This window comes from Schistocerca piceifrons, chromosome 4 (genome assembly GCF_021461385.2).
Source record: "Schistocerca piceifrons isolate TAMUIC-IGC-003096 chromosome 4, iqSchPice1.1, whole genome shotgun sequence".
Taxonomy (NCBI): domain Eukaryota; kingdom Metazoa; phylum Arthropoda; class Insecta; order Orthoptera; family Acrididae; genus Schistocerca; species Schistocerca piceifrons.
In genome coordinates this window covers 183604110-183892467 of record NC_060141.1, presented here as the reverse complement: position 1 = coordinate 183892467, position 288358 = coordinate 183604110, and positions in this window count along the sequence as shown.

The following is a 288358-nucleotide window of genomic DNA, read 5'->3' as shown; positions in this document are numbered from 1 at the left end:
TAAGGCCCATTGATTCACAGGGGACCTTAACGGTTGGGTTGCCTTTCCTGTCTTCTGCGTGTTCGTCAGTGTATTACGTCTTCATTCACTGCCACATTCTCAAGAGCCGCTGGTATCGACAACTCTTCACTGTCACGTAAAGGCCTTACATTACACGGTAAGTTAGGATATTACACAGTTTTTCTTGTTCTAGAGGCGATTCCATCTGCTTTTGTCAGGAAAAAAATAACTGTCCATTCAGTGGCTTCCTCGTTCCTGAGGAATCGTGGAACTAGCAAGTGATCCATGAGTGACCCTGTTAACCAGCCTGCCTTGACGAATAACATGTGTTGGGTGTTGGGCGGACGATTTATTGACGCTATGGCCAACCTTACACCCAAATAAAATTAGTAGCACTTCTTTGCAGGAGGGTTAGGTTACCATTTTTCTCGATTTCAGAGTTAACTCTGCACAAATATTAAACAAATAATTTATACTACTTACACATGGAACGACGTATATTATTTTCTCAATTAAAACAAAAACCAGCAGCCTCGACGAACTGAGGAAAGCAAGCAGTCACTCCTGTCAATTGGCAGAAGTATTAAAGGCGAGATGGAAGTGTCAACAAACACAACATCATTCTGCGAGTTCACGCATGACTCATTAGCAGAGTTGACAATCCGTCTTCGTTTTCTGGAGGTAGGAGATAAGATTTCTGAATCGAGACTAATGTGTGGCGATTCCTTGTACATACACTAAGCTGACGAAAGTCAAGTTATACCTCCTAACAGCCGGCGGGGGTGGCCGAGCGGTTCTAGGCGCTACAGCCTGGAACAGCGCGACCTCTACGGTCGCAGGTTCGAATCCTGCCTCGGGCATGGATGTGTGTGATGTCCTTAGGTTAGTTAGGTTTAAGTAGTTCTAAGTTCTAGGGGACTGATGACCTCAGAAGTTAAGTCCCATAGTGCTCAGAGCCATTTTTGAACCTCCTAACATCGTGTCTGACTTCCTTTTACCCTGCGTAGTGCAGCAATTGATCTAGCGTGGACTCAACAACTCGTTGGAAGTCACCTGGAGAAACATCCAGCCATACTGCCACTACAGCCGTCCGTAATTACGGCAGTGTTGCTGGTCCAGGATTTTGTACACGAACTGACCTCTCAATTATGTCCATAAACGTTCGATGGGTTTTATGTCGAGCGATCTGGGTAGCCAAATCATCTACTCCAGTCGCCTAGAATGTTCTTCAAACTAATCATGAGCAATTGTGCACCGGTGACACGACGCATTGGCATCCATAAAAATTCCATCGTTGTTTGGGAACATGAAGTCCACGAATTGCAGTATTCACTTTTCACTAAGCTATCTGTGAATGTAGATCATATTTACTTTCCTACTCATTTGATATCACTATGGCGATGTGAAAATGTGTAGGTTTCTTATCTGCGGTATGTTGAGAATACGTGCTATTATATTTCCACGTGGTCCGATGGAGGACAAGTGTATTAGTTGTTTGTGAACTTCCTTGCTTACCTCTTGACTAACTAATTTCATCTCCATCATTTATCGTCTTTCCTCCTATGGGCATTTCTAAACCCTAAGACATTTATGCTCAATTTATATCTGCTTACTTATTCTTCGATCACATTCGTAGGTGATGCAAGCACAGCTCACTGGAAACGATCTGCCTTCTGCAAACAAATGTAACGACAAACAGCTTTCAGCAGAGTATCTTTCTTCTTTGCATCGAACTTTCAGCTATTATAATGTAGGTAAGAGATGCAGAGAACTTGGAGAAACACTCTACTGTGCCGCACACACCGACAGTTCGTTCTTCCTAGATTCACGCTTCTTACTGTCATGTGTTAGGCAGTACATCTACATCTACATTTATACTCTGCAAGCCACCCAACGGTGTGTGGCGGAGGGCACTTTACGTGCCACTGTCATTACCTCCCTTTCCTGTTCCAGTCGCGTATGGTTCGCGGGAAGAACGACTGTCTGAAAGCCTCCGTGCGCGCTCTAATCTCTCTAATTTTACATTAGTGATCTCCTCGGGAGGTATAAGTAGGGGGAAGCAATATATTCGATACCTCATCCAGAAACGCACTCTCTCGAAACCTGGCGAGCAAGCTACACCGCGATGCAGAGCGCCTCTCTTGCAGAGTCTGCCACTTGAGTTCGTTAAACATATCCGTAACGCTATCACGGTTACCAAATAACCCTGTGACGAAACGCGCCGCTCTTCTTTGGATCTTCTCTATCTCCTCCGTCAACCCGATCTGGTACGGATCCCACACTGATGAGCAATACTCAAATATAGGTCGAACGGGTGTTTTGTAAGCCACCTCCTTGTTGATGGACTACATTTTCTAAGGACTCTCCCAATGAATCTCAACCTGGTACCCGCCTTACTAACAATTAATTTTATATGATCATTCCACTTCAAATCGTTCCGCACGCATACTCCCAGATATTTTACAGAAGTAACTGCTACCAATGTTTGTTCCGCTATCATATAATCATACAATAAAGGATCCTTCTTTCTATGTATTCGCAATACATTACATTTGTCTATGTTAAGGGTCAGTTGCCACTCCCTGCACCAAGTGCCTATCCGCTGCAGATTTTCCTGCATTTCGCTATAATTTTCTAATGCTGCAACTTCTCTGTATACTACAGCATCATCTGCGAAAAGCCGCATGGGACTTCCGACACTATCTACTAGGTCATTTATATATATTGTGAAAAGCAATGGTCCCATAACACTCCCCTGTGGCACGCCAGAGATTACTTTAACGTCTGTAGACGTCTCTCCATTGATAACAACATGCTGTGTTCTGTCTGCTAAAAATTCTTCAATCCAGCCACACAGCTGGACTGATATTCCGTAGGCTCTTACTTTGTTCATCAGGCGACAGTGCGGAACTGTATCGAACGCCTTCCGGAAGTCAAGAAAAATAGCATCTACCTGGGAGCCTGTATCTAATATTTTCTGGGTCTCATGAACAAATAAAGCGAGTTGGGTCTCACACGATCGCTGTTTCCGGAATCCATGTTGATTCCTACATAGTAGATTCTGGGTTTCCAAAAACGACATGATACTCGAGCAAAAAACATGTTCTAAAATTCTATAACATATCGACGTCAGAGTTATAGGCCTATAGCTTTGCGCATCTGCTCGACGACCCTTCTTGAAGACTGCGACTACCTGTGCTCTTTTCCAATCATTTGGAACCTTCCGTTCCTCTAGAGACTTGCGGTACACGGCTGTTAGAAGGGGGGCAAGTTCTTTCGCGTACTCTGTGTAGAATCGAATTGGTATCCCGTCAGGTCCAGTGGACTTTCCTCTGTTGAGTGATTCCAGTTGCTTTTCTATTCCTTGGACACTTATTTCGATGTCAGCCATTCTTTCGTTTGTGCGAGGATTTAGAGAAGGAACTGCAGTGCGGTCTTCCTCTGTGAAACAGCTTTGGAAAAAGGTGTTTAGTATTTCAGCTTTACGCGTGTGATCCTCTGTTTCAATGCCATCATCATCCCGGAGTGTCTGGATATGCTGTTTCGAGCCACTTACTGATTTAACGTAAGACCAGAACTTCCTAGGATTTTCTGTCAAGTCGGTACATAGAATTTTACTTTCAAATTCACTGAACGCTTCACACATAGCCCTCCTTACGCTAACTTTGACATCGTTTAGCTTCTGTTTGTCTGAGAGGTTTTGGCTGCGTTTAAACTTAGAGTGAAGCTCTCTCTGCTTTCGCAGTAGTTTCCTAACTTTGTTGTTGTACCACGGTGGGTTTTTCCCGTCCCTTACAGTTTTACTCGGCACGTACCTGTCTAAAACGCATTTTACGATTGCCTTGAACTTTTTCCATAAACACTCAACATTGTCAGTGTCGAAACAGAAATTTTCGTTTAGATCTGTTAGGTAGTCTGAAATCTGCCTTCTATTACTCTTGCTAAACAGATAAACCTTCCTCCTTTTTTTATTTTCCTACTAACTTCCATATTCAGGGATGCTGCAACGGCCTTATGATCACTGATTCCCTGTTCTGTACATACAGAGTCGAAAAGTTTTGGTCTGTTTGTTATCAGTAGGTCCAAGATGTTATCTCCACGAGTCGGTTCTCTGTTTAATTGCTCGAGGTAATTTTCGGATAGTGCACTCAGTATAATGTCACTCGATGCTCTGTCCCTACCACCTGTCCTAAACATCTGAGTGTCCCAGTCTATATCTGGTAAATTGAAATCTCCACCTAAGACTATAACATGCTGAGAAAATTTATGTGAAATGTATTCCAAATTTTCTCTCAGTTGTTCTGCCACTAATGCTGCTGAGTCGGGAGGTCGGTAAAAGGAGCCAATTATTAACCTAGCTCGGTTGTTGAGTGTAACCTCCACCCATAATAATTCACAGGAGCTATCCACTTCTATTCGCTACAGGATAAACTACTACTAACAGCAACGAACACTCCACCACCGGTTGCATGCAATCTATCTTTTGTAAACACCGTCTGTACCTTTGTAAATATTTCGGCAGAATTTATCTCTGGCTTCAACCAGCTTTCTATACCTATAACGATTTCGGCTTGGTGCACTCTGCATCTGCATGGCATGCTGTTCTGTATAAGGAAAAACGCACCTGCAATAACAGGTTGTGTTAGAATGTCTGAATATTTTGTTTGTAATTTTGCGTTCCTTAAACACATGAAGAGTCCCATATCACATATTTTGTACCATGAAAGCACGCTTATTATTAACATATTATTTATTTGTTTAATTTGATCTATTTAGGGCCATCAGACCCTATCTTACATCGGACCAGAGTTTCACACATAGGGAACCTTTTTTTACATAGTAGTTACCTAAGAAACAACAATTTTCACATGTCATATACTCCTGTCTGCAGTGGTAGTATGAGTGACTGTACTAACTATGAAAAAAATTAATACAGGCAGTACCTGTACTACTGCAGCTGCTGCCACAAATAGTGATAATAGTGCTAGCAATGAAAATACTAAAACTAATGGTAGTTTCCGATATAAGAAGAATTTGTAGGTGTACAAAACAGAGCTATGATATAGTGAGTTCTGCGAAAAGAAAATTGAAGGGGGCTGCATTGGCTAAGAATACCGCAAAATGGGGAAGATAAGATTGGAAAGAAGGACATAAAAGGTACGGCGTGCATACAGGGACAATCGTATTCTCATTGTTGCTTTAGTATATGTCATTAGCTGTCTTCCGAAGCTAGAGACGATATTCGCTTCTCTAACAGAATGTGAGAGAATATTCCAAAGTCCGGTTCCTGCTAAAGATAAGTGGCTGAATGATGAAGTGGGTCAGAAGTAATTTTGCTCTGATGGGGTCGTGGGAGCGGGTGTTTCTGCCGTGTTGTTCAGGAAGAGCATTAAGGTCGATGAGAGATACCACAGTGGTCATCTCATTGGTAAGGCAGCAGGAAAGGCAGAATGTATGGAAATCTCTGAGCCTGTCGTAAGCAGCTAGGATAGCTGTGGATAAGATGATGACATACGTTCAAAGACTTGAATATCACAGATATACGAAACGCAGGTATTCGTAACCAGTTCCAGGTACTGTGATCTTTCCTGAAATAGGCCTTGCAGGATAAAATCGCTCTAATCAATAATTAGAAGTATTCAGGTCGACAGGAAAGAGCATTTTATGTTTTTGTAGGGCATGGAGAGATGCTGATGCCTTCTTACACACTGCAGTTATATGCTCAGTCTAATTTATAATCTATTTTTCCGTCTAGTCTCTTTTCCGAATGAGAGGAGTTGATAGCTGTCATATTTTGGATTAAAGATGGTAGGGATTCCCGATATTTCCGACCAATGTGCCTAGAATGGCCAATCAGTACAGCTTAAGTTTTGGATGGGTTGATCTTTAACCCTATATCCTGACTCCATTTTGACAATGCACACGGGTCGGCATTGAGATTCTCGACAGCTATCTTTGAGTTTATTGGTTTTATTCAACTGGACATCATGCAATTAAAATGTCATAGTCAACAGTGTCAAAGGCTTTGCTGAAGTCTAAGAAGCGCATGATTATTTACGGAAAGTAGATCGCATTGTTATACATTCATGGGTAAAAATTTTGTAAAAGAAAGGAAATAGTGTTGGGCATCTTTACCGGAGTCATATTAGTTACGCACTCAGGTTAAAGAACTAAGAGGATGAAATTTACTATAGTTTGGCAAACAAAGAATGATTTGTTCAGGGAAAGAATATGACACAAAAGCTAGAATGAAAAAGCTGTATCAGACAGGAAATCAGGAAGGTAGTTTATGAGAATTTATGTAAATATAAGGAAGATTAAATAAAATAACAAATATAACATGTTATAAAATAAAGTTTGCTTAGCAAATCTGTTAGGAAAGGTTTTGTACCAACAGCATGGTAGCACAAAACAGGCAAAAAGAAAGATGCAGCAAGGCAATTATTACAGAAATAACGAGAACTGCAAGTGTAAGACCTCAAAAACTAGAAATAATATATTGATTTAATCAAAACTGCATGGAAATATCTTTGAGAGATTGTTAGATGAAGCGTTGTAAATATGGTATGGGAAAAAATTGAAAGTGGTAAGAGTATGAAGAAAATATAACTACACGAATTAACATTACATTTCATCAGGTAAGAAGGGCGATGGTACAGTATGTAATGACAGACAGAAAATGTGCGAATTTTTAAAGATTTCTGTAAAAGTCTTTATCGTAAAGAACCTTAAGTAAAAAACGTGGAGCTTCACAGTAAAACCACAGAAGCAATATCATATGAGGCGTATATAAAGCAAATGTTTCTGCATCTGATAATTTTTTTCAATAGAAAAGTCTTAGAAATAAACGAAAAACTTAAAGAATATCTGGAGGAGGACATAGCTCCCAGAACCGGAACAATCCTACAGTTGTTCTTCAAGTAAGGAGACCGGTAAAACATTACAAAGCGGTAGATCAGTCAGTCTATTGTCGTTATTTTACAATTTTTTTATATAATCAGTTTGCTGAGTGGTTTGATGTCCCCCCCCCCAGATGATTCTCTTATTTTTGGAGTGGTAAATTATCTTTAAAGGAGAAGGAATCACCAATAGTCAACGGCATGGAGACGCAGAAGATAGGGGGAACCACTGCTTTAAAGAAACCTAATTTGTAATCACATAACATGTGGCCTATAGCTCTGCAAAATATTTACCAAAATTATCACCAATAACACAGAAAAACATGACTTTTATCTGGCATGACAATGGAAATAGTTCAGAGATGTAGACAACACACTGCACAAATTTCACGTAAAGAATAAAATTTCAGCACACACCCATGACCCTGAATTAAAATAATAGCTATGTTTCAAAGAGTTTGAAAAAGTTGTCGACTGAGTTTCACCTACATCTACTATTACGAAGCGAAACATCGGTTCAACCTGTGTTAATATACTGCAGAATATATACATCAAAGCTGCCTTGTAGTAAACTTGGCAACTTGCCGGCTTAAAGTATAAATTATTTACTCTTTAATCAATCAACTGTCTGGAAACTCGCCAAGAGGTCGGTGTGGGAATGTATGATCACTGATTGGATGCAGGCTGTTGAATACCAAGGGTAAGACCAAGCATTCACAATATGTTCCTGAAATTGGATGTCTGCAGCTACCTACGCTGTGATTAATTTCTAGAAATGTATGACTTTAGGCAATATCCTGTGAAGTAACCTTGGTTATGATAGTATAAAACTGCCACTGGTGAGTGATTTATTGTTAGTACAGCTACCAAGAATTACAAGCTAATTTGCATGGAAGGGCATGACTTTACAAAGGTGACACCCACACATATAGTGGAGGGCTGTGTGGAATAAACTGGGCAGCTTTTTAACGTTAGATGGTCACGGATAAGTTGAGACAGAGGTACATTCTCAATGAGAGTAGGTCCAGGACAGGACGGGGTACACCAAGGACAAATCGGTATTACAGCTATGAATCGTAGTACCTACGTTGGAAAAGAAATAGAAATTCATGCGCTTGTAGGAAGCAATGGAAGAGATTTGAAGAGAACGTGATTGTCGCTTTATCCTGCAGCGAAACTAGAGTAGATAGCTTGCGACCTTATAGCTCCTCATTTTACGGAACTTTATAATAAACAATGTGGCTCAAAAGGTTATAGGCGTCTAGGGGCCGAGAAAGGAGTGATGCGCTTTCACTTTCACGCCCAATGATATCTAACAAAGTCTTCAGATATCGAAGTTACGTTGCTTTCCTTAATGTAATTACAGGAATCTTTGAAAGACATAGTTGATTAAAACCGCTGCATTTATTAGCCCCTCAACATAAGAACACAATGCAAATGTACTTTAGTCACTGATCAAAGAACGAAAGTTGTATTTGCTTCCACATCCCTGTTTCACAAGAAAATATCCAGTGTTAAATTTCGTACGAAATATGTTAAAGTCGAGAGCAGTCAACAAAAGTCCTCACGAACTTGCATGATTCTAAATCAGAAGAGTGTTAGAAATAATTCGAAGTTGGGTGACACTCTACATTATTTGAAAATCCAGCAGCACTTGCAAAATATCTAAGTTCGACTGCAGTTGGAAAATTTTTGAGTCCCTCGACGTAGCAAGTACAAGAAATTCTCTAACGACTATCTAAAATGTAGCGGAATAATAGAGGGGTAAAATGTCAGTGCATATCTTAACTGTGTTATGTGAAGTGGGTGCTATTTTTTGGTAGTAATTTGGTCAATTGTAGTTTCAATCATGTTTTTTCATATACCTTAATGTCTTTCTCTGGTCAGACTGAGTACAATAGATCGTAGCATATCGGTCGATCTATATTTATCTACACTTTAGCAGTACTAGTGTGAACTATGACAATGATCTTATCTCAGGGTCAGTGAGAAGGAGTTCCACTGTAAGGTTACACTTGCTATGGGGTATCATGTTAAAGCTGAGGCAGCTGTTGTATGTGGTACAGGCAAGGTAATCCCTTCCCCCAGGCCTGCCTGCATACTCATATGTCGTACATTCAAGGTCATACCGCTCCCCTCGCCCAGGCCTGCCTATGCATTTTTGTGTGGTACATTCATGGTCACCCTCATAATTCTTCCCCCTCAGGCGTGCACACACCCTTACCAGTGGTTGTAACAACAACAACTGTACATATAATAATTTTTCTTCTGATTTTCGATAAATTAGTGTAAGCGATGTTCTGATTTCATTTCTTTTTTCTTTTCATGTCATTATGTTAAAGAAACTGTAAACAATTTTCGATATGAATATTAATGTTTATGTCAAATTGCAAGCAATATTATAACAAAATGGAAATGTAAGAAATGTTGAAACTGTTGTAAGATGTTAAAGTTGTAATTGTGCGCCTGGTCCATACGTAGGCAATGTATTAGGATATGTAGAATGCAAAACCTTTGGTGAATACCCTGTTTGTAGGGGAGCGGTAAAAGGTGGATGGCAGGCGAGCGCGGGAAAATGCACACGGGCGCGGCACGGCATAACGGGCTCAGCAGTAGTAGCCGGAGTTGGACATCGGTCAGAGAAACACGCTCTGGATCGAGGAGGCTCTCCTGGAAAACTTGATTTCATTCAGCCTCGGATGTGCCGTTTCCGACGACTATACAGCATGGCTATATTCCATAGGCACTAAATGGAAAAGTATTGCGGCGCTAAGAAGAAGCAAAGTGCCGATACATCAAGAGCCAAAGCTGTGATTGTATGTGTGCTCTGCGCCTCGCCATCTCGCCGCCCGCGAACCGCCGCATCGACACGAACAGGTTGAAGCTTTTAGTACTGTATTCGTGTGGACCAGTGTTACTTTTGTTCCATACTGTTCAATAACAACTTAAATTTTACCAGATCTGTCCTATCAGTTAATTATCCTCACAACTAACCTAGACAGGGTCCTTTCCACATGTTGTGCAATCCGAGTGTCCCGAAATGAAGATTTAAAGTGTATGTTAATAATACTTACCTGCAAACCTATCTATGTTAGAATGATGTTTAAAGAACTTTGTTGTTGATGAATATATAGGTCTGGCAAAGTTGGAAGGTAATGTTGAAATTGGGTTAGTAATGAAGTTTAGTTATTTGAGGCAGATAAAATGGTAATTAAATGAGCAGTAAATAATCTAAAAAGAGTAGTAACTCACCTATTGGAAATCTTGAGTGCTTAATGAATCCTTTAATCAATATTTTCAATACAGTGATCATAACAGTTTCAGGCCCCCCCCCCCTTTTTCTTTTTTATTCATTTAAATTCTGAAGTGTACTGAACGGATTTGACCAGCAAAGTTAAAGTCAATATAAAACCAAAATTCATTAGTGTTTTACCTTTTTCAAAATTGACATTGTATGTGTGTTTCAAAAGTGCTATTTCTAGGGTAACCTATGCCCGAATTTAATCAGATCAATAGACAGTATGAAGTTTGTAGTAAGCATTATAGTGTATTGTGTATTTATGGCTCGTCCATATTAGTACAGAAAGTGAAATTATTAGTTCAGTAGATTTTCTGGTTCTAAAAGTTACCATATTATGCAGTATTATTACGTGTTGTTTTGTATGTAAGTACACCAACTTGTACAGGGAAGAAACTCAGTTAATGCCTAATTAGGCTGGCGACCGTATTATTAACAATTTGGTAGCATCTGCTGTGTCGTTTCTTGTCCGTCCTAACGTGTAGTTGCACTTCAGACTTGCTTGACGTATTATTATTATTACTGAGTGAGTAAGTCTGATTTGCCTCCATTCAGGTACACGCGGTCAAAATCTATACAAAAATCCTTTCTCTTAAGGTGAAGCCCGTCAACTTACCATAGTACAGGCTTTAAAGAGTATCGTGTGCAATAGCGCAGTGTTACAAGTGGCTCCCGGTGACAGGACATCCAGATGTTGTCGGTCACAAATTATTGTGAATACCGAACAGTGGATGTTCAGTGGCACGTATTGCAATAATATTTAGTTAAGTAAGTAGCAGTGCACGTCAAGTACGATAGTGTGGTGCAATTTACGTTTAGTATGGACAAGAACGTAGACACGGTAGATGTGCCGAGCGTAATGGAAGATGCGCAGGGCAATAGCAGGAGTTTACGCGGCCAGATAACAGATGGCGTTAGCGGAAGACAATTGGCGTACATACAATATCACGAACATGTTAACGAACAGACTGAAATGTCGAGAGTGTCTCGAACACAGCAAGGAATAAAACAGGAAGTAGAGGATGACTTTGTAGACGATAGTGGGTACGTGAACGAATCCACTGACATGTTTGATTCTCCACAGATAAAGAAAGAACCGAAAGAAACTTTTGAAGTAGGATCGGAACACACCGATTCCGTAGAACAAAACAGTGTGAAAATTTTAAGCATGAACGATTTATTTGAACAATTAACCAAACAAATTGCGGTACAGAATAATCAGCTTAAAACATACGTTGCAGAGCAGCTCAAAACACAAATTGATCAGCTTAAAACACACGTTAATCAGCAGCTCAAAACACAAAGTAATCAGCTCAAAACACAGAATGATCAGATTAAAGCACAGGTCGAAGAACAGGGAATTAAGATTAGTAAACAAATAGAACAGGTAGAACAAAAAGTGTGTAATTTAAGTTATGTGGTAAATACTATGAAATTTGAAATTGACACAATTAACAAAAATATGGATACTATGCAGGGGGAAATTGACAACATTAACAGTAGGTTTGATGTTGAATTTCTAAACATCCAAGAGAAAGTAGAGCCTCTAGTCGAAACAAAATTCGACGAAAAAGTTTTCGGTCTTAAAACTGAGATCGTAAACGAATGTCAACATGGAATCTCACAGTTGAAAAAGGCAGTATCAGACACAGAGAGATTTAGGCGAAAAAGTGACCGGATGTGGACAAAAGTGTGAACAAAATACATCGAAAATTCAAGGCAAAATTTTCGATCTTGAGAGTAAAATTAAAGATAGGCCTGGTGTTGTCTATAATGGCACACCACTTACGAAGCTGTTGGAAGGTGAGGAACGCTTCGATCCCGCCAAGAAACATAACACATGGCATCCGTTAGATTTCATCAAAAATTGCGAGTGGATATTTCCTGAAAACTTGTCTGATCAGGAAAAGATAAACGTAGTAATTAGCGCCTTAGCAGGTGATGCTAAGCGCTGGGGAATTAATTTGAATACCGAACGAATGACGTTCGAAGAATTTAAGCAAAAGTTTACGCAAGAATATTGGTCCGAACAAAAACAGGATCATTTATGGCGCGAGTTTATCATGGCCAAGCTTCATGATAACAGGGGCAGGAATTCTTTGAAAGATTTCTGCGAATATTGGTACCGGAAGTTGACGCATTTAAGAGGGAGAAGATCCGATTCGGAAATCATATGGGAGCTATATAAAAAGCTTTCAGAAGATCCGAAGAGATACGTGGGAAGCAGCTTCCAAGCGTTTCTCGAAAGGGTCGAAGACGAAGACCATTGGAGCATCTGCAAGTAGAACTCTAACAAAATACGAGAGAAACTACACTATATCGGAAAAGGAAGCTTTAGCCATTATATGGGGGTTAAAGAAATTCAGAAATTATCTGTGGGGCCATAAGCTCATAATACATGCTGACCACAAAGCTTTAACTTTTCTTAAAGATTGTCGTTTACTTAATGGCAGGCTAACTCGTTGGGCTTTGTACCTGCAACAATTTGATTACGAGATTTGCTATGTTAAGGCTACTGAGAATTACGTGGCAGATGCTTTATCTCGATTGCCTAATGGTATGAGTGAAGTGCCAGATGAAAATGGTGAAGAGGGTACTTTTCAGATCAGGTATATGAAAGAGGTTTCAGGAAAAAGGAAAATTGAGCAAATATGTAAAAATATGAGATACCATCAGAATGAGGATCCGACATGGAAATCTGTGAAGGTAAATTTTGACAGTGTGCAGTATCCGCAAATTAAGAAATATTACAAAATCTTCAAAGGCATTTTATATAGGAGGCAAGATTTAGTCACTGAGGAATGGAGAGTATGTTGGCCACAACAGTTTGATACTGATGTCATAGATTATTTTCATTTAGCATTGGGGCATAGTGGGCCAAAGAAATGTTTGGATAAATTGAATAATGTAATAGTGATTGCTGATAGTGTCAGTAAGAAGGTAAATGAACGAATTAAGTCGTGTGATGTCTGTCAAAGGGCCAAAGTACCGAATAGAACTAGTAGAGGTCCAATGCAAAGTACATTACCTGAAGACACCCTAGAATTATTATCAGTAGATCTGTATGGTCCCCTCCCAAAGACTTCGGGAAATTGTGCATATATTTTAGTAATTTTGGAAGTATTCTCAAAGTTTGTGAAATTATACCCCTTGAAAAAAGCAACAGCAAAAGCTGTATTTAGTAGGATACTTTAGAACCATCGGGAAACCCAAGGCACTACTATCTGACAATGGTCTCCAGTTCGTATCCAAAATTTGGAAAGAAAGAATGGAGCAAAATGGTGTGGAGGTTAAATATATCACAGCCTACCATCCTGCTAGCAACCCGGTTGAAAGATATATGCGAGAAATCGGGAGATTGTGTAGAACATACTGCAGTTATAACCATAGAGCCTGGGGTAGATTTATATCGGATTTTGAGAATGTCATGAACACCTTACATCATGAATCTACTGGGTTCCCACCGGAAGAAATTTTGTTAGGCAGCAGGAGTAAAAGTTTAATTGAAGAAAAACTAGAGTTTCCACCTTGTACAAGCTTGGGGTTGAGTCAAAAGAAAGAATTAGTCAGAAAAAGGGCAAAGCAAAAAGCTGAATCTAGATCTAAAAGACACGATAAAAATCTGAAAGTTTCAAAATTTAAAATTGGGGATTATGTTCTTTTAAAAACCCACGAAAAGTGTAGTGAACTGAAGCATGAAATTTCCAAATTTAATTATATTTATAATGGACGGTATATAATACAGAACATTCCACACGATAATGCTTACTACCTGATCTACCCAAAATCCAAAAGACCTTTAGGTGTAAGAAACGTTGTGGACCTGAAACTGTATGTTCCTAGGAGTGAATGACATAAGTACACTCACAGAGCAATTTGCAGTAAATGTGCTGTATTCTATGCTGAAACTATTTTATTCCAAATGTAACAAATCTTTGTAAATATATGTATACCAATGACAGTGTGCTAATGTAGTTATGTGAGTTTCAGATTACCAAATGTACTGTAAATGTAAAGGGGTATGGAGAAAAGGACTGAAAAGAAAGGGTAAATGCTGCAATCCAAATAAAAGATGGGACTGTCAAAAATTAAAGTGGGCAGTATATGAGTTATAATATAAAGGACTGCCAAACACCAATGAGGGCAGATAAATAGTTGAAGGAGAATTGTAAGTGTGGTACAGGAGATGTGGTAAAATGATGCGAATTGGACTGCCCAAATCTGAATAATAGGCAGCAAATATATGTAGTGATTTTTCTAAATATTATTGTGTGTGTTTTTTTAGTAAGTAAGGAAATGGACTTCCATTCAATGCAAGCAGCAACAAAGTGTCTTATAGTGTACACAGATATTTGCATTTGCTTTTGTAGTTAAATGTTTGTGTTCCAGATTTTGAAATTATTTCTTTGAGAAATTTAGTAAAAATGAGTAATTTGCTATTTAAATAATGTTGTGATAGGAGGTTGGACTGTGCCAAAGGCACTTACGTAAATGATAAGTAAATGTTCTTGATATGTTAAAAAGTGTAGACCTATATAATGTGAGTGAAAGGAAGTTTGTGGTATAAAGTTTTTTTTCTGGGACATTCACATAAAGATTCAGAACCACTGTATAAATATAAAAATTAGTGTTCCCATCAAATTTGCACTTAGTGAAATTTACTGGAAACAGGGGCATGTGTAACAACAAATCTATACAAAAATCCTTTCTCTTAATGTGAAGCCTGTCAACTTACCATAGTACATGGTATGTTCAAGGTTAACCCCCAACCCTCTCCCATTCGGCATTGCTCACCCCTCTGGGCACAGTGTGTGTGAGACTGCACTAACTAGAGTACCATGTTGTATATCCTCCCCATGCACTCCAACCCATCCCCAACCCCATCCCCCTCCACCTTGCGCCAATGACATTCAAGCTACCCTTCCCCCTCCTCATCCTCAACCCTTATGACTAGAGTAATTGAGTGGATGACATCAGTCTCATTCAGTGCACCACAGGACTATGATCAGTTTTGTTTGGAAACAAGATGTTGATATTTCTTATAAATACTAACAACAAAGTAATTTTTTTTTGTTCTAGTTATATGAGTTTCTCCTGATTCCCTTGATTCCACATCAATGTTATGTCATGTCAACATTAGATCACTCCAACACCACATCACATGAAGATTATGTCACATCAATATAGCATTTATGATGTGTTCTGTCAATGTTGTGTTATGTCCATGGTGCTTTACATTGACATCATAATGCCCTCAGCCAATCACAATGCAGCAGATGTTCAAAAATATCCAACAGTCTGAATTATTAATAAATTGTGCATTGTTGGTATCCAATACTAGTATGGACTCTGTAGTGCAAGGACCATTATGAAGCACAAGCTGGCTCTAGCCACCTCTTCCAGGCGAATCAAAAGACACATAAGCACAATTAACCACTTCCTCTCATAATTAATTGTCATTTTACAATTTTGGGTTAATTTTAGCAGTTTTACCAGTTACCAATGTACATCATTTAAGACATTACATCAATGTATATTTTAATTGTGGAATGAAGGTGAATTCTAGAGACATGTTAATAAGACGAGGTTGTTAGATTCCCTCTAGTTCTCTATGTGTGAGGAAGCCGCAATGTTATTTCCAGACCATATTTTAGCTATAGTGCAGGATGAGATAGTTAGCATGGGTGGTACAAGTTTTATACACGAAGTATGCTATGTAGTTTTCAAATTACCTACCACTATTTCATTGTGTCCCCACTTATAAGATTCTGTTGTGGCATAAACTTGTTGGCGTCCATTCGTTTACTAAACTGCTATACAATTGAATACAGGGTGAAAACAGTTGCTGATATGAGCCAAGTCCTCTAAATTCAAGTTGCTTTACTACTGCGAAATGTGCATTGTATGTACAGTGTCCTTACTTGGATTCTGAACGCTGTCATATTCTTTCTCCCAATAGCACAAGGCAGGCAGAAAACATTTTATCTACATGACTTACATGTAATTGGACATAAACGAAAAACTTCAGTATTTCACTAGCAAAATTACTCAACTATGTGACAAATATGCTCCAATAAAAACCAGAAAAGTTAAAAGGAAACCTGCACTTTGGCTGACTGATGAACAAAAACAGCTCATGAATCTCAGAGACGCTGCATATCGAGCATACAAGATACACCCTACACCTGAAAATCGTACTGTATACAAGCAGAAACGAAACATAGTCAGTCAAGAGGTCAAAAACACTAAGCTCAGGCATGCCCTTTCATTAACTAACAATAGATGTAGACCAGCTATACCATGGAAAAATCTCTGTAGTCTCGGTTTAGGCACAATAAAAGTTTCAGAAAATCCCATGGTCCCAGCTGAAGAATTAAACTGATTCTTCACGTTACCAACAACCACAACTCAACCGCAAAAACAACAGAGAATCATTGATTACTTCATGGGGATGAACGACTGTTGCAAAGAAAAATTCTATCTACTAAACGTCACTTGCAATACTGTCAAGAACGTCATCATGCGGATTAGATCAGCATCTACTGGACATGATGGCATCACTATCCAGGTGGTAAAAGTTATTATTGAACCACTAATGCCCTCTATAACAGACATTTTCAGTGATTCCTTAATCACGACTGTTTTCCCTGAGGCCTGGAAACTGGGACAAATTAAGCCTCTGCCTAAAACGGTCATTGCCTCAGCAGCCTCTGACTACCATCCCATCTGTATTCATTCTGCACTATCAAAAGGCTTAGAATATACAGTCAACAACCAGCTCACCATCTACCTAACAACTAACAACCTACTAGACGAATACCAGTCAGGTTTTCGTAAACATCGAAGTACAACATCTGCTTTGATAAAGGTGGGAGATGACCTGAAACTAGCCATGGATAGACAAGAATTGATTATCATTTGCTTCTTAGATTTCAGCAAAGTATTTGATACTGTCGACTTTGACATCTTACTTGCCAAACTTAACGATCTAAATTTCTCACCAAGTGCAATGCAATGCTCTAGCTCATACATGACGTCTCGTCAGCAACGCCTCCTGTCCGGGAATATAAAATCAAAACGGTGGCAGGTAGTGTCAGGCATTCTCCAAGGCTCAGTACTAAGTCCCATACTCTTCTCTCCGTATGTCAATGATGTGTCATCGGTTCTGACCTATTGCAAATATTAGTTGTATGCTGATGACCTTCATTTGTACATAAGTGCAAAACCAATCAATCTTAAGAAAGTTATTGAATATTTCAATACTGACCTCAATCCACATTAAAAGTGGGCACAGAACATTGGACTAAACCTCACACCATCTAAACCCCAAGTGGTACCTGTTGGTCAATCTAAGCTCATTAGCCCAAAACATTAGGAATCCGTACCATCTCTAATCCTAAATGGAGCAAATATCAACATCTCTCCCTCAGCAAAGAGTTTGGGAGCAATAATAGATAAACATCTAAATTGGACAGATCACGTAACTACAGTGTGCAAAAAAACATCAGCATCCCTTCATGCCCTTTCGATCTGAAAAAGAAATTAGTACAAACGTTACTCCCAATTATTGACTACAACTATATTATCCTACAAGGTCTCTCTCTCAGGAAAATTCGCGACGTCTGGAACTTGTCATTAATGCTTGCGTCCGATATATCTGTGACGTTTCACTTTTTGATCACATTTCACCAGCGTATGCACAACTGTCCAGGCTGTGTGCAGACAAACGTAGAGATTTCCATACACTCTGTCTCATTTACTGTCTTATAAATGTCCACTGTCCTTCGTATCTCTCCTCGTCCTTAACGCTCATGTCTGAACAACATGACAAAAACACACGTTCCCATCATAACAAAATCCTCTCTGTTCCATTACATTGCTCTGTCACTTTCTCGAAATCCTTTACAGTAGCAGGAACCCGACTCTGGAATAACTTACCTCAGTATATTAGAGAACTTAAAACATGTCCGGCTTCAAAACACAGGTAATGACGTACCTTCTTAAGCAACAGCAATGCCTTCCTCTGTACATGAATGCACTTCATCCCATTACTTCCTTCTTACCTTTTAGATCTTCCTCAGTTCCCAGTTCTTTCTTAACTGATGCGGCCTCCTTAAAATCTCCCTTCTACAAAACTCCCTATACCAGGAAAAAACTACATTATACACCAATATATTACTGTACATCTGCACAAATCTTCATTACTATTGCCAGTTTTTCTCATGTTTACCTTTACTGTTCCACTTTTCTTAAACTGTTATTATTATTGCTTTTATCATTATTTTATGTACAGCGGCTGTTGTAAAAATACTGTCAGTATTTACTTTATTAGATCTTAGTCATAACTCTTTATTCATATTATCACTAGATTAATCTATTTATTTAATTTCAAACTACTGTCATGATGTAACTAATGACGTGTAAAATGTTGCATATGTGGAACACTGCTCCGATGTAAGAGAGGACCTGATGGCCCTAATCTGATCATGTTAAATAAATAAATAAATACATGAATAACTAATATCAGTGCTCTACGTTTGCCTCATTTCAAGCCATTTGTCACAATTTAACAAGTTTTCCTTCAGTTGTTCTCTCCAACAATATTAGTGGTGGGGAATTTTCTGCTTTTGACAGTTGTACAGTTGACTGATTTTGGAAGAGAGAGAACACATGATGGAGAGACATTTATATCACATTGTCGCTGCGCAGAAGGTTATGGATGTCTTTGATGAATTGGCAGAGCTACCTAGTAGTGTTATTTGACCGCTTATGGACGCTTGTCGTTGTCTTGTGGTTTTAATGGCAATATCTACACTCATGAACCATTATTCTTTTAATAAACGTTTCCTACAAAGTGAAACTTGTCAATGTAACGATGAGTGTTCTAGTGCAACATTGTAACAACCTCATCTAGACGATATCATTTATAAGCGCCATATAATTAGTATCACTAATGCACTGGAGAAACATATTTCAGGTTCCGTCTGCACCACTCTACAATTTATAAAATAATTACTCCATACGACTTAGATGTGTTGTTTAGTTTTAATTATTTAACGTGTAAACTGAGACTATGGTGTTTAGTGTGTGGCATCACGTCTCGCAGCATATGACGTATCTTATTACACAACTCTGAATGTGTGTGTGTATCAGAGTCTAAACTACACTTATTATTTTATCGAAATACTCTTCTTAGTTCCACTTAAAACGATATCAAAGTCATCGACACATTATGGTGACCCTTCAAGCTAGGGTAGCTTCCAGCATTGATATTACCTTGTTTTTGTACTTTTCATCTATACAATTTCCAGGATTGAACATTTGTTGGCTTGGGAGTAACATGTTGTGTTTTAATGAGACTGGGACTTATAGTTTAATAAATATAGTACGTTAAATTTCCTCCGTTAGTCCGCGTTGTAGTGTGTAGTGTAACATTACGCATATAAAAGACCCATGAATGTTGATTGTCACTGCTGAATCCACTCCTGCACCCTGCCCATCGAGTATCCACGACAAAGGACACTCAGAATAGTGCACATGGTCTAGGACTTTACAACCAGATTTAGAATGTATGACTGGATGATGAAGTGAGCGTAAATGTTGCCATCATCATCTGTATGCAGAAGGTTTTGCTCCTGGTACGAATAATCATCATCAACAAAAAGCATCTGGTTTACATGCTTATCTAATTATTGTACTAAAACGCATTTCAGTGTTTGTGCTGCATTTAGACAAACATCTACATCTACATCTACATCTACATCTACGTGATTACTCTGCTATTTACAATGAAGTGCCTGGCAGAGGGTTCACTGAACCACCTTCAAGCTATCTCTCTACCGTTCCACTCTCGAAAGTAACGCGGGAAAAACGAGCACTTAAATTTTTCTGTGCGAGCCTTGATTTCTCTTATTTTATGTGATGATCATTTCTCCCTATGTAGGTGGGTGCCAACAGAATGTTCTCGGAGGAGAAAACTGGTGATTAAAATTTCATGAGAACATTCCGTCGCAACGAAAGACGCCTTTGTTTTAATGGTTGCCACTCCAATTTACATATCATTTCTGTGACACTATCTCCCATATTTCGCGATAATACAAAACGAGCTGCCCTTCTTTGTGCTTTTTCGATGTCATCCGTCCGTCCCACCTGATGCGGATCCCACACCGCACAGCAATACTCCAGAATAGGTTGGACAAGCGTGGTGTAAGCAGTCTCTCTAGTAGACCTGTTGCACCTTCTAATATTCTGCCAATGAATCGCAGCCTTTGGTTTGCTCTATCCACAATATTATCTATGTGATCGTTCCAGTTTAGGTTATTTGTAATTGTAATCGCTAAGTATTTAGCTGAATTTACAGCCTTCAGATTTGTGTGACTTACCGCGTAATCGACATTTAGCAGATTTTTCTTAGTACTTGTGTGAATAGCTTCACACTTTTCTTTATTCAGGGTCAATTGCCACTTTTCGCACCATACAGATATCTTATCTAAATCATTTTGCAAGTCGTTTATCATCTGATGACTTTACAAGACGGTAAATGAGAGCATAATCTGCAAAAAATCTAATACGGTTACTCAGATTGTCGTTAATATAGATCAGGAACAATAGAGGACCTAAAACACTTCCCTGAGGAACGCCGGATATTACTTGTGTTTTACTAGATGACTTTCCGTCTGTTACTACGAACTGTGACCTTTCTGACAGGAAATCACGAATCCAGTTGCACAACTGAGGCGATACTCCGTAGGCACGCAGTTTGGTTAGAAGACGCTTGTGAGGAACGGTGTCGAAAGCCTTCTGGAAATCTAAAAATATAGAATCAATTTGACATCCTCTGTCGATAGCACTTATTACTTCATGAGTACACAGAGCTAGTTGTGTTTCACAAGAACGATATTTTCTGAAACCGTGCTGACTAGGTGTCAATAAATCGTTTTCATCGAGGTACTTCATAATGTTCGAATACAGTATATGTTCCGAAATCCTACTGCAAATCGACGTTAGTGATATAGGCCTTTAATTCAGCGGATTACTCCTACTTCTCTTTTCTGGTATTGGTGTGACATGAGCAATTTTCCAGTCTTTAGGTACGGATCTTTCTGTGAGCGAGTGGTTGCATTTAATTGCTAAATATGGAGCTATTTTATCAGCATACTCTAAGAGGAACCTGACTGGTATACAATCTGGACCGGAGGCCTTGCCTTTATTGGGTGATTTAAGCTGCTTTGTTACACCGAGGATATCTACTTCTATGTTTCTCATCTTGGCAGTTGCTCTTGATTGGAATTCAGGAAAATTTACTTCGTCTTCTTTGGTGAAGGAGTTTCAGGAAACCGAGTTTCATAACTCTGCTTTAGTGGCACTGTCATCAGTGACTTCATCGTTGTTATCGCGCAGTGAAAGTATTGATTGCCTCTTGCCACTGGTGTGCTTTATGTATTACCAGAATCTCTTTTCGTTTTCTGCCAGATTTCGTGGCAGCATTTCGTTGTAGAAATTATTAAAAGCATCTCGCATTGAAGTACGCGCTTTATTTCGAACTTCTGTAAAACTTTGCCAATATTGGGGATTTGGCGTTCTTTTAAATTTGGCATGCTTTTCTCGTTGCTTCTGCAACAACGATCTGACCCATTTTGTGTACAATGGGGGATAAGTACCATCGCTTATTATATTATGTGCTATATATCTCTCAATTACTCTCGATACTATCTCTTCGAAAACATTCCTCAACTTTTCTAACTTACATGATCAGATCGGAATGAGTGAAGACTGTCTCTTAAAAAGGCGTTAAGAGCATTTTTATCAGCTTCTTTTAAGTAGATATACTTTGGGCATCTTTTTGATGGTTATAGGTGTTACGGTATTCAGCCTAGCAGGAAGTGCCTTGTGGTCGCTAATCCCTGTATTCATCACAATACTCACTGTTTGCCAGGATTGTTTTTTGCTGAGAGGTCAAGTATGCTTTCGCAACCATATACGCTTCGAGTGGACTCATGAACTAATTGTTCAAAATAATTTTCTGAGAAAGCATTCAGTACAATTTCGGATGACTTTTTATGCCTGCCGCCGGCTTTAAACGCATAATTTTTCCAGCATATCGAGGGTAGGTTAAAGTCACCACCGACAATAACTGTATGAGCGGGGTACTTATTTGAAATGAGATTCAAGTTTTCTTTCGACTGTTCAGCAACTATATCTTCTGAGTCGGGTGGTCGATAAAACGATCCAATTAGTAGCTTAGTCCGATTGTCAGGTACAATCTCTACCCATACTATTTCACACGAACTATCTACTTCAATTTCGCTACAAGGCAAACTACCTCTGACACCAATAAATACACCACCAACTGTATTTAATCTATCCTTTCTGAACACTGTTAGATCGTTTGAAAAAATTACGGCTGAACTTATTTCCGGCTTTAGCCAGCTCCCTATACTTATAACTATTTGAGCTTCAGTGCTTTCTCTTAGGACTTGGAGCTCTGGTTCTTTCCCGACACAGCTACGACAATTTACAACTACAGTACCAATTGTTCCTACAACTAACTTACTGTGTTTTTCCTGCACACTTTTAGACGGACGTCTCTTGTGTGGCCGGCCGAAGTGGCCGCGCGGTTCTGGCGCTGCAGTCTGGAACCGCGAGACCGCTACGGTCGCAGGTTCAAATCCTGCCTCGGGCATGGATGTGTGTGATGTCCTTAGGTTAGTTAGGTTTAACTAGTTCTAAGTTCTAGGGGACTAATAACCTCAGCAGTTGAGTCCCATAGTGCTCAGAGCCATTTTCTCTTGTGTGATTCCCTGAGACCCTCTAACCTAAAAAACCGCCCAGTCCCTTCCACACAGCTCCCGCTACCCGTGTAGGCGCCTCCTGTGTTTAGTGGATGGACTCCTGACCTATTAAGTGGAACCCGGAAACCCACCACCCGATGGCGCAGATCAAGGAATCTGCAGCCTACACGATCACAGAACCGCCTGAGCCTCTGATTCAGACCCTCCACTCGGCTTTGCACCAAAAGACCACAGGTGGTTCTATCGACGATGCTGCAGATGGTGAGCTCCGCCTTAATCTCGGAAGCAAGACTGGCAGTCTTTACCATTGCCGCTAGCCGTCAGACTACAGACACAATGTGCTCCGATCCAAAGCGACACATGTCATTGGTACCGACATGAGCCACCACTTGCTGTTGGCTGAACCCCGTATTCTTCATGGCATCCTGAAGCACCCTTTCCAAATCCGGAACGACTCCCCTCGGAATGCAGACGGAGTGCACACTGGCTTCCTTCCTCTCCGCGGCAGCCATGTTCCTAAGGGTCCCCATAACGTTGTAGCTCCCAGCTACCAGCAAACCCACCCTCTGTGAATGCCCAGACCTTGCAGGCCGAGAAGTTTCCTCTGGAACACGGTGAAAGATTGCATCCAGCTCAGAGACATCGTCAGCCACAGATAACGCCCGAAACCTGTTCGTCAAACGAACCGGGGAGGCACTACGATCGGCCCCTCGCAAAGTTTTTCGTTGCCTGCCAGACTTTGGAATGATCCCCCACTCGACCACAGGTGAGGGGTCAACCTCAGTGCAGGTAGTACCCGGGGCGGCCATAGCAGTGGACCGAAAGGCGGACACGTGCCCACAGTGACGCTTCTTGGCAGCAGCCTCAAACTGTGTGACTGAACCCAACGGAGCCTCGAGCTGTGAGTGAAGGGTTGCCAACCCAGCTCGCATCTGTACACAACAATCACAGTTCCTATCCATTACTGCAGTTGCTACTGTTTGAAGCACTCAAAAATATATAACAAACTAACGGTGTACTCGCCTTATTAGCAGCGGGAAATCGAAGTGCGCTCTCGCTGACGGTCTAACTGACACTGAGCTGTTCTCAGAAAAGAAACAAAAGCCAGTACTATACGAGGGTCGATACAACGGTCGATAGCAACGGCGGTACTGTACACTACACTGTTATTGTAACAAGAGTTTGTGCCTAGGGAGCAGTCGAAGACGCAAGAAATTACATAAACTAGTAACTACACAGATAACTGAAAATAAGACGCTCCTGTATAAAGCTCGTAAAAATATGTAACAAGCGAACAGTGTACTAGCCTTATTAATAGCTGGAACTAGCGGTGCGCTCTCGCTGGCGGTCTAACCGACTTACCAGCGCAGAAAAGCGGAATATACCAGCTGCCACGTTCTATCTTTCTCAGCACCTTCAAAAATTTCCTAAAAATTTTGCTGTCCTAACATATTCGAGCTCTTTTTCAGATGCAACTTACACTCACTCCCACTCACGGGTTATGTCACTTATATGAGCAGAACTTAACGGCTGGTTCAAATGGCTCTGAGCACTATGGGACTTAACATCTATGGTCATCAGTCCCCTAGAACTTAGAACTACTTAAACCTAACTAACCTAAGGACAGCACACAACACCCAGGCATCACGAGGCAGAGAAAATCCCTGACCCCGCCGGGAATCGAAACCGGGAACCCGGGCGTGTGAAGCGAGAACGCTACCGCACGACCACGAGATGCGGGCAGAACTTAATGGGTTAGTAAAATTTTGCTACTTTTTTTTGCGAGACTGAAGTAACGCAAAACTAATTTTTTGTCTCGAACGGACATCATGCGCACATATGCTTCAGCACTACAACGTGGGATTCCCAGAACTCTTCTAATGATAACAGAGATACTTTGTAGTATAAGTCTCCGTAATAAGTCACTTTGTGAACTCGTTTTCGCCTCTTACCGGATTTTACGTGCGTTTTTTACTTTCACATGTAGGTAATTTTAACCTCTGTACCTCGGAAAGTGATAAAGCCACACAGAAAATTTTGAAGGTTGTTCGAGATCGAGTTCTTACGAAAATATCCTAAAAATTACACCCGTTTTCTTTTCACAGCCTTCTTGGAGGCAGGAGCACGATTTTGGTGGCGAGAAGCCATGTTTCGATGAGTCTCTTGATAACGGATGAAGATGTTTCAAAATGGAAGATGCCAATTCTAGCTAAATGGCTATAGAATATAGTGTTAAAATTTGAACCATTTATTGCGGTTATTTATTATTTAAATTTCGCCTCACACCGAATTTTACGTTTGTATTTTACGCGTACATGTATGATAGAGATGAATATTTGTATTTTTGAAACGGATAAATATATCAACAGAATTTCCAAATTTGTTAGAGTTCGAGATCTTAGAAATATATTGCAAAGGGTTTAGCTATTGGTTATACATAGCCGTCTTGGAATCCGCAGCTCGCTTTTGGTATCAAAAATGGTAAGGATACGGTTTTTTGTGTTTCTCTACGGAACTGCCCATGAATTAACGGAGCCTCCATAAGACCCAACGTTAACCACATAAAATACAAAAGGAACCAAGCGATTTACCCCATTTACCTAAGCAGGAGGAAGTGTATAATATTTATCTTTGGCCCTGTACTATAGGACTGTGACACTAAGACAATCCGTCTGTGGTGTATACAAGTGGTCGCTAGTTCCAGAGTTGTACCAAAACTTCACGCTATCTTTCTGTCACGATTACAACCCAAGGTATGAACCCGGGAGAAATCCCATTTGCCGGCCGGTGTGGCCGAGCTTTTATAGGCGCTTCTGTCTGGAACCACGCGACCGCTACGATCGCTGGTTCGAATCCTGCCTCGGGGATGGATGTGTGTGGTGTCGTTAGGTTAGTTAGGTTTAAGTAGTTCTAAGTTCTAGGGGACTGATGACCTCCGATGTTAAGTCCCATAGTGCTCAGAGCCATTTGAACCATTCTGAAATCCTACATTTGTCCGCGGGTTTTTGGAACACACTATGTAGCACATGCTGTCACATGCGTAATATTCTAAAACTGACTGACTGTGGTATCTAAACCAGCTCCCTCCGGAGTATTAAAGTGAATACGTACAGGTTGATAGTTGACTTGTATGGAAGTTCACACATTCTAGGCACTCACGACCATTAATGGATTATAAAATTATGCTCTGTAGGTCTACAGTTTTAATTACTGTTTAACGTGGAAATCGTTTACGCAGACTACTGGACAACGATACTGTTAGTTGTATTGCAGACTATGAGCCATGTTCAGAAAGTAATTTTGCTGGAGCTTTATATATTTTTTTTTTAAAAAAGAAGTGTGTTTGGAAATAACTGCAGAATATTGTCGATAACCTGATGAAAATTTTCCCCCACAATCACTATCCCGTTCGATGCATGTGGTGAGAGATGGCACAAGCTTCTTTATGCCCTTCTGTAAGAACTCTCCTGCCAGCTCTTTCCGCCACTTCACGACCTATTTCCGTACCTGCTCGTAAGTTGAAAATTTGATTCTACTCATGCGTACTTTCCCGAAGCTGAAATGATGATCTGAAGGCGCCAAATCAGGGGAACACGAAAGGGTGTTCCGAACATCCCAATCAAAGAGCCCAGGAGCTCCTTGGTGGCTAAGGCTGTGTGTGGACGGCAGCTTTCGTGCAACATGCACTGATGGTCTCCTCCTGAGGCAGATATTCGATCAAAATGACGCCTTTTCGGTCCGAAAACACTGAGACCACGATTATTTTACCCGAAATTGAGGTTCTGAATTGTTTGGCAGATGAAGAATTGGTGTGACATTACTGTGACTATTGAATTTTTTTCTTAGGCGTGTAATGAGCCACCCGCGTTTCATCTCCAGTCACGATAGAGCTCAGAAAATTCTCTTCATCCAATTCAAGTAACTCAAGAAACTCGTCGGTGTATGGACCCGAATTTTCTTGTGCTTCTCTGTCGGCTGTTTTGGGACCCACCTTGCGCAGTTGCCGGTATGCTAGCGTTTCTGTGAGTGTCTCGTATAAGGGAGTTCTTGACAGTTGTGGAAACATGGCAGAAATTTCAACCGCTATCAATCGATGGTCTTCACGAAGTTTCCTCGACTTTTTATGCAACTCATCAGTGAGAATTGTTGACAACTTACCCTCTCAACAAAAACTTGATTTCAAAAAATGGTACCGAATCGTGTCACATAACGACTCCACTAAACTCCCTACACCACATAAACACACTTTATTTGTTCGTAACAAATTCGTCGTAAACCGTTTTGAGTAGTGAAAAGATTTCCGTAGGTCTTATTCCTTTTGCTAGTAGGAAGCGGATCACAGCACATGGTTCACATCTGGCGGGCTTTCTTAGCGACATCTTCCACGTAATTGGACATTACAACGTGAGTTTACCTGCCGCCGTGTTTCTGCCGTTCTCACTATGGTCAGAGTATCACCTTCCACCACTCAGTGTTGCCAACTCTCAAAAAACCCGAAACCACAGGTTGTTAGGTTTACAGTATACCTACTTTCTGAACATGTCTCGTATATGGTGGTGGAATTCTATGTTGCTCATCAGGATGACTTTCTGTTCGTCTTACGCAAATTAAATTGCGACATCAGTGTGGATACATATACATTACAATAATGTTCGTTTAATGGGACATTTTTAAAGGGAGGAGGGAGTGGAAGACGTTATTCGTCTACGTGGAAATCGATTCGTCAACCAAGTAGTGGGGCTAGGTATTTGCTATACAACCAAGACGCGGTAAGAAAATTGTACTGTGAGACATGTTCATTATTTACAGTTACGCGCTTGCAACTATGGAAGGCAAAAGCTCCACCTCCCGAAAGGTTTTTACTAATACTAAACCCTTGACCCGTCTGTTCTTTGCGCCTCTATCTGTTCCATCTCGTGTAACAGTCCCTGTGCCTCGAGGCGCTTTTTTGCAGTGCAATCTAATCTGATACTATTCGGTACGCTTTCCTGAAATCAAGTGAGTGTTGCGTTTGTTAAGTTGTCAACAATTTGGTAGTCTGAGTGCGTACTACGAAAATAAGCCCATTAGAATTGATTTATCTTGACAGTCTCATGCAGGTTTTTACTGGAGGAGCGAACACATACACAATTCTTTTCGGAAAATAGATGTTTCAAGAATTGTTTTCCTTGAGTAGTACATTCGGTTTTCTGAAATATGCTTTGCAGGAATAACATTGCGAACAAAGAGTTTGAATCGCAATTGATAGTTAGACCCGTCTGTGTATATGTGATCGTTGTTTCAGTGTACCCACATGCGAATTACCAAACTGTTCAGCATATTTATTCGTCTCGTCAGTTATTGTTAACAACCTATCGTCAAAAACGAATGTGAAAATATCAAGAGGACCCTTGTGGCTGGTGTAAAACTCTGAATGCACTCTGAAGAGCCTCTCGAATGTTGGCAACTGTGGGCCAGAGCGCTGCTCGCGGAGCACGCAGCGCAGCGCACCGCCACCAGGCAGCCCGAACTCAGTTCATTGAGCACAGGTTAGGGGTTAAGAATGCACATAAATCTAGTGAGAGTCGTCGTCTCCATGATAGTAAATCTGAGAATGCAAAGAACAGCTACACATCTCTCTGACGAATCAGAGGCCTGCCTGTATTGCTTGCGAAGATATGAAAGAAATCTCATCGTTCTGGTACCTAAAGGAACAGTCCGTCGAGTAGACTTAGGCCATTAACTATTACATCATATAAATGTAATTCTGCAATTTATCTACTGGGAACTGGGAGGAGCTTGTAAGTTGATCACGTGATCGTGACGCCACTTACAGTCATGACTCCTAAAATTAGAATCGACCGACGCTATAGGTAAATGCGTGTTTGATTAGTTCATGCTGTTTTAGATTTGTGTTGGGTGCTGGTAGTTTGCTGCACTAATGCTACGACAGATAACATTGCATGAAATTACAATTATATCCAAACCATTAGCTGTTTACAGGCGTTGATAAATATCAACGAGAACAGATGAAAATGTGCCCCCGGACTGGACTCCAATACGGGATTTCCTGCTTAACATGACATATGCTCTATCCGAGTGAGCCATCGAGGACAGAGGATAGTGCGACTGCAGGGACTTACCTCTGGCACACTCCCTTTGAAACCCATATTTCCAACTTACTGTTCACACACTACATTTGTAGTACCCCTGCCTATTATACTCATTACCAGCGGCAGTCAATCTACCGATTCCTGTAAAGTTTCAGGAATGTTAGTGCATCCACACTGAAGAAGATCATTGGACGGTAAGCTCTTCGAGAGCTGCAAGACCACCAATGGTGTCTGTTCCTTTGGACATGTCCGAAAGAACAGATACCATCTTCATATAGATAACGCTTACCCGCCAATGATGACATTGCTCTCACAGTCTTACGGGAAACGGTAGACTGCCTGCGGCGAGTAATGAGTGTAGTGGACAGGGGCACTAAAAACGTAGTGTGTGGACAGTAAGTTGGAAATATGGGTCTCACGGGGAGCGTGCCAGAGATAAGTCTCTGCAGTCACGCTGTGCTCTGAGTACCCGCTGGCTCGGTCGGATGGAGCATCTGCCATATAGGCAAGAGATCCCGGGTTCGAGTCCCGGTCGGGGCACACATTTTCTAGCATCTTCATACAGATAACATTTTTTGTGGAAATGCTTCAGACTTCCACCATGTTATGCTAAAGTCAACATGCTGCCGTAAAATATCGATTATCACCCGTAATGTTCGATGAGTTATTTGTCACTGGGATAATACGTTTCGTGAAATGATTCGGATTTTCAAACGCGTTTATCACGGTGTGTTCCGTAAAATAATACACTATGTCGTGGGATTTGATCGTCAGGCCTAGAAAGCTAAATGGTTAGTTCAAAAGATGTATATAATTATCACACAACCCTCAAAATTACACAGCAGAATGCGAACAATAAGAGGAAATCATCACATGGAAGGATTTTGGACAACTCCTAGACGAATTTCCGCATTTACCACTCTACATGACAATAAAAACAGTCAGCGATCAAAGAACACATTAAGGGTATACAAATGGGCATAAAATATTATAACAGTATATGGCATATCATCGAGAATACGACATTATTTTAAACAACTTAGTCAGTTCTGTGTGTCTAGAGAAAGCTTTCAGACACTGATGACTTATGATATAAGGCAGTCGTTATACCTGGCACGCCAGCAGTTGATTGAGTGTTCTGTTTGTATTATTTGTGGAATTTTGTATGTACCTCATGTATATTTTTTTAATATGATGTTTAAAATAATGTAGTTTGCCCAAACATATGCCATGTATTGTATATAATATTTTTTGTGCATTTGTATGCCCTTTATGTATTCTTTGGTCGCTGACTGCTTTTACACGTGACACCTAAGTCTGGCACGTCAGCAATATATGTAACGTGCCTATGATGTGCACTACCGAGAGTCTAAAAGTCTTTAGCCGAGTATGAATCTGTGACAACAAATTACTATCTGCTATCAAATACCATGTGGTTGTAATAAATTTGTGCAATAATGTTTTATGTAAATGTGAGGTGCGTATAGTGTTTGTATTGTATTGAACTGGGCACCTAGAAACGACGGAGAGGCTTCGACCCCCCCACCCCCCGACACGGGAACGTCTCACACCAGACGAGCGTAAGCCCAATGTTTGCGTGGTAGAGTAATTATGGTGTACGCGTACATGGAGACAGTGTTGGCACAGCAGTCGCCGACATAGTGTAACTGAGGCGCAATAACGGGAACCAGCCCGCTTTCGCCGAGGCAGATGGAAAACCGCCTTAACAACCATCCACAGACTGGCCGGCACACCGGACCTCGACACTAATCCGCCACGCGGATTCCTGTCGGGGACCGGCACGCCTTCCCGCCTGGAAGTGTAAAGTGTTAGTTATACAAGGTGATATATGCAGTCAGTGTAGTGCTTCTCTATGTTGGTTTTACAGGTACTTGACAATGACAAGTAGTCGAAATTAATTAACCGTACGATTAAACAAAAGTCACTTTTAATGTCTACTACGGACCGTGTTTACGTTTATCCTACCGTTTGGTGGACCCAGAGTATGGACAGAACGTGGAGGGGACGACTTCTGGGCAGTTACTGACAGCCAATGGGCGCTTGTTGCCCTCAAGTTGAATGCTGTCGATTGCATATAATGTCGGTATTTCCATCAGACAGATGGTTAACACATATGTGTGGTAGGAACGAGTTGGACATTCTAGAAAGATAGGAGTGACTGTGGCGGAGAGAGCGCGCCTTGTACTAGGCAGAGGCAATGTAATGGAGAATATTTAATACAGCTTGCATTTTACTCTGCTGCGGTAAGCTAGAGGAATACTGACTGCTTTATCAAGCCTCTGATTCCAGCGATGGCAGGTGTCGGCGGAACATGGGCTTACCGAGTATTACCTGTTTGCTCCCTAGATTTAACGTTCATGAATCTGGCTCTCTGCATTCTGGCGCTTCCTGTTGTGAGCGAGTAATTTCATAGTTGGGTGGTAGTCCATGGACAATATCAAGTGGCGGCAGTGTGTTCCTTCAGCCACCTACCAGGTGCGCCACGCACGTATGGGTTTACCATCACAGCTCGACTATCTGCTCTCAGAACTAGTCATGGAATAAAAATAAAGTGGACGTCTACAAATGTTAAAACCTGAATTAACCCTAACGAATCAGACAGCGGAAAGAGAGTTAAGGAAGAAAACACATCAAAAGTTACTGAAATATCAGAGTTATACAAGCGCAGTCACTCTAATAAACGTAAGAAATCCTCCAAGTATTTAACATGGTGTACAGACGGACCTACTAGTAGGATTAATAGAATAGCGAGGTGTTTTGCTGCACGATATGTCGGAGAAGCAATGTTTCAGTCAATAGGCCTAAGAGGAACACTTTAATTGTGGATCTTCGGATGGCCCTATAATGTAAGGGGTTGGGGGGAGGAAATGAAGACAGCACAAGAAGAGTTAAGACGCTTGATAGCCTCTTCTGACAAGGAACGTTTCTTCTTCAGGTTGTTATTCTTCTTTCCAACCTTTCTTGTCGGGTCAGCACTGAACCTGCGGTACGCTGTATCAGGTAGTAAACACTGCATCATGTGTGCATAATAACCGTAACGTTGCCCCTGTCCGCTGGTAAGATAAAAATACTACTATCGAACCTGAATGAATCCAAAGCAACTCTCTCAGCTGCTGTCATATCACTCCTGACAACACACAGCATGCTTCTCTGCTAACCTCCTCGACAGCATCACGAGGCAGTTTAAGGTTCGACAGACCTTATAAAAATGAACAACTGCTAAACGTTTGGGCGTCGATGTAATATTGGAACATTTCTCTAGTAAGGGTAAAGCTATAACCTACAAACCTTTCTTCGTGAGATTGATCACAGAATGTCGACTGCAGAACTGCATTCCGAGGTAGGAGAAAGTTCAAACTTAGCTGAATGCTAGAAAGTTATAGAAAGGAATTCCTAGTCAGACAACGACCAAGGAGAAGAATCGTCCAGCTAGTCGCAAAAAAAAAAAAAAAAAAAAAAAAAAATCCCGAAATTTTCGAAGCAATCAGCAAATGAAAGAGAAGCTATTCCTTGGCAGTAAAATCCAGCTGTCGGCGAATACAAAGGATCCTTTCACTCGTTGTTTGACGCGATTAGCGACAGGAGGAAGTAATGTGACGTAGAACTTTGCCAAACGTTCCCGCAAGTTCTTTCAACACTTTATAAGGCGAGAGAAATATTTCTCTTTTCCAGTTAACAAATTCCGCCAGCAGAAAAATTTTCCCGCTGAGCTTACAGCCAGCCATGACATTTTCTTCCACCTAGTCTGTTACCTTCATTATTAACCATTTTATAGTCTCCAAATAAAGTGTTACATGTATGTATAGCACATTATGTAAATAACAACATAAAATTTAAATTATCGCGCACATCAAAAAGTAGTCAAGCGAATTATAATATGTATTTTATTTCGCAACTCACACATGTAAATTTTAAAGCACATGCTCAAAATGGTTGCCATGTTTAGTAACGCATTTACGGATTCATTTTTCCACATTTCAGGCCACCTTAGAAGCGCACGGACAAAGACATTTCTAAGCTCTGTTACTACTTTAATCTTTAGTTCGTCCAATGTGTACGACCTGCTTTTACATGCTCTTCCTTCAAGACAGCCCACAGGAGGATGTCTAGGGACGTTACATGGGGAGAACATGGGAGGGGAGCTGTACAGATGATTCGATTACCAAAAAGTTCACTTATAAATGCATTGTGACACTTGGCACCATACTGCTGCTAGCAGCAATAACGTTCATCTGCCCCAAAATGCGAAATAAAATATTAAATCATGTCTTGGTTCACTGTAGCTTCAGAGAAAGTAGGGCCCTCTATTCAACAACGCGATGCTCCACTCCACACTCAGATGTTCTGACCATGGATGGTGGTTTCGTTAAAGACATTGGAAGTCGGGTCTGGTGCCTCCTGAATTTGACTCGAGGAGCGCAAGTGTTATGCTCGTTATAAAACATACGTTTGATCATACGAGAGGAGCTAGGGCAATGCTCGTGCTTTTCATAACTGATCGTTGGGTTTAGCCGCTGTACACAACGAAAACACCGTCTGTGCGTCGCCCAATCATGGAAAGCCAGCCGCTGTGCCCGAGCGGTTCTAGGCGCTTCAGTCCGGAACCGCGCTGCTGCTACGGTCACAGGTTCGAATCCTGCCTCGGGCATTGATGTGTGTGATGTCCTTGGGTTAGTTAGGTTTAACCAGTTCTAATTCTAGGGGACTGATGACCTCAGATTTTAAGTCCCATAGTGCTTGGAGCCATTTGAACCAATCATGGAAAATTCGTAGAACAGTAAGGGTTGTTGAAATCTAAGTCAACACTCATACTGCTGTAATGACTGATATAAATCCCAGTAAAGTTCTCTAAAATCCAAATCAAATTACGAAACGACTATCACTGTGGGAGCGTACCAAAAAGTGTGGAAGGCTGTACGGAGAAAGCGCAACAAGATCTGCTCACCCGGGCAGCTCGCGAAATTAAAGTTAGCGGTACATCAAAATGGCAGGAATTGTGACCAAACTAAGCAACACAAGTTACACGGCAACGTAAGCAAATAACGTGCCAGAATACAGATCGCACTGCCGCAACTTACGACTCTCACATTTCTCCAAATCAGTTAGCGTGTGTCAATGATCACCATACGGCGGCCATGGATGACTCCCTCTCAACGGTGGCAGAGACAAATGCTCAGAATCTAACTTCACAGCCCTCTACTCTTTTCCTTCAAAAACCTCTAATTGGAAGAAACGACTCAATGCATTTCTGGACGTGACAGATAAAAAATATCTCTTATTTCACAGAAAAACAGAGAAAAACGGCAGTAACTTCCCACTCTTGGCATATAAAACGTAAAACACAGGATAGGTGCAAGCCTGGAACAGTCTTTCTTCGACTGAACAGCACACTGACGGGTCCTCTCACTATTATTTGACGGACAAAATTTTGGAAAGTTAGTATCGTTTTCACGCTGGCCTCTTGTTGCCACAGCATCTAGGCCTTTGATTTCTGTCCAGAAGCGGAATATATCAAACTATTTTTATTCAGGAAGGGTGGTTGTGGCTGCATGGCAGTCGTGCCAACAACTGGATCAGGGCAATGCCACTGCCCACAATAGCACTTCCTCGAAAACTGCGCATCTTCGTGCGGGGGTATACCTTTCCAAATGAGATCTGCAGACTGCATTCTGTCGACAACGGGAACCTGAGACCATACCGATACTAAACCGTCCCAGAGTGAATAACGTGAAGATTTTCTCATAAGCACACATTTCCAGCTTTTCTCTTAAGCACACATTTTCAGTACCTGTAAAATAATAACAATGAAATAGTGGCAAAGAATGAAACAATGTCACGTAGCAAAATGTGAAAGTAATGCACAATATGTGGATTACCGGTTGGCCATCTATTTGAGTTCTGCCTATTGATGTATCCAGTTACGTGTAACACGCCTCATCAGTAAATTTCTACGATTATGTCAATGTTAACAAATGACCTGAGACCTATGCAGTATGCTAGAACTCTTCAGTTCAGGCACGAAACGTACTTTTGAATCGCTTTCTAAGCGCTACCATTCGAAATATGAGATTGGGTAGACAGTTTCTTAGAACTTTTTGAAGGCGATCCCACAATTACATCCTGCACCTCAGCCAGTTTTGCGTCCTTAAAAATGTCCTGCAACTGATCCGCATCCCGGAAATGAGAGATTAATCTCTTTGTTGTTGAACTGTTGGGCACTGTGGCATCTGGATAATTCACACAAAACGCATCTACAATACGTACATAAGAAAGACGACTAGCAAAATGCTGTTTAACGATGAAACTCGTTGCTCCTGGCAAGAAAGACATGTTTATAGAGTAATGAAATGCGCAATACTACAAACGTCATATGACGTGTACTCGCCACAATGGTGTCTTATTTTGTTGTAGGTAATACTTGTGGTGTCATGCTCGCACTTTATTAGTGAATCTGTGCATTACGTACTCTAGATAAGGGATGTAAAACATGTACATGTGGCCAAGGGAGGCAGAGAGAACGTGGGAAATATCTAGGAATTACGCGTTAAATGAAAATTAAAGTATATCTATATATTATCATTTGGCCCTCTCGCATTCGGATATACGTTCATCCGGAATCCATCACTATCGTATTATACCCCTCTGCTATACAACAAATTTTGTAATCTATAATTATACACACAGATGGAGTTGTTTTACACGCCCCTGTGAGGTGCTGCAGTAGTCCTCTTCTCATTCACCAATTAAATTCCACGGGTTTTACATTTCTGGCTCTGCGAATGCATACGCTCGCCCCAAAGCTTACAATAGCTGTTGAGGTTGTGTTGTGATACTTCCTTATTGCTTATAGAGGGATATGAAAGATTCTTTGCGTAATTGATGCTGTTTTCGTGAGTATTTTAATACCTCTCCAGAAAACAGTTTCTACCTGAGAATGAAAACCGTCGATGTTTATACCATGTTACCTACGTAATTCTATTCTCGTCACTGGCTTGTAATTGTTTGGTTTTTATTCCTAATAATGCTCCTACTACTAACACATAATCTATGTAGTTGCTGTCGTTTATTTTCTCCATATGCAAGTCTACCAGCGTTTTGAGATCTTATCAGCCGTTTTGTTGTAATTTTGCTCTTGTGTTGGCAGATTATTATCAGGTCATCTGCATAGGCGAAATAGCCTGCGGTACTTTTCATATCGTGAAATTAGTCAGTACTGATTCCCTTCCTACATCCTAGAACTCTGGCCACAGAGTTCTGTAGATAGTCGCTGGTGAAAATTTTCATTATTTTCTTACTGGTACATTCTATTTTCGATTATCTGTGCAATAGTCTTGAAGGCTGTTACAGAAACACTGGCAGTGACAGAAACTTGAAATTCTTCGTTGGAGTCAAAGCGTTCAGAGTCACGCCACTTTTTCACGTGCCTGAAGACATATAGATCACTCTGAGTCAAGTCTAAGCCGTAAGGTAAACGTTCAGAAACGTGCCATCTGTGCTGACTAAACAAGCGTAACGTTCGCCGGGAATAGCGTTAACGAGCACTGTCGTGTTATTTTGAATGCCTCTTATTTCGCAGTATGTTACAATAGGTTTTAGAACCGACAGTCTTTTGACAGTCCATAAGAAAAATTTCATATCCGTACCTAAAAACCGCTAGCCATAACCTTCTAACCTTTCTTGCTGACAAAGCTGGTATGTTTTTCGATTTGTTGGAAGAAGCGATATGACACCACACCACTAACTGTTTTCTTTGCACATTAGCATACGGAAAGCGCGTATCTTCTCCAATCTCGCACTCAGTCCTTGAGAAGCAAACTGAGGAGCTACATGATTGAGAAGAAGCGGCTCCGGTCTCGTGATATGACAAAACGGTCGGGAGAGCGGTGTGCTGACCACATGTCCCCGCCCCCCCCCCCACCCATTTCCTCATTCAGAGACGCCTCTGGGCTGAGGATGACACGGCGGCTGGTCGGTACCCTCTGGCCTCCCAAGGCCTGTTGGGACGGAGAGAGAGAGAGAGGACTTTTCGCCAACCTCGGTTCTTTTCAGTAAGCATTTCCTTCCTCATCGTAACGGAAAAGCAAGTCCATAGATGAAATCAGCCAGCCGGTGTGGTCGAGCCGTTCTAGGCGCTTCATTCCGGAACTGCTCTGCTGCTACGGTCGCAGGTTCAAATCCTGCCTCGGGCATGGATTTGTGTGATGTCTTCAGGTTAGTTAGTTTTAAGTAGTTCTAAGTCTAGTGGACTGACGATCTCAGATGTTACGTCCCATAGTGCTTAGAGCCATCTGAACCATTTAGGCGAAATCAGATGTAGAAGTTCGTGGTTCTCAGAAAGGAGTTATTGAGCCTAACGAGTATAGAAATTGTTGCAAACCCCCTAATTGTTTAGTCATAAATCCCACACAAAACACTCATCGAAGAGGTCGAAAGCTTTTCAGCGACTGAGATACGGTGAATCACTGCGTTTTCAAGAATTTTGCAAACAGTTTTCTTACCATTTCGTTGCTAAATACAAACGTACGGCCATTTCCGTAATTTGCAATAACATTCGTCTTTACACTCTCAAAGACACTGAAGCGCCAAATAAATTGGTATAGGCATGCACATTCAAGTACAGAGATATGTAAACAGGCAGAATACGGCGCTGCTTTCGGCAGTGCCTATATAAGACAACGAGTGTTTGGCGCAATTGTTATATCTGTTAATACTGCTACAGTGGCAAATTATCAACATGTAAGTGAGTTTGAACGAGGTGTGGTGGGTGGCGCACGAGGGATGGGACACAGCATTTCCGAGGTAGAGACGAAGTGGGTATTTTCCCGAACGAGTATTTCACGAGTGTACCGTGAATAGCAGGTAACCGGTAAAACATCAAATCTCCGACATCGCTGCGGCCGGAAAAAGATTCTACAAAAACGGAACCAACAACGCGTGAAGAGAATTGTTCATCGTGACATAAATGCAACCCTTCCGCAAATCGCTGCAGATTTCAGTGTTGTGCGGTCAACAAATGTCAGCGTGCGAACAATTCAGCGAAACATCGTCCGCATGGGCTTTCAGAGCCGAAGACCAACGAGTGTACCCTTGATGACTGCACGACACGAAACTTCACGCCTCGCCTGTGACCGTCAACACCGATAGTGGATTGTTGATGACTGGAAACATGTTGCCTGGTCGGACGAGTCTCGTTTCAAATTGTATCGAGTGGACGGTCATGTATGGAGAAAACCTCGTGAATCCATGGATCCTGCATGTCAGCAGGAGGCTCTTCAAGCTGGTGAAGGCTCTGTAATGGTGTGGGGCGTGTGCAGTTGGAGTGATATGGGACCCACGATACGACTAGACACGACTCTGACTGGTAACATGTACGTAAGCATCGTGTCTCTTCACCTGCATCCATTCCTGTCCATTGTGCATTCCGACGAACTTGGGCAATTCCAGCAGGACGATGCGACACCCCCACACGTCCAGAATTGCTACAGAGTGGCTCTAGGAACTGTCCTCTGAGTTTAAGCACTTCCGCTGGCCATCCACAGACATGAACATTATTGAGCATATCTGGGATGCCTTGCAACGTGCTGTTCAGAAGAGATCTCCACTCGTATTACTCTTATGGATTTATGGTCAGCCCTTCAGGATTCATGATGTGAATACCCTCCAGCACTACTTCATACATTTTTCGAGTCCATGCCACGTCGTGTTGCGGTACTTTCGCGTATTTGCAGGGACCTCCACGATATTAGGCAGGTTTAGTAGCCCACTACGAATTCCTCTCCTGCCCCAACCTTTTCGCCTCATAGTAGCTCTTGCGCCCGATTTCCTTAAATATTTCTTGGAAGTAGCCCAATCTCTCTCTTCCCCTACAGTTTTTAGTCTTAGCTCACTCTAGTACTATAAATGTTACTCCCTGATATCTTAACACATGTCCTATCATCCTGTCCCTTCTTCTCTTAAGTGTTTTTCCAAGTGTTCTTTTCTTTGCCGAATCGGCGGATAACGTCCTCACTCCTTACCTAATCAGTCCACCAAGTTTTCAACAGTCTTCAGTAGCTCCACATCTCAAATACTGCCTGCTTCGTGAATAACGCTTTTGATGTCTAGCTTCTCGCTATTCTCATTTCTTCTACTTCTCATTTCTTTCGACTTTCTTCTCTTTACTCTCAGTCCTTATCTGTACTCATTAGACTGTTCATTACACTCAACAGATATTTTAATTCATCTTCACCCTCAGTGGAGACAGCAGTGTCATCAGCGAATTTTATCATCAATATCCTTTCACCATGAATTTCAATCCCACTCTTGAGCCTTTCCTTTATTCGTGCCATTGTTTCTTCTTTTGTATATTTTGAAGAGCAGGGGAAAGACTACATACCCGCCTTACACCCTTCTTAATCCGAGCACTTTGTTCGTGTCCTTCCACCTGGTCCTTGTCGTTATTGCACTTATATATTTCCAGTAGTTTCCAATAGCTCACTCGTATTGTCCTCAGAAATTCGAACATCTTTTTTCACTTAATATTGTCAAACACTTTTTTCAAGTAGACGTTTTCTATGAACGTTTCTTAATTTTTCTTCAGTCTTCCATCTATTACCAACCAAAACTCCAGGACTGTCTGTCTGGTGACTTTACCTTTCGTAAAGGCAAACTGATTGTCATTTAACAGATACTCAATTTTCTTTTCCATTCTTCTGTGTATTATTCTTGTCAGCAACTTGGATTACTGAGATGTTAAGTTGATTGTGCAATGATTCCTCGATCTTAGAAGCTACTACTATCTTTGGAATTGTGCCTGTGACATTTTTTCGAAATTCGGTAGACTCACATTCTGCGTATCAACTTGAACAGCCGTTAGGGTTGCCACTCCACCCAGTTATTTTAGAAACTCCGCTTCTGCCTTTCAAGCTCTTACCATAATACTGAAATCCCTATTTCCTCCGTGTGTGTGTTTGTGTGTGTGTGTGTGTGTGTGTGTGTGTGTGTGTGTGTGTGTATGTGTGTGTGTGTGGTCTTCAGTCCTGAGACTGGTTTGATGCAGCTGTCCATGCTACTCTATCCTGTGCAAGCGTCTTCATCTCCCAGTACTTACTGCAACCTACGTCCTTCTGAATCTGCTTAGTGTATTCATCTCTTGGTCTCCCTCTTTGATTTTTACCCTCTACACTGCCCTCCAATGCTAAATTTGTGATCCCTTGATGCCTCAGAGTATGTTCTACCAACCGGTCCCTTCATCTTGTAAAGTTGTGCCACAAACTCCTCTTCTCCCCAATTCTATTCAATACCTCCTCATTAATTATGTGATCTACCCATCTAAGCTTCAGCATTATTCTGTAGCACCACATTTCGAAAGCTTCTATTCTCTTCCTGTCCAAACTATTTATCGTCCATATTTCACTTTCATACATAGCTACACTCCATACAAATACTTTCAGAAACGACTTCCTGACTCCTCCGTATCAACTCTAATTCCTCCTTCTGTAATTCCCCTCCATTGTATAGTTCTTAAAAGTACTCTTTCCACCTATCCAGTCTTACCTGTCCCACTATACTTTTAATGTTACCAACCTTGCTTCTCCTTTCACTGAAGGTTGTTTTGGTTTTTCTGTATGCTGAATCTGTCCTTCCGACGATCACTTCTTTTTGAATTTTTTCACAAATTTTACTCAGCCATTCTGCATTTGCTTACCTCCACCTCCTATTTATTTCATTCGTAAGTGATTTATATTCCTGTATTCCTGTCTTCCCTTGAACTTTTTTTGCTTCCTTCTTTCTCCTGTTACACAAGAGCTCTTCGCAATGATTGTCCTTTGTGTGTCCGTCATCTGTGATTGCTCTTTCTAGAGACGCCCATCCATCTCCAACTGAACTGCCTGCAGTGGTATTCCGTATCGCAGAATCCACATCTTTAGTAAACTTCAAACTGGTTTCATCATTCCTCAGTGCTTTACTGCCCCACTCCCTACCACGCTGGTTCTTCCGGACTATTCTCTTCAACTTCGATTTAGTTTTCATAGTTACTAAATTCTGATCTTAGTCTATATCTGCTCCTGTGTAGCCTTACAATCCAGTATCAGACTTCGGAATTTCTGTTTGGCCATGATGTAACCCTACTGGTTTCCTTTAGTATATCCGAGCCTTTTCCAAGAATACATCCTCTTCTTGTGGTACTGGAACCGAGTAATCGTTGTTACTACATAAAATTTCTTTACGGAACTGAATTAACCTTTGTTCTCTCTCATTCCTACTACCAAGCACATATCCTCTCGTAATGCTTTCTTCTATTACTTCCCGTGAAACCGCATTGCAATCCCCCATGACTATTAGGATATATCGAGTCGCCCGTTCAGTACCATACAATTTCTCTATCTCTTCATTTTATGCTTGTGATAGCGGCAAGTGTACCTGAACTGCTGTTGTCGGCATTGGTTTGCTGTCACTGACTCTTCACAGCAACTCACTCTCTGCCACACCTTCCTAGTCATAAGGCATCCTATTCCCATTATACCATTTTCTGCTGCTATTGATGTTATCCTATATTCTTCTGACCAAAAATCTTTATTTACTTTCTATTTTACTTCAATGACCCACACTATATCTAGGTTGTGCCTTTGCATTTTCCTTTACAGATTTTTAGCATCTCTTCAAACTTCTGACACTTCTCGCTCCTTCTCGTAGAGTGTTACCCTTTCGTTGGTTGTCCAAGTTTTTCTCATGGTTATCTCCCATTTGACAGTCTCCGAGTGGGCGACTGATACAGAATCTTCCATCAGTGGAGAAATTATCACCACTCTTTTTTCTGCTATACCTCTAAGAGGTCCTCCAACCTCTTTGACAAGGCCTTTGGCAGGACGAGGATGACTTCTTACGGCGTCAGTCGCCGTCCGACATTGCTTATGATTTTTACTCACAATTTAATCAGTGACTGGTTTGAAACACGGGACCCACTACATTCCGATGATGTTCCAAATAAACCTTACTACTTCTGTTATCATTATGATTCATCCATGGACAATTACACAAACCCACTCCATTAGCATACAAAATTTTTAGACATTTGGACTGTATACAGCACAAATTTTGCGGTGAAAGTCAACCGATAAATATTTTTATCGACTATTAATAGCCTTAAAGAACTTATTTCACATCTGACTGCAATGAAATTGCTTATTTAGAGCCGCTACTGTACTATCTGTCACTATCGCTGCTCTAAGTGCGCTGTACTGCGTGAGTCAGTCGTCGACTGCTTCTCATGCTACGGGGTATATCAAAAGGTAGTCCTTGTATTTTGCTTTTTTTGAGCCATCAGTCTTCTGCTTGGTTTGATGTGGCTCGCTACGAATACCTCTCCTGCACGAATCTTCTCATATTAGAGTAGCACTTGCAACCTACGTCCTGGATTATTTGCTGGAGTATTCTGTCTTCCCCTACAGATTTTACCCCCTAACGGCTCCTTCTAGTACCACGGAAGCTACACGATGTCTTAACAAATGATCATCTTGTCCTTTCTTCTTATCCATGTTCTCCGTATATCCCTTTTCTTACCGAACCTCCGGAGAACCTCCTCTTTCTGTACCTTGCCAGGACACCTATTTTTTAACACTTTTCTATAGCATCATATTCTTCACTTTCATTGAGGACAGCAATGTCATCAACGAATTTTATCGATGATGGCCTTTCCCTTTAAATTTTACTGTCTCGAGGAGTGAAAGACCACATTCCTGTCTTACATCTTCTTTAAGCCGAGAATTTCATTCTTGGTCTTCCACTCTTATCGTTCCTCTTAGTTCTTGTACGTGTGGTATATCAGTCGTCTTTTCCTATGGATTATCCGTATTTCTCTCATAATTTGGAACATCTTTCACGATTTTATGTCTTCAGAATTGTGACTGATGTTTTTCATTAAGTCTGATAGTATATCGCCAGTCTCAAGCATTCTACGCACCAACGTAAAAAGTATTTTTGTTGCCTCTTCTCCCAATGATTGTAGAAATTTCGATGGAATTTTATCTATCCCTTCTATCTTATTTGATCATAGGTCGCACAAAGCTCTTTTAAATTATAAAACTGTATCGCCTATAACGGAATGGACAGTGTCTTGAAAGGAGGGTATAAGATGAACATCAACAAAAGCAAAACGAAGATAATGGACTGTAGTCAAATTAAGAAGGGTGATGCTGAGGGAATTAGATTAGGAAATGATACACTTAGAGTAGTAAAGGAGTTTTGCTATTTGGGGAGCAAAATAACTTATGATGGTCGAAGTAGAGAGGATATAAAATGTAGACTGGCAATGGCAAGGAAGGCCTTTCTGAAGAAGAAAAATTTGTTAACATCGAGTATAGATTTAAATGTCAGGAAGTCGTTCCTGAAAGTATTTGTATGGAGTGTAGCCATGTATGGAAGTGAAACCTGGAATAAATAGTTTGGATAAGAAGAGAATAGAAGCTTTCGAATGTGGTGCTACAGAAGAATGCTGAAGATTATATGGGTAGATCACATAACTAATGAGGAGGTATTGATTAGAATTGGGCAGAAGAGGAGCTTGTGGCACAACTTGACTAGAAGAAGGGATCGGTTGGTAGGACATGTTCTGAGACATCGAGGGATCACCAATATAGTATTGGAGGGCAGCGTGGAGGGTAAAAATCGTAGAGCGAGACCAAGAGATGAATACACTAAGCAGATTCAGGATGTAGGCTGCAGTAGGTACTGGGAGATGAAGAAGCTTGCACAGGATAGCGTAGCATGGAGAGCTGTATCAAACCAGTCTCAGGACTGAAGACCACAACGACAACAACATCGCCTGCCTCTTACTTGTCGACTCTTGATTCTTCTTCTACCACATCATCAAGCAAGTCTTGCCTCTCGGAGAGACCTTCAGTATACTCTTAGCACCTGTCTGCTCTTTCCTTTGCATTTCACGGGGGATATCAGTTGTATTCTTAATGTGACCCCACTTGCTTCCAGTTTCACTGAACGTTATTTTGACTTTTGTATACCCCGAGTCATTCCTTATGACAACCATTTCTTTTTCGATTTCTTCACGTTTTTCCTGGAGCAGTTTCGCTTTAGCTTTCCTACTCTTTCTATTCATTTTATTCCTAAGCGATCTGTATTCCTAAATTTTTTTACTTCCTTCTTTTGGCGATCAACTGAGATATTTCGGTTACTTACGATTTCTTTGCAATTGCCTTCCTGGTCCCCATGTTTCCTTCACAACTTCTGTGATTGCCCTCAATAGAGACGCCCATTCCTCTTTAGCTAAACTGCCTACTGAGATATACCATACTGCAGTAATTATAGCCTCAGGGAATTTCAGGCGTATGTCTCCATTCCTTAGTACTTCCGTATTCCACTTCTATGCGCTCTGATTTTCCTGAGTAGTGTCTTACACTTCAGCCTGTTCATCATTATTAAATTATGATCTGAGTCTATATCTGATCCTGGTTACATCTTTCAATCCAATATCTGATTTCGGAATGTCTGCTTGACCATGATGTAGTCTTACTGGTAATTTCCTGTATCTCCCAGCCTTTTCCAAATAAACTTCCTGATGTTCTCATTCTTAAACAGAGTATTCGCTATTACCATCTGACATTTATTTCAGATTTTAGTTGGTCTCTCTCCTCTCTCATTCCTACTACCAGGTCCATATTCTTCCGTAATTCTTTCTACTAATCCTTTCTTCTACCTGACATTTGTTGTTGTGTACTTTAAAGTTCCGTTTGAAATTGTCCACATTAAACATTTCCCTTTTTGGAGTGAATAAACCCCTAACGAAAATAATTTTATCACTTGATCACATTGCTCTTACGTATGGTTCTTTACAGACACACATACTTTAAACAATGGATATTCTTTGGCATTTGACATGATTTACTATTGATCTTTCTCATTACTGAGCATAAGTTTGGATCCCAGAAGCAGCACCTGGATTTCATTTAATAAGCTGGATTTATATACAAAAATCAAGGGTTCAGTCATGAATCTAAAACAATTAGTTCTTACGACCTAGTAATGTAACGTTGTCACAAAACATTTAGTGAGGATAACGCAGCAGCTGCTTTCCTGTTGTTCTCGAGTCGTACTTACGTTTTGTGACCTGAAAATAATTTACTAAACTGAAATAAAACTCTGTGCTATTTGAATAACCTATGTGAGAGCAGAAGTGGTTCTGACTGAACTAATGATTAAATTACAGATACGAGATAATATCTCTCGTTACTTCAACCTGGGGCATTGGCGCGAGGATTCATGATTGCTCAGTTACCTTGTCACATAAAAAAATGAGGGAAAGTTAGTAAGTATCCGCAGTTTTGCTCTACTTGTTGACCTTACGGCTTTGTGTGCTCACCAGACGCTTTATGGCACCTTTACTTTCGCCTGTGGTAGGTTGCAATATTATCACATCAGTCCTCTTTGGGCTCTTGCTACTTAAAAATGGCTGCACTACTCTCCGTTTGCACCATACAACAACAGCATTCCGTAATGCGGTCGTTTTATTTTTTTCTGATTTGAAGGCGTACCAGGACTGGAAATTCATAGAAAACTTTCAGTACAGTTGGGTACATTCTTTTACAACAGGGAAGTGTTTATCAGTGGACTGCATAGTTCAAAAATAGTCCAACAAGCGTGCCGGATGAGGAAAGAACGGACCGTCCAGCCACAGCCATGACCGAATGCCGTCCTTTGATTCTGAATTACAGACGAGTGACTTTTGATGACTTGGTAAACAATATACAGATTAGTAACGGTTCTGCATATGGTTGGTTGGTTGGTTGTTTGAGGTTAAAGGGACCAAACAGCAAGGTCATCAGTCCCTTGTTTCAAATAGACTCCATTCTGCTAACGGGACATCTCAGAAAAGTCAGAACAATAAAATGGAAAAAGGGGAAACGTAAAAGGGCAGTCACGTTGTCATTAGTAAGAACAAATGAGGGAAGTTGGCAAGAGAACGAACCCAACACTATGCTGAAGCAGCATAGGCTAGACCACCTGTGACTTAAAAGGTACAACTGCTATAATGCAGAAAGTACGTATGGGAATAGAAAAACTTACCAAGCCTTAAAAAGAAGGGGTAAAAACAGAGTAAAAGGGAAAGAAAAGAGGATTCCGGTCAGGGAGGTGAATCGGGAATCTCTGAACACTGCCTACAGTGGGAGACACCCAAACACTCACCGCCCTGCCCCAACACCAGAGGGAGATTAAAAACTTTAAAACTGAGAATAAAAACCACTCTCCCGGAGGAAACCTAGAACCAGAGAGACCATCCGGGAATCGTCAGCCAACATCAAAGGTAAAGTGTGGGGGAGTCTGTACTTAGCACGCAGAGCCAAAAGAAGGGGGCATTCAACCAAAATGTGGGCCACTGACTGGAAAGCTCCACAACCACATAGCGGGGGTGGCTCATCACGCAAAAGGAAACCATGGGTCAGCCTGGTATGGCCAATGCGGAGACGACACAGTGTGGTCGAGTCCTTGCGGGAGAGGCGAAAGGAAGAACGCCATGGGCCTGGATTCACCTTAATTGCACGAAGTTTATTAGACAGTGGAGTAGCCTCCCAAGAATTGGCCCATGACTGTGCAAAGTGGGATTTGATGTGAAGCCGTAAATCCGCTGCAGGAGGGGTTACAGAAAATGGGGGGATAAGTAACTGCTCCCCCAGCCAAACGATCAGCGACCTCATTACCCGGGATACCCACATGGCCCGGGACCCATAGGAAGTCAATGGAACAAGCAGCATGGTGAAGATCAGCGAGATGGTCATGGATGGCAGAGACCAAGGGATGGCGCGAAAAACACCGGTCAATAGCAAGAAGGCCACTCATCGAGTCCGTACATAACAAAACGCGGTTGTGTTGGGATTGTTTAATAAAGGTAAGGGCCCGGGAAATTGCCATCAATTCCGCAGTAAACACCCCACATGATGGTGGCAGCAGATGATTTTCCGTTCCAACAAAGGACGTGAAGGCATACCCAACATGATCAGCAGATTTAGAGCCATCAGTGTAAAAAACAACAGCATCCCGAAACTCTCATAAAATTTGACTGAAAAAGGAACGGAACACCGCGGCGGAGATCCATCCGAATTCGAGGCCGAGGAACTAACCAAGGAGGAGTGGAGGGGAGGGAGCGAGGAAGACAGGACAAAGAAGGAAGCCGAAAATCACCGTTAAGAGACGCAAGGCGCAGCCCAACCGGTAAACCCGCCCGAGGGCGGGAGTCGGGCGGGCGACGTCCATGGTCTGGGAATAGGATAGAATAGGAAGGATGAGCGGGAGAAGAACGGATAGTAAGGGCATAAGACACCAGAAGCTGGGACCGCCGAACAAAAAGGGGGGGATCCCAGCTTCAACCAGGAGACTATCAACAGGGCTAGTAGGGAAGGCACCGGTGGCCAAACGGATATCACGATGGTGGACTGGATCCAGCACGTGCAGCGTGGAAGGAGCAGCTGAACCATAAACTTGACAACCATAGTCCAAACGTGACAGAACTAGAGCACGATAAAGACGGAGGAGGAGGGAACGGTCCGCACCCCAAGAGGAGTGGGCAAGGAAGCTAAGGACCTTGAGTTTACGGAAACATCCTACCTTCAGGAGTCTGATATGGGGCAGCCAAGTGAGCTTGTTGTCGAAAAGAAGACCTAGGAAACGAAACTGTGGAACCACAGGCAATCTTTGTGCAGCGAGATAGAGCTCTGGATCAGGGTGGACCGTAGTACGGCGACAGAAGTGGACCACCCGCGATTTTAAAGGAGAGAATTGAAACCCATGTGAGAGGGTCCATGCAGAGGCACGCCGTATAGCCACCTGGAGCTGCCGTTCTGCAGATGGCATCGAGGAGGAACTAACCCAAATGCAGAAATCATCCACATACAGGGCAGGGGCGACCAAGGGACCGACAGAGGCCACAAGTCCATCGATAGCAATGAGGAAAAGAAGGACACTCAAGACAGAACCCTGTGGGATGCCCGTCTCCTGGGTCCGTGGAGAACTAAAAGCAGTACCAACTCGAACTCTGAATGACCGATGGATCAGGAACTGGCGGATAAAAATCGGGAGTGGGCCCCGAAGACCCCACTGATGAAGGGTTAGTAAGATGTGATGGCGCCAGGCCGTGTCATAGGCCTTGCGAAGGTCAAAAAACACTGCAACCAAATGGCGGCGCTGGGAAAAAGCCTGCCGAACTGCGGATTCCAAGCGAAGTAAATGATCGATTGGAGATCGTCCCTCTCGAAAGCCACACTGGTAAGGGGACAATAGATCCCGAGATTCGAGGACCCAAGTGAGCCGACGGGCTACCAGCCGTTCAAGTAACTTACAACCAACATTGGTCAAACTAATTGGCCGATAGCTGTCAACAGATAGGGGGTTCTGACCGGGCTTAAGGACAGGAACCACAATGCCATCCCTCCACTGAGAAGGGAAGTCACCCTGGAGCCAGATACGGTTAAACACCCGAAGAAGATGGTGCCGTTGTGGAGCACTGAGATGTTGGAGCAGCTGGTTATGAATGGAATCTGGGCCAGGGGCCGTATCATGAGAAGAAGATAGAGCAGAAAGAAATTCCCATTCAGTGAACGGTTCGTTGTAAGATTCTGACTCACAAGTGGTGAAACATAAGGTGACAGCTTCAGCCTGCTATTTTTGATGAAGGAAAGCAGCTGGATAGGAGGCCGACGCTGATGCCACTGCAAAATGGGTCGCAAGATGTTCTGCGAGAACTAATGGGTCCGTACAAATGCCATCTGGGAAGTGAAGGCCTGGGAGGGTGGACTGCCGATGGCAACCTTGGAGAGAGCGAAGTGTAGCCCATACCCGTGACAGAGGGACAGTGGAACCAAGGGAAGAAACGAATCGTTCCCAACATATCCGCTTGCTCTGTTTGATTAAATAACGGGCTTTAGCACGAAGGCGCTTAAAGGTAGAAAGGCTGGCTACAGATGGGTGCCTCTTAAAGTGTTGCAAAGCTCGACGGCGATCACGGATGGCAATGGCAATGGCCGTACTCCACCACGGGACTTGCCGACGACGAAATTGTCCAGATGAGCGCGGGACAGCAAGGTTAGCAGCGCGAACAATCGCGTCAGACACGTCACGTAGGACGTCATCAATACAACCCGACAAAGAGGGAGAAAACTCGACCTGTGCAGTGTATAGAGGCCAATCGTCGCGGTGGAAAGACCAACGAGGTAACCTGTCCATCGGGGAGCGGGAAGGGAGCGTGATAATCAACGGGAAATGGTCACTATCACAAAGGTCGTCGTGTGGCGACCAGTGTAATGAAGGGAGGAGAGAGGGAGAAGAAAGAGAAAGATCAATGGCAGAAAAGGTACCATGACCAGCACTGAAATGAGTAGGGGAGCCATCATTAAGAAGGCACAGGTCGTGGTCTGCAATAAATTGGTCTATAAGAAGACCTCGTCTAGATGGAAAGGCACTGCCCCACAAAGAATGATGAGCATTAAAATCCCCAAGGAGGAGGAAGGGGGGAGGAAGTTGCTGAAGAAGGGTGGTTAAGGCAGTAGGTGAAAGAGTCCTGTCAGGAGGGAGATAAAGATTGCATACTGTGACTGCAGAGTCTAAGTGGACCCTAACAGCAACCTCTTCCAATGTAGTTTGAAGAGGAATCCACGTGCTAGCAATGTCTGTACAGACCAACGTACAAACGTCACCAGAAGCCCGCAAGGGTCCGACCCGATTTCGACAGAAAACACGGAACCCACGGAGGGTCGGTGAGTGAGCATCAGTAAAATGAGATTCCTGGAGAACCACACAAGCTGCTGAGTAGGACGAAAGAAGGGATTTTAATTCCGGAAGGTGACGATAGTAGCCATTACAATTCCATTGGAGAACCACCGAACGATGGTTTAAATGAGGGCTGAACACGCTAAATCCAGTCATACCGCCGGGTCCCCACCCGTCACCGACAAGGAGGGGGCGACATCCATAAACGACAGGTCAGAATCCGGTTGTGAAGTCGGGGAAGGGACCTCCGGTGACACCAGAGGCTCTTTGTCCCGGGACTTATGTTTCTTCTTCTTTTCAGGCTGAGATCGAGGAGGGCTGTGTGGCATAATGGAGCCAGCTGCAGCAAGATCAGGAACAGAAAGAGACCGGGCGACCTGGGGGCCGATAGACCGTGGCTCTCGCGGTCGCCGCGCTGCAGCAGACCTTTGACCTGGAAGGTGCCGGGAAGGGGCATCCCGGGAGAGGCGCCCTTGACCGGCAGACGCCGAAGGAGTGGGACACTTCTCTGGCTGGGGAGGGCGAGCAGCGCCCAGAGAAGGTGTGGGAGCCGCAGGGGAGGGGGGAAGGAGAGGGGTCCGGGATGGGGGTAAGGAAGGGGGAGGAAGGGATGAAGATGTAACCAAGGCGTAACTAGATGTCATGGACACAGGGTGCAATCGTGCATATTTCTTACGGGCCTCTGTGTAGCTTAAACGATCAAGGGACTTATACTCCTGTATCTTTTTTTCTTTCTTATAGACTGGGCAATCTGCTGAACGTGGAGAATGACTACCATGACAATTTACACATACAGGAGGGGGAACACAGGGACTCCCCTCATGGAGTGGACGTCCACAGTCACCACAGAGAGGGTCCTGGGAACAGCGAGAAGACATGTGGCCAAAACGCAAGCACTTAAAACACCGCATAGGAGGTGGGATATACGGCTTCACATCACAGTGATAGACCATAATCTTAACTTTCTCAGGAAGGGTATCCCCTTCAAAGGCCAGGATCAGTATCAATACGATTATCTTTAGGACCCTTCTGAACACGCCGAACAAAGTGAACACCCCGCCGTCCGAGATTGTCCCAAAGTTCCTCATCAGTTTGAAGGATGAGGTCTCTGTGAAAAATCACACCTTGTACCATATTTAGAGACTGGTGAGGGGTAATGGACACGGGAATTGTGCCAAGATGGGTACAGGCACGAAGGGCCGCAGATTGGGCAGCCGAAGCAATTTTTATCAGCAACGAACCCGACCGCATCTTGCTCAGGGAGTCCACTTCGCCGAACTTGTCTTCAATGTGTTCCACAAAGAATAAAGGTTTGACACTGGTGAAAGTATCTCCATCAGTCCTAGTGCAAACTAGATAACGGGGGAAAGGTTTTGCCCCTAGACGACGGGCCTGACCCTCCTCCCAGGGGGTAGCCATGGAAGGGAAGGCCAAAGAGGCAAGAGAAGCAGCACTTGAGGAATCAGTACCACGCAGAGAGACGGCCGCAGAAGAGCGGCCAGAGTTTTGGACCCGTATGCGTTTCATCTGCATAGCGTCCGCCCTGATACCACCCACTCCGATCAGGGGCTCTCCTCACGGGCGCCACCCAGCCACAGCAAGGGCTGTCTGGCACGGCGGCCATTGCTGGGAGTTCCGATGCTCCAAGATGACGAGCAACCACTCCAAGGCATGCATGAGGAGGTCACAGCTCAGGTATCAGAAGTGTGATCCCTGTGTGTTCAGGGGGCTCAACCAAAAGGGTACATAGCGACCCCACAACACGGGCTGGCTACCGTGCTGGCTATGCACCCTAGCATCAGACAACGACATAAAAGAAAAGGTGGAATGTACTAGGAGGGCGCACGTCGGAGACACTAGGTAAGGTGCTCTTCCCCAAATGGCTCACACCACGGAAGAGAAATTTTGGAATGGAGGTCAAACCCCAGAGGGGGACCAAGGAATGCCAAAAGGAGGAGATGATTACGCAACAAAGCCGGAGTGTAAAACCAACAGAACCAGGAGGATAGTGGGGGCCAACATAAGCAAGGACACCAATAGAGGGAGAGGAGAGGGCGAGAGGAAAGGGGTATGGAGGGGAAAGGAGGGGAAGGGAAAGGAAATGCAGCGCGGGAGAGAAAGAAGGCTGCAATGGCTCAGGGCCCTGTGCTCGCCACGCACGTATCCACAAAAGAGTTGTGGACCCCCTGGCGGGGGGGGGTTCTGCATATGAAATCACTCATAGCAGGCTCGACTTTCACAAAGTCTGTGCCGAGCGGTTCTAGGCGCTTCAATCTGTAACCACGCGGCCGATACGGTCGCAGGTTCGAATCCTGCCTCGGGCATCGATGTGTGTGATGTCCTTAGGTTAGTTAGGTTTAATCAGTTCTAATTTCTAGGGGACTGATGACATGAGATGTTAAGTCCCATAGTGCTCAGAGCCATTTTGAACAAAGTCTGTACGAGATGAATTCCAGCACAAGTTGACGAAAAGTGAAAATGTGTGAGCACTTGCTCGCCGGTATGCTAACGAAGTTAACGCGGTTCTGCAACGAGTCATCGATGGGGGTGCTCCATTTAAAGATGCTTTAAGAGACTGTTGAGTCAGCTCCGATCAACACGTGAAGAAAGCGGCACATACGTGGCTTGCTTCGTAACCAAACACATTTTAGATATTAGCGGAAAGCATGCGCAGCGGTGGACGAAGTCACAGTCAAAAACGATATCAATAACAACTGTGCACACTCGTAGTAGCAAATTATGAAAAATGATTGCAGTGCGTCATTTAATTAAATTGGTGAGGGAAAGAAATGTTAATAAAGATGTGAGATACTCTTTAACTTTGCAGTTATTACTGGATCCGAAGAGTACGAGGGCGTTACGCATACCAATAAAATTAACGTTACATTACTCACGTGGTGTCCTAAACACAGTCATAAAAAGACGTTCTCCGTAACAGGTATATATAATGTCAAGATTCTTTATCAGTTCATCTACATTTATCTAAAGAAAAGCTGGCTTCACAAATTGTTGGGAGGCGGTTGACAGGTTCTCACGTGAGGAAACGGATTCTGAGGCAGCCCATTTTTACTGTCAAGTTGCAACAGAAAAACTTTCGTCAAGCCACAAGGATTATTTATTCCTCAAGTGCCCACTTGAGCTGAATCAAGTATCTGTTCAGCATGAACCTAACTTTTTGTTTTCTGTACTTCCAATACTGTGTATTGCACCCCCGCCACCCCCCCCCCCCCCCTCGCCACCCTCAATAAATACTATGTGGTGCATCCACCGATAGTAGTAGCCATGCCAACTCAGTGTCAACCTAACAAACTGTTTATGCGTATTTGTACATCATACCCCCCAGACCCCCATGATCATGGACCATGCCGTTGGTGGGGAGGCTTGCGTGCCTCAGCAACACCGATAGCCGTACCGTAGGTGCAACCACAACGGAGGGGTATCTGCTGAGAGGCCAGACAAACGTATGGTTCCTGAAGAGGGGCAGCAGGCTTTTCAGTAGTTGCAGGGGCAACAGTCTGGGTGGTTGACTGATCTGGCCCTGTAACACTAACTACACCGGCGTTGCTGTGCTGGTACTGCGGAAGGCTGAAAGCAAGGGGAAACTACAGCCGTAATTTTTCCCTAGGTCATGCAGCTTTACTGTATGGTTAAATGATGATGGCGTCCTCTTGGGTAAAATATTCCGGAGGTAAAATAGTCCCCCATTCGGATCTCCGGGCGGGGACTACTCAGGAGGACGTCGTTATCAGGAGAACAGGTGAAATACCCTCAGACTTCAAGAACAATATACTAATTCCAATCCCAAAGAAAGCAGGTGTTGACAGATGAGAAAATTACCGAACTATCAGTTTAATAAGTCATGGTTGCAAAATACTAACACGAATTCTTTACAGACGAATGGAAAACCTGGTAGAAGCTGACCTCGGGGAGATCAGTTTGGATTCCGTAGAAATGTCGGAACACGTGAGGCAATACTGACCCTACGGCATATCTTAGAAGATAGATTAGGGAAAGGCAAACCTACGTTTTCAGCATTTGTAGACTTAGAGAAAGTTTTGAAAATGTTGACTGGAATACACTCTTTTAAATTCTGAAGGTGGCAGGGATAAAATACAGGGAGCGAAAGGCTATTTACAATTTGTACAGAAACACGGTGGCAGTTACGAGAGTCGAGGGGCATGAAAGGGAAACAGTGATTGGGAAGGGAGTGAGACGGTTGTAGCCTATTCACGATGTTACACAATCTGTACATTGAGCAAGCAGTAAAGGAAACAAAAGAAAAATTCGGAGCAGATATTAAAATCCATGGAGAAGAAATAAAAAGTCTGAGGTTCGTCGATGATATTGTAATTCTGCCAGGGACAGCAAAGGACTTGGAAGAGCAGTTGAATGGAATGGACAGTGTATTGAAACGCGGATATAAGATGAACATCAACAAATGCAAAACCAGGATAATGGAATGTAGTCTAATTAAGTCGGGTGATGTTGAGGGAATTAGATTAGGAAAATGAGACGCTTAAAGTAGTAAATGGATTTCACTATTTGGGGATCAAAATAACTGATGATGCTCGAAGTAGAGAGGATATAAAATGTAGACTGGCAATGGCAAGGAAAGCGTTTCTGAAGAAGAGAAATTTGTTAACATCGAGTATAGATTTAAGTGTCATGAAGTCGTTCCTGAAAGTATTTGTATGGAGTGTAGGCATGTATGGAAATGAAACATGGATGATAAATATTTTGGACGAGAAGAAAATAGAAGCTTTCGAAATGTGATGCTACAGATAAATACTGAAGATTAGATGGATAGATCACATAACTAATGAGGAAGTACTGAATAGAATTGGGCAGAAGAGAAATTTGTTGCACACCTTTAATAGAAGAAGGGATCGGTTGGTAGAACATGTTCTGAGGCATCAAGGGATCACAAATTTAGTATTGAAGGGCAGCGTGGAGGGTAAAAATCGTCGAGGGAGATCAAGAGATGAATACACTAAGCAGATTCAGAAGGATATAGGTGTCAGTAGGTACTGGGAGACGAAGAAGCTTGCACATGATAGAGTAGCACGGAGAGCTACATCAAACCAGTCTCTGGACTGAAGATCACAACAACAACAACAACAACAACATGATTGCTAGGGAAATGTTTTCGATGGTCCTCTCAGTTTCAAACTTCAAACACATTCGCAGAAAGGAAGATTGGGTTTATTATTCCTTCTACATGAAGTCATTAGAGGGAGCACAAGCTCCGATTATGTCAAGAATAGGGAAGGAAATCGGCCATGTCCTTTCAAAGGAACGATCCGGCATTTACCTGGAGCGATTTAAGGAAATCACAGAAAATTTAAATCAAGACGGCCGGACACGGGTTTGAACCGTCGTCTTCACAACTGCGAGTCCAGTGTGTTAACCACTGCACCACCTTCCTGAAACATTCAGGGTCGTTACATCGACTACAGGCATGTGCTCGCCTCTCCAAAGGAGTTTGGGTTGCGAAGAGAGAACTTTAAATTCTTATCGTTCGCTTCCTGGCTACCATTCCTTGCTGACTGAATTTCGAAGACGAACGTGTCGCTTGAAGTGCAGGGTTATACTGTATTTCAGGGCCCATATTCTGAACAGCTCATTTTTAATTTTGTTCATTTGTTCTTCTAGCATATTGGAGTTTTTGGTGTTATTTCTCTTTTTGAGTTAAAAATGCGAGCTGACCAGATGAGGAACTCACATTTCTTCTTCCAGTGTTCATAACGATTTCAGTCAAAGTGTCACATAATAAACTGCAATCTTTCATGTTACTTTTCTGTGTTTTAGTTTTTAAGAGTAAAATTGCACTAAGATTTCATGTGTTTTTAATTTTAATAAAAATTCGATTATTGTACAATCGACTTCCTTAATTTTCTGAATCCTACTTCATGAAACGTCCCCCATGATCATCTGGCCTTTATGAACCAATGTGACCAGGAGTACACTGAGCTAATGTTTCAATGTGACTATATTTTTATTGTGTGCAGTGGACAAATAATGAGTGCAATTGTACTTAATATGCAAATTCCTTAAACCAGTTGACGGATGAATAGCAGTCGCACGTTTTATAACAGAGCTTAAACCTTTTGGTGAATGAAATAGTAAGTTGGTAAAACTGATTACTAATAAAATGCAGTACGTAAACAGAACGTAATCTGCCCCACATAAATCGTAACCACAAGTATCATTCTGATTTCCATGCGACATCAGAAATCTCACTATTTCAATATGGGTCGTCAAGCAAGTTGTAGATAAATATTATCTTGCGTTCCAGGGCAGACGCAAGGAGAACAGCCGTTTATAGCTCTGACTATAACTTCGCCAATAAAAACCCTAGCAGCTTTCAGACATAGCTCTATCTCTTTCATTAGCACACCACATAACACACAAGCAAAACGACACCTTCACTCGAGAACAGTCTTAAACAGAACAGACGTGAAGAAGAATGCTTTGTTCAAAAACTGCAAGCCATATGGAACATCTCAGTACACTAACTTCTCACTGGCCGAGGCCGCTCTCGCCTCAAAGCTCTTAGGAAGAAAAACTAGCGTAGCAAAGGAAACTGAGAATTTACGGAAGTCGATCAGTGGCCTCAGATATGACAGGAAAGATTGCTCGTGAGTAGTAGACACGTTGTAAGCAAAATATTTGGAAGTTGTCAGATACAGCACAACTGTCATAATGCAGGTTCCAAATCGCAATCTGCGACGTATTAATTTTTTTTCTTGCCGTAAATAATAGTTCCTGTCAATTACAACACAATGTTTTACACGTGTACTGTCAAGTTATTGGTTTAATTCTGAGTATAATAATATTTAGTTTACAGACTTACCTGAAAAAACGTTTACAAAGTGTGATGTATTCTTGTCACTTTTTCTTGTACTTTCCTTGACACTTTTTGTGCTGAACTTAAATTCTTGTCCACGGCTGCTTACGTTTTACGCAGATTTTCTGTAATGTTTACCTAGTAAAAGTTGGCTGTTTAACCAGCTGTGCTAAAAGCACCGTAGTGTTCTTACTATTTTAAAATAATAAGCTGTGCTGCAGAAAAAGCATAGCAGTAAGACAGTCAACATGCGGCAATATATTTTTCCTAATGTGGAGAGGGTACGAATGAGATTATTTTCTAGTACTTACTCTACACCATAAGGTGTGAAATAAGACAATGGTGAAAAAGAAAATTTAAACTGATTTTGAACACTCTTTTCCACATTTTTGCAGGAAATGCTCTAAATTTCTGCCAGCTACTTCGTTGCAAAGTTGATACAGCAGCAGTTCTGGCACATAATCCCACACTGTAAAACACACCGACACACGTTCGCTTACCGCACAAACTTCGTCGTGCTCGTCGCTGAATAGCTGTCGTTTTATGGCTGTAGCGCCACAACCATGCAGTTCGGACCTATGGTTACCTGTAAAATTTTTCTCTGATCAAAGGTTGTTTGTCTCCACCCGGCACAGGGAACTCTACTATCGCTTGGTAGAAGAAACACACCCGTAAGCTGTATGGGAGCTGAGCTGAAATGTCACCATAAAACAAAGCTTCTTCCCACACGCAAAACATTTTGCCTGAACACTCTCACATGCTGGTAATGTACCCTCTAACTGTTGCAATACATTTTGGTTCTTCGTTTTACCACAACTGGACATAGTTATCAGAAGTGAGTTATCCGTGGTCCTTATCTGCACAAAATACACTTACTTATCGTCCGTCGATCACTGTTTTTATTATCTGAAGCTGACTGGTTTCTAGTGTCGCCCATATTCATATCATTTCTCGTATTTACAGAATAACCTGTCTTAACCGAACATTACCACTGTGACTGTGACACATGACAAACATGATGTTCCTTTAAAACTGGCTACTCTGTAACTACGAGAAATGATCGTAAGATGGGAGACACTGCCCACATTGGACAGTTTGAGATACTGAAAATAGCAATCAGCAGACGATAAATAAATACGGAACGAACACACTTTGCGAAAAATGGTGTAAATACTGTTTTTAACTTTAAGACGCCAATGCATCTTACATTAACTGCCTAGCTAATTAAGATGTGGAGACCATTTTTAGCTCAAATTGGGCACATATATTAACCCGCTATGAATCACATCACAGTGTCAGACGCTATCCTACAGCAATGGAAGCCCTACCACAAAATAAAAACACTACGACCTCGATTATGGGACATACAATTTACGCAGTAGTGTCCCTAAAATGTCTGACAAATTGGAACACGGTAAGAAACAAACACGGAAGAAATAGTGACACCTCTGCAAAGTTTCCTGAAAGTACCATTCCAAAGAGCGTATGGTGATATGGGACTGTAATTTATTTGTTCTATCTTTTCTTTTATGTCTTCTTTTCTATTCATTTAATGTGATTTCGTGATTTACCGTGCTGTCCGAAGTCGTTATTTACTTTTCTATGATCCATAAGCTGAGATTTCTTGTTATATAACACTTTACTAGAAGAGCACTAAAGTACAGGCTTAGGTGACTGTCTCAAGAGAGTTCTGGACATACTTGGTGTGGTGCAGATTCCAATACACGCCTCGAGTGTTTGGGATAAACGGCGTGTCTACTGAATAGCACTGCCTAAGACTGGGACTGTAGAAAAGTTGGAAGAAACTTCTATTTCCGTTATGTAAGAGCGTTTTATGTTAAAACAGGATTTAACCCCCAGAGGTTCACATTTACTTCGAGTGTCAGAGGTTGTCTGCTGCCAAGTTATGCTAATTTAGAAGACGATTAATTAGTTGTAAACAAAAAAAAGTTATCGATGAAGTACTTCGAGAACGATTATTTTTCTACAGCAACCAGTGAATATACACTACGTGATCAAAAGTATGTGAACCCCCAAAAACATACGTTTTTCATATTAGGTGCATTGTGCTGCCACATACTGCCATGTACTCCATATCAGAGACCTCAATAGACATCGTGAGAGAGCAGAATGGGTCGCTCCGCGGAACTCACGGACTTCGAACGTGATCAGGTGATTGGGTGTCACTTGTGTCATACGTCTGTACGCGAGATTTCCACACTCCTAAACAGTCGTAGCTCCACTGTTTCCAATGTTATAGTGGAAACGTGAAGGGGCACGTACAGCACAAAAGTGTACAGGCCAACCTCGTCTGTTGACTGACAGACACCGATAACAGTTGAAGAGGGTCGTAATGTTTAATAGGCAGACATCTATCCAGACCACCACACAGGAATTCCAAACTGCATCAGGGTCAACTGCAAGTTCTATGACAGTTAGGCGGGAGGTGAGAAATTATGGATTTCTTCCTCCAGCGGTTCCTCATGAGCCACACATCACACCGGTAAATGCCAAACGATGCCTCCCTTGTTGTAAGGAGCTTAAGCATTGGACAGTTGAACAGTGGGAAAACGTTGTGTGGAGTGACGAATCACGGTACCTAATGTGGCGATCCGATGTCAGGGTGTGGGTAGGGCGAATGACCGGTGAACGTCCCCTGCCAGCGTGTGTAGTGCCAACGGTAAAATTCGGAGGCGGTGGTGTTATGGTGTGGCCGTGTTTTTCATGGAGGAGGCTTGCATCCCTTGTTGTTTTGCGGGGCACTATCATAGCACAGGTTTACATTGATGTTTTAAGCACCTCTTTGCATCCCACTGTTGACGAGCAATTCGAGTATGGCGACTGCATCTTTCAACACGATCAAGCACCCATTCATAATGCACGGCTTGTCGTGGAGTGGTTACACGACTATAACATTCCTGTAATGGACTGGCCTGCACAGAATCCTGACCTGAATTCTATAGAAAACCTCTGGATGTTTTGGAACGCCGACTTAATGAGAGGCCTCACCGACCGACATCGATACCTCTCCTCAGTCCAGCACTCAGTGAAGTATAAGCTACCTTTCCCCAAGAAACCTTCCAGTACTTGACTGAACGTATGCCTGCGAGAGTGGAAACTGTCTTCAAGGCTAGGTTGGGCCAACACCATACTGAATTCCAGCATTACCGATGGAGGACGCCACGAACTTGTAAGTCATTTTCAGCCAGGTGTCTGGCTATTATTCGTCACATAGTGTATTTTCTGTGTGACACCCAAGTAAGGTCACAGGCTTCAAACTCTTATGACGGACTGCCAATTCGTCTATCTGCTGCGAATTGTGTTTCGTTCTTCGTTCTTTATCTGTTTTTAAGAAGACAAGTGCGTCAAACTATTTGTTTATAAAATTTATCTTATGAATAAATACACTTCGTGTTTTGTTATGTGGCACGAAGGGTGAGTTCACCACAAGGAGTTTTCGTCACGATACATGGGCTATGAGGAACAGGTAGTTTCATTTCATACCATTTATTTCCTGATTTCGTTCTTTATTGCCGTAAAAGTGAGAAGATTATGAATTACCCTTTGTCGGAACGTGACATTAACTTTTAAATTTAACTAAAGCAATGAATAGAAAGAAAAACCAGTCCAAGCTGCAAATATTTTATTTTTCATTCGATGTCTGCTTTCGGACGGAGACATTTTCAAATCAACATAACAAAGTGGAAATTGGCATTTCCGAAGACGTCCAAAAATGTGTAATGTACTTTTACAGTGCATACCGATGCCATTTTCGACTTGGTTATGTTGACTTGAAAATGGGTCTTGGCCCGAAACTAGTCATCGAATGGAAAATAAAATATTTTCAAATTGAACTGGTTTTTCGTTCTATTGATTGATAGTTGATGCTGACCCAAGCTAAGAGCAACGATCCTCGCCGATGAAGGCAGCCATGGAGAGCGCAAGGAATGACTATGGTGGGGGAAGGGAGGGCATAAAAAATTGTATTGTGGTATGTGTAATAACAACTAAATCTATCATTTATGACGTGTACCCTGGTTTTCACAATGTAAGATGTTTTACCCTCTTTGCATACTATTCAGAGATCAGACGTTAGTAACTCTGTTTGCCAAGACCGGTTATTGTAAGTAAAGGTTTTACAAATGCGATCTTGGCATTTTAGCTGACAAGTTGTCTTTCTTCGAGCTGAATATTTACAGACTATTGCATGCATGAGGAAGTTGACGTGTATTGTTTATCCGATGTAATTACATTTTCTTGCAGACTTGTCGAGTCCCAGTTTTATCCTTATCGAAGTACATTATTAATTTTACGCTTCCTCGCAGCTGATGGTTCTGCAACGAACATGTCTGATCTAACAGAAGATTCAAAAATGGTTCAAATGGCTCTAAGCACTATGGGACTTAACATCTGAGGTCATCAGTCCCCTAGAAATTAGAACTACTTAAACCTAACTAACCTAAGGACATTACACACATCAATGCCCGAGGCAGGATTCGAACCTGCGACCGTAGCAGCAGCGCGGTTCCGGACTGAAGCGCCTAGAACTGCTCGGCCACAGTGGCCGGCTCTCTAACAGAAGGAAGGACGCTTATGGGCATACGTGAACACAATCCATCTGCTGTTTTTTGTTTTTTTTGTTTTTTTTTTCATTTATGGCTGATACGTGGTTGTAAATATGTTCCGAATTTCGATTCATTTGGTGCGTTCGTTATGAAGTCTGCAATTTTCACTAGCGTTTCTGTACGAAACAGACAGTCGGCAGCCCCACTTGAACACTCAGTTCCCCTGCGAGAGACGTTCACGTGCTCGCCGCAGACCGTGTAGTCGGAGCGCAAAGACCGCTCGCATTTAAAGGCGGCCGCATTCGGTGGCATTCCTGAAGACGCGCCGGTATGCCGGAACGTGGCCACGAGGCGGCGGCGGCAGCAGCCAGGGAATTACCCACCGCGGCGCATGCCGCGCGCGTCGCCCCAGACGGCTAATCCGCTGCCCGAGACGCGCCTGCAGTTCCAGCTACACCGCCGCTGATTAATTTATCTCTCCGAGCGCGGCGCCACCTCTGCAGCAGTAGCCACCCCCATGTCTGGCGTGCCTGCGCAACTCCACGCACTTCCCACAGCTTTCCCTCGGCTTCCTACCTTTCTGCCTCTCGCCAGTCTCTTCACGCAGTACATTCACTGCCTTGTTCTCTGTGCTACTTGTACTAGTTTTTGTTTTCATCTAAAATGTTTCTTTCTCCTCTCCTCATCTTCATCTTAACCAAAGATAGGTGCCCACATGAGGTATGCTTCCTAAAGTTTATGGACTCTCGTACTCTACATGCAGTACGGTTTCCAAATTTACGGAAAGACTTCGCTAAAGCTGTTCATCGGATCCAGTTAATCGGTGAGTAACTTTGAGTTTACGAGTAGTGCACTGACATCTCCGGTACTGCAGCAGCAGACAACGATCAGTCTGAACCGGCTGAAGCGAACGGAGCGGAGTCGGCCGGAGGATTCCTCTTCACCGACTAGTGCGCTCCGAGAGGTTGTTAACAAAATGGTCTCCTTCATTTCACAAGAAGTAAACAATTTTACGCAGCATATTGTGGAACATCATAGTGACACGCAGAACAGCATTTTCTCTAGGAATACTAATGTATTCGTAGAAATGAAAATATTACGAGTATGTTTAGATAGATAGAAGCGATGTGTCTGTTTGTTTAGGTGCCAGGATAGAAATTCAAAGATGTGAGTTTCGATGCTGTGTCACTTATCGCGCATTTCATCTATGGTAACCACTTGTTACAGTAAAAAATGCCAACTTGCATCTTGATACGGAGTCCCTTTATCAATTCTAACGTCAGAAGAAGGCAATACATATCAAAGACACTAGAACCATGTCTAATAAAGCACTGCAATTTCCAAGTTAACCTTTCGTATGGGTATAACTTTCAATTCAAAACAGGAAGATCAGATGTGTAGCAGTACTTCTAAAAAAAAGAGGAACAAAAAGGCTTTTTACGATGAGGAAGTGATTGTTTATGAGTCAATAAAAGTCAGAAGCGACAATATTGGCGTTACTTTTAATTCGATCATGATTTTCAAACTTTCCATTCCATTCAGACAGTTTTATACTCTCAGTAATCAATACGTACTTATATTCTAGTAAACTAATTATATAGACAATTCACTGTTACGAACTTGGACTTATTTCACTGCATGCGAAAAACCGAAGTAGATTAAATAAATATTTTTCTTTGTATTTCTTATCCCTCTTGGGCTCACAAACATACGATAATTTCTTATAATTTTTCTGTCGAATTGTATCGAAAATTTGTAACGAAAACAGAAGGCTGTCAGCTCGGTTCACCTGTTTGAACTCCCAGCTCTTCCTATCAGACCAAACACTGTCGAAGTCTCCGAGTGAAATTGTGCAAGAGCTCCGGCTCTGCAAAACCTGTGCTACTCAGAATTTCCAGCATCATGTGCAGCCGTCTCTCACCTTACCCAGCTTCCCACACAGGCTCACGGTTATTCTACCCGATGGTAAGTTACGCGAATGCGTATGACAGTGACTTCCTCTGGGTAAACGCATATCAAGTACGTAGCCTGTGAATTGTGGTAGACTAGATGCAGCTCCTTTCTTGCCTAAATTTCAAGTCCCTGGTGGAATAAAACTGTGTATCGGACCGGGTCTCGAAAGGCAAAGGTCTTAAGTCCTGGTCAGGCTGACAGTTTTAGCCTGACAGTAAGCTCCAGATCAGCGTAAACTCCGCTACAGAGTGAAATTTCATTATGGAAACAATAGCCTAGGCTGTGGCTAAGCCATGTCTCCGCTGTATATTTCCATGAGTGCTAATCCCGCAAGGTATACAGGAAAACTCTGATTATCGGAAAACAGGAAATTATATATGGCGGAAGTAAAGCTGTGAGGGCAAGTTGTGAGCCGTTCTTGGATATCTGAGTCAGTGAAGCACTTGCTCGTTAAAGGAAGAGGTTACAGGTTAGAATCTCGGTCCAGAACGCAGTTTTAATTTGCCAATAAACTCCAATGTAGCCCATCTTCGAATACTGACTTTTATGTGCAGTGTAAATACCAGTTTTTGTATGCGGATCTGATTATCTTCTAAATTTTTATTGTGTATCTCTTGCCTTTAGTTACATCTGTAAAGGTCACGGGTTCGGCCATTTTCTGTGGGCGATTTTTTCTTTAATAATGCCAGAATAATAAGCAGTAATTGAGCTGAATATATTTTGTTTACCGGCCGCAGTCGCCGTGCGGTTCTTGGAGTTACAGTCTGGAACCGCGGGACCGCTACGGTCGCAGGTTCGAATCCTGCCTTGGGCATGGATGCGTGTGATGTCCTTAGGTTAGTTAGGTTTTAGTAACTCTAAGTTCTAGGTGACTGATGACCTCAGAAGTTGAGTTGTGCTTCACTGACTCAGCTATCCAAGAACGGCTCACAACCTGCCCCCCACAGCTTTACTTCCGCCATACATAATTTTCTGTTTTCCGATAATCAGAGAAGTTTTCCTGTATACCTTGCGGGATTAGTGCTCAGAGCCATATTTTGTTTATTTATATCTTTGAGTATAGTTAAGGACTGATACCTTCCGAAAGTAAATATTTAACTTCTATGGCAGAGAGCTTTAATGTAAACACGGTTTTTCTTTACCATGTTGGCATCTATTCTCATGTAGTGTGTGTAATATTGATAAAGGATTCTTTAATTTTTTCTGAGAGAGCGAATTTATCACATACGTTTGATGAAAATGTGATTTATAAAATAACGTTTTCCAACCTTTTTATTACTGTTTTGTAGATTACGTTTCTTATAAATTTTTCTCTCCGTACTTTTACCACTTAAATTACTAGCAATACACGTAGTTCTCCTATATACTCACATGCAAGCAAGCACGTGGCTGCTCGTTTATCTTTGAATTTTCTCTCATAATAGGTAGTTTACAAATTCATGTAACTTCTTGGGCCTAAATTTTCCCTTTTTTCGTTTTACTCTGAAGCTTTAGTTGGTACTAAATTTTTCAGTTTAGAAATTCTTTTAGTCTTTCGGAGATATATATAAGGAGACTGCATCACACGGCATACGATATACTTTCTGCACATTCTAGTATTCATTCATTCATTCACTCACGGCTAGTCGGAATTGTTGACCTCATTCCTCCTCTGATTTACAGTCGTCAACTGACACCTCTCTGGCACTCTATTATAGACGCGTTGTTGTGTTTAAGGTATGAGTTGTGGGCAGTCGGCGTGCTACGGTCATCATTAGCGGCAGTTCGTGGAGCGTGTACATGTTGTATCTAGCGTAATGTTCGTAGATAGTGCTTATGCACAGTTCTACTAAGGTTCATACTGAGACAGAAATGTGGAAGCTAAGCGACGGTTGTCATTACAAAACTTCGGACAGCAATCGTCGCATGTAGTAAACTGCAGTGTTGTGACGGGTTTATCGCAATCCATCTGAAATCATAAATAATCACTACTTTTACGTTAATTGGGTTTCAACATTATCAAACAGAACTTTTCATGAACCATTTTCCAGTTTAACAATCTCAACGAATAGAAATTAATTTGAGTGTCATCAATGATTTGTAACTGTAGGCACGATAGTGCTGGAGTATGAGGGAATGGAGAAGACGCCTGATAACTTATTCAAATGGCGGAGTATCCGAAACTTCTCAGAACGCATTCTGTGTCCCTCATCTCGCATCCTAGATCCTGCGGCAGCTCACATATTCGTCTTATGCACATTACGAGCGTTACCGAGCTGTTCCTTGTCACGGCTCTACACGACTGGCTCGAGTATGATATGATAATTCGTGCAGGTTCTGGTCCGTGTGTCAGTATGTGACACAATATATTCCAGTTTTCCACCAGAACGTATAAAAGGCGTTTCTGCAAGAGCGTGCATAAATTTAACAGGACAGAGGTTGCTCTAATGAACCATTTGAGGTAGGGAATCGTGGGTCTGATAATCCAGCTTAAGAAGATAAAATCATATAACTGTGTACTTTTTTATTTACATCAGTTACAGTTAACTGCAAATACAACCACTGACGCAATGATCGTACCGTTTGTACTGCATCTTATAAAATGTGCTGAAACTGATGGCCTTCAACCTCAATGCAAGCAAGACGTCGTCGAAAAATATGCTGAGGCACGCTGAGAAATGTTCCTGTTGTGTTTCGAATCATAAGACAGGCGGACAGAATTCTCGCAACTAATTCCATCACCGTATCCACGGGGTCTCATACACAAGTGGCTTTAGATATTCCCATAGGAAATAATCACGGGGATTCGGGTCAGGTGACCTAGCAGGCCATGGAATAGGAATTCCCCTTCCAATCCAGCGATCAGGAAATACAGCAAAGAGATGGATCCCAACATCCACACTGAAGTGAGGCAGTGCACCCTCCTATTTTATCCACATCCTCTCAAACAGCCAAGGGTACGTTCTCCAACAACTCAACTGGTTCAAATGGCTCTGAGCACTATGGGACTTAACAGCTATGGTCATCAGTCCCCTAGAACTTAGAACTACTTAAACCTAACTAACCTAGGGACATCACACAACACCCAGTCATCACGAGGCAGAGAAAATCCATGACCCCGCCGGGAATCGAACCTGGGAACCCGGGCGCGGGAAGCGAGAACGCTACCGCACGTCCACGAGCTGCGAACTCCAACAACTCAGGCAAAACTCTTTGCATAAACATGAAGTACAGGTGGCCATTCAGACGGCCACGTAGAAGATATGGCGCAATGAAATTGTCATCTAAAATGCCGGCCCAGATATTTACAGCAAAACACACTTCATGATGTGACCCTTCTATAGCATGAGGATTTTCCTCATTCCACACATGGCTGGCTATTCCTGCTGTTCGAAATACCATCACGATCAAATGAGCCCTCGTCAGTAAACAGAACGATTTGGGGGAAATTTAGTCGATCACCTTGTTGGAGCAACCACTGACACAATGCGACACTTGGTGCAAAGTCAGTCACAAGCATTGTGTGGACTAGTTGTAGGTGAATTGGGTGTAATAATTGTTCGTGGAGTACTCGCAACATACTAGTACATGCAGCACCCATTTCCCGTGCAATACGAAGAGTGCTTGTTGAGGGATACGTTGAAACACGTTGCATTACCTACTCTCCAAAATCGGGTGTTTGAGTGGTCCTCATGTTGCCAGGTGCCTCGCACTCGTCGATCAAGAGAAATAAACACTCGTCGTGACGGACGATGTTTGTTATAAAATCGTTCCCCTTACAGGCTTTCAGCAGAGAGCACTGGCACGTACTTCCCCATACACACAGTGCATGGCAATGAGTTCTGCGAAACTCTACCGTTACTGCTCCATCCCATTATACTACACGTCAGAATAGCACTGAGCAAAGATTGATAGCACATTCTGTCACGGACAATGTAAATACAATGTAAAAGAGCCAACTTATGGACAAGTAAAGTAAACGATACCTGCAACATTACTTCCTAGTGATCAGGCTCGTCCTCTAATTCTTGGCAGCAAATAATGTAGATGTAAATAAGCAGCACGGTACGTGCGAACGTGTAAACGTCTTACTCGTAAATAAGATGAAAAACAGTAATGCTAGACAAAGCGGCATACCAAGTTTACTTCCATATATCCTTTAGCTGGTTTCTCCGACCCCAGGTTCCCTACCTCAAATTGTTCAGTGGAGCATTCTCTATTTCCCGTTACATTTTTGCACGCTTGTACGGAAACGCCCTGTAGAGAAAGGTTAGGGTGTGGTGCTTTTCCATTTTTTTTTACTTGTTTTTTTCTTTTTTTTGTCATCACTCTTCTGACTGGTTTGATTTGGCCCACCACCAATTTCTCTCCTGTGCCAAACTCTTCATCTCAGAGTAGCAGTTGCGACCTACGTCCTCGGCCATTTGCTGGATATATTCCACTCTGTCTTCCTCTGCAGTTTTTGTCCTCTACAGCTCCCTTTAGTACCATGGAAGTCATTCCCTGATGTCTTAACAGATATGATATCATCCTGTCACTTCTACGTATCAGTGGTTTCCACATATTCCTTTCTTCTCCGATTCTGCGCAGAACGTCGTCTTTCCTTACCTTGTCAGCTCATCTAATTTTCAACATTTGTCTGTAGCACCATCATCTCAGATGCTTTTACTTTTTTCTGTTTCAGTCTTAGCACAGTCCATGTTTCACTACCACACAATGCTGAGCTCCAAACGTACTTTCTCAGAAACGTCTTTCTCAAATTAAGCCTTATGTTTGATCTTAATAGACCTCTCTTGGCCAGGAATGACCTATTCGCGAGTGCTAGTCTGCTTTTGACCTTGCTCCGTCCGTCATCATGTAGATTTGAAAATGGGTCTCGGCCCGAAACTAGACAACGAGTGAAAATATTTATAGTTTCGGCTGGTTTTTCTCTCTATTGATTAACAGAAGTTGCTGACCCAACCTACTCCAGCATGCTGGAAGTTCGTAGATCCACCTTGAATTTTGTGTGTTTTTATGACTGGTTACATATCCAGTTATTGTTGCTACAACCACCTCCGCTAGGACCTTGCCTCGTACAGCGGTGCGGTAACCCGCATCGTCTCCTACACTTCTCGAAGTATGGGACCGCATTATCACCTGTTGTTACCATTTCTGTTTGATGTGGCTTGATGACGGATAGGTTTTACACGCAGTTATTCTTACGTAAGTTTCTATTACTTTCAGTTCATTTGACCTGCGTAGTCGTGTATGACAGAACCATTCCCCTTCGCCGGCCGGTGGTGGCCGAGCAGTTCTAGGCGCTTCAGTCTGGAACCGCGCGACCGCTACAGTCGCAGGTTCGAATCCTGCCTCGGGCATCGATGTGTGTGATGTCCTTAGGTTAGTTAGGTTTAAGTAGTTCTAAGTTCTAGGGGACTGATGACCTCAGTTGTTAAGTCCCATAGTGCTCAGAGCCATTTGAACCATTCCCCTTCCTCATTTGCTGATTGATTGGTTTGTTGTTTTTATAGACAATATAATGGTGTCCCAAAAGGGCGGAACGCGTCATTGAAATTATTTCGCAACCAGGACTGTTTTTATTCTGAAACTGGTTGAGTATCTATGACGTTTACTAAGTCAGCTAGTAAAGAAACGCACTGTTCTTTGGATCTTTCTATTTCTTCTATCAATTCTATTTGGTAAGAATCCCAGTCTGAGGACCAATATTTAGGTGTTGGTCGAAAAGGGTTTTGTAAGTTACCTCTTTTATGGGTGGAATAGATTTGTTGAGGATTCTTGCAGTGAATCAGTCTGCCATCTGTATTTCGTGCGAATAGTTTTATGTTGTTGTTCCACCTTAAACCGTCCCGTAGTCATACCCCTATGTATTTCATAGGATTACAATCGTATAATCATGTACTTCTTGCTTATTTATGCACGAGACATTACATCTGTTTATGTGAAGGGTCAACTGCCAATCCCTGCACCAAGCGTCGAACTTCTGCCGGTCTTAACAGCACTTCCCTGTACACGTCAGCGTGATCCGTAGTAAACCTCATGCCACTTCTGACGCTATCCACTACGTCATTTACACATGTTGTGAAAAGTAATGGTCCTGTATCACTTCCTTGGTGCATGCTCGAAGTTGTTTTTACGTTTAAAGATTTCACTCTGTTGAGAATGACATGCTGTTCTTTGTTCGCCATAAATTGTTCAATGAAGTCACATAAATGGGCTGATATTCTGCACCCTCGTGGATTGTTCATTGCCAGTTGAACGCCTTCCTCAAGTCAAGAAGCACAGAATCAATACTGACACCGCTATGTAATTCCTGGGTCTCAAGCACAAACAGAGCGAACCCAGAGGAGATTTTAGGGCTCCGGAGTGTCATAATACGCAAGCATTATAGTTCAAATACTGCAGGAGGCTTGCGGTCATAATGTAGCTCGGGGGCCATACTTACTCAACCGTTGAGTGGGTCGCTTTACATGAACGAATGACGGTGTTCAGCAAGTAACATTTGACGCTTTTCAGGGTTACTCATCTTCAGAATGTCATACAAAAGTCTTTGTACGTAGTGCAGTAACATCTTCCTCATAGTGGCGAGGATGTTTGAATGTGACACTATACTTCATACGAAGGTATTTTAACTGACATTCGGAAGATGGGCTATGCCCATATGCTTGCAAAATAATTTGTTGAACGACAAATGATCTGTCAATTTCAAGTGCCCCATTCATCTGCGTTCCAAAATTCTACAACGTGACGACGTCAAAGATACTGGCCTGTAGTTTTGCGCTTCTGCTAGACGACCACTTGTGGTAATTGGAATGTTTTGCGCTTTCTTTCAATCACTATTTAATGGTTCACACATGTCGACAGTTCGCAAGTCAGTTTCACTCCTCCAACACATGGAACCAACTAGGAGAATCTAACGAAAATCATTGCAAAGCGACCACACAAAATCACAAGTGGCAGGATTAACCATGTGCTAATTTGTTTAGAAATATGTTTTACAAAAGAGTTGTTACGAAGGCACGCAGTAGCCGTAAGTGCTGGGGAAAGTAGAACCTCGCCAAGGGTGCACGTACAGTCACAGCAGAGCGACAACTCTCAAGTAGCCACAGAGCGTGGGACCACTACTGTTGCTAATCTTGGAATCTTAAACTTCGAACTGTCTGTAGGTTATAGTATTATAAATTAGAGGACTGATGTAATACATTTATATTGTGTCGTGCTAGGTAGTTACTGAAACTAACGTTAACACTGATTGACTATTTAACTTGAAAGATACAAAAATACGAGGTGCTGCACATGTAATATATTTTTCCAAATATATTTGAAAGATTTTACAGCAGTTTATGATTCGTGGTTAGGAGGTATTTTGTGGGAAGTAATGAAATGAGGTTACAGATTTGAAGATAGATGATTATTATTCCGTACAAAATTTAATTTCATCTGAGAAAGATTTACGAAAAGTGAAAAGATCTATTTACTCTTTGGAAATCGTGAATGGATGGAGAAACTAAGTTTAGATTCGCTTACGGAAGAATTTATTTTAACACGCAGTCAGATGCAAATACAGGATATACAATTGTACATATGAATTTAGTAATGCATTGCGAATATTTAGGGTTTTAAATACATGGCCCCTGTTGCAGGTGGTCCACTTGGATAATTCTGCACCCCCTAGATAAGGGAAACGTCACAGTGGCAACTCATCCACGATGTACTGGTTGTTGACTGATTTGGGAAATGATTTTGAGTTAAGTGATCGAGTGGTGTGAGCAGTGGCGACAAGACGACTTCATCCTGTTCGAGGGACGTCAGGAATGCTGTGCATATCATCTGAGCACCTATCCAAATGAGCGTATAATTTTTTGTCAATAACTGTTAGGCTACATACGAAAAGAAAGAAAACAGAAAAATTAATTTTCTTGACATTGCATTAACGAACAATTACGGGAAACGTATGTTTTAGATCTACAGAAACACAGCCAGTGACCACAAACGCGATTATCCTGTTTCACTCTGCCCACTTCGATAGGCATAGAACTTCCCTCTTCTATAGTTTGGTCGATGGAGTAACAAAAATTTCTTTACAGGCTGATGAGAAGAACCATGAAATACGTATACAAAAAAACATATCATTTAATAACGGATTTCAACCAGAAATGATCGACTGTATACATTCAAAAATTTCTCAAAGGAACTCTGATGATATAAATGAGAAATCCTTTAAAGACACAAAAGTAAGCTGGAAGCTTGTACCGGCATGAATTATATTGGTCCTCTGTCTACTATGCTTAGATACAATACATTGTCGCCTCCTGGTGGGTTCACGACCTACCAGATACAGCACAAACCGATCGTAGTGCCAATAGAAAGCGACCGAGCTAATGCTCACAGCTCACACTGAGGACCCAACAGTCGCAACACCTGTGCTGTCGCAAAGACAGTGCCATCGAGCCTCGGATTTACGTCTTGACAGCCATCGCCACGCCGTCTCCCCCAAACTCAACAGGTATCACGACTGCAGTGGTGAGGGACTAACACCACCCCGCACACAGATGATACGCGCAGCACTCCTGACGTCTCTCGAACAGTATGAAGTCGTCTTGTCGCCACTGATCACACCACACGATCACTAAGCTCAAAGTCGTTTCCTGAATCAGTCGACTACCAGTACATCCGACTGAGTTGCCACGTGACTTTTCGCTTATCTAGGGGTCTACAGGACTATCTGCAACAGGAGCCAAAATATTCGCAACGCATTACTAAATTCATATGTCCAATTGTATATCTTGTATCTGCATCTGACTGCGTGTTAAAATAAATTCTTCCCTACGCGAATCTAGACTTAATTTCTCCAAACATTTATGGGTTCCAAAGAGTAAATGTATCTTTTCACTTCTCGTAAACCTTTTTTCAGATGAAATTAAATGTTGCTCGGATTAATCATCGATCTTCAAATCTGTAACCTCATTTTATTACTTCACACCAAATACCTTCTAACCATGAATCAAATATAACTGCTGTAAAATCTTTTAAATACAGTGTAACACCACTTTCACGTTTCCGGAATTAACATTTTCCCGCTGTTTACGACATTTTCATCGGTCCCGTCAAATTTCCTATGCCCACAATGTTACTTTGCACCTGATTTTGTGTCAACACATAATTTTCCCGCGATTTACGCTATTCGAAAAAATGTTTTTGGCGAAAATATGATGCTGGCATAATGTTGGCCGTCCAGTAGTGTTTACAAATATTAAGTAGTTAAGTTTCTTGACACCAGCGCACTCTATTCAGCGGATTTGAACGGGTAAACGAGTAAAATTTGTTACAATTCGTGACGTATCCCCCTCCGCTGCCTAGCTCTACGTGGCATGGTGGCTGATGGGAGTAACTAGGTTGTTCGAATGAAGATATCATGACCAATCACGACCATTTTCAAACTGTCTCTACTGTGCATAGGCAGTTATGTGATTGTTGTGATCATCGTGACACCTTTGTCGAACCATATTTAGCGTGTTTCGGTGTATGGCCACGTAAAGCTCTAGTTCACACCATCATTCACTTTGTGTTGCTCAAATGATTTTAGTGTAAACACAGCGCCGGTCACGTATTGTATTCATGCTGAACAAAACGTGTTTCGAGAACTTATTCTCGTTGTCAAGTGCAGTATTTAAATATGTATTCTTTGTGATGTTACACAAACAATGTGGGTGATAGTTTGCGTGTGTATGTGGTTTTCTAAATAACTGATGAGGCACAGTACTTGATAACTTCAAAATGAACAGCACAGTTTAGAAGATGCAGAATAACACATATGCAAACACTGTACAAAATACTTATTTACATATTTGCACTTGACAATGAGAAAAAATTCTCGAAACGCGTCGTGCTAAACATGAAAAAAACCGTAACTAGTGCAGTATTTCATTATTTAAATAATGAATGACAGCTGCAGGATTTCCAAAAACATAGATTTTGACGTTTGAAATTAAGCATGACAAAATACGTAACTAGTGCAGTATTTCATTATTTAAATAATGACAGCTGCAGGCTTTTCAAAAACATCGATTATCACGTTTGAAATTAAGTCAAACGTTTAGACTTCCCAGACAGTTAGCAATTCCAGTTACATCAGCAGTTTTTGTCAGATAATAAACCTTTGTTAGATAATAAAAAAAGTCCCTGACAAGTCTTTTGATGCCTGTTATGTACATACATCAAACATAAAGTGCAAGGGAGTATCCTGTACGTAACGTTTACAGCTTAAAACATTGTTTCCAACATTTTACATTTTTCCGCATTTTACACCACTTTTTTTTTTGAAATCCCTTGAAAAGTTTAAAAGTGGGGTTTCACTGTATATCTAGAAAGAAATAATACATGCACAGCGCCTCTTATTTTTGTATCTTTCATTTTAAATAATCAATCAGTATTAACGTTAGTTTCAGTAACTATCTAGGCCGACAACATACATGAGTTACGTTAGTCCTCTAATTTACAATATTATAATCTACAGATTTTTAAAATTTTACGATACCAAGATAATCAACAGTAGTGGCCCTATGCTCTTTGGCTACCGGAGCATTGTCGTAGTTTTTTTTTTTTTTTTTTTTTTTTTTTATCGAGTCCTGTGTGACGCAGTTAACGTTGCCTTGACTTACTTACTTGCTTACCTTCATTCTTCGAAATGTAACCACGATGGTTGCTATACTACACTGGATGGCATTATGGCGTTAGTGTTGTGAGTCCTTCCCTCTTTACATTGTTTTCATGTTACGAGTGTTTGTTTTCACGCGACTAATAGTTTTATTAGTTTTTTAATTTTTTCTTTACACGTGAAGTTCCGTAGGATTAAACTGTTTAGCAAATCTCCGAGGTCATCGAACTTGTCAGTACATGAAATAATAACATAAAAGTAATAACAGATGAAAATAAAAATTTTATGTACCCAAAAAAGTCAATCGATTAGCTTAAGTAAACGCAATCAACAATAAAACAAGAATCAACTTAATTTCTCAATGAACTCCTCGATAGAATAGAAAGAGCGATCCCTGAGGAAACTCTTCAGTTTCGATTTGAAAACACGTGGATTGCTTCTACGATTTTTGAATTCGAGTGGTATCTTATTAGAAATGGATGCAGCAGTATACTGCACACCTTTCTGCACAAGAGATAAGGAAGCTCGATCCAAATGCAGGTCTGTTTTCTGCCGAGTATTAACTGAGCGAAAGCTGCTTTTTCTTGGGAATAAGCCAATATTGTCAGGTAGGTGGTGGTGGTTAGTGTATAACGTCCCGTCGACAACGAGGTCATTAGAGACGGAGCGCAAGCTTGGGTTAGGGAAGGATTGGGAAGGAAATCGGCCGTGCCCTTTCAAAGGAACCATCCCGGCATTTGCCTGAAACGATTTAGGGAAATCACGGAAAACCTAAATCAGGATGGCTGGAGACGGGATTGAACCGTCGTCCTCCCGAATGCGAGTCCAGTGTGCTAACCACTGCGCCACCTCGCTCGGTTTGTCAGGTAGAAATGACAGTAACGAATATATACATTGCGAGGCCAATGTCAAAATACCCAGACTCGTGAACAGGGGTCGACAAGAGATTTGTGAATTTACACCACTTATTGCCCAAACCGCCCCTTTCTGAGCCAAAAATATCCTTTTAGATTGGGAAGACTTACCCCAGAATATAATACCATACGACATAAGCGAATGAACATAAGCAAAGTAGACTAATTTTCGTGTCGAACGATCACTCACTTCAGATACCATTCGAATAATAAAAATGGCAGCATTAAGTCTTTGAGCAACACTGATACCTGAGGCACCCCCACTTGACTGTACCCCACTCAGACCCCACATCACAGCCATTCTGAACATTCAATAATGACCTTTCGCTGTCTGTTGTTAAAGTAAGAAGTGAAGAAGTGAAATGAGAATATAGCACTTTCAGTTGTTAAACGACTTCTAAAGCTGAGCTGTACATTTGATAGCAAATAATGTGATATAAAATGATCAATTATCCTTACATACATAACCTTTTCGATAACTTTAGCAAACACTGATGGCACAGAAATAGGACTAAAATTATGTACATTACCCCTTTCTCCCTTTTTATAAAGTGGCTTTACTACTGAGTACTTTAATCGTTCACGAAACTGACCATTCCCAAATGAAAAATTACAAATATGGCTAAATACAGGGCTAACAAGTGCAGCTCAGTATTTAATATTCTGCTAGGCACTCCATCATAACAATGAGGGTCCTTGGTCTTCAGTGATAAAATTAAAGCCATATGGCCAGTTGTGAAGGAAGTGTATGGTTAGCAGCAAAGGTTCGACGATATAAAGTCAGTTCGTAGTAAAAATATTTCTATTACTGGTAAGTCAGGTATATGGACTGTATTTAACAATCATTTTCTGAGCATTACTTGCGAATTAAATAAGAACTTAGTTTCTACAGGGAATATATAACTCTCTTGGAAAATGCCTTTCCGAGACTGATCTCTGAAATTCTCCTCTGTGATACCGACGAGGGGGAGACTGAGTCAATAATTAAATCATTGTAGACTAAGGACGTCTATGGATTTTATGAAGTACCTAGCAGAATATTAAAGTACTATGCTGCACATGTTAGCCCTGTGCTTAGCCACATTTGTAGTTTTTCCGTTAAGAATGGTCAGTTTCCTAAATGATTAAAGTAATCTGTAGTAAAACCGATTTACAACAAGGGAGAAAACGATAATGTAGACAATTTCAGACCTATTTCTATGCCATCACTGTTTGTTAAAGTTATTGAAAAGGCTGTGCATGTAAGGATAATCGATCATTTTATATCACATAACTTGCCGTCAAACGTACAGTTCGGCTTTAGAAGTCGTTTAACAACTGAAAATTCTATATTCTCTTTTCTCTGTGAGGTACTGGATAGATTAAACAAAAGGTTTCAAATGCTTGGCATATTTTTTGATTTAACTAAGGCAACTGTTTGTGTTGATCACAAAATATTGCTCTAGAAATTGGATCATAATGGAATAGAGGAGTAGCTCCCAATTGGTTCACCTCTTACATTAACAACAGACAGCAAAACGTCATTATTCAAAGTGTTCAGAATGGCTGTGATGTGGGGACTGAGTGGGATACGGTAAATGGGGGGTGCCTCAGAGATCAGTTTTGAAGCCACTCCTGTTCCTTATTTGTATAAATGATATGCCCTCTAGTATTATGGGCAATTTTAAAATATTTCTATATGCTGCTGACACTAGTTTGGTAGTAAAGGATGTTGTGTGCAACAATGTCTCTGTTTCAAATAGTGCAGTTCGTGACCTAAGTCCATGGCTTGTAGAAAATAAACTAATGCTAAACCACAGTAAGACTCAGTTTTTACAGTTTCTCTCACACAGTTTAACAAAACCCGACGTTTTAATTCCACAGAAAGGATATATGGTTAGTGAAACTAAACAGTTCAAATTTCTAATGTGCAGGTAGAAAGTAAACTGTTGTGGGAAAGTCCACATTCAGGATATTACTCAAAGACTCAATGCTGCAATTTTTACTATTGGAACAGCGTCTGGAGTAAATGATCGTTGAGCACGAAAATTAGTCTACTTTGCTTATTTTCATTCAATTCTGTTGTATGGTATTATATTTTGGCGTATCTGTTCCCTTTCTAAAAGGATATTTTTGGCTCAGAAACGGGCAGTAAATGGTGTAAGTTCACGAACCTCTTGTCGGCCCGTGTTCACTAGTCTGGATATTTTGGCATTTCCCTCTCAATACACACGCAACAATTAGCAGATTTTACTCAGTTAATAATCGGCGGAATACAACTTCATAATCTTGTGCAGAGAGATGTGCAGTATACTGCTGCATCCATTTTCAATAAGCTGCCACAAAAATTCAAAAATCTTAGTAGTAATCCGCTTGCTTTCAGGTCGAAACTATAGAATTTGCTCATGGGTCACTCCCTTTATTCTGTTGAGAAGTTCCTTGAAAAATTAAAGTGATTCTTATATTATATTGTTGTCCACATACTTCAAAAGAAGGTAAACAAACTTAAACTTGGAAACATCCTGACTGGAAAAAAAGGAGAATGGCAGCTGGATTATGTATTTAGGGACAAATTCTTCCACAGAGAAATCTACAATGTTAAAATATTAAGAGGGGTAGATACAGGCTCAGATCATTACACTGAGTTCACACCACTCAAAAAGAAACCAAAATGCAATAAACGAAAGAGGAACTTCGATCCCCACCAATTAATTAGAAATGATAAATATAGAGAAGTGACACAAAATATAAAACTGACATAATTTAGAAGAACTGGTTCAAATGCTGAGGCAACAAGCAGAAAATTTAGCCCCATTGAACCCAAATAAAAGACATGTCTGGTGGAACTCAGAAGGTGACAAAATTCATGAAGAAAGATATCATGCACGGATATAATTTGAAACACACAAAACAGGAGAAAATGCAGCCGAACTCAAAAATATCAGGGAAGGGTTAACACAAATTATCAGGCAAACCAAGAGACAATCACAGAAAGATCTAAGCGACTCAATAGAAGAGCGTTATCATAAAACCAATTCCAGAAACTTTTACAAACTGTTTGGAAGACAATTACAAAAATTTGCCCCTCCCACATTAATGCTGAAAAGGGAAGATCGAAAAATGGCACATAATGACAAGGAAAACGCCGAAGTCATGGCAAAAGCATTTAGTAAACTTTTGAATTGTGAAGAACCTCAGGAACGTTTAGTAATTAATACAGACACACCCATCAAGACTCCACCTGATCTCATAAATCCTCCAACAATCCGATAGGTGGAAAGGGCACTCAGAGAGATGAAAACTTATAAGGCATTCGGAGAAGACCAAGTTTTTGCAGAAATGTGGATATATGCCAGTGATACAGTTCGAACATCCTTACACATAGCCCTAACATAAATCTGGATAACAAAAGTTTCCCAAACATTAGACCACAGCCATAATCCACCCATTCCACAAAAAAGGAGATAAAAGCAACCCAGATAATTACAGAGGTATCTCTCTCTTAGACTGCACATACTAGATTTTCTCCAGAATCCTATACAAGAGGGTCAAAGAGCAACTATAGGAAGAATTAGGTGAATTCCAAGGAGGCTTCAGACCTTGGAGAGGCTGTGCAGAACAAATCATCACTTTAAAATTAGCCATAGCATATTACAAGAAACGAAATAAACCTCTTGTAATAACCTACGTGGACTTTAAAAAAAGCATGTGACTGTATCCATAGACCTTCAAAGTTAAAAATCTTAAGAAATTTTGGGCTCCATACAAAACTAAAATTTTATAGAACTCACCTTAACCAACACTGTATCAAAAGTCAGTTTCAGGGGGGAACTCTCTGAGCCATTCATCATAAAAACAGGTTTAAGACAAGGAGGTTGTTTGTCACCCCTGCTGTTCAGCTGTGCTTTAGAATACATCATGAGGGCATGGTACAAGATTAACCCAAAGAACATCCAAATTGGAAGACCCAAAGACAAAGTAAGTTTGAATTGTCTAGGATTTGCTGATGACCTTGCTCTCTTGTTCAACAGTATTCAGGAAAACAAATTATCTCACTGCAGGAAATAGCACAGAAAATTGGTCTTGGAATATCCTTTGAAAAAACAGTCATCGTGTTAACTGACCCACCATTCATAAACAAAATTGCCATAGGAAACCAAGAAATCAGAATTGTAGATAAATTTAAATATCTGGGAGAAATAACATATAACCTCAATGAAATGCCAACATGACATAACAGAACTAACATATCGACTAGAGCACAATATATTACCAAGAACACCTACAACAAAAAGAGCCTGTCAATAGCAACAAAATTAAAGCACTACAAAACAGTCACTCAACCAGAAATAAAATACGCAAGTGAAACGATTTTCAAAACAACTAAAACTTCACAAATAGACATACTCAAAATAGAGAGAAGAATCAACAGAACGTGCATCAACAAATCGTACCAGAGAAATGGACGCTGCAGAGTAGCCACAAATGAAACAGTCTACAAGGAAATAGAACCGGTAATGAGTACAATCAGGAAGAAACGCATTTCATTTTTCGGGCATCTAATCAGAACACCAGAGATCAGGATCATCAGGAGGTAATAGAAAAATTGTGGAATAGTAAGTACAACATTAAGTGGATTACAGAAATTGGAGAAGATATGGATGAGCTACAGATTACATTGGAAGACCTAAGAAACAAAACTGACAAAACCAGGAAACTCACAGACAAACAAACCAGACTGCAAACGAGAAACAACAAACAGACAATAGGAAGGGTGATTTCCGATGAAGAAAGAATGATAAGATCCGAGAGAATGAAGAAAAATTGGCTAGAGTGGTCCTATGAAGGCCATGAAATGGAAATAAAAAAATTGTATTGTTGGTTGCGTTTACTTAAACTTATGGCTTGACTTTTTTTGGATCATGAACAATTTACTTTATCTGTTATTACTTTTATGTTTAATTTCATGTACTGACACGTCCCATGACCTTGGAGATTTGCTCGTCAGTTTGGTTCTATGGAACTAGATATGTAAATAAATAATGTAAAATACACAAGACACTGAAGTTGCTCGTCCCAACAGGCCGCCTGAATTACTGTACTTACGCCAATCCCCCGCGCCACGGCACAAGTTACCAAACAACAAGGCATCCCGTAACACCAACAGGTTCCCGCGTCCGTGAGGCGTAGAAAAGTCGGGTCGGCCGCAAGCTGAGGCAGGTTAGTGCTGTTAACAAAAGGCACTAAATAAGTGACGGCCAAAGAAGCCGTTTAACAATTGTAAATAAAACCCTTACAAGAACATAGCAAAGAGTAGCAACTTACTTATTACTCACATAACAAAGATCTCTATTCAAGACAAGAGAAAATGAGAATTAAAGGTAGGCTCAAGCTTTAATCAAGTGGCTAGTCCTCATTATAATCAGAGGCTCAGCCGAGAAGTGTCACGCCACCAAGCCGTTTGTTGGAGTATATTGCAATAAAGCAAGAATGAATAAGCTTACCTCTACGAAACTGAAACTAAACACATTCTCACTGTCATTAGCTGCTCACGCAAGACTAAGTACGGAAATCTACAACACAATTTGCATATGTATCAGATATGCAAGATTTAAATCCACTCCCCTACAATTTTAAGAAATAAAAATAAAAAAGCAACTGCTGAAATAATCAGTATCAAAAAAATACAACTAGAAGTTCAATCAACTTCAGACTGAAGTGTTTATATGGATAATTAAACATATCAGATCAATCATGATTTCACGTAGCTATCCACAAGAAAACTCTGACCAAGTTGCATCACAAAATTGTTTAAATAGTACCAAAAGACTAAACTTCAATCCTACTAAAAAAAGCGGAGGTCACCAACATTTAAATAAAACAGAGCAATCCTCAAAGTATTCACAACACAATAGAAAGATAAATAACATTAGTTAAAAAACTGCCTTCGGCCACTGTAACTGGACTTAAGACCAATTTACACATGCAATAAATAACGCACAAAGCTACCCTAAGAGAGGCACAGAAAGGCACAAAGACACAATTAATATAAATACCAACAAATAAAAAAGAGAGCTCAATCAGTGACCACATTAAATTCAGCCCTTCAGGCAACCACCAAGACCAGGCAAAGCCAGAAGCTCTCTTAGTACGACCACAGTGCATGAAAGGTGCGAATGGCGAAGACAAGTTTAATATTGTTAGGGGAACATTAAAATATCCAGTCGAACAAAGGACTGAATCGCCTGAGTCACAAACCAACGGACGTCAAGACGAATGGAATTCATACAACGGGACGCCGTCCCCGCAAAAACTGTAGCAGGCGAGAAACTCTAAGGCTGTGGCCAAAACATGCGCACGAGATATACACCTGCCGTTGATAGTCCGGGTCGCTGGTGATCCTGGTCCTCCGTGCCCAGCTGTTCGCTTGCCCTCGTTGTACTGGCTCCCTCCGCGTTCCGTCGCCTCCTCGATGCACGGCCAGAGACATTGCTTCACAAGGAGAATCAGTAAACAGAAAATAACGTGGCTCCATAGCCGCATACGACTACGGAAGTCAGGGAAGAATCGACAAGGAGCCGTCTCCACGGCTCAGATTTAATTGAGGAACCACGCTACGATATTCCTCAGTGAAACAGTTTTGGAAAAAGACGTTTAGTACTTCGACCTTCCCTCTGTCATCTTTTCTTTGCCTCTGTGGTTACATTGTGGCTTCGATCCATTTACTGATTTAACAAAATGCGAAAAGTGTTAGGATTTTCGGTTAAATCATTAAATACAAATTTACTTTGAAATTCGTTGAATGCTTCAGACATGGCTCTCTTTACACCAATATTCAATTTTTATTTGTCGGTTCAATTTTTATTTGTCAGTGAGATTTTCGCTACGTTAAAAATTTACAGTGAAGTTCTGTCTGATCTCTTGTTTCCTCTGCTTGTCTAAAATTATAGAAATACGCCGCATCTCCTCCACAAATAAAGGATGAAACCGATAAAAAGCGATTCAAAAATCAAGAAAGATGATTCAATGTAATATAATGACACTTAATTTGAACTTAGCGAAACAGTAGCTTGCGTGATAGTGGGTATGATAGTTTCGGTAGAAACTTATAAGGAGATATTAAGTTTTCATTGCCAAATTTAGTAAAAACAAGCAAAAAGATTTTACGAATGCAATCAATATCTCGACTCAGCGCTACAGTAATTTCACGTTCGGTCCAGCGTTGCAAATAAGCAATTTGGAACAGCCTATTCGCCAGATCTCTGACTTGTCTGTAATGTTGCTAAGTCTGAGGGATCCAATTGATGCAGGTTGTATTGAATTCGCGTTTGATGTTTCGGTCTCTTTTCTCGACAGAAGACGAGCGCTCCGCTGCCATTTTAAATCCTCATTTCCTGCGTTCATAACGTCCCTCTTTCATCTGTCTCCGGCATCCCCGCTCTGCCTCCGACCTAAATGAAGGCCTGGGGTCTTCTCCTTACAGACTACGAGTCAGCTGCATCGTCTACCGTTGCGTCTCCATGTACACAGTGCGTTTCTGCTCATTGCATGTGTTCTATCTGCATCTTCACCTATACACAGAAAGTGACCCTGAAGAGTGGGAAGGGAAGAATAGGTACAATAACGGTTCTTCCCAATTCGCCCATTACCAGACCATGGAAGACTGACTGCTTGAACGCCATTGTATAAGGTGTTACAGCAATATACAGGGTGATTATAATTAAAGTTTCAAATTGCTGCGGAAGTAACACCACTGGTCAGAATGACGTGAAAGTGCAAAGGAATATCATCGGAGAAGGAGGAAAAAGTATGGAAGAAGAAAAAAAATAATCTGAGAATTGATCAATAGATGGCACTGTATTTGTCAGAATGCGTAAATGAAACCACCTGTCATGCGCACGACCAATTAAAGTTGTTATAAACACGCCGGTTATACGGCTTTTCCACCTTTTGCGTCTGTGAAGTTCGCCATGACTGTCACAATGCAGGATAGCGCTCTGCTTGTAAAACTGTATTACAAGACTGATGACTGTGCACGCGTCGCTATGCAGAAGTTCCGGGCACTGAAGGGTTTGAAAAAAGCGTTGGTCCTATGATGAAGTTGTTTGGTTTGTGGGGCACTCAACTCCTCGGTCATCAGCTCCCGTAAAAAGTCCCAATTTTTACTCAGTCCAATTTTTCATGCAATCCAATCGAGCGACTGTCACGAATGGTGGTGATGATGAAGATGATTATGATGTTGATGATGATGATGATGATGACAACACAAACACCCAGTCGCCGGGCAGAGAAAACGTTGGTTCGATGAGTGCCTTGAGTCTGGAACAAAATGATTCGGAAATTCGAAAAGACGGGTTCTGTTGGTGTGCAACCTAGTAAAGGGAGGAAACGAATTGATTCGACGTCAGTGGACGCAGTGGCCACAGCAATGCAGGAGACGAGTGGTGGTGTGCAAATGTGTAGTGCACGGAGTATTGCCCGAACATTGGACATACCCGTGAGCACGGTGCGTAAAATCCTACGAAACATCCTTCTTCGCTATCCATTCAAAATTTCCCATGTGCATGAGTTTCTTCCTGTCGACCTGCCAGCAAGAGAGACATCTGATTTAGAAATTCTTGCTGACGTGGAAGTGGACAGTGATTCACCATGGAAGATTTTGTGGACAGACGAAGCCCACTTCCATATGACAGGGAGTGTCAATACACATAATTATCGAATAAGGGCAACGGAAAGTCCACACGCAAATAAAGCGGTACCACTTCATCCTGAAAAGGTGGTGGTGCGGGTTTACAGCGTCATTTATCATAGGGTCATATTTTTTCGAAGAGACAAGTGCTTCCGTTCACTTTGCCTGTACCGTCCTTTGCACAACCACGTGATTCCAGCTCCCCCAACAGCGTGGATGTGTGGGTGGAATCATTTTTATGCAAGATGGCTCACCTCCGCACATTGTAAATCCAGTTAAGCAGCTGCTGAAGCGCCATTTCTGAAATACTAGATTATTCAGATACCATTGCCCTACAGCCTGGCCGTCCCGATCACCTGACCTTAATCCGTGTGACTTTTGGGTGTGGGCCTATCTGAAAGATGTGTTCAGTTTTCCGATTGCAAACTTAGCTGCATTGAAGGCACGCATTGCGTAACACATTCTGAACGTGACCCCGGAAACACTTCGCACAGCTGTAGAACACGGTGTTTCTCGATTTCAACATGTTGCAGAAAACGGTGGACAACATACTGAACATGTTTTGCGCCGGTCACACGGAAATTAATAATCCGATTTCATTTTGATTGATGGATTTGTGCAGCTTTGGGCGTCAGGACAATTAAAAACCGACGTGATGGATGCTTTTTATGCGGTTTTGGCCTCAGGACTATTAGAAATAGATGTGATTGATGCTTTTATGCTGTTTTGGCCCTCAGGACAATTAAAAAAACCGTAGTGGATGGGCTTACATAACTAACAGTGTCACACCTGTACACCCGTGTGCACTGAGTAGCACGGTTTGTTTAGTGTCAAACGTACACCTTAGGCATTGTTGTATGATTCGTTTGTCATTTGTAGTCGACCACTATTAAATTATGATGCTTACAGCGTCGTATATCGCTACGTTTTGTAACTATTTATTTTTCTTTTGCCGTACGGTTTCCCCCTTCTCCGAAAACATTCCGTTGTAATTTGTCGTCATTCTGACTAGTATTGTTATTTATACAGCAGTTTGAAAGTTTAACTTTTAATTATAATCACCCTGTATTTCTGCTATGAGTCTCCTGTCTTATTATTCTTGCTTTAGCTCTGTATTCTCAGTTAGTCCTTTCTCAAAAGAATCTGACATACGAACAGCGTTCAAGTGTAATACGATTGAACGTAAAACATCGTTATGTCTCATATCTTCATATTATGTTACTGTTAAACACTTATAGTAGATCGAGAAATGGAGCTATGGCCAATTAGACCTCCATTCATTGTTAAGTCCACAACTTTTTACTTGTACTACACCACATAACAAATTATTTTTTGGGTACCTTTGGCCCTCTGCTCAGGATAACTGGAGAGTTATGCCAGTCAACAAATCCTCAATCTAGCCGCGCCAACATTTTTGGTTTACTATACGTTTGTGGTGCTGAATCAACAGCATTTCTGCAGTGAAGTAACATCGATATGTCCAGTTCGCTTAGTAAACACCTTCTAGAAAAAATACATGCAGTGATTATCCTAGAGGACAGAGGGTTATATAGAGACCTGCAAACGTTCTTGGGAAAGTATCATAGTTTATACCAATAGGTAACATTACAACATAAAACAGTGCTATTAATGAGCAATTTCAGACACTTTCCGTCTTTTATTTGCCCTTGTGATACTCTACTCTGAATTCCGGACACAACCTTCAGCACTGTTGGTAAGTTTAGCTTCGTAACAGCAGCTAAACCTAATGTCAGACGGCCGGAACGGAGGTGAAATAAACTCTAAAAACCGGAAGAGTACTTTTCGATACATCGAAGATATTCGAATAATCAACACTTTAAAAGTATGTATGTCAAACTATAAAATACCGTAAGTTTGAAAATTAGGCATGTAAATGGTGTTGTTACCTACATTTATTGATAAAGGGACGTAAGGTGGAAGGTTAGGGCCCATGTGCCATCATGTATCATTTCATGTTACTACCTTATTGACATAAATACCTCTGAAACAGGTAGGCTTTTAGCAATCACAATTTCAGTTAAACAACACAGATATCAGATCTCAGTAATAGGGAAATGAAAACAGGTGGGCCTTGATTAATAAGAGTTTCAGCTAACTTAAATTATGAAATAGCCCTTAATTTAATTCAAAGGAAACAGGCAGGCTTTCAACAATAGCAGCTTCAGTTAAGTGAAATTAGGAAATAGAAAACAGGCAGGCCTTCAGTAATAACAGCTTCAGTTAAGTAAAATTGCCTCCTCACAAGTGGTGCGCCACAAGGATATACACAAGGAGGACAAGACAATATCAAATAGGAAGGCCAAGAAAGGTTACAACCAACGGACCAGCCTTCCAGTTCCCTTATTGTTGCGCGCAGACTGGCAAAAGAAAGGTTAATTTCGTGAAAGCAACAATAACTAGCCGAACGGTACGCCCACGTCTTTGCAAGATACCGCCTCTACAACGACGGAGAAACGCTCGAGAGAAAACTAGGTTGCCAAACTAAACTGCCAAATCCAACTACACAGCCTGAGCAATTGCAGATTTTGAGACGAAGGCACCTTCTCAGCCAACGTAATTAACAGAACGATGGCGTCTGCAATGTCCGAAGGTATTTCAAAACAGGCACTCTGCAGTATTACAAGATAACGGTACTTATCTAGTGATCGAGGACATTTTGCAAGCATGTCAGTTACAAAACAACCTCCTGGACAGTTTAAGATAACCTGTTAACAAACAACCAAGGCCAGTATCGACTCGGGAAAAGCAAACAACAGCCACAATTCAAGGAATCAACTGGTGGTGAAATAGATCAGCTAAGAAATCGCAATAACCACAACAAACCTATAGGTATCAATAACAAAATAACAGTCAAGAACTCGAAGTCCAAAACTTACTGAAGTTCACGAATCGAAGCTGAAGCTTGGCAGTTCCAAAGGGGACTCAGAATTTAGCACAGTGATACTGGCTTTAGCTGTCTCAGCAGTGTGCCACGCGCCAGGAATTCTAAGGGCGACGCCGGAAACCTCGCCATGGGTGAGCTGTAAATTTCATTTGAATTGCTATCTTAGATTTGTTAGAAGACATACTGTGTAATTAGAAGAAAGATGCGAGTTTCGCTTTGTTAGTGATTGGCGCCATTGCATTCTTGAAATTATTTGTGTGTTAGACGTCAAAGAATTAAAATAACTTTTGCTTTGTCTGGCAAACGAGGCTCTACTGTGGACACTAGTCTGGAAAAAAAAAAAATCTGTGCCCGACAGATTGGTCATCAATTTCTAGAGATGAGCATGAGTGTATTCTCGTAACCTGCTGGTCTAATAAACGATTATGATGTACGTTTAATGTGATGAAACAATAAAGAGACAAAGTCTACGTTATGCTGCGTCTCTGCAGGTTTGAACAAGGTGACCACGTTTCATATTAAATCAACAGTAGGGAATTCAGAATTACGCAGTGTGAAATTTCGCATCATTACATTTGTAACTTGCATGGTGGTTATTCACAACATAAGATATTTCAATGCTGTTCAGTTTATAGTTTGCGTAAGTTATTGAACTCCAGTCATTATTGTGTTTTTGCAAGGCATCCTAGTAATATTTGGTAACAGCTCTATTGATATGTGGAATAATCTGGTCTACTGCCAGATGTTTTTGTCGCTCTGACACAATATTTCGGCCACGTAACTCGTTGCCTTCTTCGGGTGCTACCTGAGACTGCCGTCTTGGATGATCTTGTCCAGTATTTATTCCCAGTGGGCGCTGGGTCCTCTCTCTGCCGTCCGCGCCCGCCTGGCGCTGCTTGTAATGTGTTCTCTCTTCCCCGGTGCTCCCTCGGACGTCCGCGCCGGACTTGGTCGCCGTCTGTGGTAGCTGTCTGAGGCCCGCCCTGTGTCGGGCGTTCCGTTCGCGGTCCGCGCCCGCCTGGTGCAGCTTGTAAGCTGTTGTCTCTTCCCTGGTGCTCCCTCGGACGTCCACACCCGACTTGGTCTTTATCTGTGGTAGCTCTTTGCAGCCTGTCGTTTGTCGGGCGTTCCGTTCGCGGTCCGCGCCCACCTGGCGCTGCTCCTGAGGTGTTGGCACTTCCCTGGTGCTCTGACAGTCGTCCGTGTTCGGATCGTCCATCATCTGCTGTCGGGAGTTGCGTTCGCGGTCCGCGCCCGCCTGGCGCTTCTCCTGTGGTGTTACTACCTCTTGAGGAGTTTCTTGGCTCCTTTCGTTGGGCCCTGATAAGCTCCAGAGCCGGACTCCACGCCGATCTGAGCTGGTAACCGCTGTCTTGGTTTATTAGGTTGTGCGTGACCATCATCTCGATGGCCCCTTTTATGACACTGTCCCAAAATCTTGGAGTCTGTGTCACAATTAGGTTTTTTTTTTGTAGTCCATTGAACGACTGAGCTCCAGACAGTGCTCTGCTATGGCAGATTTGGTTCCCTGTCCGAATCTGGTGTGCCTCTGGCGTTCTTTGCACATGACGTCCACCGTCCTGGTTGTCTGGCCAATGTATGATTTTTCACAGTGGCACAGGATGTTGTAAATGTCTGGTTTACCTAGCCCCAGGTCGTCCTTCACACTCCCTAGAATTCTCCCGATTTTGGAGGGTGGACAGAAGATACTCTTTATATCATATTTTGAAAGAATTCTGCTGATCTTTGGAGAAATAGGTCCAGCATATGGCAGGTATGCCACCTTCTTCACCTCCTCTGGCTCCTCTTCTGTACCATGTGGTTGGTTGGTAGCACAAAGTGCCCTTTGGATGTCTGTGGAGGAGTATCCATTTCTGCAGAACACCAGCTATAGATGTTTTATCTCTGTGGCCAGACTTTCCGTATTTGACAGAGCCCGAGCCCTGTGAACTAATGTTTTCAATTCTTCTGTGCTGGGTGGTGACAGCTACTGGCTTGAAGGTATAAGTCAGTGTGGGTAGGCTTACGATACACACTGTGCCCCAGAGTGCCATCTGCCTTCCTCTTGACCAGGACATCCAAGAATGGGAAATGTCCATCCTTCTCTAGCTCCATAGTAAATGTTACACTTGGGTGGCGTGAATTTAGATGTTCCAAAAAGTCATCTAGCTTCTCCCTGCCATGGGGCCAAATGACAAAAGTGTCATCGATATACCTAGGAAAGCACTTGGGTTGGTAAGTGGCTGATGCAAGTGCCTCCTCTTCGTACCTTTCCATGAAAAGGTTGGCTACCACTGTTGATAAAGGGCCACCCATTGCCATTCCTTCCATTTGCTCATAAAATTGACCCCTATATAGAGAATATGTTGATGTCAGTACATGCTTGAACAGGTCGAGCAGGGCACCATCGAACTTCTTTCTAATGATATTGAGTGAATCAGTGAGTGGCACTTGTGACAAGAGCGACACCACATCTAAACTGACCATGATGTCAGAGTCCATGGTGTGTAGCTGCCTTAGCTGTTGTAGGAAGTCCTCCAAGTTCGGAATGTGGTATGCACATTTGCCCACATATGGTGGCAATATCTTCTTCTGGTATTGTGCTGTGAGGTATGTCGCTGTGCCAATGTTACTGACAATAGGTCGAAGAGGAACCCGTCCTTGTGGACCTTGGGGAGTCTGTAGAGTCTGGGTGGTACAGGTGCTTTGGGATGAAGCTTCTTGGTGACCTGTTCAGGTAGACCTGTCTCCCTCAGCAACTTCCAGGTCTCCTTGTCCACCTTGTCAGTGGGGTCACCATCTAGTGGTTTGTAAGCAGTGTCTTCCAGAAGTTGTTGCACCTTCCTATCATACTCCAACTTGTTTAAGATGACCGTGGAGTTACCCTTATCAGCTGGCAGAACTACAACGCTGTCATCTTCCCATAGCTGCCTGAGTGCCACCCTCTCCGCACTCGAGATTTTGGATTTGGGGGGCTTCATCCTGGTGAGTGCCCTGCAGGTCTCCCTGCAGATCTCTTCAGACATGTTGGAAGGTAATGTGTTGACGACCTGCTCAACCAAACTGATGAAGGTTGCAACAGGTATGCTTCTGGGAGTCACTGCAAAGTTGAGGCCCTTGCTGAGTGCTTTTGAGGTGGCCTCATCAAGCTGCTTGTCGCTCAGGTTGACCATTACCCGTGTGTCCCCATCCTGTTGTGCCTTCTTGTTAAGGCGCTCAAACTTGGCCTGTTGACATGCTGTTGATTTTCTCATGGTGGATTCAGCCAACGACCAGGAGGCACCATGAACTTGGTCCCAGACCTCTTGGGTCAGGGTAGCTGCTATGGAAAAGTGGAGATGCTGCAACTCCCTAGACGTGACAGCAAGGCTGTGGCGCATGTCACACACTCCTTCTCTTACCAGCGCGAGGCTGGCACAGTGTTTGATTCTGTTCGCCATTCTGGTGTTGACATGATGCTTGAACCTGGCAAAGACAGGAACTACATCCCCCTCTCGGCATCTCAGAAGGAAACTGAGAGAACTCAGAAGCCTCCCCTTCCCCTGTCGAAGTTTATTCAGCTTCTTGATATTAAAGTACATCTCCACCCCGTAGAGTCCCCTGCCAGGCGGGCGCGGACGGCGAACGCAACTCCCGACGCAGGACGGGCCTCTGACAACCGCCACAACCGCAGATGATGGACGAGCCGAGCACGGACGACTGTCAGAGCACCAAGGAAGTGCCAACACTTAAGGAGCAACGCCAGGCGGGCGCGGACCGCGAACGGAACGCCCGACAAACGACGGGCCTCAGAGAGCTGCCACAGATAAAGACCAAGTCGGGCGCGGACGTCCGAGTGAGCACCAGGGAAGACACAACAGCTTGCAAGCAGCGCCATGCAGGTGCTGACCGCGAACGGAGCGCCCGACGCGAGACGGGCCTCAGACAGCTGCCACAACCGTAGGTGGTGGACGAGGCGGGCGCGGACGTCCGTAGGAGCACCAGGGAAATGCCAACATCTCAGGACCAGCGTCAAGCGGGCGCGGACCATAAACAGAACGCCAAACGCGAGTCCAGCCCCTGACAGCTGCCACGACCACCCAAAGAACGTGAGTTTCACCAGTTCATGCAGGACGAGGCCATTGACCTCTGCCTAGTTGGCGAAACTCACCTTAAACCTGGGGTCCACGTGCAGTTAGCAAACTATGTTTGCTACCGCAAGGACAGGCCAACAGCCGACAGTGGCACCGCCATCTATGTTAGTGCATCACTCAGGCACCACCACGTGCAACTCCTGGACCTGGCAACTCTGGAAGCCACTGGGGTGACGGTCACCATGGCAGCCAGGCAGCTCACGTTTGTGGCAGTACACAGGCCACCACGTGGACACCTCCAGTGGGCGGACGTCGACGGGCTGCTGACAATTGGGGGGAGAGTGTTCATTGCGGGTGACTTCAATGCAAAGCACCCTGAATGGTACTAACTCCTAAGGAATGCCAGTGGCCGCCGACTTTCCCGCTCTGCCCAGAGGAACGGCGCCCTGATCCTGGGCCCACAGGAGCCCACAATCTACCCGGCCAGGGGACGGCCGGACGTGCTCGATGTCGCAGTCATAAAAGACATCGGGCACCACACAACTGCCTCCACACGGTGTGCACTGTCGTCAGACCACCTGACGGTGGTCTTCGCCATAGATGTCGCCGGAGCCACGCTGCCACCACGCCGACAGACATACCGGCGCATGGACTGCGAGCGGTTCCAGGAGACAGTCCTGGAATCGATCGTTTAGATGCCCGATCCAGATGCAGTAGGCGCGGACGCCGCTCTGTGGGTCCTCTCCCGCCAGCTACTGCACGCAGCCGAGGCAGCCACCCCCCCCCCCCCCCCCGCAGCCACAGGGGCCCAGGGACTTCTCCCACAACCTGCCACCACCCATCCGGGACGGGACGCGATCAGGGAGAAGAATAGGCTGTTCCGGGAGTGGCAGCTCACCTGCCAACCCGCAACAAAGCGACGCCTCAACCGCATGCGGAGAGACATCAAAGCTGCGGCTGAGGCACACAGGAACAGGGTGTGGTCGACTTTCATCGCCTCCATCAACCCAGAGGACGGCAGCACCTGGCGCACGGTGAAGTCGTTTCTGCGCCGACGACAGCGCATACCACCAATACTGGTTGGGCAAGACGTTGTCTGCAGCCCAGACGGAAAAGCAGGTGTCCTGGCGGACAAATTCGAATAGTCATTCACCCCGGTGGACGACAATCTGGAAGACGACCACATCCAGCAGGTAGCCGAGCAACTCCCGGTGTTCTTGGAGGCAAGGGACGACAGGGACGTAATCGAAGCCATCTCCGAGGTGGAGTAGGCCGCACAGCTGAAGCTGCTCAACACTAGGAAGGTCGGAGGCGCTGAGGAACCTTCCAGCAGGGGCCCATCCGCTGCTGGCGGGTATCTTCAACCAGGTTCTTTGCTCGGGTGTCTACCCCTCTGTGTGGAAACATGCAGAGGCGGTGGCCATCCCCAAAGCGAACAAAGACTCGCGTGATGCTGCCAGTTACTGACCCATCAGTCTGCTACTGGCTCTCTCCAAAGTGTTAGAGTGCCTCTATGCCAGGCGCCTGCTTCGCCACGTGACAGCAGAAGCAGTGATACCAGACAAGCAGTTCGGCTTCTGGAGGGGACACTCCGTGGTCCATCAGCTGATGCGGCTGGTGGAAGAGGCCATGCGCGCCCTGGAGACTCGGGAATGCCTTGGGGCGGTGTTCCTCGACGTCTCCAGGGCATTCGACTCTGTGTGGCACGACGGCCTCATGTACAAACTTTTTGTGCACGGGGTCCCAACTTCGCACGAGGTCCTACTCCGATCGTATCTGGCCGACAGGACTTTCCACGTCCGCCTGGACGAGGGAACGTCCACACACCGACCAATCTGTGCTGGAGTGCCGCAGGGGTCCGTTCTCGGCCCACTGCTCTACTCCTTATTCACTGCCAACACTCCGCGCGTGGCGCCGGTGAAGTTGGCACTATACGCCGACGACAGGGCGCTATTCGTGCGGAGTATGAAGGCAGTTGAGATGTGCCGCCTGCTCCAGCGTGGATGTGAGGCCCTTTGTGCGTGGTCGACAAAGTGGCACCTGAAGCAGAATGCGGCGAAGAGCCAGGCAGTGGTGTTCAAGCAAAGACCACTGCCACCAGATCTCCCATCAGTCACCGTCATGGGAAGCCCCGTCCCGTGGAGCAAGACTGGCCGCTACCTGGGAGTCACTCTCGGTCAGAAGCTAATGTGGAAAACCCACATCGAGGACATCAGGGGCAGAGCTATAGGGCGCCTACGCGTTCTGTACCCTCTGCTCAATCCGTCGTCTGCCTTGCCTCCCCACCACGGCATCACTATATACCTGGCGCTGGTTCGTCCAGTGCTGGAATATGAGGCTGTGGTGTGGGGCAACGCGGCCGACACACACATCAACAAGTTGCAGAGGGTGCAGAACAGGGCGCTCAAGCTCGCTCTGCGCTGCCGAGGCTCTATTCGACCGCTCGGCTACACCGGCAAACCAGCATCCCCTTCCCCCGCGACCGATTTAAACAATCGACGAGGGTCTTCTATGAGCGGGCCGTACGGTCTGACAATAGGCTCATTAGGGACTTGGGCCATCCTATTCACTACAGGCCAACCACGCGTTGGCCTGACCTGTTACGAGAATAATATCTCGCGACAGAGAAAGGACAACTCCCTCCAGAAAACACCTCAGGCGAATTCGGACCATGAGGAAGCCACTCCACAGATATAGGATTATGCAGGAATAGCAGTATATGCTTAGCCTGCTCCCATCACGAGTCAGGGCAGACTCGTATGGATAAGTGACAGTGACAGTGACAGTGCCACGATTACAGATGGTGGACGAGCAGGGCGCGGACGTCCGTGGGAGCACCAGGGCAGGGCTAAAACCTCAGAAGCAGCACCAGGCGGGCGCGGACCGCGAACGGATCGCCCAACACAGGGCGGGCCTCAGACAGCTGCCACAGATGGCGACCAAGTCGGGTGCGGACGTCCGAGGGAGCACCGGGGAATAGAGAACACATTACAAGCAGCGCCAAGTGGTCACGGATGGCAGAGAGAGCATCCAGCGCCCACTGGGCATAAATACTGGACAAGAGGTAGATGCATCAGAGTTGCGAAGAAGAACATGGGATATACAACTTACTGGATTACCACAACCTTGTAGATGTGTGATGAATAACTGTGAGTTGTTCACAGATTCAACATCATGAACACTGAAGTGTCTTTATTACTAGGCAGCCCAAAAATACTAGGTTTTTACATGGTAATAGTCTAAATCTTATACTCAAATGCAAAAGGCAGTTTAGTGCAAATGATATTCTTGGGAACGAAAGTTTTCTAACTTCTACATCTACATCTACATCCATACTCCGCAAGCCAGCTGACGGTGTGTGGCGGAGGGTACCTTGAGTACCCCTATCGGTTCTCCCTTCTATTCCAGTCTCGTATTGTTCGTGGAAAGAAGGATTGTCGGTATGCTTCTGTGTGGGCTCTAATCTCTCTGATTTTATCCTCATGGTCCCTTCGCGAGATATACGTAGGAGGGAGCAATATACTGCTTGACTCTTCGGTGAAGGTATGTTCTAGAAACTCTAGCAAAAGCCCGTACCGAGCTACTGAGCGTCTCTCCTGCAGAGTCTTCCGCTGGAGTTTATCTATCATCTCCGTAACGCTTTCGCGATTACTAAATAATCCTGTAACGAAGCGCGCTGCTCTCCGTTGGATCTTCTCTATCTCTTCTGTCAACCCTATCTGGTATGGATCCCACACTGCTGAGCAGTATTCAAGCAGTGGGCGAACAAGCGTACTGTAACCGACTTCCTTTGTTTTCGGATTGCATTTCCTTAGGATTCTTCCTATGAACCTCAGTCTGGCATCTGCTTTACCAGCGATCAACTTTATATGATCATTCCATTTTAAATCACTCCTAATGCGTACTCCCAGATAATTTATGGAATTAACTGCTTCCAGTTGCTGACCTGCTATTTTGTAGCTAAATGATCAGGGATCTATCTTTCTATGTATTCGCAGCACATTACACTTGTCTACATTGAGATTCAATTGCCATTCCCTGAACCATGCGCCAATTCGCTGCAGATCCTCCTGCATTTCAGTACAATTTTCCATTGATACAACTTCTCGATATACCACAGCATCATCTGCAAAAATCCTCAGTGAACTTCCGATGTCATCCACAAGGTCATTTATGTATATTGTGAATAGCAACGGTCCTACGACACTCCCCTGCGGCACACCTGAAATCACACTTACTTCGGAAGACTTCTTTCCATTAAGAGTGACATGCTGCGTGCTGTTATCTAGGAAATCTTCAATCCAATCACACAATTGGTCTGATAGTCCATATGCTCTTACTTTGTTCATTAAACGACTGTGGGGAACTGTATCGAACGCCTCGCGGAAGTCAGGAAACACGGCATCTACCTGTGAACCCGTGTCTATGGCCCTCAGAGTCTCGTGGACGAATAGCGCGAGCTGGGTTTCACACAACAGTCTTTTTCGAAACTCATGAAGAGTTCTTAATAGGTGTTTCCATTTAGCGCCTTGCAATTTTTTTGTCTCTCCTAAGGAATACAGTGTGGGCTGTCTGACCGGTCACTATCCTACACAGCAACTAGGCACAGTCGAATTCTTGTCACACATGTAGTATTTGTTTTCTTTTCAGTGTTTACCCAGCTGTTGTCCCTCTTGTGAAGTGGGGGGGGGAGGGGGGGACGGAGAAACTGAAATTTCATGCCATGTTTGTCTCTTGACCGCGCAGACTGTCGCACGACCACGTGTCATGCATCTTAGTCTCACCAAAGGGTGCATGTGGCAGCGAGTTGGCAGAGGCAGTACCTCACCGAGGCTTCCTGCAATGGTGTTGTGAGGCAACAGTTGGAATCGTGTAACTGAAATACACACTTCAACTTGAGACAGCACCAGGGGCTGCACTGGTCAGTGGCACACAAGTCGTGTGGCGATGATGGGGAATTGTATGTGGAGTACTTGCTGGACTTGGTTTGCTTAGGTATGGCTGGAACAAGGATTTACTGTGGAATGTAGTCCAGTGTAGTAGTTGTTGGAGTTGGTTGACGGCTAACAAGGAGATCAGCCCCTGGGGAAGGAGTGTGCCGTAGAGCTGAGAGAAGCGTGGTAGCAGCTGCAGTGGACAGCATTGGCGAGTACAGGACGTGGCCAGCGAACATTATTCGGGTGTGGTAGCAGACAGTGTCTTCCTTCTGGCGTCCAGAAAACATCGTACGCTACCACAGCTCAATGACGTTCGCATCACAGCTGGCCCCGTCCCTTACTGGCCATTACAGTCCACTGCAGCAGCTTCTATGCTGCTCTTGGCTCCAGCTCATAGACAAGAAGAAAAGACACAGGACAGTTTCAGCCACGGCGATAAATTGCACAGCACAGAGTGATGCATGCTTTGGTGTGTCCCATTATTGCAGTGGATGGGCACTGGTAGTTGTCAGAGTTTTGACCGACCAAAATACAGTGAAACAGTGTGTGTTGGGGTCGTGAAAGTGGCCTGGTATTGTTTGTTGTGAAGAAGCGTGCGGATGTCGTGAGAAATTTCGTTGTCACATAAACACAGTTAAGTGTATTTGCCTAACGTGGCTGTGGTGCTATTTGAATTTGAAAACACGGTGAAGCCATTGTGCGATCATTGTGTATTTGTGATGAGTCATTGTGTTTTTTACTGGCTTATGCATTTTCCTTGTGTGTTCTGAAGTAAGTCATATATCTGTCAGGATTGTGTTGTGCTGTCCATTGTCTGTCTGGGGTACGACGGAGGTATTGATACTAGAGGAATGCAGATCAATTTCGCGAGCCATTCTGTTCGTTGCCATTTTACTATCGTGACACCTTGGCAGGCAGCACCAGCATTGTTTATTTACATAAAGTAAGCCTCTATCTTAGGATTTTCCGTATCGAGAAACATCACTAGCAGTAATGGGAATAGAACCCGGGTCTTCAGCAAAGGCCGGCCGAAGTGGCCGTGCGGTTAAAGGCGCTGCAGTCTGGATCCGTAAGCCCGCTACGGTCGCAGGTTCGAATCCTGCCTCGGGCATGGATGTTTGTGATGTCTTTTGGTTAGTTAGGTTTAACTAGTTCTAAGTTCTAGCGGACTAATGACCTCAGCAGTTGAGTCCCATAGTGCTCAGAGCCATTTTGAATCTTCAGCAAAGCAAGTTTCGCTGACCTCGCAGTTACGAAGGTGGACAATAACTTTCAAAACCTACGAAGTTACTGCATTTAATTTGTTGTACGATGATTTTAATTGCATTATAATGCAATTACATACTCCAAGTCGTTATTAAAATCTCACTACACTGATGGGTTGTGCAAAAGTCCACTACAATTTATGCAATTCTGCAGCTTCTCCCAGAGTAATTAATGACGAAATAGTCCACGGGTGGATGGTTTCATGCCAGAGTACATGCAAGGCATCACGTTACCATAATGAAATGCGCTGATGAGCTGACTGTTTGAGGGTCAGCGCGGAGCTTTCACCGCTATCCCCCAATCCCTATAACCACACGCGCTCTCTGTGGCATGTACCCGGCATCTCCTCCCCCCTCCGACTGTCGGTTTATTGTTCAGTACTTCAATACTTCATGATGATGAAGACAATACAACACCCAGTCCCTGAGCGGAGAAAATCCCCGACCAAGCCGAGAATCGAACCCGGGCCCGTAGTACGGCAATCCGTCACGCTGAACATTCAGCTATCGGAGTGGACTTGTCAGAAGACATACTGTGTAATTAGAAGAAAGTTTTGTTTTGCTAGTGATTGTCGCCATTGCATTGTTGAAATTATTTGTGTGTTAGACGTCAAAGTATTTACTTCACTTTTGATTTGGTTGTCTAACGAGGCTCTACTGTGGACGTAAGTCTACCTCTTGGCAAATTCTGCTCGACCATTTCACAGGCTTTCTTCACATATGTTGATATGTAGTTGCACTAAACATGAGAGTGCGCAGGTGTTAATTGTAAACATTTTAGTGCCCATAAGGTCGGAAGTGGCCCACTTTTGTACCGTCCTTCACATTCACCTTCTACGATAAACCAGCAATCAATGAAAACCAGAACTCTTCTGGACACCTTGCTATGACAGACGCTAGGAGGCGGTAGCTGTCATTCTACATTTCTCTGCCTCGTGATGACTGGGTGTTGTGTGATGTCCTTAGGTTAGTTAGGTTTAAGTAGTTCTAAGTTCTAGGGGACTGATGACCATAGATGTTAAGTCCCATAGTGCTCAGAGCCATTTGAACCATTTTTTTGTCATTCTACATAATGCGACAATATTCACTGGTGTACGCTGAAGAGCTTCATAATGCTTGGGAACAATTACGTGGACAGCCTCTCAGTGCCACCTTACGTAAACATACATTTCGGTCAACGCACAGATAACACTGGAATCAGTGTCAGTTTTAAAGAGGCAATAATCATTTTGATTTGGTTTTTGGGTCATTAGCAATCCGATTCCACTGCCGGACAAACCTTTCCATCCCATAGTACCATTAACACCCTATGTACTCATTTATCTGTTGGATATATTCCAACGCCTGTTTTCTCCTAGAATTTTCACTAGGTACTGTTCACTCTACTGCCATGGATGTTATTTCATGATCTCTTAACACGTCTTATATGTCCCTCTTTCTTTTCAATGTTCTCGATGTATTAGTTTCTCCGACGATTCTGCGGGTAACCTTCTCATTTCTTATTCATCAGTCCATCTAATTTTTAACATCCTTCTACAGCACCACATCTTGAACACATCGATTTTCTCCTTTTTCGGATTCTCCAAAGTCCATGATTCACTTCCATGCAACGCTTTGCTACAAGCATACATTCCCAGGAATTTCTTCCTCACATTAAGGTCGGTATGTGATAGGAGTAGACTTCTTTTGGACAGGAATGCTCTCTCTGTCTATCCTAGTCCGCGTGTTTTATCTTGTCTTTGCTTCGTCCATGATGTGTTATTTTTCTTCCAAGGTAGCAGAATTTCTTCGGATATTTCGTGGTTCCCGATTTTGATGTTACGTTTTTCGCTAATCGCATTTGTGCTACTTTTCGTTACTTTCGTCTTTCTTCGGTTTACTAGATACCATATTCTGCACTCGATATTGTGAGTTGACAAATCATTGTTTCTTAGAAAGTAGAATAAATACCATCGCTTTCTAGACTGATTATCGTGTATCATATCGTATGTCGTATAAATACGGCATGAGGTGAAAAAGCACCTGCAGGTCATACTGATTGCATAAAGTGTAATTTGAAGTCGTATTAGGTAATATGTGTACGACAACGGACACTTTAGCATGCTAGGTGGTGTATGTGATAAATACCAATATTTACGAAGCTTCTTCATATTTCAGATTGAGGCCTGATAATTCTACACCGTGTACAAAACTACAGTTACTGCGTTTATTGCCTGGGAAACAGGCTGATTGTGAGTAATAGGTGGTGTGAGTACAGTAACAGAACAGTGAGAGATAGAAAAATATGTCGTACAGAAAAACATCTTGTGTGTTTTGCTTTCGTCACTGACTCCCAACAGCAACAACACCTATTTTACTCAGCGCAAGAAGGTAAGGAGTATCTGTTGCTAAGTGGCGTATGCCAAGTCTGAATTACTCTGAATTTCGTTATTTTCTTCCACTTATTTTATTTTTCCTTCTACCACTGCTTGTTCCGATTTTCGGCGAGAAATGGAAATGAGCCTATGGCGTCAGTAGCTGGGAGTTCCCAGTCGGGAAGTTCGGCCGCCAAGTGCAAGTCTTCAAGTCTTATTGAGTGCGACGTCACGTTGGGCGACTTGCGCGTCGACAATTGGGATGAAATGATGATGAGGACAGCACAACACCCAGTCCCTGAGGGGAAAATCTCCCTCCCCAGCCGGGAATCGAACCCGGGTCCCCGAGCGTTCCCGCGAGAAATACACGGCAAAGAGGCTTAATGAAAATTATAAATTTGCACACAATTTTAAGATTCAGAAGCGCCATCGAACAGTGATGGAATGATGCAAAGCAGTGTGGGAATGTCTGTTTCCAAGGAGACGACGGCACATTCGAGGCTATTGAATTTGTGTTTGACAGATCGGACACAGTAAACAGCCCTATGTCACGTGGTGAATTTACAAGCGTTTGAGTAGGTATTTCGATTGGGGAAGGCAGAAGAGAATATTAATTGTGTTTTTACGCTATCATCAGGCGTTCAATGAGAGTTTGGGGCGTTGTGAACTGACGCCAAAGAGACAGCGCAGAGGCGGCTGTACCTCGGGTGGGCGGCGACAGTGCATCAGAGTTCGTTTGTGGCTGCGGCTCCTATCACTTTACATCAGTGAGCTCCAGCAGTCCCCATGACTGAACACTTGCAACGTTTAGCTTTCGAATACCTCAGATTCCGTTTTGATGAATTTGAGAACGCTTCGGACGTAATTTTTCGTTTCACTCAGCATTTTCCTACATGACATTTGGTAACTGGAACTATTTCTTATGTACGTACCTCAAAAGCCGTTTTAACGACATTTCTCTTGAAAACTATTAACAGTCGCTGAAGTATTTACTACTCAATAAAGCAGTCGAAGCAAGCCATCGTATTCTAGATACTACGTGAAGTTTCAGTAGATTCAGTATTTACGTAGGTATAGCAGTGTCGAAAGTAAATCTTCACATTATTTGTTCACTATTGTTAAGATGCTACTCCAGGCGGGCGTAAAATCAATGTGTGCAACGGAAATATTGAACGTGAAAATGAAGTTTTGGCCCTGTTTGATTAGCCCGTGAAGCAGATCTTAGGATCTCTTAATGATGATTATATAAAGAGATAAAAATGAATTTCCTAAATAATACGATTGATCAATTGCCCAAATCTGCCCCTTTTTATGGCTACGCGATGTCATATAAATAAAGCGAGACGATTGACATCATCTGTGTACCAAACACTAGAAGACACTACTTTCAAACATGATCTACAGTGGTGTGCAACCTCAGTGGAAATAAAATTTACGTTATCACAGCTGTTCAGCTTTATAGCCCTAATAAGCTGAAGCAATTAGCAATATCACCGTATGTACTGCGACTGGTGCGTGAGAGTGATGGTTCTCGTACACGTCTGCGACGATGGAAGGACTCCAGCCACAAAATAAAACTCTTTCAAACACTAGGATGGCAGAAGGCGGTCCTCTGACTCTTATAATCTAATACTGTCTTCTCGTCTCTGCGTTCTACAGACAAGAAACTGGTACTCCCAGTCACAAGGGCAGAATTCGGATAACGTCTATACGTGATTATAGACGTGCTCTCAATCACTGAACGCTACATACTCAACGACGACTCTCTACCTGGAGGCGAAATCCAGAATCGTATAAGTTCGCAACAGTACAGTGCCTAACCGTTTTACCTATAAGGTCTCCTGAAAGCATAGACAGCAAGTCCGTCTGTACCGGCAAAAGCTGATATTGAGCGACCGTCAAACCCAGGCGCTCAAAATGGAAGGCTTCTTCTCTCCATTGCTAGCTTCCCAGCAAAGAAGCTCGGCTCCCCTCCCTCGTAACTCAGAAGGCAAATCATATTCTCGAAACCACGGAATATTCTCCTTCTCTACAGAATCTTTCGAACGCCGACCAACCATATTTTAGTCTTTTGTCGTCGAGCGCGAAAAGTTTGAAAGGAAATATCTATACTCATACAATGGTACGCTTCTCAGAGTAAAATATCCTCGGAAATAACCCAGCCTGCTGCATCCAAGATTTTCAGAGTTTCCGAAGTATTATCCGGCTATCCTTCCGGCCCCAGCTACAATACCGGCCAGCCATCGCTGTATTGTGCTTCCGCACTCAGGTGCCCAGACCGTCCGTCTTGGCACTTCCTGTGTAAAGCAGGACCAACACACCTGTGCGGACTTTTGCACCCAGGACTTGAGTTACGCCTGAGGTTTCATTTCCACTGTCGTTTCAACCGTTACTAATATAGGCAATCATTCATTACGCCGTTTTGATAATAAAGACACTCCGTCACCTTTCAAGCAATAAGCGTTAACAATTATTTACAAGGTGTACGTAACAATGTCAGTCATCTTAAAATATTCATATATACGATGTTTTTTTTGGTCATCAGTCTACTGACTGGTTCGATGCGACCCGCCACGAATTCCTTTCCTGTGCTAACCTCTTCATCTCAGAGTAGCACTTGCAACCTACGTCCGCAATTATTTGCTTGACGTATTCCAATCTCTGTCTTCCTCTACAGTTTTTGCCCTCTACAGCTCCCTCTAGTACCATGGAAGTCATTCCCTCATGTCTTAGCAGATGTCCTATCATCCTGTCCCTTCTCCTTATCAGTGTTTTCCACATATTCCTTTCCTCTCCCATTCTGCGTAGAACCTCCTCATTCCTTACCTTATCAGTCCACCTAATTTTCAACATTCGTCTGTAGCACCACATCTCAAATGCTTCGATTCTCTTCTGTTCCGGTTTTCCCACAGTCCATGTTTCACTACCATACAATGCTGTACTCCAGACGTACATCCTCAGAAATTTCTTCCTCAAATTATGGCTGGTAGTTGATATTAGTAGACTTCTCTTGGCCAGAAATGCCTTTTTTGCCATAGCGAGTCTGCTTTTGATGTCCTCCTTGCTCCGTCCGTCATTGGTTATTTTACTGCCTAGGTAGCAGAATTCCTTAACTTCATTGACTTCGTGACCATCAATCCTGATGTTAAGTTTCTCGCTGTTCTCATTTCTACTGCTTCTCATTACCTTCGTCTTTCTCCGATTTACCCTCAAACCATACTGTGTACTCATTAGACTGTTCATTCCGTTCAGCAGATCATTTAATTCTTCTTCACTTTCACTCAGGATAGCAATGTTATCAGCGATTCGTACCATTGATATCCTTTCACCTTGTATTTTAATTCCACTCCCGAACCTTTCTTTTATTTCCATCATTGCTTCCTCGATGTAAAGATTGAAAAGTAGGGGCGAGAGGCTACAGCCTTGTCTTACACCCTTCTTAATACGAGCACTTCGTTCTTGATCGTCCACTCTTATTATTCCCTCTTGGTTGTTGTACATATTGTATATGACCCGTCTCTCCCTATAGCTTACCCCTACTTTATTCAGAATCTCGAACAGCTTGCACCATTTTACATTGTCGAACGCTTTTTCCAGGTCGACAAATCCTATGAAAGTGTCTTGATTTTTCTTTAGCCTTGCTTCCATTATTAGCCGTAACGTCAGAATTGCCTATCTCGTCCCTTTACTTTTCCTAAAGCCAAACTGATCGTCACCTAGCGCACTCTCAATTTTCTTTTCCATTCTTCTGTATATTATTCTTGTAAGCAGCTTCGATGCATGAGCTGTTAAGCTGATTGTGCGATAATTCTCGCACTTGTCAGCTCTTGCCGTCTTCGGAATTGTGTAGATGATGCGTTTCCGAAAGTCAGATGGTATGTCGCCATACCCATATATTCTACACACCAACGTGAATAATCGTTTTGTTGCCACTTCCCCCAATGATTTTAGAAATTCTGATGGAATGTTATCAATCCCTTCTGCCTTATTTGACCGTAAGTCCTCCAAAGCTCTTTTAAATTCCGATTCTAATACTGCATCCCCTATCTCTTCTAAATCGACTCCTGTTTCTTCTTCTATCACATCAGACAAATCTTCACCCGCATAGAGGCTTTCAATGTATTCTTTCCACCTATCTGCTCTCTCCTCTGCATTTAACAGTGGAATTCCCGTTGCACTCTTAATGTTACCACCGTTGCTTTTAATGTCACCAAAGATTGTTTTGACTTTCCTGTATGCTGAGTCTGTCCTTCCGACAATCATATCTTTTTCGATGTCTTCACATTTTTCCTGCAGCCATTTCGTCTTAACTTCCCTGCACTTCCTATTTATTTCATTCCTCAGCGACTTGTGTTTCTGTATTCCTGATTTTCCCGGAATATGTTTGTACTTCCTCCTTTCATCAATCAACTGAAGTATTTCTTCTGCTACCCATGGTTTCTTCGCAGCTACCTTCTTTGTACCTATGTTTTCCTTCCCAACTTCTGTGATGGCCCTTTTTAGAGATGTCCATTCCTCTTCAACTGTACTGCCTATTGCGCTATTCCTTATTGCTGTATCTACAGCGTTAGAGAACTTCAAACGTATCTCGTCATTCCTTAGTACTTCTGTATCCCACTTCTTTGCGTATTGATTCTTCCTGACAAATGTCTTGAACTTCAGCCTACTCTTCATCACTACTATATTGTGATCTGAGTCTATATCTGCTCCTGGGTACGCCTTACAATCCAGTATCTGATTTCGGAATCTCTGTCTGACCATGATGTAATCTAATTGAAATCTTCCCGTATCTCCCGGCCTTTTCCAAGTATACCTCCTCCTCTTGTGATTCTTGAACAGGGTATTCGCTATTACTAGCTGAAACTTGTTACAGAACTCAATTAGTCTTTCTCCTCTTTCATTCCTTGTCCCAAGCCCATATTCTCCTGTAACCTTTTCTTCTACTCCTTCCCCTACAACTGCATTCCAGTCGCCCATGACTATTAGATTTTCGTCCCCCTTTACATACTGCATTACTCTTTCAATATCCTCATATACAGGGCTATTACAAATGATTGAAGCGATTTAATAAATTCACTGTAGCTCCATTCATTGACATATGGTCACGACACACTACAAATACGTAGAAAACCTCATAAAGTTTTGTTCGGCTGAAGCAGCACTTCAGGTTTCTGCCGCCAGAGCGCTCGAGAGCGCAGTGAGCAAAATGGCGACAGGAGCAGAGAAAGCGTATGTCGTGCTTGAAATGCACTCACATCAGTCAGTCATAACAGCGACTTGTGTTTCTGTATTCCTGATTTTCCCGGAATATGTTTGTACTTCCTCCTTTCATCAATCAACTGAAGTATTTCTTCTGCTACCCATGGTTTCTTCGCAGCTACCTTCTTTGTACCTATGTTTTCCTTCCCAACTTCTGTGATGGCCCTTTTTAGAGATGTCCATTCCTCTTCAACTGTACTGCCTATTGCGCTATTCCTTATTGCTGTATCTACAGCGTTAGAGAACTTCAAACGTATCTCGTCATTCCTTAGTACTTCTGTATCCCACTTCTTTGCGTATTGATTCTTCCTGACAAATGTCTTGAACTTCAGCCTACTCTTCATCACTACTATATTGTGATCTGAGTCTATATCTGCTCCTGGGTACGCCTTACAATCCAGTATCTGATTTCGGAATCTCTGTCTGACCATGATGTAATCTAATTGAAATCTTCCCGTATCTCCCGGCCTTTTCCAAGTATACCTCCTCCTCTTGTGATTCTTGAACAGGGTATTCGCTATTACTAGCTGAAACTTGTTACAGAACTCAATTAGTCTTTCTCCTCTTTCATTCCTTGTCCCAAGCCCATATTCTCCTGTAACCTTTTCTTCTACTCCTTCCCCTACAACTGCATTCCAGTCGCCCATGACTATTAGATTTTCGTCCCCCTTTACATACTGCATTACTCTTTCAATATCCTCATATACAGGGCTATTACAAATGATTGAAGCGATTTAATAAATTCACTGTAGCTCCATTCATTGACATATGGTCACGACACACTACAAATACGTAGAAAACCTCATAAAGTTTTGTTCGGCTGAAGCAGCACTTCAGGTTTCTGCCGCCAGAGCGCTCGAGAGCGCAGTGAGCAAAATGGCGACAGGAGCAGAGAAAGCGTATGTCGTGCTTGAAATGCACTCACATCAGTCAGTCATAACAGTGCAACGACACTTCAGGACGAAGTTCAATAAAGATCCACCAACTGCTAACTCCATTCGGCGATGGTATGCGCAGTTTAAAGCTTCTGGATGCCTCTGTAAGGGGAAATCAACGGGTCGGCCTGCAGTGAGCGAAGAAACGGTTGAACGCGTGCGGGCAAGTTTCACGCGTTGCCCGCGGAAGTCGACGAATAAAGCAAACAGGGAGCTAAACGTACCACAGCCGACGGTTTGGAAAATCTTACGGAAAAGGCTAAAGCAGAAGCCTTACCGTTTACAATTGCTACAAGCCCTGACACCCGATGACTAAGTCAAACGCTTTGAATTTTCGGCGCGGTTGCAACAGCTCATGGTAGAGGATGCGTTCGGTGCGAAACTTGTTTTCAGTGATGAAGCAACATTTTTTCTTAATGGTGAAGTGAACAGACACAGTGTGCGAATCTGGGCGGTAGATAATCCTCACGCATTCGTGCAGCAAATTCGCAATTCACCAAAAGTTAACGTATTTTGTGCAATCTCACAGTTTAAAGTTTACGGCCCCTTTTTCATCTGCGAAAAAAACGTTACAGGACATGTGTATTTGGACATGCTGGAAAATTGGCTCATGCCACAACTGGAGACCGACAGCGCCGACTTCATCTTTCAACAAGCTGGTGCTCCACCGCACTTCCATCATGATGTTCGGCATTTCTTAAACAGGAGATTGGAAAACCGATGGATCGGTCGTGGTGGAGATCATGATCAGCAATTCATGTCATGGCCTCCACCCTCTCCCGACTTAACACCATGCGATTTCTTTCTGTGGGGTTATGTGAAAGATTCAGTGTTGAATCTTATTGTAGAGCTGTGAAATCGCTTCTATCATTTGTAATAACCCTGTACTTTCTCCACCTGTTCATCTTCAGCTTGCGACGTCGGCATGTGTACCTGAACTATCGTTGTCGGTGTTGGTCTGCTGTCGATTCTGATTAGAACAACCCGGTCACTGAACTGTTCACAGTAGCACACCCTCTGCCCTACCTTCCTATTGATAACGAATCCTACACCTGTTATACCATTTTCTGCTGCTGTTGATATTACCCGATACTCATCTGACCAGAAATCCTTGTCTTCCTTCCACTTCACTTCACTGACCCCTACTATATCTAGATTGAGCCTCTGCATTTCTCTTTTCAGATTTTCTAGTTTCCCTGCCACGTTCAAGCTTCTGACATTCCACGCCCCGACTCGTAGAACGTTATCTTTTCGTTGATTATTCAATCTTTTTCTCATGGTAACCTCCCCGTTGGCAGTCCTCTCCCGGAGATCCGAATGGGGGACTATTCCGTAATCTTTTGCCAATGGAGAGATCATCACGACACTTGTTCAGTTACAGGCCACATGTCCTGTGGATACACGTTACGTGTCTTTAATGCAGTGGTTTCCATTGCCTTCTGCATCCTCATGTCGTTGATCATTGCTGATTCTTCCGCCTTTAGGGGCAATTTCCCACCCATAGGACATGAGAGTGCCCTGAACCTCTATCCGCTCCTCCGCCCTCTTTGACAAGGCCGTTGGCAGAATGAGGCTGACTTCTGATGCCGGAAGTCTTCGGCCGCCAATGCTGATTATTTATCAAAATTTAGGCAGTGGTGAGGATCGAACCCGGGATCGAAGACGTTTTGATCATGAATCAAAGACGCTACCCCTAGACCACGGGTACTCGCCTATACGATGTACAACCTATCAAATGATACCTAATCCTGGGTGTAAATCACGGCAAAGTATGTAGATGAGTGCTTGCAAGGTGCGAAATTATAGCCACCTTACAACTGTCACACCATACATTCAATTCATTTATGTAGCTCAACCAGGTTCCATAAACTGTTTAAATTACTGTTTCACTTTTGGGCTTGGAAACGTGAAGTCTTAGTATCTTCTACAGCTCAAATCGACGCACAAATTCAGTGGGATTCGTTTCTAACTATTCAGACTGTACCAAGAATTGATTTTCACATTCGCTCTTAGTTACCATTCAAAAATATGGTATTCGTGATGTACAACGCTTTATCATAACTAAGTATCTACGAAGTATATGATGTAGTCTTTCATCTGATATTTGTTTGACGTCAGAATTCAACTACTGAATTTCCAGTATGATTTTGTCTATTCGAAGCTACCTTACGACACATAGCGCAGTTTCAGGATGTTATTCTCTGCACCAAAAGTTGAAGTCAGGCATTATCTCATAACTGTCGAAAGCGAAGGGGTGACTGCCTCACAATTCATCACAAAGCTCAGTTGTCGAAAATAAATAATTTTCTAAAACCATGGGTTTCTAGTTAACCCATTTGCTTGAAACACATTCAGCACGAGTATTTTAACACAGCTTATACTTGAAATAAACTATTGTACAACATATACCAAAATTATAAAAATTAAAATTTTTTAACAGAAAATCCCTGTCAGGCTGATAATATTCGACTTGCCCTAGGATCGAGTTCAATTTACCCTGTTCAAGAACTGACAGTCCTTAGCAGCTTAACGATAGTTAATTCAGTTTGGTAGAGCTTTTTATTTCTCTTAACGCATACTTTCATTCAGTTCTCATTCCTGATGATACCTACAGAACGCAACGAATTAGTAAAGGAATGAAGGAACTTGTGCTGTACGAGGTACTAGTTTGAACGTGATATTGGATGCGGGGGTGGAGGGGGAGGGGGTTAGCGTTTTTTGATAAGGGCCGAGAGAGGGAAGATGACACCTACAGTCAGTGTTGGCTAATGACGAGGTAGGGTGCAGTTGACAGAACCTCCTAAACGCATTTCCTGGAGTACTGCATATTGACCCACGGATTATAGGGCTGGAGCTCAGCAACAACCACCTGTTTGTTGATTCTCATAAAATCTAGACCCAATGTTCTCTCTATATTACACAGATGGTAATGCTATATCGAGTGCTCGAACTGGGAAAGATTTATTGCAGAATAACAATTATAAGTTTACTTCCATTTAAAATGAATTTGAATATTCTTGGAAGCTTCTGGGCTTCAGAAAACTATATATAACATAAAAAACACTGCCATACATTTTTTGTGCATGGTAGTAAAGCAGAGAGAATCAGACCTTGAAAGATTGCAGGGCACTCTCACTTCTGATTCATTGTTATGCTGCTTCATGTTCTTAGGGAAGATGACATCATACTTTGTGATGAAATGGTGAGCAGTAGTTAATGCTCTTGCTTGCATGCTCTAAGGAAGGAATAATGTTAAGCTTTACCTGCATTCAAAGGAATAGTGTGCCAATTTAAATAACTGCAGTAAAAGCGCACGGCAACTATGGGCCAAGGGAAGCGCGTATTTTCTGCGGAATCTGGGTGGAAACATTTCCCGACAGCCAAGTTCTACGGTCTCATTGTGCAGACACGATGGTTGGCGCCGGTCAGTCGGCATCCGCATCCAGGTGGACTGAATAGTGTCGAGAAGTAGACCGGCAGTAAAGCAGAGGATGTACCCTTGTTAGGCAGGAAGCTGACGAGACAACTGTGAGCGTTCTGAGAATTTCCGTGGGACAGGTCACTGGTGCCCAGATGTCCAGACTCTGTTACAAAACATATTTGTGAAAGCACGTGGCTTTTAGCGAATTTATGGCAGTTCTTTGGAAACTTCGAAATGGATGGAACAGTTGAGATAACAAGCTTTTTATCGAGAGGTGTGGTTCCATCCAGGTCACGTTGTTAGCAAAAGACACGGCGTAAACGCGTGGGAAAGAGGCCGCGAAGCTGAATCTTTTTTCCTTTTCTCCCAATTAACTTTAAAGTCCCTGATTGGTCAAATCGGTGTATGCAGAGCAAGGGGCACTCTCCGAGATTCGAATACCACGCTCCAGCTCGTGATTGGCTTGTGCTAAAGTGGGGGGGAAGTATAAGATGTTAATGGGCATTTGTTATCGAGCTGAGGGGGAAAGCGGACAGAAAGGAAAGATCACTCCTGTACTGTTGCTTCGCTAGTAAAGAACTGTAGGTTTCTACCTTAATGGTGAGACTTGTGTCCTTTGCTAGTTTGCCACTTAGAGCCTGTGTCAATCAATCACTTCTGAATCGTCAGAGGTACTGCTTCTAGAATCATGCACACAACGAGTGATGCGTGGGTGTACTTATTTGTCTTGAGTCAGCTGTCTAAAGATTTAACATATTCCATCATGCATAGTCATGGCGCGGAATCAAACTGGTTTCACAGACCAGCAAACGGGTCCACCTACACACTGGAATCCACCGGAGTTTCAGAGGCTCATGTGGAAGTACCTGCTTTCCGAATTAACCGAACGCGAGACTGCGTACTTGCATTTTTTGGGCACGCGCCATTAATAACAGATTGCGGCCGTCCATGACTTCAGTCGCCGAACGCATCGTGGTGTGCCGCCCTGACCAGCAGGAGGGTAAAGTATTCGCTGCTAAGGTGTAGGGTGTCAAATGTGTTTCTCGGCACCCTGTTCTTTCGAACGATATTTTCCTTTTTTTGGAATAGTAGAGTGTAGCTGCTTGATGGTGGTGTAGTTTTTGTGCCATAACCCTGATTCACGTGTATGAAGTCAGATAAAGCGATTAGTGTTCCGGTTAGTGTCGTGTGTCCATCTCCAACTGATCACTTTTTCCACCATAAACCCCATGTTAGTGAAAGTGTTTGTCGAATAAAAATGTTTGTGTGACGTTTCTTTAGTCATTTTTGTTGTCTATTGATGTTAAAGATGAATAAATCTATCATCATTTAAGTCACAACATATCCCTGTGTTCTGATTAACAGTACCTTGCCACTTTTATTAAAGTCCAGATTATAAAAGAGAGTAGCTAGCTTGCGACGTATCTAAATAATGCCAAGCAAATATCTTCCCACACACGCTTTTCTTGGCAGTACGAAGGCGGTGTGAAAGGTACTATTCACGTTAACGTGTATTGCACCACGCGAGTTTTACCGAGAATAATCTCCCTTTGGAAATAGAACATCGTAATTGACGACTTCAAAAATTTGAGCACTTACAAGGAAATGATTCTGTTACGCACCGGGACAGTATGGGAATGGAAGAGTATAAACTTTCCAAGTCCCCACAGCCCCACGTGGTTCTAACACAGGGAAGCGTCAATACAAGCCACCTGGAAAGCGAAAAAAGTTCATCGTAGTTAGTCACAAAGAGTGCGACTTCTGTGTGTGAGAGAGAGAACGACCTCAGCAGAAAAGTGTAAGACAAGAAGTAATATGTACTAGAATGGACACAACAAGGCATATTAGGGACCTGATGGAGCTGATATCATACTGAAACAAACCCCTTAAGAAAGTGCAGCAGTATTAGAGACCGCTCACCACTCGTAGTAAAGCGAACCGATTCGGTCATTAGCAAAGCCTCGCCTCAGTTCAATAAATACTCTGATATCACGGCATCCGGCACCGTGGTCAATCCGATGGGACAATGCAGGCAGTGTCAAGAAATGGACAGAGCACTATGAGGGCGGCATGTGAACCAGTCACACATGACTGTAGTCACGCCTCCTTCACAGTTGATCTGCCATACTGGGAGCGCCTACGGATCGGAGTGCAGACAACCCGCCAGTCCACTAGTTGCCGGCGTGTGCTACGGTCTGACACAGCAACCTTTGGGCAGCCTTGAGAGTCGCCACAGTTACGAGATTTATATTGAAGAATACAATGGGCGATAACCAGTCTCGTTTAATTTGCGTCAAACGACGCCCCACAGTTCCTCAGGCCATATGTGAGTATCTAGCCTGAGAGTGGGCGAGTGGTACAATTCTAACCGAGACTTTGTTACCATCAACGATTCCTATATCATGGTCAAGGGAACACAGACACGACACACTAGCGCGTTGGAGACTTGCTTAATAGGAATGGCCGGTTGCTGGACTGAGCAGCCGTCCATAACGCCACTGTTGCGCTACGTCAACTGGCGGATTTCTTCAACAAAACTTGAGTTTCCACTGGCGTAGAAAACAATGCCAAAAGAATACGATTAATTGTCTGTAATTCTTAGCACCACAAATCTCGGAATACACGTGGCTATCAGACAAGTTGGCTTCTGTTGAGCACTCAACATGAAAGCTACAACTGGTTGCTCCATCGCAACGCCTTCCCACCGGAATAACAGACGCTAGCCCTATTTGTAGCCGCTGTTGAAAGTCCATAAGACTTGACTGCGAATAAATCTGCGTCCAGAAACAGCCCTGGAACTAAATCAATTTTTTAACAAAGAAATTCTGAAACAGTCGGCCAAATTGAGAAGTTATTTTACTTTGTTTTCGCTACCAGTTTCGGCAATTCAGTAAGCCATCTTCAGGCCCCATATGAACCACTCACATGGGGCTTGAAGATGGCTTGTTGAATGGCCGAAACTGCTAGAGAAAACAAAATAAAATAACTTCCCAATGTGCACGGCCGTCTGGAGAATTTCTCTGTTAAATATTTGACGAGTCGCAGTGCTAAGTCCACAGTGGATCAATAGAGACTAAATCAAATTGGTTCGAACACACTGTCAGTCTTCTTGTTCTCCAGTGCTTAACAGAGAGCTGGAAACAAGAACAAACATTGCACTCTATTTCGCATATTTCCATTTTCAGCTAAATGGACGGTCTCATTTCTACGTTGATGTGAGAATTCAGTGTAGTTATAATGCACCAATGTTCTAAGAGTTTCGAGACCAGGTACCCTAACAGTATCCAGTGTCCGTAACAGAAAACAGACCCTGTGGCCACTGTAGCCTACTTGTGCCGTGTTACGCTGTCATGCTGCGCGACTGTGTATGCGTATAACAAGAGTATCATATTTTTTATAGACTACGATATCCCTTTAATGCATCCCCTGGGAGGAGATAATTTTCGTGGTTAACTATCCAGAGAAAGTGGGAATTTAGATGGCAACAAAGGATGGCTGTTCTTAATTTGTTGTTTAGAACTTTGTTATAGTGCTTAACAGTGATTTGCTTTCTACTCACCACATGAGATGATGTTCAACAACAGAAGTTATTTGAATTATTATTACTTTTGTAAGTTTTCTGGCACTAAGCTACATTCACTATGAGGAGGAATACTGTTATCCTCAAATATAATTTGCATTAATAAAATGTTATTTTCTTTGTAAAGATGTATATAGACATTATTAATTCTGTTCTGTTTCAATGCTCATGTGTGAAATTAATGTTTCGAAAACTATCCTCATTATTTTATGTATTTACTTGTGTCATAATTCTTGTAACACTGATGTATCTGTTTATTTCTATTCTTTTGTAAAGCCTGTACTTTTACAAATGTTATCTGTATTGTTATGTTCTTTAATGATGTATTTTGTACCTTTGTTATTGTATTCTTATGTTATAAAATTGTAATTGACACCAGTTCATCAAATTATTAACTTGTAAGTTATATTTCACTGCACACGTTTTTGTTGGTCATAGTATATGGACAATATGTGAGAAATAGGGACTGATAGTATTTGCACGTGTGTTAATAATTCAGAAAGGGACTGGTGAACAGTATTGCTGATTCTAAGGACATTTCAAAAAAAAATTGTGAGTGCACAAGTGGTGGTTCATGGACTTGCTATATTGTCCACAAGACTCTTCGATGGTGATTGTGCACCTGCACAGTTGCAACAGATGGCTGCTAGCCATCTCTACAAGGACTACAGTGGGTCTACACCTTTGATGACTCACCAATACCATTATTTCTACAAGGACTGCACTAGGTCTGCACCTCTGGTGGCCCACCAATACCGTAATCTCTACCAGGACTACAGTGGGTCTGCTCTTTGATGACCTACCTACCAACATTCTTCAAAACTTCGACTGACTCTTCTGTGGGTTGGCTCTGTTGTGGCCCATTACCTGTTTGCATGTCAAGATTCAGCACTGTCTTTCCGTTGGAAGGACAACACTACTTCTTCAAGACTGCATGGAAATCCACTACTTCCATGTGCATTTTCTTTTGCTAATGAGACTTTGTGAAAAAACTGTAATTACTACTGTACGGACTGTAAGAAAATTTTAGCTTTTGACCAACATTGTATCAATAAGTTTGTGCATTTGATATCTTTGTTATTGTAATTATGAAAAATTTTTTCAAATCTGTATTGGCCACTGCCCAAAACAATTTGTACAATTTTTTGTGGGGAGCGTGGGGACGTTGTAAGTAGACTGTTATAGGTTTTTATATTGGTAACGCCACGTAGCGCTCTGTATGAAAATCACTGGCTGTGCTGTGTGCAGTCTGTGGCTGGTTTGCATTGTTGTTCGCTATTGTAGCGTTGGGCTGTTGGCTGTTAAAAGCGCGTAGCGTTGCGCAGTTGGAGGTGAGCCGCCAGCAGTGGTGGATGTGGGGAAGTGAGATGGCGAATTTTTGAGAGCGGATGATCTGGACGTGTGTCCATCAGAAACAGTACATTTGTGAGAATGGATGTCATGAACTGCTATATATATTATGACTTTTGAACACTAATAAGGTAAATACATTGTTTGTTCTCTATCAAAATCTTTCATTAGCTAACTATGCCTATCAGTAATTAGTACCTTCAGTAGTTTGAATCTTTTATATAGCTGGCAGTAATGGCGCTCGCTGTATTGCAGTAGTTCGAGTAATGAAGATTTTTGTGAGGTAAGTGATTTGTGAAAGGTATAGGTTAATGTTAGTCTGGGCCATTCTTTTGTAGGGATTATTGAAAGTCAGATTGTGTTGCGCTAAAAAAATATTGTGTGTCAGTTTAGTGTTGATCAGAAGAGGCAAAGAGCGAAATGTCTGAGTACGTTCAGTTCTGCTCAGCTGTTTGAAAATCAAACAACGTAAGGGATTTACCAACACAGTAATTCATTAATTTTTCTAAGGGGACGTTTCACATTTTGCTGTAACTCTTCGTGGGCTCAACTTCAATATAGCACTAATAGATATCGTTTCTTTTTAATAATATTTAAAGTTGTTGACCCCTGTCAACATTTTAGGCTGCAGGAATTTACATAACATGTCGATGCCCAGCTTCAACATATATCTTTTGTTTTGTTAGTATAAAACTATCGTTACTCCACTTTTGCATTTTTACACTACTCAAGACAAAGTCGTTACTGTGACATTAAATTCTTCATACAACGTAGACTCTTCAAATATCAGAAATAAATATTCATTTTCTCTTTTTGAAGAGTTAAAGACAGTTACAGATATTTTTAAATGTGTTGCTCCCGTCATCCAAGTTAAGTTGTTGTTGTTGTTGTTGTGGTCTTCAGTCCTGAGACTGGTTTGATGCAGCTCTCCATGCTACTCTATCCTGTGCAAGCTTTTTCATCTCCCAGTACCTACTGCAACCTACATCCTTCTGAATCTGCTTAGTGTATTCATCTCTTGGTCTCCCTCTACGATTTTTACCCTCCACACTGCCCTCCAATACTAAATTGGTGATCCCTTGATGCCTCAGAACATGTCCTACCAACCGCTCCCTTCTTCTGGTCAAGTTGTGCCACAAACTTCTCTTCGCCCCAATCCTATTCAATACTTCCTCATTAGTTATGTGATCTACCCATCTAATCTTCAGCATTCTTCTGTAGCACCACGTTTCGAAAGCTTCTATTCTCTTCTTGTCCAAACTATTTATCGTCCATGTTTCACTTCCATACATGGCTACACTACATACGAATACTTTCAGAAATGACTTCCTGACACTTAAATCAATACTGGATGTTAACAAATTTCTCTTCTTCAGAAACGCTTTCCTTGCCATTGCCAGCCTACATTTTATATCCTCTCTACTTCGACCATCATCAGTTATTTTGCTCCCCAAATAGCAAAACTCCTTTACTACTTTAAGTGCCTCATTTCCTAATCTAATTCCCTCAGCATCACCCGACTTAATTAGACTACATTCCATTATCCAAGTTAAGTTATATTACAATATTTCTAAGCATATATTGAAAATAACTAGTACAGCTCGTTCAGTATTCTATCCCTCTATTTTCTAGTTACAAAACCTTGAATGAGAAGGAATCGGCAGTATCCTCTTGTGGTCGCTATCAGTCGGCAAAATATAATGCTCAGACGAGCGCGGTGATGGACCCCTCTCAGCGAAGTACACGAAGGCGCCTATGTCCGACACCTGTTCAACAACAAACAGAAAGCAAACAATTATCTCCAAATTATAACTGGCGGAAATTTATGAACAAATATTTATCATAAGTCACTCAGTCGGTAACTATAGTTGCGTGATCGAAAACCGTGTCACATTACCCATGTTGCGTCAGCTAGAGACCTCGACATTCAGCCAGAGCCCTCGTTCCTGTGCTTCTGTCATTACGATAGACAGCGAGAGTAAGACTGGCTCAGTGCGACAATATTGGAACAAGAGAAACGAGTGCTAATGGTATGGATGCCATCGATCCTACTGATTGACTGCGTTATATCTAGTCCATATTACTTAATGATATGAGAGAAACGAAGGCAGTTTTGCGCGATTATGTCTCACACTTTTCTCTCTGACACAGAAGTGTCGACGACGCTCTCTTGGTGACTATCTAACCGTATCAAAATGTTTACACCTTGCGGCTGGCTTGTGTTACACCACCCTGTGCTACAGCAATGCCGGACTTAGTGACAAAAAATTTTTACTCTCGCGTTCCCGTACTATCTGGGTGCACATCTACATTTACATCTACATGATTATTCTGCAATTTGAAATTAAGTGTGTGGCAGAGGATTCATCGAACCATCTTGAAGCTACTTCTCTACCGTTCCACTCTCGAACAGCGCGCAGGGAAATCGAACACTTAAATCTTTCCGTGCCAGTTCTGATTCTTCTTATTTCATTATGATGATGATTTCTCCCTTTGTAGGTGGACACGAATAAAATATTTTCACGCTCTGAGGGGAAAACTGGTGATTGAAATTTCAAGAGAAGGTCTTACCGAATCGAAAAATGCCTCTGTTTTAATGAATGACACCCCAATTCCTGTATCATCTCTCTCTCTTATTTCACGTTAGTACAAAACGAGCTGCTGTTCTTTGACTTTTTTCATGTCCTCAGTCGATTCTATCTGAAGCGGATCGCACACCATACAGCGATTTTCCAGAAAAGGGCGCGCGAGGGCACTCTAAGCTGTCTCTTTCGTAGACCTGATACATCTTATTAAAAATGTTCTGCCAATTAATCTCTGTTTATGGTTTGCTTCCCAAGAATACTTTCTATGTAATCGTTCCAGTCATTTGTAACTGTAGTCTCTAAGTATTTAGTTGAGCTTACAGCCTTTAGATTTATGTGATCCATCGTGTAACTGAAATTTAGCGGATTCTTTTAGTGGTCATTTGAATGACTTCACACTTTTCATTATTTAGAGTCAACTGCCACTCTTTGTACCATACAAATAACTTGTCTAATTCATTTCGCAATTCGTTTTGATCATCTGATGGTTTTTCGTGACGGTAAATGACAGCATCACCTGTGAACAATAAGAGAGGGCTGTTCAGTTTGTCTGTTAAATCGTTGATATAGTAGTCACACAACTGAGGTGATATATAGGCACGCAACTTAATTAGAAGTTGCTTGTGGGGAATGGTATCAAAAGACTTCTAGAAATCTAAAGGTATTGGATCAGTTTGACGTGCCTTCTAGGTGGCACTCAATTAATTCGTGAGAATAAAGAGCTAGCTGTGTCTCACGAGAACGATATTTACGAATCCTTGTTGGCTGTTTCTCAATAAATCGTTCCCTTCCAGGTGATTCATAATGTTTGAGCACTGCATATCGACGTTAGTGATAGGGCTCTGTAGTTTAGCGGATTTCTATTATTTCCTTTCTTGGGTATTGGTGCGACTTGTGCAACTTTCCAGACCTTGAATTCGGATCTTTCTACAAGTGAGCGGCTGTATATGATTGCTAAGTATGGAGCAACTGTATCAGCAAACTCTGAAAGGAACCTGACGTGTATACAGTCTGGACCTGAAGCCTTGCCTTTCTTAATAGTTTTAAGCTGCTTCGCTATGCTGAGGACATCTACTTCGTTCCGAGTCTTACTCTTTCCCTTATCTACTAGTTTAATATTTTAAATACACTGCGTGATCAAAAGTATCCGGACACCTGGCTGAAACTGACGTACAAGTTCGTGGCGCCCTCCATCGGTAATGCTGGAATTCAGTATGGTGCTGGCCCACACTTAGCTTTGATGACAGCTTCCACTCTTGCAGACATACGTTCAATCAGGTTCTGGAACGTTTCTTGGGGAATGGCAGCCCACTCTTCACGGCATGCTGTACTGACGAGAAGTATCGATGTCGGTCGGTGAGGCCTGGCACGAAGTCGGCGTTGCAAAACATCCCAAAGGTGTTCTATAGGATTCAGGTCAGGACTCTGTGCAGGCCAGGGATGTTATTGTCCTGTAACCACTCCGCCACAGGCCGTGCATTATGAACAGGTGAACTATCGTGTTTAAAGATGCAATCGCCATCCCTGAACTGCTCTTCAACTGTGGGATGCAAAAAGGTGCTTAAAACATCAGTGTAAGCCTGTGCTGTGAAACTGCCGCGCTAAACGACATGGGATGCCAGCCTCCTCCATGAAAAACACGACCACACCTTAACACCACCTGGCCGAGTGGTTCTAGGCGCTACAGTCTAGAACCGCGCGACCGCTACGGTCGCAGGTTTGAATCCTGCCTCGGGCATGAAAGTGTATGATGTCCTTAGGCTAGTTAGCTTTAAGTAGTTCTACGTTCTAGGGGACTGATGACCTAAGAAGTTAAATCCCATAGTGCTCAGAGCCATTTGAACCTTAACACCACCGAATTTTGCTGTTGGCACTACACTCTATGGCAGATGACGTTCACCGGGCATTCGCCATACCCATTCCCTGCCAGCAGATCGCCACATTGTGTACCATGATCCGTCACTCCACACAACGCAACGCTTTTCCACTATTCAATCGTCCAATTTTTAGTCTCCTTTCACCAAGCGAGGCGTCGTTTGGCATTTACTCCCGTAATGTGTGGCTTATGAGCAGCCGCTCGACCATGAAATCCAAGCTTTCTCACGTCTCGTCTAACTGTCATAGTACTTGCAGTGGACCCTGATGCAGTTTTGACTTCCTGTGTGATTGTCTGCCTACTACACATCACGACCCTCTTCAACTGTCGGCGGTGCCTGTCAGTAAACAGACGAGGTCGGCCTGTACGCTTTCGTGCTGTACGTGTCCCTTCATGTTTCCACTTCACTATCACATCGGACCTAGAGATGTTTAGGAATGTGGAAAGTCGCTTAAGGAACTGTGATACACGTGGCACTCAATCACCTGACCACGTTAAAAGTCCGTCAGTTCCGCGGAGCGCCCTATTCTGCTCTCTCACGATTTATAATGACTACTGAGGTCGCTGGTGTGGAGTACCAGACAGTACGTGACAGCAAAATGCACCTCATATGAAAAGCGAATGTTTTTGGGAGTGTCCGGATGCTTTTGATCACAGTGTATTTACACTTCCTTTTACTGTGAATTTCTCCACGCCATTGCCACGCTACAAAATTCTCTTCTGGGAGAAGGTGAACGCCTCAACAACGGCACTCCTCTGCGTGTAGCGCGCTAACGGCTCCAAGTTCAGCTGGTCTCGGAGCCCTCGCTAGCAAAGTTAGGAAGGCGCAGTGCAGCTTCCAGCGGCTGCCGAGAGCCCTCTGGAGCCGGCGGCGCGGCCGTCCCACGGCGGCCCACTTGCTTGTTTAGCGCCGTGTTAATTGCCCCAAGCCGGCCATTGCCCAAGTTCATTATTACTGCAGCGATGTGTCCTCATTAGTGGACGCAGGGTGGTGGCGTCGAGACGCCTAATAACGAGTAATACGGCGACGCCGGCCGGCTGCGGCCGCCACGGGGCGAGAAAGCGGCGCCGTCTGGCTTCTGGCGTCTGGCGGCGGCCATTCGCCGCTCTCCGGGATGATTACTCGCGCTGAATGCTGGCCGCCCGATTACTCCGCACCTGCTCTGGCGACCTCGCCGGAAATGGGCACAAATTCGCACTGTCGCAACGCTTTGATAGGCCAGCCAATTAAGGGACGGCGGGTGGATCTGCTGGGTGCGTAGAGACCCTTCCCCGCTTGATTCTGTTTATCGTATTCGCGGCAACAGTTTACCCTCTGCGTCAGACTGTACTCATTGATGTCAGCAGCTGATTCCCAGGCGTCTCAAGGGTGATGTCCATACAAATCATTCAGAAATCAATAACTGGAGATACTTGAGACTCACACTCAAAATAATATACACTACTGGCCATTAAAATTGCTACACCAAGAAGAAATGTAGATGATAAACGGGTATTCATTGGACAAATATATTATACTAGAACTGACATGTGACTACATTTTCGCCGGCCGGAGTGGCCATGCGGTTCTAGGCGCTATAGTCTGGAACCGAGCGCCCGCTACGGTCGCAGGTTCGAATCCTGCCTCGGGCATGGATGTGTGTGATGTCCTTAGGTTAGTTAGGTTTAATTAGTTCTAAGTTCTAGGCGACTGATGACCTGAGAAGTTAAGTCGCATAGTGCTCAGAGCCATTTGAACCATTTGACTACATTTTCACGCAATTTGGAGCACAGATCCTGAGAAGTCAGTACCCAGAACAACCACATCTGGCCGTAATAACGGCCTTGATTCGCCTGGACATTGAGTCAAACAGAGCTTGGATGGCGTGTACAGGTACAGCTGCACATGCAGATTCAACACGATACCACAGTTCATCAAGGAGTAGTGACTGGCGTATTGTGACCAGCCAGTTGCTCAGCCACCATTGGTGAGAGACCTGGAGAATGTGCTGACCAGGGCAGCAGTCGAACATTTTCTGTATCCAGAAAGGCCTGTACAGGACCTGCAACATGCGGTCGTGCTTTATCCTGCTGAAATGTAGGGTTTCGCTGGGATCGAATGAAGGGTAGAGCCACGGGTCGTAACACATCTGAAATGTAACGTCCAAATGGCTCTGGGCACTATGGGACTCAACTGCTGAGGTCATTAGTCCCCTAGAACTTAGAACTAGTTAAACCTAACTAAGGACATCACAAACATCCATGCCCGAGGCAGGATTCGAACCTGCGACCGTAGCGGTCTCGCGATTCCAGACTGCAGCGCCTTTAACCGCACGGCCACTTCGGCCGGCTAATGTAACGTCCACTGTTCAAAGTGCCGTCAATACGAACGAGAGGTGACCGAGACGCGTAACCAATGGTACCCCATACCATCACGCCGGGTGATACGCCAGTATGGCGATGACGAATACACGCTTCCAATGTGCGTTCACCGCGATGTCGCCAAACACGGATGCGACCATCATGATGCTGTAAACAGAACCTGGGTTCATCCGGAAAAATGACGTTTTGCCATTCGTGCACCCAGGTTCGTCATTGAGTACACCATTGCAGGCGCTCCTGTCTGTGATGCAGCGTCAAGTGTAACCGCAGCCATGGTCTCTGAGCTGATAGTCCATGCTGCTGCAAACGTCGTCGAACTGTTCGTGCAGATGGTTGTTGTCTTGCAAACGTCCCCATCTGATGACTCGGGGATCGAGACGTGGCTACACGATCCGTTATAGCCATGCGGATAAGATGCGTGTCATCTCGACTGCTAGTAATACGAGGCCGTTGGGATCCAGCACAGCGTTCCGTATTACCCTCCCGAACGCACCGATTCCATATTCTGCTAACAGTCATTGGATCTCGACCATCGCGAGCAGCAATGTCGCGATACGATAAACTGCAATCGCGATAGGCTACAATCCGACCTTTATCAAAGTCGGTAACGTGATGGTACGCATTTCTCCTCCTTACACGAGGCATCACAACAACGTTTCACCAGGCAACGCCGCTCAACTGCTGTTCGTGTATGAGAAATCGGTTGGAAACTTTCCTCATGTCAGAAAGTTGTAGGTGTCGCCACCTGCTCCAACGTTGTGCGAATGCTCTGAAAAGCTAATCATTTGCATATCACAGTATCTTCCTCCTGTAGGTTAAATTTCGCGTCTTTAGCACGTCACCTTCTTGGTGTAGCAATTTTAATGGCCAGAAGTGTATAAGTGGTCGCATGCAGCATTTTTGTTAAAAATCGAATACAGTCTAGTAACATAGCATGAGACATATTTGCATCGCTTACGTTGGATCTGTACGGTTACGTGACAACGAATCAAAACCACTTACACATATACAAATGGTTCAAATGGCTCTGAGCACTATGGGACTAAACATCTGAGGTCATCAGTCCCCTATAAGTTAGAACTACTTAAACCTAACCAACCTAAGGACATCACACACATTCATGCCCGAGGCAGGATTCGAATCTGCGACCGTAGCGGTCGTGCAGTTTCAGACTGAAGCGCCTAGGACCGCTCTGCCACCGCGGCCGGCTACACATGTACACTGAGGTGACAAAAGTTGTGGGATATCGAGACGCACATAGACAGGTGGCTTCCGTATCGCTTACTTAAAGTTTAAAAGGCCAGTGCATTGTATTAAGCTGATACATGTTAAAGGTTTCCGACTTGATTATGGCCGCACGACGGGATTAACAGACTCTGAATTCGGAATGTTGGTTGGATCTAGACGCATGGGGCATTCCGTTTCGGAAATCGTTTGAAAATTCAATACTCCCCTTTCGGCAGTGTTAAGCGAGTGCCAAGAATACTCAAGTTCTGGTAGTACCTCTCACCACGGACAACGCAGCTGCCGACGGCCTTCACTTAACCTCTGCAGCAGCGTTTGCGTTAAGTTGTCGGTTTTAACAGACAATCAACACCGCTCGAAATAAACGCACAAATAAATGTGGGACGTAGGGCGAAAGTATCCGTCAGGACACTGCGGCGAAATTTGACATTAATGGGCTACGGCAGCAGACGAGTGACGCTATTGCCTTTGTTAGCAGCACGGTATCACCTGCAGTGGCTATCCTGTGCTCTCGACCACATCGGTTGAACCCTCGACGAGTGGAAAACTGTGGGCTGGTCAGAAAACTCCCGATTTCAGTAGGTAAGAGCTGACGGTAGGTTTAGAGTGTGGCGCAGACCTCATGAAGGCTTGGACCTAAGGTGTCAACAAGGCACTGCGCAAGCTGGTTGTGGCTCCGTAATGCAGTGGTTTGTCATCTGGTCCAACGGAACCGATCACTGATTGGAAATAAGTATGTTCGGCTACTAGGAGACCATTTGCAGCCGTTCATTGACTTCATTTTTATAGACGACAATGCGCTACGTCGCCGGGCCACAATTGTTCGTGACTGGTTTAAGGAACATTCTGAGCAATTCGAGCGAATGATTTGACCAGTCCGATGGCCCGACACGAATTCAACCGAACATTTGTGCGACATAAATGACAAGTCAGTTCGTGCTCAAAATTCTACATTGGAAACATTTCAAAATTTTGGACAGCTACAGATGCCTCATGGCTCACTATTTCTGCAAGGGACTTCCGACGACTTGTTGAGTCCAAGCCACATCGAGTTGCTGCAGTACGCCGGGCAAAATAAGGCCAGACACGATATTAGAAGGTATTCCACAACTTTTTTCACCCCAGTAATATTTCTCCACAATGCAATGCGTTTTTATTTTATTTATTGGACTAACCCTTTTGGAGGGTACGATAAATCAACTCTGATTTTGATTCTTTGTGTTTTGTTGCTGTCAGACTTTCTTCAGCCTTCGGGAGTGTCGTTTCGTTTGTGCCTTGGTCAGCTTCCTTCGATCTGAAGACTTATTTCCTTGCTAAAATCCTGCTTTTTTTGTAATTTGTTTAAAAATTGTCCTATTATCTACTATGCCCATTCGAAGTCCAGTGAATTTCATGACTTTATAAATTTCAGTGGCCCTTGTGGATTGGATTACTGTCTGTCGTTCTTTCCGGCTAATGATGTTTTTAGATCTAATTAAACACGCACGGATCGGTCCCTTGTGAGTAGTGAACCAACAGGGTTGTATAAAACATTGTAACAGATTAAACACAATGAAAGTGCTCATCCCGCATACAGCTGTTAAAAATATTTATCACGATTGCGATTTCGACAATTTGCCACTTTCAAGCAAACTGAGTGTAACCATTGGCACCAAATAGCGTACGATGGAGTTTAAAATAAAATAATAGCACTTTAAAAGTGAAAGCATAAGGATAGTTATGTGATGTGTTAAAGCCCACTCTACGACGTTAAGTCCTGACATACTGGAACATAGTTCCCAGTAGTCTGAATCTAAGAAACAATCAGCTTACATAAAGATAAAAGCTTCATGGATAATATACAACGAAATGAGTCGCTCGTGCAACCAACATGTTGACAACTTGTTTTTAGCACCTCAGCTACCACGGGTCTCGGTCTGCTAGTTATCACTGTAATGTTGTCAAGCTACATTGCATTTTCCTTCTTTTCTTTTTAGTATGCGTTGAAAATGTTACGATACTCAGTGCTAATCTGTTTGTGCACTAGCTCATTATGGAATGCTATATCTCCTATTGTTTATAACATAGGTCTACGACATAAAAATTGTTTCAAATTTATTAACCCTCCGATACTCGCGTGAAAATTCTTGACATCGTCACTCGCGCGAATGACTGGTATCATCCACAAAGCTAGCGGTATATTTGTACACTTTGAACGGTCTTTATGACTGGTTTTTTGATTGTTTATTAAATCTAAATATAATACATTTAATATTCGTACACATTGTAGTATATTCTAACGTTTGAAACAGTTTGACCATTCGAAGAACGATTTCTTCAGCTGAATTATTGGTATTACATGGTCCCTCTTGTTACTTACCAATGTACGTTTCTAAATTCAAAGTGTAAGCTGTTTTTACATCAACCAAAGCAAACACTTTGAACCCATACTTTGCTGATTTGTTAGGAATTAATGCCTGATTGGGCAGTTGGGTGCCAAAAGCTGTTCGTCAACAGCAAGATATTCACTAGGTGATAAATATTTTTGGCAATTGTTCGTAAATAGTTCAAGTACCTCTCTGATAGGGGCCAACTTGTCAATCTCTCTGTGAACACCACTATCACGGATGTTATCAAACCTCAGACACCTGGATCGGTTATCACTTATGCATAAATATCATGATTCAAGTCCGTTTCCCTTTGAGTTAGCCCACAATTTGGATATACTCTTCCTAGAACATCTCAAAGATCCACGTAGATATAACAAACCAATGAAAGCTCTGGTCTCTATCGCATCTGTTTCTTTAGCGTCCCTTTCCCTAGAGACCACGAACTTAATTGATATATATATATATATATATATATATATATATATATATATATATATATACACTCCTGGAAATTGAAATAAGAACACCGTGAATTCATTGTCCCAGGAAGGAGAAACTTTATTGGCACATTCCTGGGGTCAGATACATCACATGATCACACTGACAGAACCACAGGCACATAGACACAGGCAACAGAGCATGCACAATGTCGGCACTAGTACAGTGTATATCCACCTTTCGCAGCAATGCAGACTGCTATTCTCCCATGGAGACGATCGTAGAGATGCTGGATGTAGTCCTGTGGAATGGCTTGCCATGCCATTTCCACCTGGCGCCTCAGTTGGACCAGCGTTCGTGCTGGACGTGCAGACCGCGTGAGACGACGCTTCATCCAGTCCCAAACATGCTCAATGGGGGACAGATCCGGAGATCTTGCTGGCCAGGGTAGTTGACTTACACCTTCTAGAGCACGTTGGGTGGCACGGGATATATGCGGACGTGCATTGTCCTGTTGGAACAGCAAGTTCCCTTGCCGGTCTAGGAATGGTAGAACGATGGGTTCGATGACGGTTTGGATGTACCGTGCACTATTCAGTGTCCCCTCGACGATCACCAGTGGTGTACGGCCAGTGTAGGAGATCGCTCCCCACACCATGATGCCGGGTGTTGGCCCTGTGTGCCTTGGTCGTATGCAGTCCTGATTGTGGCGCTCACCTGCACGGCGCCAAACACGCATACGACCATCATTGGCACCAAGGCAGAAGCGACTCTCATCGCTGAAGACGACACGTCTCCATTCGTCCCTCCATTCACGCCTGTCGCGACACCACTGGAGGCAGGCTGCACGATGTTGGGGCGTGAACGGAAAACGGCCTAACGGCGTGCGGGACCGTAGCCCAGCTTCATGGAGACGGTTGCGAATGGTCCTCGCCGATACCCCAGGAGCAACAGTGTCCCTAATTTGCTGGGAAGTGGCGGTGCGGTCCCCTACAGCACTGCATAGGATCCTACGGTCTTGGCGTGCATCCGTGCGTCGCTGCGGTCCGGTCCCAGGTCGACGGGCACGTGCACTATCCGCCGACCACTGGCGACAACATCGATGTACTGTGGAGACCTCACGCCCCACGTGTTGAGCAATTCGGCGGTACGTCCATCCGGCCTCCCGCATGCCCACTATACGCCCTCGCTCAAAGACCGTCAGCTGCACATACGGTTCACGTTCACGCTGTAGCGGCATGCTACCAGTGTTAAAGACTGCGATGGAGCTCCGTATGCCACGGCAAACTGGCTGACACTGACGGCGGCGGTGCACAAATGCTGCGCAGCTAGCGCCATTCGACGGCCAACACCGCGGTTCCTGGTGTGTCCGCTGTGCCGTGCGTGTGATCATTACTTGTACAGCCCTCTCGCAGTGTCCGGAGCAAGTATGGTGGGTCTGACACACCGGTGTCAATGTGTTCTTTTTTCCATTTCCAGGAGTGTATATATATATATATATATATATATATATATATATATATATATATATATACGAGGGCGGTTCAGAAAGTAACCTCCGATTGGTCACAGTGCGGGTTGTGGGGGGAGTAGCGACGCCATCTGTGCGTTCACGCACTCAACAGGTCAGTCGGCATCAAGCCGTGGTCGAGTGAACGTCGTACCTGCGCTAGTTTAGTTTTTGTGGCAGTTTGAAATGTGTGCTGCAATAGAAAACCCCGCCAAATGTGAAGTGCGTGCTGTCATAAGGTTTTTTACAGCCAAAGGATATTCTGCAGCAGCTATTCATCGTGAGCTTTGTTCCGTGTACGGACCAAGAGTTATGAGTGAAGTAGTTGTCCATGAATGGGTACGTTTATTTAAAAGTGGACGAGAAAACGTTCATGATGAAGAGAGGAGTGGTAGACCATCATTGGTGACTGACGAACTCGTTCAGACAGTTGATGCAAAAGTTCGTGAAAATCGACGTTTCTCAATGTCGGAGTTGTCTACTGGTTTTCCACAGATTTCTAAGACTCTCTTGTACGAGATAGTGACAGCAAGATTGGGTTACCGTAAGTTCTGTGCACGATGGGTGCCCAAAATTCTTACCGACCACCACAAAACTCAAAGAATGGCCTCTGCATTAGACTTTCTGTCGCGTTATGAGGACGAAGGAGAACCATTGTTAAACAGAATCGTGACCGGTGACGAAACCTGGATTAAGTACGTGAACCCTGAGACAAAAGAACACTCAAAGATGTGGGTACATTCAAATTCGCCTACCAAACCAAGAAAAGCCTCGCAAGATTTTTTCTGCCAGAAAACTGATGGCAACGGTGTTTTGGGATACCAAAGGGGTGTTGTTGGTTGAATTCATGGAACGTGGTACGACCATTAATCAAGACGTGTACTGTGAAACAATAAAAAAGTTACGACGGGCTATACAGAAGAAACGCCGTGGTATGCTGACTTCCGGTATCGTTTTTTGCACGATAACGCCCGTCCTCACTCTGCTCGCAGAACAACGGCCCTTCTTGAGTCCTTCAAGTGGGACGTTATCAACCATCCACCTTACAGCCCAGACCTGGCGCCAAGTGATTATCACCTCTTCATGCATTTGAAGAAATGGCTCGGGTCACAGCGGTTTGATGACAACGAAGAGCTCAAAGATGCGGTCACAGGCTGGCTCCAGGCACAAGCGGGTGATTTTTATGCAGAAGGAATTTCAAAGCTTGTGAAGAGATACGATAAGTGCCTCAATCGCTATGGAGACTATGTAGAAAAATAGTGCAAAGATGTAGTTGTAAGATGTATATACTAAAATATTTTTATTTAACTTTGTGTATTTTTTTAAATCAACCGGAGGTTACTTTCTGAACGGCCCTCGTATATAAATATATTAGTGCATGTTGCGATAATGCTTATTATGTTTTCATCCAAGAACAAATTCAGAATTTCTATTTCTGACTTTTTTATACGAGCTTCATTTTTTGGTCCAGACAAATGCGTAATAAAATTACAATATCTGCTTCTAACACTGGTAAGATATTTATTTTCGTCCGTTTACTTATTCCATCTTTCCCTAAAAAAAATGCATCCTCTTGAGTTACTTCTTCCTGTGATTCATATTCATTATTTTCTGACACTTCTTGTACTGTTCCTGAATCATTACCGCTTTCATGAACAGAATCCTCAGCCTCTTAGTCAGACCTATCACTGTGAGCATCTTCATCACTCAGCTCATTGAACCATACCAGCCATACATTAGAACCTCTACTAAACTCTGTTCGAGGTTTTTTGCCTTTGACATTTCTTCAACAATTTAAAAATAAAACTAGGTAACATGGAAGATAACTGCAATCTGTTTCAATACGTCTAAATTTACGCACATGAAAGATCGATTGAATCTAGGAAAGCAATAAAGTAATAGAGACTTACTTTGTTTGAGATTGTGGCAGCAGAGCTCGTGCGGATGACAAGCGTCCTCCAGACTTTAATAATGTTTCGTGAACAATGTATCTGTCGTAACTGAAAGACAACAATGACTGGAGCTAATAGCCGGAGAGTTAACAGGAAGGTACTGAAAATGGTGCGAACTCAATCCAGCCCTATCAGACAAAATTGAGCGGGAAAGTGTTGTGGATGACGAGTGTCATCCACACGAGCAACGGAGGGTTAAGTGATTATTATAGTGCTTTCAACGCTGGTTTCGGGAAAAATAGTGAATAAATTCCATCACATACAGTTATTTCACAAACTGCTTGTGTAGCTTTAGCTTTTTTCGATATTTCAGCAATCTAGTGAGTTTGAATTTTGGTTTTTAGGATCTCCATAAACTGTTATTTAGCTGTTTTTATACTAGATATACGTAAAATAAAGAATAATTAGGAGAAACTAGGAGTATTTTCATGTCGGTGCCTGTCGTCGCGCTGCCCGCCATCAGCAAACAGTGAGCTTCTCCTCTAGTCCTTCAGTTCACAGTACCTCTTCACTCTGTGCTGTTCATGTGTTGTTGTTACTAGTGATTTAAAGTAGTGACTGTTCTCTTGTGTTGTGAAGCTGTTTTATGGACAATGGTTACCAGAGGATGTGTAAACTCGCCAGATTGCTTCTGCTACGTTTGTGGTAACTATACCGTTAAAAAGCAACAAAGGAACATTTCCGATTTTGTCGAAAAAGTATAATTAGCCTATTTTGGTATAAAGTTAGGCGATCAAGATAAGCCTAGGGCCCCACACAAAGCTTGTTCAATGTGTGTTGAAGAACTGAGGCAATGGTTTCAACGTAAAAAGCAGTCCTTACGTTTTGGAATAGCAGTGGTTTGGAAGGAGTCCAAAAATCATAATGATGACTGGTATTTTTGTTCTTGCAAAGTACGAGGTTTCAATTTGAAAAACAAAAAGGATATTTCTTACCCAAACATTCAATCACCCATTCGCCCTGTTCCTCATGGACCTGAAGTACCAATACCCTCTCCTCCAGATTCTTTGGATGATATAGATGATCACGAGCCATTGGCTCAGCAAGGTGATAGTGAAGAAGACAGAGACTGCTGCGATCCCGTCACAACCGATCCCATTCCATTCTCACAATCTGAAGTCAACGACTTAGTTTGAGACCTAGGCCTTTCTAAAGAATCGACAGAGGTTTTAGGATCTAGATTGAAAGATAAGCATATGTTGGCTCCGGGTACATCCTTTTCTTGCTATCGATCGAGGGTAAAAGAGTTTGTATCTTTCTTCTCTCAAGAAGGTTACCTGGTGTTTTGCAGTGATGTTCCTGGACTTATGGCACGTTTCAAAGTAGAATACGCTCCAGATGAATGGAGACTTCTTATTGATTCTTCAACAAGAAGCCTCAAAACAGTACTTCTACACAATGGCAACAAGTACGCTTCTATACCAGTTGGATACTAGGTACACTTAAAAGAATGTTACGAAAACCTAGAACTGGTTTTAAACAAATTCTGCAATTCAGACCACAAATGGACACTATGTGGTGATTTAACAGTGATTTCAATGCTGCTTGGTCAACAAAGGGGCTATACAAAGTTCCCTTGCTTTCTCTGTGAATGGGACAGTAGAGACAGAAAGTGACACTACATAAAAAAAACTTGGCCCTTGAGAAAAACCTTAGAGGTAGGGGTTAAAAATGTTGAGAGGAAAAGCCTTGTGGGTTCCAAAAAGGTGTTACTTCCACCACTTCACATAAAGTTGGCGCTGATGAAGCAATTTGTTAAGGCACTGCCAAAAGAAGGGGAGTGTTTCCGATATCTTTGTGGACAGTTTCCTGGTTTACTCGAGGCATAGCTAAAGGAAGGAATCTTTGTCGGACCAGACATTAGAAAACTAATGATAGATCCCAACTTTGTCGACAAAATTGAAACAACAGAAAAGGCAGCGCGGACATCTTTTAAATTAGTTGTTATCGGTTTCCCAGGAAACAAAAGACATCCAAAGTACAAGACAATCGTCGCAGACATGCTCGACAACGTTAAGAACCTGGTCTGTAACATGAGCATTAAAGTTCATTTTCTCCACTCACATCTTGACTACTTCCCTGCAAACCTTGGTGATGTAAGTGAAGAGCAGGGCGAAAGATTCCATCAAGACATAAAAAAAATGGAAAGAAGATATCAAGGAAGGTGGAACGTCAACATGATAGCGGACTACTGCTGGATGATAAAAAGAGATGTTCCTCAACGATTCCACAGCCGGAAAAGCAATAAAAGAAGCTTCGACAGAAAGCGAAAGCGTTATTATAAGAACTTATGAGCTTAAAGAGAAATGTAAGTGTACTGGAAATGTAGTTTAGAACTTGATTTATAAGTAAAATGTGATAAATTGCTTAAATTTTGTTATGATACTAAAAATTATTCCCTGCTTTGTGAGAAAACCTGACGACATAGAAAAAAATAGATTGCATTTTTGAAATCACCGCTGAAAAGTACATAAAAGTCAGTCATCAAATTTCAAACAACTTTCAAAAAATATTTTTTGGCAAACCTGTGTAATTGATGATGGGTGTGACTGAAAATAGACGTAAGAAATAAACGCATTGCGATACAGAGACATTCTGCATGTCAGTGCTAAGAATTTTCGTTGACCTCTGAAAGGATTTCCCGTCGTAAGTAGTGATCAATACCGATTAACTACGTTACCACATCACTGTATTGAACGAAACAAGCATTAAAAGTCAATAAACGTTCTATTCTACAACACAACCTCCATAGCATTCCATGTCTTCAAAATTTCTCTTAAGTCTGTGCTGGGATCACTTAATCAGCATGCAGCGTTCCTTTTTGCCTGTCGGCTCGAGTCGGCGGTTAGAACCAGACCCAACGACCTCTCAGCACCGTGCAGTGCACGGGGGCAAATCACGTGCATATTGCTCTGCACACTTTGTCCGAATCGTTCTAGATTCGGATTATTTCTAAGCACTGCTGCACATCTCCCGTCATGCCAAATAAGGCTCACAAGTTTCGCTTTTACTTATCAGTGCCCAGTACCAGTCAGAGTGTAATGTTATAAACAGTAGGTCATATAAATGCATTGGTAAAAGCACCGAACGTTTACTTGAGAGATATGTGGCTGACAAGTTGCAGTATAGTGGCCGGAAAAACATCTTAGAAAGAGCCGTACCGGGTCCGACGACCCGCAAGAAGTGAGTAGCTACCTGACAAGTCAGTAAGCGGATGTCGCCAGGAGTTCCTCACCGGAAATGGGTAAAAGTCAGCTATGGATGCTGAGGAGCATGACGAGATTCTGACGGTTTCCAAGACTTTTTTTTACCCGTCGGTCTTCTGACTGATTCAAGGAACTCCTCGACAGAATATGAGTGGCGCAAGAAGGAACTCTTCAGTTTCGATTTGAAAGCGCGTGGATTACTGATAAGACTTTTGAATTCTACATCTACATCTACATTTATACTCCGCAAGCCACCCAACAGTGTGTGGCGAAGGGCACTTTACGTGCCACTGTCATTACCTCCCTTTCCTGTTCCAGTCGCGTATGGTTCGCGGGAAGAACGACTGTCTGAAAGCCTCCGTGCGCGCTCGAATCTCTCTAATTTTACATTCGTGATCTCCTCGGGAGGTATAAGTAGGGGGAAGCAATGTATTCGATACCTCATCCAGAAACGCACCCTCTCGAAACCCGGCGAGCAAGCTACACCGCGATGCAGAGCGCCTCTCTTGCAGAGTCTGCCACTTGAGTTTGTTAAACATCTCCGTAACGCTATCGCGGTTACCAAATAACCCTGTGACGAAACGCGCCGCTCTTCTTTGGATCTTCTCTATCTCCTCCGTCAACCCGATCTGGTACGGATCCCACACTGATGAGCAATACTCAAGTATAGGTCGAACGAGTGTTTTGTAAGCCACCTCCTTTGTTGATGGACTACATTTTCTAAGGACTCTCCCAATGAATCTCAACCTGGTACCCGCCTTACCAACAATTAATTTTATATGATCATTCCACTTCAAATCGTTCCGCTCGCATACTCCCAGATATTTTACAGAAGTAACTGCTAGCAGTGATTGTTCCGCTATCATATAATCATACAATAAAAGATCCTTCTTTCTATGTATTCGCAATACATTACATTTGTCTATGTTAAGGGTCAGTTGCCACTCCCTGCACCAAGTGCCTATCCGCTGGTATCTTCCTGCATTTCGCTACAATTTTCTAATGCTGCAACTTCTCTGTATACTACAGCATCATCCGCGAAAAGCCGCATGGAACTTCCGACACTTTCTACTAGGTCATTTATATATAGTGTGAAAAGCAATGGTCCCATAACACTCCCCTGTGGCACGCCAGAGGTTACTTTAACGTCTGTAGACGTCTCTCCATTGATAACAACATGCTGTGTTCTGTTTGCTAAAAACTCTTCAATTCTGCCTCACAGCTGGTCTGATATTCCGTAGGCTCTTACTTTGTTTATGAGGCGACAGTGCGGAACTGTATCGAACGCCTTCCGGAAGTCAAGAAAAATAGCATCTACCTGGGAGCCTGTATCTAATATTTTCTGGGTCTCATGAACAAATAAAGCGAGTTGGGTCTCACACGATCGCTGTTTCCGGAATCCATGTTGATTCCTACATAGTAGATTCTGGGTTTCCAAAAACGACATGATACTCGAGCAAAAAACATGTTCTAAAATTCTACAACAGATCGACGTCAGAGATATAGGTCTATAGTTTTGCGCATCTGCTCGACGACCCTTCTTGAAGACTGGGACTACCTGTGCTCTTTTCCAATCATTTGGAACTTTCCATTCCTCTAGAGACTTGCGGTACACGGCTGTTAGAAGGGGGGCAAGTTCTTTTGCGTACTCTGTGTAGAATCGGCTTGGTATCCCGTCAGGTCCAGTTGTAGCGTATTGAAAATGGTTGCAGCAGTATATTGCACACCTTTTTGGACAAGAGTTAAGGAAGGCCGATCCAAGTGCAGCTTTGATTTCTGCGGAGTGTTAACCGAGTGAAAGCTACTTATTCTTGGGAATAAGCTAATATTGTTAACAAGAAATGACAGTTGTCGTTGTTGTTGTGGTCTTCAGTCCTGAGACTGGTTTGATGCAGCTCTCCATGCTACTCTATCCTGTGCAAGCTTCTTCATCTCCCAGTACATTATACCTTTCCACCTTTTTATAAAATGGCTTTACTACTGAGTACTTTAATCGCTCAGGAATCTGACCATTCCTAAAGGAAAAATTACAAATATGGCTAAATACTGGGCTAACATGTACAGCACAGTACTTTAATATTCTGCTAGACACTCCATCATAACCATGAGAGTCCTTAGGCTTCAGTGATTTAATTATTGACTTAATCTCCCTCTTGACTGTATCACAGAGGAGTATTTCAGACATCAATCACGGAAAGGCATTCGTCAAGAAAGATTTATGATTTCCCGTAGAAACTAAAGTTTGATTTAATTCACAAGCAATGCTCAGAAAATGATTGTTAAATACTGTACATATATCTGATTTATCAGTAATAGAAATATTTTTACTACGAACTGACTTTATATCGTCGACCTTGTGCTGCTGACCAGACACTTCCTTCGCAACTGACCATGTGGTTTTAATTTTTTCCTGGGAATTAGCTATTCTATTTGCATACCACATACGCTTTGCCTTCGTAATAACATTTTTAAGTGCCTTGGAATTCTGTTTGTAATGGGCTATTGTAGTTTGATTGTGACTATTTGTAACATTTTGATATATTTCCCACTTTGTTCTACAAGATATCCTTATCCCACTAGTCAGCCACCCGGTCTGCCTATTATTGCTAGTACTCCGTTCAGAACGTTCTAATGGAAAGCAACTCCCAAAGAGCATGAGAAATTTGTTAGGGAAAGCATTGTATTTATCATCTATGTTATCGGCACTATAAACATCCTGCCACTCTTGTTCCTTGACAAGGTTTAAAAAACTCTCTGTTGCTGTTGGATTAACTTTATTACATAGTTTGTAATTAAATATGACACTGTTTTGAGTACAAAAGCATTTTAGTGCCAAGACTTGTATATCATGGTCTGAAAGGCCGTTCACCCTTTTACTAACAGAATGCTCATCTAGTAGTGAAGAATGAATAAAAATATTATTTATGGCTGTGCTACTGTTCCCCAGCACTCTAGTTGGAAAAAACACAGTCTGCATCTGATCATATGAATGTAGGAGATCTACCAACATCCATTTTCGTGCACCATCATATACAAAATTAGTATTGAAGTCACCACATATAACTAGTTTCTGGTACTTCCTAGAAAGTGAATCAAGAACCTTCTCTAGCTTGAGCAGAAAAGCTCTGAAGTCGGAGTTAGGGGACCTATAAACAACAACAATTAGAAGTTTAGTTTCACTAAATTCAACTGCCCCTGCACAACATTCAAATATCTGTTCAGTGCAGTGCCGTGATACATCTATGGATTCAAATGGAATACTGTTTTATACGTACATGGTCACTCACCCACCCCACAAGGATTCCTCGAAAAACAGCCAGCGAATCTGTATCCTTGTAAAGGGAGTCTCTGAATTGTCAAATTATTTAAATGGTGCTCTGACATCCAATAATTTCAGAGTCAACATGTATAAGCAGTTCACTAACTTTATCTGTAATACCTCCTATATTTTGATGAAATATGTTAATTCCTTCTGTACTTGGAAATATGACATCCTCTGAAGGTGAGCCCTTAGTTAGAGGGACTTCCTTTAAGCAGGTATACCTATCAGCTGACTTCAGTCTAACAAAGGTGCAGCTCTAACACCAACTACTACAAGAATTTTTCCGTGAGTGTTGGATGTATTCCAATCTCTGTCATCCCCTACAGGTTTTTCCTCTACGGCTCCCTCTAGTACCTTGGATGTTATTTCCTGATGTCGTAACACACGCTCCATCATTCTGTCCCTTCTTCTCGACTGGAGTTTCGCTAGGTTCCTTCCTTAGCCGACTCTACCGAGAACCTCCTCTTTCCTTACCGTATCAGTCCTCCTGGTTTTCAGCATCTGAAAAGCTTAAATTCATGTTTCACTACCATACAGTGCTGTACTCCATACAATGCTGTGTTCCAAACGTACATTCTCAGAAATTTCTTCCTCAAGGCCAGTGTTTGATGCCAGATACTTATCTTGGCCAGGAATGTCGTCTTTGCGTATGATAGTCTGCTTTTTATGTCCTCCTTCCTTCGTCCGTCATGGGAAATTTCGCTTTCAAATTAGCATAATTCCTTAACTTCGGCTGTTTCTTGATCTCAATTTTCATGCTAAGTTTCTCATTATGTCATCAGCTAATCTTATAGTTGATGTCCTTGCACTCTGAGTTTTAATCTCACCCTTGAACCTTTCTTTTATTTCCGCCATTGCTTCTTCGATTGAACAATGAAACTGAGATGCTGCGCTTCGTTCTTGATCATCCAATCTTCTCTCTTTGTTCTTGTGCACACTGTATATTACCTGTCTTTTCTTATAGCTTACTCCTATTTTTCACAGAATTTCGACCATCTTGCCCCATTCCACATTGCGATAACGTTTGTTAGGTCGACGGAGACTATGAGTGTGTCTTGATTTTTCTTTAGCCTCGCTTTTATTATCAAATGAAATGTAAGAACCGCCTTCCTTGTGCGTTTACCTTTCCCAAAGCCAAATCGGTCGTCATTTAATAATCCTCAATTTTCTTTTGCATTCTTCTGTATATTACTCTTGTCAGCAACTTGGATGCAAGGGTTGTTAAGCTGATTGTGCCATAGTTTTCACACTTATCGGCCCGTGATGCCTTGGGAATTGTGTTTTCCTGAAAGACTAATAGTACGTCGCCAGGTTCATAAATTCTACACACCAGCTTGAATGTCATTTGATACTTTACAAATTCCAATGGAATGTTATCCAACCCTTCTGCTTCATTTGATCTCATGTCTTCCAGAGGTCTTTCAAATACTCTCATACTAGATCCCGTATGTCTTCCATTTCGACTCCAATTTTATCTTCTATCTAAAACGAAGTCGTATATATCCATGAAAAACACTAGGGTCACTTCCAGAAGAACTGCTGGAAATCTAATCACAGCATTGCTTTCACAATAATGAGACAAGTTCACTAAAATTATAACCATGAAGGTACAGCAAGTACTGATAAAGTTACTAACATGTGTGTGTGAAATTATTTATCACAACAGTAACGAAAACTTAAAAAAAAAAACGCTACAATTACATTCGGTTGCTGTCTGAAAGCACTTGAACTCAGATATGAAATGAGAATATTTGTTGCAGTGCGGAAGAGACTAAGTAATTATTGTAACTAAATTGTTCAATAAGTTCTTGTCCGAGTGTTAAAGTATCAAGTTCTCCACCTTTAGACTAAAGCTTAGCAACAACATGAGAAGTCAACTTACTATACCAGTTTATTTGTGCCGGCCGGAGTGGTCGAGCGGTTCTAGGCGCTTCAGTCTGGAACCGCGCTACCGCTACGGTCGCAGGTTCGAATCCTTCCTCGGCCATCGATGTGTGTGATGTCCTTAGGTTAGTTAGGTTTAAGTAGTTCTAAGTTCTAGGGGACTGATGACCTCAGAATTTAAGTCCCATAGTGCTGAGAGCCAGTTTATTTGTAGATATTTAATACGAAACTTTGGTAATGTAATGTTCTGAAGTGATCAGTTAATTAGAGGGGTACCGCAACCTCTCTCATTATGTGACGCTTGAAAGCAGGTGACACGAAGCCTTGTGGTCCGACGCTTTGTCCCGCCCGTGCTCTCTCTGGTGTTGATCACGTCCTCTCCCCACGTCTCGCCTATTTCTTTGCTCTCTTGTTTCCTCACGACTGTGCCTCTCATTCCGCTGCACGAATGCTTGCGGCGCCTCATTTTCCGACTTGTGAGTCATAATGCCTTATCCTCTGTTTTCTTGTTCCTCAGTGTCGTCCAACGACGTTAAAATTTCGAGGAACTGTTTTCTCGAGAATGTAGCAACGAGTGCACGCTGCACCTGAGCGGGGAAGTGTGTGTGTATGGATCTCAATCTTCCCACACAGTTTTTATACTCTACGCTTCCCTCTACTACCCTGAAGATAATTCCATCATGCCTTAACACATGTCCTATCATATAGTGGTTCAAATGGCTCTAAGCACTATGGGACTTAACATCTAGGTCATCAGTTCCCTAGACATAGAACTACTTAAACCTAACTAACCTAAGGACATCACACACATCCATGCCCGAGGCAGAATTCCAACCGTAGACCGTAGCTGCAGCGCGGTTCCAGACTGAAGCGTCCAGAACCGCTCGGACACACAAACCGCTGTAGAAATAAGACCAATGGTCAGAATGACGTCAAACTGCAACGGAATATTATCAGAGAAGGGGGAAAACGTATAGCAGAAGAAAAATAAATAGACACAAAATGTATTAATAGATGGCGCAGTAAGCATCATAAGTTAATAGCAGTCGACTACAAACGACAGCCGCGCGGTGTAGCCGCGATGTCTAAAGGGGGCGTGCCACGGTCCGCACGGCTCCCCCGTCGGAGGTTCGATTCCTCCCTCGGACATGGGTGTGTGTGTCGTCCTTGCCGTAAGTTAGTTTAAGTTACATTAAGTAGTGTGTAAGCTTAGGGACCGATGACCTACGCAGTTTGGTCCCATAAGATCTTACCAAAAATCTACATTTTTTTTTTTTACAAACGACAAATGAATCATACAACAATGTGTAATGAGCATGTTTGATGTGAAACAAAACGTGGTACTCAGTGCGCATGGGTATACAGGTGTGATACTATTAGTTCTGTAAGCCCATCCACCACGGCAAGGTCATATCACATCGGATGGGAAAAATCGGTTTTTAATTGCCCTGAGGCCAAACCTCGAATAAAAAGCATCAATCATATCTATTTTTAATTGTCCTGAGGCCAAAATCCGAATAAAAAAGCATTCATCACATCGGTTTTAATTGTCCTGACGCCACAAACCGCACAAAGGGATCAATCAAAATGAAGTCGGACTATTAATTTTCGTGTGAGTGGGGCAAAACATGTTCAATATGTCGTCCACCGTTTTCTGCAACAACTTGAAATCGAGAAACAGCATGTTCCACAACTAATCGAAGTGTTTCCGGGGTCACGTTCAGAATGTGTTGCGCAATGGTTGCCTTTAATGCGACTAAGTTTGTAATCGGAAAACTGAGCTCAACATCTTTCAGATAGCCCCACACCCATAAGTCACACGGATTAAGATCAGGTGATGGGGACGGCCAGGTTGTAGGGCAATGGCGGCTGAATATTCTAGCATTTCAGAAATGGCCCTTCAGCAGCTGCTTAACTGGATGTGCAACGTGCGGAGGTGGACCATCTTGCATAAAAATGATCCCATCCACACATCCACGCTGTTGGGAAGCTGGAATCACGTGGTTGTGCAAAGGACACTCATAGCGCTTACTAGTGACGGTACAGGTAACAGGAACGGAAGCACCTGACACTTCGAAAAAATATGACCTTATGGTAAATGACGCTGTAAACCCGCACCACTACCTTTTCAAGATGAAGTAGTACTGGTTTATTTGCGTGTGGATTTTCCGTTGCCCATATTCGACAATTCTATGTATTGACATATTGTGTCAGATGGAAGTGGGCTTCGTCTATCCGCAAAATCTTCCACGGCCAATCATTGTCAATTTCCATGCGAGCAAGAAATTCTAAAGCAAAGATCTCTCTCGCTGGCAGGTCAGTAGCGAACAACTCGGGCACATGGGTAATTTTGAATGGATAGCAAAGAAGGACGTTTCGCAGGATTTTACGTACCGTGGTCACGGGCTTGTCCACTGTTCGGACAATTCTCCTTGGACTACATGTTTGCACACCACCACTCGTCTGCTGCTGCATTGCTGTAGCCACTGCTTCCACTAGCGTCGAATCAATTCGTTTCCTCCCAACCCGTCTTTTCGAATCTTTTTCTCCAGACCCACTTCAGTCATCGGACCAACGTCTTTTTTTCAAAGTCTGCAGTGCCTCGAACTGATGCAGAGCGACGTGTGCACAGTCATCATTCTTGTAATACAGTTTTACAAGTAGAGCGCGACCCCGCATTCAGATAGTCATGATGAATGTCGCAAACGCAAAAGGAGGACACGCCGTGTACCCGACGTGTTTATACCAACTTCCATGGGTCGTGCGGATGAGAGGTGTTTTACAACGCCATCTATTGATCACTTTTCACACACAATTTTTTTCCGCTGCCAATCGTTTTCCTCCTCCTCCGATAATATCCCGCGCAGTTTGGCGTCATTCTGGCCAGTGGTGTTATTTCTACAGCGTTTTGAAAGTTTAACTTTAATTATAATAACCCTGCACTTTAGAATGTTTGAAATGAGAATCTAACGTTTTTAATCTGGTGTACATTAGCACATGGACAAAACCCACCTAAGCGTTACTTTTCTTCATTTTTGAGTACGGAATTCACATTTGTGAGTAAGAGGGGGTTTGACGACCTTTCCATCATTTGACACGTCCACGATGGCGTGGGGCAGATTTATAGCGAAATTTGGTGCGAATGTGGCATCATTAAACCACACTATAGATCCCATGAAGTTCTCAGCTATGGCTTTGTTTCGCATGTGTCGACACCTTGCTGTCTGAAGCGCCGTCGACCCTGGGGATGATGTGGCAGGGTGCGACGGTTTTGTACCGTTACAGAGGAAGGTCTTAGGCAGTCTGAAACAAATATGAAACTCCTGCGTCGCAATGTGAGACAATTACGGGGTTTCGAAAAAGTGACCCCTTAAGTTCATTGTGCGTTGTACATTTATCAAAAGTAGACGTAAAATACTATGTAAGCAATAACAGATAACATTTGAGATTGACTGTAAACATGACATTACGTGTCTTAATGCATCAGTTTGGCTGAATCAGAAGAGTGGGATGTTACATTAAGGTGTAACCATCTGCTGAAACCCTGATGCTATCTATAACTGCGATTCCGGCTTTCAGCTGAATTAAGCTGAGACCAATCCTTTCATCAATTTCTACATGCAGATTAAAAAAAAATTAAACCTGACGACATGTTAAGCGATGAATCTTATCACTTTGAGCAACGTCCGACAGAAGATGATAAGTTCTACAGAGGGCGGTCATGAACGCAACGGATAAGTTCATGTCCCAGCGTGTGAAATTTTGTTATAAACTTAGCAACGTGCACCAGTAAACTGTAGCTGGAAGATGATTGCGTGGTTGTCAGGTGATGTATCGTGTCATGAAGTGGAGAACATCCAGTCTCGGTCCTAGAGCTGATGGAATACTCATAAGGCCGAGAAAAGTATGATATATTCCCACTAATAAAAAACCGAGGTCAAACTCGGGTCTCTCTACGTAGAAGACGTTCTACGCTGGAGCCGCCTTCGGCGCCGCCCTGCTATGCTGTAGGGGACGTGCGGCGGCAGCTAATAAAGCCAGTCGGTATTCGCGCAGGATTTACGGCGTCGCTGCCCGCGCTGCCCCTCCGCACATTTCATTAGACGGCAGCGGCAGGCGGGCGCTCGCCTGCGACAGGGAGGCGGAGGCGGGCGGCCGCGGTGCAGGGAGCCTCCGTTCACAGCCGCCGCACGCCGCACGCCGTAGCACACGCCCTCACACTTCCCTCCGCGTCGCTTGTCGAATCCGCCGTCAGCCGACCTCCACAGGATGTTGTTCTGGTCTCGCTACCGCGATCTCCAACGAGCAGGCGAACCAACACATCTTGGGTGCAGAAAGTTTGAAAATCTCACGTTGTTTAAGTTTCCAGTGCAAAATGTCAACTCTGAGTGTTTTGCACTCAAAACGCTCAGCGTTGTCTTTGTTGTACTTCTTTTGCCCCTCACTTCGAGGTACGGATGGTGGTTATCGCTGAAGCAAAGGTTTTCGATTATATGGTTCTTTTTTTTCCAACGCCGGTTCAACCTGGCTGTCGTAATCTGTGAATTAATAATTAAGTTTCAAGTTTTCTCCTCATATGAAGTCACAACTTCGTTATAACTCCTCCCACTTTTAAAGCAAATGGAATATTGTACTTCATTGATACACCTCTTCCTGACTACGGATGCCACTATTCTGTAATACAACTGATTTCCCACGACGACATTGAGAGAGTACCATGTAGACGAGATAAGGCAAGTCTTACACATTTCATGTACACACATACCCTCTAAGAGGTCACGCCACATCGTAAAATGTACACTAATGGCCATTAAAGTTGGTACACCAAGAAGAAATGCAGATGATTAACGGGTATTCACTGCACAAATATATTATACTAGAACTGACATGTGATTAAATTTTCACGCAATTTGGCTGCATAGATCCTGAGAAATCACTACTCAGAAGAACCACCTCTGGCCGTAATAACGGCCTGGATACGCGTGGGCATTGAGTCAAACAGAGCTTGGATGGCGTATACAGGCACAGCTGCCCATGCAGCTTCAACACGATACCACGGTTCCTCAATAGTAGTGACTAGCGTATTGTGACGAGCCAGTTGCTCAGCCACCATTGACCAGACGTTTTCAATTGGTGAGATATCTGGAGAATGTGATGCCAGGGCAGCTGTCGAACATTCTCTGTATCCAGAAAGGCTCGGACAGGACCTGCAACATGCGGTCGTGCATTATCCTGCTGAAATGTGGGGTTTCGCGGGCATCGAATGAAGGGTAGAGCCACGGGTCGAAACACATCTGAAATGTAACGTCCACTGTTCAAAGTGCCGTCAGTGCGAACAAGAGGTGACCGAGACGTGTAACCAATGGCACCCCATACCATCAGTATGGCGATGACGAATACACGCTTCCAATGTGCGTTCACCGCGATGTCGCCAAACACGGATGCGACCATCATGATACTGTAAACAGAACCTGGATTCATCCGAAAAAATGACGTTTTGCCATTCGTGCACCCAGGTTCGTCGTTGAGTTCACTATCGCAGGCGCTCCTGTCTGTGATGCAGCGTCAAGGGTAACCGCAACCATGGTCTCCGAGCTGATAGTCCTGCGTCTGCAGACGTCGTCGAACTGTTCGTGCAGATGGTTGTTGTCTTGCAAACGTCCCACCTGTTGACTCAGGGATCGAGACGTGGCTGCACGATCCGCTACAGCCATGCTGATAAGATGCCTGTCATCTAGACTGCTAGTGATATGAGGCCATTGCGATCCAGCACGGTGTTTTGTATTACCCTCCTGAACCCACCGATTCCATATTCTGCTAGGAGTTGTTGGCTCTCTACCAACGCGAACAGCAATGTCACGATATGATAAACCGGAATCGCGATAGGCTACAATCCGACCTTTATCAAAGTCGGAAACGTGATGGTTCGCATTTCTGCTCCTTACAAGAGGCATCACAACAACGTTTCACCAGGCAACGCCGACCAACTGCTGTTTGTGTATGAGAAATCGGTTGGAAACTTTCCTCATGTCAGCACGTTGTAGGTGTCGCCACCGGCGCCACCCTTGTGCTTGTGCTCTGAAAAGCTAATCATTTGTGTATCACAGCGTCTTCTTCCTGTCGGTTAAATTTCTCGTCTGTAGCACGTCATCTTCGTGGTGTAGCAATTTTAATGGCCAGTAGTGTACATTATTGTTTCAGTAAAGCTGAATCAATTTTTATGTCATGTGTTTGTAGCACGTTTACGTCGGCATTGTTATTAAAACAGCAGTGACTGCTTTTCTCATTTTCTATTATAACGCAACATTTCAAAGCAATGGAAACTTTACGAATAATAATTACTCTTCCTTTTTTTTAAAAAAAAGGTTTCATATAAAAGCCAGAAATTTTAGCACTGCTGCTATGGCTAACTGATATTTCCGTTTCTTAACCAGTTATTAGTAAATGAAATATTTCGTGATGAGGTCTCACATAGATTCCAACACATTGCATGACTGACGTCTGATTTCGATTTATATGTCAGGGTGAACTCGAATTTGGTTGCTGTTGTTCCTCATAACTTCTAATTTGAGCTGATAGACATACAGCATAGTGACCTGTTTGTCCAATGCAAGACCTTACAAGACTTTTATAAAATGTTGACCAGAGACCAATACCCTCAACCACACAGACAAGCCGCTGCAGTTACTTCGATGTTTGCTTCAAAACATGGGTGTGAGCATCTTCTTTCTTTTGTGTTACGAAACAGACAAAGTTCCGCCAACGTTAAGGTTTAACGCATTTTAATTTCTTTAACTCCATGTGTTTGACTGTATCACAAACCGAAGTTCGAGACATATTGCATATTCTAAAATGTAAATGTTTATAAAATATTTATAATCGTAACAACGTAAAGTATGAAAAGCTTCTTGTTGTTCTGCTTACTGTATTAGCAGTTCTAATGTACTTATTGAGTAGTAAAACTTATTGCCTTTACCGAAAAATGAAAAGTTGAAAAAAAAACACAAGGGATGAAATCCTGCTTATAAAATACGCTGCAATTTTCTCCTCTTAGTTGTAGCCGCACTGAGTTCAATACACGTCTTCCTAAGTTTTCCACGTATGCGTACTTTAGCGTGTAGGTGCCTCACTCACAAATCTGCTCGGAGCAGCCCAGTCGTGAAGGAAACCACAATGCTGAGAAGACTCGGCTGCACTCGCTGAGCGCGAGGGCGCTCCGGAGTTGCAAATGTTGGCTAGGCCTGCTACACAATATTCACGTACTTCTATATCAAAACTGATCTTTCCTTGATTCCTCAGGATATGTTCTCTACAACGTTTTCCTCTTTTGGGAAAGTAAGACATCTTTTCTCGTAGTTCAACTTCCTAGCACCTCGCTACGTTTCCGATATTCACGTCTTATCTCCAACATCATTCTCTAGCGTCACAGTTCAAAAATTTCTGTTCTGTTCTTGTTTACGCTGTATGTGACCTACGATTCACCTTCGTACAATCCTTGACTGTAAGAGAAATATCTCCACAAAAGACATACTAACATTTAAATTTATAGCGACGTTAACAACTTATTCGGCTTCAGAAACGATTTTCATGGAATTGCCAGTCTTCAGTTTACACTCTCCCGGTGCTCGCCATCACGTGTTTATTTGATATCTAAATAACAAAATTAATCTACTACTTTTAGTGCCTCATCCCTCATCTAATTCCCTCAACATCATCTAATTTCATTCGACTATATTCCTTTGCCTTTGTTTTACTTAATATTATTCTGATCACTTTACCCGAAATGTTATCCATTACATGAAATTTATCTTCCAGGTATCGAGTGGTTATAATCAAAGTGGAGCTACTTACAGAGATCCACTGTGGGTTGCACTTACCGTATGGCAGCGAAACGTGTTAGATATGGTAATCTGATACTGCGGATCCGATTTAAGCTGGGAAAAGTTAGTTCCAATTCTGGCCACCCGTTTCAAATTTGGCGCTTTACACTGTCGGTATGACATACATGTTGTTATTTGTTAGCCACAACGTGAGTGAACAGTATGGCTACCGAGAAGAGAGACCGCGGTGTTAGTGAATGTGTGTTATCAGCAGAGAATATCGTCTATTAAAATTGATATGTCTGCGTAAGCAGAAGAAACTAACGATCAAAGTCCGAAAACAATTTATTGGACTGTTCAATTAACCAAAACAAATTCTCCAACTATAACACCAACACAAAACAGTGATCCATCTTTGAATCATAGCTACATACAAGAATAATATAGAAAACAACTGACAAATATCCTACTAGTCTCCGCCAGAGACTTCTCCGATATACCAAGCCTAATCCAGGGATCAGGGAGAAGATCCAAGTCAGGCTGCTGGAGCGGCAGCTATCCACGTCTGCTGGCGGTTGATGAACTGCCTACGTGCGGCCGAGCGCCGGCCTTTGTAACACTTCGGCGGATGACGTGTGAAAATAGTTCCGGGATCTGCAGCGACCTCTTCCTTGTGTTTGTGTGGACCGGTAGTGGCCGCTGGTGGCCGCTGGTGTCTTTGCTGAGTTCTTGTTGTCGTTGTTGTTGTTGTTGTGGCCTTTCATCAATATTGCCTATCGGTTGTGTTGTGCTTCGGTGTGCCTGCGGAGCGGGCAACCCGTGGCTGCAGGCTGTCAGTTTGGTTGCTGATACTCTAGGCGCCGTGATGTCTGGTGGAGAAGGCCACAGCAGAAATGTCTTGGAGAGGATTGATGTCATTAACTGGTTTAAAGAAAACGATTAAGAAGTTGAAAAATACGAGGAGGCGTTCTGTAGCATCTGTTTGAGGAAGGCGTCCTATCTCAGTGGAAGTTAGTGACGAGGTTGCTGTTGCTCTAAGTGGCCATGCAACACGTGCCCCAGGTAGTACTAGTGCAACTGCAGTCTCGTGAGAATGGTCCATTACATGGTCAACAGTATGGAAAGTTTTGTCGTCTGTTTTTCGCTGTTAACCGCACAAGGTCCAGACGGTGCAGCAACTGAAACCTCATGGTCTGCAACAAGGTTCTGATTTTGGGCTTTGGTTTCTGGCATGGAGCGAACCTGATGATATGCGACTCGGCAAATTTTACAGTGCACGTGTGGGTGAATACACACAACTGCCGAGTTTGGGATACTGATAAACCACGAGCTGTGCATGAAGAACCATTGAACTCGCTGTATGTGACTGTGTGGTGTGAACGAGGACTGCTTTTTCAATAAATATCATTATCAGGACGGAATATTTACGCAGAGGCAATGCATCATGGATTTGCTTTGGAAACAAATAATCTCTAATATATACAGTGTTGAAAGATTTACACTGTTTAACAAACTGTTAAAGGACGAAGGTGCATAAGATACGTACAATAATAGATAATGTCATTAGAGATGGCTGAAAGGGGGGCCAACAACGAAGTTCACCATGCTGGCTAAAATTCCGATAATTGTGACAAAATCCAAACCACCAACATCTTCCCTGAATTCCAAGTATTGATAATGGTCAATTAGTTGTATAGAGGGCGAAGGTATGGTACCATGAGGATAGTCTGTCACCGTAAGTTCGATCTGCGAAAAATATAGAAAAATTGGTAAAATCGGCACATGCAAAAATATCCAACCAATGCCCTAATTATTATTAGACCCATGAGATCACATCCGTACGTCGTAAACATAGAAAGGGAACAGATATTTGAAAGAACCCTGACGTCACACGTCACCAAAGAGTGGTTATCCTCTGGTGGCCCAATTTAAATAACGCAAAGCTCACCTAAATTAAATTTCAGATTAACTAACAGGTCTTAGCCCAAAAAGTATTTATTGTAGATTTTGGGCTAAGACCTGTTAGTTAATCTGAAATTTCACAGTTGTATAAAAACAAAACTATCTGTTAGTACATTGGATGGAATTACGTACCGAAAACTGCTGCATATCCTAGGAGGTGTTGCAAGTTTCTTTTCGAGTTTTAAATTCGTGTTTGTAAATGGCAAGTCGGCATATGAGATATAAAAAACTTATTTTGATATCGAAAAGTGCAGATCTCAGTGCAGGACAGTAGAACTATGTAAACATTTAATTTTGAAAGAAAATATGTAGGGCCACGCTACACGTTGAGAAATTCAGCCTGGCCGATACATCAGACATTCATAAGCGAGAAATCAATTTGTTTTCTTTCCACAGAATATGAACATAAAAATTGAAATATCTGACTTTCTAATAAAACTGCTTGAAAGTTCACAGTTTAGCTCTTTACTGAAATATTTTACTGGTATTAAACCTCTGATCTGATACTGATATTTTCACAAAATACTCTGACGATCAATGTGCCTTACAGTGGACACAAACTTTGATGGTAATTAGATTTATTGGCCTACCTGCGCGCACAGAGCGCTCGTCTGCTCTACAACTTGTTGCTATTAGGAATAACGATGTGACTGATGGAAACAAAATTTCATTTGCCGTTCTTGCAATGTGCAGTGCAAGACGTTATCTTGCCAATTTTCATAAAAATGTTTATCCGCAGACAAATCGTGACACGCAATACGAGTGTGCAAACAGACATGAAAGTAAATGAAAATGGGGAACTAATTTTAACGACTGATAAATAAGAACAAAGGCTTAAGGTTTAACTATGCTTCATTAAGCCATGACAACAATATACCTTTTCCTAAGCTCACCTAGTTACCTAAGATATTTCTTAATAATTCGCTTGAGCACGACTGCTTCCCTTGACACTTGTTTCAACCATAGGGCAAGTCCATGTGGTTCATTATAAAATTTTTACAGCAAAGTTTGACCGTACACTACGTTCTGACAATAAGAAACTACAAACGTATTTGATTTAAAGGTTGGCTCATCCATATTGTCCAACACACACTATCTTAAAAAGCAATAACCTCTGTGACCAACATCTCTGGTATTAAACACAATCTTACAAGGAATATATCATTACAGAGATTGAGTACATTTGTCAAATTCGCAACATCATTTGCATTTATGGCCAAAACTACATGAAAATCATCATGGCAAATGGAAGAGCCTCCTTTCAGTGTGACGTTCATGGTATAACACTAGAATTGGGCAATGCAATGGTAGAGGTGTCATTTGTTCTCAGGTGATTCTTATGAAAATGTTTCAGATCTGATTACGGGCAATCTCTGAATGAAGAAATGTAGTTGCAGCTATACGCAACGGACTTTCCATTTCGGAAATCGTTAGGGAATTGAATATTCCGCTATCCACAGTGTCAAGAGACAGACGAGAATACCAAATTTCAGGCGTTAGCTCTAACCACAGACAACGCAGAAATCAATGTGGGACATACGAGGAACGTGTTATAACGGCTCTTCTTCTTGATGATTTGGTTTGATTTGTACTTGGCCTCTGCTAAAACTCGGCGACAGTCGGTAGAGTGTTGAGATCGTTATCAAGTTACGAAGACTACTTTACACAAAATAACAGTGCTGATCTGAAATGTCGACGTGCGTGAGATATTTACTTCACCAAGAATCGTAATTAATCGTTCGTAATCGATGTTTGACTGATTAATGATGAAATATTAATGATAAAACCAATACAGTCACATCCACAACAAATTACCTACAAGCTGGTCGTAATTTCAAGTATCTAAGAAATCGTAACAGTGGGCTTGTTATTTGAGTCAAAGATTCTACACGAGCGCCGAGTGCTACAGTCAAATATTAACGCTGCGCGTAATTATTACTCGGGAGTTTCATGTCAATAATTTGATAGACTTTTAAATCACAAATGCACGACTTGGCACGAGAGGGTGTTTTATTGCACAATATCAGTCACTTCCTAACCGAGCCTTGAGAAGAAAACTTTCCCGGGTGTTGGAGGGATTTAAATTATATGCTTCGGACCTATCACTGAATTTCCATAAACCACTGGCTATTATGAATGAAAATTGTCTATCAGCGTTAGTTGCCTAAATCACTGTCTAAGTAATGTTTAGTTCAATTATCTAGTTGAAAGTTTGCTTTATTCTAGTAGGCAAAAGTCCTCCGTTCGAATTCTAATGCCGTGATATTTGAAGTCAGAAGCTCGTATTACTGCGTCATAATAGATCGCAATTATTCGATCTCAAAAACAATCTAAGCGCGCCTACATGTACGAGCATTCAAAAATATTACCTGCTTCGGCTAACTCTCGTAACGTAGTGACAATGCATTGAATTATACTTAGTCATTACTCACGATTCCCAAAGAGTACTCACACGGAGTATTCTTTGGGATCGTTGGTTCTACTTTGCGAATGTTAATTTATGCTAATTTTGCAATCTATTACGATTTTGATTTTAATTTTACTGAAATTTAATCTTTCTTTAGTAGATTGCTAGATTATCAAGTCTTAGATTCCTGATTTAATTACTTGTTATTGCCTTTTAATAGTGATAAATGGAACTTTGTTCGCTTATTCAATTTTCTGGGAATTTGCGACTTGGGGGGAAATCTTGGGGGTATTGGGAGCTAATTTTTGATTTTTATTTCTCGTCCGAGGAAGTGGCATTACAGTATCCGTTAGGAAAGTGCGACGAAATTTAGTGTTAATGGGCTATGGCGGCAGACGACCGACGCTAGTGCCTTTTCTACCAACGCGAGCTCGCCTGCAGCGTATTTCCGGGCTCGTGACTGTATCGGTTGGACGCTAGACGGCTGGAAAACCGTGCCTGACCAGATGAGTCCCGGTTTCAGATGGTAAGAACTGATGATTTTGTTCGAGTGTGGCGCAGACCTTAAGAAGCCATGGACCCAAGTTATGAACGCGATACAGTACAAATTAGTGTAGGCTCCATAATGATGTGGGTTGCATTTACGTGGAATGGACTGGATACTCTGTACCGAATTAATCGTAATAGACTGGAAATGGTTATGTCCAGCTACTTGGAAACCATTTTCAGCCATTTATGGACCTCATGTTTCCAAACAATGTTGAAATATTTATGGTGACAGTGCGCCCTTTCACCGGGCCAAAACTGTTTGCGACTGATTTGAAGAACATTCTGGACAATTCCAACGAATGATTTGGTAACCCAGACCACCTGACATTAATTCCATCGAACATCAGTGCGACATAATCGAGAGGTCAGTTCGCGTACAAAATCCTGCACCGGCGACACTTTCACAATTATAGACGGCTACAGAGGCGGTATGGTTCAATATTTATGCACGGGGTTCCCAGCGACTTGTTGAGTCCATGCCACGTCGAGCTGCTGCGCTGCGACAGGCGAAAGGAGGTGTCACATGATGTTACGAGTGTCCCGTGCCTTTGGTCACCTTATTGTATAAAACTTTTACACGGACACGACACAATAGTGGTCTGCTATAACTATACACGATGAGAAAAGATCAACATTTATTGAAACACTGTTTCATGAAAATTGCTGATGTGACTCGGTAGGTCATAGCGTTTGTTGTCTATCCGTGGCAATAGTTCTCATTTGGATGATATTTGGCAAAAACACATAAAGAACAGAAAATTACGCAGACAACATGAAGTAATTTAGTTTTATTTAAAAAAGAAACATTAAAAATAGATTGTGTAAGTTAACATAATAATCTGAGGTGTAACGCTAATATATTTATTTTTCTCGTCACAACACTTATCACACGTGGATCACAGCATTGTAATGGGGAGCGGCAAAACGGTTTGTTAGGGTTGACGGCTCTTCCCGATGCAAAACTGGAATGGTCATCGTGAAGTGCAATAGAAAAAATTACTCGAAGATGCGTCAAACTTACAGCCTTGTAATGAGAAATCACTTCCTGCCTTTTTCTCAGTTACATCGTATTGTCCTAAATTTATTTCCATCGTTTAACTGTCACTACTTCATTAAACAAGATTCACTGAAAAATTTCCAAATTTCGCGTGAATTACCCCTTCTTTACTAGGAAGAGTGTCCTTTGTGGTCTCATACTTCTGCCGCACGCTAGATCATAATATTCATGGCTCCCATAATTCAAAAAATTCAAAATTCATGATTTGCACAGTTACTACTGACTCGATCGGTATTAGTTCCCAGTTATTTTTTACATTATGATAAAAGTCCCTTTCCTCCTTTTGCCGTTGCTGACGGTAGCAAACATTTCATCAGTAAACACAAGCACACTCCTTAGGAATCGCATCATAACATGCATACAGACGTCTTTTTCTTTTTGAATCATCAGTCTTCCGACGCGTTTGATGCGGCCCGCCACGAATTGCTCACCTGTGCCAACTTCTTCCTCCTAGAGTAGCGCTTGCAACTTAGGTCCACAATTATTTTCTGGATGTATTCTAATCTCTGTCTTCCTCTACAGTTTTTGCCTGCTACAGCTCCCTCTAGTACCATGGAAGTCATTCCTTGATGTCTTAACAGATGTCCTATCATCCTGTCCCTTCTCCTTGTCAGTGTTTTTCACATATTCCTTTCCTCTCCGATTCTGTATTATCAGACAACGTAATTTTCGATATTCGTCTGTAGCGCCACATTTCAAATGCGTCGATTCTCTTCTGTTTCTGTTTTCCCACAGTCCATATTTACTACCATACACTGCTGTGCTTCTAACGTAGATTCCCAGAAATTTCTTCCTCAAGTTAAAGCCTGTGTTTGATACTAGTAGATTTGTCTTAGAATGCCATTTTTGTCAGTGCTAGTCTTCTTTTGATGTTCTCCTTGCTCCATCCGTCACTGGTTATTTTGCTACCTAGGTAGCAGAATTCCTTAACTTCCTATACTTCGTGACCATCAACGCTCATGTTAAGTTTCTCGCTGTTCTCATTTCTGCGACTTCTGACTATTTTCGTCTTCATACGATTTACTCTCAAACCATATTTCGTATCACTTGATTGTCATTCCATTCATCAGATCACGCAATTCTTCTTCACCTTCATTCAGAATAGCAGTTATCAGCGAATCGTAGCACAGATATTCTTTCGCCTTTAATTTTAATTCCACTCTTGAAACTTTATTTTCATTCTATCACTGCTATTTCGATATACAGATTGAACAGTTAGCGCTTAAGACTACAGCCCTGTCCTTTTTTAATATTCGCCTGCTTAGCTGGGTGCTTACATGCTCCCATACAGCGACAGGGTTGGAGATTTTTTCTTCTCGGGGGGCGGGGGGGGGGGGGGGGGTTGAGGGGGAGGGGGTTGTCGTCCTCATCATCCTTTCATCCTCATTACCGGCACGCAAGTCGCCCAATGTGGTGTCGACTTGAATAAGACTTGCACTTGACGGTCGAAATTCCCCGTAAGGGGCCTCTCGGCCGACAATGCCATACGCTCATTTCATTTACCCTTTTTAATCCGAGAAATTCGTTTTGGTCGTCCACTGCTATTATTCTCTCTTGGCTCTTGTACATATTGCATATTACCCCTCTCTCCTTGTAACTTCCCCTATTTTTCTTAGAATTTCAAACAGCTTGCACCATTTTACATTGTCGTACGCTTTTTTCCAGATCCACAAGTCCTATGAACGTGTCTTGATTTTTCTTTACCGTTGATTCCATTATCAACCACAACGTCATAAATGCCTCTCTGATACTTTTACCTTTCCGAAAGCCCAACTGACCGTCCTCTAACACATCCTCAGTTTTCTTTCCCATACTTCTGTATATTACTTTTGTCAGCAACTGGGTTGCACGAGCTGTTAAACTGATTGTGCGATAATTCTCGCACTTATCAGCTCTTGACGTCTTCGGAAATGTGTGCATAATATTTTTTCTTAAGTCAGATGGTTTGTCGCCAGTGTCATACAGTCTACAGACCAACATGAATAGTCGTTTTAATGTCACTTGCCCTAATGATTTTAGGAATTATGATGGAATGTTATCTACGCCCTCAGACTTCTTTGATCTTAAGTCCTCCAAAGCTCTCTTAAATTATAATTGTGATAGTAGATCACCTACCCTTTCTAAATCGATTCCTGTTTCTTCTATCACATCAGACAAATCTTCCCCCTCATACAGGCCTTCAATTTCTTTCCACCTATCCACTCTCTCCTCTGCTTTTAACAGCGGAGATCCCATTGCACTCTTAATATTACAACCCCTGCTTTTAATTCACGGAAGGTTGTTTTGAGTTTCCTATAAGCTGAGTATGTCCTTCCAGCAATTATTTTTTTTCGATATCTTCACGTGTTTCATACAGCCTTTTCGTCTTAGCTTCCCTGCACCTCCTATTTATTTCCTTGCTCAGGTACTTGTGTTTCTGTATTCCTGAATTTCTCTAAACATTTTTTTTACTTCCTCCTTCCATCGATTAACTGAAGCATTTCTTCTCTGGTCCATTGTTTCTTCGTAGTTTAATTCCTTGTACCAATGTTTTGCTTTCCAACTTCTGTGGTTGCTCTTTATAGAGACATCCTTTCTTCTTCAATTTTACTGCCTACTGAGCTATTCCTTGATGCTGTATCTACAGCTTTAACGAACTTCAAGAGTATCTCGCCATCCTTAGTACTTCCGTATCCCACTTCTTTGGGTATTGATTCTTCCTGATTAATCTCTGAAACTTCATCCTGCTCTAGGTCACCACTACATTGTGATCTAAGTCTATATCTGTTCCTTGGCGCACCTTACCATCCAGTATCTGCTTTCGGAATCTCTGTCTGACCATGATGTAATGAACTGAAAACTTCTGTATCACTGGGCCTTTGCCGAATATACCTTCTCCTCTTGTGATTCTTCGACAGAGTTTTCGTTGTTAATAGCTGAAATTTATTATAGAACTCAATTAATCTTTCTTTCTCCTCGCCCATTCCTTTTCCCAAGCCCACATTCTCAAGTAACCTTTTCTTCTACTCCTTCTCCTACAACTCTGTTCCATCCCCCATGACTATTAGATTTTCATCTTTCTTTACGTATTGTATTACCCTTTCAGTATCCTCATGTACTTTCTCTATGTTTACGTCTTGAGCTTGCAACGTCGGCATGTTTACCTGAACTACCGTTGCTGTTTGCTGTCGATTTTGATAAGATCAACTCTATCACTGAACTGTTAGCAGTAACACACTCCCTGGAGTACCTTACTATACATAACTAATCCTACTCCCATTATACCATTTCCAGGTGCTGTTGATATTACCCTATACCCAACTGACCAGAAATCCTTCTCTCCTTTCCATTTCATTTCACTGACCGCTATTGTACCTAGATTGAGCCACTGCATTTCCCTTTTCAGATTTTCTAGCTTCCTTACCACGTTCAAGCTTCTAACATTCCACGCCACAACTCGTAGAACGTTACCCTTTCGTTAGTTATTCATGATTTTTTACATGGTCACCTCCACGTCGGCAGTCCCCTCCCAGAGATCCGAATGGGGAATATTCCGGAATATTTTGCCAATGGTGAGATCATCACGACACTTTTCAATTACAGGCTACGTTTCAGTGGATACACGCTATGTATCTTTACTGCAGTGATTTCGATTACCTTGTGTTTCTTCACGCCGTTGATCATGCTGATTCCTCTGCCATAGAGGCAATTTACCACTCCAACGACAAGAGAGTGCCCTGAACATCTGTCCGCTCCTCCGGCCTCTTTGACAAGGCCGTTGGCAGAATGAGGGTGACTTCTTATGCCGAAAGTCTTTGGCCGCCAATGCTCATTGTTAATCAAAATTTGAACGAGACCGAGTACATTTTGATTACTAATCAAAGACGCTACCACCTTTTTTTCTTTTTGCTGATCTCATTTTGTTCGTTATTGTTTGTTGCATTTGTTCGGGCCGGACATCCCATGACACCTGTTCAAGTTCACCGTTGATCCGTTCAATCAGTTTTTTATTACAGAAGGCAGATAACCCTCTGACCGAACACGCTGACCTGCCGTGCCGGAGCCCATAGACCACGCAGCCTAATAGGCCAGAGCAAAGTATGTCTCACGTTATACAAAGGTATTCCCTCAAACAAAATCTGCGAACAAGCCTGTTATAAGGTATCCTGTCACAAGTTGTAGTCCTGGAGTTCTTCAGAGGATGTTTCGAAAGAAAATCTGTCGGAAAAGGTACCTAATGGTGGCCAACTGCCACCTTATGGAGCTTGGCGTCATCACAGGTTTGTGTGGTAGTGGCCCATTTTGCGGCGACAGATGACACAGGGCTGGCCGTCTTTCAAAATAGCCCGTGCCTCCATGAAGTGCCTTGGGATACCGCCGGGCGTGGCTTACAAAACATTGAGAAGCAACGATAACACCGTCAGCCGTGTGTTTTTATTTATTTATTTAAATGAAACCTGTTTTCGTTGTCCACTCCAACGACATCTTTTGGCCAATAGACGAGCCTGATGCCTTTGGAATGGACCACCAGAACAGATAATAGTCAAAGAAATAGATACAGACACACGGCTGACGGAGTTATCGTTGCTTCTCACATCTTGATCAGCTGTTGTCCATCTCTCCACCAGAGGTTGTGGAGGGTCGTACGAATATACAAATCATTTGTTCGACTTTCGTCGTCTGGCCACATGGAGAGAATTACTCGTAGACGCAGGATTCTACAAATATTTCAGCATCATTTTCACTAAAAACAGTAGTAGCGTGGAAAATGGAAGATACTTTCAGTTTATCGATCCTCTGTGCCTTAATCTACTGATACTAAAATGAAAAATGAAGTCGATGGGAACCCACGAATGCCTCAAGATAAATACAAGTGGATTCCCTACAGAACGCCACACGAGAACGGGAAGTTCCCAGTCCCTGGGCAGCAAACGTACATCGTATAAGAGACATGGTCGCCAATTTAAAACAAGAATTTTATCACCTAAGGAAAACACTAATAAGAATGGCTTTAACGTGAAGTCAATAGACAGAGCCTTGAAGCTTAAGAAAGCAGCAAACAAGAAAGAGCAGAAGACCCCATCATCTCAACAGTTTGCGTTTCTACCATGTATAAAGTTCGTGATCGACCACATAGGTAAGACCCTTCAGCGCACAGGGTTCATGGAATGGTTCAAATGGTTCAAATGGCTCTGAGCACTATGGGACTCAACTTCTGAGGTCATTAGTCCCCTATAACTTAGAACTAGTTAAACCTAACTAACCTAAGGACATCATAAACATCCATGCCCGAGGCAGGATTCGAACCTGCGACCGTAGCGGTCTTGCGGTTCCAGACTGCAGCGCCTTTAACCGCACGGCCACTTCGGCCGGCTTCATGGAATGTTTGTCCGAAGAGCCACAAAGCGAAATGAATGTTTAGACGGCGGTGGACCAATCATAATCGTTACAGATTTATGGGGTGTACGAAATTAGGAGCGTTCTATAGTATACATAGACACAGATGTCATGTAGATAAAGAACGTCTGAAAGGGTATGAGTGATAAGTGCATCTCAAGGAACATAGTATATGACCCGTGGTGATCGGGATGGTCACTTTTTCGTATAAACAACATATCAATACGAATAATTTTGAGTAAACTTAGACCCAGAAAGGAAAGCACGAATGACTTCAATATTACTGCAGTAACATCTCTTTGGTAGGTGTGTAGAGAAACACATGTCGTTTCCTTTAGTTACGAAGATACTTTTCGTAGCGATGACAGTGCTTGATGACTCATTCGCAGCCAGATGCCTACGACGGCGTCGTAGTTGCGGGGAGTCGGCGCGCGGTCCGCGTGTCAGCGCCTGGGGCCCCAGCCGCAGGGCAGTCGCACTCCCCCGGACCGCCGTAAAGTACTGCGCGGACGCCGGGCTGGCGACGTCGCGACGTCCTCCCCCAGACGGACGCAGCCTCCATTTCCTGGGCAACAAATTAGAGGGCCGGACGCACGCACAGCGACCTGATTGCCTCCGCGGGTCGCCGGAAAACAGAGGCTGATAACGCCACCCTCCGGCTCTGGGGCCGATCAATGGCCGCAGGCCGTGTGGCGGGTCCTACAGGTCCAAAGGGCCGGCATTCTCCGGCCCTTTCGGTGCCACAGGCGCCTTACCGTCTGCGCTGATTCGATCCACTCGTATTATTTATCCGAAATGAGCAGACTGAAGTGTAAGAGAATCGCCAGGAAGAATCAATGTGGAAAGAAGTGGAATACTGAAATACCGGCGAATAATGAGACGCGTTTGAAATTCTCTAAAGCTGTAGATACTACGATAATCAATACCACAGAAGACATTTCACTTGAGGAGAGATAAACACATCTAAAAGGAGGAGTCATAGACTTTGATCAGGCAAACGTAGTTATAGGAAAGATAACTACAAGGAAAATTCGTGTAACAGAAGAAATAATTCAACTGATCGACGGAGTACGGAAGTGCCAAAATGTTCAGGGAACGGCAGAAATACAGCACTGTAAGTCACTCAGGAGCGAAATAAGAAGAGCACGGAAGCCAAAGCGAAATCACTGCAGGAAAATCGATAGGGAACGGGCATCGGAAAGACTGATCCAACGTATAGCAAGGTCTAAAGAACTGTCGGAGAAATTAAAAGCAAAAGGAATTCCAGTGTTAAGCTCATTGGAGAGAGCGGATAGGGGGAAATGGTACCATACTGAAGGCCTCTACAGGTGGTAGGACTTGCCTCATATGATACAAGAAGGAATGGGATTCGATTTGGAAGACGTAAAGGATCCATTGTTAGAATTTAACAGAGCTCTAGGGATCACATAAGGTAGTCGATATAGAAGACATGAAGGATCCAGTATTAGGATTTAACAGAGCTCTGGAGAACTTGAGATCAAATGAGGTAGAGGGGATTGATACATTCCTTCGGAAATACCGAATTCGGTGAGGGAAGAAATATATGAATATATAAGTTTTGAGCATAAAAGGATAGTGAAGCATAGAAAACTGAGAAGCCAGAGAACCAAAGTATTTGAGGTGTAATGCTATAGAAGGCAGCTGAAAATTAGGTTGATCGACGAGATAAGAAATGATGATATTCTTCGTAAAATCGGTGAAAACTCTGACAAGAAGAAGGGTTTGGGTGATGGAACATATATTAAGGCATCAGTGAATAACTTCCATGGTACTAGGAGGAGCTGTAGAGAGCAAAAGTTGCAAGGGAAGACAGAGATTATAATATATCCAACAAATAATTAAGGGCGTAGGGAGGCTAGTGCTAGAGTGAGATGGAGTGTACGAGCACACCATCAGTTTTACATTCCGCTGTTATTGTTAGCGAGTCATGACCAAATTATTTATTGGCTTATTACGTCTGAGGGGACGGTCGTGTACCGTCACTTCCACCCTAAATAATTAATATAACAATATTGCTCAAATTTTTACTGTAGAGACAAAATAGCGGAAAATGGAAACATGTAATCAGTGACTTCTGATAAAATTGCTTGCCGGCCGAGTATCTTCTCAGTTATGTGACTGGATTCGTGATTTCCTGTCAGAAAAGTCACAGTTCGTAGTAAATGACATTAAGTCATCGAGCCAAACACAAGTGATACCTGGCGTTCACCAAAGTTATGGGCACTCTGCTATTCCTAATCTTATAAATTATTTATGAGGTAATCTGAACGGTTCTCTAAGACTGATCGCAGATGCTGCTATCATTTACCGCCCGGTAGTCATCAGATGATCAAAATCAATTGCAAAATGATTCAGACAAGATATCTTTACTGTGGGAAGAGTGGAAATTGACTCTAAGTAATGAAAAGTGTGAAGTCATCCGCATGAGTACAAAAATGAATCTGCGAAATTTCAGTTACATGATAAATTATATGAATCTAAAGCTGTGATTTCTACTAAACACTTGGGGATTAGAGCTATGAATAACTGAAACTGAAATTATCCCATAAGTAACATTTTAGAGAAAGCTAACCAATGACTTGTCCGTTCTCCTCTCGATAATTGTTGGCTCTGAGCACTATGGGGCTTAACATCTGTGGTCATCAGTCCCCTAGAACTTAGAACTACTTAAACCAAACTAACCTAAGGACATCACACAAATCCATGCCCGACGCAGGATTCGAACCTGCGACAGTAGCAGTCGCGTGGTTCCGGACTGAGCGACTGAACCGCTAGATCACCGCGGCCGGCTCGATAATTGTTGCTTGGTATGGGATCCTCATCACATAGGATCAAAGGAGGACATCGATGGAGTTCAGCGAAGGGCAGCTCGTTTTGTATTATCACGAAGTAGAAGAAGAGAGTTATGAATATCATATGCAAGTGGGGATAGCTATCATTAAAACAAAGGTATCTTCCGTTGCAGCAGGATCTTTTCACGAAATTTCCATCACTAACTTTCTCCCTCGAATACGAATATGTTTTGCTAGCGCCCACCCACATAAGGAGAAATGATCATTGCAACAAAATAAGAGAAATCTGAGCTCGCGCTGAAAGATTTAAGTGTTCCTTTTTTTCCATGTGCTGTTCAAGAGTGAAATGTTTGAGAAAGAGTTTGAAGGTGGTTCCATGAATTCACTGTCAGGCACTTAACAGTGAATTGCAGAGTAGTTGTGCAGATATATTTGTAAATGTAGATATGGTAAAATATGTATTTACTGCATAAAATCCAGTGGAATGATGACGCTGGTTTAACCAGATACATATAATTCAAAGAAAAAAAAAACATTAAATGAAATTCAAAACGAAATACTGCTTTGGAACGTCAAAAATAAATTCTCTTCTGAAAATTGGGAAACTTGAAGGCTAGCGCTACGAGTTTTTCACGTGATATTCTTTGGACTGTTGCTGTAAACATGTGCCACGTCAGTGCTCTTGGAAGACAGCTGTGACGGTGACGTGGCTCTGTTGTTGTTCCCTCCTAGTGAATTGCTTAGATGGAAAAAATCGAGTTTCGAGCAGTGATTAAGTACTTCGTAAAGAAAGGTATGAAAGCAAAGGACATTCATGCTGATTTCCAGAATACACTGGAGGACTCTGCTCCTTTATATTCGACTGTTGCCAAGTGGACAAACGAATTTAAATTTGGTCGGGAGAGTTTAGATGATGATCCGTACAGTTGCCAGGCAAGATGTGTCACTACTCCAGAAATCAGTGCAAAAATACACAAAATGGTCATGGAGGATAGCCGATTGAAAGTGCATAAAATGCTCACGCTTGCCAGGTGTTATCTGAAAGGATGTATCACATTTTAACTGAAGAATTAGAAATGAAATAACTATCTGCAAAATGGGTGCCGCGATTCTTGATGCGCTCTCGCACGCATGTGCCGTCGCCATGGCAAAATTATACGAACTAAGATATGAATTGTTGCCACACCCACCTTGTTCACCTCATGTGGCTCCGTCAGACTTCCATCTCTTCCCACAACTGAAAATTTTTCTTGGTGGATGAGTTTTCACTTCAAAAAAAGAATTGATAGCCGAAGTTACCAACTATTTTGCAGACCTGGAGAAAGCTCATTTTCGAGATGGGATCAAGAAGCATTGGACCAAGTGAATTAATCTACAAGGTGACTACGTCGAAAAATTAAAAAAAGTTTCAGTGATGTAAGTACTTTTTTTCTATTCCGTTCCGAGAACTTTTCAAACCACCCTCCTATAACTAATACTGTACAGGCATCACCCAATTGCATTTTATTGTTCTTATGTTAAAAGTAAATCAGTTGCTCATTTGCTAAGAGTAAATTCAGTTCAGTATTTCAATAATTAAAACTAAACTACTTGCCTCTTTCCAAACGTTACGTTACACTGATGTTACTTAAAGTCATGTTTTTCATAACAAAGTTTCAGCTGCAGTCAGTCATTTATTTAACTTTACCATACTAAATTTGGTATTTCAGAATAAGTAACTGCAAATTCAGTGTTTTCCGATTCATTTATTATCTCGTGAATTTTTGTGTTGTGGAAAACCTTGACAACATTCTGTTGCCACGCCAGTGACTATTTGGGTAATTTTCTTTGACATTACCTTTCTTAGGATGCTGGATAGTCATTGCCCTAGTGAGCTGGTCACCGTTTAGTTACCCTTTTTTTGCGAATCCGTATTTTTTGTATTAAATATTACGTGGTACCCATTTCCGCTCTGTGTGGTTCATGAGCGATTGCATTATGTTCTATCCATTTCAAAATCATCAGTCTCTAGATTAGATTTAGAATACATTCTTCTGCAGAAGGATTTGTTCTACACTTTCCTTCTACTAACCAGTATTATGTTTTTGGTAACGATAACCTTACTAATTTGTAAAATTTCATTAGGCACCCGCGATCACAGTCATTTATATCGAAATCCAGTAGGGCACTTAGGACGGGGAGCTTACAGACAACAGGTAGAAATTACTAAATCAGCGGAAAAAACTTTACGACTGGCCAAGAATAATGAGAAGATATGGTGGAACGAAGAGTGTGAAGAAGCACTAGAACAAATAGCTCAAAAGTGGATAAAATGGAGATGCTGAAAATAAAATAATTTAGAAGAATTCAGGCAACAAAGAAAAGACAGATCGGAGATAGTCCGAAAAATCAAAAGAACCTTTGGAAAAACGCTGCTTATGGAAATACATGAAAATTTTACCAAAGATAATACTAGAAATTTATATCGAAACTTTAAACATGTACTTAAAGCGTACCAAGCGTATTTGTTCCGATGTAAAAAATGGCAAAATAGCTTTAAATAACAAAGAAATCTGTGAAACGCAAGGAAGATATTTTGACAGGCTCCCAGACCGTCCACTTCAAACGTCCACATCCAATAGTTTAATTGATATATGCAGCAATTGGATGAAATTTGGAGGACGATTTCCAAGCAACAGGGCAAAAAATCATGAAGCTATAAAATCACTCAAAAACAACAATGCAAGTGATGAAGACTCCATTACAGCAGAACTACTGACATGGTCAGAACCAAAGTTTATTAATGATTTACAACTGGTTTTTGAGAACATCGGGAAAACCGAAAATATTCCAGAAGAGTGGAAAATAGCGTTAAGGGGATGTAACGGAAAATGTAAACAGATGGCTCTGAGCACTATGGGACTTAACTTCTAAGCTCATCAGCCCCCTAGGACTTAGAACTACTTAAACCTAACTAGCCTAAGGACATCACACACATATCCGTGCCCGAGGCAGGATTCGAACCTGCGACCGTGGCGGTCGCGCGGTTTCAGACTAGCGCCTAGAACCGCTCGGCCACACTGGCCGGTAAAATGTAAACATTTATTTAAAAATCATAACAGCCATATTTATTAACGTACAAACCCAAAATTTTGCCTGTGTAAAGTAAAAGAGCTGTGTTTTAACGGAAAAACATAATAAAGTAAGCAGGGTTAATATTTAGCCAGAAATTTGAATTTTTATTTTTTTTGTCTTTTTTATAAAAAGCCATAACTCAGATTGTAAATCATGCAGTGAATCTGAAAATTTTATTGTAGTTTTCTGAGAAGGTTATAAGACCACTGAACTACAGTTATTAATTGATGGTACAAATTGTATCACTAACAGAGTTTTTAATTTTTCACATCCAAAATTAACATTTCTTCCACGAACAATCATCTAAAAATCAGAATATAATTGCAAGATCTCGTATTTTTTAGTTCTTGGAAGACAGCAACACGTCGTGAACAGTTTCAGAAAATGTCATAGCATTAGCGCATATACTTTTTGAGAAAAAGCTTCTAACAACGTAAAAATGTAAAACAGGTAAAACGAGGTTCAAAGATTTTCTTCTCATACTTCTGTATGTAATAAGCTTATCTCAATTTTAAAATCCTCTGTGCTGATGCTCCTTATCCTCCAGGTTTCTCTTGTCTCCGCTTCGAATCTGCGTGGCCTGTATTTGCAGGTGAGACACTGATCTGTTAGCTTTCTTGACCCTGCTCCCGTCGATGGTATAAAATGCTTTAGTTGTAAACACACCAGGATCTATACCATCTCTCTTCAGCACTTCAATTCTGCCATTATTTCCGTTATTGTAACATAAAACTGCATCATAGACACCTATTTCGGGTACTTCAAGTCCACAGATGTTCTTTTTGAGCATCTAATCAAAATTAAATTGTGGAGGCTTTCATTTCCATTTTGTGTCTTTCTGTGAAGACACTTCCTCAATAAATTAGGGTTTGCAAGAAAACCTGAATGTGGCTTAATTCCACTCATAACAGGTTCTCGTAATGAGTGTTTATGTGAACACATCTCTTTTCCGTTGTTGAACTGATACCAATTGTCTTTAGGGCACAGACTGCGCATTAGTATTTGGTCAGTGGATAGTTTGCGGAAAAAAATTGCTCAAACAACACGCCTCGTTGCTTCAGATTATGCGTGTTTTTCCTGATAACTGTCCCATAAAATAAGTGAATAGAATCAATATCTTTCAGAGTAGGCCTGCCTTTTCAACCTAGTGGATTTCCATCCTCAAGTATTTCACCTTTCGTCTCTTTCAGAAAGCAACAAAGCCTTCCATCAAGCCTCGTTTCGATGTGGCCAACACATTCCAACTTTTCCGTTGTTGTATTGTACGGATTTCTGTCTGTCACAGCTTTGAACGAAGAGCAGTCCCCATCACCAAGGTATTTAGTACTTCTAACACTATACTGGTCCTCAGATCTTGAGAACATGCTCAGAACTGAGGCAGGATCCATGCCCCAACTGGAGCTTCCTCTCTTTTGTTGCTAAACCGATTTCCATGAAACCTCGTTTTCTTAAACATAGCTTTCCTACTACCCAGTATGCAAAATCTTGATTTCCATGTAAAGGTGTGCGAATTCAACCTTCCACTTACTAATATGTGTTAGTATTGTCAAAGCGTAAGTAAACCAGATGGAAGAAAGTTTTCAGGCAAAGATATAGATGTTGCTGTTGTTATGGTCTTCAGTCCTGAGACTGGTTTGATGCAGCTCTCCATGCTACTCTATCCTGTGCAAGCTTCTTAATCTCCCAGTACCTACTGCAACCTACATCCTTCTGAATCTGCTTAGTGTATTCATCTCTTGGTCTCCCTTTACGATTATTACCCTCCACGCTGCCCACCAATATTAAAATGGTGATCCCTTGATGCCTCAGAACATGTCCTACCAACCGATCCCTTCTTCTGGTCAAATTGTGCCACAAACTTCTCTTCTCCCCAACCTTATTCTATGCTTCCTCATTAGTTATGTGATCTACCCATCTAATACTCATCATCTGCAGAGCTAGTTGGCATATAAACTTGTACTACTGTAGTGGGCATGGGCTTTGTGTCTATCTTGGCCACAATAAAGCGTTCACTATGCTGTTTGTAGTAGCTTACCCGCAATCCTATTTTCCTATTCATTATTAAACCTACTCCTGCATTAAACCTATTTGATTTTGTGTTTATAACCCTGTAGTCACCTGACAAGAAGTGTTGTTCCTCCTGCCACCGAACTTCACTAATTCCCACTATATCTAACTTTAACCTATCCATTTCCCTTTTTAAATTTTCTAACCTACCTGCCCGATCAAGGGATCTGACATTCCACGCTCCGATCCGTAGAACGCCAGTTTTCTTTCTCCTGATAACGACATCCTCTTGAGTAGTCCCCGCCCGGAGATCCGAATGGGGGACTATTTTACCTCCGGAATATTTTACCCAAGAGGACGCCATCACCATTTAATCATACAGTAAAGCTGCATGTCCTCGGGAAAAATTACGGCTGTAGTTTCCCCTTTCTTTCAGCTGTTCGCAGTACCAGCACAGCAAGGCCGTTTTGCTTATTGTTACAAGGCGAGATCAGCAATCATCCAGACTGTTGCCCCTGCAACTACTGGAAAGGCTGCTGCCCGTCTTCAGGAACCACACGTGTGTCTGGCCTCTCAACAGATACCCCTCCGTTGTGGTTGCACCTACGGTACGGCTACCTGTATCGCTGAGGCACGCAAGCCTCCGCACCAACGGCAAGGTCCATGGTTCATGGGGGGGATATAGATGTAAGCCAGAGATATAGATGTCAGCCACAGGTATCGAAAGTAAATAGCCTTCACAGTGACAAAAATTCCGCTGAAGCAAGCAGTTTTCCAGATATCGGAGATGGTGGGTGTGGCCGCCAGTGCAGACTTAACGATTTTAACAATTTAAAAGCATTTCTAAAGCTGCTATCATGATAAAATTCACACACAACATAGATTAAACTGTGTAGAATAACAAAGTAATATTTTAGAGAAATCGATTTTAAGGACCAAAATCCATTACAGCCCCCCTCAATCCATTCGCTATATAAAAAGTGAGACAAACATGTCAACAATTACAGAGGAGTGTCGCTTCTGCAAGTGACACATAAAAAATTATCAAAAATTCTCCTGAAAAGAGTTGCAGAAACCTTAGATGAACTACTGGAAGGGAGGTTTCCGAAAAGAAAGATCCTGCACACAACAGATTTTTAACTTAAAAATCAATAATTCGCCAAAGAATATAACCAGAATTCTATAACAATATCGTTCATTGATTTCAAACAAGCATTTGATTCCGTAGACAGAGAAACAGGAAACCATTAGAGTTTTGGTTTAATGCGAAATCAGCAAAATAAATTGTGAAAATCTTACAAATACGAAATCTATAGTTAAAGATACGGGAGGAAAATCTCAGCCATTTGAAATAAAAACTGGTATTAGACAAGGTAATGGCTTATCATCTTCGCTGTTTGATTGCATTCTAGAAAAAATTGTAAGGATCTGGAATTTGGACCTAAAGAATGACAAAATAGAAAGTTATTCTATGAAGGAAAACCAATGGAATTAACGGAAACTGCCTGGTTTTCAGGAGATTTTGCAATACTTTTAGAAAATCTGACAAAAGTACTTATTTAAAAAATTTTCTCGAAGAAACAGCAAATAGAACTGGTCTCAAAGTTTCAGGTGGAAGAACGAAATTCATGCCAAATATAAAAAATGCACCAATATTTATAGAAACACAAATAGGTAAAATGGAGTGAGTAAGTAAATTCAAAATACCTTGGAGAAACTACACAACAAAATGGATCAGAAAAATTTGCAGGTGTAAGAGTTAAAAAACTGGTGATAACATACGGTTTGGCAATGAATATTTGCGATAAGAAATGCGTATCTTCAAAAACAAAAATAAAACAAAATGTCACAGTGGCACGGTCAGAATGTTTATATACATGTGAACGCCTAACAGTGAACTGTAAGCTGGACAGAATAGAGGTACTTGAAAGATAGTGTCATACAAACTTCAGATGGGTGGAAAATGAGAAGTAATGAACAAACTCCAAGAAAGAAAATATCAGACGTAACGGCTAAAAGAAGATAAATCTTTTCTGCATATATTTAGCGAACGAATGTGAAAAGGCTCATGAAACAAATATTCTTGAATTTCTGGAAGAAGAAATCGACAATAGCAAGTAAAGAACCAGAAAGAAACAATTTCAAGGAATCGTAAATATCAGCCAGAACTCTGTTTAAGAATAAAGTGTTAAATTTTAGAAGGCTCTCAATTCAGAAGAAATAAGAAATCCGAAACAACATGGACAGGGGAAAGGGAAAAACAACATGAGGAAAAGATGAAGGAGTACAGGGAAAAATAGAAAACAACAAGGAAAGAAGAAGAACTGTGGCTGTTACGTGATCCAAGTTGATCAATAGGAAAAAAAGTTTGCACATATGAACTTGTGAATTCAACTGAAGCCAATTAAATATTGATCATTTTATGCGAAGTGTAGAGTCCGAATAGACTGTTGAACACAGTAACACATGCTGGTAAATTTCGTCTAACTGAACATTAATTCAAAAAATCAGCAGCAAATATTCAGAATTTGAAAATGCTGTTTGCCGCCTCCAATTGCTACCAACAACCACTGCGAAAGACATTCAACACGCCCATCGATTTCGAATATAAATAGTAACTCGAACAAATAATCAGAATTTACAGCTGCGTCAAATACCCTAAATCAAACTAAAATTTGAATAGACACACGAAATCACTCATCAAGAAACACAATCAGATAACTCAAGTCCCACGAAAAAATTAGAGTCTGTCACTCGCACTCACGTAATTATCTGAATTCCAGAAATTTTTTCCTTACCTCATGCAAAAAGGATTTATTCAAAAAGTCCAATGATCGTTAACCTGTTCATTCAATGCAAGCGTTTTTATTACCAGGCTTAATAACAGGCTGATAGGCGACTGGGGAGAAAACATACCAGGCACCAGTTTTAAGTTCAAATGGTTCAAATGGCTCTGAGCACTATGGGACTTAACATCTATGGTCATCAGTCCCCTAGAACTTAGAACTACTTAAACCTAACTAACCTAAGGACAGCACACAACACCCAGTCATCACGAGGCAGAGAAAATCCCTGACCCCGCCGGGAATCGAACCCGGGACCCCGCGCTCGGGAGGCGAGAACGCCACCGCGAGACCACGAGCTGCGGACCCCAGTTTTAAGTAAAGCGAAGTATATTTTTTGTGTAAAACATAATAAATGTGAGGTAGTCTTGTTACGCATTTGGAACGATATCAGTCCAGAATTGTAGATACTTGGAACTCAGTCGTCGGGTCGGAAGAGATGATAAATATATGAAAAAGCTACAAGACACAAATGATAACTCGTTCAGTCCACAGACACGGTATTTGGAGGATTGAGACGAACTCCTGGCGTTAAACAACGAGAAATAACATGGTGGTTAGCCGTGAGGAGATACGAATAAGAATGTAAAGACACCGGCACTGCGTCAGCATTCGACATTCATCGTACCGGATGCTCACGTTGCAAAGCTGTATAATCGCGTAAATGGAAGGATCTAAGTACCCGCGAGCATTCTGTCGTGAAGCATCGTGAGTCAAACATACTGACTCTACACAAAGTTGCTTCCAACGTGATGGAAGCCAGTGTATGTACAATAAAATGGCGGCAACCCCCACAGTACTACCAGTAACGATGTGGTAGAGAAATGCAACATGATGGGGATCGGAGAGCGTCCTTCTGTGTTTTCGTAAACTTGCACGTAGCACAGTAGTTTTCCTCCTCCGTGTGAGAAATTTTCCCATAGCTAAATATAACGGCTGTGGCAGAGAAGTCAGTTCCTGCTGTTTCCGACGGTTTGGGTGACCCAACCTCCTAGCATTAAAGTTGGGTAACCTGTTGATGTGCAAGGTCAACGAACAGGAGAGAAACTAGTATCCCCTTGTAACAGCGTGTCTGCATACAAATTCCCAATGTAAAACCATCTTGTGATTTTCATAATTTAATTGATTCGTCAAAATGAAAAATGATCGACCTCCACCTACTTAGGCAGCCTATCGGTGGTTTCTGTTACTCAGGAAATACTGTAATCAATGATTAAACAGCCCAGTTAATATTCTGGACTTTTCAATTAATCAAATAGTACGCCTTTGATCAATATCATTGAACTCATGATTGAGTACGCAATATGAAATCTTTTCCACGTATTGGTTGTCAAACAACTTTCAGCCGTCTAGTTTACAAATTTATTTTATTTGCCTACCAGGTTCAGCGTTTTACTACGCCATGTCCCCTGATCGACGTGTAGGAAGATTCTACCTCACTTGAGATCAAAGGAGGGCCGACGCGGCAGATGATGGTTGAAGTGACCGCTATAGCAAAAAATCTGCTAATACCAGAATTGCTGACCTCTGTTTCGATCACAACCGAGGTAGAATCTTCCTACACATCGGTCAGGGGCCTCCAGATTCCGTAGTAAAACGCTGAAACTGGTAGCCAAATAACTAGACGGCTGAAAGGTGTTTAATTTGACGTTCCTCGAACAGCCGAGACCCGCAACCAAAAAATGGAAATGAGCATATTGCATCGTTGGCCGGGAGGCCCCTATTCGAGAATTTCGGCCGCCAAGTGAAAGTCTTATTTCATTCGACGCCACGTTGGGCGACTTGCGCGCTGGTGATGAGGATGAAATGATGATGACAACACAACAGCCAGTCTCCGAGCGGAAAAAGCGCCAACCCCGAAAGGAAGCAAACCCGGGCCCACTTGTATGGGAGGCAAACACGGTACCACCCAGATAAGCAGGCGGACTCCCGCAACCATCTCTAAAAGGATGGACGTACAGACTTTTCCACGCGACCGATAGTATTTCCGGTCGTCGTGTGTCTGTAAAGGAGTTGGAGGTGCCAGTTGGGCACGGAGCAGCGTCAGAGACGGAGCGCCAGTGAGGTGCTGACGGGCACTACTTGCCGACCGCTGGGGACACACATGCACGATCCGACGCAAGGAGCCTGGAGCGGGAACGACCGTTGGTTGGTCGTACAGTCGGTCGGTTGGGGCAGAGTAGTGAGGAAGTCTCCGGGGCGCTTAGTCAGGCTGGAGCTGCTGGCGGCGTGCACGCGCGGTTGGAGTTGTGAGGCGCTTCTTGCGAGGGTTACGAAGTTCGTCGCCCACCGATCCTGGGCATTAAAGTTGTGTGCTCGCTTAACCTACTATCAAGCCTCAACTGCTATCACATCTCTTCATTTGATCCTGGTTGTCACTTTCTGAGAGATTCCCGCAAGCAGCAATGTGTATGCATTGAAGTTGGTTAGAATTGCAGCTGTCTTAATTTAATTCATTTCTTCATTAATGAAATGTACCAGCGGTATCTTCTGCCTTGTGGCCGTTGACGTTCTGGTGACCAGCCCTGTTCATTGACGTAGTTCTTGGCAGTGTACGTTCCTCGTCGTGTTGATGCTGTCCAGCATGGCGTGTAGTTCGGCAGCTGAGCTATTGTTGGTAGTTGTGGGTATTTATTCTGACTTGGCTGGATTGGGCACCAGTATACAGAACGTTATGCTATTGACATATTGTTGTCGTTTTGCTGGTCGGGTGGAGCAGAACTGATCTTGTTGTTTGGTTCGTCGACTGGCTTCGGTTGGGTTGCCTTCTGATTAAGAGGTTGTCGGTCTGGCTGCCAGTCTCCCCTAAGCGTGCATTAGTGTTAACTTCCCAAACCGATCCTTGGAACCTTCTGAGCGCCTTTACTTGAGCTTTACATAGTGATTTCCTTTTTAGTCTTAAGTACTCTGTGTGGCCTCCAGCCAAGTTTTAGCTTATTAAGATTGCAAAGCTTTTCTTCTTAGACCTTAAGCTGTTAAAAAAATATTGTTTCTTGTTTGGTATGTGGCCTTCAGCCGAGTTTCAGACTTTCTAAAATAAAATTGAAAATTACAGCTTAAATTAAAAATTTGAAATTTCTTTGTCTGGGCTTTAAGCCATGAGATTGTTTGGCTTTAGTATGTGGCCTTCAGCCGAGAGTTATATGAAGCATTTTAGGATAAAGCCTTTAGCCTATTTTAGTTGAAATTTATAAGCTCTTCCCTTTAGGCCTTAAGCCGTAAAATTGTTTTCTGCATGGTGTGTCGCCTTCAGCCGAGTTTTAATCTCTCTTAAATTAAAAATTCAATGTCCTTGTCTTACCCCTTAAGGCATAAGATTGTTATTCTTTAGTACGAGGCCTTCATCCGAGTTTTACACGAAATATTTTTAGACAAGGCCTTCAGCCTTTTCAGATTGAAACCTCTTCTTCCTAGGCCTTAAGCTGTTAAATTGTTTTGCTGATATGCGGCCTTCAGCCGAGTTTTCAGCCTATTTAGATCAAACATTGAAAATCTTTGTATCAGCCTTAAGCCGTAACACTGTTCTTGATTAATATTTGGCCCTCAGCGGAGTTATATGGCAAAAATTTAAGCTAAGGCTTTCAGCCTATTTACATTGAAGATAAAAATTTTTTTTCTAAAGAAGTGAAACCTCCAGAAGAACTCCTGTGCCTCAATTCCTTGCTTAGACCTTATGCCTTGGATTTTCTATGTGGCTTTCAGCCGATCTAAGTTAAACTAAAGGATGTCTTTCGTTAATACCTTGCGAATTTTAGATTCTTGCTTGTGTATTTGTATGTTTTAACAAATTAAGTTTATATTTTGAGTGCAACTTATTACAATAACTTATTTTGGCCCATTTCCACAAATATAACATCACCCGCTCTGTCCTCCTAGACCAGGGATTTCAGTAATATGTGTTTCGAGTGGGTTCGAAATATGATGATAATAGTTAGTTGTTCAATTGGAATCGTACTGTCCAGACAATGTTTCTCACTGCAGAGGGGTGAGAGGTTTATTCCGAATGTAATCTGCTAGACTGTGGCTTAGTCATTTCTGCACACTACCCATTCTTCCACGAGTGCAAGTCCCACAAACTACACGTGAGAACTTCTGTCCTGTTACTCGTGGAAGCAAACCGTAAGATCTCTACTTCAGTTCAAAACAACTCTTTACTGGATAGAAGCCTGACGCTTCACACCTGGCATACATCTGCAGGATGCAGCTGGCTATAGGTCACCTGAACCCAGCAACCCGAGAATCGGGAGTGGTCCTTTCAGAACTCCAAACTCCAAATAGGTTGGTCACAGAAAGTGGCGCCACGTTTCCTCCAAACCACAGATCTCAACGAGGACTCTGTCACTCTGTCTGGCTCGTATTCGAGAGAACCACACACGCCTCCGTGATTAGTGTAGTCAGTCTCCAGACCTCATGGACCCATAGTAGCAGGCCGCACTCTCGTAGGGTAACTACATCAATGAGGTTTCCCATCTGTTTACTACAGGCACTTAATGTTCGTCAACCAGGGTGTGTAAAACCTTCAGTAGAGGACTTCGAGTACACACTTCTCATGGATAACTGAATATTTGAACAATCGGATCAGTCAAGAAGAGGGAAATGTGTCGTGAGGAAAGATATAAATTTATGTCTCAACTATCGCATCTACGATAACCACTATAAAATTGCTAAATCTTAACTAAAAAGAACTGTTCTATAGTCATAAAAATGGTAGTTGGTATTGGTAACATAATATGACGCGATTTCCAGTTCGAAATAAAAACAGAATATCCACAATACGCACTTTCCACTTTTAAAGCTCACAAACATTCAATAAGCTCACACTTCACTGACAATATTAATTTTTTTGCCTGCAGTGTGTTATACATATCAAAATGAATAAAATTTGCACTTCACGCGCAGGCTGAATAAATAATGTAGGCCACATTAAGAAACATCTCAGCTATCACTGCTGGAGTTCAAAACAGAGGAGGTACAATCACTTAGATGACACCACACACTAATAATCTACGACTCTATTCTACCTAAATACGTATAAAGCAGACGGTAAGCACGTATCTACATGCATCTGTGATCTCTTCTCAAACTCCTGGATCGATTTCAACTACATTTGGCACACAAACAGCAAACTTGACGAGTATTAGCACTGTGGAGTTTACAAACTCCTAGCTCCAATAGAAGTGAGGATACAGGCAGATGCTTGTTTTTCTCAGTCTGTATATGCTGCCCTGCACAACAGGTGTTGTGGGAACAGTATCATCCGACCTTATCGAACTGTTGTGCACAGGCTACACATGTGGATGGGCAGAGCAGAGCTAAAATTAAGATAGATAGTGGAGGGGATGGACAGAGATAGGGAAACAGGAGCAGTCGGATAGGTAGAGAGGGTCAGGAGGGATGGAAGAGAGGGGGAAAAGGAGGTGACTGGACAAAGGGAGAGGGCAATTGGGGAGACAGAGAGGAGGAGGAGATAGATAGGGAGAGTGGGTAGAAGGAGATCGTTATCGAGAGTGTGTGACATGACGAACTATATTTGAGCATGGGTGGTGTGTTTTGCTGTGAGTGACACTCATCTTGCATGCACTCCAGGCCGTGGCGGCCAGGCATACATGGCTTCAGTCAGTGTTGCCTGTAATGAGCTGGCTCCCAGTGGCGTATGGCTGTCAGATTCCGATAGGCACACATGACGTCAGTTACATTGCTAGTGCGCACAAACAGTTCTTATACACTGACGGAAAAAATCGCAACACCATGAAATATTAATGGAGAGTAATGAAATTTGGGAAACGAGCAGAACCAGCTTTTATGCGAAAACACAACTGACCGCCACCCTGCCCTCCAATGTGATCTAGCCTGACGCCATTGAGATCGCAAATAACAGTGGTTTGAGGACAGTGAAAAGCACGCTACGAAGTGTCTGGATCACAGCCGTCATTGACGTAACTGATTTGTACTAGTTCATTGTGTAACTGTGGTGCCATATACTGCTCAAATTGCTGCTGCAGATGCAATATGATGCGTGGGACCCACAGGTCGAACACGATGGTCTTCCCTCTTGGTTGTGCCACGTCCCATCCGCAGCCTCTTCTTCTCGTGACCACTGCTACCAACAGTCATGCACAGAGACTACATTCGTGCCAAGTTTTTCGTCAGTATCGCAGGAGTAACGTGCAGCTTGTCGTAGACATACTACACGACCTCGTTAAAACTCAGTGCGGCGTTTATAATGGCATCTTTGTCGCCTTAAAAGCATTCTTGACTAACATCAGCACACCACGTCCAATCCCAAATGTAACTAACGCCCACGACTGTCACAGCGTGTATTTACAGAAAGCATCATTTGGATGCTCACAGTGGCGCTGCCAGCGTCACTCTTATGAGACTGGAGTGGACCTGGGAAACATATCATATTTCAGATGCAGAAACACACCCACCAACTTTCGTTTACGTCGCACAACTTCTTCTTGGTGTTCTTTTCTGCCAGTGTATATTGCATTTGCACAAGCACGCCATAGATAATGTGAAGGAAAACAGGTCAAATTAGAGAAGAGAACAAGAAGATTCTGCCAATATGGCATGTAATTTATAATTAATATATGTGAGCAGATACAGCACTAAGATGATTTTTGTAACTAAAAGTCAACAAATCTCTAATAACTTGTGTAATACATATGGCACAAAACAGATCAAGCACTCAAATACTAGCTCTGAGTGATGTGCATCAATCGAAATACTCACTTGTGTTGTGTCATAATTAATTAGGATGTGATATGGTTTTCTGTTGAACTTTAATTAAAATCAATCTATAATTATATGCAAGAAGTATACGTAAGTAGGAATGTAGTATGTATTGCCTGACTTTATTACATAATTAACTGTTAAAAATTGGTATAGTTCGATCCATAACATAAAATATAGGCGGAAAAATCCACCACGAAAGTGCTTCCATACCCATATTTATTGTAATAAGTAATGGCACGGGCATTATGATCTGATTTTTAGCACTACAACAAAATTTGGCATTTATTTAATTTTAATTTTTGGGTGAACTGGTGCACATAAAATGATGTGTTAGGTATAAGTTTTGATTATAATTAAAGTGTTCAGCTAATGGCACATTGATTGTTTGGATATCATTTATGTGTAAAGAGTTTTGAATATGGCTGGTGGAACACAGTCAGTAAAAGAGCAGTGGCCCTCTTGCAGTCTTTCACAGTTTGGTACGAGCCTGAAGAGGCTAGTTCTGTGTTGGTCTGAGTGGTGATACAGCTGCACACGTTTTTGTTGTTATAATGTTTTCAGTCATGGCACTTAAAAATATTTCACGGTTTTTTTAGTTATTCTATAGTAGTCGGGACCTGATTTATTTCTTCCAGCAATTCAGCAGAACTTCTGGTGTGGACTGATTATTTTCTACAATTTATTGGCATTTAGGTTTAATGAGCTGTATGTTTGCTAGACTCTTATTACAGGTGAGTGAGTGTGGACTTTAACTTCAGTTACATTTCAGCTGTGAACACAATGTTTTTTCAGCTATTTATCTATTAGTTTTGTGTAGTGCATACGCCAACCAGTGTACTGGACGCTTGAGCTACTTTGAAATCACATAATAGGTAGTTACTTTCATCAGCCTATGAATTAATGTGTGAATATAAGAAAATGAACTTTTATTAGTTGAAGTATAAACCATTGTTATTGGGGCATATTACTTAACGTACATTGCACTTACGTCCAACCTAGTATATACATAAAGAAGCATGTGTATATATGTCCAGGATCTCTTCCCAAATTAGTGGATAGATTTCAGATAGATTTGACACATAAACAGTAAATACCACAAGTATCAACACTGTGGGGTATATCACCTCATCAATCTAGTAGATGGAGATAAAGGAAACAACATGCCTTTTGAGGCCCTGCTGTATAACCTTATTGTTTCCTTTGCAGGGAAGTCTACACATCAGGGGCAAGAAAAATTTTTTCAACACCCAGTGTATTGACTGCCTTGTACAGGTGTGTTGTTTTGGAGTAGTATGGGCCTGTCTTGGCAACCTGCTGTGTAGGGCAGCCTAAACGTCTGGGGCAAGGTAGTCAGGGAGACTGGGGAGAATGGGATAGTCAGAGAATGCGGTGAAATAGATGCTCAGAGAGTGAGGGGGCGGTAGTAGATGTAGTATACGGAGAAGTTGCAGCATTAGAAAATTGTAGCGAAATGCAGGAAGATCTGCAGCGGATAGGCACTTGGTGCAGAGAGTGGCAACTGACCCTTAACATAGACAAATGTAATGTATTGCGAATACATAGAAAGAAGGATCCTTTATTGTATGATTATATGATAGCGGAACAAACACTGGTAGCAGTTACTTCTGTAAAATTTATGGGAGTATGAATGTGGAACGATTTGAAGTGGAATGATCATATAAAATTAGTTGTTGGTAAGGCGGGTACCGGGTTGAGATTCATTGGGAGAGTCCTTAGAAAATGTAGTCCATCAACAAAGGAGTTGGCTTACAAAACACTCGTTCGACCTATACTTGAGTATTGCTCATAAGTGTGGGATCCGTACCAAATCGGGTTGACGGAGGAGATAGAGAAGATCCAAAGAAGAGCGGCGCGTTTCGTCACAGGGTTATTTGGTAAGCGTGATAGCGTTACAGAGATGTTTAGGAAACTCAAGTGGCAGACTCTGCAAGAGAGGCGCTCTGCATCGCGGTGTAGCTTGCTCGCCAGGTTTCGAGAGGGTGCGTTTCTGGATGAGGTATCGAATATATTGATTCCCCCTACTTATATCTCCCGAGGAGATCACGAATGTAAAATTAGAGAGAATCGAGCGCGCACGGAGGCTTTCAGACAGTCGTTCTTCCCGGGAACCATACGCATCTGGAACAGAAAACGGAGGTAATGACAGTGGCACGTAAAGTGCCCTCCACCACACACCGTTGGGTGGCTTGCGGAGTATAAATGTAGATGTAGATGTAGAAGGGAAGAATTAGTTGGACAACAAGGGAAAAGGATGAGATGGATGGAGAGAAGGGAGGACAAGATGCACAAACAAAGAGGAGAAAGAATATGATGGACAGAGAGAGCAGAGAGGAGGTGGACAAATAGAGGGAAAGAAGCGAGTTGTAATATTGGCATGCGTTACAGGGGCTACACAAGCAAATGGGTGTGGCTAATCTGAAAAAGGGCCGAGAGGAGATGGATACTGAGAGAGATGGGAGGATAAATGGTACAGAGAGAGAGGGGGAACAGTAGATGGTCATATGGAGAGGGGGGAAAAGGAGATATATTTAGAGGGGGAAGAGGAAGTGGAGAGGTATAGAGGCGACAAGGAGAGATGGACAGAAATGGGTGAGAGGAGGAGATGAAGAGAGGAAGAAGGGAAAGGAAGGGATTGTCTAAGAGTCTGCAGAGGTGGAAATGTGTGTCCAATATGTCAGAAGCATATGTAGGTGAAACCATGGGGTAAAAGCTAGTCATAGTTCCACAGCACATGTTTAGTTATACAGTAACTCTAACTGCAATTGTTAATAATACAACATTAGACCAGCTAATTAAGAGTAGTTGGACATGCCATGATGATTAAAAAGTGAAACACTAATAAACTTTTATGCTATGGTTGCTTTCCTGACATTTCTGTTCAGAAATGTAACATAGATTTTGAGTAAGACACAACAAATTAGATTTGAAATGAGAAAAAAACAGATGTTTTAAGAACTACCAATCGTTATTAAACGACAGATAAAATCAGGAATAAGGACTTCATAGACTTAGGCTAGAAGAAAAATTAGAAGGGGACAGGAAAAGAAAGAATAAATACCAGAAAGATAAGGAAGCCACAAAGAAAAGCACAAAAATGTGGGTGTTCTATGTTATTAATTTATTCAGATAACCAGTTTTCGACCTAAAAAACTATTCTGTTGTTCTGTCAAATATTCTGTTGAACGTAATTTCTTATATTTTCATTTATGATGCTGCCATAACCTCTTACATTCAGGTGTGGGATGGTTACTGTTTGTTCGTGTCATACTGCTTCTCCTCCGCCACATCCTTAATCACACACACACACACACACACACACACACACACACACACACAAACACACACATTCAAAAAACAGATAATTTTGATTTTCTTTAGTTAGTGTTCTGGTATGTACCCCCCTTGCATCTTTTTTACCATTTAGCTCAAATTGTAATATTTTCAACAATATTACAACTGTACTATGAAATATGATATTGCCTGATTTTCCATCTGACTCTTCAACTGTCATGTTATTTTCCACGTTGTGTCCATTACTGTATTCTGTATGATGACGATAGTTGGTTATGATCTGATGACTGTCTCGCAAGTCGAAAACCTTTCAACTAAATAAACTAATACAATAGAACATTCAAATTTCTTAGCATCTTCGGGTCCCTCTACAGTGCATAACTTCCGAAGCTATTGTACTGCCTTCAGGGGCCACGGCGGCAAAAACAGTGCATAGTGCACGGAAGGACCTGTTACCTTGCAAACCTTGATATCCTACAAATTCAGTTTCTCCTTGAGTAAATGAAATCCTGGAGTATCCATTACTGAGTTTTACTTTGGGTTAAATACAGCCTGTTGTGAGCTGTTCTGTAGTTACAGTGATTCGATTGTCGACGGCTTATTTCAGCTGTTGTCAGCTGTTTCCACGTGTTGCTGCTGTTGTTTCAAAACCTCTGTGTCAGCAGGGTCCATTTTCCTCTTTTCTAGTTGAAACGGCAAGTTTCCATCTCCTCGTTGCCAATTGTTATGAACAGTTCTCTTGGGAAGGAAAGACATTTACTAACAATTAAATATTAACCGAAAACCGTCTTAATAAGTGACTGTTACAATGCAAATTTACGAATGCGTGGTTGAGTCAGATAACGACAACTAATCAAGTCCTTAGCAACTGTCGTAGTCCAGGATCCGCAGGTATATATGGCTTTGAATTACGTGCCAGTAAATACGGGTTATACCAAATCTCGGAGATTCGGAGTTTTATTGTGGATCACGAGGCTTGGAGCTGGAGCCACTGCTGATAGTGCTATCAATCCTCGTGCTGACTATCCTCGGCCGTTTACGTCCGTCTACATTCGTACTTTCTGGTACTGCAGGACTCGATAAGTAGAGGTGGAGCATACGCTTGAACAAGGCAAGAATCTCGGCGTTCTCATTAAGTGAGAAAGGATCCAGGGAAAAACTAATTCTGGAAGGCGAGACAGGAGTTTAAACTACGGTTCAACAGACTTCGTGAGCCGTACCATCTAGTTCATTCCATTTCTGATAATTATTTGTTAGCTACGAGATTAACTGTAACAATTAACAGAAAAAAGGCCTTTATGTGAAATTAGACAAAATCTTACATGCATAATATAGTACTGGAATGCCCAGAGGGAAAAAATGTAAGTGCATTCCTCATTTTCCCCATATACGAGTAACGACTGAAATACAACTAAACCCAAGTAGTCATCTGCAGGAGGCTAGGTGGGAAGAATATTTAGTCAACCACATCCGATATAATCGTGAGAAGCAGGGATGCAGGAGAGGGCACAGTCCAATCCCAGTTGTGCACCCACGTGTCACCCTCGTTGGATAATTGGAATGGGTGGAGATCTGGTGCTCTCAATGTGATCATACAGGAGCTACAAAGCGACAAAGGCACACGTCCCGACCGGTGGCATGCAGAATCAAATTACGAAAGAAATTGTACGTTTTCTTTATTTTATTAGGTCTTCAACTTTGCTTCCCCCTTTTGCAGTACACGATATTAGCCGCGAGTGGGGTTCCGGTGGTTGGTCTTGGATGTAACAGAATAAGCATAGGCATATGTAAACACAATGACATAAAGATATTAGTCGATTTGTATTGCATCATAAGGCTATTCTCGATTAGGTACGTAAACTTAAGTACCCATTTCTCGCCATTTGCGTGAAGTTTTAATTTTCTGCTTTAACATGAAGAAATCTGCGGCTGTGGCTCTTAAAATGCTGGGTAAGACTAATGGTGATGGAACTATTATTGGAAGAACGTGCAGAGAATGTTTTCAACGCATAAAGAACCGTGATTTTGATGTCGAAGACTGGCATGGCGAGGGCAGACAGAACGTTTCCGTAGCTCAAATGGTTCAAATGGCTCTGAGCACTATGGGACTTAACATCGGAGGTCATCATCCCCTACAGACGCGAAATTTAACCGACAGGAAGCAGATGTTGTGATATGCAAAAGATTAGCTTTTCAGAGCGTTCACACAAGGTTGCCGCCGGTGGCGACACCTACCACATGCTGACATGAGAAAAGTTTCCAATCGATTTCTCATACACAAACAGCAGTTGACCGGCGTTACCTGATGAAATATTGTTCTGACGCCTTGTGTAAGGAGGAGAAACGCGTACCATCACGTTTCCGACTTTGATAAGGTCGGATTGTAGCCTATCGCAAATGCGGTTTATCGTATCGCGACATTGCTGCTCACGTTGAACGAGATCCAATGACTGTTAGCAGAATTTGGAATCGGTAGGTTCGGGAGGGTAGTACGGAACGCCGTGCGGGATCTCAACGGCCTTGTATCACTAGCAGTCGAGATGATAGGCGTCTTATCCGCATGGCTGTAACGGATCGTGCAGCCACGTCTCGATCCCTGAGTAAACAGATGGAGACGTTTGCTAGACAACAACCATCTGCACGAACAGTTCGACGACGTTTGCAGCAGCATGGACCATCAGCTCGGAGTCCATGGCTGCGGTTACCCTTGACGCTGCATCACAGAAGGAGCGCCTGCGATGGTGTACTCAACGACGAACCTGGGTGCACGAATGGCAAAACGTCATTTTTTCGGATGAATCCAGGTTCTGTTTACAGCATCATGATGGTCGCATCCATGTTTGGCGACATGGCGGTGAACGCACATTGGAAGCGTGTATTCGTCATCGTCATACTGGCGTATCACCCGGCGTGATGGTATGGGGTGCCACTGGTTACACGTCTCGGTCACCTCTTGTTCGCCTTGACGGTACTTTGAACAGTGGACGTTACATTTCAGATGTGTTACGACCCGTGGCTCTACCCTTCATTCGATCCCTACGAAATCCTACATTTCAGCAGGATAATGCACGACGGCATGTTGCAGGTCTTGTACGGGCCTTTCTGCATACAGGAAATGTTCGACTGCTGCCCTAGCCAGCACATTCTCCAGATCTCTCACCAACTGAAAACGTCTGGTCAATGGTAGCCGAGCAACTGGCTCGTCACAATACGCCAGTCACTACTCTCGATCAAATGTGGTATCGTGTTGAAGCTGCACGGGCAGCTGTACCTGTAATCGCCATCCAAGCTCTGTTTGACTCAATGCCCAGGCCAGAGGTGGTTGTTCTGGGTACAGATTTCTCAGGATCTATGCACCCAAACTGCGTGAAAATGTAATCACATGTCAGTTTTAGTATAATATATTTGTCCAATGAATACTCGTTTATCATCTGCATTTCTTCTTGGTGTAGCAATTTTAATGGCCAGTAGTGTACGTAAACCTAACTAAGCTAAGGACATCGCACACATCCATGCCTGAGGCAGGATTCGAACCAGCGACCGTAGCGGTCGCGTGGTACCAGACTGATGCGCCTAGAACCGCTCGGCCACTCCTGTCAGCGTTTCCGTAGCTACTGAAACAGATGAAGACTGTCACAGGACATCATTATCGAACGTAATTGATGCGTTAGAGCCCAGCACTGAAACACCAACGGCCACAATACAGTGATAGACACGTAAAGGTGATTTTGCACCAGGTCAGTGCTCTACCTCATGTCGCAAAACCCGTTAAAATATACATGGAAACGTTGAAATGAGAAGTCCTATCCCTCCCGCCATATTGTCCATTCGTTGCTCTCTCTGACTACCACCTTTTTCGATCAGTGACATACAGTCTGGCTGACCAGCACTTCCGATCATATGAACAAATGCAAAACTGAATCGATTCATGGATCCCCACAACATACGCTCAGTTCTTCCACCACGGGAATCGTGTGCTATACGAAATATGGGAGAATGTAGTGGCCAGCGATGGGCAATACTGTAATCATAATTTTTTTCGTAAGTATTTAACAATAAATTCCCGAACTTCAAGAAAAAACGGCGGAAGCAAAGTTGTAGACCTAGTACTTCATTTGATTAGTCTCTCATAAATAATAAAGAGACGTGTTAAGAGCACTGAATTTGGTGTTATTGATGAACGAGAATAGGAATGCTTGGTAGCGAAACGATTTCATTCACACGGAAGTGAAGCAAATACGACTGATTTCGGCGTCAGATGGACGTCCTCCACTCGTTGTGCGGTCATAGCTGGGGAGTGAGCACGAACAGACTACACTACAACGGAGAACAGTAATTAATTATGAAAAGGACAAAATGACTCCATCAACGACCGTAAATTATATTTCTATTTGATATTGGCCAATTTCGACAATTATGCTACAGTCAAGCAGAAATTGTAAGCATGCGAGCCTGCCACCCAACTGTTCAGCGACCGGCATAAGGCAGCAAAACATGAAGCTAACTAGCAACAGATCACGGGAGCAAACCACATGACTGCACCTTCAAATCATTACAGCGTTGTGAACATCAATCGGAGTGATTCAGTTTTCCGAAAAAAAATCTGCAATTAAGCGACACAAATTACGATACTGAGTGTTCACGAAGGTGCCGTTCTCTTTTCTGTCAACGAACTCAGACGAAATGCACACCGTGTGCCACCCATTATGCTCATCCTTCTACGATTGTAGTACATACTTAGATTCCTTCATATATCTTGAGTGTACCTTACCATGAATGTACCGCAATGTTTGTCATTATTATTATTTTTTCCAAGGAAGTATGATTAGTTTCAGCGATGCAATTGTTCAATAGAGATTATAAAAGGAATAAAATGACGTTACTTGCTTCAGTGTGTGCTGATTTCTAGTCTTTCGCCTTAGGCAGTTTCGCTAATGGCGTTAACCGACGTCCGACATGCTCGAATGTTATTCAAAACCGTCGTTCATCTCGGAAACTCGAATTCTCGGAAATGCTTGAGAACACATCGTATTAGACCAGCTTTCATTACATGTATGTATGGTATTAAAGGATGCTTCATAGGTGTAGTCTCAACCTTCTAAGATGAAAGTAGGTGACCAAACAGAAGCATAAACTCAATTAGTATCAGATGGATAAATACTGTGAGGCTATGTTACCAATAGCGGCCATCTAAACGTCCCCATCATGAATACATCTCATAGTCTTCAAAACAGTGCACGAGACATGTCTTACAGACACGAGAAAAACCATGATACTTTTCGTTTTTGCATTGTTTATTCATTCCCGTGTTATGTCCTTTTATATTTTCGATACAGATCCACAGCTGACCCCACTTCTCTGCAAGATGCGGCGCGTACTGCGTTTTGGACTCTTACTGAACGGTCCCAGTACAGAATTCGATGTTGCGTCATCCGTAGGCGTATTCAATCGTACAGCTTCACGGAACTTCGCGAGATGTTTCACCAGAATTAAGTGTGGGTGTGTGTACTAGGTGGTCCGTCTGATACCAATACGGACTCAATGCGTTCAGCTTGTGTTAATTATAGATCTAGAATGAATAAAGCTATGCTCAAATCAGAGTCACCATCGCTTTTCTTGTGTTACCCGTAATGTCTGATGTACACAGACGCAAAAAAAAGAAACACCGAGAAGGTACTGTGTCGGATACATGAAAGTTGGTAGGCGTGTTTCTGCATTGAAAGATAACGTCTACTCTAATTTCGAGCTAGTCACGTGAAAGTGGCGCTAGTGGCGTCGCAATGAGGATGCAAATTAGGATTGTTATAAAAATGCTCTGTAACAGTCGTTACCGTTAGTTGCTTTTTGAGATTGGACGCAGTGAGTTGATCTTAGTCAAGTATGCCTGTAAGAAGGTGAAGATGGCATCATCAACAGCTCGTTGAGGTTGGACGAGGTTGCTCAGCACAGCTACGAGAAGGTGAATTTCATTTTCACGATATGGAAGAAGCACTTGGCAGGAATGATTCACAGCATCGGTTGTGTCGGGCTCCAGACAGCCAGGTGGCACTACCGAAAGGGAGGACTGTCGTGTTCGGCATATGGCTCTGGGTCATCTACAGGATCTGCAACAACTATGTGAGCAGCAGTTGGCGCCACAGTGACGCAACGAACTGTCACAATTCGGTTCCTTCAATAACAGCTCCGATATAGACACGCTGTAGCGGGCATACCACTGACTCCTTACCACCGCCACACGCGGCTTCAGTGGTGTCAAAGCGAGAGCTCATTGAAGGGTAGTGTAACGGAACTGAAATGATGGTGGGCTGACAGTAATTTGGAGCCCGCGCGTCGGAAACGGGCGCGCTGGTGTGAGACTGCCAGGGAGTGCACCCTGATGCCATCTATTGGCGAAACTGGGAATTAGCGCTGCCTGTCAGACAATGCACTAAGCTCTCGGAGTCAAATGTATTCTTTTTCATGGTAATTATAAGCTATTACTGTATGATTTAATGTTATAAAGCGCTAGTAGTAAATTATTATGACTGGTATGAACTCCAGGGTAATAAATATAAATATTCTTAAATACTAAATGATTTCGGTGAAAAGGTGGTAGGGGAACGCCCCCACTCTTGGTGATACGAGCGTAGCTAGAGGTAGCTGGAGACACAGGGACTGAACAATGAAATGGCCTGGGGAGTGTTGACGTGATCGGACGTGCGTAACTGTGCTCATGCAAAAGTGATTGTGCAACAGCGAAGAGGCGAATATCGTCGCCGTTTGTGGAGTGGAATGCGACAAATGGTTGTCGAAGCCGTCTCTATGCCACTGGTGCTGATTGTAAGAGTTCCTGCGCCCAGATTTTATGGCGGATGCGCAGTAGCTTATATGAGTGCTACAGCTCGTAGTTCCATTGGTTGTAGAATACTTTAGCGTATAAGAATGTTGAAAAGAGCAATGGTCACACCAGAATGAGTCGCCTATTTATAGTTACTTAAATTGTTCTGAGTAACCTTTCAAGTAAAGTCACTTAACTAATTCTATATCAATTGTCCAAAGAGTAATATCCAAAATCATTAAATAAGTTGAAGGATAGAATTTTGTTAACCTAAGTTGCATAAATTGTCTTGGTGGTAATTACCACGCCAACTCACAGAAATTGAGAGAGTATTTGCTTTGTAGAATCACCTAGAATGATCAGAAATAGTAATATTCAGAATTAAGTTTAAAATTCAACTCAAGCTGTTTCACTTTGAAACGAGCCAAAAAATTGATTTATTCTTTTGCTCCTTCAGAGCGGGCGACCGTAGTTATAAGTATTTTCAGGAGGATTCGACGGTAAGTCTGCTGCTCTCGTCGTGCTGATAGGATTATCCACTGCTGCTAGCAGTGGTGATTGGATACATAAGCTCACTACCAAGTTAAGTCGGTCAGGTAGGCAGTGTTACCATGTGAACTGTAGGGCACTGTAGGCCGTGGATCGAACCCGTTCAATCATCACAGCTCTTTGGGAAATAGTCCGGTTAGGAGTGTACTAATCCAATAGGTAAATACTGGCGAGTAACGGTCAAAAATGTATACGCAAGTGAATTTAGCAAGGTCCATGTAGCACCTAGTTAATGTGGTGCAATGGCGAGGGTAGGAGTGGAGTAAAAGTGAGCTGAGCTTGTGGCAGCTGTGCTGTCCCCAAAGATTAATAACGTGAATTCACTACTACCTCTTACCATTAGGGCTGAGCTATTTACGGTTAAAATACGTAGCAGTAAGCGCAAAGGCGTGACAGCTACAAGTCCGTATCGGCTTTATACATACGGAAGTAGGAAGCGGGTCATTCTGTCAGTGGAGGGGGTTAAGACAACCGAGTCAGTTGAGAACATACCCCATTTACTGATGGAAAGATTCGGCGGTTCGGTCGCAGTAGGTTGGAGATCTGTTGTGTTTTCTGCTGTGCTCATGTCTTGATGCAAGTGATGGCCGCGTGTTGGTTAGAATGAGATCACTTTGGGGTGCGATTTCGTAACAGCAGGAGCACACTCCTCGTTATCCCCTGCCCCTGACTGGAGATTTGTAGGTCAGTCTGGTGGTTCGACCTGCTGAGCTGCTGTTCATAATCAATATTTGGTATTTTCCAACAAGGTAACGCTCGCCCACATACCGCAGCTGTAACCTGACATGCTCTACAGAGTGTCGACATGTTGCCTTGGTCTGCTGAAACACCAGATCTCTCCCCGATCAAGCACATAAAGGACATCATCGGACGACAATACCAGCGGCATCCACAAACAGCACTAACCGTCACTGCATTGACCGATCGTCTAGCAAGCATGGAAATCTCTCCCACAACCTGACATCCGACACTTGCACGACAAAATTCGTGCATGTTTGCATGATTGCATTCAACATTATGCCAGTTGCATCGGTTCTTAATGCAACAGCATTTCAAATTTGCAATGGCGTATCTCTAACTTACATTAACTTGGGATATTGCATCGTGAATCACTTAAATGAATTACCTAGACAAATGTATTCACGAATATTCATTGATCTACATTAATTACACCTTGATGTTGTGAATTTTTTCTCCACGTACTATCATAGCCCCTTTCCCATCCAAAAATTACAAGTTTCATTCAAGATGAGAGCGCCGGTCGGTGTGGCCGAGCGGTTCTAGGTGCTTCAGTCTGGAACCACGCGACCGCTATGGTCGCAGGTTCGAATCCTGCCTTGGGCATGGATGTGTGTCGTGTCCTTAGGTTAGTTAGGTTTAAGTAGTTGTAAGTTATAGGGGACTGATGACTTCAGATGTTAAGTCCAAAAATGCTCAGAGCCATTTTTAAAGATGAGAGCTTCCAAAAAAACGGTAGATTTTTATTTTAGCCTTACAGGTACCCCCTTCCTCCTCAATCTCATACTACTCGGCTTTAAATTTCTTTTTCCTTTTATGCACGGATTGCTGTTTTGGAACGGTGGTCCTACATCTAAGGACCACCTTGTACAAATGTGGGTAAGATCATAAAAATCGCTCAGGATTTTGATGTAAGCGTCTCATGTGAGACATAAATCCGTATTCGCGTTTTCTACAGTGCTAACTCCGAACATGTTCATAAACGAGAAAATACAATTATTAAAACCTTAGGAATCAATATGATTTTATCTCAGTTTGCTTTCCGCCTCCAAAATACCAACAAAAAATAATGAAACTAAGAAAGAGAAAGATCTTTGCTCCATATTAATAGCACATTTTGTTTCCTGAGCGACATCCCTTTCATGGTAATTCACGCCTCGGCATAGACTACTATAATACAATGACATCCAGTTGTTGAGTCCTGTCTTTCTCACCTCGGTGCAGCTTTATGCATGTACAATGCATCATCAAAAGCTGCCTTTATATTGCTCGAAATTATGAAATTCGGTTGCATTTTCACGTACATTTGTAGTTTAATGTGTGACAAATGCACTCAACGACGCTAGTCGAGCTAGGGATGCGTCAATAGTGTACATATCAGATGAAAGATCTTCTTGAGAAGAAGTTTTGCTGCGAAAATCATTGCTTGTGAATAACAAGGATCTACGTTCGAAACCAAAACCGAGCTGGATAGCGCAGTGGTTGGCACACAGGACTCGCATTCGCGAGTATGACTGTTCAAACACGCGTCCTGGCATCCTGATTTAGGTTTTCTGTGATTCCTTAAACCACTTAAGATAAATGCCAGGATGGGTCATGCGAAATGACACCGCTGCATTTCTTCTCCATCCTTCCCTAATCGGACCCTGAGCTCCGTCTCTAATGATGGTACGTTGAACACTAACCTCCTCCTCCTAGAAACAAGGTCGCTACCCTTTTCAATTTATAAGGATGTTCCAGTGCACAGAGGATTATATCTTGGTACAGAACTACAAATTGAAGCTTCTCTGTTAGCGATGACGATGACGGTAGTGCCAACTCGGTGATACAACTGTCACTGTTACAACGGCGTCTATGAAATTTTGTAGCCGGAGATTTAACAGACCAGATACTTGAGGAACACAAACAGAGAATTTAAGTAATTACGTTCGACAGTGCTGTACTGTTCCACGTAAACTTCTCCAATGCCCCTCAGTTTACGGATGAATAATTACGCCGTATGTGCGATCTGTATTGCTGCGGATCTACAGTAAACATTCAGTGTGATCGCCGCTCCCAATAATTGGCACAGTAGCGAAATGCTCGTACACAGGAAACTGAATTAATTCCAGAATACCACATCTAATTCGTTTCCCGTATCCGATATTTATAACTCGCGCGAAATAAATTAAAATATATTCCACCGAATTGTTTTCCCTAACGCCCGTCCGTATGTAGGCTACGCCGTATAGGTATTTGCTCGCGTTCTCTCGTTACTCAGTTCATTATTGCTCGCGGTTGTTTTTACGAATTGCCGTTTATTTTTATTTACTGAAAAATACGTTTACATCTAACCAGAAGAGGGAGCAGTTCCAACACTTCACACCGCAACAGCTGCGGGCACCGACAGGCGGTTGGGAGTATTTAGTTTTCTCCTCAGGCTGCTCGAGTGGTGCGACGGGAGGAAAAGGCCATATTTAAGCAAGAAATGGAGGCTACAGGTGAGCTCCCAGAGTTTTTCCTTCTCGCCAGTAGCTCCTGCACATTGCTGAACGAAGAAGTGGAGAATGAGAAGAGAGAAAAATGAGATGAAGTGAAAACGATAAGAAAATAGTGCATATATACATTAGAGTATTTACCAGTTTATCCCTGTTCACTGGAAACTAGTCTATTTTATTTCCTTCCTTAGAGCTTCGTATGAATCAATTTCTCGTTGGATGATACGTACTGTGTATATCTTTGTTCAACTTTACGTTTTCTGTTTCTATTATTTTGGACCGTATTGCACACAAAAACCAGTCAAGTGACAACTCGCTTTGTCCATTAGATTTTTTGTATAGATATTTCAAGAAGTTAGTTGTAAGTGTTTTGTTCAAATCATTAAACTGGTATAGGTGGTCACCAAGAATGTGTTTGTTTTGCGACGCTTGTGGACAGGGAAAATTGATATAAAGTTCTAAAGATTGATAAGAATTCTACAGTCTCATTTTAAACAGTCGAAAAGTGACTTTACTCCTTACCAAGGCGTTCGACATGAAGAATATCCCATGACTGCCATAAAACGTGAAGCTAATTGGAAGATTGGCGACTGGACAGTAATAGACAGTTGACCTTGAAGTCCTGTAGAAGGAAAACTGCAATTGATTATACACAAAGAATTAACTGAGCTTCATGATGGATGAGTGCCACATTTTATACTGATAACCTGAAGTAAATGTGAAAAAATACCTCAGATGTAGTTGCAGCGCCTGTAAAAGGATTCTGCTGATCTCATGGAGCGATGTATGGGACAGATACCTGCCTTGTACAAACACTGCTCTTCCAATTACGCAACCTCAGCATGACTATCAAGTTTTTTCCACTTTTAAATCTAAGACACGTCTGTCTCCATTCTTTCCAAACTCCCTACAGACACTCAAACCATGCTGTGAGATTGGTCCCACTATGAGAATGAGTTTAATAGAGAATCTCAATTAATGGAAGTGTCGTGAATTTAGTATCATATTATTTCTCTGTGGCCAGAGAATGGATAATTTGCTCATTTGGATCAATGTGGAGATTGTTGTCCACGGAAAGCAGATGTCTAGGTGAAAGATGGTGGTGTATTATAATGATTAATACAAGTCTCAAAATTAGAATTACTTTCATTTTGTGATGTTTTTATGCAAGGGGACACTGAATGACGTGATGATTTACTCTTCTCTCTCTCTCTCTCTCTCTCTCTCTCTCTCTCTCTATATATATATATATATATATATATATATATATATATATATATATAAAGGACCACCACTGTCTCAGTAGATAATGTAGAATGGATGACCCTGACTACAAGAAAAGAGAGCGTTAAGCAACAGCAGTAAACATTAGTAGCAAATAATTCGATTTGAGAGGACAAGTGAGACAGGAGAGATTTCATTAGTGTAAAAGTTCACTAAAATACTTAACCACTTAACCACAGTCATACACTATGCCTACCAGCCATTTTAACCCATTTCCGACACACACACACACACACACACACACACACACACACACACACACACACACACACGCGCGCGCGCGCGTGCGCGCGTTCCATCCACCGTCTGAGACACTTGAACCACTTATTGTCTACATTCTGGTGAAGAGGATCACTGAAGCACTTTCTCAAGGACTGAGGAAGCACAGAGGAAAGTGACTGAGATAAATATTAATTGAAAGATTCATAAAGGGTCTATTTTTATTTCTAGTGGGCTTAATTACCTCAAGGTATAATTATTTCAAGGTATGATTAGTATCTTTTATTACTATCATTTATCTGTGGTCCAAAGTAAACCAGATTTTCTGGAACTGAAAAGGAAATAATGTATCTTAATGCACCTGATCATTTAATTCGATAACTGCAAACGCTGGATCAAGTTCAATGTGTACTGTTAATTAATGTAATTAGCAGACCTACGAATTTTAGGTACAACACTTTAAATTAATATGAAATTTAAGTCGTTGCAATTGACTTATCATATAGGAAAATACTTAAATAAACTCTCATAACCGTGATTTTGTTGCCCTTCTTTACAACGTCTGCTCCTCTTATTTTGGATGTTATTTCAGCTTTAGTACTTTTCGCAGTGTTTTTCGTTAAATGTTCGAGTAAAGGAAAAAAAATCAAAAATTACACTTAGAAATTAAGCAGGGAAGTCTTTTCCGAATTTTCAAGCCAGGTAAAGAATGGAAATGGATAAATGGCGTATCAGATGGACTAGTTGTATCTAGTTTTGCAAAGAAAGCTGCTTGAAAATAAACAGGAGAATTAAAAAAAATTACTTAGTGATCTGAGGGCTAATTACACAATGCATTTTTGTCCTAATGTACATAGCCCAATGAGGAGTTGGGATTGGACAGATTGGGTACCAGACTGAGCAGCGTCGGATCTAGTTTTCCAACAAAAGATTGAATTACTTAAGAGTTATAATTACTTAGAGTTATTCAAAGAAAGTCTACAGTCACTGGCTCATAATAAACAGATCATGCAGTACTAGCTGGAGGAGACTTTAACCTACCTAGTATAGAATGGGACACCTATGAATGCAATGTAGGGAGTGCAGACAGATTATCTTGCGAATTTTTCCCAAAGCACGTCATGAGTAGCTACTTCGGCAGCTCGCACGCAATGGAAATGTTTTAGACTTTGTAGCTGCATCAGTCCGGACCTTATCGACAGCGTCAGTATAGAGATGGTGACAAGTGATCATGATGTCATCATAGCGACTTCGGTTACGACAGTTAGTAAATGGGACACCTATGAATGCAATGTAGGGAGTGCAGACAGATTATCTTGCGAATTTTTCCCAAAGCACGTCATGAGTAGCTACTTCGGCAGCTCGCACGCAATGGAAATGTTTTAGACTTTGTAGCTGCATCAGTCCGGACCTTATCGACAGCGTCAGTATAGAGATGGTGACAAGTGATCATGATGTCATCATAGCGACTTCGGTTACGACAGTTAGAAAATCAGTCAAGAAGGCTAGGAAAGAGTTTCTACTAGAAAGAGACGATAAGCAAATGTTGACTTCTCAGTTAGACAATGCACTGATATCACTTAGTTCCAATAAGATAGCCGTACAGGAACTATGGAAAAAGTTTAATTAGAGCGTAAATACTGCTCTAGACCGACTTTGGTTTAACAACGAAATTTTAAAAATGCTGAGAAAGCAAAGGCTGTTGCACTTTCGGTTCTAAAGACAATACGCAAATGACGCGGGTTTGTGAAAAGATTTAAGTTTGCAACATACAACAGCTACCACCGTCATACCATAACAAAAGATTTGGCGTAGAAAACGAGAAAATTCTAGTCGTACGTATGATAGCTAACAGGGTCCCAAGGCTACCATCCAGTCACTCGTGGCCCAATTTGTTGCGGTATTGAAGATATCAAAAGTAAAGCTATGAATCAGCACGATTTTAGAAAGCATCGCTCGTGCTATATTGACCTTGCATGATACACTGATCTGCTAGAACATCATAACCGTGTACATAGTAGCCGGTATCTCTCCCTTTGGCACGGATAACAGTGACGACGCGCCGTGGTATGGAAGCAATGAGGTCTGGTAGGTCGCTGGAGGAATTTGGCACCACATCTGCACATCTAATTCCCTTAAATCCCGGGGACGGGGCGATGAGCTCTGACTCCACGTTCAATCGTATCTCAGATGTGTTCGATCCGGTTCAGATCTAGAGAGCTGGGGAGCCAGAACATCAACTCGCATCAGTCTGTGTGTTCCTCGAACCACTCCAGCACACTCCTGGCCTTGCTGAAAAATGCCACTGCCGTCGGGGAACATGAGCGTACGGTACTCCTTGGCCGTCATGGGCCCTCGAACGAGCTCTACTGGTCCCATGGTTGCCCACGTGATTGTTTCCCAGAACGTAATGGAACCTCCGCCAGCTTGTCTCCGTCCCGTAGTACAACTGTCAGGGACCTGTTCCCCTGGAAGACGACGCATTCGCTTGCTTCTGTCGTCATGACGAGGAAGGTATCGGAATTCATCAAAACATGCAACGCTCTGCCACGGTACCACCGTCCGGTGCCGACGGTCAAGTGCCCAAGTCAGTCGTAATTCCCGATGTCGTGGTGCACACGCACGGATCGTCGGCTGCGGTGGCCACCGTCAGGATTGTTCGGTGCTCTGTGTATTCATGCACTTGTACCCTGCCCAGCATTAAAGTCTGTTGTTAGTTCCGCCACAGTTCGCTGCCTGTCCTGTTTTACTGGTCTGCCCAGCGTTCGACGTACACCAGTTATGAGGGGTGCTCGCCCAGTACCACAACATCTGGACATGGTTTCATTTTTGTTTTACCACGTGTTGAAAGCACGCAACACAGCACTCCTAGAACAACCGAAAAGTTATGCAGTTTTCGAAATGGTCGTGCCGAGCCCCCGGGCTATCACAATCTGCCTTCGGTCAAGCTCAGATAGATCGCGTGCCTTCTCCATTCCGCATACGGAAAGCGCGCTCACTGGTACTACATGCACCGTGCGTGTGTCTGACTAGCATTCATTCCCCGCCAGCGCCGCTGCTGATGGACGGGTTTACACCCGAACTGTGTGTTCTTCACAGTTCGATTCCTCTACCTCTTAATGTCGCTTGCAGCGTTAATTTCAGTTCCCGCCACGCGCCATCGTTTGTTTATTAGCAATTCCAAGGGGACGCTGTGTGCTCTGCGTGAAGCGGTTCCTGCTTGCACGCGCAGTAGGGGGTGAGCGGGAAGGCGGGAGTGGCGAATGGTCGCGAGTAGTGCCACGGTTGGCGACGCTCTATGTCTAGTGTGGACGTGGCCTCGACAAGGTTACTGGCTTCGGTTCTGAATATAGGTGTCTGATTCAAGACATTCTATCACTTCCGTTTTCTCTATGTTTGCCGATGTGGAAGCAAGACTGTGCCTCGGTACCGGTAGCTATTCGTCGGAGTGTGCATCAATCAATGTAAGACCTGTCATACACCTTTGTTAAGTGGTGGTTGACATTCGCATTCCGCTAAAACGGTGATTCAGTATCCCGGCCATATTGCCTAAGTTATTCGTCGTGACTACTGTTGACTGTTCCTATCAGACGCTTTAGTATTCTCTTCTGTTTCTTCCGCTGTGTGCTGTTGGGTTCATTTCAGTGTTAATATTCAGCTCACTGTATTAGAAATGAATCCTTGTTGTCTTGCGGTTGAGTCCTGGGTTTGTTTGAATCGATAACCAGGACGTCCCATACCATTCACGACGCAGGTCAAGCAACCAAGATAAATGTGACTTAAATTTGCATTTGTGTAACTTGTTTATCCAGTTTCCTATGAGATTTTAGTTAATTAGTTATACAACTATTTTATACTTTAATTTAAGTAAGACTTGTCCCGCCCGTGAAATGCGCTTCAATTAATGAGTTTAGTAGTTTGTGGAGGTCAATCTTACCCTTGCCTTGCCTGCCTCAGCTTTAGGGAGGGGGTTAATTCCTCACGCTAGCTTTAGATAAGCGCTGGTCCATTACGACCCCTTCGATCTTATATACAATTTTATATAGCCTTACAGAGTAACTTATTGTAGTCGAGGTTATTAAGTGGGTGATGTGATCCCAAAATGATGGTTTTTAAGAGCAATTTGTAGCCCCTTTTATATGATAAATTGTTCAGGATGAAACATAGTTGTGTTAGAAGCCTGTTTATACATATGTATGATATCTTTAAATTTACTGTGCTGTTTTCATGATTTAATGTATATTCCCCTTTTAATGTGTGCTAGATTTATCCTGTCTCATTTAGTGTTTAAGTAAGCCCTCTGAAATATCACTCTCAAATTAAACTAACTGATCCGGCTTTCTGTAACGCGTGAAATTGCTTAGTTCTCCCTGTTCTATCATTTATCTCGTCGAAAAGTGTTTCACTCTTATAATGTATACCAGTCAAATCTGAACCAAGTTGTTTTCCAGTTTAACTGTTTATTCCCTAATTTTCGTGGAATTTAATTTTTCTAAATTTGGAAGCCTTAATCTATTTTCTGTAAATTGTTGCCAGTATAGCTGTCATCTACCTCACTGCAACACGTAATTGTTGGTGTTTTAACAGGTTGTGTTAAAATAAATGCAAACTTAAAGAGAAGCTTGTGGATGATTCAAATCCCCGATTCCTTATCCTCAGTAATGCTAGAATTAAAATTTTATTAAAACTTGTGTTAAGATTTTTCGGTGAGTTACCGGGAGAAAAGAAAAGGAGGTGCTTCAGTACCGATAGTAGATATGTGGTTGTAATGTTCTGGCTGATCGTTGAATACTGCAGATATGGATGAAGGGGAATAAGCAAATTCAATGTTTCTAGATTTCCGGAAAGCATTTTATACGATTCCGCTCAGCAGACTATTAAAGAAGGTACGAACTTATGGAATAGGTTCCCAAATGCGAGTGTGACTCGAAGACTTCTCAAGTTACAGAACCCAATGTGTTTTCGTCGACAGCGAGAGGTCGTCAGAGACTTGGGTATCGTCAGGAGTACCCCAGGAAAGTGTGGTAGGGCCGCTGTTATTTTCTATATACGTGAAGGATCTGGTGGACAGGGGGACAGCAATTTGTGGTTATTTGCAAACAATGCTGTGCTTTACGGGAAGATGTCGCCACTGAGTGACTGTAGGGGGATATAACATGACTTAGAATTTCTAGTTGGTGTAATGAACGACAGCTAGCTATAAATTTAAAAAAAGCGAAAGGTAATGCTCATGAACAGGAAAAACAAACCCATAATGTTCAGGTACAACACTGCTAGGGTGCCGCTTGACGCAGTCACGTCGTTTAAATATCTTGGCGAAAGTGAAGTGATGTGAAGTGCAGGATTTGTGAAGACTGTGGTAGGGAAGGCAAATGGCAGACTTCGGTTTATTGGGAGAATTTTGGGAAAGTGTGTTGCATCTGTGAACAAGACTGCATATAGTATGCTGATGTAAACTATTCTTGAGTTTTACTGAGTGTTTGGAATCCACACCAGGTTGAAGTAAGGGAAGACATCGAAGCAGTTCAGAGGTGGGCTGCTATATTTGTTACCGGTAGGTTCGAACGACACGCAAGTATTACAGAGATGCTTCGTGCACTAAAATGGGGATTTATGGAGAGAAGGCGATGTTCTTTTCGAAGAACGCTATTGATAAAATTTAAAGAATCGTCATTTGAAGCTGACCGCAGGACTATTCTACTCCCACCATCATAAATTTCGCGTAATGATTTAGGAGACGAGTTACAAGATAATAAGGCTCATACTGAGACACAGAGACCGTCGGATTTCCTTCTCTCTGTTCATGAGTGGAGCGGGAATGGAAATGACTGTTAGTGATACATGTTATCCTCCGCCCCGTACCGTACACTGGCTTGCAGGGTACTGCTAGGGGTTAACTGTAAACTAATAAAAGTTTTCGATTTGCTTGGAAGTATAAAGTTGTTTTTAATTTTTGAGCAATTGTTTCATGTCAGTCATGATAGAAGAGAGTTGAAGATGCTTGTCTGCGTCACCATCCAGACTACTGTGGTATTTTGTCTTTGTAGCTGCATATGCTGAGAATCCCATTTAACACAAGTGTATTGTTGGGAACAGGTGAAGAAAAGGCAAAGCCTGTCTGGCAAGTTAGGGGTATTCAGCATGAATCCTGCATCAAAAATCAAGTGACGTAATTTATTTTGAATCTGATATCATTTCTAAAAAGGTTTATTAGGTTTATTTTGACACACTCGTAGTCTGTGGTTTCTGCAAATTTGGTACAAAAGGATTCTGGACTAATGAATTCATTTTGTGTTTTGTATTCTGCTCTTCAGAAAAATACGTCTCTAAAGATGTGAGCATGTCATGAAAAATTTGGACAAGTTCTTCAGCTTTTTCATCTAGTAATTATATCGTCTCACCAACGAACACATTCTGTGTGTGCTAAAAAGCTTCCTAGTTATCTACTGCCAACACATGCAATCCAGTATCTGATTTTTTAAAGGCGTTTGTTCCTAGTATTGAAGACTGTTCCCTCTTTTACTTGTAAAGACAGACCTAATTCATTAAACAATCCAAACACATCTAACAAAAAAGCTAGCTTGGACAACCAAATCTTTCATTTATAAGAAATGTGTCGTAAGAGCTTTAAATTTAGCTCTTAGTTCGAATAATCTTATTAAGGTCAATCTAACCAGGGTGTGGGGGAATGATGTTTCATGTCTGCTTCCACAATCTTCACACACAAAAAAAAGTAAAAAAAACACGCTTGTGTATGCAGGATCAAATGACTGAACTACAGTCTGGGGCTTTACTCTTTTTGTTAGTGATACCACTTCGACTGATTGACCAGTCATTACCTTGGTTCCTTCTGTACAAATATCGATGCAGTCGTTCCAGTCGAAATGGTTCATTTCAAAAGAAACCCTCCAAAATTTCTTTTCCTGTGGCGTTAGCTAGAAACGATGCGCATATAATAAAGTCTTCTTCGAGGGAATATTTATGTGGCTACCATACAATTGTCAGCAAGATGCCAAGTCCAGCAACATTGGCCGTCTCATCCATCTGTAAGACGAGTTTGTTGTGTTGAAGGCGGCAACTGGTTATTGTTGTTTTATATAGCCTGCAAGATCGGTGAATCGACGAGAAACAGTGTCGTTCGAAAGTGACATTGTAGAAAGATGCTTTTCAGATTTTTCATCGAGCATATATTGATCTATGTCTGCCACATATGGTTTTAATTACATTCTCAGCGATAGCGTGCGCTTCGTCCGCTTGTGCGACACGATTGCTGACCAAATGCGATGGCTCCATGACTTTTTCGTTCACAGTTTCGGTCACATACTTCATAGTTCTTTACTTCTCTTTCTTATGAATAAAAAGTTAGTCATTATTGTCTTTGCCGTTGGGGTGTATAGTTTCCAAACATCAGCGCATATTAGCAGGTACCATGGTACTATTTGGAAGTAGCTTGCTACATAACACGCAGAGAGGTGAGACGAATCAACAAATCCGAGATTGAGATAAGATTCTTCATACATTCATTTTTTCATCTTTAGTGAGTCTTTAGGTATCTAGATTCACCTTCTTGAATCTCATAGTCCTGACCGGAAGATTTTGAGGTTGATGTCGCACCTTCAAGGCGCCGTTCTTTCGACTTTTCATTGCAAGATTTTGTTGCAATACCTTTAAGCCAACGCTCTGTTCCATCGTTTAAAATCAATAATTTAATTTTACAATATGACAAACAAAGAATAGTATTACTACAAGATACTGTATTTTACTACTGTAGTAAACAACAAACACGAATAGGGGAACCTGTGGCCCAAAGGTGGTGCACAGATTCGTTGCCCAGAGAATTGGACTACGCGCTGCAATCGCAAATTTGATTAGGAACTGTACTCTGTGCTATGTAGTGCGAACGTACGTAGCCCTGGGTGATGAAGCATAGAAAGCGAAGGAACGAAATTCTTCGAGGCAGTTCGAGGTGTTTGGGGATGAGAGACAGATGGAGATAGCGTAATGGAATGTTCATAGCGTGTGTATGTGAGACAGCATACAGTGAAAGAGAGAGAGAGAGAGAGAGAGACAGAGGGAGAAAGTGTCAACAATAACACTGCATATGTGTGTGTGTGTGTGTGCACGCGTTTATGTGGTGACGAGTATCGAGTAGTCACATGTTGACCCGCACAAACTAAATTCTTTTATTTGTAGTTTTTCATCGTAGCATTGTTGTAGATTTATTATGCTGTTCTTCGCCTCAGTTTAGGATATTACACACTGAGAGAAAAAATAACTTTTGTAAAAGCAACACTGATATGATATTTATAACAGTTGTTTTTCTCATTGCGTGACAAGACTTGATGGTTTTGTTCTTTAAGTTGATATTGTTTTGGCAGAGCCCTCGCAAAGGCCCTGCGGAGCCACAGAGCTTCGAGGAGCACACTTTGAGTTTCGCTGATGTAGATCATGTAGTCTCATTTACTGTACACGATTTGTAGTATTATACAAATGATTTTATAATCTGTTTTATTCCTCACTTTTAGACAAAAAATTTCACAAAATATATCAGCTTTTTTCCAGCATTTATAGTCCTTCCTCTGCACTTTGAAGTATTTCGTGATAGATTTCGTCCACACTATTTTTGAGCCCCAGTGCTGAATGAGTTTTGACCTGAATGAGGTTCTGATGGAAGACGCATACATCTACATCTACATCTATACTCCGCGAGCCACCTTACGGTGTGTGGCGGAGGGTACTTATTGTACCACTATCTGATCCCCCCTTCCCTGTTCCATTCACGAATTGTGCGTGGGAAGAACGACTGCTTGTAAGTCTCCGTATTTGCTCTAATTTCTCGGATCTTTTCGTTGTGATCATTACGCGAGATATATGTGGGCGGTAGTAATATGTTGCCCATCTCTTCCCGGAATGTGCTCTCTCGTAATTTCGATAATAAACTTCTCCGTATTGCGTAACGCCTTTCTTGAAGTGTCCGCCACTGGAGCTTGTTCAGCATCTCCGTAACGCTCTCGCGCTGACTAAATGTCCCCATGACGAATCGCGCTGCTTTTCGCTGGATCATGTCTATCTCTTCTATTAATCCAACCTGGTAAGGGTCCCATACTGATGAGCAATACTCAAGAATCGGACGAACAAGCGTTTTGTAAACTACTTCTTTCGTCGATGAGTCACATTTTCTTAGAATTCTTCCTATGAATCTCAACCTGGCGCCTGCTTTTCCCACTATTTGTTTTATGTGATCATTCCACTTCAGATCGCTCCGGATAGTAACTCCTAAGTATTTTACGGTCGTTACCGCTTCCAATGATTTACCACCTATGGCATAATCGTACTGGAATGGATTTCTGCCCCTATGTATGCGCATTATATTACATTTATCTACGTTTAGGGAAAGCTGCCAGCTGTCGCACCATGCATTAATCCTCTGCAGGTCCTCCTGGAGTACGTACGAGTCTTCTGATGTTGCTACTTTCTTGTAGACAACCGTGTCATCTGCAAATAGCCTCACGGAGCTACCGATGTTGTCAACTAAGTCATTTATGTATATTGTAAACAATAAAGGTCCTATCACGCTTCCCTGCGGTACTCCCGAAATTACCTCTACACCTGCAGATTTTGAACCGTTAAGAATGACATGTTGTGTTCTTTCTTCTAGGAAATCCTGAATCCAATCACAAACCTGGTCCGATATTCCGTAAGCTCGTATTTTTTTCACTAAACGTAAGTGCGGAACCGTATCAAATGCCTTCCTGAAGTCAAGGAATACGGCATCAATCTGCTCGCCAGTGTCTACGGCACTGTGAATTTCTTGGGCAAATAGGGCGAGCTGAGTTTCACATGATCTCTGTTTGCGGAATCCATGTTGGTTATGATGAAGGAGATTTGTATTATCTAAGAACGTCATAATACGAGAACACAAAACATGATCCATTATTCTACAACAGATTGACGTAAGCGAAATAGGCCTATAATTATTCGCATCTGATTTATGACCCTTCTTGGAAATGGGAACGACCTGCGCTTTCTTCCAGTCGCTAGGTACTTTACGTTCTTCCAGCGATCTACGATAAATTGCTGATAGAAAGGGGGCAAGTTCTTTAGCATAATCACTGTAGAATCTTAAGGGTATCTCGTCTGGTCCGGATGCTTTTCCGCTACTAAGTGATAGCAGTTGTTTTTCAATTCCGATATCGTTTATTTCAATATTTTCCATTTTGGCGTCCGTGCGACGGCTGAAGTCAGGGACCGTGTTACGATTTTCCGCAGTGAAACAGTTTCGGAACACTGAATTCAGTATTTCTGCCTTTCTTCGGTCGTCCTCTGTTTCGGTGCCATCGTGGTCAACGAGTGACTGAATAGGGGATTTAGATCCGCTTACCGATTTTACATATGACCAAAACATTTTAGGGTTCTTGTTTAGGTTGTTTGCCAATGTTTTATGTTCGAATTCGTTGAATGCTTCTCTCATTGCTCTCTTTACGCTCTTTTTCGCTTCGTTCAGCTTTTCCTTATCAGCTATGATTCGACTACTCTTAAACCTATGATGAAGCTTTCTTTGTTTCCGTAGTACCTTTCGTACACGATTGTTATACCACGGTGGATCTTTCCCCTCGCTTTGGACCTTAGTCGGTACGAACTTATGTAAGGCGTACTGGACGATGTTTCTGAATTTTTTCCATTTTTGTTCCACATCCTCTTCCTCAGAAATGAACGTTTGATGGTGGTCACTCAGATATTCTGCGATTTGTGCCCTATCACTCTTGTTAAGCAAATATATTTTCCTTCCTTTCTTGGCATTTCTTATTACACTTGTAGTCATTGATGCAACCACTGACTTATGATCACTGATACCCTCTTCTACATTCACGGAGTCGAAAAGTTCCGGTCTATTTGTTGCTATGAGGTCTAAAACGTTAGCTTCACGAGTTGGTTCTCTAACTATCTGCTCGAAGTAATTCTCGGACAAGGCAGTCAGGATAATGTCACAAGAGTCTCTGTCCCTGGCTCCAGTTCTGATTGTGTGACTATCCCATTCTATACCTGGTAGATTGAAGTCTCCCCCTATTACAATAGTATGATCACGAAACTTCTTCACGACGTTCTGCAGGTTCTCTCTGAGGCGCTCAACTACTACGGTTGCTGATGCAGGTGGTCTATAGAAGCATCCGACTATCATATCTGACCCACCTTTGATACTTAACTTAACCCAGATTATTTCACATTCGCATTCGCTAATAACTTCACTGGATATTATTGAATTCTTTACTGCTATAAATACTCCTCCACCATTGGCGTTTATCCTATCCTTGCGGTATATATTCCATTCTGTGTCTAGGATTTCGTTACTGTTCACTTCCGGTTTTAACCAACTTTCCGTTCCTAATACTATATGCGCACTATTTCCTTCAATAAGAGATACTAATTCAGGAACCTTGCCCTGGATACTCCTGCAGTTTACCAATATTACGTTAACTTTTCCTGTTTTTGGTCTCTGAGGACGGACGTTCTTTATCAACGATGATAATGTCCTCTCTGGTAAGCCGTCAGGTATTTTATCGTTTCGCCCAAGGGGGGGTCCCTCTAACCTAAAAAACCCCCGTGTGCACGCCACACGTACTCTGCTACCCTAGTAGCTGCTTCCGGTGTGTAGTGCACGCCTGACCTGTCTAGGGGGGCCCTACAGTTCTCCACCCAATAACGGAGGTCGATGAATTTGCAACCATTATAGTCGCAGAGTCGTCTGAGCCTCTGGTTTAGACCCTCCACACGGCTCCAAACCAGAGGACCGCGATCGACTCTGGGCACTATGCTGCAGATATTAAGCTCAGCTTGCACTCCGCGTGCGATGCTGGTTGTCTTCACCAAATCAGCCAGCCGCCGGAAGGAACCAAGGATGGCCTCAGAACCCAAGCGGCAGGCGTCATTCGTTCCGACATGTGCTACTATCTGCAGCCGGTCACACCCAGTGCGTTCAATAGCTGCCGGAAGGGCCTCCTCCACATTACGGACGAGACCCCCCGGCAAGCACACCGAGTGCACACTGGCATTCTTCCCCGACCTACCCGCTATTTTCCTGAGGGGCTCCATAACCCGCCTAACGTTGGAGCTCCCTATAACTAATAGGCACGCCCTCTGTGACTGTCGGGACCTTGCCGGAGAATCGGCCACTGGCCCAACAGGCGAGGCATCCTGTGGTGGCTCGGAAACGATGTCATCACCACTAGGAAGCACCCCGTACCTGTTGGAAAGGGGTAAGGCAGCTGCCACGCGGCTAGATCCCACCTTCGCCTTTCGGCCAGGCACGCGCGAGCCCACCACTGTCCGCCATTCACCCTGGAGTGATGGCTGACCGGTAAGATGCTCACTGCCGGAAGACGCAGCGACATCAGGGGTTCCATGTGATTCCAAGGCCACCGAAGTAGGCATAGGTCTCACCACAGTTGCCCCAACGCCACTACGAGCCGACGCCTGCGCCTCGAGCTCGATGAGCCTAACAGACAAAGCCTCCACCTGCCCCCGAAGAGTGGCCAATTCTCCTTGCGTCCGCTCACAACAACCACGGTCCCTACACATGACTATGTTTACCCTACTCTATACGGTGACAAATTCCCAAGATAATCTTCTGATGAGCTACTCTGATAATCAAGAAACACTCACTGAAATACGAGACGCGAAAACTACGCTAGGTTTTCCCAGAAAAACTATTTAAAAGCTAAAAGAAATAATTGCCTGTAATTTGTTATTTGGACAACAGTAAGAGATTCAAATACATCCCAATGGACCTCGTGTTGGTTGTTAACTGGAAGAGTTATTCCACGTTATCTGACGTAAAATAAAATTTCGCCAATGAACTAAAAATATTTGCAATAGTTGATTGACAGTATTTCCTGCTTCGTTTAAATGTGGTCACTTATCCAACAAGTCGCTTTAGAGTACTTCAAAGCAGCGTCATCGTGCCTCCATGGACTTTGAATAACCTCTCATGCCACTGAAACCAGTCCCCCATATTAGGTTACTCGTCCGAAAGGCTCGTACCGGAGTCATTCTTTTTTAATGTCCTGTGTAGCACATCTAATCTAAAAGACCAATGCTTTCTACTCGCCGGCCGGTGTGGCCGTACGGTTCTAAGCGCTTCAGTTTGGAACCGCGTGACCGCTACGGTCGCAGGTTCGAATCCTGCCTCGGGCATGGATGTGTGTGATGTCCTTAGGTTAGTTAGGTTTAAGTAATTCTAAGTTCTAGGGGACTGATGACCTCAGTAGTTAAGTCCCATAGTGCTCAGAGCCATTTGAACTATTTTGCTTTCTACTTATCATCCGCTGCCTCTTCTGACGCATGTTCATTATTTCCCTTATAAAACTTACTATTTAATCAGCACCGACAGAAATAGAAAGACATTTTCAAAGATTGTTATGAGCTTCAGGTATAGTCGAAACGGAAACGTAATTGGGTAATGAATCACACTGTCAAGCGTAACAACAAAAATAAAAATAAGCGGAATAAAGTATGCAAGAAAGTTAATACAAACTGTGAGTGAAATAATTCCAAAAAATCGAAATGAACAATAACGTATGGATATCTCCATCATTATTTACCTGAATAAATTTCTAAAATTACGAAACTTTCTCGCAACACTCAAAGGAATTCTGGTCGTATATATAGCGTGTTACTGGCCCTAAAGTACTTCAAGGACGAGACAGGACCCGAAGTTGAGGGTAGCAAAGCAAAGGCATAAATGCTTAACTATGCTTTAAAATGTTCTTTTACAAATGAAACCCCAAGAATACTGCCTCAGTTTAATTCTCATAACACTGAAAATGTGAGTGAAATAGATATCTGTGTTTGCTGCATCGAGAAACGGCTGAAATCGTTACTATTGAAATAAGCTCCATGGCCCGATATAGTCTCTGACAGAATCTGTGCTGAATTTTCGGCCGAGTTAGCCTCCTTTCTTACTACAATCTATTGTAGATCCCTCGAAGAAAAAACCGTGTCCAGTATTGTGAAGAAAGCACAGGTCACGCCCGCGTACAAGACGGGTAGCAGAAGCGATCCACAAAACTACCATCCAGTATACCTGACATCAGTTTGTTATAGAATCATAGAACATGTTGTGAGGTCAAGCATAATGATGTACCTTGCGCAAAATGACCTCTTCCGTGCCAAACAGCACGGATTCCGAAAACGCCGATCATGTCGAATCCAACTCACGCTTTCCTCACAATTCATCCAGAAAGTCATGGATCAAGGCACTCAAGTACATGCAGTGTTTATCGCCTTCTGAAAAGCACCTGACTCAGCATCACATAAACGCTTATTATAGAAAGTACTCTCGTATAGGACATCAAACTGTACTGATGATTTATTGGTAGGAAGAACACAGCACCACTGGGAGACATCGACAGGTGTAGAAGTAACTTCTGGGTATTCAAGGGAAGTGTGTTGGGACCCTTGCTTTTCATGTTGTATATTAAAGATCTTGCAGACAACATTATTAATAACATCAGGATTTTTGCAGATGATACAATAACCTATAACGAATTACTGTCTCAAAGAAGTTGCACTAAAATTCAGTAAGATCTTCAAAACATTTCAAAGTTATGCGAAGACTGGCAACTTCCTTTAAACATTCAGAAATATAAAATTAATATCCTATGACAACAGTATCAGTAAGTCACCGTTGGAATCGGTCAATTCATACAAATATCTGGGTGTAACACTTTTTACGGATATGAAATGGAACAACCACATGGGCACTGTCGCAGGAAAGCAGGTGGTAGACTTCGGTTTACTGGTAGAATACTAGGGAAATGGAGGAGTTTACAAAGGAGAGTGCTTACAAATTGCTCATATGACCCATACTAGAATACTGTCCAAGTCTGTGGAACCCGTACCAAATAGGACTAACAGGGGACATTGAACATACACACAGAAGGACAGCACGAATGGTCGTAAGATTGTCTGATCCGCGAGACGGTATCACGGACATTCTGAAAGAACTGAACTGGCAGACTCTTGACGATAGACATACACTGTCCCGAGAAAACCTGATTACAAAGTTTGGAGAATCGGATTTAGAGGATGAATCTGAGAATTTACAATAATCCCGAACATATCGTTCCCGTTGTTTGCAGAGTATGAATGCAGATTAAAATGCACCAGCTGTGAGAGTCGTTATCGCACCCTTGCTTTTCATGTTGTATATTAAAGATCTTGCAGACAACATTAATAATAACATCAGGATTTTTGCAGATGATACAATAACCTATAACGAATTACATGATTACTCTGCAATTCACATTTAAGTGCTTGGCAGAGGGTTCATCGAACCACAATCATATATCTCTCTACCATTCCACTCCCGAACAGCGTGCGGGAAAAACGTACACCTAAACCTTTCTGTTCGAGCTCTGATTTCTCTTATTTTATTTTGATGATCATTCCTACCTATGTAGGTTGGGCTCAACAAATTATTTTCGCATTCGGAAGAGAAAGTTGGTGACTGAAATTTCGTAAATAGATCTCGCCGACACGAAAAACGTCTTTGCTTTAATTTCCATCCCAAATCGCGTATCATATCTGACACACTCTCTCCCCTATTACGTGATAATACAACCCGAGCTGCCCTTTTTTGCACCCTTTCGATGTCCTCCGTCAATCCCACCTGGTAAGGATCCCACACCGCGCAGCAATATTCTAACAGAGGACGAACGAGTGTAGTGTAAGCTGTCTCTTTAGTGGACTTGTTGCATGTTCTAAGTGTCCTGCCAATGAAACGCATCCTTTGGCTCGCGTTCCCCACAATATTATCTATCTGGTCTTTCCAACTGAAGTTGTTCGTAATTTTAACACCCAGGTACTTAGTTGAATTGACAGCCTTGAGAATTGTACTATTTATCGAGTAATCGAATTCCAATGGATTTCTTTTGGAACTCATGTGGATCACCTCACACTTTTCGTTATTTAGCGTCAACTGCCACCTGCCACACCATACATCAATCTTTTCTAAATCGCTTTGCAACTGATACTGGTCTTCGGATGACCTTACTAGACGGTAAATTACAGCATCATCTGCGAACAACCTAAGAGAACTGCTCAGATTGTCACCCAGGTCACTTATATAGATCAGGAACAGCAGAGGACCCAGGACGCTTCCCTGGGGATAATGCTTGTCTTGTGACCACTCCACGAGCAGAAGCAGTATGAAGTACATTACATACAGTGGCACGCTACATACAATGGCGAGTGTACTTCTGCGATTTTTCTGCTTTGTCTGTACCCATTACGCCACAATGCTAAATGAGCGCTCGGAGGTTGTGTGGTATTGTTATACACTTAAGTAGTGACGGTTTTCACGTTCACGGTCGTCTTGTAAGGTATAGAATTTACAACGAATCAGTTGCGTTTGAAAGAAAAAGCACCAATGAAATCGTGTTCAGCAATATACACGCCAAGAATAATGTGGTAAAACGAAGCAACAGTACGGTGAGATAGCAGCGAAACACAGGCATATGCAGGTTCAAACTTTAGAAATGAAGTTTTCCTCTAGCAAGTGGTTTCGCCATTTCCAAGCTCAACAGTCCCAATATGAAATCATGTGAGAAGTATATTCGAAAATCTGTTCACGATTAACTTATAAGGAATCTATATCTTTAGCCTCAGTATGAGGTAAAAGTGTTACAAATCAAAGGAGCAATAGACGATGAGCCAGCGTATTTTATTTTAGATGAAACCTCTGACATGCAGAACAGATACGTGTTGAACTTCATGGACAACGAATTCAAGAAATCGTTTAGTTGACTTTCTTTTCTGAGAAAACTTATAATGCTACTCACCATGATACAAAATTTCAATAATGGATGTTTTGTGCTGTGGTCCGTAGCATTACAATATATTCGAGTATGGCTACGGCTTATAGATAAAGCTTCTCACATGGGAATTGCACTGTTGACTACAGGTCTACGACCTTGAATTGAAAACCCATTCCTTTCATAGTGCTCTCTATTCGTTGAGTTTGTGAGGTATTAAGAGAGGAATATTAATACATTAACAAGTCTGTATCTTGGTTTTAAATTACTGGAAAAAATCCTGACAGAATACAAATGTAGATACAAATTACAGAAATTCTTTTACCAACTTGCCCTCTCCCTTTCACTACCGGATGATCAGAGGCTTGAAAACACCAGTCCTTCAGCTTGTAAGGAGATCTTCGCATAGTTTGGAAGTGATTTTCGGTTTTAATGAAGTGTAAATAGCTTTGAAGTAAACAAAAACTGCAAGATGAAGTTTATGTCGAATTCCTCCCGATGATAATGTGGACCACTTTCACAGAATTCAAAGATATGATTGAAGATATTTGTAAACAGAAATTTGAGCAAAACTTAGTCAGAAACCTGGTGTGGAGGATATGGGAACAAGCAGGAATATTACTGTGACTAAGTAGACTTTCGTGGCTTATTAATTCATTATAGTCTCTTTCACCTGAATATGGCGGCGGGATAGAGCGCTTAAACGTAAAGTGACGATGACTGGACTGACCCGCTGCAGATCCGTCGAGAATATTATGAAAAAGATTATCGATTATCGCTTAAAACTGAAATACACTCATGTCCAGAAAAAGCAAGACCCCTTGAACGACTATAGGTGGGACGTTCATATTCACAGGACATTTAAATTATTATGTTCTGCAGAAATGATTAGTATTTGAACCATGTCGGCCCACTCGTTCAGGGTCAACATCGAGATGGTGGCGCAACACCAACTCCTGTGGCTCTTGTTGCTGGCATAAACCGATGGAAATGGATCAGTGTGACTTGAACATACGTGCAGGATGCCTCGCAGACGTATGTGCGAACCGTACCGTCAACTCCGTGAGTTTGAAATAGAGAGTATTATTGGCGTAAGAATATGTGATGCATCCATCCGGTAAACTGCTGCTCAGCAGTGCAACAGGTGTATGCAGAATGGTTCACAGAAGCCCGCAGAACACGACGAGATGGGTCAGGTCGCAGAACACAGACCACCACCCCCCAAGAAATTCGACACCTCATTCGAATGGCCCTTCAGGAGACATCTGCGTCCTCCTCAGTTCTGGCGGAACAGTGGAACAGTGTAACACATCGTACGTCATGCTGGGCAACATTTCGTCGCCGTTCATTGCAGCAGGGGTTACTTGCATGTATTCCTTTGGCGAACGTAGAGAAACATGCTAGACGGCAATAGTTTATGGATCGACGTCACTGGATACAAGAATGACAACAGATAGTGTTTTTGGACGAATCCAGGTTCTGTTTGAAAATGATAGCCGCATTTTGGTTTGCCACATGCAGGGGGAGCGGTATCACGGTGACTGCATTCGCACAAGATGTACAACGGAAACTCAAGGCCTTAATAGCAGGGTAAACTATGTTCTGCGTCACATTTGATATCATACCGATATGCAAACTAATTAAATTGTGACAGCTGATTGATTTATAACCTTTACTTATTGTTCCGCTAAGGGTATTATAGCCCCCTGGGGATAATCTATCCTTCTTAGAACCCCACCCCTCCACCCCTTACCCTCTCCAACTCCCCCACCCCTCTGGAAACCTCCAACCCTCCCCGCTGCCCTCATGGGAACAAGCACTCTTTTGGGCCTCTGTTATTCGAATAGCCCCTCCCACTATATCAATATGATCGACTAATTAATTAAATCAAATAATTAGTTAATCTCTCCCACTCTGGTAAATTTCTTTGCCCCCTCCCCTCCCCCCTGGAATTCGGTGGGAAAAGGACTCAGAGAGGAAGGATCTCGCGACAGGAAATTCAGGTACGCAGCAAAGGATATACTATTTATTTATAAAATTCAATTCATAGGGGTTGAATCTCTCTTTCGTTTAGTGGGGATAGCATCCTCATCTGCTGCTTCGGAAGATGCGGATCTTGTAAAATATTTCGAAAATAAATAATGAAATAGATATCTATTTTCCTATCGTGCAAGGAATACCATCACGAAATCGACGACAACATAACTCACGGCACGTAATTACACTGTTAAAAATCTTTCAATCGCGTCTTCGCATCAACTGCCGCACAGATGCGCTGGCCGGGACATTGTGTGCCCACGCCACTTGGCTGAGCTGTACATGTGCTGGTGTAAGAAAGGCCGCACTATGCCCGCTAGGGCCCGCAACTGCTGTTGGCTGTCTCACAGGCAGATAGCACGCCCCAAGTGGCTACTTTGTCACATGACACTGCTTAGGAGAAGTCTGACCAACCTTTCCAAACCAGCCGACATACTTTCTCAGATTAATGTGCTCTTTTTTTCTTCTTTGTTATCATCCAGTAACTAGTTTGCTCCCACAGCCACAATCCCCTTTGTTTGTGGCAGTGTTCTTTGCCACCTCCGGTGGCTACTTGGAGGTGCTTACTTTCTGGTCTGAGTTATTCTCACAATCTGCTTCCAAACACACACCTTCCATACTACATCAGTGGAAGCAGCTGTTCTGTGTGTTCGACTTGCTCTGCAGAGACTGAGTTAGTTCACAATACCACAAGCAGACGACACTGGGAGAAGCAAACTCCCCTCCCCCCCCCCCTCCCCCCAACTTCTCCTCTTCTCTCCGTCTCCCATCTGGTTAATTCCAGTCGATCAAGGCATAAGCTGGTGACAACTCTTTGATATTGATACCTCAGAATTTTCTGTTGAAATTCTCTCTCTCTCTCTCTATCTCTTTTTCTCTCTCTGTCAAGTGTCTGTACCTACCTAGTGAGCATGTGATGTGTGCCACACTAACCTGTCCTTTGTCCTGAATAAAGTAGTACATACCTAACAAATCTCCAGCTGTGCCTGTCTTGGAAATGTTCCCTTGTTCTATCAGACTGATTGACTAATTAATTAAATCGATACCCTTTGTACACTCCTGGAAATGGAAAAAAGAACACATTGACATCGGTGTGTCAGACCCACCATACTTGCTCCGGACACTGCGAGAGGGTTGTACAAGCAATGATCACACGCACGGCACAGCGGACACACCAGGAACCGCGGTGTTGGCCGTCGAATGGCGCTAGCTGCGCAGCATTTGTGCACCGCCGCCGTCAGTGTCAGCCAGTTTGCCGTGGCATACGGAGCTCCATCGCAGTCTTTAACACTGGTAGCATGCCGCGACAGCGTGGACGTGAACCGTATGTGCAGTTGACGGACTTTGAGCGAGGGCGTATAGTGGGCATGCGGGAGGCCGGGTGGACGTACCGCCGAATTGCTCAACACGTGGCGCGTGAGGTCTCCACAGTACATCGATGTTGTCGCCAGTGGTCGGCGGAAGGTGCACGTGCCCGTCGACCTGGGACCGGACCGCAGCGACGCACGGATGCACGCCAAGACCGTAGGATCCTACGCAGTGCCGTAGGGGACCGCACCGCCACTTCCCAGCAAATTAGGGACACTGTTGCTCCTGGGGTATCGGCGAGGACCATTCGCAACCGTCTCCATGAAGCTGGGCTACGGTCCCGCACACCGTTAGGTCGTCTTCCGCTCACGCCCCAACATCGTGCAGCCCGCCTCCAGTGGTGTCGCGACAGGCGTGAATGGAGGGACGAATGGAGACGTGTCGTCTTCAGCGATGAGAGTCGCTTCTGCCTTGGTGCCAATGATGGTCGTATGCGTGTTTGGCGCCGTGCAGGTGAGCGCCACAATCAGGACTGCATACGACCGAGGCACACAGGGCCAACACCCGGCATCATGGTGTGGGGAGCGATCTCCTACACTGGCCGTACACCACTGGTGATCGTCGAGGGGACACTGAATAGTGCACGGTACATCCAAACCGTCATCGAACCCATCGTTCTACCATTCCTAGACCGGCAAGGGAACTTGCTGTTCCAACAGGACGATGCACGTCCGCATGTATCCCGTGCCACCCAACGTGCTCTAGAAGGTGTAAGTCAACTACCCTGGCCAGCAAGATCTCCGGATCTGTCCCCCATTGAGCATGTTTGGGACTGGATGAAGCGTCGTCTCACGCGGTCTGCACGTCCAGCACGAACGCTGGTCCAACTGAGGCGCCAGGTGGAAATGGCATGGCAAGCCGTTCCACAGGACTACATCCAGCATCTCTACGATCGTCTCCATGGGAGAATAGCAGCCTGCATTGCTGCGAAAGGTGGATATACACTGTACTAGTGCCGACATTTCAATTTCCAGGAGTGTATATAGGGTAAGTCAGGGTGATATGGTGAATCGGATGGAATGGTGAATTGCTTTAATTCTTCACTGGTTAAACAGATATCTCTGTATGTCTGCATGCCAACGGTCTCTGATCATTTGTGCAGTGTGCACGGTTTGAAAACCAGCTCCATTTTAAAAATCATAACTAATTTGCACAAAACTGTTTTCGACGCTAAATAATTTTTATATGCTGCATGCATTTGTAGATGTAACGTCAGGTAGCGTAGTCCGCGGGGTATTTTATGATATATTCTGCCTTCTTATACTGCTTATGTACAACATAACCACAAATCGTTGCATCTAGTGTTTTGAACTTCTTGCCGTGCTATTCACCGTTTCACCCACAGCAAATGGGAGAAATGGTGAACTCGGGCAGCGGTGATACGGTGAAGGACTTTTCTTATGTGTAAAGTGTAAAGCTTTTACTTAGGTACATCCCAACCAGGGTTTTTGACAAGTCATGAAATGTTAGCAGTTCGTATCCCATGCGAGAGTTATATTCTGTTTTATCTGACGTCTCAATACAACCGTTAATTTAAAAATTAGTTTTTATATATTTTTTGCGAGTACAGTATGGTTTTTCAGCGATTAAAAAATTAAATGTTCAAAACGACCGCCATTGTTCCAGGCAAAGATGCCTACATTTTTCAAAAGACAAAAGAGATGCAGCCGTGCTGATTGGACAGAGGAGCAACTTAACGATGCCGTAAAAGCGGTGCAAAATGGAATGAGCCTGAATAAAGCCTCAAAGGAGTTTCACGTTCCATGGTCAACCCTGAAGAGACGATTAGCAAACGGGTGCTTTACGAAAAAACCTTTGGATGGGCCGCCTGTACTAACACTAGAATGTGAGAAAAAGTTGGTAAAACATATCATAAAATTACAAAACTTCGGATTTGCACCGACAAGGACAGAAGTACGTACCATGGCATATAAACTAGCTGAGAAATATAACAAACATCACAAATTTAACCGAGAAAAGGAAATTGCTGGAATGAACTGGCTACATTTATTCTTAAAAAGAAATCCGGAACTCACAATCCGCAAATCGGAAGGAGTTTCACAAGCACTGTCAAGGGGTTTAAGTACGAGAAACGTTTCAGACTATTTTTCATTGCTGCAGAAGATCTTGGTAGAACATAACCTCCTTAATAAGCAGAGAAATATATTCAACGTAGATGAGTCCGGACTTCATCTGAATAATAGACCAGGTTACGTGTTGGCAGCAAAGGGGTCTAAGAGCGTTCCAGCGATAACATCTCGTGAAAAGGGTGAAATCATATCTGTAAATACTTCCTGAAATGGAGAGGGTCTGTTTTTAGCCCCAGCTTGTATTTTGAAGGGAAAAAATGGAAAGGCCGAGTACAAGGACTGTATGGCGCCGGGTTCCACGATTTTCGTGTCACAAAAGTCAGCGTACGCAACAACTGATATTTTTCTTCTGTGGCTAAGGAACCATTTTGCACCGAGGAAGCCTGAGGGAACAGTCGTGCTTATTTTGGATGGACATAGCTCTCATTGTAGCAGCGTGGATACATTAGAGTTTGCAGAAGAAAAAAACATAATTTTGCTCTGTCTACTCAGCCACACCACACACTATCTGTAGCCTCTAGACAGAGCATTTTTAAGGCTCTGAAACCCTATTATTGCAATGCTTACAATTCGTACGATAAAATGAATCCAAACAGAAAAATTTCCACTGTTCGGAGGACTGCTTACAAAGGCGTGGGTACAAGCAGTTACGACAGAGAATGCAATATAGGGGGTTAGAAGCACAGAAATCATCCCGTTTAATACTGATGTCATCCCTGAATATGCGTTTTTAACATCAGCTTCAGATCAACATCTGGAAAAACAACGAACGACATGAAAACAGACCTACTTCACCTCGACCAAGTTGTTCGCACTGGCAGGAGATACCTAATCCCTTGGAAGAAGCAACTGCAGATGAAGATAACGATCAGGGACTTGAACACATACAAGCTTCAGCACAACTGGGCTGTTCGCAACGGGCGGAAATCCACAGGAAAATATGCAGTCTGCATCAGAAGCAACAGGTATGACCTCGACAGTGGCAACAGAAGAATCTCAAATAACTCCTGGCAAACTCTTGGACCATATTTCGCCGATACCTATCCTAGATAAATCTGCATCTGCAAGGAAGAATTCCAGAGCTTTAGCTGAGGTTTTCACTTCTACAGAAAACATCGACAAGCTGTGAAACAGAAAACGACAAAATGAGTCAGTGAAGAGTAGAGCAAATGCTAAAAAGAGGACCAAAGGAGAAACCGTAACCAAAGGAAAAACCGTAAGCAAAGGAAAAACCATAACCAAAGAGACTACCAAAGGAATTATCAAAAAGAAGCAGACTATGAAACGAAAAGCGTCTACCACTGACACCGAATCCGACTCGTTGCAAGACGATGATAACGACGTGGATGATGAAGAGTATTGTTGTGTAGGGTGCGGTGAACTGTTCAGTTGCACTAAAAAGGACGTGGATTGTATCAAATGTATTAGCTGCCAACGTTGGCTGCATGAAGACTGTTCAAAATATGAATCTATGTGTGACGTATGTGGCAAAAGGTAGAGGAAACAAGTTCACCATTTCACCCAAAGGGCATTCGCCATTTCACCCATATACATGGGTGAAATGGTGAAATTTATAAAAATAAGTATTGTTCTTTTTTAACTTACGTAGTGCCTTAAAGAGGATGTAGTACTGTTAATGTGTTACTTATGTATTTTGTGAAAGGAGAGTGTTTTTATTTTGTTTAAATAAACAATTTCTTTTCTTCTACGAGGCCCAAATTTTTTGTTCGCTATATCACCCTGATTTACCCTACATACAGAAGAATAGTGCATTAGCGCTAGGTTTTGACAGCTGTACTACATCTACAAGCCATTTTAGAATATGTGTTGCAAGTGATGTTATGATCACATAAGGAGAAGTGACATAAACAGCAGGAGGAATCCGAGAAAAAGTAGACATGGAAGAATGGGACCCAAGGAAACAGTCATTTTTCGTCGACAGCGATAAACTGCCGGGCACAAATTATGTAATTATGAATGACCACAAAATATAGAGTAATAAATTTATATATGTTGGATAGCAAGTCCAGCTGTGATCCCAAAGTTATCAGCTACCAACTTATAGATTTTTATAAAGTGTCCTTAGCTAAAGAGTGTTGTATTACGAGTTGGGGCACTGCAATATACGCAAAAGTCTTTAGGTGTTTTAAACCTTATCAGACAGTATTTACAATGTGCTTCTCTGTACTCCCTATCGATCTCAACCATGCAGTGTCAGCTAACAAATCTCTTACAATACAGTTTCTACAGGGTTTTCAACAATATTCTACTGTATCTCAATTGAAGTAACAGGGGTATCTGCAACTTCACTGCTATCTTTGATGCTTTCCTGGAAAAAAGAACCATATGCCTCTAAATTGGTGTGGATCTCCGTTAAAGAATGATAGGCAGTAGGAGGAGTAATCGGTTGAGAGGCATTGTAAAGAGGTTTTATTTAATGGTAGACTGTTCCAAAGAGAGAGGGAGATATTGTGGCAGGTCATTTATCAGGCATTTAACAACTTTTTTTCTGTTTCTCTCCAAGGTTGATATAACTTGTGTTTGACTCATATCAAATGGCGTGTTCTGTGTGTGACTACGAGATGAGTACTTCGGCTACACTAGTCACTCTATTTCAGTCGTTCTGTAGGGCCGGACACGTATCTCTGTTTCAGCGATCTGGAGGGTCAGACACGTATCTCAGTATCGTGCTTTACTGAGATGTGAATATGTAATAGTCACTCGGTTTCGAGTGTTTTCCAGAGCAGGACATATTGTATCCTACATCGGGCGTAACTTAGTTGTGAATATGTAATACTCACAATGTCTAGTGTGTACCGTAGAGCCTGACATGTTTATAATGTTTTGGAAGTTGGATGGAAAAGATACCATACAATTAAGAAATCTATGTCGAGTGTTGTAAAAGACAGTGTAAATGGGTGAATATTTGAATAGTAACCAAACAGGATGCATTAATGAGAAGTGTCACCTACCACCATTGTCAGTACTACAGACTAACCTGGAAAAGTGGCATCACACAAAAAGCACAATCATAGGTTCGAATTGACCGCGTAGCAGCCTCCGCCAAAGAAGATTCCACGACCGACGAGCTGTCTTCTGATCTGGGCACACAAGACGACAGGTGGGTGGGAAGAACGGTCAGAGATTCGTATTCAGTCTCTCTAGATCCCTCCACCTTCAAGATCTGACTTCCACGGACATATAATTTATATCTATTTCAGATTAAACCAGAGAGTGTTGCAGGAAATGCTGGTTAAAGACAGAGGAAGACTTACGAGATACACAGAGAGAGGCCATGTTAGGTCTTGCTCAGGGTCCTTAGCCTACATATTCAGAAAATGGGTAGCTCGTTTCGAAACAGAGGGCTGAATGTCTGACTTGATGCAACGAATGCGACAATACTTCGTGACAGCATTCACATAGAGGAAGATGACAAATCATAATAAACCCTTACCGAATTTATTAAGTGTTTCGGCTAAGGAACGTAGTTTTTGTACCTCCTCTTTGCTGATGGCTGTTTCCTACATTAAAAAAACAGTATTTGTGTCAGGTAATGTAGGCAGTGTAACAGGGTTCACCCACACATATACGACCTTCGCAAAGTAATGGAGAGTGTGGTTTAGTAATGATACAGAAACTGAGAATCATGTGGCAATGTCACTGGCTGACACCATCACAAGATCAACGTTATAAGACATTTTGTTGACGTTGTCCGAAGTTGTGGCGTGGACCTCAGATAGCCGAGTAAGATGCGTTGAAGTTCGAAAATTGATGGAAAATACGTAAAACTGGTGGAAATATGACAAATGTGTGGGGTGAGGGTAATTAAATCTCACGTGGGTGTATGAAACGCCTGTTGGTGGATATCTGTGTTCTGCTTCAGACCTACAGTGCACCTGCTTGTACCACACACAGTTTGCACTATAAGTCATAAAAATGACAGACGTAGAGTCCACCGTGATTCAATGCCAGACAGCACAGATGAACTTTGGAACCAGATGAATGTAGCATGGATTGCTACACCACAGGACGTCATTCACGCCTTGTACGCGTCGATGCCACCACACATGGAAAAAAGTTATCAGAGCCCATGGCGAACCCTATGCCTACCAGGCAACAGGACATACGCTGTTCTGAGGTGACTAAAATGCTAATCATTTCTGAAGAGCATACTAATGTACATATTCTGTGAAGATGAACGTCCTATCTCCAATCGTTCAAGGTGCTTTTTTTATCTGAACATTAGTGTATATGAATATTGAACTTTCAAGTCCAGTCGTCCTCATATGTGTGTAATATTACTGTATGTTGATAACTTTTGCTATTGCGCCATGTAATTAAAACTGAATGAATCATATCTTTCACGCCGTACTCGTTTCGATTCTATTCTTTACAAGGCATCTTCAGTTTCTGGAATATGTACATATTTTTGTTTATACTATTTAGTTTACATTTAGGGACGAAGTATATATAGGTTATAAACAGTTCTCGCACTTTACTTTTCTATGATGTAGTAATAATTTAAAGTTGTCCTTACACGTTTCGTGGAGGTGGTTGTTCCATTTTTGGCAAGGTACTTCTTATAATAGACATTTCACACACACATACAGACAGACAGACACACACACACACACACACACACACACACACACACACACACACACACAGACACAGACAAGCGGATCACAGATATCACAAAAATACATTCAATATAATTGGCAGTAACATTCGATTTTTGGCGATAACATTTGGCAGTTGGCAACACAAGCTAAAACATAACGTTCAAAACAAATGCTCGGTTTCTAGTGAAGTGAAGTCTGAAAAATGAAATTTAAATTGGCAATTATAAGAACAACAGCACCAAAAATAGTAGAAAAAACACAACATGTAGAACAACAGCCTCGAAACCTGTAAGGAGAATTTTAAATTATTACTACATCACAGACAAGAAAACTACCAGAACTGCTTATAAACTATATGTACTTCGTTCGAAAACGTAAACTAAATTATATAAACAAAAATATGTACCATATTCCGGGCCATCGAAGATGTCGCGGAAAGAGTAAAAACGAAATGTGTATAGTACGAAAACTGCGTTTCATTCGCTTGTAATTAAACGGTTCAAAAGTAAAACCTATGAACATATCGTAATATAACTTCGTACCTATTGAGGCAGAACGTTTCTTTTAGATTTACTGTTAGCTACCGAGAGGCTGAAGATGCAGGTTGATTGAAACACCGATTTGTTAAAAGTCACTTCTTTCAACAGTTTTCTGTATGAGTGACTAAAGAAGTTGATTGTGTTCGGTGATGCATTTCAGTATATTTTTCAGTATCTCGAGTAAATTCGTTTGGAGGGTTTGTAATTTAACGACTTATAAATGCAATCCATAATAAATTTTCGCATTCGGACTGACACCGTGTTTTTGCACCTATTTCGCCTAAGACTTTTGCACACATTTCGACGCATTTTTTTTGCACAAAATTCTTGGGTCTAGTTATTGCCTTTGGCATGGAAAAACAATAAATACTTCACTACACAAATCTGCTTCCAGAGCCGACCCTACACAAAATATACCAAATAAAATAGCTGCTCATAGAGGGTCAACAAAAAAAAAAAAAAAAAAAAAAGCGAGAGAGAGAGAGAGAGAGAGAGAGAGAGAGAGAGAGACAGACAGAGAGAGAGAGAGAGAGACAGAAAGAAAGAAAAATGCTCGTTCACTCTTCAACAGTTGAAAGCAAAAGTTGTAAGCTACACCCTATGACACATTGATGAAAAGTGTTACTCACAACCCTTCTTGTATGAAAAACTACTGTCTTCTGGATCTGACTCTGTTACAAATAATCGTAGTATAATGCGGCGAGTTTGTCATATTTTTACAAAGTTACGATAACGTTTGCAGTTTCTTTCTTTTCCGATAAACTTTGTTTTGGAGCTCGTGATTGAAAACGGAGGAAGCAACACTGTTTGATACACTAGCTGTAGTGGAGTATAGCTTGATGCTACAATCGGATAGCAATTTCGGTATTGGCTGAACCATGATTAGTCGGAGCGACTATCTTCCGCACATAAAACTTAGTGCCCCGCTGCTGCATCATTAACCTAGCCGTACCTGAAGTTAATTTCGCAATGAATACCGGTTTGCACATTAGCGGCGCTAAGTCCCCTTAATGCGCGGCGCGGAACGGCCTGTGGAATGTGCCGGCAGAGGCGGCCGCAAAACCCCGCCCGCTCGTTTGCCGGGGTAGTCTGCTGCATGCGGGCCAAGTTGGGAGCGCTCGTAGTGCAGCTTCCGCGTCTCTCGCAATCAGGCGAAAGTCCGATCTAGAGTGAGACCAGCAAGTGCTGCCTGTAATTTCTTCACACGGAAATAGCCACAAAAAGTTCTAGTGCCAAAAGAGAGATGAAGAACAATACAGTCGATCTGAAAGAAGTTTGTTCGATTTCAAAATGTTATACTCTACGTCAACATCTACACCCATTCTCTGAAAACACCTGTAAACCGTTCTGAGCCGTGCATGGCTCGCGGTCGTGCCATCTCTTATTTTACATCCTGTTTTTTTTCGTGTTGCCACCTCGTTATGTTAGTTTCAATTTCTGTTGTCACTGAGTTGCTGCTTTGTCTGCCCGTCAGCGGCAGCAGCAGCGCCTATCGATATAGCCCTCACGTGTTATATTTGGTACACTGCTATTATTTCCCTGTTGTCGTCTGTAGTGAAGTCAGCTGGAACCTGTCAGGAGTTCAGTTCGGACCTGCCAGTCGTGGAGTTGAAACGAGGCACTAGTTCAGCAGTGAGGCCTGGATGTCCATGGTTCGCCCGACCGTTGCCGGCACGCATTACTTGAGCCGGGGACGGTCTTCGTTGATCGTCGGTGGGTCGTCCTAATGGACGACGTGAATTGGCTCGCCGATCTCCTATAGGTTGGCTGTGTGTGTGTATCGACTCCCGATTTGTCTTCGTGATTGCACAGCCACTGCTGAGTGTCGTTCAAGTCTTCATGCAAGTGTTTGTCAAAGTGTGTGTGTAGTTGGTGTCATTTCCACTGACAACTTGTTTTATATGTTGTCGGCGTACTGACAGTGAGTCGGTCGGTTGGAGCGGATCAGCAAGCGACGCGAGGCGCGGCGTTTCGGAGCGTGTGGGGACTGGCTGTTCCAAGTGCTACGAGGTTCGTGTCTCACCGACCCAGGACATGAAAGTTGAGTGGTGATTTAATTACCGAAGCCACGTCTGTTCACATTGTCCCCTTGGTTGGGGGTTCGCTGTTAGCGGTATCCCTGGGAGCAACAGCGACTGTTGGGTTGGTGAAGATTTAGCCGCCATGTGGTGGAATGAATATATTTGTCGGTTTGAAATTCAGGTGCACCAGCGGAATTTTCTGCTTGTGGCCGTTAGTGTTCGGGTTACCTGCCCTGGTCGCTGACGTAAATTCAGGCAGTGTCCTTTCCTCACCTGTTGTCGCTGTCCAACATGGTGTGTGGTTTTTGACAGCTTAATGTATTTTTGGTTGTAGGCGGCTATGTCTGTAACGTTTGGGCTTTGGAATTCTCGTATATTGGTCGGTGGTTAGCAAGTCGCCTTGTCGGTGGGTCCCTGACTGTCTCTTGGTGTGTTGCCGGCGGATCGAGTATAGGTGGGCCGACTTCTTGTCTCACCTAAGCGAACGTTAAGATTTCAAGGGATGACCGAGGCCCTGGAAACTTCTGAGTGCCGTTGCCTATACGCCTTTCTTGTTGCCGTTTAATTGTGTATTTTTAATGGCTCATAGCAGATGGTTGGAATTTGTATGCTTGTAGTTGCGTTTTTAAAATCAAAGGCCTTCAGCCGTTTTAACAGCAAGTTTCTCTAAATTGGGCAAGTCTTACAATGTCTGAAGATAAAGCTTGGGCCTTCTGCCTGTTGAAAATTTATTGTATTGTTCTAAAGCATCGGCCTTCAGCCAGGTTTTAAGGATCCTGCTTACCAAGTATTACCATTTGGAAGATAAAGCTGCGGGCTTTCTGCCTGTTGAAAATTTATTGTAGTTGTATTGTTCTTAAAATTTTGGATTCTTATTTATCAAATCTTACATCACTTGGGCTTAAATACTACTTAATGTTAAAGGCTTTGGGCCTTCTGCCTTGGAAAATCGATTGCAGTTTTTTTTTAAACAATGACCTTCAGCCGTTTTGGAGTAAGGTTTCTCCTTGGTCATAAAGCTTGGGACTTCTACCTATTGAACGGTTATTTTAAATTTATCGACCTTCAGCCGCTTTTAAAAACTTAATCTATCTGACTAGTCAAGTCTTACATCGCTTGGCCTTAAATACTATCTAAGGTTAAAGCGTAGAGCCTTGTGTCTCAAACTATAGCAGTTGTATTTAATTCATGGGCCTTCAGCTGTTTTACAATTAAAGACGTTTCCTGTCGATACTCAAGCTTAGAAGTTGCGCTGTAATGTTTGAACAACATAAATTAAGTGTTATTTCTGGAGTGTAACTGACAGCCGCTCATTCTGGCCCACTTCCACAATTCCTACTACTTGTCCTGCCCTGCGGGTTTACCAGGGCGTCTCACGTTTAGCAGAGGATACTTCCCATTGTACCTACTATTACTGCTTTTCCACTTTCCAAACACGTATGGAGTGCGGGAAGAATGACGTTTAAGCGCCTCTATGATTAATCTAACCATGTTCTCGCGAACCTTAGGAGCCGTACGTCTGGGGTTATAGTATATTTACTTATTTTATTTGTAGTCGGTTCTCACAGCTTTGTCACCAGGCATTCTTTGGACAGTTTGCGTCTATCTTCTAGTGTCTGCTAGTTTAGTTTCTTCAGCACAACCGTGATACTCTTCCATGGTCATAAAATTTTCTCGAGCGTCCAGCCGTTTAAAATCCACAGGCTCTCGACCGTGTTCTCCTCGGCCTTTGCCAAATGGTGACTGCCATCCTTATATAGCCATGCTGTCTTGAGTGACGTCACTGGTGCTCGCTCCAAAGCCATATATGGTCATGCTTTCATTGCGCGCTTGCCGCGCTCGCTTGAACTTTTCCCAGGGTGGATTCTAAGCTGTGCCTAGCCGCAGGCCACCGTCTTTATTGAGGGTTCTGTCAGAAATTTTTAACTCGATCGCTTCTTTTGACACTGTCACAAAAATTAGTAGTCCGCGGGATAACAAATGTCTCGGCAAATGCAATACGGTGTCCGTTTTCTAAAGCATGCTTCGCCACCGCTGATTTCTCAGGACACCGTAGGCGAAAACATCTCTCGTATTCCACATGCCGCTGTTCAGGAGTACGTACAGTCCGATGTAGAACTGTCCACACCCACAGGGTGTTTCATATACTCCTGGCATTCTGAGTCCAACAGGGTTCATTACCTGTCAAATTTTAGCCGGTGCCCTTAAAACCATATAGATTTAATGGTTATTTAGAAACTGGCTTATCTTTACTGTTAATGAGCCACAGAACGGCAAGAACACAAGCTTCTTAGTGTCCTCCTCGGAGGTCTTCTGCTTATGTTTCTTCGGCAGGATGGCATCCGAAACCTGGCGGTTGAAGTAGCCCTTTTATTTGAAGATCTTTCAGTAAGTGGCTCACTTCCTTCGGAAGGATTTCAGCGTCCAAATCAGCTTCCGCTCGATCCACCATTGTCCTCAGAACAGAACGTTTCTGCGAAGGGTGTTGATAGCTCGTAGCATGCAGATATCGGTCTGTGTGGGTGGGTTACAGTTAAATACTGTGGCTGAGACACCCATTTTATTTCCGGTGGACGAGAACTCGGACGAGGCACCGTCTGTCTCTACTTCCATCGTGAATCTGATGCTGCTGATGTGGTTCAAACAAATCAGTTGCCATTCGTGCGGTTCTACTTTGTATGCATTCCATGTTGTGGCTCACTGAAACTTTGAGCATAAGATATTGCATTTGTGAACAGAACAGTTTTACATTTTTGAACATTTAACAAGTTGCCACTATTTGCACCATTTTGAAATCTTATCAAGATTCGATTGAGGGTAGTCACACGGTCTAGGGCGTCTTGTCACGGTCCGCGCGGCTCCCCCCGTCGGAGGTTCGAACCCTCCCTCGGGCGTGGGGGTGTGTGTCGTCCTTAGCGTAAATTAGTTTAAGCGGACCGATGACCTCAGCAGTTTGTTCCCATAAGCCCTCGCCACAAATTTCCAATTTTATTTTAGGACTGGCTATTTTTGAAGTTTTCTGGGTAGTACTTCATTAGGGATAACCGCAACATCCGCAAAAAATTCTGATATTACTGTTAACATTATCTGCAATGTCATTAATATACAACATGACAGCAAGGGTTCCAACACACTTTTCTGGGGCACACCTGAAGCTATTTCTACATGTGTCGATGACCATCCAAGATGACGATTCTGCTTCATCCCTACCAACAAATCCTCACTCGAATGACGCGTTTCGCCTGGTAGCTCTTACGCTCGCACTTTAGACAATAAACGCAGGTGTGCTACTTTCTCAAACGCTTTTTGAAAATCAAGAAGTACTAGATCTTATCAAAAACGGTTCAAATGGCTCTGAGCACTATGGGACTTAACTGTTGAGGTCATCAGTCGCCTAGATCTTAGAACTACTTAAACGTAACTAACCTAAGGACATCACACACATCCATGCCCGAGGCAGGATTCGAACCTGCGACCGTAGCGGTCTCGCGGTTCCAGGCTGTAGCGCCTAGAACCGCAAGTCCACTTCGGCCGGCTGAGTGACCTTATCCCAGGGTTTCATGAGGTCATGTGAGAAAAGTACGAGTTGGGTTTCATATGACTCACCTTTTAGGAAATCAGGCCGGTTGTCTTCGAGATGTTGCCCAAGATACTTTATTAGACTTGTATTCAGAGTATAAGACCCTACGACAAATTAATGTCTTGTGCACTGGACTGTAGTAATGTGGATAATTTCTGCTATCCCTCTTACAAGCGTATGATCTTCCAGCTAATGTGTGCGGTTTTTTTATTCAAGGAAAATATGGTAGCTTATAGTTGAGAGAGAGGCTGCAATCAGTCGCAAACTGAATCTGATAGACTGTTCTTCGGGCCATGGACCTTGCTCCGTTCCAGTGAGTTCAGCTGTTTCTCAACACAACTAAACAAAAAAAATGGTTCAAATGGCTTTGAGCACTATGGGACTCAACATTTTAGGTCATAAGTCCCCTAGAACTTAAAACTACTTAAACCTAACTAACCTAAGGACATCACACACACCCATGCCCGAGGCAAGATTCGAACCTGCGACCGTAGCTGTCCCGCGGTTCCGGACTGCAGCGCCAGAACCGCACGGCCACCGCGGCCGGCCACACACACAACTAAACCATCATCCCTACCGCTCGTCTTTTCTGTGATGCGAAAACGAAATTGGGGATATTTCTAGATTTTCTTTCGGAATTGAACATTTGAAAACGTTCAGTTTTTCAGCTTTTGCTTTTCTATCCCCGTTTTCAGTCAGTCTCGCTTGACTATCTGGACACTAACAACCTTTACATGTGAGCAGACTTTCTCCAGATTTTATAAGAGAGCGTTGAAAACTTAACGAATTGTCCTCTTATCAACCAAACACGTTTCATATCGTCTTCATGTATAGCTATAGGCACTCTGAACGAATTTTGTCTTATGAATCGAAACTAGAAATTTACCTTGTTGCCATTAGTAAGATGTTAACTCATGTTGTTGCTGGTCGTGGTCTCTCTAGCGCAGCACGCTCGCTCGGTCGTTAATCACAGAATTTGCGACGAATCAACAACGAGAGAACGTTGTGTGTAATATACTAACAATCGTCTGGTGTGATTTTAATCTCAAATACGGTCGGAATCTAACAAATACAGTCGCAGTGCTCACTGCCGTGAAAATTGTTATCGCGTGACATTTTGACCGACACTACTGCCTTTAGCCAGGAGAAAGCAGGCTTAAGAATTAACGAAACAGTTATTATATTTTAGTGTTACAAACATAAGTTATAGAAAGACATGAATGGTCGTGAAATAAATGTAAAAACACTGACTGAATGACATACGCTACAAGTTATTAATGAAGAAACATTTTAGAATATGTGCATAACTGCAGCTTATACCGCTGAAATGAAGATAATATAAACATATACGTCATGCATGACAAACATATATGTGTTGTCTGTTCTTATTACAAAAGGCACTTCTCTCGTCACGTAAGAATTTTGTATGAAGTCTGATCATCCGCACATTCTCGCACGTCACTCTAGACTTTCCAGTGCACGAATGTTTTTGCAAATGTAACTGTTTTTGCTTCAAAAGTGAATGTATTGAAGAATTTTACCTTCTGTAGCTCAGATGTGGCACCATACTGGAACTGGTTTCTCTGTGTTGTAAAACAGTTATCTTGTTTGTGGCGTTACCATGACTGTTGACTGTGTGGCTTTCTGTTCAGCTACAATTGCGTGGCTTACGTGGTGTATTAAATAATGCAGGTATTGCATTCCATATGAGTATTCTACCTTCCAAATTCGCTAACTTGACTGGAAGTGTAGTGAACTAAACTTCACGGTGCTAAATGGATATACGGCATCTTTCTGCAGGAGGACAGGTCTTCTGCTGTTACTAGCCATTCAACATTCTGCAATAAATATTTGTCGATTGCAAGAGAATCTTAAATAAACTGTTGTGTGATGTACTGTTTCATGTGTCGCAGAGTCCTCAAGAAGCAAACGAAAGACAAAGATAGTGTTATCATTTAGTTATTGTTTATTTATTTATTTATTGTTCCGTGGGACCACATTAAGGAGAAGTCTCCATGGTCATGGAACGAGTCAATACATGAAATTACACTCCTGGAAACAGAAAAAAGAACACATTGACACCGGTGTGTCAGACCCACCATACTTGCTCCGGACACTGCGAGAGGGCTGTACAAGCAATGATCACACGCACGGCACAGCAGACACACCAGGAACCGCGGTGTTGGCCGTCGAATGGCGCTAGCTGCGCAGCATTTGTGCACCGCCGCCATCAGTGTCAGCCAGTTTGCCGTGGCATACGGAGCTCCATCGCAGTCTGTAACTGGTAGCATGCCGCGACAGTGTGGACGTGAACCGTATGTGCAGTTGACGGACTTTGAGCGAGGGCGTATAGTGGGCATGCGGGAGGCCGGGTGGATGTACCGCCGAATTGCTCAACACGTGGGGCGTGAGGTCTCCACAGTACATCGATGTTGTCGCCAGTGGTCGGCGGAAGGTGCACGTGCCCGTCGAGCTGGGACCGGACCGCAGCGACGCACGGATGCACGCCAAGACCGTAGGATCCTACGCAGTGCCGTTGGGGACCGCACCGCCACTTCTCAGCAAATTAGGGACACTGTTGCTGCTGGGGTATCGGCGAGGACCATTCGCAACCGTCTCCATGAAGCTGGGCTACGGTCCCGCACACTGTTAGGCCGCCTTCCGCTCACGCCCCAACATCGTGCAGCCCGCCTCCAGTGGTGTGGCGACAGGCGTGAATGGAGGGACGAATGGAGACGTGTCGTCTTCAGCGATGAGAGTCGCTTCTGCCTTGGTGCCAATGATGGTCGTATGCGTGTTTGGCGCCGAGCAGGTGAGCGCCACAATCAGGACTGCATACGACCGAGGCACACAGGACCAACACCCGGCATCATGGTGTGTGGAGCGATCTCCTACACTGGCCGTACACCACTGGTGATCGTCGAGGGGACACTGAATAGTGCACGGTACATCCAAACCGTCATCGAACCCATCGTTCTACCATTCCTAGACCGGCAAGGGAACTTGCTGTTCCAACAGGACAATGCACGTCCGCATGTATTCCGTGCCACCCAACGTGCTCTAGAAGGTGTAAGTCAACTACCCTGGCCAGCAAGATCTCCGGATCTGTCCCCCATTGAGCATGTTTGGGACTGGATGAAGCGTCGTCTCACGCGGTCTGCACGTCGAGCACGAACGCTGGTCCAACTGAGGCGCCAGGTGGAAATGGCATGGCAAGCCGTTCCACAGGACTACATCCAGCATCTCTACGATCGTCTCCATGGGAGAATAGCAGCCTGCATTGCTGCGAAAGGTGGATATACACTGTACTAGTGCCGACATTGTGCATGCTCTGTTGCCTGTGTCTATGTGCCTGTGGTTCTGTCAGTGTGATCATGTGATGTATCTGACCCCAGGAATGTGTCAATAAAGTTTCCCCTTCCTGGGACAATGAATTCACGGTGTTCTTATTTCAGTTTCCAGGAGTGTATAACACGATTGTAGAAACAGATAAAATGAAATATAAGAAACGTATTCAGTTGTAGATTGTAGAAACAGATAAATTAAATATGAGAAACATATTCAGGCGACACGTCGTTAGTTTAAATAAAGAAAATCAAGAATGTAACACTGGAATTTGCTTAATTTTTTAGCTCTTCCAGGAGCTCCTCGACAGAATAGAAGGAGTGAGCCATGAGGAAACTCTTCAGTTTAGACTTAAAAGCGTTTGGGCTACTGCTAAGATTTTTGAGTTCTTGTGGTAGATTATTGAAAATGGATGCAGCAGAATACTGCACTCCTTTCTGCACAAGAGTCAAGGAAGTGCATTCCACATGCAGATTTGATTTCTGCCTATTATTAACTGAGTGAAAGCTGCTAACTCTTGGGAATAAGCTAATATTGCTAACAACAAACGACATTAAAGAAAATATATACTGTGAGGACAATGTCAAAATTCCCAGACTATTGAATAGGGGTAGACAAGAGGTTTTCGAACTTACACCACACATAGCTCGAACAGCCCGTTTTTGAGCCAAAAATACCCTTTTTGAATCAGAAGAATTACCCCAAAAATTAATATCATATGACATAAGCGTATGAAAATATGCGAAGTAGACTACTTTCCGTGTTGAAATGTCACTTATTTCAGATACTGTTCTAGTGGTAAATAAAGTGGCATTTAGTTTCTGAACAAGAACCTGAACATGGGCTTTCCACAACAGCTTACTATCTATCCGTACGCCTAGGAACTTGAACTGTTCCGTCTTGCTTATAACATGCCCATTCTGTCTGATTAAAATATCAGTTCTTGTTGAATTGTGAGTTAGAAACTGTAAAAACTGAGTCTTACTGTGATTTAGCATCAAATTATTTTCCACAAGCCACGAACTTATTTCATGAACTACATTATTTAATAATGTTTCAATATTACACACAAGATCCTTCACTACCAAGCTGGTGTCATCAGCAAACAGAAATATTTTTGAATCACATGTAATACTAGAAGGCATATCATTTATATAAATAAGAAACAGCAGTGGCCCCAGCACCGATCCCTGGGGAACGCCCCATTTAACAGTGCCCCATTGGGACTGAACATCATTACCACTCTGAATATTGCGGAGAATTACCTTCTGCTTTCTGTTCTTAAAGTAAGAGGCGAACCAATTGTAAGCTACTCCCCTTACTCCATAATGTTCCAACTTCTGCAGTAATGTTTTGTGGTCAACACAGTCAAAAGCCTTCGTTAAATCAAAGAAAACACCTAACGTTCGCAACCTTTTATTTAATCCGTCCAAAACCTCACAGAGAAAAGAGACTATAGCATTTTCAGTTGTTAAGTCATTTCTAAAACCAAACTGTACATTTGACAGCAAATTATGTGAATTTAAATGCTGCAATAACCTTGTATATACAACCCTCTCGATAACTTTAGCAAACACCGATGGCATAGAAATAGGTCTATAATTATCAACATTATCCCTGTCTCCCTTTTTATAAAGTGGCTTCACTACCGAGTACTTTAATCGGTCAGGAAACCGACCACTCCTAAAGGAAAAGTTACAGATATGGCTAAGAACTGGGCTAACATACATGGAACAATACTTCAGTATTCTGCTAGATACCCCGTCATATCCATGAGAGGTTTTGGTCTTTAGTGATTTAATTATTAACTCAATCTCCCTCTTGTCAGTATCATGGAGGAGCATTTCAGGTAACAGTCTCGGAACACTTTTTTCTACGACCGCTATGTGATTCCCTGTTGGGACTAGGTTTCTATTTAGTTCAGCTGATATATTCAGAAAGTGATTATTAAATACTGTACATATATGCGACTTATCAGTAACACGGACATTCCCACTACGCACTGATTCTATATCCTCGACCTGTCTCTGCAGACCAGCCACTTCCTTTACGACTGACCATATGGTTTTAGTTTTGTCCTGAGACTTAGCTATTCTATCTGCATACCACATACTTTTTGCCTTCCTAATAACTTTTTTAAGCACCTTACAATACTGTCTGTAATGGGCTACTGCGTTTAGATTGTGACTACTTCTAACGTTTTGATATAATTGCCACTTTGTTCTACAAGATATTCTTATACCTTTAGTCAGCCACCCAGGCTGCCTGTTTGTGCTAGTACCCTGTTTTGAACGTTCTAACGGAAAGCAACTTTCAAAGAGCGCGAGAAAAGTCTTGAGGAAAGCATTATATTTATCGTCTACTGTATCAGCACTATAAATATCTTGCCACTCTTGATCCTTGATAAGGTTTACAAAAGTCTCTACAGCAACTGGATCAGCTTTCCTAAAAAGTTGGTAACTATATTTAACATGTGTTGCAGCACAAAAATCTTTTAGACTTAAAATTTGTGCATCATGATCTGAAAGGCCATTCACCATTCTGCTAACAGAATGCCCTTCTAGTAATGACGAATGAACAAAAATATTTTGTATGGTTGTTCTACTGTTCCCTTGCACTCTCGTTGGAAAGAATACGGTTTTCATAAGATTATATGAATTAAGGAGGTTTACCAGCATCCTTTTCCTTGCACAATCACTTATACAATTTGTATTGAAGTCACCACATATAACTAACTTTTTGTATTTCCTATAAAGTGAACTAAGTACCTCCTCTAACTTTAGCAAAAATGTTGTGAAATCGGAGTCTGAGGATCTATAAATAACAACAGTAAGAAGTTTAGCTCCCCTAAATTTAACCACACCTGCACAACATTCAAACACCTTTTCAGTGCAGTACTTTGAAACATCAATTGACTCAAATGGGTTACCGTTTCTCACATACATGGCTACTCCCCCACACCGCAAAGAGCTCCTAGAAAAGCTGCCAGCCAACCTGTATCCTGGTAAAGGAAGCCTTTGAATTATCTCCTTATTTAAGAAGTGTTCAGATATACCAATAATTTCAGAGTCAACATCTATAAGCAGTTCACTAACTTTATCTCTAATGCCTTGTATGTATTGATGAAATATACTAATTCCCTTATTAATCGGATACCTAAGCTTTGTCGAAAGTGGTTTCTTTGTTAGAGAGACTTCCCTTAAGCAGGAATACCTGTCAGCTAACTTCAATCTAAAAAAGGTACAGCTCTAACACCCACAACTACCGGAATTTTCCCATGAGTGATCCCACCACCCCCACCTATGCTGTCACCTATAAGCTTTGCCAACCTCCCCTTTCCATACCTGTTGAGGTGCAGGCCATGTCTAGTGAAACCCGTCCCGCTGATAGACTCCACCGACACCACTGAAATGTGACTCATGCCTTCTGTCATTAGCGCACCCCCAAGTCTCATGTTATTACGCCTGACGGCTGTGTTAAGATGAGGCCGATCGTGACGCTGAAACAGTTCCACAAAGTGCACATTCGTGTTGCCAGTCTGAGTGGCCATCTTTTCCAGGTCACCATCTACGTCAGACTCCCCATCCCTATCAATACTATTACCAGCCCCACCCACAATCACTACCTGATCCTCTTTTGTAAAATCCCTACATAACCCCCCTATGGTAAAAGTCACCTGAGCCAATCCTGCATTAGGCTTCACAATGCTGGTGACCTGGTACTCACTCCCCAAAACTTCCTGCAACTGCTGGCCCACACCTCTATCATGAGAACTTCCAAATAGCAGAACCTTCTTCTTTCTCTTAGACTTTGCAACTGTCCTAGCCACCGTAACTGCTGAGGTATGCTGCATACTTCCTACATCTACAGCTACTAGAGATTCCTCTCCACTAGACTCTGAGAATTGGTCATATCTATTACAAACACCAATAGTAAAACTATCTGAAAATCTCCTTCTCCTAGCAGATCTCTTGCCAACAGCCAGCTCCCATTCCCCAACCCCCTTCTCCCTCCTCATCCTATCTAGCTCCTCCTGTGCGTTTTTCAACTGCACCTGAAGGGCACAGATCTTACGCTCCTGCTCCTCTATCAACTTACTCTTGCTACATAACCTGCAGATCCAGGAGAGGATCGCACCAGAATGCCCACTGGCTTCCCCACTGCGTTCCCCCCAGTGAAAATACTTCGAACAAGTCTCACACCGCAATCTACTACTCACGAACCTACGGCAAAGCCCACACTTCTCACTCATGGTAAAATTTTACAGTTATTGAAACAAGAAAACAACTATATCTAAGTTCCCCTACTACAATAAGAAGATGTTAAAACTGACTACAATAACCACAAACTTGCTCTACAAGGAAAGTAACTACTATTATTGACAGTATTAATCAAAAACAAATGAGAATATAACAAAATACTAACACAGAAAGAAAATCAAACGTCTAATGACAGTAACGAAAACACCAAGAACACTGGTTGAACACTACTAAAGTTCCTAAATAAACTACTATACACAAACAATTAATTAGTACTTAGCTTTCGATGCGCCGCTGCAGCTGCAACTGGTCAGCGCGGAATGTAAACACGGGTAAGAGGTTAAGTTGCTCGATACGAAACACTCACAAATATCAGGTCACAACACAAGAAAGGCAGAGGTGAATGAAGAAACCACTAATAAGTCACTTATATAGTAAATATTATCACAAAAACCGTTAAAATATATATCTGCAACCTAAAAATAGATGAAAACTTAGAGAGCGATCTCACACGCAGTCACGCGCTTGTCTATTCTTATGGAGCTACATACCCTACACATTGTAAAAACTATGTTAAAAATCACTGTACTACACGCACTCATCCGATATTGTATTCAGAATGTTGCTTGCTGGCCGCTTGGAGCGCTGCTGTAGTAGAGTAGTACGAAAATTAGCAGGGATGTGGCGGTATGTGTTAGCCTGTGGTACAGTACTGCACCTGGTATAACTTAAAGATGTACGGATGTCACAATGTACATTGGCCTCCAGTGTCATCTAATCACACGATACGTTTTCATGTTTTTAGTTTTGTGAAAGTTCCTCTACTCCCATCAACTATGGGTGAATTGCGGTGCCATATAGAAAGGTCAGTGCAGGTAGAAGTATGGTAAGAGTTGCACTCTTGTCTAGATGTTTCTTGTGCGTCCGATGAAGAAGACACTGAACATGTTTGGAATATAAATTAACAGTTTGATCCTAAGAATAATTCTAAAAACCACTACAAGTTTTTATGTGCTGAACGGTTACCTTACCCGTTGTTATCCTCTTCTCTCTCTCTCTCTCTCTTTCTCTCTCTCTCTCTCTCTCTCTCTCTCTCTATCTATCTATCACTGTTAGAGCGTGCCTATTGCGTGTGTGCCAAGACATCTCATATACATGCGCTTACCCGCCTGGTTCAATGCTTGGAAGGATTCATTGAAAGCGAACCGGCCAGAAGTTAGTATCTGATTGATTAAGTGAATACCATATTAAGATTTCGCAACGGATAACGCGGGGGAAGGCTCAAGCAATCAAGTAGACAAGTGACAAATTAGCACGCTCTAACATGATCTGTATTCTCTATATTGTTAACTTTCATTCCTGCCGGATTATTTTGACTTCAATTTAGTACTAACATTGTCATCTACACAAGATGGTAGTGTTATGATCAGTCACTGAATCCATTAAGTTAATTCAGATAACATTTTTATTATTTACCCAGAAGCTTTACAAATGTTATAACCATTTTTTTACTCGTTACTTAGTGATTTCATGATTGCAACTAACAAAACAATTCTATCGTATCTAGCACTGAAGGTGCTCATACTATCAGAAATCTATTCAACACACTCTCGTACTGAAGGTGCTTATTCATCCGAAAGCTCGTCTCGTTTATAATATAGTGCACTGGTAAAGGGGAGGGATCTACGTTGCTGCACCTGTAGTCCGCCTGCTTGGGCAGTGATTGAAATACGCTTCCCATGTTGTTACTTGGACCGAATCGTTACGAATTAATGAACTTTCCTTCGGTTCCTCAATGGTCACTCTCTTCATTACTTTTCAGCAGCGTTCCGTTAGACAAAATTACAGCGAAGATTCTTGACGGGAAAATGGGGGAAACAAAGCAGACATAAACATCTCTCGTATACACAAAAAACAATTTCTTTAAAAATAAAACAGCCTATAAAATTTGGCACACGCAAATTAACAATGTACAGCACACGCAAGCATTCTCACCTCAACTATTTTCAAGTACGAAGTGGTAGCTCGCTGGCGCTGCAATTCGACACCACGTGGGTGATCGACATCAACGGATATATTTGTTTTTGGTACTCATCCCACTGTTCATTTTTGTTTTCAATCTATACAATTATTCACACGCACAACCTATTATTTACCAATTAGTTAGGGCGTGGAGTCCCGTATAGGTTGCTGCTTGCAAATGGAGTTAGTCATGAATCAAAAGATCCGTGCACAAAATTTATGAATTTTCCAAAAAATTACGTGACACGCTTACAGTCGCAAGTAACACAGAACACACGCATATCCTAGCAGGTTTCACACGGAATCATCGTCTAAATATCTCATCGGCAGTTACAACCACGTGTTGAGCTCACTAGGCGGGGTGATGCCCCATGTTACTTTAGCTACACCCGTAAGAAATTTAAAATTGCAAAACGCTACTCCTAAAAGTGGAACTACATGATTTTAGATACTTCTGCTGCTTCCGTGTGATGGTGGCACTAACTGCATTACTACAAATGGATACAGTGAGCCCTCATGCTCACCTCTGGAAAAGAAATCCAAACTGAAAATTTTAATTTTACATGTAAAACTTTTCAAAAAAATAAATGGTCGTAACGACTTGCTAACTACTTCCATCCTGAAAAATGGCGGATTAATAATAATATAATAAATTACACCTCATCCCACAAAGAATTTGTCGGCAAAGACGGAGATCCGCTCAGTTTAACAGCTTCCCCCAGTGTGGCCCTGTCATGGTGGCCCTCCTCCGTCCTGAAGGGGAGGGAAACCTGTTATCAACCCGGAACTACCCCTCACCAACGGATGCATCATCGCTGCGTTTACCCCAAATTTATGTTGGCACTAACCAATCTATAGGGTGACCACATCTATGTCCTGCCACTACCAGCAGACGAACTCTTAATACAAACTCAAAGTTAATTAACCCAAGGCAGCGTAGAGTGATTAAGGAAAAATGGCTCTGAGCACTATGGGACTTAACATCTATGGTCATCAGTCCCCTAGAACTTAGAACTACTTAAACCTAACTAACCTAAGGACAGCACACAACACCCAGCCATCACGAGGCAGAGAAAATCCCTGACCCCGCCGGGAATCGAACCCGGGAACCCGTGCGTGGGAAGCGAGAACGCTACCGCACGACCACGAGATGCGGGCGATTAAGGAAAGGAAGTGCATTTATGTAAATTTGAATTGAATAAACAGATAGTCCATTTCTTTACTAGAGTTATAACATTTCTTAAATTTGGAAAAAAGGTAAAAGTATCTCAAACATCTATAGAATTCAGTATGATGCGACGGAAGAAACTAATTATAATGAGATGGAACAAACAGTTCCCTCTCATCGCATGCATGCGAAAGACGTACCCTTTTAAATTATGATGGTTCATTTGAAAACTAAAACTCTGTAGTTCTAAACGAATGTTACAGTTTTCTCGTCTTCATCTCCATTCACGTAGAGGGTATAGGATTACGAAATCTACTTGAAACATTTTTAATTTCATTTTGAAGTCAAAGAAAGTTGTAGATTGTGACATGTGATTAGAGAGCAAGCTCGAATACTTCGGCGAGAATAAAAACCGATGTTGATACTAGCGACGTTTTAATTTCTAGTCCTTGCGCGAGCAGTGGCAATAAAGTAAATCAAGTATGATTTCATCTGCAGCAATATTCGGGCAATTCTCCGTGCACTACACGTTTGCACACCACCATTCGTCTTCTCCTGAATTGCTGTGGCCACAGCTTCCATTGACGTTGAATCAATTCGTTTCCTCCCTTTACCAGGTTTCACACCAAAAGAACCCGCCTTTTCAAATTTTCGAATCATTTTCTTCAGACACACGGCAGTCATCGGACCAACGCCTTTTTTAAACCCTTCAGTGCCCGGAACTTCTGCAGATCGACGTATGCACAGCCATCATTCTCATAATACAGCTTTACAAGCAGAGCGCGATGCTGCATTGAGACAATCATGGCGAACGTCGCAAACACGAAAGGAGCAAAGAGCGTGTAACTGACTTGTTTATACCAACTTCAATGGGTCGTGCGCATGAGAGGTGCTTCCAGTTACGTGTTCTGACACGTGCAGCGCCATCTATTGATCAATTTTCATACTATTTTTTTCTTCAGAGATAAGTTTCCTCGCGTCTCCGGTAATATTCCGTTGAAATTTGACGTCATTCTGGCCAGTGGTGTTATTTCTACATCGGTTTGAAAGTTTAACTATAATTATAATCATCCTATAGATTAACAAACACGAAGAAAGCTTTCTCTAGTGAGAGAACTTTCCTGGAATGAGATATTGATACAGAACTGAGGTACGAAGGAGTACAAGGGCATATGGATGTGAAACGTGGATCGTCGGAGAAAGGAAGAAGAAGAAGAAGAAGAAGAAAGTGGGATCACATGAAATGTGATACCACCTGTGAATATTAAGAATTAAATGGAAAAATTAAGTACGAAATGTAGAAAGTAGCACACGAGGAAAGTGATTTGTGGAAGATTCTTACCCGAAGAAGCGATAGGTTGGTGGGAAATTAATGAATGCAGTCGAGTAGTAGCTAACATAGTTTTGGAAAGTGCAGTAGAAAGGAAAACGTAGCAGGACCTGACAAGGAATATGCAAAACAGATTACAGTGGATGGTGTGTTTAGTAATCACATGCAGATGGAAAGGTCAGCACAAGATCGGAAAGGATAGAGCACAGCCTCAAACCAGTAGAATTAATGACGATGATCAGGCAACTTGTTTAACTGTAACTAAACTCTTTCGTCTATTTCACTCTGGTAGTTTAAAGACCACTATATTTCGGAAGGCAACGATTTGTCCTTCCACAACCACTGTTACAACGCTGTTTTTCTTTATTCAGAAGACCTATTTCTTGATGCAGCAGAAATTGCATCTTTGTACGTTCGAATCAATAATACTTCTCAAATAAAAATGAACAGTATCTCCCTACTTTCTGAAACCGTTTTCGCGAAATGCTCAATTACTGAGTGGAAGAGTGCATCTACATCTAAAAATATTTCGCAAGGCACAGCAAATTGCTGGCGGAGGGTACTTTGTTTTATCTCTGAGCATCCAGAGCCTCTGAATTTCAATAGTTTTTCGCGAAAAGGTAGTCTTCTTCCTTCCAAGGATTCTCATCAAAGCTCACATAGCACATTCATATCACCCACGTACTTACCTAGCCCTTTGGAGACAAATCTAGCAGCACTCCTGTGAAATCGTCAGTGTCTTCCTTAATTCCAAACTCTCGCGCAGTCCACAAGAACATGTCAGCGTTCTCTGGGTGGTCCCGTATTTAGATGCAGTCCCAATGAAACGTATTCACTTATTCGGTGTTTCTTGCAGCTTACATGTGTTCATTTAATTTCATGTCGGTTCACAATGATTCCTCTAGGTATTTAATCGACTGAATGAATCAAGCTGCATAACGTTGACACTATATTCATACAATGCAATAATTTTTCTTCGACCTATACGCATGTACTTAAATTTAGATTTAAAACAAACTGCAGTTCAAATCCCCAGTAGAAATGCTCTCCCAGCAGTCTAATTCCAAAACTCAATCTGTGACCAGACTTTCCCTTAGATAACGTCATCAACAAACAATATGAGGTAGTGGCCGACCCTATCCAGGAGGCTACACAGAACAGGCCTCACCTTACTTTTTCTACCTAGCCGTCTCTTATCAACGAGTGCAGTCAGCAACCTGTCAAGATGCTTTGTTTTAATATGCTATATTAAATTAACCCATTGGCTTACTAATATTTTTCTCCATAGTTAACATTATATTTGCTATTTAAATTTGCGAAATTCAACATATTTTGTCTTATGCAGTCTTCACAAACTAACATAATTTTTTGACAGAAATTCTTTATAAATCTGTCCTTACTAAGCAATGAAGTGACAAGGAGTGAAGATAATACTGTTTTGGAAATTTTGTTGGTGTGGTATAACCGAAAAAGTGCAGGAATGTGGAACATAACTAGACATTTCTCACACTCATAGCATGTATCACATTTCATCTTTCTTGCTTTGCAAAACTACACAATTTCTGGAGGGTATTTTGTTGATGGGATTGAGGGGGAAGCTTCATCGTGAGGCCACGCCTTACACTCTTGTATAGTTATCCTGTAGCGGGTGCCCACTCTTTCCTGGTACGTTCAGGCTGTGGTTCAGAACTAGATACAGGACAACGTCCAGTGTTGGATCCATCTACCTTTGGAATAGTGTTAGGAAGTGGACCCACCGGCATTACACAGGGCTATTGCTGGGATTGGATCCACCAGCTTTAGGTCAGCTGCACCACATCCGAGGTAGCGTCCAGAGGCGGATCCACAAGCATTTGGTCTGAGGGAGGGAGGGAGTGTCTGGAGCCCCTTACAGGAAACACTATTGGACTTCTTTTCCATACAACTGTCCATATATCCAGCGTTCATTCTGTCTGGTGCCCCTTACAGGAAACAGACACATGCATGAACACAAAATACTACAACTGGGCATAGTGTTTATAATAGAATAAAGCCAGTTACTTTTACATTATTATTATTTACATCTGTTACATGCTTACATACATCGTAGCTCTAATAAAACGTGATCTAGCAGACACTTTGTAGATTTCTTCTACGTTGGAAGGGAGAGATCGAATCACTATTGGGTGCAAGAGATATCTGGCAGGGTAGGCAATAAGAACACAAATATTCTTGTACATTTATAACTGAATATAGAAAACATGTAAAAAATTGGGGAAGTATGGTTGATGAGTGAATGAAGAATCTTGATGCTGATAATTGTATTGTAGTTGCTTTTCTCTTAGACACTGCCCGCGTATGGAGAAATGAATCGGATCCGTAATGGCTATAAATATATGCAGGAGTTACAGCTCAGCTACCTTAGACAGACAGATCATCTCTTTGTATGATTACATTCAGACCTTAACATTTCCTTCGAAAAATACTGCCAAGATTTTTAAAAAAATCATGATTTTAGTGCTAAAATGTGGAAATGACTGACAGTACCATTATTTATCATCACGCAGGGTTTCCCCTGCATTAAGAAGATGCCATTTTATTCCTCACAGACTACTATCGAAACAACATCTGGGTCTGTATCATCTGGTAACAAGTGCTATGCCGTGTGAGGATTGCACTCCAGAAGCACTATGTATACTGCACTATGCTGACAGTGCTGTATCGTGGTGTACTGCATGGGAGAATATATGATTCTGTTACATAACAATTATAATTACTTGCCCACACTGATTTATGGACATGGTTATAAAAGGCATTATACAGTGGGAGTAATTGGTATTTGTGCCAAAGGCTACATGACTTTAACGTAAGTACTTGATATAGGAGAATGATGACACGAAAAATGTGTACTTTGATACTGGAAATACAAAATATTCGAGAGACAAGGTGTCAATTTGAAATTACCATATTTATTTACACATGAGCAATACAGTGGTATCAAGAGGCACATACTGGGGAAAACTGGGAAGGAGGCGGGGCAACCCATTTCGAGGAAATATAAAAAACCTTTCGCTATGTCGTATAAAGTGGAGTTGGCAAGTGTTAAAATGGACTATTGCAACAGCTCCCCATTCTTTATCTTTTATATTTGGATATAATGCGAGAGTTTTGTAAAGATATTTAACAACATGGAGACGTGTGACTACCGAACATCAAACCGCAACTTCCATAATTATTAAAAAGAAGTAAAGGGGAACTGTGAACGGTACATAATGTACAGTGTAGAATCCTCCGTTAAAAGTGGACTGACATGTGAACATAACGCAACTTTTAAGGTACTCTACTATAAAGGGGGGCTGAGAGTGTAGCGTAGACGACATTTGTTGAAACAGATGACACAGATATTACAAATAAGCGCTGTATTATGACTGAGAAACACATTTTTTGCTCAATTCAGAATCTCATTAAACTGATGTACCGTGCGTCGATGTTGTATATTGGAACAAACAGGACTTAAAGGAACGAACGTGATGAGTAGGTTTATGCCATTCATTAGTAAAGGTTTCGAGTATAAAGGATATACGATACTTGGCACTACTGTCGTGATGCAGTGTGTCTGCTGGGGTTATAGGAACATACGAAAATTGTCTGCTGTAGAAATACAACCTGCTGACAACTAAGACCCAAAAATGCTATAAAGTGTTAGCTGTCTCTCTATAGTTTCAATTATTTGATGTGGACATCAGTTACACTAGCTTATATAGTAGGTGTACTGGTCTAGAATAATTTTATAGAAATATTTGTACGTTAATAAATGTACAATCCTAACTTCCCATAAGTGGACGTCTTTATTTTTAGTATGGTCAAAAAATTAACATTTGTTATTTGTACCGAAGTCTAAATTATCCATATTATTTTGTCAAGATAATAATCTTAGTTCCACTTAAAATGATATCGAAGTCTTCTATACGTTATAGTGACCCTCCGTTAATATTTTGTCGACGTCACCCGTTTCTTTATTATTTTTTTAAAACCTTTTATTTCGCGCCTTCAGTACAGTTGCCAAGGAGCGATATAATGTTCATTTGTGACGTCTCATATTCTAAAGACACTGGAGTGATACTTTAAAATACATCTATAAATTTCCTTTCTAAGTATGTGTTTCGGTATGTAAAGTAACGCTTATGCATATAAAAACACATGCAAGTTGCTTGTCGTTGCTGGTGGATCAACTCCCGCATTCTCTTCCTGACTCACGGGTATCCAAGATACAGCATACACAAAATAACGTAAATGCGTGCAATTTCAAAGCAGGAGAAACATATTTTTTCTCAGTATTAGACGTTCTTTTCGATACAGCCGTCCATATATCCAGCGTTCATTCTGCATGGAGGGGGATCCAGTTAAACTGTAGACGAAATCACTAGGGCTCAGTTCACGTGGTAATGTGTCGCAAGACGTCTGGAAAGGACTTTGGGTGGGCGTGGAGAAACTACAAATCGCTGACGTCTTGTGTGTATTAGACATACTGGAGAAGAACCGTTATTGGATGCATCACAGTGTTTAATACGTAGAAATATCATTTTCACGCAGGATACAGATGAGTAAAGTTTTGTTCTCCTTAGTCTGGATAATTTTGGTGCTGATGGAGTGTGTTTGGGTAAGGGGTTTTCAGTCATTAATCTAGCCGTGCTAGATAGCCCATGTATGAATCATCGCCAGAAGCAACGGGAAAATCCGGGGCGATAAAAGTATTTTGTTGGTTTACCGAAAATCGCTCTTCAGCTTCGTTGCCGTGTTGTTTTTAAACATATGTAATATTTATACTTAACAAAAATTCTTTTTTGTTTTTGTTTTGCAGAGTAGTTAACTACGTAGAAATTAATTAGAAGTAAACTTACTGAAGTCGGATTCCTCTTAAATTTCGGACTGATCCAAGTCTGGGGATACTATCTCCCTCTCCCTCTTTCTCTCCATCTGTCTCTTTCTCTCTATCTTTTGTGGATTATGTAGCAGTATACTTCGCTACGTAGCAATTAGGACACTTTTCCCGATGTGGGATGACGACCGTAGGAAACGATACAGGTAGATTCGAGTTTTAGCAGTTTCTATCACTCTACTGTCCAACCATGCAGTATACCCGTCAAGCTGTGATATACACATCACTTTATATCTCTTACTTTCCTCCTTACATAGTGGTTACGGGATCAGACATACTGTGTACCACGTAGTGGTCTGCTGTTGAGAAAAGGATCCAGAACAGTATGTCGCGGTGGTATAAATTGTTAGACAAAAAGAAAAACAAAAAGAAAAAAAATTAACACCGAATGGGACGGAAAGCGGTAGATGGAAAGTACAGACAAACAAATGGCTACAATTTCAGTAAAAATGGATGCTCTATTGAAAAGGAAGAGCTTCTCAGACTGAGCTAGTCAGTAACACGTTGGTCCATCTCTGACCCTTATGCAAGCAGTTATTCGGCATGGCATTGATTAACAGAACTACTGGATGTCCCTCTGCTGGATGTGCAAATTCTACCCAACTGACGTGTTAGATCGTCAAAATGCCGAGTGGATGAAGGGCCCAACCCATAATGCTCCAGACGTTGTCTGTTGGGGAGAGATGTTGGTCAAGGTATGAATTGGCAAGCAAGAAGACAAGCAGTAGAACCGACATTATCTTGCTGTAATGTAAGTCCAGGATGGCTTGCCATGAAAGGTAACAAAACAGGGAGTAGAATGTAGTCGACGCACCTCTGCACTGTTAAGATGCCGCAGATAAAAACCTAAGAGGTCCTTTATGAAATGAAATGGAACAACCAGACCATCACTCGTGGTTGTCGGACCTTACGGCGGTTGACAGTTAGGTTGGTATCCCATCACTGTCCGGAACGTCTCCAGAAACGTCTTCGCTGGTCATCAGGCCTCATTTCGAAGCGGAACTTATCGAAGACGACAATTCTACTCCAATCAGCGAGATTCTGAATGGTGCGAAAAGAGGCAGTTGAGCCTAAATAACGAGAAGTGTGAGGTCATCCACATGAGTGCTAAAAGGAACTCGTTAAACTTCGGTTACACGATAAATCAGTCTAATCTAAAAGCCGTAAATTCAACTAAATACCTAGGTATTACAATAACGAACAACTTAAATTGGAAGGAACATATAGAAAATGATGTGGGGAAGGGTAACCAAAGATAGCGTTTTATTGGCAGGATCCTTAGAAAATGTAACAAACTAACTAAGGAGACTGCCTACACTACGCTTGTCCGTCCTCTTTTAGAATACTGCTGCGCGGTTTGGGATCCTTACCAGATAGGAGTGACGGAGTACATCGAAAAAGTTCAAAGAAAGGCACGTTTTGTATTATCGCGAAATGTGGGAGAGAGTGTCACAGAAACGATACAGGACTTGGCCTGGAAATCATTTAAAGAAAGGCGTTTTTCGTTGCGACGGAATCTTCTCACGAAATTCCAATCACCAACTTTCTCCTCCGAATGCGAAAATATTTTATTGACACCGACCTACATAGGGAGCAACGATCACCACGATAAAATAAGGGAAATCAGAGCTCGTACGGAAAAATATAGGTGTTCATTCTTTCCACGCGCTATACGAGATTGGAATAATAGAGAATTGTATAGGTGGTTCGATGAACCCTCTGCCAGCCTCTTAAATGTGATTTGCACAGTATCGATGTAGATGTAGATTCCAGTTCAGCTGAGGAGGAGTGGAAGTCTGTAAAAGAGGGAGATTCAGATATGTGACAGTCATGTCACAGGTACAAGGAAGGTAGCTCAGAAGAAACCTTGGGTAACAGAAGAAATATTTCAACTGATGGATGAAAGGAAGACGGAACAGATATTCGTGGAAGTCACTTAAGAATTAAATAAACAAGAAGTGCAGAACAGCCAATGTGAATTGGCCACAGGGGAAATGTGAAGAAATCGAAAAATAAATGATCATCGGAGGGCTCGACTTAACATACACAAAGGTCAAAATAACCTTTGATTAACTTAACTGCAAGTATGATAACTTTAAGTGTTGCAATGGGAGGTCGACTGCTAACGAGGAGAAAAGAGTGGATAGGTGGAATGAAGGCCTCTATGAGATGGAAGACATCGGTGAGAAGTAGAAACTGGGTCGACAACTAAGACAAGAAAGATCCAGTATTAGAGTCAAAATTTAAAAGAGATCTTGAAGGTCTGAGATAAAAGAAAGCAGATGGGATACATAGCATTCATCGGAATTTCTAAAATAAACCATTAGAGAAAATGGCAACCAAACGACTGTTGAAGTTGCTGTGTAGAATCTACGAGACTGGCGACGAACCATCAGACATTCGGAAAAATAAATCCACAGAATTCCAAAGATAGCAAGGGCAGATACCCGTGAAAACTATCGAAGAATTAGCTTAACAACTCATGATACTATGCTGCTGACAAGAATGGCGTACAGAAGAATGGATAAGAAAATTGAAGATCTTCTAGATGAAGATCAGTTTGGTTTTAGGAAAAGTAAACGCACCAGAGGCAGTTCTGAGCCTGTACTTCTTAATGGAAGGTAAACTGCAGGGAAATAAAGATAGAATTTGTCGGTCTAGGAAAAACGTTTGATAATGTCAAATGATGCAATATAATCGACCATTCTGAGAAAAATTTGATGAAGATATAGGAAAAGATAGGTGATATACAGTCTTACAATGGCGTGACACGTTAACAATGTTGGGACAAGACTTTGTGCGTATTATGTTGTATTGCAATTGTTTTACTCGGGATATGGGCGTATTTGTTAAAATATAATACAGTAATATTTGTTTATCGGTGTATTTTGTTAGCATAATGCACTGTGGTAAACATTTAAAATCATGCATTTACATGTATGTTACAATAGAAGCGTGGGTATTAGGGGATAATCGATAGAAGTGTAGCAAATAGCAATGAGATTTGGGAGCACTTACGGTATATGCTGTGATGTCATAATTTTATAGCAGTTCAGTCACACGCTGCAATGGCAATGTGCATTAACTTGTATTTTATGTCGTCTTTTCTAAGTGGCATAAGTCTGCTGATTCCTCTCACTACGGAGTCGGGAATAACAATGATGAAGCTAGAAATAAAAGAAAGGTTTTTGCAGGGGGAGGATGGGGAGCTTGATTGTTACTGACCTAGAGAGGGAAGGGGGTCGGAGGGTAGATCATCCGCTGGGGTAGAACTGGCCACAACTGATCGACAGGCGCTGATGGTGGCCTTACCTTACATGTAGTACATGCCGCCAGGGTTGTAACATGTGCAAGAGATGCTCTCTGTATCACAAACAGCGGCCCCAGTCGATCTTCGGGCGATAAGAGATGGAGGCTTCCACGGCAGTGCACTAACTCAGTTCGCTTAGTTGACGCAGAAGCCGCAGCTCGTGGCCACTGGCAGGATAGCAGAAATGACGAGCGGCGACGGAGTGTTGGGCATCGAGTCCTGGGCATTCGGGCAGTGTGCCCTGGATCACAGCAGTGGCGGTGGCAGCTGTGGTCGCTGGTGTGCGAGCGCTGTGTCTCCTCCTCTGGACATTCCTTTCCTACAGTATCGGTAATTGCTTACAGTGTATGTTTAGTGATGTCTGTGTCTGTGGAATTTTTTACTGTTCTACTAGGGACAGTATTGTAGCGACGTCACACGTTAATAATGCAGGATATGCATTTTGTTGCATTGTGGAAGTTGTTTAGTAAATATTTTAGAATGGAAGCGTGACTGGTAAAATTACAACATAAAGCAATGGGAGGTGGGATTTGGTCGATTTCTTTCCCTACTGGCGATTTCTTGGTCATCCTTTCACTACACTAAACAGAATATGAAAGACGACCAGATTTAAAGTAAGAAAAAGTGGAGGTTACGGTTGGGGGAGCGACAGTGGTGAGCCAGTATCTTACTGGCCCAAAGGATGTGGCCTCGTTATCTTGGCTAGAACCGTCTCAGGGGGTGGGTGACCTCACCATTGCCAGGGGAAGGACTGTCCCTAGAAGTCTTATCTGTGACCTTGAGACAAGATCGTTATCTGTGCCCATTGTCCCACTAATACACTACTGATCTGTTGAGAGGAAATCCTTTATTAAAGTAAAAAGAATTGTATACAAAAAACATTTGCTGCATAAAACACAATTTACGTTAAACAATTAAACAATCTTTAGATCGTTGAGATTACAAAAGGAAGGTACACATGCAATGAACAGTATCAATAATGGACAGCATGCAAAAAAACAAGTATTCATTTTTAAAAACTACCAGATTAAGACAATACTGATATTAAAAGCACCATAAAGGTCGAAACGGGTCATAACATACAATCCCGTCAGACGCAGGTAAAACAGAGGGACAGTGGATTAGCTGCATAAGAAAAATTGCAACAGTCATCCATTATATGCATTTGTAAAACAGGTGTTACAATGCAAAAGCTTTATGCAACAGCATAAAGACTTACAAACTCTTCAAATGTTCAAATGTGTGTGAAATCTTATTGGACTTAAGTGCTAAGTTCATCAGTCCCTAAGCTTACACATTACTTAACCTAAATTATCCTAAGGACAAACACACGCACCCATGCCCGAGGGAGGACTCAAACCTCCGCCGGGCCAGCCGCACAGTCCATGCATGACTGCAGCGCCTCAGACCGCTCGGTACAAACTGTTCGACATCCTGGTTGACAAGAGAGTAATCTACCATAACACGTAAAATAGCCATTGTTACATTATATGAACTCACTGTTGACACAAATAAAATGAAACTTGCCCAGGCAGAGTGGGAACTCTCTCGCATACTAAGAACAACTGTGCTGATTATGCCAGGCTCCACAAGGACTGACCTTTTTCGCTAGTCCTTTTCCGAGCTCATACCCCATTGTGATTCAACTGTATCATTATTAAACAATAAATCTTCCGCACTCACATACTGACTTTAAACGAAAGAGAGGTCAATAACCAATAGAATGTAGACAAATAGCGCCTGCTTGTACTTAGCGTCTTTGTACACCCTTTGGATTGACGCTCTCAGAAAATAGGCACGTTACTCCATACGTAAATCGAATGCTTTCTTACTAATGGGCGATATAATAACTAACTGCTAAATACACTTTAAATCTACGTATAGAATACGTTTTATATTCACCTACCTCAATGATCTGGAAGCCACTTTATGCGGTGTGGCGGAGAATACTTGGTGTACCTTGTCACTTATCCCATTTTCTGGTTCCAACCGCGAATTGTGCGCCGGAAGAAACGATTGTTGGTAAGCCACCGTAAGGGTACAAGTCTTTCTAATTGTATTTTCATGGTTTTTCCTCAAAAAATACGTAGAAGGAGCCATATATAGGTTGAAACGTTCAGAAACGTTCGCTTTAGGTGTTTTTGCAATCAAGCACAACGGGATACACAGTGCCACTCTTCTGCTGTTGGATGAGAATCACCACCATTCTTTCGCTCCTACTAGAGAAACATGTGACGAAATACACTGTTCTTCTTCGATCTCCCTCCAATGAATCTCAGTTTTGTACCTACCTTCCTTGCGACTGGATAGTTGTGGTCGCTTTAAATCGCCTAGTGTGCATATTTTCAGACCGAGTGTTCTCGTATATTTATAAGTAATACCTTACGTTTGTTTATGTTGAGGGCCGTCTGTCAACTCCTCCGCAAAGCGTTCACTTTTTGGAGCTCTTTCTGCATTTTGCTGCAATTTTCTAGAGTTGCGACATATGTGTACAAATCAGCATCATCTAAGAAAGGCGTCAAGGGGTTTCTTACATTATCCACTATGTAATTTTTATGTGTTGCGAACAGTAATGGTCATGTAACACTTTCTAAAGATACTTACTTCTGAGAATTTCCCTCCGTTATGGATGGCATGTGTTCTGTTTGCTATGAATTCTTCAGTTCAATCAGAAAGCTGGTCTGATATTCCGAATTTCTACGTTGTTCATTAGGCGAGAGTGTTGAACCCCTTTTGCAAGTCGTTGAAAATGAGTTCCGATATCTTCTACTCTCTGGGTCTCGTAGAAGAACCGAGCGAGCTGGTTATTACACGATGGTTGTTTCGGTAATCGATTTTTATTTCTACAAAGGAGATTTTCTGCTTCCAACAAATTTATAATACGTAAGCATAAAAGGTGTTCTAGTATGACGTTAGTGATACGGCTTTATAGTCGCATTTTTGGTGCATGTTTGGCGACTCTTGTAGGAAACGGGAATGACATGCAAGTCATTAGGAATACTTCGCTTTCTCCACCTATCTATGGCACATTGCGGAAAAGGAATTCATCAGGGCTACACAACGGTATACGCATATTACGTGCACGTTTGATGGATCTGTCATTAGGTGGATATAATTAAAGTATGCTATAAAATTAATTGAAATGCCTTTCATATTAGGCGAACAGTAGTAACAACATTCTCCTTCAAATACTGTGTGACATCTCGTTTGTGATCGCGATTATACGCATGGCTTAAAAATGGCTCTGAGCACTATGGGACTCAAATGCTGAGGTCATTAGTCCCCTAGAACTTAGAACTAGTTAAACCTAACTAACCTAAGGACATCACAAACATCTATGCCCGAGGCAGGATTCGAACCTGCGACCGTAGTGGGCTTGCGGTTCCAGACTGCAGCGCCTTTAACCGCACGGCCACTTCGGCCGGCTATACGCATGTGCTTGCTTTTAATATTTACATGAACTTCATTCAGTATTTACATGAACTTCGTATAGAGACTGATTTGTGCAAACTGATGTAAAGCACTTAATTTTCGCAGCACAATTAGCAGCTAATTCGCAGTGCATGTATCGCATTGACGAGTGAAATTTAATGTATCTGTAATTGCTTTGGCGTTGGGGATTTTATGGCAGAATGAGACACAAATGGACACGCTTGGAGAGCTACATCAAAATAGACCCCGCACCGGAGACCACAAGAACAATATCGTTGGTTGACGGAGAGTTGAGAAAGTTGCACATACGTGCTGTGCTCTTCCTTCATTAGATTATCATGATGTTGCAAGTATCCTATGACTGGCGCCGCCTCTTGCTTCCCATATTCCACTTCCTCTGGTCATGCCAGTCCCGCACTTGTGGTCGTGTCATCCATCGCGTCCCGAACCTCCCTACCCCAGCGCCTCCTAGGTCGCCCAAGCTTTCTTCTTTCCACTGGCATCCATTGCCACACTTTCTTGGCCATAGGCTGTCGTTCATTTTTTCTGGATGTCCATCCCATTTTAGAAGTTTCGTCTCTGTGGTGCCTATTATTGATTTATGGACATCTATAGCCCCTCTTATGTTAGTGTTTGGTTCATGGCCCAGCTTGGAGATGACACAACTTCCCCTCCAGAACCCCACCTCTAGTCCAAGCAATTTGTTTCTCCAACGTTTGTTTACTACCCATGTTTCTGCACCGTAAGTAGCAATGTTTTCAACAACTGAGCGATATGTCATCTGATAGGTTCTTGTTGTTTGTTAGTTATTCAGTTATCGCACTGCCTATTTTATATTTCATTTTCACATTCTTCGATTCATGATGTCATAGCCCCCAAGATACTTAAAAAGATTTACATCCCCTGATCTTCCTTGTTCCAACCTCTATTTCCCTTAAGGTATTGTCGTCAGCCTTCAGATATTCGATTTTTATCACGCTAACTGCAAGACCCATTTTTAATGTTCCTCTCTACAAACTTGCTTGCAGCCACCTTCATTGTTTTAAAAGCTGTGCCCATATCCATGATGCACTTTAATTTCTTTTTAAATTTGAGGTAAGGTAATCTCACAACTTAATACTCTGCTTCCTTTCCCTGTGAGCCATTGACCACTCAGTTTCTCACATTATGTCCCACATATTGTCCTAGTATAATGGAACGGTTATTTACATAACTCTCTGGTGCAGTGCTTCACAGGATTAGCGCCTCGCTCCCGGGCTCTCCGTGTTTTGTTTTCGGAATGCCACTCGCCGCGTTTGTGGAACGCAGTTACCGTTAGCCGTAACCACATTCGTTTTCGATATCACAGTTCGCTCGTCATAATTAACATGCTTCATTTGCGGCCTGCGGTTTGGAATGTTTTCGACATTCACTTGGCATTCGAGCGCCGATACATTAAGCTAAAAATTTCTAGAGACAATGATGGTATTTATGTCAGAAAACTGTGCACCGCAGCGCGTTGTGCACTTGTATTCGTGGCTAAGCTGCTGCTTCGTTGTTTGTGTTAATAGTGGGCACATCGACTGTGGTATGACAGGGCTGCAGAGCGAACTGTAAATAAACGTGCGATGGCCTTTAGGAGAGTTTGGCGATCGTTATTCAAACAGTTTTACTCACGTCGCCCGAAATGTTTGTCCCCTTGCCAAATTATCATTTTTCTTAATTTTACGTGCCGGAACGCACTTCAACCATGCAAATTCACTCCCAACCCACGTCCTAGCCATAAGAAGTCACAAGTAGATATTTTTGAAAAGTTGTGATGGAAGTTAACAGTGAGAAATATTTTTTTAATAAAATATTGTTCTGAAATTCAGGTTTTGAAAACATAATTTCTTCTAAAAAAACAATACAAACATAATACTTAACATAAATAGCTGCCGCCGTCTGTCCTCGTAGCAATACCACTTTAGTCCCTATTTCAGCTCAATACATACCGGCAGTAGTCGGTAGTCTTCTTGACTACGATGTAATGTTCTCAGCTGCTGCCAGTCACCACGTTAAGACTGCCGAATTGTAGATGCTCGGTGAATGAGTATCTATTATAGTTACTAAAGCGTTTGAGCCGGTCGCTTTGGCCGAGCGGTTCTAGGCGCTTCAGTATGGACCCGCGCGACCGCTACGGTCGCAGGTTCGAATCCTGCCTCGGGCATGGGTGTGGGTTATGTCCTTAGGTTAGTTAGGTTTAAGTAGTTATAAGTTCTAGGGGACTGATGACTTAGGATGTTAAGTCCCATAATGCTCAGGGACATTTAAACCATTTGAACTAAAGCGTTTAGCGATGACGAGAAGAAGTTCGTGGCCCATCCGGGTCACGTACAATTCATACTACCTGAAGAGTTGGGAAAAAAGGAACATGATGTAACTGAGACACGGAGTTAATGTTTTGTAAATACTTAAAATGTCATATGTCTTGTAATCACTGAGTTGTCTTAAAGTGGGACTGGTTTATGTTCACATACATTACTTCAAATAATCAACACATCTAAACACGCTCTCGCCCGCTGGCATAGTACCTCGCCCCACGCCCCTGCCCACCGCATCACGTTGGTCACCCATTTTCACGTTCACTGTAGGCCGCTCAGAGGCTAACTATAGTTGCGTTGCGATGTAATACACGTATACTGTTTTAAATCTTCGGTGTCGATTAGATCTGGAGAGCTCAAAAAATATTCCCTTGGAGGTGCGGAAATATCGTTCCGGCGCATCCCGGTCGAAATACGAGGGTTGGAACTTTAATAGTGGCAAATATTTATTTACAGCTCGTTCAAAATAGATACGTGTTTCAAAGTTTTACTGACCTCCAAAGTAGTCATCAGCACCGTGTATAACCCGTTGCCATCAATGTGGAAGTCGTGGGATACTCTTAGCAGTGCCAGTTGTGTTGACAGTTCGAGCGGCGCGGACTGTTGCCCGACGAATTTGTAGCAGTTCTGAAGTGAATGCCGTGAAGTGCTTCCTTCAGTTTAGAAATCGAGTTGAACTTACGAGGGCTTAAGTCAGGGGAGTGCAGTAGGTTGTATAGCACTTAGCAGCCCCATCAGTCAAACAAATTAGTAACAGCATGTGAAAGGTATGTGCTAAGGACTGATCAGGGTAGCTCCAGAATATAGTCGGTAGTTGCCAACCGCAAGGTGGAACGAGTATAATATCTTTGAGTAGGAGGTTCTTTGATGGTTAAGAGAGCCGGGCGCATGCAGTAAAAAACCGAGGAGTCGCAGCTAAGTGCCTGGAGGAAGCAGACGTGTGGCGACAGCTGTAAGGTAGGTCGCGCTCGCTGCCCCAGACCAAACCTTAGCACGTAAATGAGAGAAGATATACAATGATTTTAAATTGTTTTTATTAGATAACGTTCAGAGTTAGGATTTGTCTATCCAAGATTTGACGCAGTAAGCGTCTTGTAAAATTTTTGTAAGAGCGATTCGTGTTACGAAAATGTTTGAAATAGTAGGTTTTGTGTGTGACTTAAAATTTTAAGAATATAAATATTGAGATCAACATTGTCTTTAAACCTAACAGCCTGAATCATAATTCAAATCCTTTGCTTAAATTGAATATGAAAATGAGTAGTAGAGTAAAGTTACCCACCAATGAAAGAACCAATTAAATATCAGGGCCAAAAGTTAATTTTCCAGTACCATCTTAATGTCATTGCACAAACGGCTTTATTGTCTTAAATTTTATTGCTGAGTCAAATACATGTTGCATTTCTGGCAAAATGGAGGAGTGCAAGAAACAATTTCACAGACGCAGTCAGATGCAGGTTCTTAGCACATACCTTTCACATGGACTGTACATGCTTGAGCATTGTCCTGCAAAATGCTGATCAGGTCCTACAGAAAGTGTCATCAATTCTGTGTCTATGCTGTTCATTTTTCTAACACAACCTACGACATAAATATATATTGTGTATGTTTCACGGTGGTTTCTCTCTTCTGAGGGGTAGGGGATGACTGTTTGAGACAATGATTTTCACCCTTCATTGTTACGTGACACTCAGATATTTCAACTAGAGTCAAGTTAGTACGATTAACTGAGTTGATCTATAATATAAATTTTTTACGTGGTAATAATATTTAATTGAGTACAATTCACTTCAGCTGTAGTACAGAGAAGTGTACAATGTTACCTGGGGGCGTTAAAATGTAGTTGAATAATTAAAATACAAATGGTCACCTGCAACCTTAATAACAAGACACATAGTTAAAACACATAAGTATTAATAACACAGTTGAATACAACTAAATAATTGGCTTTTAAATAAAATCAATGGACAGAAGACAATGTTATGAGACAGTCCTGTGGTAGGTGTTAGGCAGCTTATGTATTTATGGGAACGTTGTTTTCCTCATCTACGGTTTATTTATATATGTAGCATTAGTTGTTACAGTATCGCCTGTAAATATTTTTTACTTGAACTCGTAGGTTGGTAGGCATTTTTATCCATACGCGGAGTCAAAACAAATCTATTGTTCAGTTAGAAGACTTGCTGAGTATGGGCAAGCATTTTGTAGAATGGGAAGACTACAACAATCCGAACCACATCAAGGAAATCTAATTCCAGTAATTTTATTTACTTACAGCAACGCATAAAGCTGAAGAAGCTTTATTAGTCAAGACCAAACTAATCCTTCGTTGCAAAGGTGTTCGGCATCTCACAACAGCTTGTGTATGGGACCGGCTTCAGAAGAAAAGTGGAGACTATAGAGAACAATGCACGAAGTGGACGGCCCAGAAAGAAATCACCCATAAAGAATATAGGATCAACAGAATTCAATCGATGGCTGAGCCCACAAAATCAGCCTGGGAAATACGTGATTATCTGTAGGTAAAACATGGGGTGAAGATCCATGTTTCAATAGTTAAATGTCGCGTTGCAGCTATAGATCTGAATGACAGGCAACCATCTCGAAAACATATGAGAAGTGCAAAAAATAGGAAGGCCAGACTAGAGTTTGCTAAGTAGTATGCGTCATGGACCAGTTAGAAATGGCGAGAAATTCTATGGAGTGATGAAAACATGTTTAATCTCTTCTCATCAAAAGGGGTACAGTACGTTTGACGGCCGAAAAACATAAAGAACGGCAGGAAGCACCAAGTATCCACCAAGACGCACGGAGGAGGAACATGGTGTGGGGCTGTTTTTCGCGACATGGTGTACGTCTTCTCGTCGAAATGGGTAATGGGCATTCTTAAGTATGGTGAAATATTAACAGACCATATGATACTTCACCGAAAACGAAAGGTGCAATTACAATTTGACAAGAACCCGAACCACACTTCTGGTCATTTGAAGATAGTTCCGAGACAGCAGAAAGTAAAGATATTCGAACTGCCAAGCCAAAGTCCAAACTGAAGCCCCATAGAACATCTCTGAGGCAAGCTGGGTCGACGTTTTCACCAACAAAACTGCACCAATACTGTGGCTTTCTGCATAGAATTGTGTAAGGAATTGAAGGTGTTCTGCAGTAATACATGCAAAGGGCTATGCAATCAAGTAGTAAGCCAAGAACATCATGGGTCAAGACTTCGTTATTATTTTCGTGTTTTTGGATGTAACAAAATATTTTAGAGCCTATGTAATTTGGTCATCTGCTTTTTATTATTGATGGTAAAATTGGAAATGTGTAAGAAAAGAAAGTACACAGTATAAATATTTCGTAATTAAGGTCTTTCATTTAAAAATTTTCTTAAAAAAATTGTCTTACGAATTTATTACATCCACAAAATACTTTTGAGCGATACTGTATATGTAAATTAATCTTGGCTAACATGTATGAGTTTTAGCTACTGCTACTGCTCGGCTTTCTTGGGAATTTTCTTTTATTATTCTGTAGAGGTGGTACACTGCATCGTGTCTCCAGTATCGTGTAGAGTGTGTGTGGTGAGAGGGGGAGGGGAGGGGGGGGGGTTAGGAAAGGCGTGGGAAGACTATTTCAGGAAACTTAAGTATACGTTTCACGTTGTGTTCGCTTTCCAATTCTCATCCTGTCTTGGAAATTCCCGCCGTTGAACGGATCTGAGATCATCGTTCTGAGTACCTTCATAGCAGTCTCTCTAATACTTTCCCCTAATCTTTTGTCGATCTACTTTTATTCGTCCTCTCAACGTGTCTGTATCAAAGCAGCAAATTCTGAATTGTTTGCACTTGTACGCCTATTCTCATTACGGTGGGTTTTCGCTCATGGTCCTTATGTACATAACTTTGATTCTGCTTCAGATGTCCATTTCCAGTAAAAGTAATCTTTTTCGTTGCCTCTTGGTCAGCTCACAAGTCTGTTGTCACGCTCAGCGGATGTCTTAGATAATACCCTGTGCTGCGCAGAGGAGAGGTCAGTTGATATATTACACGTGTACTATGTCCCATTTTACTATTTAGCCACCTGTGCTCTTAGAGTCGGTGAGAGTGTCACTGACTGGTTTCATGCGGCCCGCCACGAATTCCTTTCCTGTGCTAACCTCTCCGTCTCAGAGTAGCACTTGCAACCTACGTCCTCAATTATTTGCTTGACGTATTCCAATCTCTGTCTTCCTCTACAGTTTTTGCCCTCTACAGCTCCCTCTAGTACCATGGGAGTCATTCCCTCATGTCTTAGCAGATGTCCTATCATCCTGTCCCTTCTCCTTATAGTGTTTTCCACATATTCCTTTCCTCTCCGATTCTACGTAGAACCTCCACATTCCTTACCTTATCAGTCCACCTAATTTTCAACATTCGTCTATAGCACCACATCTCAAATGCTTCGATTCTCTTCTGTTCCGGTTTTCCCACAGTCCATGTTTCACTACCATACAATGCTGTACTCCAGACGTACATCCTCAGAAATTTCTTCCTCAAATTAAGGCCGGTATTTGATATTAGTAGAGTTCTCTTGGCCAGAAATGCCCTTTTTGCCATAGCGAGTCTGCTTTTGATGTCCTCCTTGCTCCGTCCGTCATTGGTTATTTTACTGTCTAGGTAGCAGAATTCCTTAACTTCACTGACTTCGTGACCATCAATCCTGATGTTAAGTTTCTCGCTGTTCTCATTTCTACTACTTCTCATTACCTTCGTCTTTCTCCGATTTACTCTCAAACCATACTGTGTACTCATTAGACTGTTCATTCCGTTCAGCAGATCATTTAATTCTTCTTCACTTTCACTCAGGATAGCAATGTCATCAGCAAATCGTATCATTGATATCCTTTCACCTTGTATTTTAATTCCACTCCTGAACCTTTATTTTATTTCCATCATCACTTCCTCGATGTACAGATTGAAGAGTAGGGGCGAAAGGCTACAGCCTTGTCTTACACCCTTCTTAATACGAGAACTTCGTTCTTGATCGTCCATTCTTATTATTCCCTCTTGGTTGTTGTACGTATTGTATATGACCCGTCTCTCCCTATAGCTTACCCCTACTTTTTTCAGAATCTCGAACAGCTTGCACCATTTTATATTGTCGAACGCTTTTTCCAGGTCGACAAATCCTATGAAAGTGTCTTGATTTTTCTTTAGCCTTGCTTCCATTACTAGCCGTAACGTCAGAATTGCCTCTCTCGTCCCTTTACTTTTCCTATAGCCAAACTTATCGTCACCTAGCGCATTCTCAATTTTCTTTTCCATTCTTCTGTGTATTATTCTTGTAAGCAGCTTCGATGCATGAGCTGTTAAGCTGATTGTGCGATAATTCTCGCACTCGTCAGCTCTTGCCGTCTTCGGAATTGTGTGGATGATGCTTTTCCGAAAGTCAGACGGTATGTCGCCAGACTCATATATTCTACACACCAACATTAATAGTCGTTTTGTTGCCACTTCCCCCAATGATTTTAGAAATTCTGATGGAATGTTATCTATCCCTTCTGCCTTATTTGACCGTAAGTCCTCCAAAGCTCTTTTGAATTCCGATTCTAATACTGGATCCCCTATCTCTTCTAAATCGACTCATGTTTCTTCTTCTATCACATCAGACAAATCTTCATCCTCATAGAGGCTTTAAATGTATTCTTTCCACCTATCTGCTCTCTCCTCTGCATTTAACAGTGGAATTCCCGTTGCACTCTTAATGTTACCACCGTTGCTTTTAATGTCACTAAAGGTTGTTTTGACTTTCCTGTATGCTGAGTCTGTCCTTCCGACAATCATATCTTTTTCGATGTCTTCACATTTTTCCTGCAGCCATTTCGTCTTAGCTTCCCTGCACTTCCTATTTATTTCATTCCCCAGCGACTTGTATTTCTGTATTCCTGATTTTCCCGGAATATGTTTGTACTTCCTCCTTTCATCAATCAACTGAAGTATTTCTTCTGTTACCCATGGTTTCTTCGCAGCTACCTTCTTTGTACCTATGTTTTCCCTCCCAACTTCTGTGATGGCCCTTTTTAGAGATGTCCAGTCCTCTTCAGCTGTACTGTCTACTGCGCTATTCCTTATTGCTGTATCTATAGCGTTAGAGAACTTCAAACGTATCTCGTCATTCCTTAGTACTTCTGTATCCCACTTCTTTGCGTATTGAATCTTCCTGACTAATGTCTTGAACTTCAGCCTACTCTTCATCACTACTATATTCTGATCTGAGTCTATATCTGCTCCTGGGTACGCCTTACAATACAGTATCTGATTTCGAAATCTCTGTCTGACCATGATGTAATCTAATTGAAATCTTCCCGTATCTCCCGGCCTTTTCCAAGTATACCTCCTCCCCTTGTGATTCTTGAACAGGGTATTCGCTATTACTAGCTGAAACTTGTTACAGAACTCAATTAGCCTTTCTCCTCTTTCATTCCTTGTCTCAAGCCCATATTCTCCTGTAACCTTTTCTTCTACTCCTTCCCCTACAACTGCATTCCAGTCGCCCCTTACATACTGCATTACCCTTTCAATATCCTCATACACTTTCTCTATCTGTTCATCTTCAGCTTGCGACGTCGGCATGTATACCTGAACTATCGTTGTCGGTGTTGGTCTACTGTCGATTCTGATTAGAACAACCCGGTCATTGAACTGTTCACAGTAACACACCCTCTGCCCTACCTTCCTATTCATAACGAATCCTACACCTGTTATACCATTTTCTGCTGCTGTTGATATTACCCGATACTCATCTGACCAGATATCATCGTCTTCCTTCCACTTCACTTCACTGACCCCTACTGTGTCTAGACTGAGCCTTTGCATTTCCCTTTTCAGATTTTCTAGTTTCCCTACCACGTTCAAGCTTCTGACATTCCATGCCCCTACTCGTGGAACGTTATCCTTTCGTTTGATTATTCAATCTTTTTCTCATGGTAACCTCCCCCTTGGCAGTCCCCTCCCGGAGATCCGAATGGGGGACTATTCCGGAATCTTTTGCCAATGGAGAGATCATCATGACACTTGTTCAATTACAGGCCACATGTCCTGTGGATACACATTACGTATCTTCAATTCAGTGGTTTCCATTGCCTTCTGCATCCTCATGTCGTTGATCATTGCTGATTCTTCCGCCTTTAGGGGCAATTTCCCACCCCTAGGACAAGAGAGTGCCCTGAACCTCTATCCGCTCCTCCGCCCTCTTCGACAAGGCCGTTGGCAGAATGATGCTGACTTCTTATGCCGGAAGTCTTCGGCCGCCAATGCTTATTATTTATCGAAATTTAGGCAGTGGCGGGGATCGAACCCGGGACCGAAGACGTTTTGATTATGAATCAAAGTCGCTACCCCTTGACCACGAGTACTTCTACGGGTGCTTCTACGTCAGTAGTAATCCAATCGGAATATTGCATCGTTACTTATTTCTTATAGGGCATGATAATTTCTCCCTCAGAATACTTTTTCATACATTTTTTCATTACAGCAGAAAACGCAGGAGTTTGGCAAAAAGATGATACATTTTTTTGGGGAAATGTTACTGGGATCTACCTCGGATAGTGGTAGAGATACAGTTAATGGTCTGGAGGGTGTTTTAACAGTATAGCTGAGCAATAACTGATCAGATATAATCATTGACGTGGTAAAGAGCGTTGTACCTCTGGGAAACGTTAGAAACATAATATATAAATAATCACTCAATTTCACTTTCACGCTTTTAATGCTGGCTGAGCTGCAGTCAGTAACAGTGAAACGGTGTTTGCGTCGCATATTGATTGATAGTCTTTCGTGACGAGGTCATGACGCAGTCTAGATCTCGTTATTTCTGGAGTTGTAAACACAGCGGTTCTGACTCGCTGTCCAAATGATCGAATATGCGCTGCGCTCTGTTAGCGGTATCGAGGGGCGTGGGTGGCGCCGACGTTTCGACTGCTATCTCAGCGGAGGGCGATCAGGAGCGCGCGTCCAAACACACCACACTGCCCTGCCCGCCGACCAATAAAGTCTGCCCGCGGCCTGATTGGTTTCTACGCGCGCGCCTTGTTAGGCGCTGACAGCCGGGCGCTCCATTGTAGATGGATTATGCAAATCCGCGCAGAGCGGCCAGCGGCGGCCTGTGTAACCGTGTTTGGACGCCCGGCCCTCGACGCCAGCGCCGTCCTAATATCTGGCCATTCGTCACACCGCTGTGCTGACGTCGTACAGAGGACGGAAATTATCAGCTGATCCTGCAGGGCGGCGGGGACGATAAAACTGACGGAATGAATAATCCGCACCGGCACCGACATCTCCATCTGCGACAGCGTCGACGCGTTACAATCTGCAGGTGCGTGCTCACGTCATTTCACAGAATTCCCGTAAACGACCGAATTCAGTTCAACCCCAGAAGCCGATTTTTCTTGTTTTCATCTGCCCATTTTCAGCAATTCGTTTTTCCAAGAAATAAATAATTATTTGCGTGGCACCACGGCTAACTGTGATGTTCTGTTAAACTGAAAAATAGGTTTTTCCAAATGTCGAAATAGGTTTCAGTAACATGTGATAAACGTACTGACGTAACGCTGTAGAACATTGCAGTTATATTGCGAAATTCGACATGATTTATTATGCCGCATTTTTATTTCGCCATATTGTAGCAGTTAGCGTTAAAAAAAGATTGCGATAGATACCGCGAAAATTTAATATACCGGGTCGTCCACTGATCGTGACTGGGCCAAATATCTCACGAAATAAGCGTCAAACGAAAAAACTACAAACAACGAAACTTGTCTAGCTTGAAGGGGGGGAAACCAGATGGCGCTATGGTTGGCCTACTAAATGGCGCTGCCATAGGTCAAACGGATATCAACTGCGTTTTTTTTTTTTACATACTCGTGTAGTACGTAAAGAAATATGAATGTGTTAGTTGGACCACTTTTTTCGCTTTGTGATAGATGGCGCTATAATAGTCACAAACATTTGGGTCACAATTTTAGAGGAACAGTTGGTAACAGGTAGGTGTTTTAAATTAAAATACAGAACGTAGGTACGTTTGAACATTTTATTTCGGTTGTTCCAATGTGATACATGTACCTTTGTGAACTTATCATTTCTGAGAACGCATGCTGTTACAGCGTGATGACCAATAAATACCACATTAAAGCAATAAATGCTCAAAATGATATCCGTCAACCTCAATACATTTGGCAATACGTATAAAGACATTGCTCTCAACAGCAAAGTGGTCCAACTAAAACATTCATATTTCTTTACGTAATACACGATTATGTAATAAAAATGGGGTTTAGTATTTAAAAAAAAAAACGCAGTTGATATCCGTTCGACCTATGACAGCGCAATCTAGCGGGCCAACCATAGCACCATCTGGTTTCCCCTTCAAGTTACGTTCTTTGTAGCTTTTCGTTTGATGCTTATTTCGTGAGATATTGGGCCAGGTCACCATCAATGGGCCACCCTGTATACGCGAGATGTATTTCTAGTTGCGAATACGAATAAGTATCAGCTCTTTAAGGGAATCGTTGTTCGTATTCGTAACGTCGAATACATCTCGCGTATTTCATTATGGCTGTAGTCGCATGAATGTCCACAGGACAGCTGCATCGTTCTCTTCAACGGAATAGGCATGCAGTATCGTATTTATCCACCGATACCGGCCAGCGACTTTTAATCAAAATGTCCTGCCGTGTACGCCAACTACAGAATGTGTGTACGAGTGCAGGAAAGACGGACGACACATGGAAATTTGGGTCTGGGCGTCACTCGCGCATGGATAGCCAAAGCGGTTAAGGAGGGACGTTGATGAAATTGACCAAAAGTGTCAACTTTCGATTTGTTTTTTATTTGTTTGTACAACTCATGGACAATAAGTTCCCAAAGTTGCAACGTTGAAATCGCTTCCAAAGTGCCTGAAAATTAATTACAAGTGTGACGTGGCCTCCCTGCCACAACCACGTTTTGAAGCAGCACTTCAGTACCATTTCAGTGAACAACGATTCTGTGTATTACTTTCAACCAAACGCGTGCGGGATACATCTAGAAGGCCGTGATACATACTCTTTGGTTTTATAGATCAGCTTTGGCCGATCCTGCAATTCTCAAAAACTGTGTTCATGGTAAAACCAAAAATCCAAATGAGTCTCTAAATTAACCCATATGGAAACGATGCCCTAAAAACACATTTGCATCTGCTACAGTTGTCAGAATTGAGACTTATGTTGCAGTTATTGTATTTAATGATGGGAACGTCCGGAAGATGAAGGTATTAGAAGGAATGGGCTTCAAGATAGGAAATTTTACTCAAGACATCCTGAGAAAAATAGATTTACAGAGCGGCTCTGCAGCTGAAAAGTCAGTTGAAGACCTGCTAAAGCAAAGAAGACCGACAACAAGAAACCAGAAGAGAAGCCTTGAAGGGAAAGACGACCCGAAGTACAAATGTGGTGCCTTCTGAAGAAGTGACACAAGGAAAAAAGTTAGGTTGAACTTTAAATTGCATTTCCTGAAAAGTTTGTTTTTAAAAGTTTATGTACCTTTTCCTCAGATTCTATGAATGCTAGAATTATGAAATTTTGTACACATGTTTCTGTAAAACTAATAAACGTTGTCTCAAGAGAAACTTTTGAAATTCTGATTGCAAGCTGAGATATGGGGCAAAGTGTTTGGAATTTTGCATGAATTTAAAATTGTACTCGTGGAATTATAATTAAAAAATTATGAAAATTTTCCTATTTGACCTATTGCAAAAGCCTCGTGAGAGTAGCTTACAACATGTAAAGAGATGAAACAGAGAAATTTTTGTAGGAATCTCTTGAATACTTTCTGAGAAAAAGGAACATACATTATTTTTTGAAAAAAAAAAAAAACTTCAACTTTCATTAAAAAAAGTTGAATATATATAATCATAGGATTTTATATGTAAGTGTGTTACTTTCATGTAAAACGTGGTACAAAATTTCATTGTCATATCTCCAAAATTGTGGATTTGGTGCATTTTTGAAATAGTGTGTGTTTTTCATCAACGTACCCGCTTAAGGCGACCGGCGGCATAAACCGGGAAATCTCAGTGTGGCACAAATTTTCATTGTTGCCTTCCCTTATAACGTTGATGGTTGTTCGTATTCGTAATTAAGATTACATTTTATGTATTTCATAACGCCTGCAGTTGCCTCAGAGCCTCTTCCTTTGGACATGCATGCATGCCCGACCGAACATCGCATCGTTTTTCTTAACAACACAGGTACGAAAATATGGTATCGTATTTAATATGATGTGATTTGTCTCACAAAAAGGAAAAGGAAACAACTGGCCGATTACAGGGCTCTATACTCGGGCATGTTGTTAAAGAGCCCCTTATCACAGCCAGATGGCAACAGGAACAATTTCAAATATTGGTGGTATGGTTTTGAGTTCCAATTCACTGATAAGCCAAAACATTATGACCATTGCCCACAGCGACGTTGGATGCCGCTTGGTGACGTTGCGAGCGCGTGACGAGAAGCAGACGTATGTAAAGCGGAGCAGATGCTCACGGGGGATCGCTCTAAAGAAGATGTGGTGCTGCAAATGGGGAAATCGACTGAGATGAGCAACTCTGACAGAGGGTCGTCTCCACAGTGTCATCGAGGTGAACAGCGGCTCGGAGCCTGAAGGCGCCACGTACGTAGGCTGGTGGGAGCAGCATTATAGTATGGAAGACATTCTCCTGCGATTGCATGGCACCTGTGGTAGTAATCGAACTCATGCTTACAGCTGCCAGTCATCTGCATCCCTTCATGCTTGGTGTCTTTCCCGACGGCGATGTCATCTTCCAGCAGCATAATTGTCCGCGTCTCAGAGCCAGAACCGTGGTTTGAGGAGTATTCTACTGAACTCATGTTGATATCTAGGCGACCAAATTCACCTCATGTAAATCCTATGCAGCGCATCTGGGTCGCTATCGGGTGCCATCACTGCGTACACAAATCAGCGGCCCGTTATTTATGCGACTTACATGACATGAGCGTAGACATGTCCAAAAACCTGCCTATAAACTGTCTGATCCCTGTTACGCTGAATAAGTTCTATATTCTTTACCGAAGACAGACAAACTAGCGGGAAAGCAGGTGGTCATAGCGTTTTGGCTCGTCAGAATATACATACAAAGGGAATCGATGAAGATGGCATGCTACTGAAAATGACTCTGAAATCGTGGCACAGTTCCACCCTTCCCCAAGCATTCCGCTTTTGTTCGTATTTTCGTTCCTTTTTCTGAGATGCGCGAAAGAATCCGCTACTAGTATTTAATATTGGCTATCGATAACATCTGACATTGGTCATCTTTCTTTTGATGCATAGTTATCTTTGGTTTGTGATGGTGCTAGTAGTACAGCTTGTGTGTGTGTGTGTATGTGTGTGTGTGTGTGTGTGTGTGTGTGTGTGTGTGCGAGCGCATATCGTCTCTCTGGATATGTCGCTTTTTTAAATTGTTATTTCTTAGTTTATTGGTCTGCGGTCCTGCCCACTCGTCGCTTATAGGGTGCCTATATCATGTTGCGTTCTCGGAACGCTATACAACAATTCAAGCAAATCAGATTAATAGTTTTTTCTACAAAACAGAAGATTGACAATACTTAACTTTGAATTTACAACGGTTCCGCAAACGATGGGCAACATGCAAACAATCATAGTCTTTTGCTGTATACAAGGTTTACGTGAGCAACTGATATGGATCACACCTCACTGCTATCGTAGTGCTCTCTGCTAGTACTGTGCTAATAGTGTCGGGCCGAGGCTCGCGCCACGGATCTTCATTGGGGGTGGACTTCAACTCGTGCGTGTATGGAGTGTCCAGCCTTGCGGCTTCTCCTCCCGATTCTGAGTTGGTGAGAGATAAGGACATCGTGGTGTGTTTGTCTTCTGGGCGATCCGTCAGTGGAGGTCGTCACTGGTTAGCCGATCGGGTCGACTAGCAGGTCTGGCCATTGGGTGGATGCTCGAAAGTGAATTTTCCTCCCAAGCGTCCGTATTTTCGGATTGTGCGAAACTTGCGTCTTCTGATATAAGAGTTGCGCTGTCTCGCAAAAACGTTCGCGCAGTCGTTGGACTCCGGCCATCTGGTATGCAACAGCCAAAGGGAGGTTGCGATCCACGTGGACTGCAAGCCAGAGGGCTCCATTTTGCAGGGTCTGCAGCTTCTGGACGTGAGCGTCAGCAGCATTGCCCCATACCACCGCGGCATACTCAAGGGCAGGGCGGAGCAGCGCCTTGAAGAGAGTAACCCCGAGGTGAGGAGGGAGCGATGAGCTCGGGTTGAGGAGGGGATACAGAAGACTGGGTCTTCCTGAAGCCTTTCGTCTGACATACGCGACATGTTGGCCCCACGTAAGACGACGGTCGAGCGTGACGCCCAGGTATCGTGCGGTGTCGCTCCACGGAGCAGCACTGCCGGCGATTGTCGGTGGTCGGAGGTCCAAGGGGACGCGACGGCGGGTAACAATGAGGGCTTGGATCTTCGCTGCATTAAAGCGGAGACGTCACCAGACCGCTCAACGGACGAGATCGTCGCATGCGTGCTGTAGCCTCTGCTGCAGAAGATGGGGCCCCATACTTCCGGCGAAGACAGCAGTATCATCCGCGTAGAGAGCCAGCTGTACGCGGTCAGTCTTCGGAGTATCCGCGTTGAACAGGGTGTAGAGGATCGGCCCGAGGACCGACCCCTGTGGCACGCCTGCCTGGATGCGGCGGTCTGTGGACGTCCCACTCTGGGCCCGCACGTGGAACGTCCGATCTGCCAGGTAGCTGCGGATGAGGCGCACATGTGGCACGGGGAGCCCCTGCACTAAGAGCTAGTACAGGAGTCCCTCGTGCCACACGCTGTCGAACGCCTTCGAGACATCCAACAAAATGGCTCCGAAGTATTCGTGGCGATCCATAGCATCGAAGTCTTCTTCAACGAGACGAAGTAATTGCTGTTCCGGCGGCCGAGCCTGGCACGAGCTGCGCTTATATTCACTTCGGCTAGAGGGCGCTGCTGTCGTGGTGCGGTCCTTGTCAGCGGGCTACTGGATGACGTCGTCTCACAGCCTTCTTCGCTCTTGCGATCTTCGTCTTCGGCTTTCGGAACGTACACATACAGCCATCCCAACACTGGAAATATTATACTACAGCTTGTTTCAGTATAAACAATAGTTTAAGTCTTACCTTGGTACGAAGTTACATAGGTTGGACAAAGGACAGACTCTGGCAGGAAACAAATGTTACATCGACGTACACTGAAACGAGAAAACAAGATGAAAGTATAACACAGGACACATAGACGTGCTGCTATAAAAAATCCTACTGGTAACACAATACGAAATGATAAGACGCCGTTGTACTGACTTGGGATAGTCCCAGTTCAATATTAATGACTATGTGTCTAAATCAGCAATAAAATGTTCTTTTGTATGGCCTGTAATAATTGTTTCAAAAGTTACGGATAGAGAATTGAATAACTGTGGAGAAGAACCATCTAGACAGAATATGAGAACAGTATAGAAGAACCAGATTTGGATATTACAGCCATATGTATAGATACGCCGGTATTTAGACAAGTGCACATGGAAGGTACATAGTGATATACATCTATAGGCTGAGCTTTCCATATCCAGCTGTGTGGCACGTGGTAATATAGTCGGTTAAGTGTGCTTCGGTATTCCCCAGGCGTTCTAAGTACCAGAAGCAGTAGATCAGCAGCGCAGGGAGGTATATCGGTATTTTGACACCATTGACGAACTCGTAGAGGATTTCATGCGTTACTACATCATTGGATGCTAACAATGTCAGGACGCTGCTTGGGAACTGATGACCAAGAGCTCGAAGATTGTTCCAAGTACGTTTGTGTATACGTGTTGCGAGAAGACTATGGGAGTGTATGATTTAGATCTTCTTCTACTCCGCAAAAAACATAGAGGGGTGGCGCATAGGTTGAAAATATAGGTGTGTTTGTTAAACTTCCAGTGATTAAATTTCAGCCGTACTATAACAGTCGCAAAGCTCATCGATGTTTGCATCTCATTATACCATGCCATTCTTAATGGAATTAGTGCGTACAAACAGCATTTGATTTTAGATCGCTTCGATCGCTTGTCTTGCAAGTCCGCTTTCTGAGCGTGGGTATCATATCTATGAAAGGGTTGACTGCTCTGTTGAAACATCTGATTGTTCATTGTCCGCAGCTCGTGGTTCTGCGGTAGCGTTCTCGTTTCCCGCGCACGGCGTCCCGTGTTCGATTCCCGGCGGGTTCAGGGATTTTCTCTGCCCCGAGATGACTGGGTGTTGTGTATCTTTCATCATCATTCCATCATCATTGACTCGCAAGTCGCCGAAGTGGCGTCAGCTAAAAACGACTTGCACTTTCGGCGGCCGAACTTCCCCGCATGGGGTCTCCCGGCCAACAATGCCGTACGATCATTTCACTTCATGCTTATTCATTTTCAGGCATCTCAGAGTAGCCGTTTGGATACCATCACGATGTTGTGATAGTCCCTCTGCACCCGAAACACAACGTCGAGAATACAACAGATCTACTAAGGAGACTGTCTACATTACGCTTGTCCATCCTCTTTTAGAATACTGCTGCGCGGTGTGGGATCCATACCAGATGGGACTCACGAAGTACATCGAAAAAGTTCAAAGAAAGACAGCACGTTTTGTATTATCGCGAAATATGGGAGAGTGTGTCACAGAAATGATACACGATTTGGGCTGGACATCATTGAAAGAAAGGCGTCTTTCGTTGCGACGGAATCTTCTCACGAAATTCCAATCAGCAACTTTCTCCTCCGAATATGAAAATATTTTGTTGACACCAACCTACATAGGGAGGAACGATCACCACGATAAGACAAGGGAAATCAGAGCTCGTACGGAAAGATATAGGTGTTCATTCTTTCCGCGCGCTATACGAGATTGGAATAATAGAGAACTGTGAATGTGTTTCGATGAAACCTTTGCCACGCACGTAAATGTAATTTTCAAAGTATCTATGTAGATGTAGATGAATTACTGCAACTGTGGCGTCGGTGCAAGTAGTACGATGGTTTATAATCAATTTTAGGACCGATATATCATGAGAGATTATGACTGTTGTGTCTGCTGTGGTCGTCTGTGCAAGCAGCAGGTCTTCCAGAATGGCAATAATCTGGGCTGACGTAAACTGCATATTAGTGGAACGTGGATCCAGCTTCTGTACATCTTGCGTTTGCTTTGGGATACCGAAGAGGCACTACCAGCGGCGTCAGTAGTAGGGACCCCTGTGTATACATCAAGTACACATCGTGACAGGGAGGCTTGCGTTATTGGCGTTGCGTTATTTGGATCCAGGTTTTTTATTGTTATTGGTCGGCACAGCTGCGTCTACTGGGGGCTTGAATACGCTTGAGAGCGCTCTCTCGCTCCATTTTTGGCTGGAAAATGACGAGATGTGCACGTTCGAAATATAGCTTTGAAATGTGGCTGCATTCCAGTAAACTGAACAGTTTACACGACTAGAGAAATTCAAGTTTCACATCATTTACCTTTACGAGAAGGAAATGGATCGTTGCTTGCAGAAGTTAGATAAACTTCGCAGTAGAAGAGTGAGACTGCTGTGTGGACATTGATTTTTGTTAGTGTGTTGAGGCCATAATGTCGTTCCAAAATGTGCTAGAGTTGTGCATCACATATCCGTCAGAGAGACAATATCGAATAAAAAAAATACGTGCTTCGGCGGTTTCGGAAATTCAACCACTAAGGCGGTACAATAGGGGTTGACAAGTTTTATGAACGCATTTTTAAAGCTAAATTCATGGAAATTTGTATTTGACATCTGTATTTCATATTGAAGTTCTTTGTTCAGTCTTACGGAGAAAGATGTGGACGACGCAGAGTCCTCATCTACATCTACATCCACAGTTGCATCTACATGGTTACTCTGCAACTCACACTTAAGTGCCTGGCAGAAGGTTCATCAAACCATTTTCATCCAACTTCTCCTCCATTCCACTCTCGAATGGCGCGTGGGAGAAAAGAACACCTAAATCTTTCCGTTCGAGCTCTGATTTTTCTTATTTTATTATGATGATCATTTCTCCCTACGTAGGTGGGTGTCAGCAAAATATTCTCACATTCGGAAGAGAAAGTTGGTGATTGAAATTTCGTAAATAGATCTCGCCACAAAGAAAACGCCTTTGTTTCAGTGACTCCCTCCCCAACTCACGTATCATACTAGTGACACTCTCACCTCTATTGCGGGATAACACTAAACGAGCTGCCCTTCTTAGGACTTTTTCGATGTCCTCCGTCAATCCTATCTGGTAAGGATCCCATACCGCGCAGAAATATTCCAGCAGAGAACGGTCAATTGTAATGTAGGCTGTCTCTTTAGTGGGTTTATCGCATCTTTTAAGTGTTCTGCCAACAAAGCGCAGTCTTTGTTTCACCTTTCCCTCAATATTATTTATAAGGTCTTTCCAATTTAAGTTGATCGTAATTGTAATTCCTAGGTATTGGGTCGAATTGACAGCCCTTAGATTAGTGCGATCTGTCGCATACCCAAAATTTTTCGGATTTCTTTTAGTACCCACGTGGATGACCTCGCACTTTTCTTTTTATTTAGTGCCAATTGCCACTTTTCGCACCATTCAGAAATTCTCTCTAGATCATTTTGTAATTGGAATTGAGCGTCTGATGATTTTACTTGACGGTAACTCATCTGCAAACAATCTAAGGGGGCTGCTCAGATTATCACCTAGATCATTTATGCAAATCAGGAACAGCAGAGGGTCTGTGACACTACCTTGTGGAACGCCAGATATCACTTCTGTTCAACTCGATGATTTACCGTCTATTATTACGAACTGTGACCTCTCTGAGAGGAAATCACGAATCCAGTCACACAACTGAGATGATATTCCATATGCACGTGTTAGGGAAAAGTTTAAGCTCTTCTCCGATGCCTAAGCATTTACCACTTGTTGATTTAATAACTTTTGTCAAACAGGCTGTTTCTAAACTACCTTGTGATATTATCGGGTCGCAGGCTCTACTGACTCGACAAGAAAGGATTGATAGGAGGACTAACAACCACTTGACGATAAGTTCGTGGTCGCAAGAGACTGTCGAGGGCCTCATCTCTTCTGGCGTCGTCCCTGTAGATTGTACGACCATCCCAAGATTCACAAACAGGAAGTTCCTATTAGTCCTACAGTTAGTAACATTGGTTCTCCGATATACTGTGTAGCAACAAATTTCGCTGTTCTCCTCAGCGTACCAGTAGGTAGGTATGTGAGTACGTAGGTATGTAAGTGACATTTATAAATCAGCGGACATCTTAACGTCGATTACAGGGACTGAGTTTGAATGCCTCTGATATTTTAGTAACTGTAGATGTGATATATATCTCCAGCCGTGTTTCTTTAGCTGACTCATAACGGATAATTGAGGTTGACTAAACTGTTGAATTAACTAACCTATTTAGAACAATTGACTAACAGTTACTTTTTATTAAATGACATGTTCTATGAACAAGAAGATGTAGTGGCGATGGAGAGCTGTTTTTCGCCTATTATTGCCAATCTGTTTGTGGATGGACTTCGAGGAACTTGCTTTGGAATCGGCAGTATTGTATTTTTTTTTTCTTTTTTCAGATACGTAGATGATATTTCTGTTGTTAGACCTAATGGAAATGAGAATTTTGACAGCTTTTTAGAATATTTGAATTCAGTCCACCCGAATACTCGCTTCACAGTGGAGGTGAAATCAAATGTTCGTATTGCTCTCGGGTGCCTATCAGCTTACAGTCATTTACGAAAAACGACATTTCGACAGCATATCTTCGTAATCAGGAACTTAAGATAAGCTTTGGTCTCCTATTTATCAGAGTACCGATATCTGAGTTCCTCAAAATGACCAGGGAGAAATTAAGCTCCACACTGACTAACCCCTTCGGATGTTTTCTCACTCTTATATTCTCTCTCTTCACTGGCGACTATTTCAACAAACGGATGGTGTTGACAAGGGGTGCACTCTATCACCGCTTGTAATGAATGTATTTTTGAAGGTTTTCGAAGAGAAAGCACAGCTGAAGCCCACATGCTTTTAAAGATATGTTGATGACACATTTGCGGTATGGCTACTCGGGAATGAAAGGCTGCAGGAGCTCTTCCAACATCTGAACTTTCTGCACCATAGCACCATATTCTCTATGGAACGAAAGAGAATGGCGTGCTAGCCCAGTGCACAGCACCATGGGACACAATTTCCACTGGAAAGCCTCCCATACTGATTTGTATCTGCATCCCTCCGGCCGCCATCATTCTCCTCACAGGAGAATGTGCTATTTGCTCTGGTCAACACGGACCGTGCAGTATATAGCGGGAGATAAACCGAACTCGCTTTCAGGTAGAAGGGACAGGCCCCAAACACAAGGAGGATTAGACGAGAGTGTATCCGGCATACATCGACAACGTGTTGAGCAGAATCGACAGAACCTTGACCTGTAACATTAACTTTGTTTTACTTCCGACTCTGAAAACACGTGCACCATTAGGTACAATGAAAGATGACTTGGGGTTCCGTCACACGGATGTTCACACTGGTAGCTACCGCATTTCCTGCAAATCCGGTAAGGCCTACATCTGGCCGATTGTGTAGACAGTCGAAGAAAGTTTGCAGGACACAGATAACTGAAGCGATCACTAAAATCAGAGGTTGCGAAAAACTACATAGCTGCAGGGGACTCAGTGAAATATGAACAAACAGTAGTGCTAAGACATACCTCGTCGTTTTGAAAATGTGTTGTAAAGGAGGCATTTTATAGGAAGAGCTCCGAAAACAGCTGTATCTTGACTATCTTAATAAAATTAGTTCGAGATACAGCTGTTTGCGGAGATCTTGCTACAGAATGTACTACCACGGCTGCGGATGCCCAGACCACAGAGTCATTTGTCTAAAGGTCTCTGTTGAAACACGAGTAACCGATGTCCTGACCAATAACGACAGTGACTTCAGACTCAGTAAAGCACTGGACCAGCGCTCAGTCAACTGAAGTTACAGCTTCGGCAGAGAGTGACATCCACGCCCGAAGAGGGTGGCAGAAGCAGAGAAGTGCCGAAGTATGCGCCCAGCATTCAATGATTGCGTCACCCCACGGATCTACCCAATGGGGAGGGCGATCGGGTGGAGATGGAAGATGTCGGGAATGATAAGTGTGCAAAGGAAGCGGGATGTAGCAAAGATGCATATTCTACAGGTATTACCTTACAATGGCGGCAATGTACTGAAAAGGCCAGTACGCTGGGTGCTTTGGGGAACTGTAGGGCTAGGCTGTCAAATGAACACCATTCGCACAATAACAGTTTTCTTAAAACAAACCACCACTGCGTTCATTACGTAGCAATATACAAATGGTTGCTGAAAGATTCAAAACTGAATTATAAATGCCAGCTGGTATCCAATTCGCTTCCAAATAGTGTGTGGGCAGGACTTAAGCCTGGCACCAGTTCACAGTTCTGGATGCGCTGCTCTACAGAACATTGGCCAGACAGCGTAGTCACTTGTACTTGCAGAACATATTAACAGAATACATATAACAAACGCACAATAACTAGTTCACAGAAGTGGGTGGCTCTTTAAAATTTTGCAGAAATATATTTAAAATAAGCTTTCACGATACTAATAAGTAATTTAAACCCCCTAAATAAGAATAAGTTAAAGCAACGGGCTTGAATCCAAAGCCAACATCTATTAACTTTTGAATAATAAACAAAAAGCAACAAGTCCTGGAAAAACTGGCATAATCGTAATTAAGCTAGACTGAAACTTACAAGAAACAGTGATGATGACAAAAGCGTTGTCTAAGAGAATTAAGCGAAAGGTACACCATCGACTATGGCAAGTTACAGTACAAAAATCGGACGCACTCACTGCGCAAGCTCACAAGGAGAGGACCCCTAGTCGTCATCGTCGGATTCGTCCAAATTTATGGTACATGTAGGGCGTGGTGAGATAAGAAATGCTCCAAGTGGAAACTCCAGATGGCCAAGCGTTTAGGAAATAAAAGGAATTTTGATACGGATCTATGACTATGTGCTCCGTATCAATTTTCCCTGTGTCTGTGTGTTTAGGAAGCTGTGTTTGGCTCAGCGATAAGAAATCTGATTCTCATTAATAGGGTCGCAGGTTCGACTCCACCCGGTGGTAATATTTTTGTGCTCCTTTGGCAATGCGTACACTGGTGATATCACAATTAACCACAACATCATATAGGTTATTTTATTAATTTATATAAGCACAAAAAGTATAGGCATAGGATGAAACGCGAGGCTGCAAACATTTAAAAAGAGATTGTAGTTAACGCGTACACGGGAACGTCGTGTATGTAAATCAGTACTTCCATTCTTTTGCAATTGATCTATTACGTGTGACGGGGTGATATTCATCAAAGAAACAGGGGAAGCAATAATTCTGACCGCATCTTACGCATGTTATAAACGACGCCTTTTTGCAGTGCCATGGTTCTTTTAATGTCTTCATAGAAAAACAAACTGGAATGACAAACAGGAAACAGTTTCTTTCATCGCACAGTCCAGCAGCGAACCACGTGTAACGCAGCATATCGCTGAATACGCGCGAGGATAGCTAGTGATGTATGATGGGATGTAGTTTGATGCAAGCTTCTCGGGAAGTGATTTCTTCTTCTTTCTCGATGAGGCAAGTGCAGTTTTGACATTTTTATTAGGTTTCTTATTTGACTATAAAAATATACATCGCAGGGTTGCACTAGTGGCGTACATTTGGGGCGAATTACTTCAATACTGAATGTTGGCAATCTATCTTCATCTTGGAACAGTTGGTCGTAATTTACCAAGGAGCACAAAAATATGTGGCGATGGGCGGAGTCGAACCCGCGACCATTCCAACACGAATTCGTTCTTTATTGCTGATCCAAACACCGCTAACTGAACGGATTGTCACTGGAATAATTTATAAGGTGCACATGGTGATAGATCCATATCAAAAGTCCTTTTATTCCTAAGCGCTTGGCCATTTGATGTTATCACTTGGGGCACTTTCATGTTTCACCACACCCTAAATTTGGACGAATTCGGCCATGACTAGTAGGCGTCCTCTGCTTCTGTACCACCCAAAATCTGTGCTTCCCATAAACCCCGATATTCAAATGAATGAACAGCCACTTTTAACCTAGAACAAACAACAATTAATGCCGATCGAAAATAACAAGAACAAATTAACGGGTGAAACCAATGTAACACAAACAGTAAATAACCAGTTCTTGTGAAGTCTTTCAGCGCTAATAGCAAACACCAAGCAAGAAACCGATTCAAACCAGTAGGAAGTGACGGTCCGGCAAATAACATTAAAGAGCGGACGGTACGTTAACGTCGGCTCCACGGCACAAGCGCAGAGCAACAGGGAATGTTCTGAAACGCAAAGTTCAACTCATTTGGCTGAACAGGGCATTTTCTAAATTGTGTCTGGTACACCAGTCTTTCCTTGATAGAGTCCCGCGACTCGACGTTCCCTTCTCTCAGTGTACAGCCACCCACTTCGCCTCCTGTCATGCTCGCACAGGCACTTGCCGGAAATTCGCACTCGATCACTCGCTGCCCTATAGATGCCCACTCCGATTTTCCGCTCCGAATGGACACCACGATCCTGTTACCAATAGGAACCTTGCTTTTTGACTGACAGACAGCGACTCTCTAGTGTGAGCCCCGTAAGGCTACAGATGTCTCCGATGATGTCGTGCACGCCCTCTCAGGCGCCACGCAAGAAGTCGTTGCTGGGTAACAGCGAAAGAGTATAATAACACGCAATATCGGTAAGAGCCGGGACAGGTGCGGTGTTGTACAGTAATACTGTGTATCGTAAACGATTGAAATCGGCTGGACACTGAGAGGAATACAAACATAAATTTAAGTACTAGCAAGTCTTTCTTGGAGGTATTTCTCTGGAGAGTTGAGAATACTTTCACGTCTATGACTCATATCTAAATAAAACAGCACTAAGCTGGCTCAGTAGGATTTAGGTTTCAGTAATTATGTAAAGGTGAAGAAACTTTCACAAGACAGACCAGCGTCAAGAGCTGCATCAAATCAGTCTTCAGAATAAAATGTAAGTAAATAAATAAAAAGTTAAAAATAAAAAAATTCAGCTTGTTGAATTTTTTGTCATTTGTCCGGGAATGTTGGAATGTGAAAAATCGAAAAATGTGATTGTCTGCAAAATAATATAGGAACGCTATTGATGCTTCAGTTGTAATGGCACAGTTTTTTTTAAATATCACCTCTACCCATTGTTTAAGACACAGAAAAAAATACTTCGAAATTGTCGCTGATTTGACGTATTTAGCAGTTGCAGTGACTTACGTGAAATTTTCAACAAATCGGGAAGGCTCTTTGTAGCTTTTTCATATCTGGCGCCTCAGCATCAAATTTATTAGAAGACAATTTCATTTTCCAGCCATCACAGTCAGCTGATTTCGGCTGCTTGTCAAGTGTGTGGAAAACAGCCGAAATCAACTGAGCCTGATATGATACGAACGACAGTGATCGTATAAGAGCCAGAATTGAAAACATAATGTTCTCTCAACTTACTCGGTGCAACACAATTAAAGGATCACTTTTTCAGAACCCCTTAATTTCCACCATTTGGGACGCTTTAGTTCGAAGTTTGGTTCGAAGTTGCTTGGCGCCCTGTGACGTCACCATGCGCTCGACTGCACTTCAAACAGGAAGATACCGACACATGCGAAAAAAAACGGCCACAACTCAAAAGTACATGTGAAATATGAGGTGGGTTAATGATATCGCACTGGCACGACACTTCACCACGGTTCTCCCCGTCGCCACCGTGTGCACATCACATGCTGGGGAGATCGTCAGAGCCCGACTTACCCACATTTCACCCGTTGTTTTGACGCCTCTATGATGAAGGTTAGACGTGCGACACACACGTATATCGGACATGCCCTTTCAAAGGAAACATCCCGGCATTTGCTTGTTGCTCATCGCTCTGTGAATTGTCGTTTCCGACCACGATCTGTCTGGAAATAAACGCCTCAGCGAAAGGGGTCTTTCACCCACCCCAGAGGCAGTTTCGTGACGAGCCTGAGCGACAATTTGTGTGGAAATTTTTTCCTTGTTCTCTCATAGGAACCCCGTAAGATGTCATCGCTGGGCGTCGTGGATCTGACCTCCATTGCTGAGGCGTCAAACGAAAGGCTGAAATGTGGATAAGAGGGACGTGACAACCATCCAGTCTTTTGAACTGTGTATGAAACTTCCTGGCAGATTAAAACTGTGTGCCCGACCGAGACTCGAACTCGGCACCTTTGCCTTTCGCGGGCAAGTGCTCTACCAACTGAGCTACCGAAGCACGACTCACGCCCGGTACTCACTGCTTTACTTCTGCCAGTACCTCGTCTCCTACCTTCCAAACTTTACAGAAGCTCTTCTGTAAAGTTTGGAAGGTAGGAGACGAGGTACTGGCAGAAGTAAAGAAGTGAGTACTGGGCGTGAGTCGTGCTTAGGTAGCTCAGTTGGTAGAGCACTTGCCCGCGAAAGGCAAAGGTCCCGAGTTCGAGTCTCGGTCGGGCACACAGTTTTAATCTGCCAGGAAGTTTCATATCAGCGCACACTCCGCTGCAGAGTGAAAATCTCATTTTGAGCTGTGCTTTTTCTTTTTCTTTTTTTTTTTTTGCATGTGTCGACTCTTTCGACTCTTTACTGTTTGAAGCGTCACCGAACCCGAGGGTGAGGTCGCAGGGCGCAACGCTTTTGCAGCATTTAGAGGAAGGTTTTAGACATTTTTGAGCCAAATTTCAAACTTATGTCGCAGTAGGAGACAGTTACGGGACTTCGAATAGAGAATGATTTAATTCTGTTGCACAGTGTATTTCAAGCATTGCTCAGTGCTCAGTTATAATAAAAGTGGTGTTCGTGAGCCACAACGAACGACAACATTTAAGAAATACGTGCAGCGGCACTTTGGTTAGCACACTGGACTCGCGTTTGGGAGAATGACGATTCAGAATCCGTACCCAGCCATCCAGCTCTAGCTTTCCGGTGGATTCCTTAAATTACTCCAGGCAAAAGCCGGGATGGTTCTTTTGAAAGGGCACGAAAGATTTCCGTGCCCATCCATGGAAGGGTCCGAAATTGTGCTCCTCTAATAACCTTAGTCTGGACTGGACGATGAACACTAACCTCCTTTCGTTGATTCCCTCCTTTCTTCCGTCCTTCCTTGCTTGCAGTTGATACTTGTGATTTTAGGACAATATATCTTTTTTACAATCAACTGTAATTGTTTTATTTACAATCGAGACATGAGACGATGGAGACTTGTTTTGTATTATTTGTGGTGCTTGATGTAGGTACCACGCAGCTAGTACCGCATCATATAAGTATTGGTAACAACATATAGAGCACACATTATACGATAAAAGGTCATAATGATACTGTGTCTTAACCAAGTGTCGAGAAATACAATTCTTTTACATTACTGAAGGAAAAGGGGCAAAGAATTAGTGCTAAACTTGTTCTAAAGTGACATTGTCACCTTAACTGCTAATTATACGATTACTTTTATAATGCAAAAATTAAGAAATAGCCGGCCAGAGTGGCTGAGCGGTTCTAGGCACTACAGTCTGAAACCGCGCGACCGCTACGGTCGCAGGTTCGAATCCTGCCTCGGGCATGGGTGTGTGTGTTGTCCTTAGGTTGGTTAGGTTTAAGTAGTTCTAAGTTCTAGGGGACTGGTGACCTTAGAAGTTAAGTCCCATAGTGCTCAGAGCCATTTGAACCATTTGAATTAAGGAATACGTAGATATATATAGCGTTATCACTAAATTACAAGTGCAGGCCACAATTTATGTGAAGTTTTCATATTTTATATCTCATGGATAGTGGTGATACTAGTGTGAAACTGCTGTTTAAAATCGGAGTTACTAGTTTCACATAAGACTGGAAATCGCCGCGCGGGGTTAGCCGAGTCGGCTGGTCCCGGTGGAGGTTCGAGTCCTCCCTCAGGCATGGGTGTGTGTGTTTGTCCTTAGGATAATTTAGATTAAGTAGTGTGTAAGCTTAGGGACTGATGACTTTAGCAGTTAAGTCACATAAGATTTCACACATAAGACTGGAAATCATTTCCATCCTGGCTAAGGCCTAGAACCTACCGTCATTTTAGGCTTCTCGCGATTATTTGTTATTATGAAAAATATCAGGGTGCAGAATGGTTCGGACTCAACGGTAAAATGGAGATCCTCTTGTAACGGCCTGGGTAAGATTTAAAACTTCCAAGCATGTGACTGACAAGTAAATCTCTGTTAAAAGATTACAAAGGAAAACCATGGGGCTAAACGAATAACGACTGAAGTTACAGAAAAAAATAATGAGGATTGTAAACAAAGGAAGTCGCTCCGACGTAGCTGTACTTCAATTCTGCACTTACATGCTAGCCAACTCTCTCTCAGTTTCGAAAAGTCAATCTGTTCCTGTAAAAGCCAAAGAATTTCCTGATTTACCTTGATTTTTCTTAGATTAGGATAAATAAATCTTTATTATTCGAGTACTTTTTCTAGATTACGTCTGCTGCCTTGTAATACAACAGTTTAGCACCAAGCAGTAGCATTGTCACATTCTGCATATAGGAGGTCCGGAATACGTTCCTGCCGCCAGCGTGGCAGTTTCGTAGGCGCGGGTCGATGATATCGTTGTAGCTGATTTACGCTGACGGGCGTCGATCTCTGGCATGACAGCTGCCTTATCCGCGCTGCGCGTCGGCCCGCTCCAATACGGCCGTAAAGCGAACCGATAAGGAGGACGGCGGGGAAGGGGGTCAGGGGTCGGGGGTCGATTGTGGAAGGCGTTGAGGTGGATGGCGTGGGGGTGGGGTCAGTGGGGACAGTGTAGTGCTGCCCTGGAGCGCTGTGGGGTCGCATGGCGAGGTCCTCTGGTCGATCGCTCGCTGCTGGTATGTATCGTAGGGCTACACTGGTCTCCTTGGCCCGTCGTGGTGCCCTGTGGAGGAGGGTACGCAAAACTAAATTTAATGTCTGCATCTACACTTCTGTAGCCCGCAAGTCAGCATACGGTTTTCGGCGGAGGTCACATCGTGTAGCAGTTATTGGATTTTTCCGTGCTATTACACCGTGTTTCCTGATATATCTAAGTTTTTAGTTGCAGAAGATTTGTTCGAGAAGGAAGGGTGACGGGGAAGGGGGAAACAGGAGGGGATACTGTGATGGTATATAAAAAGAAAAGATAATCTTTATGTGGTGGGTGATAATTATTACGTAAAATTGTAATCTTCTGTTTCTGTTTTGGTACTTGATTTGAAGAGAAATGTTCATCATTAGCATTGAGTTCTGATTCTGGCTAGCACGAGACTGTTAAGCAAACTCTATACTACCACAAGCATTTACTTAGACCTTGGATATTCCGTGGTGCGTACGTAACAAGTTTTGTAACACAGCGCGCGACTCACCGCCTTCTATGGTTAGCTTTGCGTGAGTGACTGCTGTTATTAATAAAAATATGCGTATATTACGCGGAATGTTGTAATAAAGGTTAGTCCTCAGGGGGCGTGATGGCAACTGGTTTAATTATGTACCGATTTTAAAACCACAATTAATACCTCCAATATTTCTGTTTTCATGAAAAGTAATAAATTGCTATGATTATTTTTCACTAGCAGGGCAAAGCTAGGGAGATTCTCGTCATCTGGCGTTAAGCGGTCAATCGAAAATTTACCGGACTCAACGCAACGAAAATATTAATTATCGAAACTTTAATTAAATTTTACTCACTTTAGAATATTGACTGAGAAAAACACAGTACTCTCCTGCGTTTACAGCTATATTTAATAAACGATTTAATTAGAATAATGGTTTTGCCGGCGTAAAGGCCGATCTATGCTGCAAGAGAAATGGTGGTCCCCTCCGGAGCACACGCTGAAACAACAAATTTACACAAAATATTGTACAAAAAGTAAATATTATTATACAGAAATATTATTTATATTCTGAATAGTTTGCCGAACTTACGCACAATTATATCCAGCGTACAGTGGCGCCTATCATCCATATAAGAATCGAAGACAAGAGAGTGAGTCACATGATACAATATCTGTGGTCCAGTTACATTGACCAACACAGATTAAATAAAGAAGATTCAATATCATTATCTTTAGTTCTCTAGATCTTCCTTCCAAATGTTAATTTTCGTTTCACAAAACACATCGTACTTTAACACTTCTGGCGTCATATGACCAATTATTCATCAGAGCAAAAAAAGCCCATTTGTTTGTTCATAATAAGTATATGCGGCGGTCCGCCACAGTACCTTAATTCACGTAGACAGTGTTTCGCTTTCTGACTGAATAAAAATTCCGGAGCGTGATACTTCTGTTTACGGGCGTGACGTCAGAAGTTTTGGAAATTCGGCTACAAATATCCGTTGTAGTCTGCTCTCCGTTACTACCGCTGGCACCCAGTGTTAGAGACTGGTGCACTCCTTCCGCAGCGCTGGAAATCAGCTACCGTTCAGATTAATGACTTCCTCTTTCCGACTGATGTTATTGCCATATTTGTCAATCTCCCTGCCTCGCGGGATTAGCCGAGCGGTCTAAAGCGCTGCAGTCATGGACTGTGCGGCTGGTCCCGGCGGAGGTTCGAGTCCTCCCTCGGGCATGGGTGTGTGTGTTTGTCCTTAGGATAATTTAGGTTAAGTAGTGTGTAAGCTTAGGGACTGATGACCTTAGCAGTTAAGTCCCATAAGATTTCACACACATTTCAACATTTTTTCAATCTCCCTTTACACTTTGCTATAATACATTGCTGTCATCACCCGTAGCTCATCAGACTGAATCCTGCGGTATCTCGGAGGAAACAACTTGCTATAACTTCTATCAGTTTCTCCTCTTCGACAGTTTCTTTTATGAACTTCTATTTTCACAGGGCATAAAAAATATTACTTTGAAAACATTCAAGTGTCCATAGTACTCACATTCTGATGAGGAGGAATAAGCTGTCTGCAAAGAATTACAGAAACTGTGAAATGGCATCATATCTACATCTACATCCCTACTCCGCAAGCCACACGACGGTGTGTGGCGGAGGGTACCTTGAGTACCTCTGTCGGTTCTCCCTTCCATTCCAGTCTCGTATTGTTCGTGGCAAGAAGGATTGTCGGTATGCCTCTGTGTGGGCTCTAATCTCTCTGATTTTATCCTCATGGTCTCTTCGCGAGATATACGTAGGAGGGAGCAATATTCTGCTTGACTCCTCGGTGAAAGTATGTTCTAGAAACTTCAACAAAAGCCCGTACCGAGCTACTGAGCGTCTCTCCTGCAGAGTCTTCCACTGGAGTTTATCTGTTATCTCCGTAACGCTTTCGTGATTACTAAATGATCCTATAACGAAGCGCGCTGCTCTCCGTTGGATCTTCTCTATCTCTTATATCAACCCTATCTGGTACGGATCCCACACTGGTGAGCAGTATTCAAACAGTGGGCGAACAAGCGTACTGTAACCTACTTCCTTTGTTTTCGGATTGCACTTCCTTAGGATTCTTCCAATGAATCTCAGTCTGGCATCTGCTTTACCGACGATCAACTTTATATCCCAATACTAACGGCTAGTGAAGCATTTTATCGTGAAAGAAAGAAGAAAACAAAACATTTTTCGGTAGGAAACTTTGGGTGAGACTGTAGAAATATTAGAGTTTCTCCTTAAAGCATTGCTCCACGAGGGAACAAGTTGAAACGCACTTGCTAAATATCAAATGGTTCAAAACTGACTATACTTAGTAAACATAAAAAATAACTTTTATAGAATGTGCCGATCGTAAGCCGCTTCAGAATTTAATAAGATCACAGAATTGTCAGACGAAGAGAAAAACCAAATGCAAAGCTACAGGCAGGACGTCAGAAATGTCCATTTTGATAAATTTTATGGAATTTTATGGACGATCCATCAACACCAGGATCAACGAGCATAAGTGACATTGTAGGTTGGAGCAGGTGGAGAAATCGGCCGTGGCAGAGCACGCACTCAATGAGACCGACCACGTAATAAAATTCGCCGACACGGAAGTTCTGGCTGTAGAGAAGCACTATCACACGCGCTTGTTCAGAGAAGCTGTAGAAATACAAAAATACGCGAACAGTTTGAACAAGAAAGAGGAAAGCCTTAAGGTCAACAGATCCTGGCTTCCAGTACTGCAGCGAACGACCGTCGCAGGTAGCAAGAGGAGAACCGCACCGGAAATGACCGCGGAGAAGCCCTCGGACGTTGGCGCGCCACGTACATGTAACCTGCGCCCGCGAGCTCGGCTCCAGTTCACCACCGGCAATGGAGGGTGAAGCTTTGACAATGTCAGCCACTCATGCTGGCGTAACGTCAGAAAAATCATTAGACGAACGTCGGCCGAAGAACCCGAGACAGAAGCCAATAGGAAGTTTGTCAAACGATAAATTATTTGATTTCATTTGTTTAAATATAATGATTCATTATAGTGTGTTTTCCTTTCTTTATAATTCATTGTTCCGCTCCATACATTATACTTACTCTCTGCAGTGTCCGTTGTCGTCTGCTACTGCCACGCAAGCCGCCAAGACGTCGCATCTGGTTCCATCGTCTCGGTAGCAGCTGGAAAACCGCATGCTCCCATGCACTCTCAGACCTCGTTCCTTCTGTTTGCAAAACCTGACCAAGGTGATGATTCCAACGCTTTGTGTTCATTGTTGTTTCGGAGTTACGCGCTAGCGTATTTATATTTCTTACGCAGTCGAGTCGTAAGTTTAAATATCTAATAAAATATAGGAAGTGAAAGCACAGTGAGACACTTAACACCAATTCTTCATCAATTTCTTACAATGAAAAGAAACTAATGACTGATTGTGGCCTACCATACTCAGCTCTCAAGATGTCAACATATATGCGAGGTGCGAGAGGAGGGTTCGAAAGACAGGGAATTGCAGGATGTTGTGGAGTGGCTTAGCGGGTGTGATGTGGTGACCAATTTTACTGTTGGACATGTTCACAAATAAAAAAAAAACTGCATAGAATTATCAAGTATACGATGACCGGAACTATGTGAATGCTACAATGGAAAAGCACAGTAAGTGTGAAATTCGTCTTCCTAGTTATTTCAAATTTAGCGAATTTATTTCGTCTTCCGCTAGAATTAATGTTTTTTCTGGATTGCCAATGATGAGCTGAAATCGAGATGCACAATGAAAAAGGGAGAGAGAATAGGAAGACGCTAAAAAGGCTCATTAATGACATATGCTGTTTAGGAAAACAGGAACTGCCATTCCGTGGTCATAATGAAAATGAAGAGTTCTTCAATAGAGGGAATTATATATTTCTCGCTACAAGTGCTGAATTTGATTCTACAGTCAAAGAGCATTTAGCAATATCTACAGACTTCTGCGGAACCTCAGCAAGTAAACTTTGCTTGATGAGTGTTGAAAGATGAGATTTACGACGAAGTTCGGAAAACGGATTCTGTGACCATCATGCTTGATAAGACATTAGATGTGAGCAATACGTCTCAACTCTCAACCGTGTTGCAATACTTTTCAGCGTCATAAAAGAAGTCGTAGAAAGATTCTTTGGAATTACTGCTGCAAGCGCTTGAAGAACTGCAGAAGCTCTATTTAGTCATGTAAATTCAATCGTGGACAGTCGTAAATGTGGCTATAAATTAATTGCCCAAACATACGATGGAATGTCAGTGATAACTGGGAACCTTAATGCTCTTCAAACGAAAGTATTAGAAAAGCATCTCTTAAACTGTTCGTGAGGGAAGAGAGAGAGAGAGAGAGAAGGAGAGAGAGAGCGGCATTTATGCGTTTTTCTCGGTCTTCCTTTGCAGCAGCACGGCCTGAATGCTGGACAGGACACCATCCTGTGCGATGGTGACACCCGACAGCAGCTTGTTGAGCTGCTCGTCGTTGCTTATTGTGATTTGCGAGTGGCACGCTATGATGGCATCTACTTGTTGTTACGCAGCGCGTTTCCTGCCAATTACAGCGCCAGGTACTCCATGACGGGGCAAGGTAGACAGGCGTCCCTTCTCTGATGTGCACTGCATTTGTGTTCTAAATTTTTAAAATTTCTTTCGATTATTTCTGTTATATTTTCTCACAGTATTAATTTGGTACTTCAACAATCTCTAGAATTTATGAAGAACTTTAAGTCATCTTCAGTGCCCTTAAATCGCTGTCATTTCCTTTTTCTCATCATCCTAAAAAACTTCTCGAACCTTCAGTCTTCGAGTCCAGAAAACTTCCATCAGTAGCTCATACCAGACGGAATTTTACTACGCCACTTATCCGTAGTGGGTAATAACAGAGAAGCACTGATAATATTTTATGAACATGCCTGTGGAAGTGCACATTTCGACACCTTGACTGAAATGACAACTAGAGAAGTTTCTGGATTTTTCAAGGATTGTAAATATATATTTATAAAAGTCAAAGATACTGGCTTTTATAAATATAAAAATTTACTGGTCCCCCCCCCCCCCCCCCGAGAACCATGGACCTTGCCGTTGGGGGGGGGGGGGGGGGGGTTGCGTGCCTCAGCGATACAGGTAGCCGTACCGTAGGTGCAACCACAACGGAGGGGTATCTGTTGAGAGGCCAGACAAACGTGTGGTTCCTGAAGAGGGGCAGCAGCGTTTTCAGTAGTTGCAGGGGCAACAGTCTGGATGACTGACTGATCTGGCATTGTAACACTAACAAAAACGGCCTTGCTGTGCTGGTACTTGGTTCAAGAATCATAAAAGAAGGAAGTATACATGGAAGAAGCCTGGAGATACTGACAGGTTTCAGATAGATTATATAATGGTAAGACAGAGATTTAGGAACCAGGTTTTAAATTGTAAGACATTTCCAGGGGCAGATGTGGACTCTGACCACAATCTATTGGTTATGAACTGTAGATTAAAACTGAAGAAACTGCAAAAAGGTGGGAATTTAAGGAGATGGGACCTGGATAAACTAAAGAGCCAGAGGGTGTACAGAGTTTCAGGGAGAGCATAAGGGAACAATTGACAGGAATTGGGGAAAAGAAATAAGGTGAGAAGACGAGGGTTAGTAGAAATGCTTAGGTATCAGAAGAAATATTGAATTGAGTGGTGAAAGGAGAAAATATAAAAATGCGGTAAATGAAGAAGGCAAAAAGGGATACAAACGTCTCAAAAATGAGATCGACAGGAAGTGCAAAATGGCTAAGCAGGGATGGCTAGAGGACAAATGAGAGGATGTAGAGGCTTATCTCACTAGGCGTAAGATAGATACTGCCTACAGGAAAATTAAAGAGACCTTTGGAGAAAGAGGAACCACTTGTATGACTCTCAAGAGCTTAGATGGAAACCCAGTTCTAAGCAAAGAAGGGAAAGCAAAAAGGTGGAAGGAGTATATAGAGGGTCTATACAAAGGCGATGTACTTGAGGACAATATTATGGAAATGGAAGAGGATGTAGATGAAGATGAAATGGGAGATACGATACTGCGTGGTGAGACTGACAGAGCTTTGAAAGACCTGAGTCGAAACAAGGCCCCGGGAGTAGACAACATTCCATTGGAACTACTGACGGCCTTGAGAGAGCCAGTCCTGACAAAACTCTACCATCTGGTGAGCAAGATGTATGAGACAGGCGAAATACCCTCAGACATCAAGAAGAATATAATATTTCCAATCCCAAAGAAAGGAGGTGCTGACAGATGTGAAAATTACAATCAGTTTAATAAGTCACGGATACAAGATACTATCGCGAATTCTGGTAGAAGCCGACCTCGGGGAAGATAAATTTGGATTCGGTAGAAATTTTGGAACACGTGAGGCAATATTGACCGTACGACGTATCTTAGAAGCTAGATTAAGGAAAGGCAAACCTACGTTTCTAGCATTTGTAGATTGTAGACTTAGCGAAAGCTTTTGATAATATGGACTGGAATACTCTCTTTCAAATTCTGAAGGTGGCAGGAGTAAAATACAGGGAGCGAAAGGCTATTTACAATTTGTACACAAACCAGATGGCAGTTATATGAGTCGAGGGACATGAAAGGGAAGCAGTGGTTGGGAAGGGAGTGAGACAGGGTTGTAGCCTCTCTCCGATGTTATTCAATCTGTATATTGAGCAAGCAGTGAAGGAAACAAAAGAAAAATTCGAAGTAGGTATTAAAATCCATGGAGAAGAAATAAAACCTTTGAGGTTCGCCGATGACATTGTAATTCTGTCAGAGACAGCAAAGGACTTGGAAGAGCAGTTGAACGGAATGGATAGTGTCTTGAAAGGAGGATATAGGATGAATATCAACAAAAGCAAATCGAGGATAATAGAATGTAGTCGAATTAAGTCGGGTGATGCTGAGGGAATTAGATTAGGAAATGAGACACTTAAATTAGTAAAGGAGTTTTGCTATTTGGGGAACAAAATAACTGATGAGGATATAAAATGTAGACTGGCAATGGCAAGGAAAGCGTTTCTGAAGAAGAGAAATTTGTTAACATCGGGTATAGATGTGTCAGGAAGTCGTTTCTGAAAGTATTTGTATGGAGCGTAGCCATGTATGGAAGTGAAACATGGACGATAAATAGTTTGGACAAGAAGAGAATAGAAGCTTTCGAAATGTGGTGCTACAGAAGAATGCTGAAGATTAGATGGGTAGATCATATAACTAATGAGGAGGTATTGAATAGAATTGGGGAGAAGTTTGTGGCACAATTTGACCAGAAAAAAAGATCGGTTGGTAGGACATGTTCTGAGGCATCAAGGGATCACCAATTTGATATTGGAGGGAAGCGTAGAGGGTAAAAATCGTAGAGGGAGACCAATAGATGAATACACTAAACAGTTTCAGAAGGATGTAGGTTGCAGTAGGTTCTGGGAGATGAAGAAGCTTGCACAGGATAGAGTAGCATGGAAAGCTGCATCAAACCAGTCTCAGGACTGAAGACCACAACAACAACAAAGTTACTAGCATTTTCAGATGTACTAAATGGCTCTGAGCACTATGGGACTTAAAATATGAGGTCATCAGTCCCCTAGAACTTAGAACTACTTAAACCTAGCTAACCTAAGGACATCACACACATCCATGCCCGAGGCAGGAGTCGAACCTGTGACCTTAGCAGTCGCGCGCTTCTGGACTGAAGCGCCTAGAACCGCTCGGCCACAGCGCCCAGCTCAGATGTACTGTTCGGCGTACGCCAGTCCACAAATGTTGACGTTTTATGTTATAGTAATGAAATAGTTGAGTTTCAGCAACAGCCGTAAAATAAAGAGAAAACTTTGAATCGTTATGGTCATCTACGTTGAATGAAACTGGGGATGAGGAACTTATACCAACAAAAAGAGGAAAGTTGAATGATGAATCACGTGATAACTATTTTCGACGCCTGTATATCGAAGTCTTAGATAATATCAGTAAGAAATAATAAATTTAATCAGTTTTTCACGCATCTCACTGACTGCGACGTTATGTGTATGGTACCATGATATGATTTTGTAGGAGCATTTAGAAGCATATGTGGTTACTGTATGCGAAATTTATTGCGAATAGAGTTAGTAATGCAGAAGTTCTACATTTACATATCCTGCATGATGCAGTGCAGTTTCTCAAGCATCTTTTTTTATGGTGACATGTTTTCTGAACTATCATAGGTAGGTGCTTCTTACCCACAGAGCGACTGTTGCCTGATCATAAGGGGTATGTGTACCAAGTTTGATTGAAATCGGTGACGTGATTTAGGATGATATGTGTGACACACACACACACACACACACACACACACACACACACACACACACACACACACACACAAATAAATACATACATTTTTATAACATGTATAGATATACATATTCAAACTGATGTTTCATGTGGCAGTTGCTGGTGTTATGACAATCCGAATATGCTGTGCTGAAATGTTGCATGGTGCAAAGTCAGAAAGAACAGGCACCACTCATTGATTCAACTGATTGGCCTCGATGGTCAGTAAATCCACAACCTTCAGCACGGATGAACAATATCTTTCGATCTCAAGCAGTAATCTAAATTTAGAGAGTATAGAGCATTTGGTCGGAGGCTGCGGATGGGTTCCGCTGAGTGAGAATGTGGGTCAGCCGGGAGCATGCCCAGATAGTTCTTGCATTTGTTATAAACCTGTGTGTGGATGGCGCAGCGGTTAATGCAACTGGCTAGTAAGTGGGAGATTCTGGGTTAGAGTCTCGGTCTGGCGCACATTTTCACTAGTCGTCGCTGATTCCGCATAAAGTCCCGATACATCTAATATCACAATTTCTTTTTCTTTCCTCCCTTCTCCCCCCCCCCCCCCCCCCCCGCCCTCCACGCCACTCCACATTTTATATACCCGCACATTTTTATTTTTACCTCTAGTTTATATATGAGTTGAATTATTCCAGTCATGACATTGATATAGCAGTCACTGATGCTCCATTTTAAACTGCGTAATTTTACACTTTCCAAAAGTAAAACAAGTGGTCAAACGTTTGATCATTTTTTAATTTGATCTAGGTCCACCTGAACATCGGGAAGTATTTTTCCGATTGTAATTCATTACAGATAACCGCATCGTCTGAAAATTGCTGTTCATTCTGGCAGGTCACTAATATACAAGTAAGCAAAGTTCCTAAACACTTCCATGGGGAACACTTAAAGGTGTAACACTGTGTCCATGATAACATGCTCCTTACCATGTAATCTGCAATCCGTCACAAATTTCGTTTCGTAATTCTTCTTACACTATTGTTAACAGGCGTTAGCGTTGTACAGAGTTTAATGCTTTACGTAAGTCGAGAAATATTGCATTTGTTTGATGTATTTCATGCTTAACAAACCCATTTTCCGGAAATCAATTATTATCTCCCTAATGGAACTACAGTCCGCAGCTCGTGGTCTTGCGGTAGAGCTCTCGCTTCCCGCGCACGGGGTCCCGGGTTCGATTCCCGGTGGGGTCAGGGATTTTCCCTGCCTCGAGATGACTGGGTGTTGTTGTGTTGTCTTCATCGTCATCATTCATCCTCATTACGGTCGGAGGAAGGCAATGGCAAACCACTTCCTTGCCTAGTCGGCGGTGCGTGTCTCCCGCATCGTTCCCTACATCCCTCGGAGTATGGGACCTCATCATCATAATGGAACTACAGAAGTAATCAACGGTATGCCAAGAAATGCCAGAGAGCAGTTGAAGACGGTTAACACGTGCGAGTAAATTCATCTAGAAAACAACTATAGTGACCCTTGCGGACTTTCTTTGGAAATTGCTGTAAGCTGTGCTACAGTTCGGGTAGTGAGCTGACAGTTTTAAGTCTATGGTTGCAATTGTACTTTTGTGAACGAATAAACGACTGGTTGTAGCCGATTAGGAAGGAAGATCACTCTGGGTTTAGGAGAAAGCTGGGAAAAGCGTAGCTATTTCGAACATACGAATTACGAGTATTTTTGAAGATGGGTTGTGTAATGTACGGCTGGTGCCTGAAATTCCAGCCACACGTCACACAACAGTGCTTTGCGGGTTGTCGCTCTGCCAGACGCCTGAAGACGATGCGTCTCAACTCCACTGTGACGTCCGTAGCAGTAAGGAGTCAGCCACGATTACCGGGCAGAGGGGCACTAGCTCACGTACGTGAAGCCACGTGGGGCTGGCTACATTTTAGTATTCATATGTCGGCAAGTCTTTATAGAACCGTCGCCGTCAGCTCTCCAGCAGTCCGAATCCGACCGCGAATCGAGTGATAAGCGACGAATCTCCGATACTGCGCACCAGAACCAAGTCCACACTTTTGCAACCACCGATTGTGACCTCGACCGATTCCGACCTTGTCTACGGCAGTGAAACCTATAGTGACAAACTGTGTATTAAATGAGTGACATTTCTTCTGGTATATCAGGACAGTCTCTTACGTTCATTCACGGAGAATCTGTTTCCTGCTATTTGTATTGTCTTGTCTGTATTCTTGTAGAAATAAACTCATATTGCTGATAGCTACCTTGGCACTTTCTTGTTGAAGGAAGAAAGCCAATGTATGTAACATTTGTAGATTTAAGTAGTGCTTATTGGAATATATTGTTTGGAACTCTGAGTGAAACGTCATGTGCAACCCGTATAGAATGAAGAGCTACAAAAATTGGAGAGCTTGATAGTAGAAGAAAGATGAGTGAGAGAGATTTATAGCATATGCCCCTGATAATCAACCGTGTATAGAGGAAGCACTGATGCAAAATAAAGATATTCCTGTCGCAGTCGCAAAATTGCAGAATGGACAGTAAAATAAATCGCGACGTCAAAGGAAAATATGTGTATAATTTGTAGACTGGAAAGACCGAAGAAAACTTTCCCTTAGAAAACATGTTAACGTGGAATATAAATTTAGTAGGAAGTCTTTCCGAAGAATAATTGTCTAGTGTGCTGCAACACATGTCTGGAATATAGAATTAGCGAAAAGTAGAAGGATAAATGGGAAACATAAGAGGAGGTAGTCTAGCGTGGTACTTAACATTTGAGGCTATCAGTTCCCTAGAACTTAGAACTACTTAAACCTAACTAACCTAAGGACATCACACACATCCATGCCCGAGGCAGGATTCGAACCTGCGACCGTAGCAGTCGCGCGGTTCCGGACTGCAGCGCCTAGATCCGCTCGGCCACCGCGGCCGGCATGATTTTAGAGCAGAGTAATTAACGGAGGGGTCCTCATCAGCGCCAGATACTTGACTCGCAACCAACGTAAGAGATACGTAACTACTATGCCACACTGACACTTTGATATTTAAATTTGGTTTCACATCAGTAAGCTTCCTACTCATTCAAGAGAGGGAGTGATTGTGTCCGCACCAACGACAGAACGAGCTATTGCTGCTACATAGTTCTAAGCATACTCCAAATAGGAATTCATTCCGCCGTTCTTTCTAGGTGTTTAGATTTTGATAGTTGATACATAGAATGAAATTTTTTCTGCATTGTGTAGCGTTCTGAAGCGTAGACGACTGATAATCAGTTACATTCGCACAAGTGGGGGTAATGCTACTGTAAGACGGGTCCTCGTTAGATGACACATTTAATTATTTCGCATTTGCTGTAGTTCGTCGCAAGGCAACATTGCTCTCCTGGGACAGCGAGACATGCGCTAGCCGAACAGTTGAGCACTGGAACATAATTTGCAATGTTTGTAGATTTGCATTCCATACTGATATTGTGAAGTGGTAAAAACTGACCTATCGGAAAGCATGTACACTGATCTTTCATGTGGCCTATGACCTACTGCTACGATTCCTTTGTCAGGTCGGCCTACCTGTTCCGCTTTCTTACAAGTATCTGATTATTTTGGGTCTGGATTGCAGTGGGGCGATCTTTATATCGAGATGAGATGCTCGATACAGATCACTGGTTTAATATGTACATGTACTTCCGTAACCCCAGTGCAATAAGGAGGCAAGATGTCTGTGCCATACCAGTCTGCCGTCCGAGATCCCTCGATCGCTACCAGCCGCGACCTGAGGTCATATCCGATGGATCCCCATAGCACGATGCTAGGAGTAACACTGTTTTGCCTCTACAACGCAATGGAAGAATGAGACATTCCCGCAGGTCGTCGTCTTATCCGCCGACTATGGTCATCCTGGGTATCTCAAAAGCGCGACTCGTCGCTGAACACAGTGCGATGCCATTTATCAGCAGTCCACGCTTCCCGGTCGTAGCACCATTCTAAACCGAGACATTTGTATTCTGATATTAACACCAGCCTACGAATGGGAAGTTAAGTCCCTAGTATAGCTGCGACTTGCCTCAGACTAATGGTCCCTACCACGAAATGGTGTAGCCAGTCCATTACATGTTCTCGGACGGCAGGCGCAGATGTGAAGAAGTTATGATGTGTGTAGTGCAGAATATGGCGATCGTAACTTGTGATGTCGGACGTGGTGACTGGAAAATTGATGACGAGTGAGCCTGCACTCGGTTCAAATGTAGTCCTACATCAGACCACTGTCATATCCGAATACCTCACAAATCTGGATACTGAACAATTCGACGAGCCAGCGAAACGGAGACCCACAATGAGGCCTCTCTTAAACTCTGTCAGATGCTGGTAACACGGTCTAACATAATTATGTGGCACTTCCCTGTAATACAGTGCTCACTCAACATCCGACGCTGTTCGTGTCCTTTGTATGCCCCACGAGGCCTCTTCGCAGCACTAAACAGGAACAACACTGATGCACTAATACACTCCGGTGCCTCTTCTACCCTCCACAGAGAACTGGTTAAAATGGCTCTGAGTACTATGCGACTTAACTTCTGAGGTCATCAGTCGCCTAGAACTTCGAACTAATTAAACCTAAGTAACCTAAGGACATCACACACATCCATGTCCGAGGTAGGATTCGAACCTGCGACCGTAGCGGTCGCTCGGTTCCAGACTGTAGCGCCTAGAACCGCACGGCAACTCCGGCCGGCCCACAGAGAACTGCAACTCTAATTTTATACATCTTATACATACCCGCCCATGGCGTCTATGTTTACGAAATTACAATATCTGACCATATCTTTTAGATCCTTGATTTTTTTTTATCAGGTGTTGTATTTGCGTAATCATTGCAGATATGTAACCTATGTTTCTGTTCGTTATACTGCAGCAAGGAGCACGTATTTTGTTTATGGTCAATGCTTGTTACATTCCCCATGGCTCAGATGATTCAGAAGTATGTAAATTTGCAAATCTGTTGTACTTAGTACTAGTGTACGTC